Source organism: Polypterus senegalus, chromosome 16 (assembly GCF_016835505.1).
Source record: "Polypterus senegalus isolate Bchr_013 chromosome 16, ASM1683550v1, whole genome shotgun sequence".
NCBI classification, from domain to species: Eukaryota; Metazoa; Chordata; class Cladistia; order Polypteriformes; family Polypteridae; genus Polypterus; species Polypterus senegalus.
The window spans coordinates 96,045,648-96,289,440 of NC_053169.1; the positions used below are offsets into that span (position 1 = coordinate 96,045,648).

At 42.1% G+C, this 243,793-nt stretch overlaps 1 protein-coding gene across 3 annotated transcripts; it reads left to right on the forward strand.

The window, feature by feature from the left end:
• The first annotated feature begins 36,944 nt into the window (after positions 1-36,944).
• On the forward strand, positions 36,945-242,777 carry LOC120516303 (cAMP-specific 3',5'-cyclic phosphodiesterase 7B-like). 3 transcript variants are annotated; one of them, XM_039737880.1, is made up of 14 exons: positions 36,945-37,294; positions 79,730-79,878; positions 92,991-93,051; positions 164,708-164,791; positions 206,061-206,212; positions 216,483-216,546; positions 218,057-218,152; positions 223,245-223,345; positions 226,172-226,303; positions 228,965-229,056; positions 229,306-229,450; positions 233,347-233,443; positions 239,414-239,494; positions 241,894-242,777. In XM_039737880.1, exons 2-14 carry the CDS (start codon positions 79,768-79,770, stop codon positions 242,070-242,072), a joined length of 1,395 nt encoding a protein of 464 aa, XP_039593814.1. In that variant the 5' UTR covers positions 36,945-37,294; positions 79,730-79,767; the 3' UTR covers positions 242,073-242,777. The 3 variants fall into 3 exon arrangements, with proteins under 3 accessions (XP_039593814.1, XP_039593815.1, XP_039593813.1); XM_039737881.1 differs by lacking the exon at positions 79,730-79,878 and having other exon boundaries at positions 36,946-37,294; XM_039737879.1 differs by lacking the exons at positions 36,945-37,294; positions 79,730-79,878; positions 92,991-93,051 and adding an exon at positions 124,128-124,455.
• Positions 242,778-243,793: the final 1,016 nt, after the last annotated feature.

Sequence of the window (243,793 nt, forward strand, 5' to 3'; positions counted from 1 at the left end):
GTTTGGGGCGTCCTGCGGGACTGTTTATCATTGAACTGTTTATTTGTGTTATTAAGCGGGTAGGGCTGGGTTGGCATCCCCAACGATTTCCAGAGCCTTCTGGATTCTTTGCTTCTACAATTTAATCCTGGCAGAAATTGTTTCTGATTACAAAGCCAGCATCCTACCTTTTTCCTTTGTAGGCTCAGACGCCTGGCACACCATTTCTTTTACTGCTTTTCCTACAATCTGCAGCTAACAGCAGTCAGCCCATTTGACAATACGACACTCGGCACCACTGCTAGATAATACAGCCCGTCCTGGGATGCAGGAGAAATAATGAAAAATGTTGTTAAGCGTTAAAAGGTGACCTCAGAGTATTCCCCAAAGGAGCGGAAAAAAAAAAAAAATTGTGACTCGAGGCCAGGAGACACAAACGACATTCCTGAAGCAAAGTACAAAATGAACCAAAAGTCTTTAGTCAGAGATGGCACAAGGTGTGCCAGGAAACAGCATCCCATCTCTGAAATGTCGTGACCCCCTTCATTCCTACCCTCCCCTTCCTGTACAAGCCTAATTCCAAACGTCTTCTAAAAATGAATTTTTTTCCGCCAATAGACAAAGTTTACAGGTTTAACTTTTTCGGTGGATGCCATGGGGGTCAGGATCTCCGCCTAGGGCTATATTCAGAACCTCTATAAAAACATCTCGGCTCATTTTACTCAGCCGTAGACAGAGATGGATTTATTTAAGGCTCCCTTCTTCTATTATTTGTATCTGCCTTTCTGTGAAATTGGGTCTAAAATCCCCACACATAAAACAAAAGATAGAAAACAGCTTGGGTCAGACGCAATACGTAGAAATCCTTCAGCAGATCAGTTTTGTGTACCCCGTCAGGTTTCTTAAAATTAGACAGGACTGGATTCCATCCCCCACCCCCCCAAAATTTAAATTCAACTCAAGATGACCAAATAATCCACCAGAAGAAGACAAGATGAAGAAAAAATCGGGAGTGGTATATTGAACAATTGTTATAAAGGTAAAGTTGAATAAATCGGACTCTGCAGCTGCATGAATAAAATGTAAAGTACCACTTTCACTTAGCGGAAATAGTCCAAAATTGATAGAAATCTACACTTTATACCTAATACTTGTGTGCAAAATTTAGTTGACATAAGCAAAAGCGTACTTAAGTTATCGTTCTTACACTCACACAGACAGACATAATGGCCGAAATGGTATTTTCGAGCTCAGGGATGTCTAAAATATTGAGATTTGTCAAAATCTTGAAATGGAATTTTTTAACGATTACAATACTTTCCCTATACTTCGTATATGAGAAAGTCAGGGAGGTCTAAAATGTCGAAATTCATCAAGCTCTCGAAATGGAACTGTTGGATGATTGCAATATTTTCCCTGTACTTTGTATACGAGAAAGAGATTCATTTAAATCTCGAAATGGAATTTTTTGACGATTACAATACTTTCTTCCTTACTTTTTAAACGAGAAAGTCAAGGAGGTCTAAAACACAGAGATTCATTAAAATCCATCCATCCATTTTCCAACCCGCTGAATCCGAACACAGGGTCACGGGGGTCTGCCGGAGCCAATCCCAGCCAACACAGGGCACAAGGCAGGAACCAATCCTGGGCAGAGTGCCAGCCCACAGCAGGATTCATTAAAATCTCGAAATGGAATTGTTGGACGATTACAATACTTTCCCTGTACTTCATATATTATACATATTCATATAAGTCAGGGAGGTCTAAAATGTTGCGATTCATTTAAATCTCGAAATGGAATTTTTGGATGGTTACAGTACTTTTCATATATTTGGTATACGAGAAAGCTAAAAGGCAGAAGTGGAGAGTTCAAGTGATGCCCAATGAAGCCCAGTGGTATAGCTACTGCTAAAAAAATACACAAATTCTAACTTTCTGAATGAGAAATGTTGAAATTTGAAAAGCCCAGATCTACACGGTCAATAATGTTATTGCTATTGTCACACATGCACATCGCAGGATCCCGTCACGAGTTTCTTCAAGACATGTAATAACCTGCCCGAATGAGAGAGGGGGCGCCGTCTCCAGCCTTTTCTTCTCCTTCTCTCTGAACATACGCCCAGTGTGGGCATTTAGCCCCGCCCCTTCCCATTTGTCTGCTATGAGGAGCCCCGGCTGCCCAGAAGAAGTCATCTTTTCTGATCAGTATGAGTCTCACCGGTCGGAGCCCCTGGGAAACGACCCCTAATTTCTGTGGCTAAGAGCCGAATGCCTTTGTTTATATATTTGGCCTAAAGGGCTGGCTGTACCAACACCAAGGGGCTTTCCTTTCGATCACTGAAATGGGACGACCCAGTTGGTTTATCCTTCCACGACCTGTCATTCCTACACCCGGCCGCACATCAATCAACCTGAACTGTGTGCTTCATCAAACACTTGGGTCTAACTTTAATTTTTGAAATGAGCAGTAGGATGAAGCCGACATTGACATCTCCTCCTGTGTATCTTGCCAGGTTAATCGGGGCTCTAAGTGAGCGTGACTGAGCCCCCATGATGGACTGGCATACTGTCCAAGATGGCCACCAGATTGCACCTGATGCTGGGGTAGGTTTTGATTTTGAACTGGATACTTATAATAATAATATCAGAATCAGAATATCATTATTGTCATTGTAACAAATACAGCGAAATTAAGTGCAGTCCCTGCAGTGTCAAAATATAAATAAATATAATTACTAAAGGATAGGAAAGGATAAGAAGAAATGAGGTAGAACATAAACATTCAACATGAGACCTTATTGCACATGAAACGCTATTGTTATTAAACACTATTAATAGTAATAATAATTCTTTTCTCACTACATATTGCGTAGGGAGCCACTTCAACAACCACTAATGTGTAGTACCCACCTGGATGATACGACGGCAGCCATTTTGCGCCAGTACCCTCACCACACTTTAGCTGTTAGGTGGAGAAGTGCTGAGAGAGAGAGAGAGAGAGAGAGACGGCCAATCAGAAACAGCGGGTAATTAGCGGCCAAGAAGGAGCAGGCCATGGTGGGCAGTTTAGCCACCCTACTCTTTATGAAGGATGTCCAGGGATTTCCTGTGACCACAGAGAGTCAGGACCTCGTTTTCTTACGTCTCATCCAAAGCACGGCGTCAGCTGTACAGCACAGTGTCCCCATCACTGCACTGGGGCACTGGGATCCACATTCAGAACACTGGGTAAGCGCCCCCTACTGGTCTCACCAACACATCTTCAAGCAGGAACAATCCCAAGCTTTTCCAGCAGTACTGGCCGGGGCCTGAACATGCTTAGCTGCAGGTGGATGATCTAACACAGGGGTCGCCAACTCCGGTCCTGGAGGACCACCGTGGCTGCAGGTTTTCATTCTAACCCTTTTCTTAATTAGTGACCTGTTTTTGCTGCTACTTAACTTCTTTTGAATTCATTTTAGTTGACCTTTTTAAAGATTTGTTCCCCTGAATTTTTTCCTCGTTCCTCTGAATTGCTTCATTTCTTTCCTTAAATGGCACCCAAACAGAAATGAAATGTGCAGCGAGGGAGCCAAGAGAAGACCAACCAAGTCAGGGCCTCAAACTCCAACCAGTTTCACTCCAAACAGTTGCTTAATTAGGCGGCGAGTCTCGTCGTTAATTGAACCCGTTTTTTAATTCCATGGCTCCAACAGCAGACATTTCTGAAATTTTTGATTTTCTCTTTTCTGTTCAAATAGGTGGAGTGGTGGCTCTGAGGCTAGGGATCTGCACTGGCAATCAGAAGGTTGCCAGTTCAAATCCCGTAAAATGCCAAAAGGGACTCTGCTCTGTGGGGCCCTTGAGCAAGGCTCTTAACCTGCAATTGCTAAGTGCTTTGAGTAATGAGAAAAGCGCTATATAAATGCAAATGATTATTAATTAAATGTTTTTTGGTACTGAGCAGATCAGCACTCTTAAGACCTTCATCTTTCCTTATTTTCAGGTATTGTATGATGGACGCAGTTTGCTGGTCATGTTTTGGCTCATTTTGTATCTCATTGTTTGGTGGCTAATTAAGGAAAAAGAAACAATTAAGGGGGTGGCACGGTGGCGTGGTGGGTAGCGCTGCTGCCTCACAGTTAGGAGACCTGTCTGGGTTCGCTTTTCAGGTCGTCCCTGCGTAGAGTTTGCATGTTCTCCCCGTGTCTGCGTGGGTTTCCTCCCACAGTCCAAAGACATGCAGGTTAGGTGCATTGACGGTCCTAAATTGTCCCTGGTGTGTGTGGGCGCGCCCTGCGGTGGGCTGGCACCCTGCCTGGGGTTTGTTTCCTGCCTTGCGCCCTGTGTTGGCTGGGATTGGCTCCAGCAGACCCTCTTGACCCTGTAGTTAAGATATAGTGAGTTGGATAATGGATGGATGGAAACAATTAAAGGGTCTGAGTCTTCAAGAGAACATCAATTCAAGAGAAGTTAATTGCAATGAAAACCTGCCGGGTGGAACGGTGGCGCAGTGGCAAAGAACTAGACTACACTACACTACCAACAAATAAATGGTAAATAAATCATTAGTGGGGGCGGCACGGTGGCCCCTGCTGCCTCGCAGTTAGGACACCTGAGTTTGCTTCCCGGGTCCTCCCTGCGTGGAGTCTGCATGTTCTCCCCGTGTCTGCGTGGGTTTCCTTCCACAGTCCAAAGTCATGCAGGTCAGGTGCACTGGCGATCCTAAATTGGGCTGGTATCCTGCCTGGGATTGGCTCCAGCGAACCCCTGTGTTAGGATATAGCGGCTTGGATAATGGATGGAAGGCTGGGTGAAATACTGCAGCCACAGTGGTCCTCCAGGACCCCTGAATCTAGCAGGCTCTCAAATGTGTACCCTATCAGCTCTTGTGGGGTCTGTAAGAGGGGATTACTGCAGCAAACACTGTAAAGTGACAATCAAACCAATGCCCATTGAAGGCTTTGAACTGGAGGCCCAGCTCCAATTCCCAGTGTGCCGCTCACACGGGCAGGCTGCACATTTTCCATTCTTTTTTTCTTTCTTTTTTGCAAAACAGGAAATATCTGATTAGGTGCAATTAAATGGCCTCAAGGCTGTCTGTCAGCACTCTGCCGCTATCTTAACTTTCTAAGGAGTTGTTTGTTAACAGCAGCGATGACAAACTCTCCAGCCGGCATCTCTTTTTCCTCCACAGATTGCTATCTGTAATTTATGTTGAGTTAGTAGCAGGCGGCCAAGATGAAGTTCATTGAATGGAAATGCAAGAACTTTTATTTATTTTTTTGTAATTACTAGCTTTTTATCTTCTCTCTCAAACCAGACCTGTCATGTCAAAGCCAGGTCGTTATGGCAGTTGTGCCAAGCTGCATTTCCTGACGCTCGTCCATATACACGCACAGGCCACTTTATTAGGGACGCCTGTTAACGTGAATATCTATCAGCCAATCAGATGGCATTTAGGCCTGTAGACTGTCAAGACGACCTGCTGGGGACAGCGCCCCCTCTCGCCCCGGCGGGTTATTACATGCCTCGATCGAGCCCATGAGGAGATCCTTCAGCGTGCGTGCGTGACAAATACTTCAAGCCGAGACCTTCAGGTGCCACTTGTCATGGCTCAGCCAGGGTCTCCCGGTGGTTGGGGTTCAAATTCACTTTGTTTTGCTAGGAAAACATTCAGGTTTGCATGCACCATAAGAGGTCCTTCTGGTGTTGGTTCAGTGGAGCTTGGAGTCAGGAGTGACGGGAGACGAGCGTCCAGAAGTCATATTTATTGTATTTATTTCTTGTGTCAACAGCACCATAATGCAGAATTAGAAAAATATTGATAAATGAACACCCTATATGTTACCATAACAAGAGAGTTTATAAAGACATTGTGGAAGATCAGCCCTGGCACAGACGGGCAGACAGCAATGGTTCAAAACCCACAACACGTTTATTTACAATATGTACAATGTGATCAGTCCCGCACACAGCCCAGTGCCCCTCAGTTTGGACCTCTCCAATATCCAGCCTTCCTTCGCTGCCTCCACTCCTCTCCTCCGAGCGAGCTTCTTTGTCCTCTTCCACCCGACTCTAGCTGATGACTGGAGGTAGGCGGCCTCTTTTATGCCCACTCGGATGTGCTCCAGGTGCCTCCTGATGAGCTTCCTGCAGCACTTCCTGGTGTGGTGAAGCACTCCGGGTGTCCCTGGCAATACTTCCAGGAGTGGAGGAAGTGCTAACATCCGGGGCTTCACAATCTTCCGGGCGCCCCCTGGTGGTGACCACGGGCCCCTATAGAGTTGAGCTTCCAAGCTCATTTCCCATGGCCTCCATACAAACCAGGGTGGCTGCCCTCTCGTGGTCCTTCTCAGCGTCCTGGATGGGCACAGCACTCCGGCCCCCCCCACAACGTAGGTAAATTTTGAATATAATAATAATAATAACCCATGTGTGCCACCAGTGTGCTATATCCATATTCTTGTATTTTCTTCAAATCTTTATATACGCTCAGAGATGATTAAAGAAAGTGTGTGGGAGAGCGCCATCTGTGGGCATTGCGAAAAAGTGCAATAAGTAACCCAGCTTCACAGGGACGCTGAGTGGGGCTGTCAGGGTTTTGATTTATTTCCCCTAACTGTGTCCTATTACTTGCTCCACATTGTCATTCCTCTCTGGTGTGTTTCATTGCATAATAAAGCATTCCTTTTTCTCCTGCTGTTTGGGAATGGGCTTGGCTCGATAGCGCCCCCTACAGGGAGAAAACGAGTTAAAAAAAATAAATAAATACACCGAAATCAAAAGGGGTCTGTCTTCTTTGTGCCCGGCCGGCCCCCTCCAAGTGTGATTCCTTTTGAACGGTGGCTAAGACTTGAATCCTCACACAACTGCGTTTCCACGGCAACCACTCGGAGTCCTTCCTCTGCCGGTGGGTCGCACTCTGCAGCTGCCTTATGTAACTGTCTCGCTTGTGCTTATTGGCATTCTCTCTTCAGTGCTCTTCTGCAGTCTCAAAGAGTTCTGGGGTGTTCGTCTTACTTCTGATTATTTATTAGTGAAACACGCGGACTTGCAGGCCTGAAGTGAAAGGCAAATAAAAACCAAGTTAAAGCTAAGGAGTTGTGGATATTTCTTATGGTCTCAAAGGCCTCTCCATTGTTGTCATGCATTTCTGTCTCTGAGGCAGCCTCTCTGTTCATCTGCTCATCAATTGCTCTGCAATCAGGATTACATCCTGCTTGTCAATGTGCTTCAGCGTCTCGTCTGCTTATTCTTTATCAGTCTGCATCACTAATTGTCTTCTGTGATGTGCTTGATGGTCAACAGATGTTGCCACACTTGTTTTTCTTTCTTCCTGTTATGGTGCTGTTTGCCACATTAAAGGCTTCTGTGATTTGCTTGCCACTCAGCAGATGTCACTTTAGTTCCACTGTGTCGCTTGGTGGTGCGCTCACTTTGCTTTAATAAATATACCACCTTAGATCACTTTGCAGAGGTTGCCTTTACCTAACTTTTTATTTTTAATTTCCAGATCGTATCAGGTTATAAGCCTTCGATTAAGACCAAGCCCCATCGTTCAAGAGTAATGGCATGACAGACATACAGACTTTATAGGACTAGCTGTGCTACCCATCTAAGATCTAAATAAATCTAAATAATTAATACAAACCTTAGTGTTAACATTTGCAGTGCACCATGCAATGCATCTGTCTCTGTTATATGCCATTTGGTATGGGATTCATAAAAGCAGTGTTAATATCTGTTGGAATGACAAAAGCAATGCATATGTCTAAGTTATATGGTATTTAGTATCGAATTTGTAAAAGCAGTGTTAATGGTTGCTTGTAATGGGCAGCATGGTGGCACAGTGGGTAGCGCTGGTGCCTCGCAGTTAGGAGACCCGGGTTCACTTCCCGGTCCTCCCTGCGTGGAGTTTGCATGTTCTCCCTGTGTCTGCATGGGTTTCCTCCCAAAGACATGCAGGTTTGGTGATCCTAAATTGTCCCTGGGGGTGGGCAAAGTAATTCCTGGAGGGCCGCAGTGGCTGCAGGTTTTTGTTCCAACCCAATTGCTTAATTAGAAGCACTTCTGCTTCATTTTAGTGGTCTCGCCTGTTAAGATTTTGAACCCTTATTGCTTATTTTAGGCTTAAATGGCTGTATTTTGGTATGTAATTGCTCCTTATTAGCACTTAGACAAAAAGGACCAGCATTTCTCCATTTAGCTAATTTCCATTTTCACCTGTGTGTATTTTCCGTGCACTGTTTGTTTTAATAAACAGTTGGAAGACAAGTGAAGAGAAAAAAGTGAAGGACTGAGAATTATTTATCCGTTTTCGACTTTAAATCATTTGGATGATATCCTTAGAAAGGAAAAGAAAATCTAGGTTATGAGACCTGACCTGACATGGCAGAGTTAAAGCACTTGAAAGCCAATCAACAATCAATAAATTATTGACAAGGACTGTTTACTAATTAAGCAACTGGGTTGGAACAAAAACCTGCAGCCACTGCGGCCTGCCCACCCCTGCCCTAGTGTGTGCTTGGTGTGTGTGTATGCCCTGCGGTGGGCTGGTGCCCTGCCCGGAGTTTGTTTCCTGCCTTGCGCCTCGTGTTGGCTGGGATTGGCTCCAGCAGACCCCCGTGACCCTGTAGTTGGGATATAGCAGGTTGGATAATGGATGGAAGGATGGATGTTTGTAATGCACCATCTATTGGAATGACACAGACATAGAAACCAGACAGGCACACCGACAGACAGACACACAGATATTTAGCTTTATATTAAGGTGAACTAGCCGTACTACCCTTCTAAGACAATTTAAAATCCAGGTAATTGACATAGAACTCAGCATTTACATGTGCAGTGCACAATCTATTGGAATGTATTTTGTAATGCATCTAGTAATAAAATACGTACATTGGATTTGCCACTCCAACAGATGGCACATTGCGGACATTTGTAGAAATAATATGAACTATCTGTTGGAATGACAAATGCACTGCATTTTATTACGATAAATGTTTGTGATGCTCCATCTGTTGGAATGACAGAGACATAGCAACCGGACAGAGGCACAGATATACACTTTTCCTTTTATTAAAGTGGACTAGCTGTGCTAGATAGATAGATAGATAGATAGATAGATAGATAGATAGATAGATAGATAGATAGATAGATAGATAGATAGATAGTGTAGTTGGCAGGATTAGATAGATAGATAGATAGATAGATAGATAGATAGATAGATAGATAGATAGATAGATAGATACTTTATTCATCCCAAGGGGAAATTCACACAATCCAGCAGCAGTATACTGATACAAAAAACAATATTAAATTAAAGAGTAATAAAAATGCATGTAAGCGCAGACAATAACTTTGTATAATGTTAACGTTTACCCCCCGGGTGGAATTGAAGAGTCGCATAGTGTGGGGTCTCCTCAGTCTGTCAGTGGAGCAGGACGGTGACAGCAGTCTGTCTCTGAAGCTGCTCCTCTGTCTGGAGATGATCCTGTTCAGTGGATTCTCCATGACTGGCAGGAGTCTGCTCAGCGCCCGTCGCTCTGCCACGGATGTCAAACTGTCCAGCTCTGTGCCTACAATAGAGCCTGCCTTCCTCACCAGTTTTTTCAGGCGTGAGGCGTCCTTCTTCTTTATGCTGCCTCCCCAGCACACCACTGCGTATAAGAGGGCGCTCACCACAACCGTCTGGTAGAACATCTGCAGCATCTTATTGCAGATGTTGAAGGACACCAGCCTTCTAATGAAGTATAGTCAGCTCTGTCCTCTCTTGCACAGATCATCAGTATTGGCAGTCCAGTCCAGTTTATCATCCAGCTGCACTCCCAGGTATTTATAGGTCTGCACCCTCTGCACAGTCACCTCTGATGATCACGGGGTCCATGAGGGGCCTGGCCTATCCATCTTAGATGAGCCAAAGTCATTTAATAATTAACATTGACCTCAGCATTAACATTTGCAGTGCACCACCATTTGGGATGTAATAAAAGGCATTGCATTTTCCACTTCAGATGGAGCTTTGGAGACACTTGTAGTAATAAAATGAAGCACTAGAAATGCTTGTGGTGGACCATCCTTTGGAATGACAAATGCAATGCATCTGTCTCTGTTATAATCCACTTAATATGGGATTTGTAAAAGCACTGTTAATGTTTGTGATGCACCATCTGTTGGAATGACAGAGACATAGGAATTCAAAACCTCAATAAAAAGGAACAACCCAATGTATTTGACTCAGAACCAATTCATAAAGTGTCCATATTCGCCTCACCTGAAAAGGACCACATCTCCAGCATAGGCCTTTCACTTTTAAAAGGGCAACCTTCTCCCTATTATTTCAGGGTGGGGCAGCCATGGGTGGTCTATCAAATACTAAGACTACCATGCCCTCACTCACTCACACCCTCTGCTCTGACAAATGTGGAAACTGGTGTCTTTCTGGACTTGCCCCCTGGTAGTACAGATGAAATGGGAGGAGTAGTTGGCAACAGTACCCCTTTTGCCCCTTAGCAGAGCTTTGAAGGTGTCCCCAAAGTGCATGTCTGTGACAGCATCAGGGACTGCCTCTAAGCGCTTACTGGTGACACCAGCTGCTCTTTCTCTCTCTCTCTCACTCAGCGCACTCCATCAGTTCTTTTATATTTGTGCAGCGTCGCCACTATGACGACCCCTACGGGTGCCCTTCCTTCTGTTCTGCCATAACAAAATGATTAATTCCTGCCATTGCATGCTGCCCCTTTCCAGGATCCTGCCAGTTGTACCCTTTGCCCATTGGACCCCCATCTCAATACCCAGGCATATTTGGCCAGCTCTCCTTTATTATAGGCAGACAGCCTAATAAGAGGCACGGATAAGCAGCCATTTTTATTTTGCTCAATTCAATAACAGTGAGTTGACGAGCTTGAAGCCAACTGTATTACATAATAAATCTGAATCATGGTCGCTGTATTGCATTTTTATTTTTAACGTTAAATTTTCGCCTTTCACCGCATACCTCTGAGGATGGATCGCTCTGAAACGCAAACACGACAAGGTCTTTCAGAGTTTCAAGAACGTCCGTCTGCAGCCTTTACTAGGGTCTTAAAGGGGAAGAACAGCTAACAAAAGTCAGTCGTTAACATTCCTGAATGATTTTGAAAGCACCTTCAGCAAGCCTGTAATGTGTGTGTTTATTGTACGCCGTGGCTATAATCTTGAGTCCATTAGCCCACCACATTTGAAACCCTATAATGAAATGGGAATAACGGGGGACTTACGGAAGGAGGAATAACAGAAAGAGACCTGCCAAGTCATTCGTTTCACTTAAAAAATAAAATGTAGAACCGCTGCTGTAGTGCCTACTAGCGAAACATGAACAGCGGGAGCGTCTGAAATTCTGAGGTGGGCGGTGATAGTTCAGTGGAAACAAAGCTGTGGCAATGAGACTTTATTTTCACTTTCAGCCCCAATAATCAGTGACGTAATAACAAATACTCACCACTGGGATAGGGGGAGAGGGGTCAGTGGCGATGCACGGTGTACACTTAATAAAAACGGAGGGCTCATGCTCAGGTCAACGTGGAAATGGACAACTCTGGAGAGGAGACGGGGGAGTTGGCCAGCCAGGCATTCATGTGCAGAACAATTTCACCGTTACCAGCCCCGGGTTCCGTGATTGCATCACCTGCACTCAAAAGTAGTATAAAGGGAGTCCGGGAAGAAAACAGGTGGAGAGAGGAACCAAAAAAAGAGCAGGGAGCGAAGCAAATGAGAATTAGGGAAAGAAGTGGCAGGACCTGTTATTGTGACCCTTCAAGGAACACGCGGCCAGCTCTCCAGGGGCAGAGGTTGCTCTTGCTGAGTGCACTAGGGACCGGGAGCAACCTACCATTTCTGAAAGCTGAAGCCTGACGGGGCAAGGCTCGGTATGTTGCCTGGGATTACGGTGGGGACCCGAGCATCTTTAATGGGCCACTGAGCCACTCAGTGGATGTCTCTTTGAGCTGAAGAGGCTTTAAACCAGGGGTGTCAAACTCCGGGTCTGGAGAGCCGCAGTGGCTGCAGGTTTTCATTCTAACCATTTTCCTAATTAGCGAGCAGTTTTCGCTGCTAATTAACTCCTTTTCCCTTCATTTTAATAGCCCTGTTTTTAAGGATTCAGTCCTCTGAATTTATTCCTTTCTTCACTAAATGACAGACAAACAGAAATGAGATGTGAAACAAGACGACAGATGACCAGCCAAACTGGGGCTTCAAACTCCAACTAATCTCTTAATGAGAAGGTGATCGTTGCTGTTAATTAAACTCGTTATTTAATTTCGTGGCTTGTTGCTACTCTCATTGTTTCACAGCAGACATTTCCAGAACTGTTGATTTTTCTGTTTTTACTAAGAGCACCGTCAAGATGTTTTGGTGACCTGAGAGATCAGCCTTACTGAGACCTTCATGTTTCTTTATTTTCAGATATTGTGTGATGGGCTCAGGTGAGCTGGACGTGTGGCGGCTTGTTTTGTATCTCATTATTGTTTAGCTGCTAATTAAGGAAAAAGAGACAACTAAGGGGCCTGAGTCAAATCAATTAACACAAAGGCAAAATAACTTAATTAGCAGAGAAAACTTGTCACTAATGAAGAAGAAGGTTAGAATGAAAACCTGCAGCCACTGCGGCCCTCCAGGACCAGAGTTTGACACCCATGCCTTAAAGGGTGAACAAAGGAGATGTTAGTTTTAGTAAGAAGCACCGAACCTGCAACCGATATGTGGTGTGGTGGGCGGCTGGGGCCCTTGTCCGGCCGGAATGCCTCCACGCTGGGGAGCAAGTGTCACCAGAACGTTACCTCTAGACGGCAGCCCCCCTTGGGTTGCAATGGTGACTAGGACTCCCATAGAGCTCCATGGAACTTGGAGTTTGGTGGAGCACTGTTGGGATCCGTGGGCAGTGCCAGGGGGGGTGCTGCAGCAACCGCTGAGCCCTTATAGGCAGTTCTTCTGCCACACCTGGAAGTGCTGCCGGAAATACATCATCAAGAACCACTTCTGGAGAGCGTTATAAAAGGGGCCAGCAGACACTACTCAGGGAGCCAGAGTCGGGAGGAGGGAGACGAAGCTTGCTGAGGAAGAGTGGAGGAGAAAGAAAGAAAGAAAGAAGAAGAAGAAGAAGAAGAAGAAGAAGAAGAAGAGAGTATTGTGTGGTATTGTGTGCCCACAAGTGAAACAGCAGCATTTGTGTTTTTATCAATCTGTCTGTGTTGGGTTGAGTGGCAGCGACGCCCTCTAGAGCTGTCACAGTGGACTAACCATGTTGTCTTCCTTTTCCTCCACTGTACCGAGAAACCCCCCATTGAGGGCAACTGACTCCGCCCCTTCCCACCCCTGAACTGCTTGGAAGGAGGCGTCACTTCATTACTGAGCAACCAGAGAGATGGAGCGTCCCTATAACCTGAAAAGAACCGCTAAGTGAATTGTGAATTAGTTAACAGGGGGCTTGCTATTTTTGTTATATTTTGATGGCATCGAGCGTTTTGCTTTTTTTCTTTCCCCATCTGAAGTAAATGGGAATGGCCGGTCTAACACCCCAACATTTATTTTGCCAAGAATGACATGTCCTCAAACGACCACAACACGTCGAGAGTAAATAGTCAAGCAGCTAGGCTCACAGACCATAGTATGTATAGCCATTGATTACCGATTATTCTTCACTCTGCCGGACTGGCTAATGCCTTCAGTTACTGGGATAGCCTGCTGTTCTTTGCTACCCCGTAATCAACAAAGTATTGTCGTAAAATGGAGGAAGAGTCGGCTACAATGATGATGATGATCATTGCCCTTAATAGAATATGATTTTGATAGGTGAAGACACAATGCTGCAGTCTTTTACAGTTAAACAGTAAATAAACTGACAGACAGCTCTTCGGCGCCTTCATTCTTATTTATTGCTGTGGATCTGACAAGCCCATGATGATGATGAAGCTATAATAACACGGGCAGATATTAGAATAGTTGGGAGTCCTGAGGGACCGAGGCTGAGACATCCGTATCTGCAATGCAGAAGTTATGAACCTTAAAATATTGACAAACATGACAGGCGAGTTGTTCTGTATGCTGCTCAGCCCCATGTTATCCCTTCTGGGCTTTTCACTGGTTTGTTTTATGCTTTATTCATACATTTAATGAAATATTTAAAGACAATGGGGATGTGGAACCTTGCAAGGTCTGCGTTGATTAGCATTTGTTTGAAAGAAACCCCTACCTCACCTCTGGTTTCTACCGATCGGGAGAGCCGAGAGAGGTGCAGTCCGTGCGAATGCTAACAGTGCATTCCCAGGGCAGATTCTTTACAAATCTGTGGCGGTTTTATTCTAATAAACCATTTATTATACATTAGCAGGCAAACAGAAGACGCAGGGCGAATCATGCGCTTATGCAATATTTGTTCCTGTTTTTTTGCAGCCGAGGGAATAAGACTGATACGTGTCTAATGGTGCATGAGCAGCCGGACAAAGCCAAAGATTTGGTTATGTGTGAGCACCAGGGGAAAGGCCTGAGGAGGAGGGAAACAGCCTTCTGGGAAACAACCAGGCGGCTTAACACGAGCCAAAGTTTTTGAGACTTGCAGGGAAGAAGGAGGAAGTCTGAGCGTGGTTTTTCCTCGCTTTGGGGCACCAGACACAATGATGTGAGACAGCATCTGCAAGCACAGTTAGTCAGCTACTTAATTTGTTAGTTAGTTAGCCACGCTTCCATCGTCTTCGACTCTGCGCCACCACCTGCTATTGAGCGTCCTCCATTTCTCTCTGTCCTCTGCCACTTGCTCTCGCTCCTCTGTCTCTGACTTCATCCATCACCATATCTTTCCACTTCTTTCTTGGCCTTTCTACTGTTCTCCTTCCTACCAGAATCCATCTGTCCACTCTTCTTGCTACCCTTGAGTTGTCCATGTGCTAGACTTGTCCTGCCCATTTTATCATTCTCGATATGTCTATTTAACTCGGCTCCACCTGACCAGTCATTTTTCTCAACTCTTCGTTACTGATCATTCCTTGGCCATCTTATTTCCATAACCCATCTCAAGGACCTTTGGTTAAACACATCCAGTATTCTCCTAATTGCTTGGCTAAATGTTTTGCTTTCAGCTCCAAACAAAACTACCGGCATTCAATCCGCAGTAACCTGATGGTACAGATGGCTGAGAAATGCTCAGTTCAGACGTCCGTAGAGACAGGGCCTAAATTTGGTCCACATTTTGATGTCTCGACGCCTCCAAAGTTCTTAATGTCACGTCACAGTCGCCTTTCACCTCGATCTCACTTCCCAATGTGAATCGAGGTCTTGATCTTAATATTCCAATCTGTTTGCTTCTTCGTGGTCACCACTCTTCGTCCATTTTGTTTTAGCTATGCTTGCATTTACCGTATATACTCGTGAGTAAGTTCTCCCACATATAATTTGGGACTTGATTTTACCGTATAATTTCTGGTCTTTATACAGTATATAATATGCTACCGTGGCTGTTCGTTTGTCTGTCCAGGATTTTAATTCCCCTTTGGCTTGCAAATCGTTTGAACTATTAACCTGAAATTTGCTACACATATACTACATGACGTCTGCTATCTGCTTTTGGGGTGATGATTGACCTCCAAGGTTATTCCTCTTTTTATTTTTTATTTTATTATAGAATCAACTCTTGGATGTGGCAGCATGTGCTGCACGGTCGCCGTTCTCATTCCCTACCACCTTCGCCGTCACTTCCTCTCCCTCTTCATATCTGAAATCATTCTTGAGGCAGATAGAAGACTTAAGTGCCAGCTTAAGTGAAAAGTAATTGAAATACGAACACTGACCTAATCAGTGTTAACGCGAAAAGATGCAGACGAAGGAAGAGAAGAAGCGTGCCGCTAGGGTGGAGAAAAGAAGAGCTGCTTAGGAAGCAGCAAGCGCATCAACCTCTGAGCAAACAAACAATAAACAGAGAAAGAGAATGAAAACTAGGAATGCTCATGTCAAGCGTATTCCCTGCACATTATCATTATAGCCATGCGCCGTTACTGGTATTTTATAATGTTGGTCGTATAAGTCAAATACAGAAAACTCACGCTATTGGTCCAAGAGATTATGATATGCTAGCGCCCGCCTGAGAGAGTAACCACAGGGCACACGGTCTTTCTTTTTCTATGTATTGTGCCTACATGACCACACGGTAATACCCGAACTATTCTGAAGCAACGTTTGCACTGTTTTGTGTTTTTTGTATCTCACACCATCATACATCTTTATCGTAAGAGCATCCCTTATCTACGATGGAGCGTTCGATCAGAAGAAAATATGAAGCTGGCTTTAAATAAAAAGTCGTTGAAGTGGCGAAAGAAAATGGTAACTGTGCTGCTGCAAGAAAATTCAATGTGTCTTAGAAACTGATGTGAGATTGGAGGAGGCAAGAGGCAAAAAAATGAAGTGTCGCATTTTTGAACGGACGTATAAGTCGGGGTCTGATTTTATGATCGATTTTTTGGGTTTTAAGACCCGCCTTATACGCGAGTATATACGGTAATCCCAGTTTCTCTAATTCCAATTCAAATACTCTGAAGAGCTCTGCCAATGCCATTATACTCACTGCAGGAAGCGTTGTATCGCCCGTGTATTCAAGATCTCTCACCAGTGCTCTATTATCTATTTCATCAGCCTTCCTCAGAACATGGACCAACACCAAGTTGAACAAACATTGTGACAGAATACACCCTTGTGTTACTCCTATCTTGACTCCAAACTACCGAGACCTCTTGCGATAAGTGGTCAGTGATGTAAAGCAGATTTTAAATAAATAATCGTGTGAGTGCTCCTCACTCCAAGGATACTTGGGTTGTCTGACTAATTGCACATACACTTGTGAAAGCGAAGTCAGTCAGGTGCCTCATTCACATCTCGGAGGTGGCAGCTTATCCCACCCGTGCCAATTAGGTAGGATTGAACGATCCAAGAAGAACTGAGAATGATCGAGACAAAAAGACATGTGAAAGACAGTAAAAAAGTGAGATGAAGTTTAAAGGAAAAGAAGGATGAGCGAAGAGAGGGTCATGGTGTGGAGGAGAGGAGGCAGATAGTTGGGAGGAGAACCCCTAGGGGGAGCATAGGGTTGACGTTCTGGGGACTGAAGAGAGACACTTCGTCTGAGCAATTTTCAAGTAGCTGTAGTGGCACATTCCTCACTCTTGTTTAAGGCTTGGGAGTGGCAGCGAGACGAGTGAGGTTCGATGCAGCCCCCTTCTGGAGAGCCTGTGGGACATTAGGGACCCGAGCTTGGATGAAAATGGTTGACTGTGCCGGTCAGCATGGCGTCTCCTCTATTGCAAGATTCCGTGTAGGGAAAACAGAGGAGACGTTGGTTTTTGAAGAATTCACCAAGGCTCGCAAGTCTTTAAAGGACGGATTCCCGCCTGTGAATTTTAACCTCATTTTAATGGATGATTTATTGGTTTGTTTTTATCTTCCACTTGCATTGGATTTTACGGATTATTCATTTACTTATGGGACATTGGATGCAGTACATTCTGCATTTCTCATGCCAGGAGAAGGTGGGAGCGAAGGATGCCATCATCTACATGCTACACTGATGCATCTCCCACTTGGACAGAGGCAGTGGAGCTGTAAGAATTATGTTTCTGGACTTCTCTAGTGCCTTCAACACTATCCAACCTCTGCTCCTTAGGGAGAAGTAGATTCATACCTGGTGGCATGGATCGTGGACTATCTTAAAGACAGACCTCAGTATGTGCGTCTCGAGAACTGCAGGTCTGACATTGTGGTCAGCAGCACAGGAGCGCTGCAGGGGACTGTACTTTCTCCGGTCCTGTTCAGCCAACATACATCGGACTTCCAATACAACTCGGAGTCCTGCCAAATGCAAAAGTTCGCTGACGACTCTGCTATGGTGGGCTGCATCAGGAGTGGGCAGGAGGAGGAGTATAGGAACCTAATCAAGGACTTTGTTAAATGGTGCAACTCAAACCACCTACAACTGAACACCAGCAAAACCAAGGAGCTGGTGGTGGATTTTAGGAGGCCCAGGCCCCTCCTGGACCCCGTGATCATCAGAGGTGACTGTGCAGAGGGTGCAGACCTATAAATACCTGGGAGTGCAGCTGGATGATAAATTGGACTGGACTGCCAATACTGATGCTCTGTGCAAGAGAGGAAAGAGCCGACTATATTTCATTAGAAGGCTGGCGTCCTTCAACATCTGCAATAAGATGCTGTAGATGTTCTACCAGATGGTTGTGGCGAGCGCCTTCTTCTATGTGGTGGTGTGCTGGGGAGGCAGCATAAAGAAGAGGGACGCCTCACGCCTGGACAAACTTGTGAGGAAGGCAGGCTCTATTGTAGGCACGGAGCTGAACAGTTTGACATCCGTGTCAGAGCGACGGGCGCTGAGCAGACTCCTGTCAGTCATGGAGAATCCACTGAACAGGATCATCTCCAGACAGAGGAGGAGCTTCAGCGACAGACTGCTGTCACCGTCCTGCTCCACTGACTGACTGAGGAGACCCCACACTATGAGACTCTTCAATTCCACCCGGGGGGTAAACGTTAACATTATACAAAGTTATTGTCTGTTGTACCTGCATTGTTATCACTCTTTAATTTAATATTGTTTTTTATCAGCATGCTGCTGGAGTATGTGAATCTATCTATCTATCTATCTATCTATCTATCTATCTATCTATCTATCTATCTATCTATCTATCTATCTATCTATCTATCTATCTATCTGTTTTTTTTTTATTTTAAATGAAAGCACTTGCAGCACACCTTTGGACCTACCCCTTGTTATTAGAGGGTGTCCTCATTTGTCTGGCTCATCTCGGTCTTGACTATCGATGGTAGGGGGTCCAAAGAGAAGTGGGAGCATGGAACCAACCCACACTGTTACACCTGTCTTTTGCAATTCTCACGCATGTTTCTGTGTTCTCATACAGCTTGATTGCCATCATAACGATCTTCTTTGGTATACCATATCTTCTCAATATCACCCATAGTCCCTCTCTCCACAGTGAATCATAAGCCTGTTTAAAATCCATGAAGCACACATAAATCTTTGGCGCAAACTCCGCTGACTTCTCTGTAATTTGATGCATTGTGAATGCTTGATCGATAGGCATGCGTATGGCAAACTGTACGACCCAGAGGGAAGAAGAAGGTGGAAAGGATGAACAGTATCCTCCTGAAATATCGCAGTCATAACTTAACAAAATAGCCAGGGAGGTAAAGGGGGTAACGAGGATCATGTTTTTTTTTTTTTTCTTTTAGTCTGCTTATGGCTGGAACTCTTCAAAATGGAGGACACATTTTCCATTAACATTTCACAACTAATGTAGCAAATCCAGACAAATTGTGGTAGGAGGCTGACCAGATGTCACTAAACATGCCAGAACTTTTTTTTTTGACAAATTTACCGAAGGTTTGTTTACGGTGGAGTTGGGAATGATAAGTCTTGGGGAACTCCAAACCGGTATGCAGAAGCTCAGACCTCTCTTTTGTTATAATGGGAGCTCTCTTTTAATGTCTGCTCTAGAAACTCCTAACCTTGCAAAGATTTGAGAGACAACTGGGAGACACACGTCTAGACAGATCAAAAATATTTGTGTCGAAGCTAAAACAAGAGACAACGTACATCACAAAATAATCAAAATGGAGGGTTGCAACAGTTTTGACAAATAGGCTTATCTTCGGAAACTGAGCTTTTCACCTGCCACATTGTTTTTACAAAGATCATGACTTCAAAGGACACGGCCCTAACCATGTGGACAGCTGTTCTAATGACATCACGAGAAACAAAATGGTGGCCAGACACTAAAAAAATAGAAAATGGGGCTTAAAGGAAATGAGGAAATCAAAAATAAAGATTGTAAGCAGGAGCAGACTGGGTCTCAACACCAGCATCCTTCAATGAGTGAGGTGACGAGGTCGACCCACTCAGCCCATTATTATTCATTGTCATTTTCTTAAAACTTGTGATGAGTATGCGGCTCGCTACTTGCTATGAGCCTATGATATGAACTCTATGTGAACTGTTGCCAAACTTAATCTGTACACTGTTGTTTAGATACAACTTAAAATTTGACGACATGCTTAGAAATAAAATTTAATGAAAAATAAAAATTTAGTAACATGGCTCATACGTTATTAGAGTACATGTCAAATGTCATGTCCAAGTGCCATTACCCTAGTAGCTTCTTATTTACAATGGAATAAATTATAACCAAGGTTATAATGAAAACCTCACATGACTGAAATGTTCTATTAACTTAACAATAAGCTATAAATGTTCTGTCCTAATATGAAAAATTTCTTTCCTGTGCTTTATAACTTTATATCATCATACTAACAATCGCAGCTGAAAAAACTTTATCGCTCACGCCCACAACCAGAGAACAATAAAATACATAATACATTATCTAAACTAATTATTAGTACCAAAGAATTTAAATACTAGATATGAGATTAAATAAATTGCAATAATGTATATGCTAACCAAAATGTAGCGGTATCAAAACAGAAATTGGAAAAAGACAGTTTTGACCAAGTTCTTCGCTGCAGCTCTGTTGTTCTGATGTGAGATTTTGCATACAAGTTGATAAATATTTTGTAAGTCTTTATTTGTAATTTAGGCAAAGCAAATGATATATTAGTGTTACAATAGTGAGAAGCATTCATGTTTGCCCCTGCCTTTTAGGATTGGGTTTCTGTGAATTTCACGACAGAGTTGGGGAGTAGTGCCTTAAACAAGTTTGGCTAATGTTTCTCTGAAGTCTCTCAACCCCCACAGGAAAGCCAGGCTTCCTAACTGCCAAGCTTTACCTTAACATATGGTTTGGAGGGCAGGTGTGAAGATGTTCTCTGCCCCATTGATCTGAAGTATGGCTGTTTGGACCTGGCTTGTATCAGAAGCCTTTAAGTACCATGACATACTATTGGCTGTAGGGGTTGGGCAGAACATCTATAAATTTGCTCACTCCTTCACTCTCTCTCTCTTACCAAACTGATGAATGACCATCTCACACCATGAACTGAAAAGGACAACACAATGAAGAGCACAGCTCGGCAGCCATATTGAGACAGGCATGCGGCCTGTTTTGAAGAAAGCTGATCACAAATGATGACTTAACTAGAGACATTTTAAGTAACTAACAAGTCTGTGTGACACCTGAAACTACATATCACCATTCAATCAGGTTGTGTACTGACAACTAAAACAACTTGATGACGTAATACGGTATATTATATAGGGCTATATAAATCACAGTACCGGACAGGTAATGTTTAGTAGTTTAGAAAATTTATTTTAATGTCAAACAGTAATCACAACATAAAATTTATTTCATGAAACTGCTGGCCCATAACCAGACCAGATTCCACGGCTCACCAAGCATTGCCCAAATGCCCTAATGACCAGTCCGCCCCTAATTGTAAGAAACAAGACAGAAACAATATAAAGGGTTGAGGCACCCAAATGCAAACCCCATATACATTATAACAAAAAAACAAACATTTTTAACAAATAGCACTGAGAACGTCTTTTCAGATTAGAGTCTTAATGTCAGCTCCCTATGATGGAGGATCTTCTAGCAGGAAGAGGCAGATTCAGGCAGATGGACATCGACAGGGACATCGGTGATGTTAAAGTCGTCAATCTTCTGGTCTATAGAGGGAGGAAAAGTAAAGTACACAGTGCCAACCCCTGCAGTGGCGGAAAATTACCATCACCAGAGTCCACTATGTGCACATGTGTGACAACATCAAGAATCTACAAACCAAAAAACCTCCCGAGTCCCAGATCCCTGAAATTAGTCCAGAAAAAACATAAGAACTGAAACCAAATCATACCTCAAAGTGTGCGAGTAATTGTGCAGATTTTTTTACCCAAAAATATAAAATTGATCTTTCTCCAGAATGTGTCCTTTAAAAGTTGAAATATTTCCCTGCAATGCCATCATTATTTTGTTAGAGACACCCCCATAGCGTTTGTACATTTCCTGGTCTTCAGCAGTTGTGTGCTGATGGTTAGGATGCAACGAGCTAAAAGGTTACCATTTTGAGGACTTCCTCTTCTGAGGTTCCAAAAACTTTTACAACTTTCGTCCTTGTGCAATAACAAATCTTTCTTTAATGTATCTTTTTTGGTTTAGACTTTTGATATTTGATTCTCGTTTTGGTGTTCTAATGGATGTGGTCTATCTCTCAACTTTTGACTCCCTTCTTTGCCTTTCTTCTGGTTTCTTCTCCCTAAATCTTCTTGCTGGTGACTGTGTTTTGGAATGGATCGAGAACTTCAAAAATGGTTGGTCAAGCTTTAATCATGAAGAAGGAGGAGGGTTGCCCATCCAAATCCACGTCCGGCGACAATATTGAACAAGTCCATACCCTCGATTCTGATGAACCGACCAGGATTTTGGCCCCTAATACACCTTTAGCCCATAAAAAGAGGATCACTGCTCACCGCACATCTTTGGTGACCCATGGAGAGCAGAGTGGCCATGTTTACCCCGAGAAAAAAGAAATCTCAAAACTTTTTACTGTGACCACAGATGCACCACATTTCTACATATGCATGGCGAAAGCTGTAAAGCCAACCCAAACCAAAGCACCACCAAAGTGACGAGAATTGTTGACTTCCCCTCATGTGGGAAAACGTGCAAACTAGACCAGCTGGCACTGACCTACCACAAACTCTGAAATGGTGGGTCACCGTCCATCACATCTCCTCTCAGAAAGGCGTACTTCTTGGCAAGCACTTCCACAAAAGAGCTCAACGCCGTCATGATAAATAATTAATATGTGCAAATAGAGTAAACTGTCAGTCAAAACGTGGGCAAAAAGAAGAGAGTGGCGAAAATGTAGGAAGTGTTGTGGCTTCAAGATAACAAACAGAGCCTTTCAGCCGCTCAAGATGTTCATACAAATGAGGCTGGTTTGATTTGTCGAGATGATAAAGAAGTGCGTCTCAAGCACAGAGAATCAGATAGACATGAAATAAAAATATTGTCAGGGTCCAGACTTAAAATATAGAACTCGGATCCGACTTCTACGCACTCCACGGTACTAAGCTTCATTCTGCTTTCATTAGCCCGTCTACTACCATAAATAAAGTTGTTCTCTGGATTTGTTAACATAACCGAAAGCAGACAACACAACCTAAGATGGAGTCCCAGCGATGCGAGGACACGCGTACTTCAGTGGACTCTTCATGCAATCGAGTAGCTTCCTGTTTTACTACTAGCAGCGAGCTTATTTATTACCCACATAAATCATACTCGGCCTTCCTTCATTTTCTTCTGTTCTCCCAAAATCAACAAAGTAAAATATCATTTTTATTATCGTTTTTATTGGCTCTACATTTCATTCATACATTCTACATCACTTGTTTGTCAATTTTATTTCCATGCTCCTTTTCATGATTCCATTCTTAACTATCATTTTATGGATCGTCCCGTTTATTTAGTGCCACTTTCTTTCTTTCTTTCTTTCTTTCTTTCTTTCTTTCTTTCTTTCTTTCTTCTAAAGTCATGGAATACACGCCATCTACAGCACAGAACAACTTCCTTAGAAGGTGCTCTGGGAGAATGAGCTCAACAGAATATGCATACTGGAACGTCAAATAAGCACAACACCAGAGACACCTTGGAGGAGCACACTTGGGGTGTTAGGCGCAGAGACATCGGGACCAGCTTGGCGGAACTTATGTAGACCACCAATGAACAAAAGAACTGGAGATTTGCAATGGTGGGTGCTGTGCAGTATCATTGCTGTTAATTCCTTATGTCTCACTGATCGATCCTTCAGTCACGGACAAATGTCCTTTCTGAGGAGAAAGAGAGACAGAGAGAGAAAGACAGAGAGTGTCTTCCACTGTTTTCTTGTCTATAATAGACTTAGATGTCTTTTAAATATTCTTAACTCTGTTTTTAGTGTGAGCAGCACTGTGGCGCAGTGGGTAGTGCTGCTGCCTTGCAGTAAGGAGACCTGAGGTTCGCTTCCTGGGTCCTCCCTGAGTGGAGTTTGCATGTTCTTCCCGTGTCTGCATGAGTTTCCTCCCACAGTCCAAAGACATGCAAGTTGGGTGCATTAGTGTGTGCTTGGTGTGTGTGTGTGTGTGTGTGTGCCCTGTAGTGGGCTGGCGCCCTGCCCGGGGTTTGTTTCCTGCCTTGTCCCCTGGGATTGGGTTGTCAAGGTTATCAGGGGACCCTGGTGTTTGCAAGTGTGACACCCTGCTCTGGATGAATGGAAACACATTTGTCCACAGCTTTATGCTTGCTGGGGTTGGTGTCTACTTCTCATAACCCTGCTTTGGATAAAGTGAGTTAGGATGGATAGATAGATGAATGGATGGATGGAAACTGATTTGTCTACAGGAAGAACATATAAACACAACGAACTAACAAAAAAAGTACAGGTGGGCTTTACATTATGGACAGCATTCTGGATCTGGCCTTTAAGTTCCTGACCACTTAGCCCAACACACCAGAAAATGGATGGACTTAATATGTTCATAAAGGACAGGATGCCAGTCCATCACTGGGTGAACTCACACACACAAACACACACACACACACAAGGGCCAATCCCTGTAACCTGCTCTTAATTTTCCTTTTCATGTCACCTTCTCCCTCCCCTCACTTTGCATGTCGGTGTCATCCTGCCATTCGTTCAGGTCTTGCTGTTCTAAACCGCAGCCTTTAGAGTCTGTGAAGCAAACCCAGACGCCAGTCCATCACAGGGCTCAATGGCACACCTCACCTCGGTGTTGGCTGGGATTGGCTACAGCAGACCCCCGTGACCCTGTAGTTAAGATATAGTGGGTTGGATGATGGATGGATGGATGGATAGATGTTTTTAGTGTTCTTAACTTGCCTTTTGTTTCGGAACACAGAATAATCAGGAGGCAAGTCAGATTGGGAATTTCCTCATTGGACGGGCTAAGCTGGCTGTTTATACGTCGAGAAAAGAGAAAGTCAAGTCAAACAGGCCATGTTGACATGATGAGGAGATGTCATGGACTTGTGAAAGCCAGAGTGTTATATTTAGAATATAAATTCTACAAAATGACCACAAATGTAAATTCTTTTTTGGAATATGGCGTGTTCATGAGGCAATCTGTAAACATGAGGATAATGAGTTCATTTTCCTTATTTGAAATATGAATTAGCTATGGTTTTCTTTTTGGGGTGAGTTGGGGGTTTTTCTTTGTTCGTTTTACTCATTTTCTTTCTTTCTTTCTTTCTTTCTTTCTTTCTTTCTTTCTTTCTTTCTTTCTTATCCAACTATTCATTTCTTTAACCCTTAACTACTTGCGCCATTTCTCATCTCATAAGTACTTGCCCGGTTTACTTTATGCACCCCTGTTAAAATGGCTATGTATTTGCACGCAGTGAGGTTGTAATATAAAACACTGCGATCATTTTAAATTGTACATGTTTTCAGTGTGATTTAATACCATATTACTGAACAGCATGACCCCGTCTAGGACCCACTTCTCCAGTGCTCGTTCGTCACCAGTCCCACTTTCCTCCACTGCAGGATTGGCACGTCGATCCCATTTCACTTCAGTTGTTGAATGTTTTTGCAGACGAAGAACATCTCATCGTTGTCATACATACGTAACTACCCGTGTGGGGTCCCAAATGCACCATATGGAACTTGCGACTGTGCATCCGCTCATCAAACCGGCTGGGGGTGCACTGGAGGGGCACCATTACGACACGGTACATGTTGGGAATCAAGCTGAGGAGAGGTGGCGGATGCTGCCAGTAGGTTCAAGTAAATGAAAGTTGGACAAAAATAAGTGAAATTGGTGTACAAAATACACCAGTGCGAGTAGTTAAGGGTTAATAATGACAGATTCTTCTACTAAGGAATGATTGATTATTCATGTAATCGATTAACGTGATGGCTCAGACAAATCAGAGACATGGGTGGAAGTGGATGTGATGTGAGACAGCAAGAGCAGCAGCCGGGCACAAAGAGGGCATTGATAGAGCTCCCCTACAAGACGTGACATCAGAATCACAGGAGCTGGCACCAACTGGATGAACATTTATCATCTAGTCATTACGAGTATACAAGTCCAGGCCAGTCTTCAAGTCATCAGAGAACAGACTCAACCGTGCGTGGAGGACAGAACAGGATCAATCTGCTGAAGTGAACTTGGATTTACACCAGTCAGTCGGGTCTTTTGTCACATTCTGCTCATACTTGTGTGTATGTGTACATATTTATATAACCTCCAGTTATCTTGATGCCTGAAACTCATTCATTGAGCCTTTCTGTTCAAAAGGACAAAAAATGTCATAAAGGTTTGCGGCACCTTCTGGCAGTCCCTGCAGAATTGAGAAGAAAACAACTTAACGATTTCCTTAAATTAAAAGCACTGACGTTGCTCCTTGTCAAAAATGTGACAAATGAAAACACTTGCGTTACCAGGTCAAGATGAGTCGTCGAAGGTCTTACTAAGAGTCATTAATTAAAACAGGCTGTGGCATCGTCAATGTCAGGTATTGTCATTCCAGAACTGCTCTTCCTTCTGACCCCACCCATCTCATTATGTTGCTGGGCAACTCTAATCACATGGCCGACCCACAATTTCCTGCCTCTTTTGATTTGGTCGGCCTTTCCATGGTACAGCATGAGACCTGCAACCCTCAACCATCGACTGACTCATGATAAGTCTCCTGATGGGCGGGGCCAAAAACAGGCAACTGACGGCTTCAGGGCGGAGTCTTGCACAACACCCAATGGGAGCTGATGGTGTCTGCCTTCTTTTCTAGCCTCATCTTTTTTTTTTTTTTTTTAATGTACAGATGTTCTTTGGAAACTCCAAAACCTTTACTGTCCTTCATCCAATGCCACTATTGTCTGATAACATCTTATCACGTGTCTGTTAGTGAGGATCAGGCAAGCAATGGCATCACAGCAAGCACCTCAGTGGACTTTTATTTGACAATGTCGACAGTGCGTGTCAGCCAACAGTGAACATCTTGAACACCGTATACAATGTATGTGTCTCATTTACTCTGTGAGTGTGTTTCCATGTACATGTAAGGTGAGCAACCCAGCTAAGGTTCCTTACAAACGTCTGTTTACATACGCAAGTCCACTTGTGGAGTTGGCCTTTTGCAAAACGCTTCAACATCATAGATTTGGGCTGAAAAAACAGTGACAGCCTCCTCGATGGCTGCAGTGAAACCAAAAACAAGCACGGAGCCTGCATCTCTGCAGAATGTTACTTGTAAATGTAACTTAGTGCCATTGCTCATTGCTTACAAAAAAAGGGACTAAATATGTGCATCGCATTTGTCATTCCAACAGGAGGCGCATCACAAACTTTTGAAGTCATTAAATGCATTTCATTATTTAAATTCCAACAGATGGTGAATGGCAAACATTAACACTTCTTTTACGAACCCCATACCAAATGGCATATAACAGAGACATACGCATCACATTTGTCAACAGATGGCATATCACAAGCATTTATAGTAATGCTTGCTATTATTTCAAATGTTTGTGAAGAGCCATCTGTTGGAATGACAAATGCAATGCACTTTATTGCTACCCACATTACAAAATACCTTCCAGTAGATGGATACTGCAGCCTTTTACCCTGACTTATATCGATTACTTACATGTCAACCAATCTTAAACAGGTACAACAGCTAGTCCCCCTTAGCAAAAAGTATCTGTCCCCCTTAGCAAAAAGTATCTGTGCATCTGTCAGTGTGTCTGTCTGGTCGCTAGGTCTCTCTCATTCCAGCAGCAGGGGCATCACAACCATTGACACTACATTTTCAATTCCATATCAAATGTCATATAACAGAGACATATGCATTGCACCTCTTATTTCAAGATGACGAGGACAGGAAGATATGGAAGAAGATGATCCGCTGTGGTGACCCCTAATGGGAGCAGCCGAAAGAAGAAGACGTGATATTCATCTATTAGCTTCAAGCTGGTGTGTGCAGAAAGCATTCTGGCTTGCAGACTGCAACATTGCATGTCTTCTTCTTTGTCTTCTTCTTCTTCTTTTTTTCCATTGACTGCAAGCCCAAAATAAATTGGTTAATTACTGCATGAATTGCCTGACCCCGAGATACCTCATGAATTCAGAATGCTCTGGTGTTTCAAACTAAGGGCGGCCATTTGCTCCATGACGGCTCTCAGTGTGCTTAACACGCGAGAGCAGAGCAGACGTCGGAATTTTATTTTGAAGGCAGCGAGAGTGGTTGGGGTGCTCCAGCCGTCTGCGTGACGCGGTGGCTCTTATTTTTGTCATGTGGAATACTATGATTAATACTTCAGACACGGTGTGGGGGTCATCTTGGGTGGCTGGCCTTGAAGGCTCTACCCATGATTATCATTTTATTTTTTTTTTTCCATCCTGCTTTGCATAGCTTCATTTGATGTTAGCTGCTTGAAAATGTCTCAGGTCAGCAGACACGTTTTATATATTTTCTGGGTTTCTTTCTGTGTGTTTATCTTGTAATCGTGTCAGGTCTGTGCGGCACCTTGTGGTTAATGGCGCTATATGAAATTAGGATAAAAAGGACTTGGGAAGGGGGCGGTCGAAGTTCACCAAATTAGCCAAGTGGGATGCTTTGTTCCTTCATGTTTCTGTCTCTTAGGGGGTCCGTAACCATCTGAAATGAGCCAAGGTCTTGCCTGTCTGTCTGTCTGTCTGTGGTTCATTACGGGTTCCAGCTATACTTTAACTTCTTTAATAATTTTTGTTAATAAAAAAATTAAATAAAAGCACCAAACTCAAGGCACTATGAGGCCCTTCTTCGTTTGCAGTTTTTCCGTATCCCTCATACCAGCAGCCATACCACCTGCTCTTCATAAGAGCTCACCCACCTGCAGCTAAGCCTGGTCAGTCCCCCGGCCAGCACTTGGATGGGCGACCATCTTGGCAAAGCTTTTGCTGCTGCTTATAGAGGTGGTGGTGAGGTCAGCAGGGGGCGCTTACCCTATGGTCTGAATGTGGACCCCAATGCTCCAGTGACGGTGACAGGGGGGCACTGTGCTGTAAAAATGGTGCCGTCCTTCAGATGAGATGTAAAACCGAGGTCCTGACTCTCTGTGGTCATAAAAGATCCCTGGGCATCCCTAACACTAGGGTGTATCCCGATGTCCTGGCTAAATTTCCCACCACTCTCTGGTCATTCTGGCCCCCTCACCATCCCTTGTCTCTAATTGGCTGACTATCTCGACCTGCTTTGCCATTTCACCAGCTAATGCGTGGTGAGTGTACTGGCACAGAAATGGCTGCCATCACATCATCCAGGTGGGTGCTGCACATTGGTGGTGGGTAGTAGTGGCTCCCCACTCACTTGCTATATAAGAGTAAAACAATATTAATGATTATGGAGAACATCATGCAGACAGCCCCTGGGACTCGCGCCCACCGGTCTTCTTGTTGCAAGGCAGCAGAATCATCCCAACCTCAATCCATCAGTTCTTATTTCATATCAGACATTAGAAGTGAAAGCCATCCACTTTGTCCAGGTCACAGTAGCAGGGTGGGCACCAGTTTGGAAACCCTCATCAATCTGCCTCTAAGTCTTTGAATAGGTTGGCAATGCTAAGTTGCCCACCACTGTCTGGTCATTCTGGCCCCACCCCCCTCACCATCCCCTGTCTCTAATTGGCTACCCATCTTGAACCACTTTGCTATTTCACCAGCTAATGTGTGGTGAGTGTACTGGCACAGAAATGGCTGCCATCACATCATCCAGGTGGGTGCTACACATTGGTGGGGGGCTGGCAGTGCTATATTGGCGCCTGATGTGTTTCGCGTGTGGGTTCACACTGTGCTGGACTGGTGCCCTCTCCATGGATTGCTCCTACTTTGCACTGTTTGCTTACTGGGAAAGGGCTCCAGCTTACCCAAAATCTTACTCTGGATAAAGTGGCTTTGGAGATGGATGGATGGATGGAAGGATGAATAGATGGATGGATGGAAGGAAACACATTTGTCCACAGCAAAAACATATAAACTCGACCCACATGGCCCAATTCTTGCTGGAATAAGCTCCAGCTTCCCCAGAATCTGTTATGACTGGCAGCATTTGGGAGAAGAGGGAAAGGTTGAGGTACCACCGACGGTAACCCCTTTTAATGGAAACGTAAATATCCAAAACCATACCAAAGTAATGCAAAGAACACAACACAAAACTGCTGTAATCATGTCAGCCGGGTCTCAATTTTTAGTTTCTCGCTTCGTCGGTCCCACCGTGCTCGACTGTTTCACTGCTTTTGATGGCGAAAAGACCAGAAAGGGTGGGACATGTTCAGGACATCACCAAGGGTTACGTGTGCCCACACTGAGCGTCTTCTCCGGGACTGTGGAAAAAAGATGAGGATATCATTAGCGACAGCGCCTCCTCTCACCCTGGAGTGGTAGTGCTTATTTCTGTCAAGCTTATCAGGGGACCCTGGGGTTTGCATGTGTGACACCCTGCTCTGGATGGATGGATGGAAACACATTTGTCCACAGCAAGAACATAAAAACTCAACCCAGATGGCATTATGCTTGCTGGGGTTGGTGTCTACTTCTCATAACCCTGCTTTGGATAAGGTGAGTTAGGATGGATGGATAGATGGATGGATGGATGGATGGATGGATGGATGGATGGATGGATGGAAACTGATTTGTCCACAGGAAGAACATATAAACACAATGCAGATGACAGTCCTAACAAAAAAGTACAGGTGGGCTTTACATCACGGACAGCATTCTGGATCTGGCCTTTAAGTTCCTGACCACATAGCCCAACACACCAGAAAATGGATGGACTTATCATGTTCATAAAGGACAGGATGCCAGTCCATCACTGGGTGAACTCACACACACACACACAAGGGCCAATCCCTGTAACCTGCTCTTAATTTTCTTTTTCATGTCACCTTCTCCCTCCCCTCACTTTGCATGTCTGTGTCATCCTGCCATTTGTTCAGGTCTTGCTGTTCTAAATTGCAGCCTTGAGAATTTGTGAAGCAAACCCAGACGCCAGTCCATCACAGAGCTCACACATCGTGCCACACCGCACCTCAGTGACTCAAATTGAAGGATTGCAACTGATAAAAAGAGATTAAAAAGAGGAAGGCCTGACCACTGGCCGTTCATCACAATGTTGTGCATTGGGTTGTCATTTAGGTCATATTGGATATAAATGGAATCCCTGTTTTTCACTTAACATTCACAGATTAAGAAAAGCTCATCGATGAGTCACTCTGCCATCCCTACATGCCTTCCACTGCAAACACTAATTCTGGGGTGCATTAACATCTTTATGTAAAGAAAAAAGACATACTGTATACAAAACATTATAGTTTCAAACCAAATTAATCCAATTCACAGTTACAGGAGCCTAAAACTATCATGGCAGCGTTGGGCAAAGCAGGAAACACCCTGGACAAGGAGCCAGACCAGAGTTTGATGATCTAATAACATAACTTGTACATCCTGGAGGAGAACATACAGAGACATGTGAAGAACACGCAACATGAACAGCATCTGGTCACACACATTGAATGCAGGATGTTGGATCCATGAAGTGGAAGTGCTGCTCACTGCACCAGCATGGCACGCGTATGATAGATAGAGTGCCCTTCAGAATATCACATCTACTGACCGTAGATAGCTCCTTTACTGTCTAACTATCACATAGTGCTTTCACATCTATCTATCTATCTATCTATCTGTCTATCTATCTATCTATCTATTATATAGTGCCTTTCAGATCTATCTATCTATCTATTATATAGTGCCTTTCAGATCTATCTATCTATCTATTATATAGTGCCTTTCAGATCTATCTATCTATCTATCTATCTATCTATCTATCTATCTATCTATTATATAGTGCCTTTCAGATCTATCTATTTATCTATTATATAGTGCCTTTCACATCTATCTATCTATCTATCTATCATATAGTGCCTTTCAGATCTATCTATTTATCTATTATATAGTGCCTTTCACATCTATCTATCTATCTATCTATCATATAGTGCCTTTCAGATCTATCTATCTATCTATTATATAGTGCCTTTCATATCTTTTGCAGTTGTTCTTTCCTCTCTCTCATTTTAATGAGAGTGCAGCTTTGAGTTTTACTTTTCTATTAAAGATGGACCTTTTATTAATATTAATATTGTCTAAAAATGGTTTCTTCTTTTCTGCTCTAACGTCTGTTCCTGATACAGCTGGGAGAGGGAGAGACACAATCTCGGGGTGGACGGCGGGAAGATGCCTGCCTAGAGGGAGCCATATAAGCCCCCAAATAATAACAGCAGACCTTCTATACATAATTATACAGGGCATTTTTTTTAAATAATCCATCAGACGGTGTATTATAAATTACTTTTTTGTGGACAAAAGAAAACAATTCTCCGTGTATTGTTGTATTGTCTTAGATTAGTAGAAGTGTTTTTAGAGTTTTATGTTCAAACCTTTGTGATTTTCATGGACAGGATATCAAGGCGCAGCTGGTGGGGGTCCAGTTTGGTGGCCTTAGAAGTGCGTCAGTCGCTGCTTTCTGCAGATGTTGTACTCCCGTTGTCTTCATCGGGCTGTGAACTCCAGCATACATTGGGACGGTTTTACTGCCGATTGTGAAGGGATGAGGATCAGCACCTCCAAATCTGAGGCCATGATCCTCGGAAGGAGAAAAGAAGGTCTTTCCTCTTGCCGAGTGGGAGGTGAGTTACTACCTCAAGTGGAGAAGGTTAAGGACCTCGGGTGTTGGAGGGTGGTTTAGTTCAAGTGTGACAGGCAAACGCATGGCGTGATCGACAGACGGATTGGGGCTGCCAGCGCAGTTATGGGGTCGCCATACCGATCCGTAATGGTGAAGAAGGAACAGAGTCAGAAAGCGAAGCTCTCGAATGACCAGTCGATCTACGTCTCTACTCCTATGGCCATGAGCGTTGGGCGATGACTAAATGAATGAGATCGCGGGTACAGGTGGCCGAAATGAGCTTTTTTTTTGCAGGGAGGTCGGGCTCTCCTTTTGAGGTGCAGGAGTGAGAAGCGCCGACATCCGGGAGACGCTCGGAGTAAAAGCGCATCGAGGTGGTTCGGGCAACTGTCACCCGTGCGGAAGTTTTACGGACACGACCGACTGGGAGGAGACCCCAGGTTAGAACCAGGGCTCGCTGGGATGGCCAGGGAACGCCTCGGGATGCCACAGTATATAAGTTGGCAAGTGTGGCTGAGGAGAGGGACGTTTATACGACTCACTGCCCAGACTGTCGCCCCCGCAGCACGGCTTCGGATAAGTTATGAAAAATAAATGGATGTACAGAACTAATGAAAACATTTAATAATGGGATGTTCATTTTTGGTACATTCTTAAAAATAAAGGTGCCAGCGTGGCTCATCAGAGTGATGCCATAAGGGAACACGTTTTGGTTCACAAAATACCCATCCATGTGAAGGTTTTTTGGAAGAACCGTTTATTTATGAAGATCCGTAACAGGCTGTGCACAGTAAATCATCAAGTCTAGATGGTAACAGATTTGTAAAATACCAGTGGGTCCTGATTTTAAAAGGACTCTCGCTACATACAGTATGTGCAGTAGCACAGGCTTAAGTCCAGGTTTTCTTAATCTGTTAGTGTCCTGTAGCCCAACATATGAATTTTTTTGTACATATTTGGGAATTTTTCAAAACACAAAGAGCCAAGTTTACATGCAAAGAACCCAACCCAGAATTAAATGGTCCTTTGTCAAGCAATGGAGCTGCGAGCAACCCCACAACCCGTTAAAGAAGCATACATGTCATCAAAGAACTGGTTTATTTAAGAGTGCAGAAGTAGAAATAAAAGATATCAGGTTCGATTACTAAATGCTCTACTGGGTGAGGCAAAATGAACTTTTTTGAAAAGTTGAAATTATGAACAGTGTGGAACAGAAGTTTGTTTTTAAACCGAGTCGACTGCTGCCTTCTTGATTTTGAAGTTGGAAATTTGCTCCCGAATAAAGCTGGAATTTATTTATTATAAATGGAAACACACAATGGGTGTTTTTAAAATGTGTGAGGAGTGAAAGGAGTGTTGTGCTTAATTGATGAAGGAGAGCTGAAAATGAACGTGTGAGTCATTGTTAAAATATTCTTGGAAATACGGGAGTCGTAGGAGACGCTGAATGGGAATTTATTTTCTTTCTCCTGTTTGTTGGGTGATGTGATCATTCTGCAAAAAAAAAAAGGAGCCGTGTAGCATTGGAACAATTTGATCAAAGTTGTCATTTTGGATACTCCTTGTGGAGGTTTGAACATGTTCAGTCAGTCGTTTTCTGACCCGCTTAGTCCCGAACAGGGTCGTGGTGGTCTGCTGGAGCCCATGCCAGCCAGTACGGGGTGCAAGGCAGGAACAAACCCTGGGCAGGGCGCCAGATTCGTGAGTTATGATTTGTTAGGTAACAGTGAAGAAGGGCTTCAGGTCTGATTTGTATATCTAATATAATGAGAGAGTATTTGGAAATGTTTGTTTTTTATAATACATCGTGTATATTGATAATGTTGGAATAAACATTTTTTTTAATTCTTTGTTTTATATAAGACTATTTTAAAGTAAAAAAAAAATATATCTATCATATAGTGCCTTTCATATCTATCTATCTATCTATCTATCTATCTATCTATCTATCTATCTATCTATCTATCTATCTGTCTGTCTATCTGTCTATCTATCTATTATATAGTGCCTTTCCTATCTATCTATCTATCTATCTATCTATCTATCTATCTATCTGTCTGTCTGTCTGTCTATCTATCTATCTATCATATAGTGCCTTTCATATCTATCTAATCCTACCAACTACACTATATATCTATATCTATCCTATATAGTGTCCTATCTATCTGTCTGTCTATCTATCTATCTATCATATAGTGCCTTTCATATCTATCTAATCCTATACCAACTACACTATCTATCTATCTGTCTATCCTATATTGTGCCCTTTCTATCTATTTATCTATCGTATATAGTGCCTTTTATATCTATCTATCTATCTATTATATAGTGCCTATGACAGCAGTCCCAGTGAGATGCTATACATACATATTGCTGTTGGAATTAAGGAGCCCCCATGACATTTCTTGACACACTTCTGCTAAATAATCCCTCGTCTGAAAGTCCTCAGTCTTAGTGTGTTCCAGAGAGAGCATGTGCCACATTGTTCATAATGGCACTCAGTTTTCTCTCCTCCACTAATACCTCCAGGGGGCCCAGAGTGTATCCCATAACTGAGCTGGCCCTTTTAGTTAGCTTCTTGATTCGGTGGGCCTCTTTTGAAGTGATGTTTCCAGCACAGCACAACACATTGACCATCACAGAGTTGTAGGAGATGTGAAGGATGTCACTTTCCATATTAAAGGAATGTGGCCTTCTAATAGAAAAAAATGTCTGTTCTGCCCTTTCTTCTTCTAGCTCCTGTGTGTTATGAGACCAGTCCAGCTGGTCATTGATGTGGACCCCCACGTGCTTGTAGCAGTGCACCACCTCCACCTTAACTCCCTGAACAGTGACTGGGCGTAGAGGCTCTTTTGTGTGGCCAAAGTCAATAAGCAGATCTTTGGTTTTGCTGATGTTAAGTTGTAGACAATTCTCAAAGTTCTCCACCTGACTCCTCAGCTCTGTTTCATCCCTCTTATTGTTACACCCCAGTATCAGGAGTGCAGAATCAGCTGAGACGTTCTACAAGTCCTGGTGTTAAACTTATGGTCCAAGGTGTACAGAGTGAAGTGGAAAGCAGACAAGCCCATTCCTTCTAGTGCTCCAGTGTTGCTCACACAGTCCTCGACTTTCACAAACTGTGGTCTGCCTGACAGATAGTCCATAATCCAGGACACCTCCGGCTCACCCACCTGCATATCTCCGAGTTTACCCCTTAACAGGGATGGCTGAGTGGTACGGAAGGCACAGAAGAAATCAAAAATCAGAATCCTCACAGTGGGGCCAGCTTTGTCCAGTCTTGTGGAGCAGAGAGATAATTGCATCTTCCATTCCCATCTTTGCCTGCCAGGCAAACGTTAGTGGGCACAGGAGGTCTAGCACAAGAGGACTCATTTAGTTCAGGACCAGCCTCTCAAAGGTCTTGACGATGTGGCCAGAAAAGCCACTGCTATGTAGTCATTAGGTAAAGAGGTGCCTGCCTTGCTTGAAACTGGAACAGAACAAGTTGTTTTCCAAGGCAGTGACACTTATATAGCGCCTTTCGTGATCTGTTATACGTTTACTATATTGAATGGCTTTCAGCGTTCTACAGGAAAACTTCAGGCAGTGTGGCGTAACTGAGGAGACATTGGCTGTCAACGGTTTCATGTCGCTGAGACCCCGCACCACGTGGTACGAGGACCTGCGCATGCGCGGCACTACCACACTGCCACGAAACGCAATTTAGCGGTATAAAACTTCATCTTCTCATAATAAAGGTAATTTTTTTTTAATACTTTACATAAAGCACGCCAGTATCAAATTTACAACTTACCTTTTAACAAAAATAACAGTTTTGTTACTGTGTAAATGTAACCATTCTGCAATCTGATAAAGCAGAATACAATTTCAGAACATCGGTCGTAAAAAACGAATAACAGTTTTATTGTACCGCGAAATGCACTATACAGAAATATAAAAGAGTTTGAGGCAAGAAGGCATCCTTTAAAGAAATAAAGTCATTCCGTAGACTGGGCAGAGCTTATCTGTGACTGGTCGGAGAGTACACCCTTCCCCGCTGCACGAGTTCTCTCGTTGATAACTGTAACTCGCACAAATGAGGAACACATGCTGAGGAAAGAGTAACAGAAACCCTCTGACGTCACGACTGCAACGAGGAAGCGTAAATAGCGAGATTATAAGGGGCGGGGTGGGGGCGTGGTCATCCGGACACAGCCGCGTGCAGCCCTCTTTTGATTGGTCCGTTCTTATCCCGACGGCGGAGGCAAGTCAGCCGCAACTCGCGCAGTCAGTCAGTCAGTCGCTGCTCAGTGCACGAGGCAGGAGAGGGTGTGGAGCTGCAACATCGTGAGGCTTACTGAATCCGCTCGCTCTCTCGAGCTCTCTCTCCTCTCCTACCCGTCCTCCTCCCCTCCCACACACTCTCTCTGTTGCTTACCAGTCTTCTTCTCCAAATTGGCTTATTTTTTTTTTGTGCACAACACAAACTCTCTCCTGGATGCGGGTGCTGGATTCTGCAGAACGCGTCTTCATGAACGAGTCGCACCGCTCCGAGATTTCACTGCACTTACAGGGCACAGACCTGCCACTATGGTTAAATGTCTTGTTTAATGGTTGAGGTACGTACTCCTCTCTTATAGATTGTTTGTTTGTTTGTTTTATAAAGGGCAAAAGCATAACAAGTGAAAAAAGTATAAGCAGATAAGGTGCCGTGTTCTGTCGTTGCTGCTCTTGTCGCTGCCATACTGTAATAAATGAGGTCACCTTTTAATGAAGTTTTGTGTCAAAGGGAAGAATTACAGTAAGGGCAGGTCGCGGCTGACTTTTGGATTGCTGTCTTTAACTTTTCATTTCCCCTTCAGTGAAAAGCCGACACGATGTTTTGTCATAGCAAGTGGGCACAGCACTGATGCGATGGCATTTCAATTCGCTGCAGATAAGGCAAGGCAGAAAAAAGATAATGTGATCGGAATACTTAGCTGCGGTCCTGTTGTACACGAGTAGTACAGAGAAAAAATAGAAATAAGTCATCAGGGCTTCTTCACGGCAAATACTTAAAAGTCGTGTTCAGTGTTTGACCCTTATATTCCACATTAAAGGGGTCCGTCAGCACCGCAGTTAGCCAGAGTTTCCCGGGGCCACCGGAGGTCAGTTTTTTAATTTCTCAAAATAAGAGTTCTTGTGGTTATAGATTGTTAGAGCAGTTTCAACAATTAAAAAAAAATATATATATCTCATCAGGGGCTATGTCTTGTAGCTTGGCAGGGGGGGCTCCTTATTGGTGTCAGTTTGAGGACATTACCTTCGGGGGACATAAAAAAGAAAAGTGGAAACTTGTTTTTATAAAGTTAGTAGGTAGTTTTTTTTTTTTTCTAATTAAATCTAAAATATTTGAAGCACCAGAAGCACAGGTTCTTTTTTCTTATCAATTATCAAATTCTCAGTTTATGCTGTTAATTTTAAGTGTTTAAAAATACTATTTATGTGTCTTAAACATTGCATTTTTGTTTCTGTGAAATATGCATGGCAGTTTGCCTAGCACAGAGATCCTTTTTTAGTTGTATTAAGATATTATTTGTCTGTATACCCCCTTTTTACACATTGGTCTTTTAAGCTCAGTTTTTATGTTGTTGAAATGGCCATTTGTTTTACAGTCTCTGAAGTGTCATCTTCACAGTGCTGCCAGTTTTGTCCAATCTTGTGGAGCAGATAGATAATTGCATCTTCCACTTTCATCTTTGCCTGATAGGCAAACTACTGTGAGTCCGGGTGGTTACCCCAAGAGGACTCGGGTAGCGCAGGACCAGCCTGTCAAAGGTCTTCATGGTGTGGGGCGTAAGGGACGCTGGTGTGTGGTCTTTAGGTGACTACATCTTCTTTGAAACTGGAACCGGAGAGGAGGTTCTTCCACAGCAGTGGTGCTTATGTAGACCTGTGGAACGTCTGTTTAGGCAGACTTTTAATGTTTGTAAGAAAGACTGTGTTGGCTTTATGTAGTACCAAACCCAGGGAGAAATGTGACTTTGTACAGAATTTTGAATAAATAAATATTATTTTGCTATAGGAAAACCAGCAGCCCCCTCTCAAATAGAGACCAGAATAACTGAGAAGAGATGTCGTTACCAATCCTTGTGTCTGTTTTATTTTTTGTTGGTGTGCACCTTTATCATACATTTTTAATTTGACCTTTATAGAGGAATGTTTTAGTAAGGCTTTTAAAACTAAGATTCCCAATGTCCGTAAGAAAGATTGAGTTTTCTGCTTTATGTAGTATCTACTGTATGTTATGTAGTGCCTTTCATTATCTGTCTGTTGGTTGATAGACTGACTGACAGACAGACTGAAAAGGTAAAGTCTTCATTCTCTTGTCTGTAAGGTCGGTTGAGTTTGCTTTATGTAGTATCGGTGCCATATAGTGCCTTTTACCATTTGTATTGCTAGCGAGATGGCACTTTGTCCCCAGGGAGACATTCTGGCTTTTTACAGGAGTTCAATAAATATTATTTTACTGTAGCAAACAACAAGCCAGGCTCAAATAAAGACCTAAAAGGAAAGAAATTTTAAAAAGCAGTCTCATTACCTTTCCGTGTGTCTGTATCTCCGTCAGCCTTTATTATGATTATTGTAGTATGCACCTTATCATAAACACATTTTAAATTTGACCTTTTATAGAGAAGTATTTTAGTAAGACATTTAAAATTAAAATTTCCTTTTGTCTGTAAGAAGAATTGAGTTTGCTTTATGTTGTACTAGTCTTATATAGCGCCTTTTATTATCTGTCAGTCATAACTGTGTAAGGAGGTACACACAGACAGACAGACAGACAGGTAAAAGGCAAAATTTTCATTCTCTTGTTTATAAGATATATTGAATTTGCTTTATTTGTGCCAGTCTTTATATAGTTACACCTTTTATTGTCTGTCTGTCTGTCTGTTAGCCAAACTTGTGCTGTTAGGTAGACAGACAGACAGACAGACAGCACTGTATGTCCCCAGGGGGAAATTTGGCTTTTTACAGAATTTCAAAAAATAAAAATTATAGCAAACAATTATTATTATTTTTATGTTCATTATTATTTATATTATTATTATAGCAAACAACAAACAATTATGTTTTATTATTATTATTATTTATTATTATTATAGCAAACAACAACACCCTCTCAAATGAATATAAAAAAGGAAGGAAAATTTAAAAAGAGGTCTCATTACCTGTCCGTGTGTCTGTATCTCTGTCAGCCTTTATTTATTTATTTTTTATTTAGCATGCGCTTATCATAAACCCATTCTTGATTTGGCCTTTGTTTAGAAATATTTTAATAAGACTTTTAAACTTAAAACTTCCTTTTTCTCTAAGAGGGATTGAGTTTGCTTTATGTTGTACCAGTCTTATATAGCGCCTTTTATTATCTGTCAGTCATAACTGTGCAGGGAGGGAGACAGACAGACAGACAGACGGGTAAAATGTAGCATTTTCTTTCTCTTGTTCATAAGATATATTGAATTTGCTTCATGAAGTGCCAGTCTTTATATAGTTACACCTTTTATTGTCTGTCTGTCTGTTAGCCAAACTTGTGCTGTTAGGTAGACAGACAGACAGACAACACTTTGTATGTGCCCAGGGGGAAATTTGGCTTTTTACAGAATTTCGATAAATAAATATTAATAATAAAAAATATTATTGTTATAATCATCATCATTATTATTTGTTGTTGTTATTATCATTTGTTGTTATTATTATTATTGATAGTACAAACAATTATTATTATTATAGCAAACCACAACAACCCCCTCTCAATTGAACAACTAAAAGGAAGGAAAGAAAATTAAAAAGATGTCTCATTACCTGTCCATTTTATTATTATTATTAATTATAATTTTTTTTTTAGCATGTGATTATAATAAACCCCTTTTTAATTTGTCCTTTTATAGAGAAATATTTTAGTAAGACTTTCAAACTTAAAATTCTCTTTGTTAAGGAGGATTGAGTTTGCTCTTTGTGGTGTCTCTCCTCCATCTTCTGTAGTCGTCTATCTGTCAGTTGGACTTGGGTGTCTTTCGTATCACATGACTGTTTATGTCTCCATCCACTTTTTTTTGTGTCCTAATTATCATAAACACCTTATTAATTTGAGTTGTATAGAAAAAATATAGTCTTATTTTTTTTTTTTTACAGTTTTCATTGATGTGTTAGTAAAAATGAATTGTTATGTCACTTTTCAATCCGCTTAGTCCTGAACAAGACCTTGGTGGCCTCTGGTAGCACCAAAATTTTGGGGGATGACAAGCAAGCAAGCCTGGGTGAACCCAGAAGTAAGTCAACGTTCCAGTCAAACATTGGCTTGATTTTATAATTCTATATGTGTTAATAAACACTAAAATATACAGAAGTGTGCTTTTGGGTGTGAAGTGTTCCTAATATGTCCCAGGCCACACATCAGTCTGTTTGAATTTTCCAGACGTTTACCACTTTGTTCCTGCCTACTACGCTCATCCACGTAACTGAATTGATTTTTGATAACGATTTACTCCAGATCTGGTCTTTCTGCGTTTGTGGTGATTTTGTTTGCCTACATTTACAAAGTTATATTAGGGTCTATGGATTCCTGAAGGTTTCCTTCTGGTGCTCCGGTTTCCTCTCACAGTCCAAAGGCATGCAGGTTTGGTGAATTGGTGATTCTAAATTGTCCCTGGTGGGTGTGTGTGTGCCCTGAGGTGGGCTGGCGCCTTGCTCGGGGTTTGTTTCCTGCCTTGTGCCCTGTGGTGGCTGGGATTGGCTCCAGCAGACCCCCGTGACCCTGTAGTTAGGATATAGCGGGATGGATAATGAATGGATGGATTCCTGAAGTTCTGGTATTCACATGATTTAATTCCAGTGGGGGCTGTTAATGGAGGTGTGCATCAGGATGTTTTATGTCGCGTCTCTTTCCTCAGTTAGTCGTCCCGTAGTGCGAGTGCCCAGGGACTCCTCAAACTGCCAGCTTTCTAGATGCCACACATCACACACCGCCACAATGCCTGGCACCTGCCCTGCTGTACTGTGGGCCTGCTTTTTCTTTAATTTTTTCCATTCTGTTTGAAGACCTTTCATGACAGTTTGCTTAAAGTTGGCCAGTACAGTGCGTTTGTGTTTATCATTGCTGCTGCTGCTTCCTTCATTCAATTAAGAGAAAATGTTTATTTATTTGAGGAAGAAAACTCCAAAACAAAGCTTAATTTACACAAAAAATAAGGGTGTAGTTTAGATGTAAATTGTTGCATCAGGTACTTTCACAGCCATGCCTTGGTGACCCCATATAATTGCAACGTGTAAATCGTTCAGACAGGAGTTCAGAACAAGATGGCCGGTTCCTCCGTGTTATATTCCCTTTGGCAGGAAGGGGCGGGGCCAGGAGGGCGGGTTATCAGAAGTGACGTCGGCGGTGGGAATGTGTCTGTTGATCTGCAGAGGAAGGAAGAGAAGAAGGCATTAGACCACAGTGCCAACCCCTGGTTTGCCAGGTATGCGGTCTGCTTGTCTCCTCAGGTGTGACAATTGTTTTGTGCTGGACTGAGTAGTGTGCCATTGTGAAGATCTGTTTTTCAAAAATAAAGCACTATAACTCTTTTGAGAGCTGAATATTTTTTTCCAATACACGCAGTTTTGTAAAAAGCACCCTAAGCGAGGGTCTCACACATAAATCAACCTGAAATATTTGTCTCTTGTAGCTCGAGACGCTCATGGGCGTCATGACGGCTGGCAGGAATGTGTGGCAGGCTGGTTGCCAGGCTGTCTTCGCGTGATGGGGCTGGGGACGGCAGCAGCAGTCTCGATCACAGCGCAAAGCAATCTGGTTTGTACCTCGTGTCATTATGAGTGGCGGTCTTCATCTACACAAACGTGTTCGGCACCATAAATAGCTGGAGATCGATCAGCTGACACACCGGTACCTCACTTTCGTTTTCAATTTTGATCGACAGGTCAGAGTCCATTTCAGCGATGCTATACAAAGCATCGTCCATGGAGTACTTTGCTTTGTGCATTCGCTTTGATCTCTCACCACATGTTGATGCCATTTTTGTCGTCGTTTGCTCTTCACTACTCCCCGCAAGCGCATGCGAATCTCGCTCAAACCAACGAAGCAAAGTTCTCAATGTCCAAAAAAAATTAATGAGCGGTGGCACAGCAGAAAATGGGCAGAAAAGCTGCCTCTGAAACCTCAGTGGCTTCTCAAAACACTCGGCTTTATCGAGGTGGTCTGGGTTTGGGAGCTTGTTCACGTGGAACGTCGTTCCTCCAAATGAGGCGCTATCTTCTGGGAGCCCTCAGTTTAATAATGTCCAGACTGGAAAGAGGTGTGGCTTAATTGAGTGGGGGCGTGGCTGGGGTGTCCTCCTTGGGTGGCTTCTTGGAGGTGGGGAGGAGAAAAGAGATGATGTGCTTAGTGTTGCACCCCCTCTTGTCCTTGAGGATCATTGCATTCCTTATCTGTGCCTCGATCCTCTGATGCCTGCGCGTGACAGTTGTTCTTATTAAATGTTTGGGTGTCTTCAATATGTGTTTGAAATTGGAGATACAGTCTTTAAAACAAAAAACAAAATGCAGCATTGAACCCATTTAGTAACAGTTGCTTTATGATGGAGGATTCTGAGATCTTCAGCCCATATCAGAGGGTGGCTACCTTGTGTTTAAAACCAGTGTGATGTTACATGATTTCTGGTCATGGGGTATGCCGGATTGGCCAACCATAGTCGCCATTCTCGTGGCTGGACCATGCCAATTTAAATGACACTTGGCAGAGATCTGGTTTTTATTTTGACATTAAAGGGTCTTTTTCTGTTGATCACTGTCAAAAAAGCAAATTCAGTCAGTCAGTCATTATTCAACCCACTATATCCTATAGGGGTGTGCTGGAGCTAATCCCAGCCAGCACAGGGTGCAAGGCAGGAACAAACCCCCGAGCAGGGCGCCAGCCCACTGCAGGGCACACGCACACACTAGGGACGATCTAGGATTGCTAATGCACCTAACCTGCATGCCTTTGGACTGTGGGAGGAAACCCACGCAGACACAGGGAGAACATGCAAACTCCACGCAGGGAGGACCCGGAAAGCGAACCTGGGTGTCCTTACTGCGAGGCAGCAGTGCTACCCACCATGCCACTGTGCCACCCTTGTGTAACAGTAAAATCTGAAATCTTCCAAGCCAGTGAATAAAGTTTATAGGCGCAGTATTCTGTGGGTGCAGACATATAAATACCTGGAAGTGCACCTGGATGATAATTCGGACTGGACTGCCAATACTGATGCCCTGCTCAAGAGAGGACAGAGCCGACTATACTTCCTTAGAAGGCTGGCGTCCTTCAACATCTGCAATAAGATGCTGCAGATGTTCTATCAGACGGTTGTGGCGAGCGCCCTCTTCTACACGGTGGTGTGCTGAGAAGGCAGCATAAAGAAGAGGGAGGACTCACACCTGGACAAACTGGTGAAGAAGACAGGCTGTATTGTAGGCACGGAGCTGGACAGTTTGACATCAGTGGCAGAGTGACGGGCGCTGAGCAGACTCCTGTCCATCATGGAGAATCCACTGCATCCACTGAACAGGATCATCTCCAGACAGAGGAGCAGCTTCAGCGACAGACTGCTGTCACCGTCCTGCTCCACTGACAGACTGAGGAGACCCCACACTATGCGACTCTTCAGTTCCACCCGGGGGGTAAACGTTAACATTATATACAAAGTTATTGTCTGTTATACCTGCATTGTTATCACTCTTTAATTTAATTTAATATTGTTTATCATCAGTATGCTGCTGCTGGAGTATGGGAATTTCCCCTTGGGACTGACTGACTATCTATCTCTCACTCTATATATATCTCTCTCTCTCTCTCTCTCTCTCTGTCTATCTACCTACTTACAGTAGGGGGTCTATGCGGGCAGCAACAAGTGCAAAGTAATTGGGTGGGACGCCTCTTCATTTCAGGGCTCACATATTGGAAGGAAAAGAAATTTAAAATAAGCTGAGCACAAACCTTCTGGTTGTTTGCCTCCGAGTAGAAAACACTGTGCCCTGTAAATGACTCCCCCAGGTTTGTTCTCCCATCACTGATCCCTGTGTGACCCCAAGTCTGTTTATATCCTTTGCCCAGGATACTATTGTTGAAATGTGGAAGTAATTTTTTTGTGTGATTGTGATTTATAATGTTGCAGACGTCGGCTAAATAAATGAAGGTAATCAGACAGAAATAGCCGAGTAGGGCAGAAGCCCTGAAGCTTCAGCTTGGCGCGGCTGCCCATTCTACACAATTTTAGTTTTCCGGAAAGTGTTACCACTGAACATCTGAAGGCTTACCCCCTTTTTTTTGTGTGCCTTTTAAATATTTATTTTACCTTTCCTAATCCAGCGGACTTTTTTTTTTTTGGTATTGTTTGAAAAGGAAAGCTTAGCTTTGTACTTGAGAAGTGCAACTTTCATGGTGTTTACAGTAGCTGTAAGGGAACGTTTCCTGCGTTTGTGGCACATGGAACCCCTTGAAAAATAAGAACTTGATGCCAAGAAGAAGGTCCAAAATATAAAAAAAAAAAGAATTCAGATTGATGGATTTCTTCGCTTCATCTTGTGGGACGGCAGCCCTGTTGTGTGTGTTTGGTTGCCTCTTGATGGAGTCGCTTATCAGAGTTTGATGCAAAGCAAGCGGGTTTATTCCAAAGGTGTCGGGTCGTTTTTGCTTTTCTCCCAAGAATTTGCCATTGCACTGCAGTCGCCGAGTGCTGTTTACAAAATGAATTACCCACTTATGAGCGGGACCCCGGTGTCGTCGGTGACAGATGAGACAAGTTGTTCTTTAAATTCTACACGAGACATCTGCGCAGTGTCGTGTGGTTAGATGGCCCAGAGCGAGCAGTGGTGAAACGTCAAGAGAAAATCATCTGGCTCTCTAGTCGAGGATTTTTGCTGAAGATTTCCGGAGTCCTGCACCGATACTAATGTCCGCTTGATGGACATTCGCAAGTGCTCAGCCACTGCCAATGAAGCAGTCGGAATTGTTGTTTTTTTTGAAGTTCATTGGTGGGTGCCTAATCTATGAGAAGGGATGCCTAGCCCCCCTTTTGTATGGGGGGGGGGGTGAGAGAGCATGTCTGACCAAGGAAGATGACATTCCCATTTTAGAAAGTCTCGGGGGTGTCCAGTAAGAACAGCTTAAATGCTCACATGAAGGTAATTTCCCTCCAGAACACACGAGGGCGCTGTTAACCCACACCTCATCTCTTCCTCCCTCAGCAGACCGGAAGATTGACGACTTTACCAACTTTGACGTCAACATGTCTGCCGGCCTGGACTCCTCTTTTCCTGCCGGAAGTCCTTGTCAGTGGAAGCTCTGCCATCTTGAAGCAGTCTGTTTGGAGACTGAATGATTTTTCTTTTCTTTCAACAACCCAGTAACCCTTGTTTTGTTTATTACAGGGGTCGCCAACTTCGGTCCTGCAGGACCACTGTGGCTGCAGGTTTTCACTCTAACCCTTTTTTTTTTTTATTTTTAAATTTAATGAATGCTCTGTTTGTCCTGCTAATTAACTTCTTGTGTATTCATTGTAATTGAATTGCTTTTTTTTTAAGGTTTATTCCCCTGAATTTCTTCATCGTTCCTCCAAATTGCTTCATTTCTTTCCTTAAATGGCACCCAAATAGAAATGTAATGAGAAGTGAGGGAGCCAAGAGAAGACCAACCAAGTCAGGGCCGCAAACTCCAAGCAATTTCACTCCAGGTAGTTGCTGAATTAGGCGCTGATTTTTGTCGTTAATTAAACTCGTTCTTTAATTTTGTGGCTTGTTGTTGCTCTCGTGTTGCATTAGCAGACATTTCTGAAATTGGATTTCATTATTGTTTGGCTGCTAATTAAGGAAAAAGAAACAATGAAGGGATCTGAGTCTTCAAGAGCAAGTCGACTGAAATGAATCAAAAGAAGGTCATTAGCAGGAAAAACTAATTAAGGTCACTAATTAAGAAAAGGGTTAGAATGAAAACCTGCAGCCACGGTGATCCTCTAGGACCCTGGACCTGGACCCCTGGTTTATTATCTACCAGGTTTGCCTATGGGCACATCAATACCTAAATGTTGTATGTGTTCTTTATTAAAAAAGGTACCAAAAGAAGACAATTTTAGTAAACGATTTGGTACCAGTACCGCTTTTTAAACACTGTGTGCTAACGATAGGAGCTCCAAGGGGGCCCTGTCCACTGTTTTGATTTTATTCTACATATTAAATTTAGCTTGAATCACCAAGGGGCCCAAACTTCTCTTTCAACCTGTTGTCACGCATGTTTGCCTGGGGGTCCAGCTCCAGACCTGCACAGCTCATTATTCAGTAGCTTTGCTGGGCAGCCAATTGGATTTGTCACTTGGTTTACTTGACTTGAGTCCGATTAACCTCCCCCAATCCTCCTCTTACCCATAGTGTAACCGGTGACATATAATATAAAGCAACAACCTCCTTAACGGAGTGGAGCTCTGGAGGACCACTGCTAGACTCTGTTGCATCCTTCAGGCTCTGGCAAATTACCTAGTAACACTCCCTACCAGAAGGGGCGCTGTCGCTAGTGCGGTCTTCTTTTCCTCCCTCAGTTCAGACAGGCCGCTCTAGGCGGTCTCCTAGCTCTTCAGCTCAGAGATGGCCCAACCCATTCTGGTTGAGGCACAATTTAAAAACGAGCCTCGCTAAAGGATGGCAGCTCATTCTAGGACTGAACGGTGAAGGAGACTGAACTCCCAGCAGCACAGCCTGAGTAAATTTTTGTTTTAACTCTGCCAATTTACACCGCTGTTTTGACTGGCTGTGAACACAGAAGCTCTGGAGCACTTTTTTTGTTTCACTTTTAGGTGCACTCCCATATAAAGCACAAAGCACCTATTGTCAGTATGTCCGCATGAAACAAGTCGGCCTCCCGTTGTTGGACCAATTTTGTTGATGTGGCACAGTTATTATTCTTCAAAGAAATTTGTTGAGACAGTTCAGTTTTTTGTTCAGATATCTCGAACAGATCGTTTTGTGCAAGGTCTTGGAATTTGAAAATCTCCCATTGAAAATGCAAGGTCGTCCATCTTGAAACAGAGAAACATTCTGCACGACTTAAGCTTTGAAAAGTTTACGGTTTACCTTGAGAGCAGCTGCTAGATCTTTGTATGCTGTGAAAGTACGAGACTTCATATATAATATGTTCCTGGCTGCAAAAATGGAGAATTGTAAAGCAAGAGTAGACTGAGTCCAAAACAGAACTGAAATCCAGAGGAGGGGAGTGAGGTTTTATAGGGAGTCTTGGGGAAGTGACGTTGTCCTCGGGGCCAGGACAGGAAGTGACGTCTTCAGAGTCGATGCACTGGAACCTGGTGGGATTTCCCGGGAAAGGTGTGCAGGGAACTTGGAAAGAAAGTCAATGCACCCCTCCGCCTCCTAGTCGGGTGAGTCGGTACCATTCTCTGAGCCCTTTATGTGCCTCCTACTCGAAACGTGTGTAACAATATACAAAGTGAAGATTATCCTCTTCCAATGAAAGTGAGTCACATGCTGCCCACTTCCCACAACAGCACCCTCTCCTGGTGCTTCAGGTAATTTAACTTAAAAGAAGACAAAAAAAGTTACTTCTGGAGATTAAATGGAAAGGGGAAACAATTATGTATGCATAAGCAAGACCGAATTGATTGAAACAATATCATCTGCAGATTATTTTTGTAGAGAACTGACGCTATCATCCTGCAGTTAAACTGCGTTTGAACTCATTAATAACACGGGAATGACGCTGCTGCCCTGACTGATATAAACACAGCAAAGGGTTAACAGTGGCCAGTGGTGTTGGGCGCCCACCCCCAGGTATACACGAACAGTTGCGGTAAGCTCCTCGAGCCTCTTTCCCATTGTATACAAAGTAGCCTCTGATCAATGGTAAACATATTATTTAAGATACACGTACGAGTCGCGTGAAACTCTGCTATTCAGATTTTTATTTGCGTGTAACACCTCGCGACACTCGGAGGTGTGCAAGACCCTGATCCCTTAAAATCCTGCAGATGACCCTGGAAATGGAACTGAGGTTTTTCAGGCAGAAGATCGGACCACTCTGGCCACTAATAGTGAGGATAGAGTAGGGGTACAGTTTGCTCAGGGCTGATTACTTAGCGGTATAACAACGCAATGGACTGAGCACGTGTCACGGTGTATCTTCAGACTGGAATTCAAATCTTTACAACTACATGAGGCTGAAGATGGCTACCTGTTTGCAGTTTATTGAGATGCCTCCTTCCAAGGTTGGCTGCTTTTTATATTGTCTAGACCCACATAGGGGCGGGGCTACACTGGGGCATTCTCTTGTATTACGTCAGCACCCCATCTCGTCCCAGGCGGTGGATGTGGAACATGGTCCCTGGGCACACTGTCCTTGTTACTCGCTGGGTTCAACAGTTTTCCCCCTCTAGTGGGAATTTTTGGGACTCTCGGTTCATAACCGTATGCAGCAGTTGTTTTACGAGTGAAATGAATGTCCTCTGTTAGAAGGACACAAACGGAAATCATAAAGGTGTTGGGGCCTCTGGGTGCTTCCCTGTGTATAATTGACAATTGTGTAACTGAGAAGATGTACTCGCATTTCTTTTCAGACACGAGTCAAAACAGACTGAAGGCATCATGGGAATGGAGCTTATTTTTATGATGACAAGGAGGAAGTGGTGGGTTCAGGAGGATGTAAGCCGGATGTGATGTCATAGGTAGTCAGTGCGTCGATCAGCCTTTCTGCAGATGGAGGCATTAATTCATAGTGCCAACCCCTGACACGGAGTGTTGTTTCCATTAGATGGAGAGCCCTGAGGTTATCTCCAGCACACATGTGTGTGACAACTTGTAAAAGGCCGTTGGATTGGTGAAAGAGCGTTTAGGTAAGATTTAATAATGCAGTGCCAAGGGGGTCATTGTAAAACAGTCCTTTGAGGACCTGAATGTGTAGGTTTCCCATTTGTTGTGTACCTGTGGTATGTTGATAATGGCGCCATTAAGCAGAGCTCAGCACACGCTGGGAAAAATTCTCAGTTGAATACAGAACAGATGGCGCTTTCCCTGAAATCTGTTAACGCGACCAGATTTGAAGTGGTTGAGATGTTGGCCCAAAGCCATTGACGAGACCAAATGACATCAAAAGTTTTGTCCTTCATCATCCCACAGAACACCGGGGAAGGGGAGTAAATCTGTCCTGACCTTTCCCTGATGCGTGCCACTGACCTTCATATTGTAGCTGCTGATCTTTACAAGAGGGGATTTTCAACATCCAAAAGAGGCACAAAATTTTGGTGAGTCAGCAGACTTTCCATTCCTTGTTTCACTCTGAATCAAAATAAAATGGAGGTGCTTATAGTGCAGCTAAAGCCCACATTGGTCTTGGACTTCTCGGCTCTTTCTCTGTTTTTTGCAAACATCAAGTCCGCAATCTTGGTGTTATCTTTGACAGTAGCCTCTCTTTTGAGAAACAAGTTAATTCTGTAGTCAAGAGTTGCTTTTTCCAGCTTCGTCTATTAGGTAAGATCAAGTCTTTTCTATCTTCTGGGGATCTTGAGAAAGCTACTCATACTTTTATCTTCTTTCGACTTGATTACTACAACTCGCTGTATTCTGGGTTTAGCAAATCCCTGATAAGCAGGTTACAGTTGGTCCAGAATGCTGCCGCTCGCTTCCTGGTTGGGGCAAGAAACTCTGATTCTGTTTCTCCAATCTTAGCTTCTTTACACTGGCTGCTGCCTGTCAGTTTTCAAATTGATTTTAAAATCTTATTGCTAGTTTTTAAATCTTTACATGGGCTCGCTGCTGTCTATTTACCTGAATTGTGTGCTTTACACCAGCCATCTAGAGTGCTTAGATCTTCTGGTCAGTTGTCTCTTGTTGTCCCTCATACCAAGTGTCACACTAAGGGGACAGACAGGACTTGTGCAGCTGCTGCTCCTCACCTGTGGATCTCTTCACCTCGTCACATAAAGGAGTCGTCGACAATTCAAAACGAGATTAAAGACTCATTTCTAGTCACTTGCTTTCCATGACCTTCAGTAAAACTGATCGTTTCCTCTTTGTGAATACAGTATGTAATCTGACTGCTATTTATTATTTATTTTATTTATGTTCATTTACTTTATTTCTATTTGTTATTCATGTTAATTGTATGTTTTTCTTTTATTCTATTATTGTAAAGCACTTTGGCCACAGCATTCCTTTGTTGTTTTAATAAATGAAAGTTGACATTGACATTTAAACTTTGGTAGCAACACAAGTGTTGGTTCTCTTCATCATGTCATGCAATCAGGCTGATGAGAAAATGTTCTTCATTTTAAATGATTTGCGAATTCCCCACGAGTACACCAAGAGCTGACAAATCAAGTCTGCTGTCGTCGACTGAGAGGAATTCACGAGTCCAAATAAATGTTGGGGTGCCACTCCGTTTACTGAAATGATAAAAGGCGCACTAGAAGGGACAGCTCTTGGTGGAAAAAGAGACAAGATAGTCAGCAGTTGCGCCCCCTGGTGACCCTTTAACACACATGTGTGACACTGCACTCCTTTAACTTTAATCCTTGGTTATCCTCGAGAGCTCTTAAGGTTACCGTTAGCCGTGAGGCTGGAACCACAAGTAGTTGTGTTAATTAGATGTGATTGGTGAAATTCACCAGAGTGAATGTGCTTAGTTCACAGGGGACCTTGTTTGTATTTTGATTGGTGTTCTTTATTATTTATTATTATTTATTTTTTACACTTCATGGTGGCTTTTCAGTGATTTGATGTTGGTGAGTTTGACAAACGTATTTATTTTGTCCGTCCTTGGACAAAGTTGTATTTTTTTAGCATCTTATCAATGTGAATTTAATGTGGCCTTTTTTTTTTTTTTTAACATTAATCATTGGACTCTTCAATATCAAACAGAAAAAACTCTTATAAAGCTGTGTACGTTAATTACGAATATAAAACCCAAAATAATTGATTGCGTAAAATATTCAGTCTATGGTACTGTAGATCACAGCCATGACAGCCTTGAGTCTGTGTGCTTGGGTCTCTCTTGATGAGCTCTGCCATTTTATCTCCATTCTTCTTCTTTGAAGAACGTGCTTTAGCTTTGTCAGATGTCATGGTGATCGCCAGTTGACAGCCTTTGGATTGAAATCTAGACTCTGAATCGGCCACTTCAGGACATTCATATTGTTGTTTCGATGCCATCCCTGTGTAGCGTCGGCCATTTTTGAACCGAGAACTGAACTTGAAGAATGCCAGGACCTTGCAACCCAAGTGAACAGGATGTGAATGCAGTTAGACAGGTTTCTCTAATAACCTGACAAGTTAAGGAGAAGCTAAGGGAGTTGACCATTAGGACGCCGAAGGAATGGCTGCTGAAAATGGGGCTTTGCCGACATCTGTGATGAATAAATTAAAATTTGTTGTTTCAAGCAGTAATGCCCATTATACACACCAGTAATGTCTTGGCTGTATTTTCAAATCAGTTTTAGTGGTAAAGAAGATATCAACTTCTATTAAAGTCATGAAAATTTCTGGGTGGCTCCAATCTTTTGACCAGTGTTTGTGTATTTTGGCTTAAATTACAAATCAAGGACTCAAAAGGTTTTGTGTACCAACTCCCTGGCACTGGGATCACCTAAAATCATAAAAGGGTAGCGATTTTTCCAGTTTTGGTTACAAAATTTCACAACTTATTTTCATAATCACTTTTTTTTTTTTTGCATAATTTGGAGACAGAAAGACATCCTCTTACAGCCTGAGAGGCCTGGTGCTGGGCCAAGTGATCGTTTAGAAATCTTTTGCCATTTCATACAGATGAACTTTGCCATACGCTGACACAAAACAACACTGCGTTTTGTAAGTGACGGGTGTCGACTTCACACTCCTAGTAATCAAATTGTTACAATATTTATGGCGTGTGGTGTTTCACATATTGTCACAAAGAATATAATCTGTGTAAGTGTTATACATCAACCAAACAGTCCCGACCAATTGATTTCAACTAACCACTGACCGAGCAAATGGGAGCTATAGGCTGAAAACTGCAAACCGCGTTACACCTCTCTTCAGATTTTTCGTGTACACTCATATATATTACTTCACAAAACGACAGCAAATATCAACAAGTGATGCACCAGTGCTTGCAGCAGATTCTCCTGATCAGAACAAGTCCAAGCACATTACAACAACAACCTTTATTTCTATAGCATATTTTCACACAAATAATGTAGCTCAAAGTGCTTTAGAAGATGAAGAAAGAGAAAAAATACAAAGTAAGAATTAAAATTAGAGAACACTAATTAATATAGAATAAAAGTAAAGTCCGATGGCCAGGGAGGACCAAAAAAAACTCCATACGGTTGAAGAAAAAATCTGCAGGGGTTCCAGGCCATGAGACCACCCAGCCCCTTCTAGGCATTCTGCCTAACATAAATGACCTCAATCAGTCCTCATTGTATTCAGGGTTCTAATGGAAGGACTTGATGATGACGGTTACGTGGACTTCTGGCCTTTTAATCCATCAATGTAGGGACATCACGGTGCTTTGATTAGGTGGTGGTGGTGCAGGTCGCCACCACAGAAAACCGGAAAAAGAACAGAAGAGAGAGTAGGGGTTAGTACAGATTTTGGAGCCACCATGAATACTTATTATAATGAATTGAATATACAGAGTATCAGGATTAAATTAAAATGAAATTATGAGAAAGCCATGTTAAAGTAATGTGTTTTTAGCAGTTTTTTTTTAAACTGCTCCACCATATTAGCCTGGCAAATTCCTATTGGTCAGCTATTCCAGATTTTAGGTGCATAACAGCAGAAGGCCGCCTCAACACTTCTTTTAAGTTTAGCTCTTGGAGTTCTAAGGAGACACTCATTTGAGCATCTGAGGTTACGATTTGGAATATAAAGTGTCAGACACTTAGATATATAACATGGAGCGAGATTATTTAAGACTTTGTGAACCATAAACAGTATTTTAAAATCAATTCTGAATGACACAGGCAACCAGTGTAGTGACATCAAAACTGGAGAAATGTGCTCAGATTTTCTTTTCCTAGTTAAGATTCTAGCAGCTCCATTCTGCACTTGTAATCGATTGATGTCTTTTTTTGGGGCGATCCTAAGAGGAGAGCATTACAGTAATCTAATTGACTGAAAACAAAAGCGTGAACTAATTTCTTAGCATCTTTCAATGATATAAGAGGTCTAACTTTTGCTACATTTCTTAAGTGGAAAAAATGCTGTCCAAGTGATCTGATTAATATGTGATTTAAAATTCAGGCCACAGTCAACCGTTACCCCTAAATTCTTTACCTCCGTCTTGACTTTTAATCCTAATGCATCAAGTTTATTTCTAATAACCTCATTATATCCATTATTGCCAATCGCTAAAATGTCGTTTTTTTCTTTATTTAGCTTGAGAATTACTACTCGTCCACTCAGAAACACAAGTAAGACGTTGTGTTAGTGAAACAACAGAGTCGGGGTCATCTGGTGCTATTGATAAATACAGTTGCGTGCCATCAGCATAGCTGTGGTAACTCACGTTATGCCCCAAGATAATCTGACCTAACGGAAGCATGTAGATCGAAAAGAGCAGCAGACCCAGGATAGAGCCTTGTGGAACACCATATTGGATATCGGGGGTCTTTGAGTTGTAATTACCACAACTAACACAGAATTTTCTCCCTGCCAGGTAGGATTCAAACCAATTTAAGACACTGCCAGAGAGGCCCACCCACTGACTAAGGCGATTTCTAAGAATATTGTGATCAATGGTATCAAATGCGGCACTCAGATCTAAGAGGATGAGAACAGATAAATGGCCAGGCGTCTGCATTCACCCGCAAGTCATTTACTACTTTAACGAGTGCAGTTTCTGTGCTGTGATTTGTTCTGAAACCCGACTGAAATTTATCAAGAATAGCAGGTTTATTGAGGTGGTCATTTAACTGCAAATGACTGCCTTCTCTAGAATTTTACTTCAAAAAGGCAGGTTAGAAATAGGTCTAAAATTTTCAAAAGCAGAGGAGTCAAGATTATTTTTTTTTGAGTAGGGGTTTAACTACAGCAGTCTTCAGACAGTCTGGGAACATCTAATGATGAGTTTACTATTTCAAGAATATTATCAATTGGCACGCCTGATACTTCTTTGAAAAAACTTGTTGGTTATTGGGTCAAGGGTGCAGGTGGAGGGTCTCAGTTGAGAAATTATTTTCTATAAATCAGGTAAATCTATCCTGGTGAAAGAATTTAATTTGTTTATAACGGAGTACCGGGGCTAAAGAGGATGCGCAGTGTTGGGGAGATATACTATATTATTTCTAATATCATTAATTTTTTGATTGAAAAATACAGCAATAGCCTTATTACTGTGCAATGCATCAATCATGAGATCTCCTCCAAATAAGAGGAGTCACAAAGGGCACCTTTGGCAAGGACAACCTCACATTTCTGGGTCGTTAGCTCTGACTCGATAGGTCACACACTCGCAAACTTCATACCATTGGCTGGCAGCGACTGTGACGTCTCCAATAATACTCAGATGTCAATATAAGGAGACACAACTGAGGGAGTGCGGAATAAAAAAAATACATAGTTTGAAGCAGGTAAATGTGTTGGTGGGGTAGGGGGGGTTCTTGGGTGTAAGAGGGTATTAGGGGATGGGGTTCAGAGTTTTTATATGATTCACTGTGTTAAGTGCAATAAAATCGTTTTGAACCTGGATCCCCGTTTGGAGAGGTTTTGGACAGGAGAGGGGGACCCATGGCACCAATTGCTCTCACGATTGATTTCTTTGTGGTATCGACAGGTAACAGTTGACATGTCTGGGGACTCCTTAAAGGTGAAAAAAGCTGCCCTGACATTACTTGTACATGAGATATGTGCTATCAGACAACAAAAAATGTGAAAAAATGACGGAGTGCCTGTTTTGCTTCCCTTGTTTAGCAGCAGTTTCTAAGTAAAGGAATGTTTAAGTTTGACACAAACACAGATTCTGTCACATGTGAAATGGTTTCTGTCAGGTTTTAGTGAAAAATGGACTGTCCCACCCTTTGTTTTTTGAATAATAAGGCTTTATTTTGGGGTACCCCCACCCGCCACCCTCAGGTGGAGATTGCTGAAAAATGCCCTCAGGGTGTAATGGGGTCTTAGCAAGAATTGTCAAATGCAAATTAGCAGTTATGTGAGAGGACCCCAGCAGCGTCCAATGGTCAAAAGGTAGAGGGGCAGGCCGAGTCATTGTTTTTGTGTCTAAATTTATGGTGGCTTCTGCAATCCCCAGGTGAAGGCGATGGGATTTGGGTTGTGTGGTCTGGGTGCCTCCATTTTGGACACTCTCTGCTGTATGTTAACGGTGCCAAGGTCTCAATTTTTTTTTTTTTTCCCTTTTTGGCTGTCGATTCTTATTCTACATGAATTCTTTGTTTAATTAGTACTTGGAACGCACTGTTAAAGCAGCGCTGTAATAGTTGCCGATTGATATGTCCTGCCCACTTTGAGAATCCCAAACTTGTCATCATATGACCTTAATTAAACGAGCAATGTGCTAAGCTTCCTAAAAGCAATCAAGCAAGCAAGCCCGGTACATGCCATGGTGCTCCCATGGGCGTTATGATTGGTTTCAGTTCTGACACATAAAATTTGCTTAACCAGTGAAAAGTGTGCTTGAGCTATGCCAGATGTAACCTCTAGGGGGCGCAGCTGAGCCCCAAACCACAGACACAGCAATACCCAACACAATTGCAGGTTCAAATACAGTGGTGCTTTGGTTTGCAAACAAAATTCGTTCCGGCAACGTGTTTGTAATCCAAAGCACTCGTATATCAAAGCAAATTTCCCCATAAGAATTAATGGAAACTCAGGTGATTTGTTCTACAACCCAAAAATATTCATATAAAAATGATTAATCCAAAATTCTAAAGTAAAAATTTGTAAAACAAATTAACTGGCACTTCAACTTTGAAAAGAATCGTGGCTGGTGTGAGGGAGAGGAGGGTTATTGTGTAGGACGACTTCCACTCTAAATAATGGAAACCCAGCTGTCTGTTGGCTCACTGGAATCTTCTTTTTTTGCGACCTTAACAAGGAAACCTCTGCAATGATAGTTGCTTTTGCCTGAAGAGTCACTACGCTTGGACACATAATTAAAAAAAAAAAATGCTTTACGCACTCTAAGGTTTCTAAACTCTTTTGGGATTCCCCCTTAAACAGGACGACATGCGGAGGAGCGTCCCGAAGCAACCGCAGGCTCCCAGCGCTGTAGCAGTTTGGCGTAAAAGCGAATCCGAAAAGATTGCGGTTGCTCTATTAGCGCCGAAGTCGATGGGTGATGCAAGGAACATTATAAATGCAGGGCACAGTATTACTTGCCCACTAAGCTGGTCACGACCCTGCCTGACTGCTGAGCCTGTGTATAGGAGAGCGGTAGATCCCGCTACAATAAAGAACCGTGCTGTTCCTGTTTCAAACTGAATAAAGCTGGTGTTGGTAAAGTACTGAGAATCAGCATCGTGTTTTGGGGTGCAAGACAGGGACTTGCATGTTACAACACACACATGTGGTCACCATGCTATAGTAAACAGTATACGCTTGTATGGACGTTGACTATATGAGTGGTGCACGCCGACTGAGCCCAAGAATGGGAGACGATTACCCACAATCCTGCAGAGAGAGAACCGCTATCAGCTCAGTTGTGATCACGTGACGCTCAGCAGACCAAAGCCGCTTTTCCACTGCATAGTACGGCACGACACGGTTCAGTACAGCTCACTTTTGCGGGGCTTTCCACTGGGAACAGTACCTGGTCCTTTTTTTAGTACCACCTCAGCCGAGGTTCCAAGCGTGCCGAACCGTTACCAAAATGTGACGTGTAAACTCTGCTGGTCACTGATTGGCCGGAGAAAATCGTCATTACTGCGTCACTGAACTTGCAACACGAGACACAACGGACCGCGAAGGTTCGAACTGGTTTTAACCAAAAATGGCTGTTCCGTGGTCTGTTGAGGAAGTACAGATGTTCCTCTCGTTGGTAGCCGAGGAGCGGATCCAGCGAGAGCTGGATGGGGCGGCGCTGAATGAAAAAATTTTCCAGGAGGTCGCTCAGCTCTTGGCCGCACACGGCTACCATAGGACTTACAAACACTGTAGGGACAAGTTAAAAAAAATGAAGAGCGAGCAGTAGAGGCAGCGCAACTATAACGACACGTGAATAATCCCGCCCACTCTAAAGCGGTACTAAACTACAGTCGAAACGCAAACCGAGCTGAACTGAGCCGAACCAAGGTGAGCTGTACTGAACCGTGTCGTGCCGTACTATGCAGTGGAAAAGCGGCTTATGTATATATGTCCTACTCGTATTGCAAGACCTCGCTCGTTTATCAAGTTAAAATTTATTTAAAAAATTTAGCTTGTCTTGCAAAACACTCGCAGAGTAAGTTACTCGCGATCCAAGGTTTTACTGTAAATGATTTTTTTTTTTTATTTGTCGAGACACCTTCTCCATAAAAACACCAACAGAATAAACCAATCACAATTCCTCCTTCCTCCTTCAAAAGAGCGTTGCCCACTGCCTTGCATGGCCAATGCATATATACCACGTTTGTGAAAGAAGAAGTCCAACTTGACAAATCCCAAACTTATTCTTTAAGGTAAAATTGGATTCTGGTGATGTGTCTTCTATGGCGTTATTTCAGTGCCACTATTCTGAGCGCACGTAAAAAAATATTGCAAGTGCAAGTGTTGCATTTTGAGGAGAAATTTATTTTGAGCGTACAAAAGCTGAATTTGAGTGAACAAAATTCATTGCTGCGTGCAAAAAATGTATTTCAGTGTTTGCACTTATCCATATACACACACACAATAGCACCCCCTCTCGCTCAGTTTTTTCATTTGCGCTTGCTCGCAATGTGTTGCTTGCGCTCACAACATTCTCTGCTGCGAGCGCTCAACTCTCTGTACACCGTTATAAGTGTGCCACAAAACCAACCAATCACAGACTTGGTTTCAAAAATTCTGATTGGCTCTTACGGTCTCCAATCAGCTCGCTAGCTGCTGCATTCCGGAAACAGTACGAAATGTAGCTAAATCCCGCTAAACTCAATTAAACCCCAATTTGCGGATAATATCTTTAATTATTTTATTTTAAAATATATTATTTGTTAAGACTATCGTTGGTGTAGTATAATGTAGTTGCATTATACAACCATGCCAACTGACTCTCCAAATTATATTCTGATTGGAGACCGTAAGAGCCAATCAGAATTTTTGAAACCAAGTCTGTGATTGGTTGGTTTTGTGGCACACTTATAATGGTGTACAGAGAGTTGAGCGCTTGCAGCAGAGAATGTTGTGAGCGCAAGCAACACATTGCGAGCAAGCGCAAATGAAAAAACTGAGCGAGAGGGGGTGCTATTGTGTGTGTGTATATGGATAAGTGCAAACACTGAAATACATTTTTTGCACGCAGCAATGAATTTTGTTCACTCAAATTCAGCTTTTGTACGCTCAAAATAAATTTCTCTTCAAAATGCAACACTTGCACTTGCAATCTTTTTTTACGTGTGCTCAGAATAGTGGCACTGAAATAACGCCATAGTCTTCGATGATAAAATTAAGTTTTGACTGCGGCAAAGGTGTTGAGATTAAAAAGATCTGTCAGCTGTCTATTGAGACCCCAAGGAATCAATCCCACTAGACATAATTCAGTTGTCTTAGGGATGAGTTGGGCACCACTTGAGGATGTTCTGCCTGGCAGATGTGCATCCAGGCTTTAATCAGGATGGGTGATTAGGACGTCCACTTGAGCTACATTATTTGTATGAAAATGTGCTATATAAATAATATAGATAGAGTGCTTGTCCTGCATGGAGAACGGGCGCTTGAGGAAAGCCCTTTGTTGGGCCTTTACAAGAAGGAGATGTTGAGAAAAACCTCGGGTAGCAGAAGCAGTGTCCATTGTTCACGTTTTATTATAGTAGTTTGAGCTCTGCCTGTAATCATGTCGTCTTTTTTCTGCTTTCAGCGGGCTTTTATACTGGACCCGGAACAACTTCTGGTGATCCGGTCAGACGTGTGGGGAGCACTTCTAGATTGTTAGAAAACCAGGATAGTCCTCTCCTGACCTGACCGTGCCCTCTTGTGGCACCTAGGGAACCCAACAGGGCTGTACTTCCAGACTCCAGTTCCCATGAACCCTTGCGGGTGCCCAAACTGGGACTCCTCCAGTGGACCATAGCCACCTAATGTATGAGGGATAGAAATGCTCCTGGCCTCCATCTTTTACTCGTCAATCCCTTGGCACCTTCCATTTTATGCCAAAGTCATGTTGTTGTCCAGCTGGGATGCCAGTCTGTCCTCTGTGGTACTCGCACAGCATATTCAAGATAAAATACTGTCTCTCAAGCTACTTCTGAAATAACGAACTAACCCTTGATTGAAACTCTACAGAGCATTTCTCAGTTTTAAGGACTGGCAACGTTCAAGAGGGTTGCTTTGGGCAGGACAGATTAGTTCATATTTGTTAATCCATTCATCCATCCCATCCATCCGTCTTCTTGACCTGCTTATCCAGGGCCAAGGGTTGCTTTGGGCAGGGGAGATTATAACATGTATTTGTTCATCCATGCATCTTCTTGACCCGCTTATCCAGGGTAGGGGCCAGCTGGAGCTGAGAGTTGCTTTGGACGGGACAGATTATATGTAGTACGTATTTATTGATCCATCCATCTATCTATCCATCTTGTTGACCTGCTTATACAGGGCAGTGAGCAGCTGGAGCCTATCCTAACAAGCAGTGGGTGCAAGCAGAAACAACCCCAGAATAAACAGTCATTTAATTCAGGACTGTGTAGTGTAGATGTGTCTGGGGGGTTTGAGGCACTGCTGCACTCCTGGTGGTCACAACTGCACCACACAATCCTGGGTTCCAATACAGACCTTTACAGTTGCACAAAAATTTGAATATCATCAGTTAATTTATTTCAGTAGTTTTGATTCACAAAGTGAAACTCGCATACAGTGGTCCCCCGCTATATCGTCAATAAGTACATTCTACCGGCAGTGTACTTGGCAGCCAATTCATTACAAAGCATATGATTTTCAGCAGTCACCACAGTAGACAAAGTGTTTTGCGTTACAGTACCCAGATGATTTCTTACAAGGCCCGTTATTGGCTGAAAGAGAAGATTCAACCAATCAGAGCAGGATTTTCATTCTCTTGAATTGGCTGCTGCTAACGTGGTGTAATCTTGCAAGAACAGCAAGTTGGGTCCCTGACATCCATTTCTCTCTGTTGCACCTTGCTTGTTGTCCGATTTCGTTTTGTTTTAAGCCCTACAATGGACCCCAAGCAATCCTGCATCTTCTACGAAGGAAAGGAAAGCGATACATGGACGTCGCTTGCCATTACGGTTTGAATGATTCGACGTTATGCTATATTATTATTATATTGTATTATTATGTTACTGACATACTTAGCTCGATATCCACATATATGTGTTTACAAAGTGTGTTTTAATAAGTTTACATGTTTTTAAAGTGGGTGGGGGTGGCTTAAACTATCAAAAAATGTTTGTTTATATGGTCTTTCTATATCGCGGATTTTCACCTATAGCTGATGGGTTTGGAATGTAACTTCAGCGATAGGCAGAGGATCACTGTATTATATAGATTCATTACACACAGAGTGATATATTTCAAGCGTTTATTTCTTTTCATTTTGCTGATTATAACTTCTAGCTAATGAAAACCCAAAATTCAGTATCTCAGAAAATGTGAATATTGTGAAAATGTTCACTATTGTAGACTCCTGGTGTCCCACTGCACTCGGCTAATTAACCCAAAACACTTGCAAAGGGGTCCTGAGCCTTTAAATGGTCTCTCAGTCTGCTTCACTAGGCCACACAATCAGACTGCCAACTTGACAGTTGTCCAGAAGGCCAGTCATTGAGTCCCTCCACATGGAAGGGAAGCCACAAAAGGTCACTGCTAAAGAAGCTGGCTGTTCAGAGTGCTGCATGCAAGCATATTAATGGAAAGTTGAGTGGAAGGGAAAAATGTGACAGCAGGAAAAGGTGCACAACCAACAGGGATAAGTGCCGCCTTGAGGGGATTGTGAAACGTAGCCCATTCAAGAATATGGGGGAGATTCACAAGGGGGGAGTGGACTGCGGCTGGAGTCAGTGCTTCAAGAGCCACCACACACAGACGTACGTATCTGGGACGTGGGCTACAACTGCCACAGCATTCCTTATGTCAAACCAGAGACAATGTAAGAAGCGTCTTACCACTGGGGTAAGGAGAAAACGGACTGGACTGTTGCTCAGTGGTCAAGTCCTCTTTTCAGATGAAACTCCATTTTGCATTTCATTTGGAAATCAAGAGTCTGGAGGAAGAATGGAGAGGCACAGAACCCAAGTTGCTTGAGGTCCAGTGTGAAGTTTCCACAGTCAGTGATGATTTGGGAAGCCATATCATCTGGTGGTGTTGGTTCACTGTGTTTTATCAAGTCCAAAGTCAGCCCAGCCAGCCATCTACCAGGAAATTTGAGAGCACTTCATGGCTTCCCTCTGTTGACAAGCTTTATGGAGATGCTGATTTCATTTTTCAGCAGGATTTGGCATCTGCCCACACTGCCGAAAGTACCAATACCTGATTTAATGACCAGGGTATCACTGTGCTTGATTGGCCAGCAAACTCACCTGATCTAAACCCCATAGAGAATCTATCAAGAGGAAGATGAGAAACAGCAGATCCAACAATGCAGACGAGCTGAAGGCCACGATGAAAGCATCCTGGGATTCCATAACACCGCAGCAGTGCCACAGGCTGATCGCCTCCATGCCATGCCGCATTGATTTGGTAATTCATGCAAAAGGAGCCCCGCCCAAGTATTCAGTGCCGTACATGAACATACTTTTCAGTAGGCCAACATTTCTGTATTAAATTTTTTTTTTTTTTAAACTGGTTCTATGTAATATTCCAATTTTCTGAGATACTGAATTTTGAGTTTTCATTACCTAAAGGCCATAATCAGCAAATGAAAAGAAATAAAACATTTGATATCTATCACTCTGTGTGTAATGAATGTATATAATACGAGTTTCACTTTTTGAATCAAACTACTAAAATAAATGAACTTTTCGATGATATTCTGATTTATTGAGATACACCTGTATGTTTACCTCCAACATTCTTCAAATTCTCTTCTGCAAAACTTCAATTAACAAAACAAATCTCTCCTCCTCCTTCGGGAGTGGGTGTCCCACTCCGGTCCTGGTGGGTTGCAGTGGCTGCTGGTTTTCACTCTTTCAATCTTCTTAATTAGTGAGCCCTTTTTGTTGCTGATTAACTTGTTTTGCCTTCGTTTTAATTGACGTGACATAGACCTCTTTGTTCAGGGTTCCTCAATCACACTCCTGGAGAGCCGCAGTGGCTACAGTTTCCCCAGTTAGAACTCAGCTCTTGCTGATAATGAAACTTGGTATTTAACTCTAGGCCTTGTTAGTGCTTTCATTCGTCAAAGACCGATTTTAGTTACATTGTTGGTCAGAGGTCCTCAATTACAGTTCTGAAGGCCCACAGTGACTGCAGGTTTTCACTTCAACTATTTTCTTAATTTGATCCCATTTATTTACTACTAAAGCAATACAGTTCTTAGGATTTTAGTTATTTATCCTGTTACAATTCAGAACCCTTAATTGCCTATTTTAGATTTTAGCAGCTGCATTTAAGTTTTAATTATTGCCTGTTTAATTAACCAGACATTACTTAGTAATGAAATGCAGATAACCAATAAATCCGCAGCTCTCCAGTTAACACGTTTCCTTTTAAACCTGTCCATATGCACCATCAGGTATCTGTGTTTTAAAAAAAATATATATATATAATATAAAAGCCAAATACCACTGAGTCACTCATCACAAAATCTCCCAATCCATGAGGATGGGACTTGAAATTTGGAATGTTGGTTACCCTTGGCCCATAGGTGCTCGCTAACAAACGTTTTGAAAAATTTTGTGGTCCAAGCGCGAAATATCTTATAGTTTAGACCCGTTTGTATGTCTGTCTGTTTTTCAAGCGAGAACTACTTAATGGATTTAGATCAGGTTTTTTTCTGTAATTTGCTTGAACATTCCATTGATTTTGTGACTTTCTCATTACGCTAAGTATCATAGTTCGCTTACAGTACCGATTTATTAACGTGAATCTGAGAGAGACTCCTTGTGCTTTGGGGAAGGGTTTATGGCCTCCTCACTCTTGCATCTGCCTCGGGGAGTAACCTTAACTCTGTTTAGTTAGCGAACGAGATAACTACGTAACGGATTTAGAGCTTTTTTTTTTTTTTTCCCTATAATTTGCTTGAACATTCCAGTTGATTTTACAACTTCTCTCATTGTGCTAAGAATCATAGTTCGCTTGCAGGAGTGATATTTTCGCGTTAATCCGAGACCGAGGCTGTGGGCCGAGGGGAGGAGGACGAGTGACATCAGCAGTAGAGAGCTGGGCCAGGCCCTCCTCACTGTCCTGTTTCATTAATACACGGGCGAAGCTGCGGGGGGTGGCTAGTAAATAAATAAATAAATGATAGAGGAGAGTTAAGTTTAAATCTTTTGTGGTTCACAAAACACATGGATAGTGTTTTCAGAGAAGGAAACTCTACAGTGCAATTCAAATTTCACTTGGATGAATGAACACACTAATACCAAGTTTCATTATTGGCAAGGACCACCTTCTAATTAAGGAACTGGCTGGAAGGAAAAGCTGCAGCCACTGCGGCCCCCAGGACCGTGATTGAGGACCCCCTTTCCTTAGTTGTTTGTTTTTCCTTAATGAGCAGCCAAACAATAATGAGACACAAAATAAGCCGCCACACGTCCAGCTAACCTGAAAATAAAGAAAGGTGAATATCTCGGTCATGTTGGTCTGCTCAGGTCACCGAAGTATCTTTAGGGTGGTCTTAGGAAAAAAAACAGAAAATCAACAGTCTGCTGTGGCGGAATGAGAGCAGCGACAAGTCCTGATATTCAAACTTCAGCCAATATCTCTCCAACCAGTTTCATAATGAGAAGCCAATTCTTGCTTTTAGTTAAAGCCGTTGTTGACGTTCCAGTTTAGCTGGTCATCTGTCGGCTCATTTCACGTCTCGTTTCTGTTTGGCTGCCATTTAATGAAGAAAATAATCCATTCAGAGGACTAAATCCTTAAAAACAGGGCTATTAAAATGAAGGGAAAAGGAGTTAATTAGCAACGAAAACTGGTCACTAATTAAGAAAAGGGTTAGAATGAAAACCTGCAGCCACCGCGGCCCACCAGGACCAGAGTTGGACACCCCTTGCTGTATACTATCTCTAACATAAGTGTCTCTGTATGTAGTAATAAAAACAAACAACATAACATTCTCACATCTGCTGCCTTGTGTGTCCAGTTTGCTGGTTTTATACGCTAAACGTGGTTGTTGCCCAACTCCTTGTTTTTGCACGGGTTTAAAATCTGGATCCTGGGTTTTTCCTTCTATAAGTTACGTTTATCGGCCACTCGACCTTTGGCTTTTTGACATACTGGTGTCTTATGCAGGGCTAACTGCTGCCCTTTCTTGCAATACTGCTGAGATAAAACCCAGAGTCCCTGAGCTGGATTTAGCAGCTTTGAGAATGTTGTGTTAAAAAAGAGACCGCTGTTTTCATACTACATAATAAATGCAGTGACTTATTTTAGCCGGCCAAGTGTGGTCTCAGTGCATTACTGGATGTCTACAAAAGCACAGCAAGCGTGCTCTGTGTGGTGTGAACGGTAGGCAGCATGCATGCCCTCGCTGCTGGTTGAGTGCTCGGATACGATCATCTCATTCCTGCTGTTTTTGAAAGGGATGTCATTGCATTTTTCAGGCTAATTGTGTCACTACTTGCTCCATTTACCCATCTGCTGGCTATCTGCCTACGCTCGCTTTCTTAAGCACGTGTGTCCTCGCCGATTTCATTCATTCTTTGCAGACTGGAATACTAACATTTGGAGAGGACACCATAAATAAATCTGTTTCTGTGGCATGAGCAAATAAATAACATCATGAATGGGTTGGTTTTTTTATCACTTGTATTTAGTTTGTGAATGCCCTGTGTGATGGACAGGCGTCCCGGACGGCTGGGTTGGAGGTTGGTTTGCGGCCAGAAGGGGAAGTCGCAACAGAAGGACAAGAGGTGTCTCCTGCCCAAACACGAACACTAATGTGGGGAACGGTGGAGGAAAAAAATAAAGAAGATCTTGTATTTGAACCCAGGACTGTGTAGTGTAGATGTGTCTGGGGGGTTTGAGGCACTGCTGCACTCCTGGTGGTCACAACTGCACCACACAATCCTGGGTTCCAATACAGACCTTTACAGTTGCACCGCAATAAATTTGAATATCATCAGTTAATTTATTTCAGTAGTTTTGATTCACAAAGTGAAACTCGCATACAGTGGTCCCCCGCTATATCGCAGAAAAATTCAATAAGTACATTCTACCGGCAGTGTACTTGGCAGCCAATTCATTACAAAGCATATGATTTTCAGCAGTCACCACAGTAGACAAAGAGTTTTGCGTTACAGTACCCAGATGATTTCTTACAAGGCCCGTTATTGGCTGAAAGAGAAGATTCAACCAATCAGAGCAGGATTTTCATTCTCTTGGACTCTGATTGGCTGCTGCTAACGTGGTGTAATCTTGCAAGAACAGCAAGTGTGGGTCCCTGATGCATCTCGGTTCTCTGCGTATTGCGTACCTTGCTTGTTGTCCGATTTCGTTTTGTTTTAAGCCCTACGATGGACCCCAAGCAATCCTGCATCTTCTACGAAGGAAAGGAAAGCGATACACGGACGTCGCTTGCCATTACGGTTTGAATGATTCGACGTTATGCTATATTATTATTATATTGTATTATTATGTTACTGACATACTTAGCTCGATATCCACATATATGTGTTTACAAAGTGTGTTTTAATAAGTTTACATGTTTTTAAAGTGGGTGGGGGGGTATTTTAAGGCTTAAACTATCAAAAAAAATGTTTGTTTATATGGTCTTTCTATATCGCGGATTTTCACCTATAGCTGATGGGTTTGGAATGTAACTTCAGCGATAGGCAGGGGATCACTGTATTATATAGATTCATTACACACAGAGTGATATATTTCAAGCGTTTATTTCTTTTCATTTTGCTGATTATAACTTCTAGCTAATGAAAACCCAAAATTCAGTATCTCAGAAAATGTGAATATTGTGAAAATGTTCACTATTGTAGACTCCTGGTGTCCCACTGCACTCGGCTAATTAACCCAAAATACTTGCAAAGGGGTCCTGAGCCTTTAAATGGTCTCTCAGTCTGCTTCACTAGGCCACACAATCAGACTGCCAACTTGACAGTTGTCCAGAAGGCCAGTCATTGAGTCCCTCCACATGGAAGGGAAGCCACAATAGATAATGAGATACTGAATTTTGAGTTTTCATTACCTAAAGGCCATAATCAGCAAATGAAAAGAAATAAAACATTTGATATCTATCACTCTGTGTGTAATGAATGTATATAATACATGAGTTTCACTTTTTGAATCAAACTACTAAAATAAATGAACTTTTCGATGATATTCTGATTTATTGAGATACACCTGTATGTTTACCTCCAACATTCTTCAAATTCTCTTCTGCAAAACTTCAATTAACAAAACAAATCTCTCTCCTCCTTCGACACCTCCCCTTGATGCCTCATCCATAATCCACCTGACTCTTACTACCCTTGCAGGAAACCTCGGCTTCTTTTATGCCATACTCCGGAGTACTTCTGGTGCTACAGCACTGCACACTGCAAGCACTTCCAGGTCAGGTGGAAGTCTGTTAAAGAGCTCATACTGTCCCCTTATAGTTCCCCCTGACGTCAACTAAGAACACCAACAGACTGTCACGTGGAACTACAATTCCCAGCCTGCCCTGTGGATATTCTAATGGGTGTTCCAACAGTGGGATGCTGCCACTGTGTGTGCGGGGTACTTTGAACCCAGCATATGCAGGCTTGAAAGGAGACCATAACATAAACATAATAAATAAGTCTTGTCATATAAATGAGCTGGAGACGTCATAAAAGTTTGGGGCAGCCACCCGTATATTATGCCCTGGCTGCAAATTGGGTCAGATTGTTCGAGAAACAACTCGTCTTTAATGTCCAAAACAGAACTGCCAAGATGACGGCTTTAAAGGCCTGGACCCCAAGTGATGTCCTTGTTAGTGCCGGAACCTGAAGGGATGTCATCGGAACCGGAAGTGAGGTCTTCATTGGCATGTGATGGGAAGTGACATCATCATGGGCACCAGAACCCTGTGGGATTTCCCGTGAATGGTCTGCAGAGGATTGTGAGAAAAAGTCAGTGCACCTCGTCACCCACTGGTCAGGCATGGAATTGTCAGTATTCAGGCCCTTTAGCTGCCTCCCATGCACACGTGTGCGACAGCCCTTATGACCAACACCGATCAGCGTCTACCTTTGGTGATCGTCAAAAAGCGAATGGGCTTCACTGGAGCATGGTTGAGAGAGGATGTGGCATGCAAAACCAGTTGAGACATACAAGAATACTAAAGAATACTAAAGAATGGCTTAGGAAGAACACTGAGGGTACACCTAAGGCAAGAGATAATTAAATATTTTGCTTTTATTTAATTACCTGCCCTCTACAGGTACGAACTAGTTTTGAATAATAAAACCAGGATTCGTGGCTGTATGGCTTTGTTTGGGGTTTGGCAGTCCAAGATGTCACCTAGTGGTCACAAAAAAAGTTTTTCAAGAGATAGAACACATGTGCCCTTTTGGTGGGACCCCTGTGGCCTTTGAAGGGTTGTGGTAACTCGAGTCATCCCACACCACTGGGCCTGTCGCGTTTTATTGTTACATTGAATCTAATTGGATTGAATTTGGCTTTTATGACATTAATCACCAGGAAAGTAAAGACTCCTTAATGTCAGAGTAAAACAAGATCTCTGCAAAGTGGTCAAATTTAAGTGAATTACAAATATAAAACACAAAATGACACAAATAGATGGAGTTCCATACCCCAATTCCCTAACCCTCCTAATCCGGCTCATGTTTTTTTGTTAAACCCTATTCTCTCATAGTGTTGCATGAGGGTTAGGGTTAGGGAAAGGCATTTTGGGTGCTTGCCCAGTGTCTCTCTCACACACACACACGTCACCCTAAGACTGACACAATGCCATTTGACCCAACGAGCCCACCTTTAAGGGTCCATGAGGCTACCCTGCTATCTGCCGTTCTACTGTGCCACCCTTAATTATCAGTTGAAAGCTTCTGTATGTAGCATTTGTATACATTCAATACTATCTTGCTGTTGACTGGGGTCTTATCTTGAGAAGTGGGAGTCATTCAAGGCTATGTGCACATTGCAGGTAACAGTGTCTCTATTCTGAAATCTGCTTTGCCTCATATCTGGTTTTTATTTATTTTATTTTTTGTTTAACTGTTCAAACTAATTTTGCGAGTGCACAGATTAATGTGCCCCGCATGCACTAAATGAATAAAACTGTTTTGTCAGACTGACACGACCGAATAACCAAATAACCACACACTGGTTGCTGTGCTACCTCACATCGTTTCAGTGCAGGACTTCTTAAGTATTTGTCGACTCACGATGACAAGGAAGAGAAACAGACAACAGAAAATCGGAGCTGTTGTTTTAAGCGCAGTTATCACTGCCATCTGTTTGTCTGTACCTGTGAACATGAGAGAGGAGCCAGGACCGAAAAGGTGAGGTGTCAGTGTTTTGGGGGCAAAACAGCAATTTTTGAAAGTCGTGTGAATCCTTCCTGAGCTGTTGTGCTTCCATGCTGATTTTGTTTTTGTACAAAGATCCAACTTTTCAGCTCCTGTGTGACACACATCTGGAATTGAGCTACAGCGTAAACAATGTTTTATTGTGTTTTTGAATGTCAAATGCAAGGTTGTACACGCACACTGCTATTGGGCTTCAGGCTCTTGTGGTTTAAGAACAGCACAGTTACTATCAACAACAACAGCTTGGTCATTTTTGTGTGTCCTGAATGGAGTGCAGGCTGAATAACTCCGATTATACCAACCACTGAATACAGAACTAGTACACACAAAAATACAGATTTGTCAAAATGCACGGACAACAAAGTAAAAACTGATCAAACACAAATTTAGCCCAATAATATCTGCCCAGTTAATCACTGTATATACTGGTGGATATGTTCTCCCGTGGATAAGTCGGGACTTCATTTTACCGTATAATTTCTGGTGTTTTATAATGTCGGTCGTACAAGTCAAATGCGGAAAACTCATCCTATTGTTTATTGGTCCAAGAGATTATGATATACTGATGCAACTGAGAGGGTAGCCATGGAGCATACTGCCTTTTTATTCTGTGTATTGCATCTACGTGACCACACGGTAATACCCGAACTATTCCGAAGCGACATTTGCACTGATTTGTGTTTTTTGTATCTCACACCCTCATACACCTTTATTGTAAGAGCATCCCTTATCTACGATGGAGCGTTCGATCAGAAGAAAATATGAAGGTGGTTTTAAATAAAAAGTCGTTTGAAGTAGCGAAAGAAATTGGTAACTGTGCTGGTGCAAGAAAATTCGATGCATCTGAGAAACTGAAGTGAGATTGGAGGAGGCAAAAAAATAAAATGAAGTGTTTTTGAACAGGCGTATAAGTCGGGGTCTGATTTTTACGATTTTTTTTTTTTTTGGGTTTCAAGACCCGACTTATACGCGAGTATATACGGTAATTGATGTGCCATGGCCAGTTGACAATGGTGGAGATTAAAATTGGAAAAGAGAAAGTCACTGTCGTGGAGGCCTTGACCAACTGGCTGCCTATCTGCTCCTGGGTTTTCTGTAGTAGAGTCTATTTTGGTCATCCAGTCTTCTGTACCTGTCCATTTGATGTTTCTGATGCTCCTTTATTTGAGTTGACTTTTCTCTATGCGAGTAGAGCAGCAGGCATCAAGTGCCACATGCAGTGCTACAGAAATGCAGTCTGCACAGCAAATCAGCAGCTTTAGTCAGGGTATGTAGGACTAAATGTGTGAATCTTCATCCTAAGACTGGAGGGGCAACTCTTATATTAGGTTAGGAGCACGCACTTAAATAGCGCATTGCTGCACCCACCACACAACAAACCAACTCAGGATCCCATATTAGGACCCGAGTACAGCCATGCAACGGGTGACACCTCAGCACCACACTAGTTCAGATGGAGTGGAACAGTGTGAGGTTTTTTATGGTGGCTGGAGTGGCAATTCTGTCACCAACCCCCAAGTTTTTCCCTGCAGGTTAGAGGGCCTACTTGCAGGGATGGATGCAGATTAACGTCATACCCAGGATGGAGCAATTGCAGGTTAAGTGCCTTGCTCAAGGGCCCAACAGAGCAGAGTCCCTTTTGGCATTTATGGGATTCGAACGTGCAGATCCCTAGCCTCCGAGCCACCACTCTGTCCAGTATAGTAGCAGGCAGACTATTCCATAACTTCAGGGCCCTGTAACTAAAAGCTTGATCTCTCACTATTAGTGTGTTGATCCTTGAATCATAATCAGGCTGGCGACTTGAGATTTTAATGTGTGCTGCTCTGGTTTGTGTGTAATGATACGTTCAGATAATAAAGCAGGGCCTTGACCATTTAATGCTTTATATCTGAAAAGGAGGATTTTGAAATCGACTCCAAACTTAACTGGGTGCCAGTGTAAGGAGTTATGTGTTCCTATTTTCTAGTTTTTGTAATAATTCTTATAGTGGCATTTTGAATTAACTAAAAACTGGATAAAGAACGATTAGAACAGCCAATGAATAGCGCATTGCAGTAGTCAATCCTATTAGAGATCAATGTGTAAATTAATTTCTCAATGTCCTGCATATTTAGAAAACACCTTAATCTTCTGACAATGAATAATAATGTAAAGCATCAAAACTGACAATCATAATTCTACATATTAAACAGAATAAATCTGGACATAATTTTGGACTGGATCATGACTACTACATGTAAAAAATAACTGCAGTGAACCTAGCAAAAAAAAAAAATGAAACCAAGCTAACCCTGACCAGTACTTGGGGGATCCTGAAATCTTGTGCAGCAGGATTGCGCCTTGGCAGAGTAGCTCTTATCATTTCTTAATTTGAATGTCTGACCACAACTTGTGATCTCTCTCTCCATATATAACGTGACGAGACATCCATCCATCCAGCTTCTGGAATGTAAGGGCTAGAATGTCTGAGGGAAAAGAAAAAATCTTACATTTCATGCATTTCCTGCACGAAAATCTTATCCGATTTTTAACATTTTCCTTTGTTGGTCACTAGAAAAACATTAAATGGACTTCCATTTTATTTGCACATCGATATTTGCAAAAACTAATGTAACATGGGCCTTTTATGTTTAAAAACAAAACAAAGCTTTAATCTGGAGATAATTTTGCATGTGATTTTCACACAGGTCTAGGCAATTTTTCTGCTGTAACATCTGTTCTCTCCCTGAAGAAGTTTAATGTTACGATTTATGTTTGTTTTAACGAATTACTCGTCTCTTAGAGATCTGGTTCTTACATGATATATTTGGCTACTGGTTTTTGCGGTTGCGGAACTCAATTTTGGCCTGAGTTTTTGAATTAGGTATAATTTTCTAATGGTTTTGTGTTTTTTGTGTCTTTTTGTAGCACTGTATTTGTTTTCCTCAATGCCGCGGTTCTAAGCCTTCATTTTTAATGGCGTTGATGGTGTGCGGTGTTGACGTTCTCGCCACAATGGGATTAAAGGTCGACATTGTTTTTTTCCTGGTCATCTGAGCGTGTGAATAAATCCAAAGAAATCTTACTGTGTGGTTATTCATTTCTTTATTAGTGTTGTCACAAGAATGAATGATAAGACATCATAAAGGTTTGGGGCAGCCACCCGTATAATGTGCCTTGGCTGTAAAAAGGTATTTTTAAAGATAGCGAGTTGTTCACAAAAGTCCAAAACAGAACTGTAGCATATAGTCAAGATGGCGGCTTTAAAGTCCAGTCTAGGAAGTGATGTGGTCGGGGCCGGATGCAGAAGTGGTGTCCTCAGAGGCAGGACTGGATGTGGCGTCACCAAAGGTGCTGGAACCGGAAGTGACATCATCAGAGGTGCTGGAACCCTGTGGGATTTCCCGAGAATGGTCTACAAGGGATCGAGAAAGACAGTTAGCGAACCCCGACACCCCCTGGTCAGATGTGGAATTGTCATTATTCAGGTGTTACAGACCAATTTTTTTGTTTTTAATTTAGATATTTGGTTTAGCGATTTGGTTTGGATGAAAGATAGGGTAGATTTTCGGTATTGATTCCTCTTCTGGTTTTTGGATGTTTCTCCTCCTGGGCACCTCCACTGTTGGCCCTTCTCTCTTTTGGCAAATGTAATGTTTTGGAGTTAAAGACAGGATGTTAGAGTTCTTGGAACACAATTTGGCATGAAGCATTAGCCATATGCTTGTGAAGAAACAACTTCAGCTTGCAAGTACCAAACTTTTCCTTTAATAAATGGGGGATTTGCCATGCTCGTCCTTCCATGTTCAGTGAGACGTAAGCCGGAGAAGACATTCAGTCACCCTCCCCTAAGTTGGTTGTGAAACATAACCCCACAGAATTTGTTGACAACAATGACCTTTTGGATGAGTTCCTCAAAATCTGTGTTTAAAGTGAGAGGACTTGATAAATTACTTTCCAAGCATACATTGTAGATGTCAAGTTGGATCATCTGACATTCTGACCAAGAGTTAGGGTGGTCTTTTACCCAGATGGTAGGCCATGAGGTACAGGCAACCTAGACAGGGTGGTTATGGTTACCTTTCCTGGCCAGGAAGATATATATTTGAAGGACAGGGAAAGACCATCTCTTGGGACCTTGTAGTCCCCAGTATACCAGGTGGCAGCATCCCTCGGTTAGAACTACAGCAGGGCACCTAGGCAACTGCAGTCCTGATGAACAGCCCTGCTGGAGTTTGAGGGTGCCACCAGAGGGAGCTGTGGGGAGAAGACATACACATTTTTAAGGGGCTTCCTTTTGACCCGGAAGTGCTTCCAGGGTGAAATTGTGTGGCACTAGACATACTCCCGGGTCTGGCATGAAAGAAGCTGCTGAATCTCATCCAGGCGAGTTGGGGTCAGGGTCAGGAGGTAGGAGGACAAGGCTGAACTGGAGGAAAGTAGAGGAGAAATCATATTGGAGTTGAGCTTGTGAATGGTTGTTTTGAAGGAAGGATCTGAACTTTGATTCTGGAGTCTGGGGGCTCTGGAGTGCCCCTTTTGGTCACAACATGTAAAATACAGGATGTTCCTCTAAGATGGGTAACGCTGAATTGAATTAGGCTCGAGAATGTTATGGCAAGTTTAAAACAAATACATTTGTCTTCATTGTATACTGTGAATCAGAATTGAAGTCCCTCGTGGAACAATAGGGCCTTCTGTGCGGCTTAGGCCGATGCTTGTTTGCTAACCTGAATCACCACAATAGTCCAAATCACTATGGAATCGAGCTTTATATGTTGTTTGTCTAATTTTACTGCAGATAAGGACTCTCCATGGTGAGAAAAAAACTTTTATTCATATTGTTTATCTTAGTTAAGTTACAAAGTTTTTTACGGGCCCATTATGCCCCCATAATTCCTTAGATAAGGAAAAAGGATTGAGAGCTTAAAAGGCATTTATTGCTGCAGCCTAGACTTTTAAAGATGACCTTGACGGTGCGGCTGCAAAAGGAAGTTTGCAAGGTGATTTGCAGGTTGTTTGTATTTTTCCTTCTGTATCCATTTCAGGGAAGAGAGAAAAAAAAAAAAAAACGAACAAGAGACGTGGATAATTCTGCTGGACGTGCAGTCATGCGGTTGGCCGTGAGCTCTCCCAACAGAATTTTTCATCAAAGACGAAAGTGTGACGGCAATCACAGCACTGAAGGAGTCACCCTAAGAACAAAGTAATGAGACCAGTATGTTACATTATTAATCAGTGGATTGTGAGATGATGTGGCACGGGCTATGAATAAAAAAAAAATCTTCTGGTCTGAGACCAGAACTTTAAGCTCACGGTGAGGAAGCTCTCGTTTTGCATGCATGTGCTGTCAGTTTATGCTGAAGGTCTCCCTCTCCTCAAAGCTGTCTGAGATATCAGTTGCCAGAAAAAGTTCTTTTGTGCACATCGCACCATCTTTGGATATTAAATGTTCATCTTTCTTTGTTTCGTAAGTTCTTTGAGTTGGATAAATGGGTTTGTCTTGGGGTGGGGTTACCTCCCTCACATTCTTCTGGCACACTTAGATGGGAAGACTACTGCTAAAGCAGCCGTGGGTCACGTGCGGGTGGACAGGTACCTGTTTGTAATGCTGCTGTCTTGTCTGCATGTTCTAGTTAAAAGTTGTGTCTTGTGATGAGTGGCTGGAGGTGGTACCCAGCCGGGACGCCCAGGATGACCGGAGAAGGGCTTGCACCTCCTCCAGGCCACAAGGGGGCAACTGCCCTGGTGGCTTTGGGGACCACGGGAACAGAGCTTGAAAGCTCAACCTTATAGGGGCCTGTGGTCGCCGCCAGAGGGCCCCCCAATGCCTGAGGAGCCCTGGCCCTCAGCACTTCTGCCACACCCGGAAGTACTGGGAGGAAGAAGACCAGAGACACCCGGAGTGCTTCTGGGTGTGCAGCCGGTACTTCCGCCACACTGGGGAGTGGTGGCAGAAGATTATCAGGAGGCACCTGGAGCACATCCGGGTAATTATAAAAGGGGCCGCCTCCCTGGGCTTGAGTCGGGAGCGGAGAAGGATGGAGCTCAGGAGGAGAGGAAAGGAGGCGGCCTGAAGAGAGTGAGGCATTTTGTTGAGGCCTGGACTTTTGGGGAGTTTTGGGGTTGTGTGTGCACTTATAAATATTAGCGATTGTAAATAAACGTGTGTGGGTGAATTAAAACCATGTCTACCTGTCTGTGTCAGGGCCGGCTACCGCAGTCTAGGAGTGAAGGGCAGGATTATATGTGTTAGTGGTGAGCTGGTTTCATTTATCAAAGCACTCGAGCAAAGCTGAATAATTGACCATTCGTTGAAGTGAAAAGTAAGACAGAACACTGGCCGTTCTCCATCATTAGCATATCTGAACAGTCTAGATGAGAACAGGTCATTCAGTCGACAAAGCCCACCAGTCCTGTCCACGTAAAGCTTCTAATATAACATCAAGTCAAGTTTTGAAGGTCCCTAAAGTCCCACTGTCTACCACCCTACTTGGTCACTTATTCCATATGTCAGTGGTTCTCTGTGTGAAGAAACGCTTTCTAATGTTGGTGTGAAATTCGCCCTTCACAAGTTTCCAACTGTGTCCCCGTGTTCATGATGAACTCATTTTAAAGTCACCGTCTCGATCCACTGTACTAATTCCCTTCATAATTTCAAACACTTCAGTCAGGTCTCCTCATCATCTTCTTCTGCTTAAACTGTAAAGGCTCAGCTCTTTTAATCTTTCCTAATAACTCAACCCCTCTAGTCCTGAATCAGCCTAGCCGCTGTTCTCTGGACATTTTTCTAGTGCTGTTATGTCCTTTTTGTAGCTTGGAAACCAAAACTGCACCCAGGACTCCAGGGGCCTCATGTATAACGCCGTGCATAGAATTCGCACTATAACATGGCATAAGCACAAAAGCCGAAATGTGCTTACGCACAGAAAAATCCAGATGTGGGAATCTGTGCGTACTCCAACTTCCACGGTCTTCTGTTACATAAATCCCGGTCCGCGTGAAAACTAATGCTCGTGCACGCGCCTTATGTCCCGCCCCAACTCCTCCCAGAATTAAGCCTCTTTGAATATGAAAATCAATATAAATCGCCCTTAAGCTCAGCCTTCTGTGAAAAAACAATGGGAAAAGCACGGGGGAAAATATAAGAATTTCAGCGAATACCAAGTGGAGACAAAGGAAAAACATACTATTTGTTCAAGTAAACCGTGGTATAATCAACAAAAGGGAAGTTGATCGAGTGACATAGCGTGTTGGAGAAACTTGAAAGCTCAGATATCAAAGTCACTGTGAAAAGTCGAGTTGTAGCCCACCGTCTGAGTGTCATATGAAAGCTTATTAGGGTACAGACAAAAAAAAATAGGCACACAGTGGGGGAAAAAAGCACAAAATGTCAACTTCACTCTCGAAATTTCCACTTTAATCACGTAGTTTATTTTGTCATTAAAGTAGAACATCATAAACTTCATCTTAAAATCGTTTAACCAGTTTCTCAAATCACATCGTAATGAAAGTAGCACGTTAAATGCTTTGTTTCTTCTATGTGCTCTATGTGTGTGAATCACTACTTGCTTCTTAAACCGGCTCTGTTCCTCCGACTGGACACAGAATCCATTACATTCGTGATATTTCAGCTCTCTGAATAACTAAAATACTGAGATGTATACGTGATATCATTTTCATGATGATAGGAGTTAAAGCATGTTATTAAACATGGGTTTCACAGTGCAGTGATTGTGTGCGACCTTCGATGAAATTATTTATTGCAGCAGTACTCGGGGGCGGCTCTAGGCTTGTGGCGGCCCTGGGCAGAGAAAGAAGCGGTGGCCCCTTCGCCCGCCAAAGTCAATATGGTATCTTATGCACGGTGGATGGCCACGTCCGTTGCAGACACTGCATAGCCACCTCGTGATCATGAGACAAGCGTTTAACTTTTGTCGAAATTTGCTGCTGCGTTTTTAGCTGTGCTGTTATTTTCTCTTTCTGTTTTATAGTCAATATATATTGGCGTAGCCGCCCCTGCAGTCCTTGCTTTTCTTTCCCCAAGTAACCGATCGTCACACAATCAGCTCTGTAATAAATGTTAAGCCATCTGTAAGCTTAGAGAGCCGATTCTTCAAAACGTTTAAGGAACATTGAACTATCTTCGTAGCACATGTTTAATTATTCTATCCTTCACGCCAGTCCCAGTGAAGAATATAGATTATTTAAATGAAGTTAGTTTTATCTGTATAATATAATAAACCTATTTTGCTGCATTTCATCTTAAAAATGATATTGTCATCATATGTAAATACACGCTTTATAAAGTGGCTCAGGTTGTGCGATATTATATCTGTATCGCAAGTTTACAGTGAGGTGATTGTACTTATAAGTCCTAACAGTTCTACAAGGAGCAATTGATTGAGTGCATTTAAAGTTCTTGGGATGAAACTGTTTCTGAACCGCGAGGTCCTTACAGGAAAGGTTTTGAAACGTTTTGCCGTGGCTGAGGTAGCTTGTGCTTGATGCTGTATCCCGATAATTCTCTTTCCAATCAGCTGCTGCTGTGATTCACACTCAGATACAGTGATATAAATACTCCGAGTGGTGCAGTGAGAGTAATATGGAAAAAGATGATCCGCAGTGCCAACCCCTAACTGGAGCAGCTGAAACAAGAAGAAGGTGCAGTGAGAGTAACAATGCTAAAGCAGTTATGGTATTTGGAATACTATGGCTGTTCCCTGGACCATTATATTGTTACAAGTTAATTACAATGAGATGCGTTACACTAATAAACAATATGCGGTTAGTTTCAGTGTATTTATAAAGCGTGTCCGGAAAATAAGCAGTAACCACACAGGAACAGTAGCATTGCTTTGACGCTGGGTGCCGCCAGTCTGCAAAACCGAGCGGAGAACTTGCGTACGACAAGGTATGAGGTACTGTGGAAAAGTGCAGTGCGTGGCTTTACGCCAAGTGTAGGTTTTATACATCGTGATTTGAACGTGAAAAAGTTCTTATGCAACATTTCTGTGCGTACGCACCGTTTATACACGAGGCCCCTGGTGAGGACTCGCCAGTGTGTTATAAAGCTTGAGCAGAACCTCCTTGGTCTTGTACTCCACACATTAAGCTGCTATATTCTTAATGACTTCTGAACACTGTCTGGAAGTTGATAGTGCTGAGTTCTCTACGACTCCTAAATCCTTCTCATAAGGTGTAGTTTCGATTTTTAGACCTCTCCATTGTGTATTCAAACCTCACATTTTTACTTCGTACATGTAACTCTTTACATTTTCTTACATTAAATTTCATCGGCCACAAATCGGCCTAAGCCTGTCTGTGATCTAAGTCCCTCTGTGATGATTCATGGATTCTCAATCTTCAAATCCACCTAGTTGTAGTATCATGTGAAGACTTAACCAGCTTGTTATTTAAATTTCTATCCAGTTCATTTATAGATATTAAAAATAGCAGTGGCCCCAGTTCTGCCCCCTGCTGGACAACACTCTTAACATCAGCCCCTTTCTGATAAGATTCTGCTTGGTGCATCGGACAATTCTGTACCTATCTACACACCACACCCTGAACTCCCACCTCTTTTTTGATGCCAACCTCTCATGTGGCATCTTACTAACTGCTTTCTGAAAAGTGTTCTACTTTTGCTGTTGTGGTGTATCTTCAATGTGGTGAGAAAACCTTCCCTGTAAGGGGGGTTAGCAAACTGGGATGGCTGCTCTGGGCTCCACACTTGGGATGCAGCTCTCTGTGCAGCCTTTTTTGGCTGATTTACACTCCTACGCTGAACCTACGGAGTTAACCAGTGGCGTATCTACGGCTTGGCCTGATAACACATCTCCTGCTGCTCGGTTAATAACAACACAGGTATTGTTAATTCAGTACTGTGTTAGGTTATTCATTACTTTAAAAAGTAATTGGACTTCATAACACACATTACTTTAACACATTACCCTACTGTTCTTAAGAGCTGCATGATCAGCTCATCAACATATAAATTTAGTGATTTCTGAAATATTTGGACAGATTATTTCTGCCAGGGGAAGGAGTACTGTGTCCACAAAAGAAATTTCCAGAGGCAAATGTTCAGGTGATGGCTTCTACCTGTGGCTGCTGAAACAAATCCATGTGCAGGCAACAAAATCTTTAACAACAGTAACCCAGTTAAGGGTTTACATGGCCACATAATTGGTTTATTTATGTTCTACCTCTGTTAATCAGGTTTTTTTTTTTTCTTTTTTCCAGAGGCCAATTTCTCTAATGGACAGTTGCCAACGATATTCATGGTGGGGCAATGTGGATGGCTTAAACTGCCTGCAGTGACCCGTCGCGAGACACTCCATGAACCATACGCTACCCTTCACACACAGTCACAGCCCTGCAGACCCAAAAAGGTATCAACCTAAAAAGAATCATGATCCCTAATTTAAGAAACTATGCTATATAACACCAAATCATGACTTGGGTAATAAAGTCTTGAGACTTCCAATAGTAGGTCACCCTAACAGCCCCAGGTTGCCCTGCACTTTGGGATGTGCGCTACCTTAAACAATGCATGGTGAGTGCCATGCATACTGCTCCATACTGCCACCTATCGCCAGGTGGACACCTAATGCAGACTCCAAAATCTTTAACAGTAACCTGGTTAAGGGTTTACGTGGCCACGTAATCGGGTTATTTGCAGAGAAGTCTGCCTCTGATAATCAGGTTTCTCAGATGCCATTGACCCGATTTTTCTCAAACCAGATTAAGGGTTTATACAGCATTTTTTAAACCAGTTTTCTCTGAATTAACCAGGTTTTTGAAGCACTTCTGTGTGAAGAGGCAGTATTAACCGCTGTGTGCTATCTTGGTTCACCCACATCTCTCATCGTTCTTTATTTTTTTCCATTCCTATGAGTCTCTTCTGTTTGGTAGGTGTTTTAGAAATGAAACGATTTATGAATCATCATAGAGATTCCCCCCTAATACTTGTACCAGTACCATTCAGTCACTGTTGTTAAATCCACAGCATGCTGAGCTGCCTTTGGTGTTCCCTGTCCTCAAGGTCCCTTGTTTGTTATCTTCGCTCGTTGACAATGCACCAGCTGCTCCATATGTTTTCCCTCTATACTTCATAACAACCAGCTTCATGGAGCAGATGATTATGCCTTAAGGCAGCTTTATTTTCACATTTACAGTTGTGCCTTCCCTTAACTCTGGGTAACTGTGCCACATTGCATTCAGCGTCTGTAGTGGCAGGTCAGAGTTTTGTGTGCTAAATCTGTTGATCCAGTTTCTGGTTCACAGGATGCTTGGAAGTTTTTCCCAGCAGCACTGGATATTATGGCAGGAAATGGCACCTGATTGGACGACAGTCCCTTAGAAAGCACAAACTCCCACAACTGTGCTCACGTGGAAGAAGGTGTTCTGGTTTTATAAATCAAATTTCCTTTTAGATCACATGGACAGATAGGTGCATGTGTGCACGTCGTCTACCTGGGGAAAGGGATGGCAGCTGGACTACACCTTATGGAAGGAAGGCAAGCCGGTGGAGGCAGTGTGATGCCGTGGGCCATGTCCTGCTGGGAAACCTTGGGTCCTGGCGTTCACGTGAATGTTACTTGGATACATACCACCTACAGTACCTAAAAGACTGTAGCAGACCACGTACACCCATTTATGGCCATGGTGTTCCTTGATGACAGGGACCTCTTTCAGAAAGACAAAGGTCCCTTACCGCATGGCAAACATGGTTCAGGAATGGCTTGAGGAACATGACAAAGAGGTCAAAGAGCTCAAACCTCACAGACCTCAGTCTGCTTGAGCATCTGTGGGATATGCTGGAAAAACAAGTCCCATCCATGAAGGTCCCGCCTCACCACTTACAGGACTTGCAGGATCCTCTGCTGACGTCTTGGCACCAGATATGATGGGACAGCTTCAGAGGTTTTGTGGAGTCCGAGCTGTTTGGGTGGCACCTACACAATATTTAATGTTGTGGCTGACCGGTGTCCACTTTCAAGAATTATTTACTTTTGTGTCGGTATTTTATAGTTAACATTGAAGGAATGAGGAATCTCTTGAATTTTTATTGAATGTTGCTCATAGAATTTGTCACAAAAAGAATGTACTGTCACGATTCACAATTTAATAAAAGCTCCCAAGTTTGATATTTCTTTAATTGCTTAATCTCATGCTAAATGAAGCATGTAGTTGAGTATATTGACTTTAATTTAGTAGAGAACTTCAGTGACAATTTGGCTTTGGCCTCCCCAAGAAAGTTTTTAATGAATCTGAAGCTCTAATTAATTCATAATTTATTCATTTTCATATGAGTTCTTTATTTCTGTGTTAATCACGTTTCACATGCCTGAACTTTTATTATACTGAAAATGAAAATTAATATAAGTATTAGGAGAGCAGAAAATCAATGTTTAGTAAAGGATTAAAAATGGATATTTAAGTTTATATGTAATGAAAGCAAGAGTCGTACGTTTTGAAGTTAGCTCTGAATTTCAAAGTATTTGTTATTTGCTGTTTGGTTTTATGGCTGGATAACACAAAGTCGAAATCCTGTTTGTTTTCAGTAAGTACCTTTTGTACGTTGTGTCGATCGGCAAAATGTTTCACTTTGAAAAACTAGGGGGCTTCACCCCCCCAGGATGCGCGTTGCGCCAGCCACTTCCTGTCTCTGCCGCTCACGTTTTTTGGATTTCACTTTCACCAAACAACAAATCTTTTAATTCTCGCAGATACGCCTCTTCATTGGGAAGAGACACTACTTTTCCCTGATGGCAACATGAATTAGACAATCTACAAGTCTCCGACTTAAACTATAAAGCCAAACGATATCTCCGTACTTCTGTTCTATCACCTATGTCCATATATTCGATCTCTTTTTGCTTTTACCTTTTTGTCAATATTGCATTGAACTTTGATTCTGTGTTTGGAATTCCATCATGACAACGCAACGCAACTCCCTGTGAGTGCGTATCGTTTCTTTCTCTCTACATGAATTGTGTCTGACAATAGCATTCACACAAATGAGAGATGATTTAACCGTGTGTGTAGCTGTAAAGGTTTTAGATGTGGGTGGGACTTTTTCAAATCTCTTTGCATAAAGTCTTGTCTCGCGGGGCTTGAAATTTTCTCTTGTGGGATTTCACTTTCACCAAACAACCAATCTTTTAATTCTCATGGATAGGCTTCTTAATTGGGAATGAACACTACTTTTCCCTGATGGCAACACGAATTAGATGATGTACAAGTCTCCGACTTAAAGTTTACTTCTATCATATCACCTACGTCCATATATTCAGTTTCTTTTCGCTGTTCCCTTATTTCATCGAGTAATAATTTCTGTTTGTTTGCGCTAATGCGATCTTTACTATCATTTTTTTTAAGACTTTCCAATTTCCGTACTTCCATTATCTCTAACCTGCTCTGCATGTGTATCCCGCCAACGTTTTTGATCCTCTTTACGACGTTCTACTTTGTCATCTACCCTTTGTCTTATTTCCGACCCCGCTTGGAGGTGAGCGCGCTGGATCTGTGACTGACAGTAGCATTCACACGAATGAGAAGTGATTGGACCGTGGGCGTTCGAAATGTTTGAGAGGAGGGTGTGACTTGTCCATATCTCTTGGCAAAAAGTCTTGTCTCGCAGGACTTGAAATTATTTCCTTTTATAATAGAAAGATGTATTTGTAGCTGCCATTGTCTCTAGAATTTTCTATTTCGTACACTAGTTCATTCATTCATCATGATTGCAATCCTAATAATTGCATGTTGCTGACATTATTCTGGGTGGTTTCCTGCATTATTGACTGCGTAGATACTTAGTATGCATGTCATTTTATTCTGAATAACTCATATGTTGCTATGAAAATGATTTACACTTATTTTGTGAATCGTTTTCTGTCGTTTTTACGTTCCCTTTGCCGCTGTGCATTACACGGTTACTGGTGGTGTCCTCGAGAGTTGCATCGGATGATGTCGTCTTCATCATCCATTATGTTAACAAACAGAACCAACAAATGCACATTAGCCAAATCTATTGCGACTAAAATCCGAATAAATTCGGAAGAATGAAATGAAAGCATCCTGATCTTCATCTACCAAGAAAAAGAGACAAACACTCATAAAAACAGTTGCAGAATTTTATCTCTAGTCCTGAATGAAAAAGGGGGAAACTTTAGATTGTGCACAGGACTTGTTTCAGGGTGGCGTACATTTTGCAGTTATTTTAATCACTTTTCGATATGTCTGCAATTCATGTTTCAATTTTTTCGTCACTTTTGTTCTTGGCAGTCATTTGTTTATTTTTCAAAGCTGTGAAGGAAAAAGGAAGTGTTACAAAATTGTTCATCATTTACAAATGTATTTAACGTAAACATGTTGCAGTTTGTTTTTCTGTGTTGATTATCGCATTAATTATTGCTTTCCTCAACAAAGGGAAGCTTTTAGAAAGCAGTATTCTCATTGGAAAGGTCTGTGGTTTTGACTACATTGTAACCACAAGGGGGTGCCACTGAGCCAGACACAAACCACAGGCACAGCAATACCCAGCACAGGTGCAGGTTTAAATCAAGGATTTTATTTGCCACAAACCCCCTCTTCACAACTATAACAGCCAAATAAATCAATTCACAAATCTCTGTAAGCATGCGAGCCACTGTCTCCCGACTGACTCAAGTCCAGTGAGGTGGTGGGCTCTCTTTTAACTCTTTCATGGCAGATGTTGACTTTTGTTGAAATTCAGGTGCAGGACAAAACTCGCCGTTACATTTTAGCTCGACTCACTTTGCTAGAAGGAAAGTTAGCAGATTTAACTGAAGATTCTCAGCACGTGCAGGAGTAGCGAAGAGCAAACGACTTCTAAAACAGCATCCACATCTGGCGAGTGACCAAAGCGAATGCGCAAAGCAAAATACTCTGGACGACATTTTGTGTATTATTGCTGAGTCGGACTCCGACCTGTTGGACTCCATCTCCAGATCACTTGCATCAAAATCGGAGGTCGAAAACGAAACTGAGATACCAGTGCTGCTGAACACGTTCATGTAGCCGATGAACCTACTGCAACGTTCACCTGGGAGGTGTGCCACTTAGAATAAGTGGTACAAACCAGATTGTCACCGTCGCCCAGGTCCACCTCATGAGTAAAGACAGCCAGGCAGCTAGACGCTGTTGCCAGAAACAGCAAACGGGTGCCAACAGCAGCCATAGCACACAGCAACAGAAAAAACATTCAGCTTTCAAGTTGACCCGGGAACTGCTTTCAGGTTTCCTGTCCTAAGTCCTCCAAAGCACTTCTGAGTCGTTTGGAAACCAGGACGTTCTTCCTCTGGTAGCGACTTCTGGTCGTCCCCAAAGACCTTGACAGGGCTCTGTCTCCGGACTTCTATTTCCCATGCTGCAATGCAGCGTCTTAAAACTGGTCCAGCCATGATGAACACTGCAGCTTGTCATGTGGGGGAATGAACTGCTCTCGGTGACCCCAATCACCCGATCCTTCCATTATGGCCTCCTGGCTTTATCCCGGCCAGGATTCCTATCCTTCCAGGCACCTACAACATATTATAGAAATTTTGGACAAATTAATTTTCCTGTTTCAGTTATTATAGTAACCTTGGTCCAATTTTAATGAGGCTTGTGTATTGCCCTGTGGAATTGTTTGTCCTTTAACTCCTGCTTCTGTTTTTTTCTTTTGCAGTCTGGTTCCCAATTGTGTGCACATTTCTCTTTCCTTCTTCGTTCTGTGCCTCTGTTTTGCACCCTTTTGCGTATTTGGCTTTCTTACTTTTCTAGCATTTCGTGTTCTTGATTGCTCACACAGTCATAATAAAACATTCAAATTAAAGTGACACTAGCTTAGTCTTTAGTGACTTCAAATTATCATCATTTGTAGGCTTAAGACTAATTACTTAATTTTAAGTGTGTGTGTGTGTGTGTGTGTGTATAGTAGTAATGAAACCTGACAGTGAGGAGACCCTGCCCGGCTCCCCACTCCTGATTTAATTCTTCCCCGTCCCCTCGGCCCACAGCCTCTGTCTAGGATTAGCGCGAATATATCGCTCCTGCAAGCAAACTATGATTCTTAGTGCAATAAGAGAAGTCGCAAAATCAACCGGACTGTTCAAGCAAATTATAGAAAAAAAAAAAAGCTCTAAATCCGTTAAGTAGTTCTCTCTTTTGCTAACTGGGCGGAGTTAAGGTTGCGCCCCGAGGCAGATGCGTGAGTGAGGAGGGCCCCGTCCCCGTCCCCGCAGCCCGATGAGACTCTCTCGGATTTGCACTAATAAATTGGTACTGCAGATGAACTATGATACTTAGCACGATGAGAAAGTTGCAAAATCAGAGGAATGTTCAACCAAATTATAGAAAAAAAACCCGATCTTAATCCCTTAAGTAGTTCTTTCGTGAAAAGCAGACAGACATACAAACGGGTCTGAAAAACTTTCTGAAAAAGAAATTTCACGCTTCGACCATGGAATTTTGAAAACTGTTTCTTAGTGAGCACCTGTGGACCAAGCGTAACCTACATTCCAAATTTCAAGTCCCAAGTCCTCGTGGTTCGGTAGATTTTCTGATGGGTGAGTCAGTGGTATTTGGCTTTATATAAATATAATATATATATATAATATATATATATATATATATAATATATATATATAATATATAATATATATATATATATATATATATATATATATATATATATATATATATATATATATATATATATATATATATATATATATATATATATATATATATATAGATAGAGGTGGATGTTTGGGACCCTTGCCCAATGCCCCTCTGGTGGAAGGACTGGGGGAGACGGCATTTGTGAGGCACTACCTCCCCTGGGATGCTAGAGGGCAGCCCTCCTGGGCGGCTGTGGCACCACGGATTCCCACAGGGCATGCTGGCAGTTGGAGTTTGGTGTAGCCCTGTTGGCTCCTGTAGTGGCCGTCAGGGGGAGCCACAGAGCCTTTTCTTGAACTTCCATCACACCTGGGAGTGATTCCAGGTAATGCTAATGAACCACCTGGAGCACTCCCAGGAGCAAAATAAAAGGGGCTGCCTCCCTCCATTCAGAGTTGGGGGGGAAGGAAGACAAAGCTTGCTGGGAGAGAAGTGGAGGTGGCTAAGCAACGGAGAAAGAAGGGACTGAGCATTTTGTGCTGGTACTTTTGTACTCTGCACTGTAGTTTGGAGCGAAAAAAAGCGCTGTCCCACTTAAATAATATTGTGTGTGCTGGACAACATTGGTGTCTGTCTGGTGGTCCACAATATATAATATATATATATATATACATACACACACACACACACACACAGTGGGGCCACTTCAACCTCCACATGTCTTTGGACTGTGACAGGAAACAGGAGAACATGCAAACTCCAGGTAGGGAGCCCCCTGCCGCATTAATGCTCGCATTCTCCATGCCAGCCCATACTTTCACTCAAAGTAAATTGATGTCCATCCATCCATCCATTATCCAACTTGGTATATCCTAACTACAGGGTCACGGGGGTCTGCTGGAGCCAATCCCAGGCAAGACAGGAAACAAACCCCGGGCAGGGTGACAGCATAAATTGATGTGATTTTTTTTTTTTTTTTTCCATATATGTGTAAATTACTTTGGAATGGCATTAATGCAGAATCCAGACATTTATGCTTCTGACATTTTCTAATTTCTTCCATTGTCTTCAAGGTGGGTTTTGGCTGAATATGCATTGTTCTCCTGTGTCACCTCTAGGGCTTCCTTCTTCTCTGTTGAAAGTCCCCAGACTGACCCCAGTTCTCCTGCCACCGGGCTTTCGACAAATTCTACACGCATTTGCTATTGAGTTTCCCCACTGCGTTGCTAATATCCATTTGGAATGATGAGAAGTGATTAGATTAGCACCTTTTTGAGACCTGAGGTCGGAGGGAAAGAGCGACGTGGGCTTCTAGCCTCTCATCGCCCAGACTGAGTGTTAGAAATACGTGGGTGGTGGCATGTGTGTTGCCCGCACGCTCCTTTCTAGAACACTCCATTCTTGAATGCTTCTCATCATTGCAAAAAAGGTCCTCTCCACCCAACTCTACCAACCCAGAACAAAATTCGAAGGTTGGCTTTGTGCCTTCAGGTCTCAGAATTAGCCAACCTTGGCTCGGCCTTATTTGCTTATAAGTATGTGGAGTTGAAGGCGACCTGCATAGCAGTAGGAAGCTGCACCGCCCCTGGAGAGTTGTTTCTGAGAACAGAAAGCTTGCGACAGTGTTTCTGCTTTTCTGCAGTAGATAATCGGCAGTCTTGACAGCACTTGTTAGAACAAAGCACACTGAGCAGAGTGTAAACACACAAGGCACACATGTCTCATGTCTCTGCTATTACGGCGCTGGGGCCCTCCTAGTCCTGACTAGTCTTTAATCATTGCATACCTAAAGCTGGAAGATTTGCTTTTAGTTTACTTCTCGCTTTTTAACCTTTGCACAGATTAATAAATTATAAGAAAACTCCGGGGGGGAAGGGTTAACATTTATGAATTTCTTGGTTCCAGGTGCTTATCTGCACTCATCAATGCACTTCTAAACAGAATTTATAGATGGGAGATATAAGACCCCCCAGTCCCGTTAATTCACCATAAAACCTCGATGTTTGGGCCAGGCCAGTGTTTGGGTGGGATATCAACCAGGAAAGCTGGTGTGGCCAGCAGAGGGAGCCAACCCTGTGGAACGCTGCTTCCCTTTGCAGTGATGGGGACACCGTGCTGTAAAAATGGATGCCATTCTTTGTATGAGAGATAAAAACCGAGGTCCGAATTCTCAGAGGTAGGGGGGGTCCCATGATGTCCTAGCTGATTGCCCATCATGGCCTCATCCATTCTGGACCCTAATCATCTTCCCTTCACCTTTGCACTTCATCATAATCTGGATGAGGACAGGCCATTCCGCCCAGCAAAGCTTGCCAGTAAAGTCCATTAGTCCACCACTACTTGGTCACAAGACCTTATCCTAGAATTCTGCAGGCTCTCTGAAGTCCTTTAATCTGGCCATCCTGTTTTTGTGGTGTTCATCTTGCAGTGTGGCCTCCTCTGTGTTTCTGTTCATGAAGTCTTCTGCTGATAGTCGTCTCACACACACACACACACACACACACACACACACACACACACACACCGGCCCCCTGAAGATACTTTTAATTTGAAGTTCAGTATCTCTCAGTGTGCTGGTATTCTCATGGCCAGCAGGTGGCACACTGTAGCAAAGGAGTGTTCAGTTTTGGGTGGTAGTGCTTTGGCATGGGAGCAGATAAAAAGCCATTTGAGAGCCATGTGTGATATGGAGCTGCACTTTCAGATTTATAGTCCAAATATTTAATCTTTTTTAAAAAAAATATATGTATAAAAAATCTGATGGAATGCTTATGTCAGACTTTTCTTAGTACTACGAATAGAAGCCTGGGAGCAAACTTGTTTAACCCTGTGGAGATGTGGCAGTCAACCCCATTAGGCCTGGTGGCTGAGAATGGACGCCGTTCAATGGGAAGGAAAAGGGTGACCGGGTGTCTAGTGCAGGTTCATCTTTTGTCTTGTCTGTCCACAAGACCTTTTTCCCAGAATTCTGCTGGCTCTCTGAAGTCAAACTGTGATCTGGCCAACCTGTTTTTGTGGTTTGCACCGTGTAGTGTGGCCTCCTCTGTATTCCTGCTGTAGCATTCAGTGACGTTCCAGTCTGAAGACCACCATGTGGACTCCTCATGCCAAGCTAGCCAGTCTAATGCAGGGTAAAATGCTTAGCTTCGTGCAGAACATTCTCAGTGCCCAAATTACAAGAAAAAGTCCCCACTGCCCTTGTGTCTTATCACTTATCCTCTTTGTATTAATTTTCGCAGTAAACCCGTCTGCCTTTGAAATCAACACACTGGCGGCTCTCGGTTTCATTTCTTGTAAGTCACTGCTCCTTAGCCGGGTTTACTCTTTTTATTTATTCCCTAGAGACGTTATCTTGTCAGCTTGATGGTGAAGGTAGTTTGCTGATAAATTAGAAAAACAGTACGTCCCGTTAAATGAAAGATGGCAGGGTGTCTCTCTTTTTCCTTGAGCGTGACGTCTTTTGAGTTTTTTTTCTTTTCGTTTTTATGATGAAAGCTGCCAAATGGAACTCTGCCCCCGAATCTAAAGATGAAAACAGAAAATTCTTTGCTGTGTGAAACTGATGATCGTTGACAAAGTATTCATTTTTTTATTTTGTGAGAAGCTGGGACTCTGATTAGTGTATCTGTGCCTGTCACATGACTGGATGATTTGACATGTGAATGACGTGAGACGAGTAGCGTGAAATTTGTGTTGTGGTGGTTTTGGTATTGTTTCCTGCTGTCGTCAGTTTTGGCCACCATAGACCCCTCTATAATATCGAGGGATAGGTGAGACGCAGTGCGTCCATTACTAGTGGAGTAGGACGAGGGGTTGACTCTAGACGAGACCAAAAAATAATTGGTGTGCCAACTGGGCAAAACCCCATTTTGAGACGCTGCCACAGAAAGTAAATTGGCAGTTGCTGTTGTGTGGGTAGCTCTGAGAGGTCTGTGTGACCTTCCTCGTGGCTTTGTCACGTCTGAATTGATACCGGAGGGACGACTTTGGCTAAGTTGCCCTCAAGGGGTGGTTTCTCGAGGATAAGAGGGTAGAAAGGAGACAAGACTGTTAGTGACAGTACCCCTTCTCATTTCAGGTTGGTACTATTTAACATTAGTTGAGCCCAGAAGGGGCTAAAGGACCTAAAGATTAATGTGTGTCTCACACACACGCAGATCGTATTTGCACAAGAACATGAGTGCCAGGGATATCCTTCTGAAGATGGCACCCCAAATGCATCCTGTTTTCCTTGGAGCCACTTGCTGATAAGGGTCCATTTGTGCAACACCCTACTTCTGGTACCACTTATTACGTTTTTGGCTTCTGTATGGCATTTTTGCATATTCTGCCCATGTCTATGTAGGCTGTTTCTCTCACGGTCCCAAAAACATGTGTGTCCCGCTACTTGGTGCCTCCAGATTTGCTCTTGGGTGGGTGGGTGTGAATCGAACCCACTGCAATGTACTAGAGCCCTCTTGTTTTTTTTTTTTGTTCTTTATTTCGCTTTATACAATTTCTTATATTAGGAATTTGTTAGTTTTCACATACTGCTTGGGGTCAGAGTGCAGGGTCAGCCATTGTAAAGCGCCCCTGGAGCAATTAAGGGCCCAGCAGAGTAGAATCTCTTTTGGCAGTGACGGGGATTTGAACTGGCAACCTCTGGATATCAGCACAGATCCTTAGCCTCAGAGCCACCACTCACTGTTTTCTGCCTGATGCTGTCGGGATAAGCGGAGGCCTTTATAGTTGGATTTAAGGAGGCTGACGACTGAATGAATCAGTTTTGTAATTTATTGTTTTATGTTACACCTCTTGAACTGTGTGTTTGAACCTGTTACTGCCCGAGTACACCTCAGCTTCCCAATACACAAAACAAACAAAAAAAAATAATTTCTAAATAAAAGGACGTAGTGAGAAGTCAAGTAAAATTACCCCTTTTATTGGCTAACTAAAAAAGATTGCAATATGCAAGTTTTTGAGGCAACTCTGGCCCCTTCTTCAGGCAAGATGCAAGGTGTCATTTTACTTGACATCTCACTACATTCATAATGGCTAACTCGGAACAACACCCTAGTACTATAATAAATGGACGGAATTTTGTTTAATTGATGCTTTTTAAGTTTGACGTGAAGTGGATTCAGAAAGTATTCAGCCCCCTTCACTTTTGGTACACGTTTTTTTTTTTTTTGTGTTACAGATTTGATTTTAGAAGGGTCAATTTGCCATTTCTACCCCTACACTTAAAACCCCATAATAACAAAGTGAAAATGTGCTTTCAGAAAGGTATTAGAAATCAAAAACTGAAATCTCTCATTCACAGTAGCATTGAAACCCTTGATTTGGTACTTTCTAGAAGCTGCTTTGGTAGCAGTTCCAGGTTTTGTCTTTTAGGGTACTAGGGGGCTCTGCCCCCTGCTTGCTTTGCTCGCCCACCCCCAGGTTTGGTTAACCGGATATACAAATTTAAGAGGTGGTTATTTTCATGGGAATTGTTACATATGCATTATTTTCACTTTACTTTAAAACAATATTTGAAATTAACTTTTCGTCAAAAGCGCACTGAATTTTGATTCCATGTTTGGACTTCTACATCGTGACAGCGCAACGTGAGTGAATATCGTTTTTTTTTTTCTCTCTAATAAATAAACCGACTTTTTCAAGTGTTTGTCCAGACTCTTTCTTCTTCACTTAGTCGTTGACATGTCATCTTGAACGTATACAATTTTTGTTCTGATAATATTTATAAGAGCTGAGAGTACGTGCATATTTTGTTTGAAAATAGTTGTAAGTAGGGCATGATTTGAAAGAATCTCATGTTGAAAGTATCCATCTCACGGGACTTCATACCGCACCAACGTTTTTGGAAAGTGTTCGAATTAGACCATCTACAATCTCCGACTTAAAGTTTAAATCCGACCAATATATTCAATCTCTTTTCGCTGTTCCGTTATTTCACCGAGTAATAATTTGCGTTTGTTTGCGCTAATGTGATCTTTACTATAATTTTTTTGAGACTTTTGATTTTTCGTACTTCCATTATCTCTAACCTGCTCTGCATGTGTACCACGGCCAACATTTTGTAATTCTTTACAATGTTCTACTTTGTCATATACTCTTTGTCCTTTATTTCCGGACCCCTGGCGTGGTTAAATCTCTTTCTCATGGGATGTATAAATGTCTCTCTGAGAAAATCACGTCTCGTCTCCTTCGAAGATTATTTTTTTATAATAGAGAGATGTGTCTGTAAACTTTAATCTCCTGGATTTGGGCAGTTTATCCCATCATCTCAGGCTCTGTTAGGTTAGATGGGACGCGTCTGTAGACTGCCATCTTCAGGTCTCTCCACAGATGTTCTTGAGTGGCCTATACTTAAAACCCCACAGGACTTTCTGAGACAGGCCTATCCCGAAGCCACTCCAGCACGGTCTTGGCTGTATGCTTCAGGTCATTGTCACGCTGAGAGTGAGCCATCCCCCCCTCCCCAACCCACAGACTGAGGTGCCGTGCACGCCAGAGCAGGTTTTCTTCAAGGACCTCTCTGTGTTTGGCTGCCTTCATCCTTCCCTCTATTCTGACCAGCCTCCCTGGAGCCACCACCGTGCTTCACTGCAGGGATGGTAATAAGCAGCTGATGAGCAGTGCCTGGTCTACACCAGACAGTGTACTTGGAGTTCTGCCTAGAGACTTCAATTTTTGCCTCATCAGACCTGAGGGTTTGTGTCCTTGTGTTTTCAGAGCCCCTTACATGCATAATTGATGGAGTGCTGCTGAGATGTTCATCCTTCCGGCGGGTTCTGCCATCTCGGCAGCATTCATTTGCAAGCCCAGTTTTGGTAAGATGCAGTCAGTCCTGTAAATCCAAATTGATCTGTCTCATCTTTATTTATTTCAGAGGAGTGGGACGGCCTCGTTTGAAAATCCTGACCGGAATGCCACATGTGTTCGCATGATAGGTAAGATAAGCCAATTGTATGGTGAAGTGTTAATTGTTATAAAAATGATTTTGCACATCAAAGCTGTATAGTATGGATGTGTGATGATCAACATGGACAGAAGTGTGAAGCCACCGCTGTGTTGATCTCTGCAGCTCATTTACTTCATTTGACCCAATGTGTTTAGTTTGACTTTAAAAACTATTGAAGCTGGTCACATGACAGAGTGTCCTGTTCGTTTTATCGGTGTACACATTAAACATTCTATACTGTACTTGATTGTATATTACTGTACAGTACCATTTTTCTGATCTTGATTTTTAATTTTGAAGAAAGATCCGTTTGATTTTTTTTTTGGTTTTGACTTTTTCCTTGATTGTGTGCATCTCCCAGTCACTTAATTCTTTATGCTGTCTCTTTCAAGTCAGTGAAGATTGTGATTTTAAAGTGATGTAGTGGTTAGTGCCATTGCCCCAGATTTATTCTCTTGGATTCAAAGCCTGCATCCAGTCGTGGTCCCTGTGGAGTCTATGCATTCTCTCCATGTCTTGGTGGGTTTTTCTCCCCCAATTTCCTAATCCCTGCATATTAAGTTAAAGGGGCGCTGGTCCATTATGAGTGTTTGCCTGCAATGAATTGGCGCCACTGCGACTAGGATAGGCTGCAGCCCCCTGTGACCCTGAATTGTATCAAGTGGATTTAGGAATGTCTCTTCTTGCTATATAGCTTAACATTAAATGACAATGTCATCTTAATCAGTATTGTTTGTTATTATTGCTTAAAGGAGGCTGTGCTTTTATCTTATTTCAGCAGTCTGACTACTTAGTGCCTTGAACAAAAATGTGAAGATTCAGAACAATTTTATTTTTTTTAATTAGCCAGAGTAAATGCCGCTTTGATAAATGAGTCTTGAGGCAGCAGTGACGCACGCAGTGTACCACATCTCAGACACCAAGGTCATTTAGATAACGTGGAATTTCTCAAGGAAACCTACTGCTAATTGTGTTATGAAACTTGAGAGTTCACAAGCACAACGTCTCCAAAAAGATGCCCACTAGAGGGAGAAACCCCTCAAACCCAGCTAGTAGTAACAAGGGCAAAAATAAAACTTCAATGCAAATAAAAGATTTTTTTCCTTTAAAAAAAGCTCTGAGCAAAATGCAAGCTCCTGTGGAGCCCACAAGGCAAAAAAGGAGTTACCAGCAAAGGTAATCCAAGGCAAACGGTGTCCCAGTAGGAAATTCAAAAAGTGGTCAAGAACAGACCAAAAAGGTCAAAAATCCAATAAATCACAAACGCACAGAACAAATCACAAAGAAAAGCTCACCAACTCCTAAGCGCATTGGAATAAACCGCAAGGGACTACTGTGGGCTGGACTCGCTCATTATGGTGATAGGCAGGTGGAACCCCCCACAAAACACAAGGAATGTAAAACATGCACAAGGAATAAAGCAAATCTAATATATATATATATATATTGTGGTCCCGGCCCGGACACAGACAGGCGGACATGTTGTTTTCCACCACCACGCGTTTATTTACAACCATATTTACAAATTAAATGTCACTCAGACACAGTCCGTGCACAACACAAACCCCATCATCCTTCTTCCACCCGACTCCAGCTCTAAATGAAGGGAGACGGCCTCTTTTATCCATGTCCCGGATGAGCTCCAGGTGTTCCCAACACTCCCCTGTTGGCCACGCCCCAGCGTGGCGGAAGTGCCGGCTGTTCTCCCGGCAGCTCACCGGGTGTCCTTTTTAATCTTCCTCAGTGCTGAGGTAACAGGTCAAAAGGCATTGGGGCGCCTCCTGGCGGTGACCACGGGCCCCTGCAGGGTGGGGTTTCCATGCCCTCAACCCATGGCCCCCAAAGCAACCAGGGTGGCGGCCCCCACGTGATCCAGGGTGGGGGCAGACCCACGTCCGGTCCCACAGCGTCCCGCGTCCCGGCATCCCTGTCGTGCCCCACAGCCAGCGAAGACCACTCGGGAAGAGCGACACGTCCCGTGAGGGCAGCATACCCCCGAAGCGGGTCCTACTCCAGGACAGCCGGGGTCCGGTCCTGCTCTCCAAACAGGAATAGGGCGGAGACGTGGCCTGAGCACCACCACTTGGTGCCCTCCTGTGCCTCGTACAGGTCGCGCTCCCCTCTTTTTCCGGCACCCCGGGGCCCCTTCTTTCGGCACCCCTTCTGAGGCCTCCGCGTCCCTTTGTTCGGAGCCACTTGCTCCCTTGCACCCTCCTCCAGCCGTGGTGGCACCCGCACACAGGCGGAGAGATCCTTTGACAGACGGTCCGACTTCTGAGGGCAGGTCCCCAACAAAGGGGGTCCTACTGCTTGTCCGGGGTCCGTCCCTGCAACAAAGAGAAACACAGGGGCAGAACCGCTGCCTGGACAGCCTTCCTGTGCCACGCACTGGCAGCGTTCCCCCCTCCCTTCGGCACCCCAGCACTTGCCTGTTCGGCACCCTCTCCGCAGATTCCATGTCCCTCCTGCTGTTGGAACCACCGGCACCGCCTGCACTCTTTTTTACTTTCCACCGGCCTCAGGGATTTCCTCTGCCCTCGAAGAGGACGGCCAGCGCCTGGAGCATGCACCCAGGATCGCGTCCCAACCTATCGGAGGAACCGGCACTCAGCCTCCAATTCCTCCTGTCTCTCTGGGATGCCGTGACGGTCTGAGTCCCCTTATGAAAAAGAAAGGGACTCCTTCCTGTCTGCATCCCTACAGAGTGGTGCGAGACCGCGGCCGACTCGGGGCGGAGGGCGCTAGGACCCAGGGCACTTAGCAGCCAGTGTCCAACCAGCGTTCTCACGGACTCCCCCCTTGCCGTACGCACAGCCTCCTGCACCGCACCTACTGTCAGAGGGCTGCTTACTTAAAGCTGATCTTTGTCACAGCCGTGTTCAGCAGACCCTCCCTCAGGCTGTACGGGGGACAGCTGAAACTACCTTCTCCGCCGTGCACTTCCAGCTGGAGAATCCAGCGCCGCGCCATCGGATCGCCAATCGAAGCTCTTCTATGGACGTGACTGCCTTCCTCTCCAGTACTTGCATCTCTGCCCGGAGGACATGTAGCACCTGAAACAAATGCAGCTCTGCAGGCTGAAGGCACGCCTCCAGCTCTGACAGAGCAGCCAGCAAGGACAGGAAGTTAACCGACGCGGAGCCCACCTGTCTGTCATCCTCCGACGCCAGCAACTTCCTGTGGGCCTCTTCCTCTGGCCCAATCGGGTCTCCCCTCTGCACGTGATGGACATTCCTTGGTCCCGCCTCTATGCAGTCATTGGCGGGCATGCAAGATGCACCATCCAATTGTGTGCCTGTCAGGGGGAGGGACTTCTGGTCTGCGGCCATCTTGGTTTCCCTCCTGCGGCGGCGACGTGCTTGCCGGCAGCCTCGTTGTTGCTGCAGCGGCTCCTTTTCCACGACTCCCGCAGGTGTCGCCGTGCCGTCGAAGCCCCAGCGACCAGCATGCGTCTGCCACCGACGTGGATCTGGGCAGTCCCTACCTGCAAGAAAGAACACACACCTGGCCCCCCCAGGGCCGGCTGCCTTAAGGCAGGGAACTCGCCTTCCGGGTCCCGTCTGACCGAGGAGACGTCTTATACGCGATGCCGTCTCGGGCGCCTCCAGCAACGGCGCACCTGCGGGAGCCTGCTGCAGCCCCGCTCCACACGCCGTCGATCCGCCTCAGGGAAAAACAGCTCTCCTGCGGACCCCTGGTGGTCCGTGGGGTTCTGCGCACACCGCTTCCGCAGCACGTGGGTGGAATCCCCTGCTGCGCTGGGCTGTCCACAACAAGATTAAGTAAATCAGGTCCCCGCCTTGAAACAGGCCGACTACGCCAGATGTGGACCTGGCCCGGACACAGACAGACGGACATGTTGTTTTCCACCACCACACGTTTATTTACAACCATATTTACAAATTAAATGTCACTCGGACACAGTCCGTGCACAACACAAACCCCATCGTCCTTCTTCCACCTGACTCCAGCTCTAAATGAAGGGAGACGGCCCCTTTTATCCATGTCCCGGATGAGCTCCAGGTGTTCCCGACACTCCCCCGTTGGCCACACCCAAGCGTGGCGGAAGTGCCGGCTGTTCTCCCTGCAGCTCACTGGGTGTCCTTTTTAATCTTCCCCCCCAGCACTTCCGGGTGTGGCGGAAGTGCTGAGGTAATGGGTCCCCAAGGCATTGGGGTGCCTCCTGGCGGTGACCATGGGCCCCTGCAGGGTGGGGTTTCCATGCCCTCAACCCGTGGCCCCCAAAGCAACCAGGGTGATGGCCCCGATGTGATCCAGGGTGGGCGCAGACCCACATCCGGTCCCTCACGGTGTCCCGGCCGGGTCGTTGCCCCTGGCATCCATGACAATATATATACACACACACACACACACACACACACACACACACACAGGGTGGTCCATATGTAATTATGCAATTTTCATTACGCTATAACTTAAGCTTGTAGAGAATTCACAAAAAATTCTTTTCGTTGCCGACAGATGGCAGCACCTGCCCTGCATTCCAAAATGGCGGGAAAATGGTTGTCAGTCGAACAGCAGTTCTTTTGTGTTGTGTTGTTTTCCTGCATTGCACATATTGTTATTTGATTTATATATATATATATATATATATATATAAGATTGATGTTGGATTTTCTATCTATCTGTCTGTCTTTTACGCTTTTCAGGAAAGAACCTCTTAACAGATTTAGATCGGGTTTTTTTCTACAATTTGCTTGAACATTCCGGTTGATTTTGCAGCTTCTCTCATTGCGCTATATATCATAGTTCGTTTACGGTAACGATTTATTTGTGCGAATTTGCGTGACACACAGTGGGCTGAGGGGAGGGGGCGGAGCCTCATGTGTACCTTATTCACGCTTATCTAGTGAATGAGAGAACTAATTAACAGATTTAGATATTTTTTTTTTGTACAATTTGCTTGATTTTGTGACTTCTCTCATCGCACAAAGTATCATAGTTCGCTTGGAGGAGTGATATACTCGCGCTAATCCGAGACAGAGGCTGAGAGCTGAGAGGAGGGGGAAGCATGACGTCAGGAGTGAGGAGCCCGGCGAGGCCTTCCTCGTGGTTCTGTTTCACTTCTACGCGGGTGAAGCCGCAATGCATGGCTAGTAATAAATAAAAGTAACATCGACATAAGTCAAAGACCCGACACAGAGGAAATAAGACATAAAATGAGAATTTAAACCCCAGCCAAGGGAGGAACTCCGTATGAATTATATTAAATTGCAGTGTCATCCGTTTGAGTTGGCCATTAGTCCAGGCTGCTCAAGTATGTTTTATCTCTATATATAATCTTCATTTGGATCTTGATCTTTTGTTTGTTTCTGCGAATGAATTAGAAGAAGCAGCACTAGATGGCAGTAGAGAGACAGCTAAAACATAGGCACTGCATTAAGAATCTCCTCCAGGCTTATACTACTGAAGACTGTAGTATGCCAGTCACACCTCAAAACACAGACATTCAAACTAAACAAATTGTTGTGCTTTAAATTAACTAAAGAGATCTTGATTGAGATCTTGATCTTTGTTTGTGTGCGAATTCCACCTTCCAGTTTAGTACGTTGTTGTTACTCACGGATATCAACAATGTGCCGGAATAACGAAAGGGGTGGTGGACAGTGTTACGCTGGTTAGCTCCTGAGGCCTGGTTAGAGAATGAGATTGCCGAAGATAAAAGGTACGTGCGTACGTAACATATGAATGAAAGACAGACAGTCGGTAAAATGAATGACAACGTAACAGCACGTTCCAGAAATTATTATTGTTACGTTGTAGCCAGCTAGTGCTGCGCGTCTCACAGTTGTACTGTGGCTTGTTCACAGGTCAGTGAAGTGATCCCTATTTATGCTTTAAAGAGCCTGGATACCTATGTGTCCCCCTTTTATAACCATTGCTCCGTGTATATTGCCTTACTCTTTGGATTGCCACATCGTGAGAGGAAACGACAGCGTCGTGAAAACGAGACGGACTGTGAATGGACAGAAGCAGAAATGCTCCTACACCACCACATAATTTCTATTCGGACAGTGATTCCGAGTGGGCCGTTCCTATCGAATCAATATCCAAGGGTTTTCTTTTGTAATTTTGTTTCCCTTATAAAAAATCATAATGCTGTGCGACGAAGGGCCCAGTTCACGACTGGCAGCCGCGTTTAAACAGGGAGCCCTTCACAGACAACTTTAACATGCGCAACGTAGTTGGGCGCACATGGCTAGTTGGGTATATAACCAAGAAGAGCATTAAAGGAGCTTTGGAGAAAATTGTTACTCAGTCCGGTTGCTTTTAAGGTGTTGGTGAGATTTTGCATTTATGTCAGCTTGTTTCTTTGACAAATTTCTGTCTATCCATTATGGTACCCTCATATGCTTGAGCCGTAAGGATTTTTAAGCCCTGCCATGGCCCCTTGTGCATTCTAAGGTCGACTGCGCCCGATTCACAGTGACAGCAGGAAGAAAAGCTTTTACGATCGCTCCTGATTCACGCAACACTCTTGATGAGCGTGTGCAAACCTAACCTCCTAATCTGTATGTGCTAAAGTCACAGAGAGGATACAGTTTGCTTCTGAGAAGCTCCCGGTAGGTCAATGATAAACTGGCATGTCCATGACACTGCAAAGGTTGGAAAACACTGGCCACCCCGTTATTAATATTCATTTTCCAAACTAAAAATAGCACAGGAATAAACAGGTGCACAAGGGGCACTAGAACACAACATATACGCTTTGATCCATCTGGCTGGGAACTCTGCCATGCTGTGAAGCCGTGGCACATGTGCCTTGCCACCTCCTGGGGACGGGCCCCTTTTATACGCTTCAGACCAGAAGGGGTGGGAATGGTGGTCTGGTCAGTTGACTTCCTGGTCCTCGTTTGGTACCACATACCTGCTGAAGAGCCGGTAAGGTGATCCTTAATCGTAGATGTGTGACAGCATGACAATGAGACCTTGCCACACTCACTGGGCACAGACATGGCAGAGGCAGACGTTTGATTCGACTACACGAGCAAGCATTAAGAATTTGGCTGCTTCACTGTCTTCACCAAAAAAGAGAGTAATATGAGATACACTGCTGTGTAGTTTGAATCGGAATCTGTGAAAGGTGCGTCGATGTCTGGCACACTCGCTCTCACGTCTCGGCCATCTTGAGTGTATCATGAGAACTATTCCGGTACTTGTAGTGAGTTTGTGCTTTGGCAGTCCCAATCAACTGGAAAAATAAGCTAGTGGATGCAGTGGCGTGTTGGTTCTTTGAGGAGGTGACTCACTAAATAAGTGTGTGCGTGTACGAAACACTTGACCTGCGGCCCCTGCCGACTTTCACATGTTGTGTGCCGACAACTTTCAGTCTTGCATCATTATACACAGTCTGGATAACACTTCTGTCAAAGTGCAGTCAGTTTGTCATCTTGTTACCTCAGTTCAACTTGTTCAGCCAGATTATTAAATTTCCCTGCAGTTGGCAAAAGACGCATGAGGCCATATTTCGTGTTGGCGGTATTTTGTATTGTGGAATTCGATTGAAACGAAATTTTAGGTCCCGGCTAATCAAAACTACACAAGCAACAGGCTGTAGTCGGTCAGCACTCTGTATTGTTCATCCTGAGTCAACGTTCTCTGAAGTAGAAACCTGACGCATCAGGAATCAGTTGTAAGGATAGCACGCTGTTACATGGATGTGTAATATATATATAAAAAATACTTTTTAAAAACCACGCTTATATTAAGTTAAAAAGTGTACTAAAAAGTAAAAAAATAAGTCTCTCTTACATCACTTCTAAAATAATAGATTTTATTGATTGATTGAAAAGCACCCACGCTTTTATTGTACGAGTGATGTATAAAAGACTTATTTTTTAGTACACTTTTAACTTAATATAATATGATATATATATATGATTTTTAAAAAGTATTTTTTATATATATATTATTTTCATCTTTTTAGTCTTGGGTTTGTTTTAGTATAATTTTGTAACACTTCCTTTAATATTTCTATCCGTTACTAGTGCCATCTGTTGGTGAAATCATGAACTATTCGTCATATGAAAATTTAATTTCTTAATTAAGATGGATTAATTGATCAATTTAGGAGACCTGGGTTCGCTTCCAGGTGCTCCCTGCTTGGAGTTTGCATATTCTCCCCGTGTCTGTGTGGGTTTCCTCCCACAGTCCAAAGACATGCAGGTTAGGTCCATTGGCGATTCAAAATTGTCCTTGGTGTGTGGGTGTATGTATGTGTGTGCCCTAAAGTGGGCTGGCGCCCTGCCCGGGATTTGATTCCCGCTTTGCGCATTATGTTGGCTGGGATTGGCTCCAGCAGACCCCTGTGACCTTGTAGTTAGGATATAGTGGGTTGGATGATGGATAATTGATTAATTAGTGAAACTGATTATTGATTCATGTATTGTCATCGGAAGTGAGTAAGCGTGCAAAATTTCAGATCGTTTGGACAATAGGAAGTGGGTTAAATATCGATTGCAAGATTTGTACCAGACAACAAACAGGTGAAGTTAAAACAGGCGTGGTGAAAACATACAACCACCTGATGCCCTGTTTTGAGTCCTACCTTTTTAAGCAGATCCTACCTTGCAGCCTGGCAATGAGAGATGTCAAGGGTGCACCAAGGATCAGTGCTGGGCCCTCTGCTCTTCTCTCCACATGCCTCCTTGCTAGGCCCCATCATCTTTCCTATCAGTTCTATGCCGATGCAGAGGACCACACGGTATTGACTAGAATGTCCCCATGTCTCACTGGATAAAGGAACGCCATCCCCAGGTCAACCTGGCATAGACGGGCCTTCTTTTTGTCCCAGCTCGTGTCTCTGTTCAGCACACTTTTTCTGTACAACTTGGCTCACCATTGCCGACACTTGCCAAGTTGGTACTCAACCTTGGGGTTTGATGGCCAGCTGTCCTTTCCTAACCACATTAGCTATGGCAACCACATCTGCAAGATCAGACCATATCTGACAGAATATGCAGCACATTTCCAGGTTCTGGCTTTGGTCTTGCCATGTCTGAAGTACGTCAACTCTCTGCTGGCAGGTGCACTGGCACATCAGCCATTTGTAGATGACTCAAAATGCAGCGGCACATCTGGTGTCCAACCCATCGAGGTGGGCACATGTCACTCCTCTTTTCAGATAACTACATTGGCTCTTTGCAGCAGTACCCATTATGTTCAAATCCTTGGTGCCTCCTGACCGAGTAGTCAGTGGGTCCGCACCTATGTATATGGAGTAGGAGAGCATCAAAGGATAGTGATAAATAGTTGGGGTACCAGACTGGCAACTCCGTGTCATTGAATGGCAAGAAAATGGAAGAAAACATGCAGTGATTGTGGAGAGGTCTTTACAGACTTGAGTTCAGGACAGAACTGGCAAAGAGATGGCAGAGATCCCAGTTTTCAGTCCTCCCGACGGGAAGAGGTGGGTCCAAGGGGACAGACACTGGAAGTGGTGTCAGTGGTGTTCTAGCCATCAATCATCCAGTCAGCAGAGGGAAGAAGAGAGGACACAGCGCCAGCTGGTGGTACAATTACAGTCACTAGAGCCCTTCAGCTGTCCCCCATGCACATGCGTGTGACAGTAGACACTTGTGACGTCCTCTACTTCTTCTCAAACACTCGGGTCAGGTGACGCCACCTCTCCATGGTATCTAATCTGAGGCCTGACTCTTTTTTTTTTTTTTCTTTCCCAAAAAAGTGTTTCATGTGCTCTTGTCTGGTGGAACGAGCTGCCCACCTCCATTCAGAAAGCTTGACCCCCTCAGTGAGTTTAAGACATGTTTGAAGCCCCTCTTGTTAGATGAATTAACTAATATGAGCTGTTAAGGTTCTGTAATTTAGGAATCTGAATTCGCTTGCTTTCTTCTCTCAGCTGTTCACTTGATGATCCTTTTTGTCACCTTGTCCTGTCACACTTGTTCCCAAACAGTCCCCCAGACTGATGTTTACTTGGTCATGTTGACCGTTTTTTGTAAGTTGCTTTGTATAGAAGTGTCCTCTAAGCCAATAAATGTAAATGTCATGGAAATGTAAAATGTTTAGAATGGTGCTGATTGTGGAAGGCACTATATAAAGTAAAAATTGGTCAACGTCCAATCAAATGTTTGCTTGCTTGGCTGTCACAGTACAAGTCTTCACTTCCCAGTTTGAAATGATCTTGTTTTTCTTTTTATGTATAGTATTATGTAGACGTATGTAAACGTGTTATTTAGCTAAGGCATCCACGATAAAGGTTTTGCTTGCATCGCGTAAAACAAAATAATGAAGTGAGTTGTGTTTTCATGCATTTCTGACAGATGAAGCAAATCTGTTCTCGTGTAGCCCCTCCGTGAATTTCATAAGCATGTATTTAGTAATAGACGCACGGCTTTCTCAAAGCCCGGTATATTCCAGGATGAGGTGGCACGCGTCCATTTAGGTTGAACATGAACTGATTTCAATCTGCCTAATTAAAAAAGCAGCTATAAAATATGCATGCTGGTGGGGGGAAAAAAAAAGCCAATCCTACTTAGCTCCTACCTTTCCTTCGGAAAAGCTTAAATTAAAGAGGTTAGAAGTACGCACTGATACGGTGCATTGCCGCACTCGCCACAAACCAACTCAGGATCCAGATTAGGACCCGAGTACAGCCATGTAAAGGGTGACACCTCAGCACCACACCAGTTCAGATGGAGTGGAACAGTGTGAGGTTTTTTATGGTGGCTAGAGTGCCAGTTCTGCCACCAACCCCCAAGTTTGTCCCTGCAGGTTAGAGGGCCTACATGCCTACATACCCAGGACAGAGCAGTTGCAGGTTAAGGGGCCTGCTCAAGGTCCCAACAAAGTAGAGTCACTCTTGGCGTTTACGAGATTGCCAGTGCAGATCCCTAGTCTCAGAGCCACCTCTCCGCCCATGTATTTTGGAACACATTATATAATTACAGTGGTACCTCGGTATACGTCCTTAATCTGTTCCAGATCCTTTGACTTATACCAAACGGGACGTATACCAAATAAATTTTTCCCATAAGAAATAAAGGGAAAATGATTAATCTGTTCCCATGAAAAAAAATCCTATTGTTATTGGCATATTATACATTGATGGGGTTGTATAAAATAATTTAAACACTACTGAATACTAAAATACATAAATACAAATGCAATTAGATGAAATAAATGAAAATGTAACATCACTTTACCTTTTAATAACGTCTTTGTTTTTCACAATCGTAGATACCGTCGTTCTCGGCATACGGCATGCAGCAGCCATGTCCCGGATACGCATGCCACCTTCATACTTTACATGCGGGGATGGATGCAGATTAGCGTCATACCCAGGATGGACGGAGCAATTGCAGGTTAAGGCCTTGCTCAAGGGCCCAACAGAGCAGAGTCCTTATTGCCATTTACGGGATTCAAACTGGCAGCCTTCCGGTCGCCAGTGCAGATCCCTAATCTCAGAGCCACCACTCCGCCCATATATTAAAAAAAAAAAAAGCAATTTGGGGAAAAATGTAGCTTTTTGTTTTAATTTATGCCCTTGTGCAGAATGGTGGGGTGTGTGGTGGTCTTGCATCCCTTTGATTTTCAGCTGGAGAAACACCTTCTGCGCAGTTGGCATGCTCTGCTAGTGTTTGTGTGAGTTTTCCCAAGAACTCTGTGCGCGCTTTTCTTCTTTATACCGTCCCGAAGACAGAGCAAACGTTTATAGTGTATGCTTTACAGATTGGTGTGTTTTCAGTATATTTCTACAGTGTGAGCACTGATAAGATTGTCACTCTGTTGAATTGTCGGCAGCTGTCCCACCTACGCTTCAGAACAGCTCATCCATCTGAAGTTCGGCCTGTTCAGGCCCAGTGAGTATTTTGATGTGAGATCATCTTGAAAAAGCTTGGGTTGCTGCTGGAAGAGGTGTTGGTGAAGCTAGTAGGGGGCGCATACCCCGGGGTCTGTATATGTGGATCAGTGACGGGGACACTGTGCTGTAGAAATGACGCAGTCCATCAAATGAGACATAAAACCGAGGTCCTGACTCTCTATGGTCATTAAAGATCCCTGGGCATCCTTCGTAAAGATTAGGTTGTCCTAGCTAAGTTGCCCATCATGGCCTTCTCCCCCCCTAAACCCAATAGCTAATGTGTGGCAAGCAGGGGTGTGGAAATCATTTTTTTTCTACTTGTCCATGGACAAGTAAATTTAGAAAATCCACTTGTCCGCCAGTTAAATTCACTTGCCCATAAACAAATAACAAAAGTGAAAAATAGTTTATTTTTTCTGATCTCTTTTATTGATGCCAAAAGTGCCTTCCATTTTAAAACTGAAAAAAGTTCTTTCAGGGAGTAGTATTTTGCCACCTTGCTCTAGAACATTATATAAATGATTGCCTTATTTTAACTCACTAATAAACAATGCCTTCATTATAGCTACACTAGTTCTGTTTCACATATTACAGTTACATAACAGAACACTGTCCTGATTCATTTTCTGCCATGTTGTTCAGCTTTTGTCTTGCAACATCTTCTCCCCTAAGAATGTTTGCCATCTCAGACAGCATGGGCTCAATGCTGTTCATTTCTGCTTGTGCTAAACTGCATGCTTCCTGGTACTGATACTGACGGCAAATTTGGCAAAAAACGGAGTCAGCGTCGTCTGCATTTACCCACGAAAATTCTTTGTGCCATTGCGATTAAAAAGACTGTTTTCGTTTTTTATCATACTCGCGGTCCCTTTCAGCTTTTGTATTTCTTTTCTTGTCCTCATTGTCAGTTTTTTCAGGGCCTGTTGTGCCAGTTTTAATCAAGAAATGATCCATTTCTCATCCGCGATGCTACTTGCTTCAGTTTCAGCAACATGCATATAGCGAGAAGAACGTGCTTACCGCAGTGCATTATGGGTTACACAGGTAATTCCTAATGACGTATTCGAAATTCCACAAGATGGTACATTTCCAAAGAAGTAAATATTACCGATGTTGTCGGGTAAAAATAATCGAGTCTAAGTGAAGATTTTTATAGATATTTCATAACATTTGGAAACCGTTAGAATGTTTTCTTCTTTATTTTTAATAAACTGACAGCGCGAAACCAACTTGTTTTATATGAAAAATTCTCTAATCAAAAGCGATCTATAGACAGCTCATCAAAATTGTTGTCATGCAATACATTTCTTAACTCCTCAATATATCACAACATACGCGAAATCGCAGATTTCAGGAAAGATTAACTGCCTAACAAACTTTATGTGGTGAAAACATTTGCATTGCAAGTAAAATGACCACATTTTCATGTAGAAACAATGCATTTTATCAATAATATATAAAAGTTATCTATTATAATGAAAAAATCATCAGATTACATCGTAATGTCGGCATGAAAAAAAATGACCGCATCTCCAAGCTCGTAAATAGTAGGGTAAAATACTTCTGTAAGACCATAAGAGTGCTTTCCCTTTGAAAAATCAGCCGTCATTTTGTAAACAATATTGAAGACCAATCTGAGACATGAAGAACTTGCCTAAGTAGACTGTTTCCGCACAAAGTATGTACCCAAATGTTTAAAATTTGAAAGTAGTGGTAAAAATGTGCCCTGCACAGCACATATAATTCTTTTTTCTCCAGAAAATTGCCCTTGTCCGCGGACAACTGAAACCAGAAAAACACGCTTGTCCGATGGTCAATTTACCTGTGTCGGAAGAGTCGGGCGTTGGATTTCCGCACCCCTGGTGAGTGTACTGGTGCAATAATGGCTGCTGTTGCATCATCCAGTGGCTTACCGACTACTCCACTTTCTTTGAGAAATATGGGGGGGAACAAAAAGCCACTGGGCCACCCGAGGTGGATCCCCTCTGTCTATGTAAAGCACTTCTGAGGAGCAAGAAAAACACTATATAAATGTAATTATTATTATTGGCATTAAAATTTTGACGTTGGTATTTATACCCTCTTTCAGACCTCACTCACTGCTACCAAAACGGTTCAGAAGTAAATAACGGGTAATTTCAAAACCCCACCTTCTACTTGAGCCATCCTGGTGTGCCACGCTATCGCACCCTCTTAATAGCTATAAAGTCCTGATTGTGTTGAACCAATAAGGGGAGCGGAGGGGGGAGGAAATCCCCCTCCCCCCCGTGAAGTGCAGATCATGTCAAAGCAATGAAGGGGGGGTTGGGAGATGCTGTAGAGACGCAGAGAGAGAGATTAAGGATTTGGAGTATCATTTTATCTCAGGGTGGCACAATGGTGCAGCAGCTCAGCTCACATTTCTGGACTCAGTAGTCGATCTGGCAGATGCTCAGCCTCTTGTGTGGCACCTTCTCAAAAGCTGAAAGTTGAGATAAATAATATCGTACGTGCCACACGTATCATTTTGTTGCTTCCTCGGGGACGTCCAGCATGTTAGTAAAATGCGCCCTCCCTTGTCTGAATCCATGCTGACTGTTTGGCAAAACTCCTGCTCTTGCCATGTGTTGCCCAATCTTACCCTTAATAATTCCTTCCATTAATTTACCTGTGATCCACGTTAAGCTTTACCAGTCAACCATTTTATGTTACAGGATATTATTTGCCATTTTCTAGTCCTTTCCCCAGTGCACACGTCAAGGGTTGGTATCTGTGCTCGCTATCCTCCGTAAGAACTTGAAGATGAATACTGTCTGGCCCTGGTGAGTTGTTTGATTTCAGTTGGTTTAATCGAACGGTTATGGCATGAGCTCTTCATGCCTGCCAAAGATGGTCAGAATTTTGCCCTCTTCAAATTTGTCTCAATGATAACTGAGCCAAAAGATTTTTTTTTTTTTATACAAGTGGGTAAGAAAGTTTTGCACGTCAAAATACTCCAGCTGTGAGAACGTCAATGCAAATCTCCCTCAAGTAACCAATCTCTTGCAGATTCAATTCTGCCGACTTTTTGTTTAATAATGGCTTAGCCGTAGAATCGAGTAGGCTTAAGAGCATAAAGAACTGCTTGTACTTTGAAAGTCTGATATAATCCTGAACATACCAACTGTCTGAATGTCGTGGTTTTTTTGTCTCCGCCAAGGCTTTTGAAGACAGCTTTGTCTTGCAATTGAACTGTCCCATCTGTCAAAAGGGAGGCCCGCTTTTAAAGTCCTGAATGAATGTTTACAGAGAAACGCAGAGGCCTATTTGCCAACTGACCGTTGGCGTCCTTGTTTGTAAAGGTCAAAACTGTCCTGTAAAGGATCAAGAGCTGTTTGGAAAATGAAAGGAGAGATGTGTAGCTGTCATTGTAAAATGTTGTAATGTGGAAGAGTTGCACACCCATTTTTATCATTGCGTTACTCGTGTGGATGTTTGTATCTCTTGGTGACCTGGCAGGTAGTGGCTCTCCAGACTTTTTCACCAGTAGTGATGGCTTTCAGTATTTGAATTTGGTTTTAACTGGTTTTCAGCTGCTTCCGTGGCACAGTCTTTTCAAACCTGCTTAATCCAGTTTCAAGAGTTCACATAAGACCCTCTCACCTTATTGCTTGGAAACAACTGCGACTTTTCAGGGGAGATTATTGCTGTGATGTGGTGTATGGTGTGGCACACCAAGGAAGAGTGTTTGAGGGCAAGTGAGTTGCGTTTGGGAGTTCACAGGGGACCCTCTCCACCCACCTTGTTGCTTCAATGCAGTTATGGTGTGGTGCACCAGCGACTAGGGAAGTGGCGAATGAAGAGTGGAAAAAAAAAGTGAAGTGTGTTCGGGAGTTCACAGGGGACACCCACCTTATTGCTTCGATGTGGTGTGTTCTGGCGTGGCGTGCCAGGGAGGCATCCACGGAGAGCAATGCAGTGCGAAGTGAGGCCTGTTCGGGAGTCCATGTGGGACCCTACTCCCTTATTGCTTCGAAGGGATCACGGCCTCGTTTGGTGGGGGATTATCGCTTGCATTAAGGAGGTGGCTGTGAAGAGCAGAGCAGTGCAGTATGAATTGTGGTATCGTGACGAGTTCACGTGGGACCCTCCCGCCTCATTGCTTCAAAGCGATTTCGACTTCGCAGGAGGGATTACTGCTCCGTTGCGGTGCATGGAGTGCCATACTAGGGAGGCGGCTATGAAGAGGGATGCGGTGTGAAGTGAGGTGTCTTTGGGAGTTCACGGGGAACCCTGCTGCCTTACTGCTTCAAAGCGATCCCAACTTCACAGTGGGGATTATGGCTTTGTTGTGATGCATGGCACACCAAGGAGGTGGCTGTGGTGTGAATTGTGGCACAATTGAGAATTCACATGGGACCCTCCCACCTTATTGCTTCGAAGCGATTGCGAGTTCACAGGGGATGATTACTGATTGCTTCAATGCGGTGCATGGGGGTTGGCAGACCAGGGAGGCGGCTGTGACGAGTGATGAGGTGCAGAGTGCGGCGCTCCATTATCCACATTACTAACAGATTTTCAAGATGGCACCAGCGCTTGCGGTCAACCAATCAGCACCATTCATCTCCTAAGCTCCACCTGCAGTAGTTCCTGGTTGAATGAAAAGCACATTCCCTGGAGTAGGAGCTAAAAAAGGTACCAGGAACTACAAATGGCTGGAGTTCCTGCGATGGGAATGCTAGAAAAGTTCCTGCAGTGGGAAGGCGCCATATACTCCACTATAGACACAGTTGTCAGCCTCTTAATTTAAACATTTTTAATGCTTTGTGTCTGTGAAAATTGCCAAGTTGGATCCCCAGCATTAACCAAGTTTGTCACTTCGCACATCACGGCCGCATTCTTGGATGCCCGCCTAAACTGCTTGGTCTGTGTATTGTTGGACTCCCCGGGGAGATAGGGCAGGGTGCCCAGATAGTTTTGGTTTGCCATACATATGCAGTGGGTACCCAGTGTGTACTGATGGCTTTCTTTTCCTCTCGTCGCCATTGTCACCCAGTCTATGATATGGGTTTACTTCTGCCTTACTTGCTACTTTTGTGCCCTACTGTATTCCTACTTTGACTGATGGCTTTAGTTTTGGCCGTGACAATCCTCTGTGATGAACACTTAATATAGTAAAAATGTGTTGTCAAATAGTGGTGCTTTTATACTCTCAAAGAAAGACACACAAAAAAGAGACACCAAAGCTGGATAGGGTGGTCTTATTGAAGTGAAGCAGTATTCGGGGGGGGGTATGGGGGCGGGGTTGGGAAGATGGGTAAGCAGAAGGTATTGTAGAAGAAAGGATCTGGGAAAAAAAAGAGAGAGAGACATGCGTTTCCACTTAACAAAAGCAAAATGCTGCTGATATGGGAATTAACAACACTTGGGCTCAGAGGAATATTGAAGAACTGTCAAGAATCTAGGGCAGTTCAATAGCAAAAAGACAAAATGGTGCAGCGCGCATCAGACAGGAAGGCCAAGTTTACTTGGGCAGAAAAGTGTCTGCACTAAAAGCCCACGAAAGCTCTCAGTTTAACTCTTTTTTTTTTTTTTTATATCCCGAAGACGCCGCATTTAAAAGTAGGAATGCAAATGGCGGCTGAAAAGCTTTTATGGTCGTGTATTAAAACTGTGCAATTGGCCTTAACTGTCTGTGGTCCTGGATAGCACGGCTGGTAGATGTGCCCCTTGGTGACTTTAAGAGGTCCAGCGGGAGTGGCCACTTTATTAGGTACACCTCCCCATCACACCATGTGATGCGTCACGTGGTGTCGGTATGTGTAGGCCTCAGAACATGTTCAGAATTTTTTTTTTTTTTACAATTTCTTGCGGCTTTGTACTAAAAGCATTCATTTTCTACGCCTGCTTAATCCTGAGCAGCGTCGCAGGTGGCAGAAGCCTATCTCGGTAAGCAGGGAGCACAAGGCAGGGACACAGCTCCAGTCAGTCCATTGTAGGATGAACACACACACACAAAAGGGCCAATTTCGTGTCACCAACCCACCTAACCTGCATGTCTCTGGACTGTGGGAGATGACCGGACCACCCTGGGAGAACCCGGGAGTTCACTTGTGGGATGCGGGACGTGTCTTGTTACTGCGAGGAAAGCAGCACTACCACTGTGCCACCTATGCTAAAATCGCTTTCATTTTTCTTCCTCATCAAACATGCAGTACCTCAGAATGGCAAAGCAAAAGCAGGATTTCTGGTATTTTTGCAAATTTATTGAAAATGGAAAAACTGAAATATCCCATTTGATGCAAGTATTTGGAATCTTTACTATGACACTTTGGCTCAGATGCATCCCATTTTATTGATCATCATTGAGGTGTTTTTGCATCCTGTTTGGAGCCCACCTGTGGTCAATTCAGTTACACGGACTGTTTGGGAAAGGCACATATCTGTCTATAGAAGGTCCACCAGTTGAGCAAAAACCAGTCCATGAGGTCGAGGCCCAGGTCTAGGGAAGGTGACAAAAAATGTCTGCTCTAATAAGGTTCCAATAAGCACTGTGGCCTCCATAATTGTTAAATGTAAGAAGCTTGGAACAATTAAGACTCCAGCCAAACTATCAGGGGAAAAGGGCCTTGGTAAGAAGAGTGACCAAGATCCCTTAGGTCACTGCAGCTGAGCTACAGAGAGCCTGTGTGGAGATGAGAGAAACTTCCCGAAGGACAACAATCATTGCAATACTCCACTGATCTGGAGTTTTATGGCTGAGCAGCCCAGAAAACACACAAAAGCCCTTTTGGCACCTAAACAAGTCTCAGACTATGAGAAACAAATTTCTCTGGTGTGGCAAAACCAGGACTGAATTATTTGGCCTCAATTCCCCTAAGCTTCACGCCAGGAGGAAAGTGGGCACCAGTCATCTCCTGCTCAATACAATTTCAACAATGAAACAGCAGTAGGGACTGGTAGGCTAGACAGGGATGATAGAAAGCTGAACGGAGCAAAGTACAGAGATACCCTTAATGAAGACCTGCTCCAGAGCACTCTGGATCATCAGACTGGTTCAAAGGTTTGTCTTCTAACAGGATAAAGATAAAGCCAAAGACAACCCTGGGAATGTCCTGGAGTGACCCAGCCAGAGCCTGGACTTGAACTCAGTCGAACATTTCTGGAGAGACCTGACAACAGCTGCATTTTCTGTGTTGTGTGGTTACAAGGGGGTGGCACTGTGCCCCAAAACCCAATATACAGCAATACAGCACACATTATTGTCATAAAATATTTATTCTCATTGGCACTTTTCACAATCTTATTTCCAGCAATTAACCCCGGTTGCCTTTTGCCTCCCGACTCTGACTCTCTATTAAATCATACCAGCCAGGTACAAATTTATTTCCTTGTCCCACTGGCCAAGCTGCTTGCGTCACCCCATTGCAGTAATGATACATCCTCTGATCCTGCCAGGATGCCTATTTGCCTTCTACAGTTGTTATTTGTTTAATTGAGTCGCATGCCAAAAATAAAATCTCGCAGAAGTAAATAATGCTTGTTCAGAAAATGGACAGATATCCAGCAACGCTAATATTTCCGCCCGGTTTCCTAAAAAAATCAGTTTGAAGTTTACGTCTGAGGGCCTTCCTTTAGTCCCTAGACCCAGCCGTGAGTACAAATTATTTCGGCAGACACCATTATCAGAAGGAAAAGAAAATCATTTTTCTATTATAAAATGCCAGGAGTGGCTATGTAGTTTTTTTTTTTTTTTTAAATTCATAGGAAACGCTTAACTTTTCCACACAGTTTTGTATGGTAAATCCATACACACCATGTTTGTGAAGAAGTCACTTGGCCTTGAAAAATAGCAAATATATCCCTGAAGGGGCTAAGGGTCCGGTGTTCGGGGAGCACATTCAGTATGAAATCCTCCAGTTGACGGATTACGTCTGCTTCAGTGATACCCCTGTAGGTTATGGTCGTGTTTTATTGTTTCTTGAGGAAGTCTTTTTCAGTGAAATGCTGAGAGAATCGTCTGCCAGTAGGTCCCCTTATGTCATCTGACTCAAAGTGCCCTTCACTGTTCATTAAGCTCCCCGGCTTTGTCCTCGTCTGCCCTCTTTCTGTTTGCTTACTGAATAAAATCCTCTTTGATCCCTTTAGATGTTTTCTTCCTCTCTGTTTATTCCACCTCACATTTTTCTCTAATTAACTTTTAATAAAGTAACTACGACGTGTCTTTGGGAAAGTCTGGTTTGTTAAAGCTGTTGACGGAATAATGGAAAGCAACAGCTGACTGTCCATAATATTTGAGTCCAGCCTGGCCTTGGGGTCCCAGTGTGCTAAATTATAACTTCAAAAACGTCCCTCCTGCATTTTTGCCATTACACCACAGGCATGAAGGTTCATCTCCTATTAACTTCTAAGTGGACATGGTCATGGATATAGCAGGCTTCTCCTCTCTGGCATCTGTTCATGGTTTAAGTGTTTCTCGCTGTATTTTAAGTTATGCAAACCAGTTTTGCTGGACTTCATAATGCAGGTTATTGAGCTTGACCCCTTCCCTAGATGCCCTATGTACATTTAATTCAATTTGGACTTGCCTAGCTAGTAGATAAATAGTTTGTTGGACTTGCCGGACATGGGGGCACTAAAATGGGGTGTCAAGCTAGTAGTACCCCATTTAATTGGTAGTTTTACAAAGAAAATGTCCAGGACAAAAACAAAAAAGCACAAATTAGTTTGCGCCATGGTGAGTACACAATGTTTAAACTTCAAGCAGATTTCGGCTGCTGGGAGAGGAGAATCCATCTTTCCGCCATCTTTTTTTAGGGCGGGGTCAAAAGACGGCCTGTTGGATCCTTCTGCTCTGGGAGGGAAGGGCCGATGTCACACTTTTGGGGCGGGGCTACCCCTCCTCTCCTGAAGCCTCATTTCTAAATCTTGCATACGCACAGAAAAAGGCCGGAAATGTGCGTCCGCAACTTCCTACGCAAACGAAAACTTGAGCTTTATTTACGAAGTTCTGACCCATGTGTTTGGAGAAACTGGGAAATGACGACACCCTCGATCAGCTAGTCAAACCAGCCAAAATATGCGACTCTCGCATATAATAATGCATAACATTGAGCTGTCATTATAATGTGCGTGCACTGACGTGACAAACATATTAAACCTCAAAAATGATGAATGGGATTCACAGACCTTTTCAAGAACTTTTTTTTTGGTCCATTCATATCGGCTACCCATTGTCAGTTCTGAGGGAACAGGAGTATTTCATCTAACCAATACTGGAACCCTTTAACTGCCCGGTAAGGCACTACATCCATGCATAAAACATAAAATGTTTTTGCCAACTTAAAACCTGGGTACAGTGTTGTGGCACCAGAAGTACTCCTGAGCCTTCCATAAGAGTCCTGGAGAAGATCAGGAGGACAATACTTACAAGTCTTTTAGATCCCAGGACTTTTGTATAATTGTGTCTGGTGTTTTAAGTACTGTGGCACCCCCTACTGGCCACAATGGGTATGAAAGGAAGATATGAAAGAAACAATATTAAAAAAAAGCTTCCATAAAAAGGCCCACCATGCCGTACCCCAGTTTCACAAGAAATAAAATATGTTTAGTGAATTTCTGAAAATGACATGCAGCTAAAAATCCAATGCTGTGCTCCTGTTTGCAAGAATATTTCACAGCTTACGAGGGCACCTTTTATGCCCCCAGACTTGGATGTGAATACATCACCCTTATTAATACGCCTATCGTCAGCGGCATCTGCTTCAAATTAGAAGCACAAGATATTTAAAAACTGGTTGCACGCCATGTCTTTTTGAAATTTGGTTCTTCGTGCTTTTCACCGGGCATCAAGTGTGTTTTGAAAAATGATGGCTATGTGTTTGCCATCTGTTGTGCCCCTTCTCTGCCCAAACCCCTCCACTCCTTAATCTGGGGAATAAACACTTAGCAGAAAATCTGAAGTTGAGCTTGTTGATATGGCAGGATAACTTCAGAACACACTAGTGCTGGAGCCAATAACTCAACAAAGTAGCATTTGCAAAGGGCTTTGATCCAGTTAAGGAGATTGGAGGGAGTGGAGCCTGTCCCAGCAGCAGTTGGGAACAAGGCAGGAAGAACCAAACTTGGACAGGTGGGCAGCCGAGTGCAGGGTTTACTCAAACCTACACTGTCACGGGCGATTTAAAATCCTGCTGCCTCACCGATGTGGCACACCAGCTCACCTTCCATGTGAAGCCTTACCACCCATTTTTCCAAGCACTTCTCCGTGAGTACTCCTAAAACCTGTGCAGTGTGCAATACTCATCTACATCATATGGCACCTTTCACGTATGTAGTGCTTAGTAGCAGATTGTTGCATTGTACAAATGAGGTATCTATACATTTATTATATACCATCTTTAATATCTGTCTGTTATAGTGCATTGCATATCTATTTATCATATAGTGCCTTTCCTATCTCTCTATTGGCCTCACACATCTGTTTATTACATAGAGCTTTACACATCCATCCATCCATCCATCTTTCTATATTATATAGTTCCTCACACATCAATTATATAGTGCCTTACATATCAATCTATTATATATTGCCTTTACCCTGCGGTGGGCTGGCGCCCTGCCCGGGGTTTGTTTCCTGCCTTGCGCCCTGTGTTGGCTGGGATTGGCTCCAGCAGACCCCCATGACCCTGTGGTTAGGATATAGCGGGTTGGATAATGTATGGATGGATATATTGCCTTTAATATTTATCTGCCTGTAATATAGAAATTCATTCACATCTATGTATCATAAAGGATCTTACATGTCTATCTGTTATATTATTCAATACATCTCTATCTATCATATAGTGCCTCTTCTATCTATAGGTTATATTGTACCATACACATCCATTCCTTCTCTCTCTCTCCCTCTCCCTCTGTCTACTATATAGTGCATTTCACATCCATTTATCTGTTATGTAGTGCTGTACACATTCATCCATCTTTCTATATTGTACACTGCCTCACTCATTTATTATATAGTGCCGTACATATCTACATCTATGTAAAATATAATGCAGATTTGTATAATGTAATTAATAAAACTGTACTTTCAAATATTCCTATTCTTGTAGCTTTTTGCTGCATTGAATTCATGTTGGGTTAGAGAGTGTCTCCGTGTCTTTTAATTATAAATAGAAGGATGCTCAGGGATCAGTAGCTGTGTGTGGAAAGCTTTTCATGTTTTAAGCGTGTAGTTTGCTGCTCCCGATTCTGTGCTGTGTTTATGGTTTCTTTCTTGAGATGAAAAATATCTGCAGGCTATTGTACCGTAGGTCTCTATGGAGCAAAACAACTGAGTGTATTGTGGGATGTTGCTAACATGCAGAAGCTTCTAAGAAAAAAAAAAAGGGAAGTACAAAAAAGAAAGATAGATGTATGAATTTGTGTTTGTGTGTATATATATATATATATATATATATATATATATATATATATGTTTTGTTTATTTTCAGTCATCACCAGTTAAATTCAGATGGTTTTGTTGATCACTGCTGGTAAATTTTAAATTTATTTCCTCAGGATTGATGGAAGCCTTCTGATAATTTCTCTCATTGTTTCTCTCCGTTTATCTCCGTGGATCTAATTTGAACTTCTTGACAATGACCAACAGAAATGGAATCTTTAATGTCAAAGTGGTCTAAATTAACTACAAATATAAAACATCAAGATACTGACTGCACATGTATGCACTTTCTCCAAGTGAGTCTCTAGTAGATGGTAGCCATGACAGTCTCAAGTTTTTGTGCTCAGGTCTCTCTCTCTCTCGATCAGCTTTGCCATTTTTTCCTTCTTTATACAAAACTGTTCCAGCTTTTTCAGGTGTCATGGAGACTGTGAGTGAACATAGCAATAAATTCTTAATTGGACTAAAAACTGGACTTGGCCACTCCAAGACATTACACACTGTTGTTCTGAAGCCATTCCAGTGGAGCTTTAGGCAATGTGGTCGCTTGTTCAGTTTACCTCCATTAATGTCAAGGCTCCCAATATTTCAGATATCTGTCCATGGACGTGAAAACAGCTGGGACATAGAGCAATGGTAGCCTACTAGGAAGAGACTCTGAATGGACAAGATTTACTAACAATCCTTAATTGTTGAATTATTTCTGTTTTTGTACAGACGAATAACAAACCACAAAAAAAGGCAGCAGCAAATTTCCCTTTGGGGACAAATAAAGACCTGTCTGATGCTGGATGTTTCTGCCAGCAATCAGAATGGTGCTGGTGTAAATTCCATAAATGCCAGAAAGTGACTCTCCTCCGTTGGGCCCTTCAGCAAGGCCCTTAACCTGCAATTACTTTGTCCTGGATACGACGTTAATCTGCAAGCAAGACCTCCAACTTACAGGGAAAACTTAGGGGTTGGTAACACTCCAGCCACTGTAAAACACCTCACATTATTCCAGTGGGGTGCTGACTCGGGACTCAATCTGTGGGGGTGGCATTGCGTTGTAATCAGCGTACACTTCCAACCTCAACTTCTTCTAAAGTCGCGAGTCTGCAAAGCTGAGAATGGTGATAGATAGATAGATAGATACTTTATTAATCCCAAGGGGAAATTCATATAATCCAGCAGCATCATACTGATACAAAAAAAAAAAAATTAAAGAGTAATAAAAATGCATGTAAAAACAGACAATAACTTTGAATAATGCATTTACTCCCCGGGTGGAATTGAAGAGTCGCATAGTGTGGGGGAGGAACGATCTCCTCAGTCTGTCAGTGGAGCAGGACAGTGACAAAAGTCTGTCACTGAAGCTCTGCCTGGAGATGACACTGTTCAGTGGATGCAGTGGATTCTTCATGATTGACAAAAGTTTGCTTAATGACTGTCGCTCTGCTACAGATGTTAAACTGTCCAGCTTTATTCCTACAATAGAGCCTGCCTTCTTAACAAGTTTGTCCAGGCGTGAGGCGTCCTTCTTCTTTATGCTGCCTCCCCAGCACACCACCGCGTAGAAGAGGGCACTCGCCACAACCGTCTGGTAGAACATCTGCAGCATCTTCTTGCAGATGTTGGACACCAACCTTCTAAGAAAGTATAGTCGGCTCTGATCTTTCTTGCACAGAGCATCAGTATTGGCAGTCCAGTCCAATTTGTCATCCAGCTGCACTCCCAGGTATTTATAGGTTTGCACCCTCTGCACAGTCACCTCTGATGATCACGGGGTCCATAAGGGGCATGGGCCTCCTAAAATCCACCACCAGCTCCTTATTCTTGCTGGTGTTCAGGTGTAAGTGGTTTGAGTCACACCATTTAACAAAGTCCTTGATTAGCTTCCTCTACTCCTCCTCCTGCCCACTCCTGATGCAGCCCACAATAGCAGTGTCATCAGCGAACTTTTGCACGTGGCAGGACTGTTGCTGACCACAATGTCAGACCTGCGGTTCCCAAGACGCACATACGGAGGTCTGTCTGTAAGATAGTCCACGATCCATGCCACAAGGTGTGAGTCTACTCCCATCTCAGTCAGCTTGTCCCTAAGGAGCAGAGGTTGGATGGTGTTGAAGGCGCTAGAGAAGTCCAAAAACATAATTCTTCTAGCACCACTGCCTCTGTCCAGGTGGGAGAGGGATCGGTGTGGCATATAGATGATGGTATCCTCCGCTCCCACGTTCTCCTGGTATGCAAACTGCAGAGGGTCGAGGGCGTGGCGGACCTGTGGCCTCAGGTGATGAAGCAGCAGCCAAGTGAGCGCTTACTTTGAGAAGAATTGAGATCCTAAACCCAGTGTGATTCCGGAACTGCATTAGTCACCATGTACGCGCACACACACACACACACACACACACACACACACACACACACACACACACACACACAGATATAGAAACTTGTGGAAATAGGCATCCACAGTGGTTTTCTTAAAATGCTAGCTGTGCTACCTATCTAAGATGGGCTAAAATCTATGCAATCAATGTAGACTACAGGGTGAACATTTGCAGTGCACTATGCAATACATACTATATGTCTGTTGTATGCTATTTGTTATGCAGGATTTGTAAAAGCAGTGTTAATGTTTGTGAAATAACAAATGCAATGCATGTCTCTGTTGCATGCCCTTTGGTATGGGATTCGTAAAAGCAGTATTAATGTTTATGATGTGCCATCTTTTGGAATGAAAAATGCAAAACATACATCTGTTAAAGGACAGCATGGTGGTGCAGTGGTAGTGCTGTTGCCTCGTAGTAAGGAGACCTGGGTTCGCTTTCCAGGTCCTCCCTGCGTGGAGTTTGCATGTTCTCCCCGTGTCTGTGTGGATTACCTCCCACAGTCCAAAGACATGCAGGTGAGGTGCACTGGTGATCCTAAATTGTCCCTAGTGTGTGGGTGTGTCCTGTGGTGGGCTGGCCCCCTGCCTGGGATTTGTTCCTGCCTTGCGCCTTGTGCTTCCTAGGATTGGTTCCAGCAGACCCCCATGACCCTGTGTTAGGATATAGTGGGTTGGCAAATGACTGACTGACATCTGCTTTATGCTATTTGGTATGGTATTCATGAAAGCGTTGTTAATGTTCATGATGCGCCATCTGTTGTAATGAAAAAATACATTTGCATTTATTTACTACAAATGTTTGTGATGCACCATCTGTTGGAATGACGAATGCAGTACATATGTCTTTGTTGCATGCCATTTGCTATGGGATCTGTAAAAGCAGTTTTAATGTTTGTGATGCACCATCTGTTGGAATGACAAATACAGTACATATGTCTCGGTTTTATGCCATTTAGTATGGGATTTGTAGAGGCAGCGGTAATGTTTGAAATGAGCAATGCAAAGTATTTTATTACTTGAAATGTTTGTGATACACCATATTTTGGAATGACATGCAATGCGCGTGTCTCTGTTATTGCATTTGGTATTGGATTTGTAAAAGAAGTGTTAATGTGTATGTTGTGCCATCTGTTGAAATGAAAAATGCAGTACAAATGTACAATACAATACAATACAATTTATTTTTGTATAGCCCAAAATCACACAAGAAGTACCACAATGGGCTTTAACAGGCCCTGCGTCTTGACAGCCCCCCAGCCTTGACTCTCTAAGAAGACAAGGAAGAACTCCCAAAAAAAAACCCTTGTAGGGAAAAAAAGGAATAAAACTTGGGAAATGCTGTTCAAAAAGGTAGGTTGGGAGTGTGGTGGATGTCAAAAAGAAGGGGGGGACAATACAATACACAGAAAAAATCCTCAATACAGTATAAAAATAAAATTTTTACAAGTACAGAGCAGAATTTAACAGTAGATGATATCACAGAATATGATTTGGATTTGTTCAGAGCCCTGGAGACCTCCCCCTATTGGCCATTCCACAGCTGAGACAGCACTGGGCCAGCCAATTCGATGAAAGGACCCGTCTACCTGACGATTCCTGCGATCCTCCATCAAGGCAGGCAAAACAACTTGGCAGGTGGGTAGTGGCACCAAGTGCCACATTTGAGTACCGAAAAGAGAAACAGAATAGGTGAGGGTTAGTAACAAATTATAACGATCAATGTTACTTATGTTTTAGTGCTAATGACTGACAACAAAGATAGAAATAAATGCGTGAATTAATTTCTCAGAATCCTGTTTATTTAGAAAGGGCCTTAATTTCCCAACATTTTTAAGATGGAAGAAACATGATTTGGATAATTTTGCAATGTGCACTTTAAATGACAGGCTAGAGTCAAAGATAACTCCTTGATTGTGGGCTGATTCAGTAAAATGAATGGTGATTCCAACTGAGTTAAATGATAACAAAATATTGTTGTGATCAGCGTCATTCCCTCCAACAATTAACATCTCTGTTTTATCTGTGTTTAAAGACAAGTAGTTATCATCCATCCATTCCTTTAATTCACTAACACAACTAATTAAAGACAACATTGGAAAAACTTCATTTGATTAAAATGAAAGGTATAACTGGGCCTCATCTGCATACGAGTGAAAATTAACATCATGTTTCCTAATGAGAGATCCCAGTGGAAGCATGTAATGTGTAAATAGTAAAGGTCCCAGTACTGAGCCCTGTGGGACACCATATTGAACTTCTGTGTGTAATGATGGAGTCCTGTCAGTACATTTCTGTACAAATTAGAATCAATTTGATAAATAAGAACTAAACCAAGCGAGCACAGTGCCTGTAAGCCCAACATCATTTTCTAGCCTGTGCAGTAAAATAGAATGGTCAATGGTGTCAAATGCTGCATTAAGTCCAACAACATAATTACAGTGGAGTTTCCTTCATCAGAGGATATCAGAATGTCATTTACAACCCGTTATGCCGTTTTTGTACTATGACCAGTGCGGAAACCAGACTAGAATTTTTCAAATAAATTATGATGCGTAAGGTGTGACTGAAGCTGATTGGTGACTACTTTTTCTAGTATTTTAGAGGGAGAGGGTAAATTTGAAATAGGTCTATAATTATTTAGTATGTGTGGGTCTAGGTCTGACTTTTTAAGTAATGGTTTAATGACTGACACTTTTAGTGCATCAGGTACTGTGCCATGCAATAATGAACTATTGATAATGTTTAGAATAGGCTGCAAGAACATCCATTGCACTTTTTACTAGTTTTGTTGGCACTGGATCTAGGGAACAAGTAGTGGGCTTCATTTTAGAAATTAAAGTTAAGACTTCCTGCTCAGTTACAGGATTAAAATTACTAAAGTGCTGAATGCAATGTGAAACAGGGTCAGCTAAGGTAGTATGCGGTTTGCACTGTGATGCTAAGATCTTATATTTTAATTTTCTCATTGAAGAGGTTCATAAAGTCTGTACTGCTAATACAGTTGATATTTTGCACTGTTGATCTGAATTCCCATTTGTTAATTTATCCACTGCTCTAAAAAGTACCCTAGGATTTTTATTATTGCTATCTATTAATGTAGAATAGTATTCTGAGCGAGCTTTAAAGAGGGCTTTTTTATATTTATTAACACTCTCTGTCCATGCAATTTGAAAGACATGTAGCTTTGTTGTTCTCCATCTGCGCTCCAGTTTTCAACACTCTAATTTAAGAGCTCGAGTGTTTTCATTAAACCAGGGAGAGTTTCTTTGTGCTTTGATCACTTTTGTTTTAAGCGGAGCCACTGTGTCCAGAGCACCTCAAGGTCACATTATAATGTGATGTTAGCTGATCTAAATTGTTTTCCATGTTTACATTTGATGTTAACTGAATATGTCTCTGCTATATGCCATTTGGTATGGAATGAGCAATGCAATGTATTTTCAACTATCCATCCATTATCCAACCCACTATATCCCAACTACAGGGTCATAGGGGTCTGCTGGAGCCAATCCCAGCCAGAACAGGGCACAAGGCAGAAAACAAACCCTGGGCAGGGCGCCAGCCCACCGTGGGCATTGTATTTTATTACTTGAAATGTTTGTGATGCACCATATTTTGGAATGATATGCAATGCATGTGTCTCTGTTATATTGCATTGAGTATGGGATTTGTAAAAACACTGGTAATGGTTGTGATAAGCCATCTGTTCGAAAGACCTTGAGCATGGGAAAGGTGCAATATAAATAAAATGTATGATTATTACTATTAGAAATTGCAAATGGATGGACACACACACTTCTCTTTTTATTAAGGGGGAAGCGGGAAGCACCACAAGAATCCTGCAGGTGTCATTAGTGCATCACTTAAGAGTTTTTTTTTTTTTTCCCTTGGGTATGACACACTAGCTTTATACCAGTAAATGATATGGATGACTTCATTAGGAAAAAATTAATATTTTTCTTTCATGGTCGCTGCCAAAAATGACGTCTTGTTAAAGCACCTTTGAGGCGATTCAAATGCTAGAATGATTAAGTGACATCCTTTCATATACCTGTACTGACTCCCGATGAAATGGTGATAATTTTATTGACAAGGATCCAGGAGATAAAATGTAGTCAAAAATTTAAGCCAAAATTGGTGCCATGAATTAAACTGATGTCATCACGTTCAGAACATTAATCAACTTCAATGTTTTCTTCTAGAAAACACCAAGAGAAACTCGCTGATCAAGGTTAAAACTTGACTGCTGTGATCACCGACATGTTGTGTGCTCACATTTACGCAGGGAAAGTGGTACAGGCAACCCAAACAACATTTCCACAATTATTGACTTTGCACTGCAGCACAGTGGTAGCACTGCTGCCTCGCAGTAAGGAGGTTCATGTCCCGGGTCCTCCCTGTGTGGCGTTTGCATGTTCTCCCTGTGTCTAAGTGGGGTTCTTCCCACACTCTAAAGACATGCAGGTTTGGTAAATTGTGGATCCTATATTGGCCCTGGTGTGTGTGTGTTTGCCCTGAGATGGACTGACACTCTGTCCAGGGTTTGTTCCTGCCTTGCACCCAATGCTAGCTGGGACAGGCTCCAGCAGATCAAGACTAAGTGGGTTAGAAAATGACTGACCGAACCTCATGTTATCCTAAACTCGGATCACTCAGGAATACACACACCCAAGATGGATGCAGTTGCACCGAGGACATCCCACATTGTGCACTTCCAGGGGGTTGAGGGTAGGATTGTCATAACAACAATGGACTCGATTGCTCCAAAATGGCAGTGACCGTAATCCAACAGAATGGGGTCAAGGGGGTAAATGCTGAAAGAAGAAATGTTAGAGAGAGAGAAATAAAAATGGCAGAACTGAATTCCGCGGGCCAAGCTGGTAACGCCAACCTGTTTATAAGTCCCCAAAACTCGGCACAAACAATAATTAAAAATGTCAATTGGAACAATTTCTTCCCATCTCAGAGCACTTAGTAATGGAGTGTTATAATGTTGTAGCACAACTCTGAAAGAGTCAGGAAGTCAGAGTATGGAAGCTGCAAAAGTCTCTTGTGGTTGGGCACAGGGGAGGTGTCCTTGCTGGGATTTGCTGTGGACAACTGCTGGTTGCGGGCTGCTGCCTTTAAGGTATTTCCCTGTTTTAAAGGCACAAGGTGGCGTGTTACCTTTCAGCAAGTAACTTTATCCTTGAATTGCTCTGCACACAGTTGCCTGTTCTGCTGACTAACCCACCAGAGCCCTCGTCTGGTATTTTTCTCTCTGTGCGACCCCCCCCCACTTCCCACAGCTCCCCCCCTCCACACATTCTCACTTCTCTCACTCCGTCTCGCTCATTTGCTTATTTCCTAAGAGCTGCTTGTACTGGCAGCAGGGACCTTGAAAATACATTTGGGCACTTTGTGTTTGTCTGTCTCGCACACACACAGCAAATCCCTCACAAAGGGAGGAGGAGGAGGAGGAGGGACACTGTGTGTGCCAGCAGTGCTTGGTCTCCGCACTTCTGCTCATTTGTGGTCTCTTGTAAGGAAAGGGAAGCAATGCCGGGGCTGAATGGGTTCTTGAACGCCAAGCTGGGCAGGATGTGGAAAGCAGGTGAGCAGCTCCTCCCCACGTCGGTGTGGATGCTGTCGACTTACCAGCAAGGAGCGCTGGCGCTGGAGCTCCCCGAACTGATCCAACTGGTCAAACTGGTCTGGAAATCCAAGCATAGTCTCCAAGGGGCAAAGAGGAAAGGGATTTCTGAAAATGAAGAAGCTTTGTCTCATTTTCAAGGTAGTGTCAATTTTCTGTTTTGTTTATTTATTTATTTTTACTTACCTCAGGGTACTCTAGTGGGACCCCAAAAAAAAAAAAGCAAAACACCAATTCAACGGGGTGGAAAAGAACTGGAGCAGAACCGACAATTCACATTTGTTATCCCCGAGTTGGTTTGTCAGCAGAGGGAGACCAAAACTTTTTTTTTTGTCATCTTAAGAAAGTCAAAGCCAGGGTGCAGTCAGAAAAAAAGGGCCCGTTAAAGCACACTCATGCACTCGTTGTGTGAATTTGGGCTATACAAGAAATAAATTGCTGTTAGAACATCAGAAAATTGTACATTCTGTATAACATCACTAACTTGAACGTTTAGTATGACATTAGCTGATTTGAATTTATAACTTCAGCAAAACTAAAAATATAACATTAGTATATTGAACTTATAATGTTACAAACTTAATCTTATGGTATAAAATTAGCAGATTGAACTTAGTGTGTAACATCAGCAAGTTGAAAATATAAGTAAACTGAATGTATAACATTAGTAACTTGAAATTATGGTATAAAATCAGCAACTTGAACTTATGGTACAATCTCAGTAGTTTGAATGTATAACATAAGTAAATTGTGGTATGGTATAACATCAGTAGAACAAATTTATAACATCAGTAAAATAAACATACAACATTAGTACATTGAACTTACAATGTTAGAAATTTGATCTTATGGTATAAAATTAGCAGACTGAACTTGTGCAACATAAACTGAATGTATAACATCAGAACTTATAGTACAATGTCAGTAGTTTGAAGGTATAACATTAATAAATTAAACTTATGGTATAACATCAGTTGATTGAATTTATAACTTCAGTAAAATTAACATATAACATTAGTAAATTGAATCTTATAATGTCAGTAATTTAATCTTGTGGTATAAAATTAGCAGATCGAACATATAACATCAGTAAACTGAGAGTATAATATCAGCAACTTAAACTTATGGTACAATCTCAGTAATCTGAATGTATAACATTAGTAACTTGAATTTATGGTATAACATCAGCAGATTGAATGTATAATATCAGTGTATAGAATTTATAACATCAGCAACTTGAACTCACGGTAGAACATCAGCAGATTGAATTTATAACATTAGCAAATTGAACTTATGGTATAAAATCAGTAGAATAAATTTTATAACATAAAAAACATGATCTTCTGGTATAAAATTAGCAGATTGAAGTTAGTGTGCAACATCAGTAAGTTGAACATAACAGTACAGCGAATTTATATCATCATTAAATTGAACGTATGAAGTAACGTCCGTACAATAAATTTTTAACATCAGTTAATTGAATTTATAACATTAATAACTTGAAATTATGGTATAACATTAGTAACTTGAATTTATGGTACAATCTCAGTAGTTTGAACTATACCATTAGTAACTTGAACTTATGGTATAACATCAGCAGATTGAACGTATAACATCAGGAGACAGAATTTATATCCATGAATCAATTATCCAATGCACTACATCCTAACTAAAGGGTTTACGGGGTCTGCTGGAGCCAATCCCAGCCAACAAAGGAATCAAACCCCGGGCAGGGCGCCAGCCCACCTAAAGGCGCACACACACACTAGGGACAATTTAGAATCATCTTTGGACTGTGGGAGCAAACCGGTGCACCTGGAAGAAACCCACACAGACACGGGGAGAACATGCAAATTCCACGCAGGGAGGACCAGGGAAGTGAACCCGGGTCTCCTAACCGTGAGGCAGCAGCGCTGCCCACTGCGCCACCGTGCTGCCCAAACAGAATTTATAACATCAGTAAATTGAATGTATAACAATAATAACTTGAAATTATGGTATAACATCAGCAGACTGAACACGTAATAGCAGTAAACTGTAAGTAGAACACCAGCAACTTGACCTTATGGTACAATCTCAGTAGTTCGAACGTATAACATTAGAAACTTGAACTTATGGTATAACATCAGGAGACAAAATTTATATCCCATCAATCCATTATCCAACCCACTATATCCTAACTACAGGGTTACGGGGGTCTGCTGGAACCAATCCCAGCCAACACAGGGCGCAAGGCAGGAATCAAATCCCGGGCAGGGCACCAGCCCACCTTAGGGTGCACACGCACACACGCACACACACACACACACACACTAGGGACAACTTAGAATCGCCAATGCACCTAAACAGCAAGTCTTTGGATTGTGGGAGGAAACCGGTGCACCCAGAGGAAACCCACACAGACACAAAGAGAACATGCAAACTCCATGCAGGGAGGACTCGGGAAGCGAACCCAAGTCTCCTCACTGCGAGGCAGCAGCGCTACCCACTGTGCCACCGTGCCACCCACACAGAATTTATAACATCAGTAAATTGAATGTACAACAATTATTACTTGAACTTATGGTATAACATCAGCAGATTGAACGTATAATAATATCAATAAACTGAAAGTATAACATCAGCAACTTGAACTTGTGGTAGAACCTCAGTAGTTTGAACGTATAACATAAGTAACTTGAACTTATGGTACAATCTCAGTAGTTTGAACATATAATATTAGTAAATTGAACTTATGGTACAATCTCAGTAGTTTGAACGTATAACATTAGTAACTACAACTGATGGTACAATCTCAGTAGTTTGAACGTGTAACAGTAACTTGAACTAATGGTATAACATCAGCAGATTGAACGTATAATATCAGTAAACTGAAAGTAGAACATCAGGAACTTGAACTTATGGTACAATCTCATTTGTCTGAACGTACAATATTAGTAAATTGAATTTATGGTACAGTCTCAGTAGTTTGAACGTATAATATTAGTAAATTGAACTTATGGTACAATCTCAGTAGTTTGAACGTATAATATTAGTAAGTTTACCTTATGATACAATCTCAGTACTTTTGAACGTGTAACAGTAACTTGAACTTATGGTACAATCTCAGTAGTTTTGAACGTATAACATTAGTATGTTGAACTAATGGTACAATCTCAGTAATTTGAACGTATAACATCATCCACTTAAACTTATGGTACAATCTCAGTAGTCTGAACATACAATATTAGTAAATTGAACTTATGCTACAATCTCAGTAGTCTGAACGTACAATATTAGTAAATTGAACTTAAAGTATAACATCAGCAGATTGAACGTATAATAGCAGTAAACTGAAAGTAGAACATCAGCAACTTGAACTTATGGTACAATCTCAGTAGTTTGAACATATAAACATCAGCATTTTGAACTAATAGTACAATCTCAGTAGTTTGAACGTATAACATCAGCAACTTGAACTTATGGTACAATCTCTGTAGTTTGAACGTATAATATTAGTAAATTACAACTGATGGTACAATCTCAGTAGTTTGAACGTATAATATTAGTAAATTGAACTTATGGTACAATCTCAGTAGTTTGAACGTATAATATTAGTAAGTTGAACTTGTTATACATTCAAACTACTGAGATTGTACCATATTAGTAATTTGAATTTATGGTATAACATCAGCAGACTGAAAACGTAATAGCAGTAAACTGAAAGTATAACATCAGCAACTTGAACTTATGGTACAATCTCTGTAGTTTGAACGTATAATATTAGTAAATTGAACTTATGGTATAACATCAGCAGATTGAATTTATGGTAACTACAGTCTCAGTAGTTTGAACATATAATCAGTAGTTTGAACATATAACATAAGCAACTTGAACTTATGGTACAATCTCATTTGTCTGAACGTACAATATTAGTAAATTGAACTTATGGTACAATCTCAGTAGTTTGAACGTATAATATTAGTAAGTTTACCTTATGATACAATCTCAGCACTTTTGAACGTGTAACAGTATCTTGAACTTATGGTACAATCTCAGTAGTTTGAACATATAAACATCAGCAATTTGAACTAATGATACAATCTCAGTAGTTTGAACTTATAACATTAGTATTTTGAACGTATATTAGTAAATTGAACTTATGGTATAACATCAGCAGATTGAACGTATAACATCAGGAGACAGAATTATATCCATTAATCCATTATCCAACCCACTATATCCTAACTACGGGGTTATGGGGGTCTGCTGGAGCCAATCCCGGCCAACACAGGGCGCAAGACGAGAATCAAACCTGGGCAGGGTGCCAGCCCACCTTAGGGCGCACACAAACACACAACACACACACACACGTACACAATAGGGATAATTTAGAATTGCCAATGAACATAAACAGCAAGTCTTTGGATTGTGGGAGGAAACCGGTGCATCCGGAGGAAACCCACGCAGACACGAGGAGAACATGCAAACTCCACACAGGAAGGACTCGGGAAGCGAACCCATGTCTCCTAACTGCGAGGCAGCAGCGATACCCACTGCGCCACACACACAGAATTTATAACATCAGTAAATTGAATGTATAACAATTATTACTTGTAATTATGGTATAACATCAGCAGATTGAATCTATAATATCAGTAAACTGAAAGTAGAACATCAGGAACTTGAACTTGTGGTAGAACCTCAGTAGTTTGAACATATAACATAAGTAACATGAACTTATGGAACAACCTCAGTAGTCTGAACGTACAATATTAGTAAATTGAACTTGTTATACATTCAAACTACTGAGATTGTACCATATTAGTAATTTGAATTTATGGTATAACATCAGCAGACTGAAAACGTAATAGCAGTAAACTGAAAGTAGAACATCAGCAACTTGAACTTATGGTACAACCTCAGTAGTTTGAACATATAATAAAATAATTTACGTACAATCTCAGTAGTTTGAACGTATAACAGCAACTTGAACTTATGGTACAATCTCTGTAGTTTGAACGTATAATATTAGTAAATTGAACTTATGGTATAATCTTGAATTTATGGTAACTACAGTCTCAGTAGTTTGAACATATAATCAGCAGTTTGAGTAGTTTGAACATGAACTTATGGAACAACCTCAGTAGTTGAACGTATAATTTTAGTAAGTTTACCTTATGATACAATCTCAGTACTTTTGAACGTGTAACAGTAACTTGAACTTATGGTACAATCTTATTAGTTTGAACGTAAAACAGTAATGTGAACTAATGGTATAACATCAGCAGATTGAACGTATAATATCACTAAACTGAAAGTATAACATCAGCAGAACTTATGGTACAATCTCATTATGTCTAAAACTGAAAATATTAGTAAATTGAATTTATGGTACAATCTCAGTAGTTTGAACTAATGTAAATTGAACTTATGGTACAATCTCAGTAGTTTGAACGTATAATATTAGTAAGTTTACCTTATGATACAATCTCAGTACTTTTGAACGTGTAACAGTAACTTGAACTTATGGTATAACATCAGCAGATTGAACATATAATATCACTAAACTGAAAGTATAACATCAGCAGGTACAATCTCTGTAGTTTGAGTATAATATTAGTAAATTGAACATATAACATCAGCAGATTGAATGAACTACAGTATAACATCAGCAGTTTGACTTGCAACTTATGGTACAATCTCAGTAGTTTGAACGTATAACATCAGCAACTTGAACGTATGATACAATCTCAGTAGTTTGAACGCATAATAGTAAATTGAATTTATGGTACAATCTCAGTAGTTTGAACGTATAATATTAGTAAATTGAACTTATGGTACAATCTCAGTAGTTTGAACGTACAATATTAGTAAATTGAACTTATGGTACAATCTCAGTAGTTTGAACGTATAATATTAGTAAATTGAACTTATGGTACAATCTCAGTAGTTTGAACGTGTAACAGTAATGTGAACTAATGGTATAACATCAGCAGATTGAACGTATAATATCAAACTGAAAGTATAACATCAACAACTCAACTTGAACTTATAGTACAATCTCAGTAGTTTGAACGTATAATATTAGTAAATTGAACTTATGGTACAATCTCAGTAGTTTGAACGTATAATATTAGTAAGTTTACCTTATGATACAATCTCAGTACTTTTGAACGTGTAACAGTAACTTGAACTTATGGTACAATCTTGGTAGTTTGAACGTGTAACAGTAATGTGAACTAATGGTATAACATCAGCAGATTGAACGTATAATATCAAACTGAAAGTATAACATCAACAACTCAACTTGAACTTATGCTACAATCTCAGTTGTTTGAAAGTATAACATCAGCAACTTGAACTTATGGTACAATCTCTGTAGTTTGAACTATAACATTAGTATTTTGAACTTATGGTACAATCTCAGTAGTTTGAACGTATAACATTAGTAACTTCAACTGATGGTACAATCTCAGTAGTTTGAACGTATAATATTAGTAAGTTGAACTTATGGTACAATCTCAGTAGTTTGAACGTATAATATTAGTAAGTTGAACTTGTTATACGTTCAAACTACTGAGATTGTACCATATTAGTAATTTGAACTTATGGTATAACATCAGCAGACTGAACATATAACATCAGTATTTAGAATTTATGACATCAGTAAATTGAACGCATAACATTGATGTATTGAACTTTTAACATCAACAACTTCAACTCATGGTTGAACATCAGTAGATTGAACTTATAACATTAGTAAATTGAAGTTTTTGTACAAAATTAGTAATATGGACTTGTGGTCTAACATCAGCTGATTGAGCGTGTGATTCAGGAGGTGGCTGTGATGGACATCTGGCTGTGTAAAGAGGATGCCTTGAGCAACATTAGTAAGTTGAACATGTAACATCAGTAGAGTGAATTTATAACATCAGTAAATTGAACTTATGGAGTAACATCAGTAGAATACATTTTTAACATCAGTAAATTGAGCGCATAACTTTACTATATTGAACTTATAACATTAGCAAGTTGATCTCATGGTAGAATATCAGCAGACTGAACTTTATAGCAGTAGTAAATTGAACTTTTGGTACAAAATTAGTAACATGGATTTGTGGTATAACATCAGTAAACTGAACCTATAACACCAGCTGATTGAGTTTGTGGTTCAGGAGGTGGCCGTGATGGACATCTGGCTCTGTAAAGAGGATAACTTGTGTTCTGTTTTGTATTTTGTACTTGCCCCATTTTTTGACACCCATTGTATACTTAGCCAACCTGGAAAGGGGGTCACTCACTGATTTGCCTTTCCCAGCGTTTCATTGAAGGGCTTTTTTTTGTCATCTTGGAGAATCAAAGGTGGGGTTGCTGTTAAAAAAAAAAAAAAAAAGGTCATGTTAAAGTCCATTGTGGCAGTCCTTGTGTGATTTTGGGCTATACAATAAATAAGTAGTTCTTATAATATCAATAATTGTACATGTGTAGTATCAATAAATTGAACTTATGGTATAACATCAATAAATTGAACTTGTGGTATAACAGTAGTAGACTGAATTTTATAACGTCAGTAACTCAATCTTATGGTATACAATTAGCAGATTGAACTTATTGTGCAACATCAGTAAGTTGAACATATAACATCAGTAGACTGAATTTATAATATCAGTAAGTTGAACTTATGGAGTAACATCAGTAGAGTGAATTTAAGACTGAATTTTATAACATAAGTAACTTGATGTTATGGTATAACATCAGCACAATTAACTTATGGTATAATATCAATAAATTGAAATTGAACTTGTGGTATAAAATCAGTAACTTGACATGGTGTAACTTCAGTAAACTGAATGCATAACCTCAGTACATTGAGTTTGTAGTTCAGGAGGTCGCCATCATGCATGGACCGTTTAGCTCTGTGAAGTGGATCCACATGTTTTTTTACCCCATTTTTCTGATACCCATTACATGCCCAGGCTACCTGAAAGGGGGTCGCTCTCTGAATTGAGATTTCTTCCATTTCCTTTTTGCCTACAAGGTTTTTTGCTTGGGCAAGGTTTCTTGTCTTGGGGAGTCAAAGGTGAGAGGCTATCAAAACACAGGGTCTGTTAAAGCCCATTGTGGTATTAGTTGTGTGATTCTGGGCTATAAAAAAAATAAAATGTTGTTGTTATACATCAATAAATTTAAAATTAGAACACCATGAAATTGTATATTTGGTATAAACATTGTTAAATTGAACATATTTATCATCACATCGTAGCTATTCAATTAAAAGGTTCCTAATGATGGAGAAGAATGCTAACTGATCAACCCAGAGGTTAAGCCTGTGGACGTTAATTAAAGTAAAATGTACTGAACAATTGAGCCTAGTTTAGGTTGCGTGGCACACAATGTGGAATATTTTAAGCAGTTTAGTCAGCGGGTACACTGAGCTGGTACAAATAATATCAAAGATGGCAATCTCATTTGAAAAAGAATTCCAATATACCCCCAATGTATGACAAATAACACTTAAACTCAAATGCTGGGGTTGTGCATTGTTTCTTTCTCTATTACAGACTGTGACAGACTCTATGACAACATTTAATGTTGAGATTATCATCCATCCATCCTCCAAGCCCACTTATGCAGAATAGACTCATGGGGCAGCTGGAGTTGAACCCAGCAAGCATCAGGTACAACACCTGCACTTGGCACCAGTGCGACCTCACTGACACACACGTCGGGGAGCCAATTTAGCCATGATAGTCCACCTAAACCTGCATGTTTGTGGACTATAGTAGGAGGACCCATGCAGACTTGAGGAAAAACATGCATGTGGCTGTTATAAATCACATTTTGTTTTATCTGAGCATTTTAAATTGTAGATTTTCTTTCTTCTAAAAGAGTTTCATCTTCTTAATCCATTTCGGTGAAATTCTACATCAATGCGGGGAGAAAAAGCTGTGTGGCCAACCAAAGCAAAATGACTGCAAAAGTGCAGAGAATTCTTGAGATACCCTTGCATATAATTAACAGTATTTCAGTCCATCCAAAATATCCATCTCTCTATAGTGCCTTTTTGTATGAGCTTGGCCAGAAATTCTTATAAAAAGCATTGTCACTGAAATAATTCAGAATAGCTTATTATTGTTTGTTCCAGTAAGCATTAAAGTGTTGGTAAACTCTGCAGCACTAGCAGCTTGTAATTGTAAAGATTGTCCTGATCAGGCCAATCACATGAGGATTAATGGTGGCGGTGCTCTAAAAATTATGCCTGTTTATTGTATTCAATAGGTATACCAATTTCAGAGTAATTTGTTCAATTCAAAATGAACGGATCAGTTACAATGAATCTGCACAGACAGCTTTAGCGTACAGGGAGTGGCGTACACAAAGCACATGCACAGTGGTTCAGCTTTCAGGAACTTTTGCCTGATAGCCAGCAAGTGCCCAGCTTGATTGACTGTAGCAAATGGCCCTAAAAGACCTGCTGCAGGAGCATTGAGCAAGTGCGCGCTGTGATTAGCCTGGCTGGTTTTAATTTCGGCCCACCCTTATGCCCCTGCCATGTCTTTCTACAGTTGCTTTGCAAACTTGATCCTCGTGCAGATAACGGCCATTCCTCAGAAGTGGGGCCTGACTCCACTGCTGTCCCTCTGCTGTGACCAGCTGGGTGGAAATGAAGCTGCTGTTGCCTTTGTGTTTGTGTGTGTGTGTGTGTGTGTGTAGCTTTTTATAGCAGGGCACTTTATGTCATCTTCATGCAGACACGTTACAGTGCTATAGTTAAACAAGTGCATGTGCAGCATTAAAATAAGAGGGGCGAGCTTAGCTTGTCTCTTTGGTGCTTATGTTTTCAGAGATGTACATAAAGAAAGGTTCATGTGACATTAGTAGACACAAGAGGCATACAGCAAATCCTCAGCAGCTGTGACTTTATTGTTCTTTTCAATCATTCAGTCTTTCTTTTACAGTGTCCTCCATGATGTTTATGGCAAAGACACATTTTTCCTTGATTTCCCCCTCTGCTCCACAGTTTAATATTACAAATCAGACAATTCAGACATTGTCATTAAAGTGCACTGGTGAGCTCAGTATTCGCAAAGGGATTGGCAGGTTAAGGAAGACCTCAACTGCTGATGACAGAACAATTCTCACTATGGTCAAGAAAAACTCCAATTGCCTGTCTTACAGATCATACAGAGTCTTCAGGGGGCCGATATGGAAGTGTCAGAGACGACTATTTGCAGAAGACTTCATGAACAGAAATACAGAAGGCACACTGTGAGATGCAAACCACAAACAGTATGGCCTGATTACAGTTTATGAAAAAGGATTTCAAAGAGCCTGCAGAGTTCTGGGAAAAAGTCTTGTGGATAGACGAGACGAAGATGATCCTGCATCCTGCAATGGTAAGAGCAAAGTGTGGAGATGAAGCGGAACTGCCTGAGATCCAAAGCAGACCACCTCATCTGTTAAACACGGTGCTGGGGGTGTTATAGCCTTGTGAAAGAGAAAACATTCACTTTCACTTTTATGTTGAGTTCACAGTTGTACAGAATTATCACTTATTTAATGGACACTTCCTGCCCACATTTTTAATTCCACATGCCTGTGATATCGAATGACAGGAATCTTAATATTCTCAAAGATGAGATTTTTGTCCCTCAGTTGTCTGTTATCTGGACATACAAGGAAGAATTTGCGTGTGTCAAAGCAACAACCACAACTGAGGTCCTGTCGAGATAAAGTCCTGAAACAAAAAACACTGATGGTCAGATGAAAAAATTTGAGATCAACCAACCGTTTATATTATAGTCAAGTGTTCACTGTGATGCAAGTCTAATAATCCACTGATCTTGGGCGAGTTGAAGATTTAACTGAAAACATTTCATAAATTCAGTTTGCATCAACTTCAGTGGAAGAATATCAACAGAATCTCAGTTTCTCTTCCACTTTTATTACAGTGCGTCGTTTCCTGCTGCTGCTGTACGTGACAGGTAACATATTGATAACACCGGGAGATGAATTAGAAATTTCTTCACATAGCCTGCCTGCTCTGGATGGTTGGGACATGCGTTTGCGCTCAGTCCTCTGTGTGAGATGTGCCAGTCAGCAGGGAGTAGCTTTGATTGAGCCTGGCTTGATTCCAAACATGACAGACTTGCCCCTCTTTCTTTTCACATGAAGTAGATTTCATAAATATTACAGGGCCCCCCCCTTTTGGTAGTTTTCACATTTTCTTATTATAACTTGTTGAATCCTAGTGGCTTGAATTTGAGAATGATCAACAGAAACAGACTCCTTAATGTTAACGTTTGTCTAAGCTGGCCGCACACACGGCAAATGTTGAACAAATTTAGCCAATCAAGACTAATAACGTGAAAATTTCTAAGGGGTGGAGTGCTTTTAATATTACTGCATATTGAATAAAAAAATAATTGACCTGAGGCTGTGCAAATTTACCTGAAATTAGACAGTAATCTGAGTGTCCGTCTAAAAGACATAAGGAGAATAAAGAAGATGCTAGAGAGATATGGAAGAGGAACAAAAAGCTTCAAGTCCTGGTTAAGCTGACCTTGTGCCTTCTTGGCAAAATCTTGCCACTGTAGTGTTATTCTAGTTAAGCGACATTTCATTGGCAATCATTCTCGTGTGATCATTAAACAAGGAATGCCTCCAAGGGCTTCAGCAGGCCCTGCTTTTTGACAGCAGCCTTGACTCAAAACAAAACAATCCCAAACCCTTGTTGTAAGAAATCTTAGGAAACACAATGGGCATGCAATGGGTGTCAAAAAATGGGGTAAATGCAACACATAAAACAACACAAGTCATCCTCTTCACTGAGGTAGATGGCAGATCTTTCATGGCCAACTCAGAAATAATACAAATTGCTTTGTTCTTGCACAACACTCCTCACCAATTAACCAAGCAACAACTTTTAGATGGTACCACTCACTGAATACAAAACTACCTCTTATGAGGATACAGATTTGTTAAAATACATCAAAAACAAAGTAGGAACTAATGAACATAAATGAAAAACAACAACATATGTGCATCAGTTAATTGTGGAGCCACAGCCAGATTGTAAAAAAGGAGTCGGAGACAAGCCAGACAGAGTCCTGGAGAACTTGGCCAACAAGCCACCTATCCCTACTGGCCATTCCACAGCTGAGTCAGTGCTTGACCAGCCAGTCAAATGAAAAGGCCCTTCTACCTGATGATTCCAGTGCTCCTTTATCTGAGATGAATTATCCATGGGCAGGCATGGATAGCCAATTAGAAACAGGGGGGTGATTAGGGGGCAAGATTGACTAGGCTGCAGTGGACAATTGAGCCTGGATAGCAGGATACAATCCTACTCTTTACAGTGGGTGCCCAGGTAGGTTTTATGACAAGAGAGTGTCAGGACCGTGGTTTTACATCTCACCCAAAGGACAGGACCATTTTTACAGCACAGTGTCCCAGTCACGGTACTGCTGTATTGGGATCCACATTCAGACCACAGGGTAAGCACCCCCTGCTGTCCTCACCAACACCTCTTGCAGCAGCAACCCCAGCTTTTCCTAGTTTGTCTCCCATCCAAGTACTGGCTGGGCCCAAACATGATTTGCTTCAGGTGTGTGACCTCTTCCGAAGTGCATGTGGTATGGCTGAAGTAAGTTGTTAATCTGGTCTCTTTACTGTAAATATAGACAAGCACAGACACTTTTTAAAAAGAAATTTAATCAAATTGGTGTGTTGCCTTGACTGGACGGACACGGAAAAAACATTGAAAGTGACCCATGGCCAGTGTCCCATAAAAATGCATGCACTTAGTTGTTGAGTACTGATATTTGTGCTCTCATCCTTGAGATGGAACCAGGGCATCAAACATCTTGTAGGTCGGTAGCCCATTCCCAGCCAACAGAAACAAGGAGAGGGAAAGGTGATTAAAATGTGCGAAGAGCGATTTAGTGCTTACAAAAACTCATGATGACAGGAAAAATGAAACCGTTTATAACAGGTGCGTTCAGATCAAGGGAAAGAACGTGCTGAATCAGGAAGATCTGCCGGAGACGACATTTTATACAAGGAAAACCGGCTGAAGCCTTGTTGGCTGTGCTGCACACTGTGATTTGGTGTAATTGTTACCTTTACTTCTGAGAGATTTTTTACATATGCAGATGTGTTGCTTAAAGAATTTCTTGGTTAACATTTTTGGTCTTTGGAATAACGTCATGGTGCTCTTTTCAGGGTTTCCTAACCCTCCGAAATAGTCTCATCTTTAGTCTGTAACCAGTAGAGGGGGTGCCACTGAGCCCCAAACCCAATAATACCCAACAAAATCAACTAGTTCAAAATTATGGATTTTTTAATCTAATATCTAGGAAAACAATCAAACACCGCCCAAAAAACATGCAAATAATAAAGTTTTCTTCTCGCCTGCTGCCTCCCAACTCTGACTCCTAGAGGTATGGTGATGGACTTCTTTTAAGATGGACCTGGGAGTATTTACTGCAGCACACTGTGTCTTGTTGGAAGCACTTCTGAGGAATGAACTGCTCCTGGCTTCCAGTTCTCACCAGTCCATTTTTCATTCCAACATCACAGCTAGGTCAGGAATTATCTGGCACCTTGGCTGGGTAGTGTCCGCAATCTGGCCATCCTTCCATTATGGTTTCCCAGCCAGGCAAGAAATCCTCCTTCATCGTACCCGGGATGCCTATCCATCCTCCTGGGCACTTACAGTCTCATAACCTGACATCAAAATTCATTGAAGATTTTTCAGCTTTTGGGGTAGTTCTGAAAATGAATGAAGAACTGGAAGTACACTGTTGGAACAGTGATCAGTCAGCCGATTGCATACTCCACAGAGCCATCGTTTGCTTTAGTGATGGCCATCAATCTCTTCTTCTTTTCTCACTTCCATGCGAGGTTATTTTCTATCAAATGTAATGTAACATTTGCAGTACTGAACTCTGCACCCCTGAATAATTTATGAATAATAGTTCAGTCAGGATTGGTATTCCAATCAAGAGTCTGACTACTTATGCACACTAAACATACAATATGGTTAAAATAAAACATAACTTCAGATGAAACACGTCACCTCAATAATTATGTATGCATCCGCACACGCTGCTGTGACTCTTTTATAGCTTGAGTTAATAGGAGAACTCCCATGCTTTTTATGTGCAGGAATTGTCTTTGAGCACTGCAGGCAGATAAAGCTCAACTGATCTAACCAGGAAACTGTTTCCCACTCAGGTCCCACCTTTTTGCACAGCTATTGCATTCCACCTGTCCCACAGCGTAAATCTTGCCGACTATGCCAAGTGTTTTAATTTACCTCATGCTGTAAAGGAGCTGCTTCTGAGAGTCTTTGTAATCTGGATGTTGTAGATTCCCTGCTGGCCACAACAGGTCATTTATAACAATGCAAATATCTGAACAGAGACAGATCTTAGGGTGATTCCACAACAAAACACTTGCCATGATCTGCAGCATTTGCACAGTGACAATCTGGAGTGGTAGTTCTTGTATGTGCACAAGCATATAAAGTTCTTTTATTATATCACATTGTCAAGAAGCTGCATCTGAGGGCCTTTATGATACAGAAATTGCACGTATATGGCTGGCTACATTTAGTTACCACAGTATAAATATCCAAACTAGGACAGATTCTGTTGTGATTCCACCACATAATACTTGGCATAGTCTGCAGCATCTGCACATTGCATAGGTGGAGTATAATTGTGGTTTCTGTGTGCAGCAAAGGTGCAGGAGTTGTCCTATTAGCTGACACTGTAATGGAAGCTGTGTCTGAGGGCCTTTGAAATCCAGAAATCCCAGGTTCCTGGCTGGCCACCTGCAGTTACCACAGTGAACATGATTGAACTGGGACAGATCTTGGTGCAACACCATGACAAAACAGCTACTAACACAGCAAAGGCAACACAGATACTGTGATAGGGCTATTGGATCACAATTTTAAAAGGCATAAAACCATACAGAAGTCAAGGAAAATTGTGTTTCCAGCTGTGAAGTGATACAAGTAGATGCAGAGTACTTAGTGTAGCCTATTCATAAGCCATCACTGAGATTAGTTGCTGTTGGAGTAGATCCTGATTTTTGGAAAGGTGAGTGTCTACATTTTATCTTAGCAGATGCTTTCATCCAAAGTAACTTACAAAGAGACCAACATGATTAAGTAAACATCAATCGGGGCACTGTTTGGGAACAAGCAAGGTACTAGTTGGATCATCACAAGTGAAGACCTCAAAACAAAATACAAGTGACATACAAAATAAAACTCGCAAAACAAAAGGGTCTTCAAACACACTGAGGGAGTCTGAATGTCGAATGGAGGTGTGCAGCACGTTACACATGGAAAGTGCCTTGACTGAGATTTGATACCATGCAGAGGTGGCATCACTAGATGCCATTAAACAGCAAACTTAATTGGTCACGAAGGAGCACAGGACCTCACAAGTGTCTAAATACAGTAGGTGCAGACCCACTGACCACTCTGTAGGGAAGTGTCAGGGATTAGAACTTGATACATATTACTATAGGAAGCCAGTTTATGGTGAATGGGAATGATTTGTACCACTATCCGAGAACAGTAGCAGCATTACTGTCACACCCTAGTAGTAGTACTGGTAGTAGCAGTATTGTCACATCATTGTTGCTGTAGTAACAGTGTCACATGTGTGCAGTACACTGCAATTCTTCCTTGCCTGTTTGACCAGCAAGCACCACGTTGCCCCTCTCTGGTGCCATGTAGAATGTATTAAAAAACAGAAACTAAGGGCCATGAAATATTTAATAGTAAACACAAATTCTGAGAAGCTTTGTGGAATGGTGGGAACTTCAACGCTCAATTGAAGCAGAAACTATAGTTCAACAGATGACAGTGGAAACACTTGCTGTATATGCAGACCTTTTCCTAAAAAAAGAAACCCTCCATCGATCCTTAATGAACCCACTAATCTTCTGCAGTAAAAATTAAAAATCTGACTGAATCCTCTGGTGCAGACTTAAAACAAGATGTAAAGTGCAAAATCATTTGTATCTTCAGCAGTCCGACAGTTCAATGATAAATGCAACTCAAAAAGAACCATATTGCATGTTGAATTTGAGGGAGTATCTTTCTTGCCATCCTACGTCTGTAAAATATTAGGCAGCAAACATGAGAGAGGTCGCTGATCAGAAGTAACCCAAATAAACAGCAGTTGTAAAGGACCGTTTACAAAAAGAAATCACAGTGCAGTGCAACACTAGTGTGACTTCCTTTCAATCAATCAATCAATCAACATTTATTTATATAGCACATATTCATACAAAAAAATGTAGCTCAAAGTGCTTTACAAAATGAATAGAAAAATAGAAGACACAATAAAAGATAAACATGAGTCAACATTAATTAACATAGAATAAGAGTAAGGTCCGATGGCCAGGGTGGACAGAAAAAACAAAAAAAAAACTCCAAAGGCTGGAGAAAAAATAAAATCTGTAGGGGTTCCAGACCAAGAGACCGCCCAGTCCCCTCTGGGCAATCTACCTAACATAAGTCAAACAGTCTTTGCGTTAGTCTTCTATATACTGCCAGTTTTCTGTAGCAATGGATTTTTGTAAATAAGACAACTGGAACAAGTGATGTCAGGAGTGGGATTTGAGGTGGGGTCACTGCTCTTCTTCAAGAACATTTTCTTATTGTCTGAAACTGGAACAGATGACACTTTGTAAGTAGCTTTTCTACTCTTAAATCCTTCCTTTGTGAACCCTTCAAATCGGCTCCTAAAACAGGCACACTATACCCATGGGCTTGTTTTTTCTTGTGGGTTACTATTTGCTAGACCAATTGAATCTCTCGTTCAAGGAAAATGACATTTAGTTTGGTGTTTTACTTGAAGGTTAGCTTGATGTTTTCCTTGATGGTTTGCTTGATCTTCTCCTTGTTTGTATAGCACAAAGGCCAACTGAATTTCCCATTCCAGGATAATGACAGTTCGCTTGATGCTTTCCTTGATGGTTAGCTTCATCTTCTCTTAGTTTGCATAGCACAAAGCCAAATTAATTTCCCATTCAAAGTATAACAACCATCCCACAACAGACAATAATTAACATCAAGGTAAAAATGACCTGCTGTGAGTAAATGCGCCCTGTGATACTCCATCACAGGGTCGGTTCCTGCCATAACCTCCAATGCTGTTGTCATAGGCACTCCCTTGAAAAAGTAGACTCATAAAATGGATTGATGTCTTAAATAATTCCTAATGTCCCTAGGGTGTACAGTGAACCCTCGTTTATCACAGTTAATCTGTTCCAGACTCTACCGTGATAAATGAATTTTCGCGAAGTAGCATTCTTTATTTATAAATCGAATATTTTTGCAGTTAGAGTACAGAAAACTTGTTTACGACCTTCTAAATACGTTTTTTAACATTATTAAAACCCTCTAGACATGAAATAACACACTTTAGTCACCATTACACTTGTATTACCCAATATATTAGACAAAATAAGAGAAAATAAGACATATTAGACGTTACAGATATATTATTACTAGGCTCACCCGCCTATTAAAGCGACCGACTTTTATCCTCAATTTGTGTGCGCCCCATGTGTACATCAGGCATGTAAGTGTAGAAAAATGAGAACATTAAAGTGCCCATTCATAACATCTCCCAAAAACCTAAGTTTTTTTATCCTCTCGAGTGCCTGTCCAAAGTCGTACAATGTCAGCCCGAATCTGTACCGCTAAAGACTGAGTTTCATGCACTAAATAAGCTATAGATGAGAATAAGCAAGCACCATCTCCCCTGATATTTACTACGCGGTGAGGCATTTGTACTCCATCAACATTAATTATTTCCAGAGACATAATTTTGTCTATTTTTCCAGCGCATCACGCACAAAAGCAAGGGGATGATGGGAGCAGCAGAACTCTGCTCACATCGCGTCATTTCGTACCGCAAGCCGCAAGTAGTAAGTCTGTGATAAGCGGAATACCACTACGCTTTGCACTCACGGGACAGAAGGACAATCCCAAGCACTTTTATATAGTAGATTATTGTACTGTACATTTAATTACACACACACACAGTTCTTACACACAACCACTAACCTATGAAGGCACAACCTCAGTAGGAGAGTCTTCAGGTGGTGCAGTATATTCAGCAGGTGCATCGTTGTCTTCTTCCGCTGAAGAAGTACTAAGAGTAGGCAGTGGGTATCTGGGTACGTGGCTGAAGAACATCTTGATAGGCAGTTGCTGGAGCTGTCTTTTCATATGCGTGAGGAGGCTTTTGTAGGGTATTAACATCTTTGATCATATCCACAAGTTTCACCTTCTCTTGGATAGCAAGCATCTTCCTCTGGTACTTAGTTTTATTGTCAGAAGGCTTAGAAAAAGCAGCACGTTTAGGAGCCATCGTGGGGCTTATATAAAAGTTCTCAGAAAGCGCATGCATAGTGACGTAAGCGTGTATGAGAAAAAATCGCGATAGAGTGAAGCCGCGAAAGTCGAAGCGTGATATAGTGAGAGATCACTGTACACACCTGAGGGACAAACAGCAGCCAGCCTGTGCCTAGCCACATAAGGACAGATAATTGATGTTTCCTTATCACATACCTGAATGTCATCACTTTTTTGTTCATTTGTAAAAAATGGCAGAATTAAAATGCTTAAAATGCAACCATGATGGTAGAGGCTTTGATGTCTTTATGGTACTACGAGCTTCTAACACAGCAGTCCCATTGTTGAACTTTATTTTTTTTAAGCCAACTTCAAAAAGCCTGTACAGAAATCTGCATCAAGTGGAATTCTCAACACAACTGGTGAGTACTTAGGGCAGTTCTCAGCTCAGGGTTTGTTTAAGTGTGTTTTATAATAGTAAGCCCCACCGAAAGCTCACAGTAGATTCCAGGGAAGAGGAATGTCTGTTTTGGCCCTGGCTAAGATTTATTTATTTTTTTTTTTGGAAGCAGTGTGAAACTAATCCCTGAAAAAATCTCTCGCTGCCAAGTTCATTCAAGTCCATTGTGAAGAAACTCTGCCTTACTAATTTGCTAAAGGCCGCCTTGTCAGTTCCCTTCTTGCTTTGTTCACTTCTCTGGTTTCTGCTTTGGTGCATAATGGATTAGCTGTCTGTCAGTGCAGTGTTGGCTTTGAGGAGCGCGTTAAAGATTGGAGCTACAAATACCGTATAGAAAGTTAAAATGGCATGTGCCATAAAAAAAAAAAGAATTAATAATAGGTCTCTGACTAGGTATCGTTCCTGCCTTGTGCCTGATGCCTGCTAGCTAAAGCTTACCCATGACCAGGCTCGTTTAGAAAATGAATGGATTGATAATAGATGTTCAATTCTTTAATTTCCTGACTCGATAGACTTCAGCAAATTCCAAAAACATAATCCCTCAGAATTCACAACTTCTCACAGGCTTTAAACCAGCACCATCTTGTTCTTTCTCCTGTTTCTCCTCCACTTTTACCAGATAAGCTTTCCCCTACTTATTCCCAACTCTGACTTTCCTGGGGAAGGTGAGGGTTTCCTTGTTAACCTGGACCTGGGAGTACGTCCGTCACACATCAGCATGGTAACCAGGAAACTTTTTCACATTAGGCAGAGCTGCCTTCCGAAAGAAAAGCCTGTCCCCTGTAGGTCCCTCTAGTGGTACCCAGGGACTCCAACAGGGTCGCCCACCAGAACCCTACAGGTGTCCACACCTGCAGGATGCTGCCTCCTAGCATATTGGTAGAACACATTTTTCTTGGAGGTGGTCTACCTCTGCTTTTCTGCTATAATGGCCTTGAAGGGTAGCATTAACCAACTTGTCTAGGATGCCCATTGTTGCCACTAAGGGGGCGTTCCAGCATCCTCAACCTTAGACACAACTGCACACCGTTCCGAGTTCAAATCCAGCACTTTTATGTTCAATAATATGCGTCTTTTACAGACTTCCCTCCTTTAGTTTTCATAGCAGCTCTAACACAGCACAGTACAGCTTGATAATTCCAGCAGTGCCTCTCTTTTGCTCCTTCCATTTTTCTCCACGTCTCCCAGGAAACTGTTGTCTAGCTCCTCTCCCGACTCCAACTCCCTGCACCAAGTGTAGGGCTCTCCTTTAACTTTGGACCTAGGAATACTTTCAGTGTTTAAATCAGTTGCCTCCAGGAAGCACATCTGGGTCTGGCAGGACTACAGTGGCCCTTTTATTGTTAATACTGTATCTGACAGCTCCTTCTGGTAGCCCCCCACAGAACCTGACAGATCAGGCCTATGGGACTACAACTCCCATGCTGCCCTGCAGGCATCCATAATCGGGCTTGACAGATTGGATGCTGCCACCCAGGGTACAGGGGGATGCTCTGCCAATAGCAGGTGGTCACCCACTGTGCTGTCAATGTCACTTCCTTTTCCCAAATCCATCCCAGGTGTTGCTCAGTGTTTGTTAGGATGCCAAGCCCACTGGGTTCACATCCATGTCATAGAACAGAAAGGAGATATTATTCTTTTCTCCCTGACCTTCCGTTATCAAGGCCTCCTAGTCAGGTAAGAGTGTTGTCCACACCAGCTGCGGTGCTGGGTTGTCACTCACACCCTTTATCCACATCTTCCTTTACAATACAGTAAATTATAAAGTTTAGGTAATTCAAAAGCCAGCATCGAATCTACTACAAGTCTCCTCCTAATACAATTTTACAGGGCTAATGCCTGTTTACCACGTTTGTGAAGAAATAACTTTGACTTGAAAAATCCAAATATTAGGCTATCAGGCATATGACAGCCTTCTTCGAATTTGCCAAACAACATTTAAAGGCAGGCAGTGAGGCACAATGGTTAAATGTTTGGACTTCAGATCCTGAGGTTGTGTGTTCAGATCCCACCTCTAACACCATGTGACCATAAGCAAGTCACTTCACCTGCCCATCCTACAATTGGAAACATAAAAGAAATGCAGCCAATTATAACTCAAATGTTGCCTTAGATAAAGTTGACAGTCAAATTCATTAAGGACAACACAAGGAAAATGACTCTCTGGTCTGATGAGACAAAAATTTAGCTCTTTGTGTAGTACTCCAGGTACTGCTTATTACCTGCCTACTACATTCCCAAAGGTTTGAAGGGACCTCAAAAGTTTCTAAATCCACTGTATTGTCATCATAGCAGTCAAACATACTAGAAAGAAAAACAGAAAAGGGTTTTTCAAATCCTCCGTTAACAGAATTTTTTTTCTTTCGTTTTATCTTGTTCAGGAAAGACCTGTTGTGTTGTCTGATAGTTTGATTTTCGTTTTAGGCATTTCCTACGGAAGTCCTCACTCTGTTTTTTTTCCCGTCTCAGACAGTTTTATTACTGTTTTAGTTTTAAAACAATTTGAGTGTTTCCTTTTTGGAATATAAGAACCAGCACCTCCATTGGCAACACGGGTCATGCTGATGTGGCAGATGTGAACAGACATGAATCAAGCAATTTAAAAAAAAAAAAAGTCATGACAAGCTGCAGGGCGAGCCCGACAGGTGCACATTCTTTGTCTCACGATGTCTGCTGTTGCTCAAGGAAGCCCGAAAAGTAGCCTGAAACTACACCGTTAAGTCTCAGAATGTTAAATCTAATTAACAGTCATTGGGTTGGGGGTCAAAACTAAAAAACAGAACAGGACTGGAAGCAGTGCAGGTGAGAGCAACTAAGAGCATCCCAGAACCTAAGGATATGTCGGACTCTGACTGACTCTGAGAATTAAACCTGTTTAGTCCTGAGCAGAGGAGACTGCATGGGGGGGGGCCCACACAGATCTTTAACATCCTCAAAGGCTTTCATAGAGTAGATCAAGCAGAGCTCTTTCGACTAAATCATCAATCACGTATTCGAGGACATCAGTGGACATTAAGGGGACGTGCATTTAGGGCTGAAGCCAGGAAACTCTTCTTGACTGAGACTTGTGGGAATCTGGAACAAACTACTGAGACATGAAGTTGAAGTAGAAACCTTGAGAACCTTTAAGAAGGATCGGGATAAGATGTTGGGACAGCTTGGCTAATAACTAAACAAACAAATGTGATGGACTAAATGGTCTCCTCTCGTTTGTTGGATTTCTAATATTCTTGTAACACACACGTCAACAGCAAAGTGCAAACCAAACTAAATGTCTGATGTTTAAGTAAGATGGGTCCAGACGAGATGTTTTCAGATGATGTTCCGATCATATTACACCTGCTTCTGATCAAAGGTTGTGATAAATGGAGGGTTGCCTTTTACTTTCTCCATATACGAAATTTGCCTTCACTGTGTTAATAAGAATTGCTTGGAAGTCCATGCTTTTTCTTCTGATGAGTGTCAAATAAAGCTAAATTATATCCACTGGAATTTAATGTTTTGTTAAGATAAAATGTGAAAGCTTCCAAGGGCTGAATGCTTTTGATAGATCTGTAGATGTTATAGAAGGCACATCATGACCAAGCACTTGGCAGGATTTCCATGTCCACTTGGCGCTGGATGCTACTGCTCAACAATGCTCCACTCTGTTCTTGTCTAGCAAGAGCTGACAAGTCATTAAAAATGAGTGCTGCCACATCCAGCATACTTTCCAGGAATTTTGTTCTATGACATTTTTTTTCTTTTCTCCCTGAAGATGCTCTTTGTGGTTGTCATTTTGATAGGCTCAAAGTGTCTACCATGCATTTCCATCAGATTACTTTCAGGTCTGCATCCACCAGGTAATACAAGAGATGGCAGGCAGATGTTTGTTTTCAACGGGCCAATTGGGGAGAAAATTATTTTCTTGGCTTAGCGATGACCTTTCTGAAATCTACATAACAGCCTTAATCTGTTGTCACTTAGAACATAACTTGGCAGGGTTTATTCATTTTTTTTTTGCTTATTGGGGTAGACTTTTTTGGTTACTGTTGTTCCATAATGCCATGTTGGTTTTGTTTATGAGCACCGCCATTTTATACATTGCATTGCCAAGACGCGTCTCTTGGTTGCTGTTCACTGAGACATCTTGACGTCATCTATGCAACAGCTTAAATTATCACAGTGACACTCCACTGTCTGTCACTATGAAAAGTAAACTGCAAATAAACTGAACAAATATTTCATCCAAGTATTTAACCCTCAATACGATGAAGATTAATAAAACCCCAGTGAACCTAATGGGATTTTACCAGTTCTATTAAAAGAAACTAAAGATCTCATCTAAAAACCCTTATTAGGCATATTTGAGCAGTCATTCGGGAAAGGAGAAAAACCACAAGACTAGAAAGTTGCAACTGTGACAAAATTTAACAAAATGGTAATTACAGACAGTCATGCATGTGAACCAGAGGGTGAACTTCTGGGCTCACCTAAAGTAAGTAGTACCACCCCAGAAGGAGAGAGTTTGCTGCTGCTAACAGACTTGTCTCCTTCTTCCCCCACAGTCTTGCCAAACTGCCCTTTGAGGGCACTGGGCTGAAAGAAGCTGTGCCCCTTCCAGTCCGCACAGTATAAAGCTAGAGTGACGGCATTCTGATATGGACCCAGGTGATGCAACAATGAAGCATTTTATCACGCAGTTTTTGTTTTAATTAAACAGGATTTTTGTCGCCCGATTGCACCCCAAGGTCCCTATCTTGTCCTGCACCATAAGTTTGCCCCGCTACAAGACCAATGTACCATGAAAAATTATGGAAGGAATAATATAAAATAAATTAGAAATGTAGCTACATGGAATAATATACTAAATAAAAGCCAGCATAGATTTATAGATAGATAGATAAATTCACATAATCCAGCAGCAGTATACTGATACAAAAAACAATATTAAATTAAATAGTAATAAAAATGCATGTAAAAGCAGACAATAACTTTGAGTAATGTTAGCATTTATTCCCCTGGGTGGAATTGAAGAGTCGCATAGTGTGTATATATATTTATATATTTATAAATTGTTATAAAATGAATTTATAAGAGAAATAACAAATCTTATCTTAGATTTTTTGAACAGGCAACTGCAATAGTTAAGCAAACCATTTGACAGAATTTACTTTGATTTTCTTCAACATTTGACTTGGTCACCCCAAACTGATGACTAAATTTGAAACTAAAATCTGTAGGCATCAGAGGTAACTTACAAAACTGTATCTGAAGTTGGTTAACCAACAGGAAACAGAGAGTACTGATAGGAGGAGAACACTCTATATGGAGAGGGGTCATCAGTGAAGTCCCTCTTGGATCTATCCTGAGACCACTTTTTCTGATTTTTATATTAATGACAGAATAGGGAAATTTGAAGATGATCCTAAAATTGGAGGAATGGTGCACATTGAGGAGGCAGCAATAACGATTCAAGAAGACTTTAGACTTTCAGAACTGAAAGAACACTTGGAAAATGTCGTCAAAAAGTGCTACACGTGGGCAATGGGAACGTCAATTACAAATACAAAATAGGAGACCCTGTTGTACAGGAAGTGACCTCTGAGAAGGTTTTAGGGGTTTACATTGATGTGACTTCCTCATTGTGTAAGCAATGTGTGGAAATGATTAAAAAGGCAAATGAAAAGTTCAATCAAAATTGCTATATATAAACCGATGGATATTACGCTTAGTCTACAGAATGCACTAGTGAGACCTCATCTGGAAGACTGTGTGCAGTTTTGGTCACCATTACACTCCAAAGACAGAGCAGCACTTGAAACTGTGCAGAGGAGAGTTGCACAGGACTTAAGGACTTGTACTCTGTCAAGCATGCACATCAGATGCTCACCATCCAAGCTCTTCCCAGGTATGAGATAACCACCTTGGAACAAGAGGGGGTGCTGCCATTAACATCCTTATCATTTTTTAACTACTGACCACAGTCTTGAGTAACTGCCCAGTGAGGGCAACTGACACTACCCCTTCTGGTCCCAGAGATTCTAAGGGATGACTGCCTGGAAGGAGGCATCATTATCATGTAGACGAACTGATGAAAGGAGCTCCAAGTCAGAAGACCCACTGGCAGAACTTAAAACACTTAGATGCCACTTGACTATGTGTGCATTTACTTTTGTTGTGTTTTCTCACACCATTGAGCGTAGTTTCTGATCTTATCAGTAAACTGGGAGGGGCGTGTTGGCATCCCAAAATATTGCTGTTTCATTGGTATTCTTTTACTCGGGCAACTACACCTCAGACTCTGAGCATTAAACCTGTTAGCCTCCAGGGGCCTCATCCATGTCTTCAAAATCCTCAAAGTCATCGATCAAATAGAACAAGTAGGACTCTTTTCACCTAACTGTGAATCACATAGTCGAGGACACCAGTGCCAATTAATCAGATGTGCTGTTATGACCAACGCCAGGAAGGACGTCTTTACTTAAGGAGCTGTGAGAATCTGGAACCAACTACAGAGCATGCAGTTGACATAGAGACCTTGAGAGCCTTTAGGGAGGATCTGGATGAGGTCCTGGGACAGTTTAGCTATTAGCTAAACAGACAAGCTTGCTGGACTGAATAGTCTCCTATCATTTGTCTTATGTATTTATGTTCTTATCCATCATTTAAAGAAACATTAAAACTCTAACAAATCCTTCCTTTGTGAATGTCTACTTTTGCTATTCTGGTCTTGAATCTTACGGTTTTCTTTTTGCCTTTGATCTTGCTTAACGTTCTGGTTTTCAGTGCTTGGTTTTCTTGTTTTGACATCTCAGCAGTGACTCTTTTTGATATTCTGACCTTGGTTCATTTTCTGGAATAATGTATTCAATTCTTTCTGTGCCGCTGAATGTTCTGAGTATAGCAAGTGTGTGTTGTCTTTGAAAGGCTGCGTGTATGAAACGGTGATCAGTGACCCACTGCCACTGCACGACAATGACCAAAATGGTCTTTGTGTCTTCAGACTGGGAATCTTACATTTACCATTTCTTTCTATTTGGTTTTGGCTCATGAATTTTGGATGTTAATTTTGACATCTCAGCTGCTTATCACCATTTCTACATCATTCATCCACCATCTACCACCACCACCTTCTTCATCTTCCTTTCCCATTCTTTTTCCAGTTTTTCACCATCCGAGTCGCTAGCAATATAGCCAAAGAATTTTGCCTCAATATGGACTTCACCAGAACTGGTTTTGTCATACCAATTCTTTGCATCACTTCCTTGTTTGTAGTCTTCTTTATCCAGCTAATTTTCAGTATCCTTCCGTAGCAAAATAATTCAAAAGCTGTCTTTTTCTTCCCAAGTTCCTACATGAGCGTAAAGGTTTCTGCACAATACCGTAGAGTAGACCAAACTTGTGTGTATGTAGCAGTTTTCTTCATTGCGTTCACAGGGAGGTCATTTTTCATCAATTCCCAATGTCTCCAGAAACTCTGCTTAGCTTTGGCTATTCCTGCCCTGACAGCTACATCATTCTTTTGGTTTTCAGTTATCCAAATTCTTCTTCTTCTTTCAGCTACTCCCATTAGGGGTTTCCACAGCGGATCATCTTCTTCCATATCTTTCTGTCCTTTGCATCTTGTTTTGATACACCCATCACCTGCATGACCTTTCTTACCACATCCATAAACTGTCTCTTAGGCCTTCCTCTTTTTCTTTTACCTGGCAGCTCTGTCCTTAGCACCCTTCTTCCAATATACCACTCATCTCTCCTCTGCACATGTCCAAACCAATGCAATATCACTTCTCTGACTTTGTCTCCCAACCGTCCAACCTGAGCTGACCCTCTGTCCTCATTTCTAATCCTGTCCATCCTCATCACACCCAATACAAATCTTAACATCTTTAACTCTGCCACCTCCAGCCCTGTCTCCTGTGCCACTGTCTCCACCCCATATAACATAGCTGATCTCGCTACCATCCTGTAGACCAGGCATGTCAAACACGCGGCCCCCCATCAGAAATCTGTGCGGCCCGCATGACAGATCCCAGTTAGCACTGACCTTGTACAAAACGATTACTATCGTTTGTGATTGAATCATTCTGCATTTTCAGCGTTACTTACTGACTTTTCTTACTTCTGACAAAAGCACGTTTTCCCATGGCACTACGGTACCAGAAACGTCATCTGCTAGTATAGCCACGAGCCTTGACCAAAGTGTATGAGCCGCAACATTATAACTGAAATGCTAGGCAGCAGCAGCGGGCAGCAGCCTTAGGCATGTGCAAACTGTGCACCTGCACAGGGCCGCCACGCCAATATATATTGTGTATAAAACAGAAAGAGAAAATAACGACACAGCTGATGGCAATGTGGCCGAAAAACATTGTGTTTTTTGTTAATTAGTACGCTGTATTTATTTACTAACGTCGCTAGAGTCGGAGCAGTAAGCTATATGTAGTACTAGCAAAATACGCTTTGCAGCGGATACGTAGTGTGTTAATGAAGTAATGAAAAAGAAAAGGAAACATTTTAAAAATAATGTAACATGATTGTCAGTGTAATCATGGGCCGCCACTTGGTTTTTAAGTTACGGACATGTGCATGTAGAAGCGTGTCATGAGCACGAGGCTGCAATGCAGTGTCTGCAACGGACGTGGCCATCCGCTGTAAATAAGATACTATATTGACAGTGGCAGGTGAAGGGGCCACTGATTCTTTCTCTGCCCAGGGCCACCACTAGCCTAGAGCCGCCCCTGTGCAGGCTACACTACTGGCTGGGCTGTTGAGACTGGCCACTGGGCAGAACTGACCATCACAAGTAGTAATAGCTCATGTATTTTCACGTTTTTTTGCTCTAGTTTTATGTAATTTTGTGCTAGTATTGTAACGAACAGTCAGTGCAGACTACAGCTGAAGATCTGAAGTGAACACGAGAAGTTGGTGAGTTGTTAACATATTTTTGTGATTTTGAGTTTGTAAAATTAGTGTAGGTCAGGTGGCTTTTTGCATATCGGCTTATTTTACAATATAAACTTTGAAGTAAACTTAGTAAAGTAAAATTCGACTTTTGGAGGATTTGTTTTCCAACTTGAATTACTGAGCAATGAATTCAGTGAGCGTTTTCGTGATTTCAGTTCACATGAACATGACTTTGTGCTGTTCTCGTACAACGTTGAGAATACGCCTGAGAATATCCAAATGGAATTAATTGAACTGCAGTTTGATTCTATTCTGAAGACAAAATACAAAGAAGTTGGTGTGCCAGGCTTGTATTGTTACCTGTCACCCTCGTATGTGCAGATCCATAAGTTGGCATTGAGAGTACTGTTATGTTTGGAAGTACTTACCTTTGTGAGAAATTGTTTTCGTTAATGAAAGCTACCACCCACATCGCTCAAGACTTACCACCCACACCTTTCATCTCTCATAAAAGTTGCAGCTGCACAAGATTTCAAGCCTGATATTGACGAACTGGTTACGAACAATTGATGCCAAGTGTCAGGTCAAAAGAAATAGATCTCACACTGTAAGACTCCTATATAAGCAATGAATATAATATAATGAATATAATCAGGACCTAGCTAAGAGGGTAAGACTCTAATTGTATGCTGTTGTGCGGAGAGTGTATGGAAATAAATTGCTTTTCTTTAAACTTTGTGTTACATTTTTTAAAGTTTTCAGTTTTGAAAGAAAGCCACAGTAGCTTTGTATAATAGTATTTTTTACAGTACGGCCCGCTGACGCATGTATGGCAGTTGAAGCAGCCCACCAATGGTAGCGAGTTTGACATGCCTGCTAGACCTTCCCTTTCACTCTTGCTGATACCCGTCTGTCACAAATCACTCCTGACACTCTTCTCTTCCCACTCTACTCTGTCTGCACTCTCCTTTTCACCTCTCTTCCACAATCCTGGTTACTCTGTACTGTTGATCCAAAGTATTTAAATTCATCCACCTTTGCCAACTCTACTCCCTGTATCCTCATCATTCTACGAGTCTAATCTCTTCTGTCAACTGTCCATCACCATTGCAAATAAGAAAGCGCTCAGAGCCGATCCCTGATGTAATCCCACCTCCGTCAATCCTGCCACAGACCTCACCACTGTCACACTTCCCTCGTACATATCCTGTACAACTCTTGCATATTTGTCTGCCACTTCTAACTTCCTCATACAATACCACAGCTCCTCTCAGTCACCCTTATGCTTTCTCCAGGTCCACAAAGACACAATGGAACTCCTTCTGGTCTTCTCAATACTTCTCCATCAACACCATCAGAGCAAACATCACATCTGTGATGCTTTCTTGGCATGAAACCACACTGCTGCTCACTAATCACCACCTCACTTCTTAACTGAGCTTCCACTACTTTTTCCCATAACTTTATGCTGTGACTCAATTTTATCCCCCTGTAGTTACTACAGTCCCGCACATCCCCCTTATTCTTAAATATCGGCACCAGTACACTTCTTCTCCACTCCTCAAGTTATCCAAATTCTGAGGTATTGAAAGTTAGTTACTTGTTAAATTCTTTTATTGTCAAGTGTCAGCTTTAATTCACTGTGCCCTTTATTACTACCATGGTTTTCATTTTTTTTTTTTTTTGTGCCTAGTGATTTCGATGTAGAATTTTAAAGCGTTTGACAGAGTCGAGCACAACATACTGATGGAAAGAAACCCTTCTGAAAAGTGGTGTCTGTGAGAAAGATGTTAGTTTGATCACATGTATATACACAATAACCAACAAGGCTTTACAAACACGGACTTCAAACGAGAACATTTTGTAGAAATAAAGAGTGCGCAGTGGGTGTGTCCTTTCACCTCTAGCATCTTAACACCGTCCATCCATCTTCTTAACCGATTTCTGCAGGGCAGGGCTGCAGGGAAGTAAGAATCCATATTTCCAGGAAGAGTCGGACAGAGCGTCTGTCGTCTCTGTGTTTTGTAGACCAGTAGATCGGACACCTACTCTGCAGTTTCTAGGAAGCAGAATATGAAATTTTTTTTTTTTTTTTTATAAAAGGAATTTGTAATGTAGGCCATTTCACAGTGGTAAATGTACAATTATAAAATAAATTGAATGCAATGTGACGATAAATTCACACAAGCTGAAACATAAAACCCTTTTTAGATTTAAAAAAATTGAGGATCTCCTGTCATAAACAGTCATCTTTAGACATTTAGACAGCGTATGAAACCACGAGGAGACGGTCTCTTCTACGCGCTTGAATAAAAGGTTCTGTTTTCTTTGAAAAAAACCCGTGACTTGTTTGAACATTTTGTGCCATAGGCAGTGGAACATAAGGGCAGCAAAAACATTAAAAATAACCGAAGAAGCCTTCATGGGTAGCATGCATATGACATTGCTGAGAGGCAGTGGCGTGGTAAAATTATAAATTATGGTTTTGTTAGAAAATGTTTTTATGCTAATTATGTCTTATTTATAGATGTTCTTGTATAGGGAAATTGATGACATAAGACCAAAGACCTGCCTGCAGGAATTTATTTATTTAGTTTTTTCAATAATTTTTCATTTGTTCATTTTTCAGCTTTTTGAGTTTTCTTTCTGTACTTGGTGTATACTGTCAAAACCTTTTACCATTTAAAAACATTATCCGTGAATGAATCTTTAATTGTTGATAACTTGCATGTACAATGGATTCCATTAAGTTTCAGTCAGTCAGTCTTCAACTCTCTATATCCTAACAGAGGGTCATGAAGTCTGCTGGAACCAATCCCAGCCAGCACAGGGCGCAAGGCAGGAACAAACCACAGTCAGGGCGCCAGCCCACCGCAGGGCACACACACAGACACCAAGCACACACTAGGGACAATTTAGGATCACCAATGCACCTAACCTGCATGTCTTTAGACTGTGGGAGGAAACCGGAGCACCCGGAGGAAACCCACCTAGACACAGGGAGAACATGCAAATTCCACTCAGGTAGGACCCGGGAAGCAAACCCATGTCTCCCAACTACGAGGCAGCAGTGGTACTACCACTGCGCCACCGTGATACCCCCATTAAGTTTCAGCAGATGTCAAATCAAACCCTAACTGCCCCTGCTCAGAAGCTTAACTCACACTGTGGTGGATCTAGTGATCCAAAGCACACTGCAAAAACAATAAATAAAAAAAATGGTTCAGTGACAATAAAATCATAGTTGCCACCACCATCCCAGTCCCCTGACCTAAATAAACCCTACTGAAAAGCAGTGGGATAAACTGAAGAGCAGAGTTAGTTAGTTTTTTTTTTTTTTTTTTTGTTTTTTCTGTCCCCCCTGGCCATTGGACCTTACTTATTCTATGTTAATTAATGTTGACTTATTTTTTTTTTATTGTCTTTTATTTTTCTATTCTTTATTATGTAAAGCACTTTGAGCTACTGTTTGTATGAAAATGTGTTATATAAATAAATGTTGTTGAAACCTGAAGTACCTGTACAGAGAGATTCTGTATGAAGGAATGGGCTCCGATCCCTTGCTATGTGTTTTCCAAAAAACAAAAAAAACAAAAAACAGGTCAACATAATCGAGTGAAAATCAATTGTAGCTTGGTGTTGTCTATTTGAGTACAAGTGTCACAGAGCAATGGGACAGAAGAGCTCAGAACAAAATACAAGTGAGTTACAAGTCCTATTTGTAGAATACAAAAACCTATTAAGTTAGACAGAAGATTCAAGGAACAAGAGGGTCTTCAAAAGCTTCTGAACAGTTCAAATGGAGGTGGGCAGTGTCATGATTGTGTGATCCCATGCTTCTTTCTCCTCTGTTTTTGAGAACTGTTGTTGGCGCCGCTTCCCGCATCGCTAGTAGTGTGGCTTCTATGGTTGTATCATGCGGTTGATTGGCACATTGGGATAAAAAGTCCACTAGGGCTTCCTTTAGTTATCCTTGTATACAAGCCTCCTAAGTTTAAAAAAAAAAAAATTGTGCATTTTTTGACTTCTTGTTAGGATTAATTTTATTAGCAAGGAGTGTCTTCTAATTCGTACACTGTCCGGTCAGGTCGGGGAGAATGCACTGGTACAGCGCACTGCCGTACTCATCACATGATGAAACGGCTCGAGATCCTGGTTGGTAACCCCCCCGGCAGACATACAATCTGTCCCACTTCCTGGAAATGACCATCTATCTGCTGCAGCCAGGTGTTACATGGACTGATCTAGCCGCTCAGGTATAGGACCCTATAAGCCGGATCAGGGCGGCACGTGGTAGCACTGCTGCCTCGCAGTTAGGAGACCCAGGTTCGCTTCCCGGGTCCTCCCTGTGTGGAGTTTGCATGTTCTCCCCGTGTCTGCGTGGGTTTCCTCCGGGCGCTCTGGTTTCCTCCCACAGTCCAAAGACATGCCGGTTAGGTGGATTGGTGATTCTAAATTGGCCCTAGTGTGTGCTTGGTGTGTGGGTGTGTTTGTGTGTGTCCTGCGGTGGGTTGGCACCCTGCCCCGGATTGGTTCCTGCCTTGTGCCCTGTGTTGGCTGGGATTGGCTGCAGCAGACCCCCGTGACCCTGTGTTTGGATTCAGCGGGTTGGAAAATGGATGGATGGATAAGCCGGATCACCCCAAGGAACTGCACCACTTGGCTGTACTGCCATAACTGATGCTCCCTCCAAAGCAGGGAATGTGCCTCAATCAGGACAAAACTCTACAGCCACTGAAGCACTCCCAAGACTGCGAGTGAAGATTTCTGCTATAAAGATTGTCATTCTGAGCCCGATTTGTGCTCAGGGTTAATGCCAGGGAGGTTAATATTAAGTAATAAGCTTATCTTCTCTTTTTAGTTTTGGGTTCTATCAACATGCAATACATCTCCTCTCTTCAGACTGCACTAAAACACACATCCCCTTGCTTCTCCCGTTATTGGATGGTCACTGCAAATCCTCTAGTGCTTTGTGGAAATATTTGGAAATGGAGACACCAAGCTACTTGCGCAGACATTAAATCGTTATTTTGTAAAGCATGTTCTTAAAATGATCACAGTCACAAAGTTATATCGCTACACAGTGTCTTGTGGTTTGTCCTGTTTTGTAGCAATACAACCTGGAGTTCAAATGGATTTTGAGGAGTGAGGGAGTTCACACCATTTGATTTGCACAACATGCCTACCACTTTGAAGGCGCAAAATATTTGTTATTTTGAGCCAAACAATAAAACAAGTGTGTTCATAGGTATTAACACTAGAATTCGCAAAGCCTATGAAAAAACCCGTAAATTCGTCCCACCTTAAATCCGTTTGCACCTCTCCGTCAGCGTCTTTTGTCGATAAGCAGCAAGCAGCCCCACTGCCCCACAAAGTTTTCTCAGCTCAAGTCTGTTTACCTGCGTGTCAGTTGCATAGAGTCGTATAGAGTAAATACTGTATCGTTATTTGGAACACATGCATTTCATGTATGTTCTGTGTCTACAACAATCTATGTAAACACATCTTTAAAACAGAAATGTTTGTCATGTTTTAGTAATAATTGACAAAATGTAGACATGAAGCGTATAATGTGTGAAGTCAGAAGGCCAAATATTAAATAAACACTTTCACAAAATGTACAACATAACAAGTACACTTTTATTCAAGAATATAACTGTGCAGAAAAAAAACGCGATAGGGTGTAAGATTTGACACCCCTTTGATATGACCGCTTTGGTGGCGCAGTGGTAAGAGTTGCTAACTGGTAATCGAAAGGTCATGAATTTGATCCCAGACAAATCCATTTTGAGAAGTGAGCTGCTCTTATTCTTACTAATTTAGAATAAAAACATACATTTGATTCGAGTCTGTAACAGCTGGTCTAAATGTATGGTATTTGTAAAGGTTCTATCTATCTATTCTATAAAAAAAAACTTGGGCTGAGATGTGATCATCTCTGAGACACTTTAATGTCCCACAAGACAAGGAAGTGAGACAAAATGATCGACGCGCAGCGCGACATGCAGATCACGCAGCTTGGTAGCAGCTAGCAGCAAGCCAGCAGCTGATTGGTCTTTAGTGTGTGTTCAGCCCCCTCCCCTCCCGGTCAACCAAGTCGCCTGACCAAGGGGTATACACGACAGAGCCCCACCCGCCAACTCTAACCCTCCTCCCACAACCACCCTCGGTATCGAGGCATGTGCACTGCCTGCTTATGTGCACGCTCCCAACACCTCACCAAACACGTTTACACGCTGTACAGCGATTCCCAACCGCGACAAACATGCTTCTTCTTGGATGGCCCTGCAGGAACAGGGAAAACCTTTGTCTACAAAACTCTGATTCATACCATCAGCGCTTGGAAGCTAGGACCATCGTCCTGCTTCCACCTCAAAAAAACTGGTCCCGCCCACATGCAGCCAACACGGCATTTCCCGCCAAGCTTCTCAAGTACGCTTACAAAATAAAGCAAACTCTACATGCAGCGAAAATTTACTTCTCCAGCTAGATTCCATGCTCAGAACTATCAAACCTTTCGCTAAATCATACAAACACATGCATGAAATCGCTCAGTCCAATCCAACAGCATCTGTACGAATGCTTTTTGAGGAAAACCATAGGCAGGATTTATGACGATACAATGCCCCGACATGTCACACCAATGTTGCAGTGATTTTCAACGGAGAAGATGGCTAACCGCCTGCCGAAAGGGACATTTGCATCTGTCCCATAGGCAACTCCTGTAAACAGATTTCCACTCTTAATTTGAATCACGATCCTATGGTTTACCCACTTTTATTCCCTTACGGAGACATTGGCTGGCACAAAGATTTACAACATGTTCCCGATAAAAGAACCGCCAAGCGAAGAAGGCTTACTCAATGCCAATTTTACGCATACAGATTACCAATGAGGAATACATGTAGTATTTTGCACTCTAGCGGCGAACTATTCCAACAGTATGTCATAGATGCATATGTTAAAACAGAGGTTGCGCGTCTCAACTATCTCGGATTAGATCAACAAGATTTGCGTGTACTATCAGACACACTGCAAGCAAATGCTCAAAATAACAACGTACGTGTAGGCAAAATGATGATATTACCATCCACATTTCCAGGAAGTCCAAGATACATGCAACAAAACTAGCAGGATGCCATGGCCATAGTATGTAAATTCGGACAGCCTCATTTATTTATCACGTTCACATGTAATCCTGCTTCGCCGGAAATTCTACATGCACTGTCTGATACCCAAAGACTGGAGCACAGACCTGATATTGTAGTACGAGTCTTTTGGACTGCAGCTGCAGGAATTACTTAGAGACATTCTACAACAACATCTTTTTGAGGTTGTTATTGATTATACTGTATTTACATAATCGAATTTCAGAAGCGCAGCCTTCCTCATACCCACATGCTCTTTTTCTAGGGTTAGATCTTTCGACTCCTTATCTGTCGCCATCACCAAAACACCTATTCACAACCGCGTCTTTCAAGAAGTATTTATTTCTTCTTGATTTCTGAATTCTTTTCTTGCCATTTTCCGTTCCTATTCTTACACCGCCATATGCTACGGCGGGCTTCACGTGTGTGTGTATATATATATATATATATATATATATATATATATATATATAATATATATATATATAATATAATATATATATATATATATATATATATATATATATATATATATATATATATATATATATATATATATATATATATATATATATATATATATATATATATATATATATATATATATATATATATATATATATATAAACTTGTACGCGTGGAAGTGTGTGTGTCTGTCTGGCCCGGAAGTGAGAGAGAAGAGCTGGGGTAAGGGCTCCACCTCCGAGGATATACAAGTGAGGCCAGCATGTTGGCAAAGCGAAATCTCTGAAGAAAGAGCCACTCGCTTAGCGGCTAATACAGAAGCAAGGAAAGCACACTGGCAAAACAGTGTTCCTTTTACTTTGATTTTTTCATAAGGCCGGCCAACACCTGACCATACTGGCCTGTGAACGTTACCTCAATGCCTTCAGCTTGAATGCTTCCCCCCCATATACAGAAGATGTCTAAGAGAATAGCTTGGCCTTTCTGATATTTTGACTATTTTGCCTGCCGCGAGCCTCCAGTGTTGTTTGAGTGCGTGTAAGTCAGTGCTGTTCGCAATAGTGTGTGTACCCACACAACGGAGATCACAAACATTTTCTTTCACACGCTTAGTCTGACCTTGACCCTCAGATATTTAACACACACAGCACACAAACTTGTGCTTCCCAGGAGACCTAGCTGACCTAATTAAGGCTGCTGTAGAATTCCATAAAAGATTTTTGGATGTTTGGCCAAATTGACGACATAGAAGTTCCAAGATGCAGTATTCCTTTTGAAGATCTCATGATAAATTGTACTGTAGCTTGACCTTCAAAGGCTTTAGGGGAACATCTGTTCATTTTGAACATCATGGGCTAGGGGGTGCTTGGCTCCAGATTACTGCAGGGCATCATTGTAGGGCTGCTGATTCACCTGACTGCTTATCACAGATTAGCTCAGATAATCTCAAAGGGAAAATCAGACGCATACAGAGCAGAAACATAAAACAAGAATACAGACTCACAGGACAAATAATGCAGCCGATCCATCGAGAAGTTTAACGAGTACATCGGGTGGAAGCATTGAATTGGCTGCTAGCAGTGGGCAGAAGATACCCTCAGGGGCAGTTCTTAGCACACTGTGGTTGAATGAGCCTGTGGATAAAAGTGATCCAAGAAATCACCTCTTGGAGGGGATGAAAGGAACTGTTCATGATGGCATCCAATTTTTGCCATCAACCTCTTTTCCACAACAGCTTCCAGTGCTGGCTTTCCTGGTAAGTTTGTTCATGCTTTGTGCTCCTTTGAGATATACAATACAATACAATTTATTTTTGTATAGCCCAGAATCACACAAGAAGTGCCGCAATGGGCTTTAACAGGCCCTGCCTCTTGACAGCCCCCCAGCATTGACTCTCTAAGAAGACAAAAAAAAAACTCCCAAAAAAACCCTAGTAGGGGGAAAAAAAAATTAGAAGAAACCTTGGGAAAGGCCGATCGAAAAGAGAACCCTTTCCAGGTAGGTTGGGCATGCAGTGGGTGTCAAAAAAAGGGGGTCAATACAATATAATACACAGAATAGAACAAATCCTCAATACAGTATAAAAATAAAAAATTTACAAGTACGGAGCAGAATTTAACAGTAGATGATATCCCATAGTATGATTTGGATTTGTTTAGAGTCCAGGAGACCTCGGCCATCAAGCTGCTCCCCCATTTGGCCATTCCACAGCTGAGACAGCCAATCCGATGACAGGACCCCTCTACCCCACGATTCCTGTGATCCGCCATCAGGGATGACTTTACCTTAGGCAGGCAACACAACGTGGCAGATAGGCCGTGGCACCAACTGCCACAGTCGAGTACAGAGAAGAGAAACAGAATAGGTGAGGGTTAGTAACAAATTCATGGAACTTATGTTTTAGTGCAAATGACTAACAACAGAGATGCAGTCTGTAGAGTTAATCAGCCGCTCTAGTCGGGGTGTGTTAAACTGAAGTAGTGAGTCTTCAGCTGGGATTTGAAAGTTGAGACTGAAGGGGCATCTCTTATACTAGTCGGCAGACCACTCCACAGTTTAGGGACCCTGTAACTAAAAGCTTGACCCCCCACTGTTATTTTATTAATTGTTGGAATCATAAGCAGACCGGCATCTTGAGTTCTTAATGTGCGCTGTAGTCATGATAAGTTCAGGACAAGTAAGCCAGCCTCGGCCATTTAAGGCTTTATATGTTAAAAGGAGAATTTTGAAATCTGCCCTTAGCGCCTTACAAAAGCATTCCGTCCCTTGATGGGTTGTCTTATCTTTGTTGGATGACGCACTTACCTTAAGTGATTTTTTTTAAACTAACATTTAACAATGCCACATTTAAAACTGAATTTTGAGTGTCAGCCTTTTGAAATAAAAATGTCTCCAAAAACAACATAACAGAATAGGACTTGTCAGAACTGATGAGAGAGATTGAATACTTTCGGTTTGGAGAAACACGCGGTTTATGATGTGTATGATGTGTGTGTGTGTGAAGTGAAATATTATGAGCCATGGGATGTGTCGGCATCTGTGGTCTCTGGGGCATTGGAAAAGAATCTATCAAGCACCAAGACGTCCATTGAATGGCTTTGGTTTGTGATGGTGCAGGCTGGGTGCTTGTTGGCAGCTTCTAGAAACCACTTGGACCTGGAACCTCTGATAATGTATCTGAGGAGCATCAAGCAGGTTTCACCTTTTAATACTTAACAATGTCCAAAAATAAACAAGCGCCCAGTGGTGTGTCGAATAATGGCAGAACTGAAGTAAATGAAGATTCAAGGCTGCCTTGAGGAGTCGGTTTAGTGTGCTTTCTCCAAAATTAGATGAACCATGCTGGGAATACCTGGGGTTTTTAGTGAAGGGAATGGAAATGGTGGAGTCAGTTGCCCTTAGTGGGGTTAAGGTTTTAAATTAATAATTGTGCCTTGGGAGTGTGCAGTCTCAGAACAGGTGCAGGTGTGTTCATGATTGGGTCTTTTCTGGGTTGATTGCAGTGCTTCGCTGATCGCACACTCGCATGCAAATACAAGCAGATCAGTTAGGTGCCTCATCCACCTCAGACTGGGCAAAGGGTCACATCTGTACCTGATCAGGCCATATAAAGGAGCCTACATGGCAGAGAGGGAGGACAATGAAATAAGGGACAGAAACAAATAAAGATCAAATAGGAAAGAAGAGGTTAATGAGAAAGAGAGAAAGAAAGAAAGAAAGGATCGGGAGAGCCAAGGCTAAAGAGGAATGGTGCCAGGTGGCCCGGCATGAGGCTCAGGGAGGGAAGCCTGGGACTGAGGCAGGGGCACTCCTGTTGTGTGATACTAGGGATTAGGAGCGGCCCGTTGTGTGGTGTCTCTCTCAGATGCCAAGGAACTGGTGGCAAGAGATGTGTGTGCAGCTCAGCGTTGGTGCCTCTCGTAATCGGAAGGATTGGCAATGGGGACCCAAGCCAGGTATTTATGGTTGACTGCATCTGTTGGTGAGTGGCTTCCTCTGGCTTGTAAAGTCGAGATGGGATAAGTGGAGGTTACGCCATGTTGCAAAAGGAAAGATTAGGGCTCATATTAAGAAAAAGAACTCTCTCTGGATCTTAACCTTGTGTTACTGGATTGAGTTATTAGGACTTTTTAACCACCACACATAGTATTTACCACTGGTTTTTATAGATTATTTACTTATATGGAAGCAGTGTAGTTTTTGTTTGGATTTGTAATAAAAGCATTTGACACTTTTAGCACCAAGCCCTTGCTCTGTGTGTGTGTGTGTGTCCTCATTTGCCCAGCACATCTCGGTTCCGGGTTGAAAAGGCTCTCAGATGTGATGAGGGAGAGTGGAGTCAGCCTGAACTGTCAGATACATACAGTCATCGACAGTGCCCCCTCATGTCCTGGAATGATAGTGCTTACCCAGAATGAGCCAGGAAGGCGAATCTCAGATGCTTCTGTGTGACAATAGATACTGCTGTTAATGAAAGTGGTAATACTCACATGATCTCAACATCTCCGTGCTCTGGATGTGCCAGAATCAATCAACCATAAAAATTCTTTTTTTTTTTTAAAAACACAGAGGAGCACACAAAAAATTTCCTTTAGGGTTAGCACAGCTGAAATGGTGTAAAGGGCTGACTGGCCGGGACATTGACTGCAGCATAATCCATTCTTTACTGGTCATGTTGATTTGACATGCAAATATGAATTTCACATGATAATGTCCCTACTACTGCTACTCAGGGCTGTGGAGTCGGAGACAATTTTGGGTACCTGGGGTCGGAGTTGGCAGAAATGTACCGACTCCTAATAAATTTAAATGTTAATGAAATAAAAATTCGGCAAGTTCAAATGGCCCATTTCAGAAACAATAGTCATAATTAAGTACTTATCTGATGTAAGAATAAAGCCCAGTGCATTAGCTGTGTTACTACTAGTGTGACATTCAGCTGAGCTATTATATAACCTGACATTCACACATTATAATCTGGATTATGGTCCATTACAAAAAGTGTTTTCATTTTATTTCAGATATAATGTGTTTAACAAGTTCATTTGAGTGTAAACAAGTGTAATGATATAGGTGTAGATGTGTGCTATGACCTGATTTGTGTTCAGGGGTTCATGTCTTTTGTTTAAACTGGCCAATACGGTAGAGTCAACTTCCTGGCCAGTAGTTCCGACATGTCTGTTGCCTTCATTTAATCAACATGGAAAATACATTAGCATATTAAATACAGATGAGTCGGAGTCAGATATACCAGAAACTAAGGTGTCAAAGGATTTATCTACCGACTCCACAGCTCTGCGGCTACTCTTTGGGAATGGCCAAATGCCCACATGCTTAAATTTAGACATGCGCTTTTGGGAACCCACCAACAGATGGTGCTCTCCCTTGATTATAAAGCAACTGTGCCATGTTCTGTCACTCCTCCTTTATGTTAGTCAGCCCTCTGTTCAAACTTAATGCCTGGCCATTGCTGGTGTCTGCCATGGAGTTGTTGACCTTGAACTGCTGATCTTGCATCATGTATTAAATACATTTATTTATTCCTGTCTTAATTTGCAGGAGATGTGCGAGTCAGAGGCCAAGCAGGGATTCTCTCTGAGCGCCGCGGATCCTATCCATTCATAGACTTTCGACTGTTAAACAGTAAGTTATTTGATTTGTCTTTGCACACTGCTGGGGTGTGTTCCATCTTGAGTTGTGGTTATTTTGGCTGCATTAGCTGAACTTTAACTGATGGACACCATGCAGGTCTCAATAAAGTGGAGAGATTTGGGTAAATAACGGACGCAGTCTACAGTGTATTTAAAGTGTCCATGCTGTTGTAGTTATTAGGCTAATGGAAAATACAGATCTTAGCATGCTGCTGGCCTTGTTGAAAATGCATGGATCAGCCACATCATTCAAAAAACATTCGAGTAATTAACATTGAATATCTTGTTACAATGGCACCTGTCCAGGGGTGGGATATATCAGGATGCATGTGAACAGTCAGTTCTTAAAGATGATGCGTTGGAAGCAAGAAGAATGAGCAAGTGTAAGGATCTAAGCGATTTTTTCCAAAAGCCAAATCGTGATGGCAGGAAGACTAGATCAGAACATATGCAAAATGGCACCCAGTGGTCCCAGTATGCAGTGGTTAGTACATACCAAAAGTGGTCCGAGGAAAGACAATTGATGAACCGGCAACAGGATCATGGGTGCTCAAGCTTATTGATGCACATGAGGAGCAAAGGCCAGGCCATCTGGTCCAATTTCACAGAAGAGCTACTGTAGCAAAATCGATGTTGGCCATGAGAGAAAAGTGTCGGAACACACAGTGCATCGTTACTTGCTGTGTAGACGCAGACTGTTCAGAGTGACCGTGCCGATCCCCGTTCACCACCGAAAATGCCAACAACGGGCATCAGAACTAGACCATGGAGCACTAGAAGATGGTGTCCTGCTCTGGTAAATCTCACTTTCTTTTACATCACTATGGTTTAGCCGAGCGCGTGTACTTTGTTTGAAACAAGCAAAACTCCTTAATAAACCAGAAAATCGAATACAATACTCACTCCAACAACTGTCAGTGAACCTCTGCTGGGATCATCCCCTCCACCTGAATAAGAAGGAGCGCAGACCCAGCAGCAGCAGGCCTATTGGAGTAACACCACAAAACATAAAGGAAATTATAACATCCATCCATCCATCTTCCAAACTTGCTCATCCAGTTGTGGGGAAGCTGAAACCTATCTCAGCAAACATTGAATACATAAACACTAACTAAATAATACAAATTGTAATTACACAATTCATAAATCTTAAATAATAAGTAAACATAAACACAAAATTCATAAAGACACAAAAATATACCATTCAAAAAATACAATAAACATGATTTTAGACTTGCAGCAAGAGATACAGTTTTGCAGTTGCCTTTTGTGATCAAGTTCCCCACCGTACACTCTTTTCAGCGTCAGTGAAACACGCCTGCATGACAGAAAATCGATTTTCAGTGTAGTTTCTGTCAGAGCAAAAATGAAACATTTTAATGAAAGTATGTTAAAAAGAGTATGTGAGAAGAGGATGGTAGCCTGGCCCTCATAGACTGAGGGCAGCTAAACAAATGCTCAAGATGGACTATTAAGGAACATAGTGGAGAGGAAGAAAATGGTAATACCTAGTATGATGGATAATTCTGGGGATTGTTTTCATCAGATATGTTTCAGCCATATTTTTATTCTAATTATAAAATGTTTAACTTGTCAGGTAAGTTGATGTCTATGTTAAAAATTGAACTGGGAGATTGAAAAGGCTTTGCATTGATTAGGTTATAACTGGCTGGCCAGCAAGCCTGAGGGAATACAGGTGTCTCAGATAAAAGGATATGAATATGCTGCAGTTGGACTGCACTGAAATGTGGGCCAAATCTGCCTGAGCTGAATTATTGGGGAGCTATACACTCCCACTCATGCAAGAGGTGAGTCAAGGACCATTAGAATTGTATCAATGAGACTTCCAAAGACTGTTTTATTTTTTCCCTGTCAAAATGATAACAAAGTAGTCACAGGCCTCCTTGACTCCATGCCGGCTGTTTTCTAATCATTCAGTTGCTTTCCCACTAGCTCCTGTTTTCAAGAGGGTGTTTACTCAACAGGCCAGTTGGCTGCTGTGGACTAATCGGTTTGTATGGGCTACTTAATTGTTCAACCTCTCTATCCTTTGCATAAGCTTTGGTGATTTAAGTATCACTGGTTGCCCATCATCACAAGGTGTAAAGGTCAAGACGAATACTTCCTGATTAATCAAGGATGCAGTAGGAAAAAAAATGTGTTTGGAGTTTATTTTGTGCTATGACTTCTTGACTTTGATTTAGGGCTTAGTTTTGTTTTTTTCTTTTTGTTAACGACTTCTTTCTAAAGCCACTGCTGTGTTTCTTATTCTTCCAGTACACATGAAGATGATGTTACAGCACAGGCGCATTCAGCCACTCTCCAAATTCAGTGTCATCAATTACAAACTCAAAAATCTGTTTTATTTTAGTTGTGCCTGTCATTTTTGACAGGCATTTCCTCTGGTGGTCGGTCATTTTGTTACTATACTTCACATTAAGCTAATGTCTTATGCAACTTCTAGTTAGAAGGTATTTCAGACTCGACAACTGCAGTTGTTGATCTTGTTGATGGACCATGTTGATTTATATACATGACTGAAAATGTCCAGGCATCTCAGGTATAGCGACTGCGTGACAACTTTCCAGCACAGTTGTGCTCACCCCAGAGCCAGAACAGTACAAAAAGTTTGTAGGTTTTTCTTTTTTTCCTAACTATATATTTGTGCCCATTCTCTCCTTTTTTGTTCCGGCTTTCTTTTTTTAGTTTTATGTTTTTTCTTCGTGAACTAGCAAGACTGAGATGCTCAGTTTAAAGTTAGATTTAGATTTTAGATGGAGACTGAGTCGCTGTGTACTTCACCGACTCGCTAAGATTTTGTAAATCAAAACTAAGACGAATAATCACTGGAAAAGTCATCAAATGTGACATGGCCTTTGGGAATACTGCAAATCATTAAAATGACAAAGGCTAATTGGTCACCATGTTTTGTCTCTGGTGTTATTTTTTCAGCAATGGACAGTCTAATTAGATCCAGACTGAATCCCACTGTTTATCCTGTTAGCGCTGCAGCATCAAAGTGGGTAGAGAAACACCGCGCAGGAATGGCTAGTAACAGCTGAGAAAGTAGTTTTGATACAACTCTGAAGAATGGCGGCCTGCATTGGAGCGATGTTAACAGCACAAAGGGTAATGAAGCAGAAATCAAATGAAATTTGGAAAGTCCATCCGGAATTAGGATTACAAAGCCATTTCGGAGGCTGTGAAGTTTCATCGAGCCGTACTATCAAATTGTCCAAATAAGTTTCAATTATGTCAGCAAGTACTGGAGGTATTTGTGCCCTTTTTTTCCTGAAGGTTTTATGAATAGAAACCCCAGGCCAGGCTGGAATGTTATTGGATCAAACCAGTGAACTCTGAATATAGTTGTTGTGCACAGTCAAAGAAAACAGGAGCCCTCCGTTGCATAACAATGTGATTACATGCATGCATTAAACCAAAAGAGCAGGATTTACTGGCGTTCTGAAGTGAGAATGCGGTGAAAGTGGTTGAAGTAGCTAGCCTTGGCTTGTGAAATTTAGTTACATGTAGCAATGATGAAAATTATATGATGAAAATTATATAATGAAATGTGCATTTCTTTGTATATACTGTATTGTGCTTTATTGGATTTTCTTTATGTTCTGTTTAGCTTTGTTATACCTGTAAATGACTAAAACATCCAAGGTTATATGTCAGATTTCAGAGCTACAGCCTTGTCCATTAAACACAGCATATAAAGCACATGAACAAGCTCAAAAATCTATTACAAGTGCAAGCAAAGATGCACACTCAGTGGCCACTTTATTAGGCCCCGTTCCAGCCCCAACCCCAACTTGTTAACACAAATGGCCTATTCCTCCAAACAGTAATCATGGGGCTGCAGCAGTAAAGCAGTAACAGCAACAAGTGGCGTGTGCAACGTGCTGGAAGAGCACATTGGCAACATGCTGTATGTCGGATGTGCAATTACGATGAACTCACAAGCTCCAGCATCCATCATGAATGGGGTTCAGCCAGTCAGTAGATGAAAGACTCATTTCATCTAAAGGCATCGTAATCATCTTACATGGGCTAAAAGGCAATTCTCCCTCTAGGATATTCAGTGCAAATGTACCTTAACCCGATGTCTCTTAAATAAAAATGGGTTGCGTGATATTTGAACTTGAGATGCACAAAGTTGTGAATTACAACAATACTGAATGAGTAAGGGTCAAGAACAATTTGCAGCAACCCTCGCTGATTACATTGCTGATACAAATATGGAAGACGATCGGTGGCGATTCTCTAAGGGGGAAACCCCACTCCTACACGCAATCAGGACGATGATTACTGATCAATTTCCAATGGGGGAACCTCACCCCAATCAGGATGATGACTGACAGTGATTCTCCATTGGGGGGAACTACCACCCCCAACCAGGATGGCAATTAGTGGTAAAATTTATCTTATCTAATTCTTCAAGGAGAAAACTGGTGGCGGTAGTCAGCAGTTCCACAAAGGGTGATGGATGTGTGATGCTCCGCAGCAATTGCGGGACACAAAGACACAAAAGGCAAATTGGTTTTCAAGAAAAAAACAAGTTTAAAAACCATTGAGCTAAAGAAATAACTCCAACAACTGTGAGCAGCCATGCAGCACCCCCCCAGAACTGGGAACTGTTCTGATAATTCTCAGATATTACATTTTGTAGGCCTATTAGTGGTGTTTTACTGGGTTTGTTGTACCCTTTTGAAATCTTCAAGGTTAAAGATTCCACTTATAGTACTAATTTGCCCTGAACTTTTTATATATATATATATATTTTGTTTTGTACCATTTCTAATGCCATTTTGTTTTTGTATTGGGGTCTATTTTGTGTACTTGTCATCAGGATGCTTCTCTCAGATTCTAGGCAGCATGTCCTCAGAGGTCCCACTCTTGATGTTATGATGTGATGGGTTTAAAGGTCAGCAATTGACGTTCTTTCCTCATCCAAGATTGCGGATAAAACAAATCTTTTGCGAACAATTTTGCTATCTAAAAACATCTCTCTGGTTTTGATTGCTTTCAACTATGACTTTTGCTTAACATTCTGGTTTTGTTGTTTTGTTCCTACTGATTTTCAGTTTCAACCCTTTTGTATTTTATTTTTATTTTTTGTCAATAACAACTAGTCCTCACTAGCATAATGGCTATCTTTTTTTCAAGTCTGTCAGTGTCGGGACCAGGTGAGGTTACCAGTGTAGGTTTGAGATGGTTCTTACAGTTGATAGACAGCAGCACTAAACATTGTGTGCTTCCTGTTTTTATTTACATATAATGTGTTTGTGAATAAATACTGTATATATTTTAAAACACCTTTGTTCTCTACATTCCTCATCATTGCATTAAATACAATGCATTCCTGGTCCACTGTGTGTCAGTTGTCATGCACGCAGAGTGGCCCCTACAACTTTAGACAGAATCAGACTTGCTTATACGTGTATGAGTGCGAGTTTATATTTTATACTAGCCATGTGCGCCCAACTACGTTGCGTGTGTTAAAATTGTCTGTGAAGAGCTCCCTGTTTAAACGCGGCTTTCAGTCGTGAACTGGGCCCTTCATCGCACAGCATTATGATTTTTTATAAGGGAAACAAAATTACAAAAGATATCCCTTGGATATTGATTCGATAGGAACGGCCTACTCGGAATTACTGTCCGAATCGTAATTATGTGGTGGTGTAGGAGCATTTCTGCTTCTGTCCATTCACAGTCCATCTCGTTTTCATGATGCTATCGTTTCCTCTCGCGATCTCTTCTCAACCTTTCTCCAATCTCACAAGTTGCTTTGTGGCAATCCAAAGATTAAGGCAATATACACGGAGCAATGGTTATAAAAGGGGGACACATAGGTATCCAGGCTCTTTAAAGCATAAATAGGGATCACTTCACTGACCTGTGAACAAGCCACGGTACAACTGTGAGACACGCAGCACTCGCCGGCTACAATGTAACAATAATAATTTCCGGAACATGCTGTTGCGTTGTCATTCATTTTACCCACTGTCTTTCTTTCATTCATATGTTACGTAGGCACGTACCTTTCATCTTCGGGAATCTCATTCTCTAACCAAGCCTCTGGAGCTAACCAGTGTAACACTGTCCACCACCCCTTTCGTTATTCCGGCACATTGTTGACATTCGTGAGTAACAACAACGTACTAAACTGGAAGGTGGTCTATGCATGCGTGGAATTCGGACAAACAAAGATCAAGATCTAAATGAAGATCTCTTTAGTTAATTTAAAGCACAACAATTTGTTTAGTTTGAATGTCTGTGTTTTGAGGTGTGACTGGCATACTACAGTCTTCAGTAATATAAGCCCGGAGGAGATTCTTAATGCAATGCCTATGTTTTAGCTGTCTCTCTACTGACATCTAGTGCTTCTCCTTCTAATTCATTCGAGGACAAACAAAGATCAAGATCCAAATGAAGATTATATAGTCATGCTGTATGGTTCAGCATCCCGAATGGGATGGAATCTGGTACCTTTCCTGGGTGTGATGGAAGAATAGACATTTACTGGCATCCCAGTTTAATGTCTTGTCAGGAATAGAGGCCACAATGGAAGGACGAGGACGGCTGCTAGTTCCTTGCCAGGACATGAGGGCCCGCTCAGAAGTACAGTGGGGTGGGTGACAGAGCCTCAAAATTATATCATGATATTTCAAGAAAATTTGTGATAGATATTATGACAATATAGGAAAAAAAAAAAAAAACCTGAACAACATATTATCGGTGGGGTGGCACAGTGGTAACACTACTGCCTCTCAGTAAGGAGATCTGGGTTTGCTTCCCAGGTCCTCCCTGTGTGGAGTTTGCATGTTTGTCCCATGTCTGCATCGGTTTTTCTCCGGGTGCCCCGGTTTCCTCCCACAGTCCAAAGACATGCAGGTTGGGTGCATTGGCGATCCTAAATTGTGTGTAAGTGTGTGTGTGTCCTGCAGTGGGCTGGCACCCTGCCCAGGTTTGTTTCCTGCATTGCACCCCGTGTTGGCTGAGATTGGCTCCAGCAAACCCCTGTGACCCTGTATTCGGATATAGTGGGTTTGGTAATGACTGACTGACATTATTATCTGTGATTACAGCTCGTAGGCAGCAGCATTTATTAGTGCAAACAAAATGAAGGACATTTTCCATCCTTCTTTTCCAATGAGTCACCTGATTCGAAGTGTGAATGTGTTGCCAAAAGGTGCCGGCAGCCGGACTATTATACTGCAATAATACTGGCACAGCATAAGTCAAATGTAAGCACAAAAGTAGCCTAGGTCAGGGGTCGCCAGCTCCGATCCTGGAGGACCACTGTGGCTGCTTTTTTTCATTCTAACCCTTTTCTTAATGAGTGACCAGCTTTTGCTGCTAATTAACTTATTTTGTACTAATTTTAATTGACTTGCTCTTTAAGATGCAGACCCCTTAATTGTTTCTTTTTCCTTAATTAGCAGCCAAACTATAATGAGATACAAAAAACAACTGGTGTCCATCATACAATATCTGATAATAAAGAAAGATGAAGGTCTCAGGAATGTCGATCTTCTCAGGTCCCCAAAACATTTGCCCAGAGCTCTTAGAAAAAGAAAATCAACAATTTTGGAAAGGTCTGCTAATGCACCATGAGAGCAGCAACAAGCCACGAAATTAAAGAATTGGTTTAATTAACACCTCATTAAGCAGATGGTTGGAGTGAAATTGGTTGGAGTTTGACACTCTCACTTAGTTGGTCTTTTTGTTGGCTCCCTCACTTTACATTTAATTTCTGTTTGGGTGCCATTTAAGGAAAGGAATGAAGCAATTCAGAAGACGATAAAGAAATTCAGGGGTTCAAATCTTAAAAAGGCAATTAAATTAAAATGAATTCACAAGAAGTTAATTAGCAGCACAAAGAGGGCACTCATTAAATAAAAGGGTTAGAATGAAAACCTGCAGCCATGGTGGTCCTCCAGGACTCGACTTGGTGACCCTTAGCCTAGGTAGTGTTTTCCTTGGAAATCTTGAGTATAACATAACTGCTTAACACTTCTGTTTAACAGTTATAACAACTAAAGGAGCCTTCACAATATTGTCACCTAATAAAATTGACTCAACCAAACAGCAGCATTCCAAACAAACCTTCAATCAAAATGTAAACACTGATAAAAATATAATAAAAATGCTCTCAAAGCTTAAATAGCAGTTGCCTTTTCTGGATTATCATTAAATGAGGTAGAGCGCTGGAGCTTCTGCATTGCCTGTAATTTCTTGTGTAAACATAAATAGATAAAATGAAGCAAGTTAGAATGGCAGTGTTGGAACTGTACATATAAATCACTTTAAGAGTTAACCAGCCACCTTTATGGTCAAACTTTCACAATAACAGTGATTTACAATCATACAGGCTTCAGTACCTCCCCTTGACCCTTAAACAACAAACAGTGCATCCAATTAATATCAAATAATTCTATATTTATATACATAACAGCACAAACATGAAACTACCTGTGTGAGCCATGCTTTGTATTAATATTTTTAATGTTCTGTTAATCTGAAGATAGGTTAAATGTATTTCATAGTTCAAGATTAGTTTCTGCATTAAGCACAAGTGTATTTTAGACTCGATATAGATGAAACTGTTTTTGAAATTATCGAAGAACAGGTGGAACGGACTCTACTACACTCCAGTTCAGGTGATGCAGTACCCTGCTCTGGACGTCCAGACATTCCAGCTGAGTCAATAGAACACCTTCTGTTATGCGGTTTAAAAGTACAACAGATTGCAGATCTGTATGATGTATCAGAGAAGACGATCACAAGACGAATGAGCCAGTTTGATATACGGTAAGCTGCAACGGCTGTATTAGTTTAGGTACTTTGACATGGAATGCCCAAAGCAGCTCCACCTAATATTTTGAACTGAACAACTTTGCCACTGATCAGAGCTGTACAGTTGTTTGAAAAAGTAGCTGCGAATATGCAACTGACTTTCTACTCGTAAAACAAGGGTCAAATACTCAGTTCTAAAAGGGCCGCCAACATTGTAATTTCTTCCGATAAATCTTCAATTCTCTCTCTGAAATACGTAATATCTTCGGCAGAATCCATTTAATCGGCAGTAGTAAGCATTTTTCTAATTAATTCTTGTGCTATCTAGAGGGCGTGTTAGAGCCCACCCTCTCAACTTTGACGAGTGAAAGTGACAGTTTTATTTCAAGCCGTATTTCATGACGGTTTGCAGGAACGTTACGGAAAAAATGAAATAAATAAATAAGCAACGAAAAACATATTTCGTGACACATTTATTTATTTATGCTCTCATTTCATGACATATTTATTTATTAAGGCTCTCATTTCATGACACATTTATTTATTTATGCTCACATTTCACATTACTTTTATTTATTTACGCATTTATTTATTTATTTCATTTTGTCCGAAATATTCCTCCATACAAGTGTAGATAACGGTTCCCTTTTATTGGTGTACTGTTTCTTTAAAAAGGGGGTGCTGCGTTTCAGGGGTTACTGCGAACTAGGAAGTATTGAGTCTTAAGTTTCTTTTTATAACTGTGGAAAAAAATAAAATGGAAAGTAAACTTTCTTTGAAGGCTTTCACCTTCTTGACGCAACAGAGCGGTGTCTCGTTTCTCTCTCTTTTTTGTTTCTTCGCGATGGCAACTCTGTCCAGACGGCAAGTCGCCGTCACATTAACCTCTCGCCATTAGTCTTAGCTACTACGCTACCGATTATGATACGAGCAGTCACTTTTCTACGTTATCATTAAACGTATTTCTTTCAATGTTTCCGTGTTCTTATTAAAAGGGAGCTGCAGTCGGGGAGCGGAGCGGACACACACACACACACACACACACACACACACACACACACACACACACACACACACACACACACACACACACACACACACACACACACACACACACACACACACACACACACACACACACACACACACACACACTCCGTCGTCCTTTCCCGGTCTTTTTAAAGTCTGCCCCCATTTGCACCTTTCAGCCAATCACATTGCACGAACGGACTACAGACCCTCACTCAACCAATCAACAACTGTCACGATGGGTTGTGATCAGCATGTTCACCATGCACATCTCAAACAGCGTTGTTTTTTTTTAATTTTATTCTTCTTTTTACTGTGTATTAAAGTGAAGCTAAATGTTGTCACAGCATGCTTCATACATCGCCTTTAGACAAAAAAATATATTTTCTACCTGGGATGTTGTATCTTGGGTCGAGCTGTTGAACCAGTTGCTTAAAAGCCTCCTTTTCCGCCATTTAGATTTCCATCATATCCTTGGCCAAACAATAAATGTAACCGCATCAGTCACTTCCATCCACCGTTTGCTCTTTCTGTCATATGGAATGCAACTAGCGAATGTTCCGGCGATGCATTTTGTTCACTTTTTCGTCGCACATATCTCATCGGGTGCCTTCATAGCCTGGTTGTACTGGACGCCGTGTTTTCGCTTCGAGTGCTCAAACAAGTTCGTCGTATTTCCACCTTTAGCGGTAAGAGTTTTCTTGCATATTTTGTAAAGTATTGTGCTTTGTCGGAGGTCTGACGACTTATAGTCAAATCACTTCCATTCTATTGACGTAGCTCCCTTTTTTTAGGTTCTAAATGGTCCTCCGTGGCTCACACGCCGATCTCACTCTCAGACGCATTCGGGATTGTGAGGTTATTGTGCGCGCTAGGAAACTTAAATCTTTGATATCGCGAGATTATACCTTTTATTACGTAAAAATATATGCTGTATCGGTGTTATCATAGACATAGAATTACTAGACGCCGCATGACCAGCAGCATCATACGTCAACGTCGCCGCCATATTGCGAGTGGCACTGCTGTGAAGTGAAGTAATGAATAATGTGCAGTTTGGGTCTGTAGAAACCGCTGAACGCTCCAGATCAGATCCCGGGGGATTACATTTCATAGGTAAGGCTGAACAATTGTTTTGGTTATATTTGTCCATTGGAAAATTCCGTTTTATAATCTTAACACTGAGGGTCACCTTACAATAAAATTAAACATTATTAGTAAAATTAAAACAAGAGAATGATAAATCAATAAGCAATAATTAGCAAACAAAGATAACTAGCAGTAACAGTGCAAAATTCACAATTGGTATGCATGCATTGGTATGTATTAGTTTAAATGGCACTTTTGCCACTCGCAATAGGACGGACGCGCTGACGTATCGTGTCGACTGGGCAACACAGTGAATGCGGCGTCTACCTATACTATACGTATATGGGTGTTATCGTGGACGATGTGATATGGTACAGCCCTGGAGGCTGCTTCCTGGAGCTTTGTTCTTTACCATGACTACAATGAGAAGTCAAGCAAAATGGCACCTTTTATTGGCTAACTAAAACAAACAAGCAATATGCAAGCTTTCGAGGCAGCAACTTGCCTGAAGAAGGGGTCCGAGTTTCCTTGAAAGCTTGCATAGTTTAATCTTTTTAGTCTGAAGGGGTCATTTTGCTTGACGTCTCATTGCATCCATAATGGCTAACAATGTACAACACCCTACTTCGCCACGTACACATTAGCACAGAAATTCCCAAACTCGGTTCTGGGGACCCCCTGTGGCTGCAGGTTTTTGTTTCAACCAACTTCATAATAAGTGACAATAACTGGAAACACGGATCTCCTTTAATTAGCTAGTATTTTGTTCTTTTCTACATTCAAAAAAAAACAGCAGCATGATTTTTACATTTATGAGACATTTAATAATCATTTTAGTTTTGCTGGTTTTAAATGCTTAACTATGTTTTGTTGATTTTATTATTTTGCTCTCTCTCTGTGAAGTTTTCTCCCTTCATTGTATCTTAATAATGACAATTTAAAAAGGAGCAGTGCAGACACCCAGGCAAACAACACTGAACTCATGAAAGGCTGCAACTACATTGGCATCAGTCCTACCGATTAGTAAATAATGTATTAAATAAATGAAAAGTGGAATTAAAATCAGGATGAAAATATTGTTAAAAAATACATTATTCCCATAAAACTGCTTAGTACATTTTAATATATAGTTTTCTAATTTCTACATTGTTCCCAAAACACAGAATCTGGGAAATAACAGTTCCCTTAATTAGCCCAGGAGTCCAATTAAAAACTGAAGCTGGTTGGAACAAAAACCTGCAGCCACAGGGGGTCCCCAGGATGAAGTTTGGGAATCCTTACAATAGCAGCGTCCCACTGGTGGTACTCCCATATAGATACCCACAGGGCAGGCTGGGAATTGCAGTCCTGCCTGGGTTCTTGAGTGCCACCAAGGGGAGCTGCAGAGAAACATTATCCATTTGAAGGGCTTCTGATGTGCAAGACTGTGGTACAAGAAGTACTCTCGGGTCTGACATTAACGATGCTGGTTTTTTTGCCTCGGTTATCAGAGTTGGGATGGAGGTAGATGTGACCACCTGCAAGGTGGGGAAGGAGAGGGAATCCAGTTGTACTGTGCTCTCTGGAGATGAGGATTTTGAAGCCTGTTAAAGTATTGTTGTAAATAAAAACATCTTGTATTTGAACCCCAGGGCTTTGTTTGTTTAGTTCGGTCACCGTCTTCTTATACAGGGTCCATCCGTTTCAGGGCACTATTATGTACCACATCTCCACATGATAGAGCCAATCTGGGATTACAAGCAAGATGGCCACAGTCTGCAGTTAGACTGAGCAAGGGAACAAGAAGCAGGCAAGGACCTTCAGAAGCTGCATGGCAATGGAGCTGAGGGAAGGCAAAGGGTGGGCACACCAAATGCTGAGTGCACTTTTTTTTTGTTTATTTTCTACAAAGTTTACTGATTAATATATATTATGCACGTCATCATTTTTGAAAGAATTCCTGCTTTAAAGCTCCCCTCCAAGTGCCATACCAAAAGCACTTCAGAAGGGGTCATCCACCTGAAGCTATGCACGTTCAGGCCTGGTCAGTACTTGGATGGGAGACCATCTAGGAAAAAGCTTGGGTTGCTGCTGGAAGAGGTGTTGGTGAGGCCAGAAGGGGGTGCTTATCCTGTGGTCTGAATGTGGATCCCAACACCCCAGCACAGTGATGGGGACACTGTGCTGTAAACATGACACTGTCCTTCAGATGAGACGTAATACTAAGGTCCTGACTCTCTGTGGTCATAAAAGATCACTGGGCATCCTTTGTAAAGTTTAGGGTGTATCCTGATGTTCAGGCTAAATTGCCCACCATGGCAAAGTCATTCAGGCCCCCTTATTATCGCCAGTCTGTAATTGGCTAACTATCTCTCACCTCTTCACCACTTAACAGATCATGTGTGGCGAGTGTGCTGGTGCAGTAATGGCTGCCATCGCATCATCCAGGTGGGTGAACACATTGGTGGTGGTTGTAGTGGATCCCCACTCCCTATGAAAATCGTGTAGAGTAGTGAGAAAAGCACTATGTAAATGTATGTATGTGTATGTGGGAGCCATATCTAAATGGACCAAATGGGGGGGGGGGCGTATGTAGAAAAAGTGTGGTGTGACCAAAATGTCTGCAAATCTCCTTAAATGAAAATCTGCAATGTGCACTTTAATCGTGATGTCTGAATTGTTTAATTTGTAATTTAAAACTGTGGAGCAGAGAGAGAAATCAAGGGAAAAATGTATCTTTGATCCAAATATTATGGACATTGTATTTATAGCACATAAAGAGACTACTGCTATATACACATGGATCAGCGTCCCTCCATTTTGTGTTCACTCCTCCACCCCTATAAGGGGCTTTCTAGGCCCCGTATTGAGCCCTTCACACCTTAAAACTACCTGATGTGGTGACAACTTAAGCTGTGCGCCCTGATCTGTGTCTTTCTTGGTTTCCCCAAGCCTTTTAGACTTAAGGGATGTGAGATTTAATAAAAGTTTATGCATGTGGTGAGCCAAATGAGCTAAGAGTGCTGTTTAAACTGTCAGGCTAATTGGGGGGATTCTTTTAAGTGCAGTTTATACTGTGGATGTCGGCCAACTACCCCTGGAGATCATGAGGGAAGAACCTGTAGAGTCAGTGGCTGTGGCGGGTTAGGATGTTTGGATTTATTTTGTGCCTTGTCTTTTATTTTTTAGTTTATGCAAAGCCTGCTGGCCGACCAGTACAGACCTCAAACGTAGAGTGTATGTTACAAGATGGAAACAACGCCTGCATTTAGAGGGGCTCCATTTATAAACGTATGGCTGCAGAGTTGTATGCAGTCGTCAACCGCAAGGCAAATTGGATTGTTTTTTTATCCTATACCCGTGTGCCAAAGCATTTCTTGCAAGATCAGACCTATCCATGAGCTCAGACAGCTCTGTGTGTTCCTGAATGAATTTCTCTTTCATTTCGTTCCACAGCCGGTGAGGTGCTCAGGGCTTTCCTGTAGACCTGCTTCCAAAATGATGACCTTCTTTTATTCCCAAGGGAAAAGAAACAAACCAACAAATAAATACCATGTTGGATTGAAGAAATAAAGCAAAACAAAAACCAAAAAAACAAGTAAATAATCCTTACTGGCGGCACGGTGGTGCAGTGGTAGCACTGTTGCCTCGCAGTAAGGAGACCTGGGTTCGCTTCCTGGTTCCTCCCTGCGTGGAGTTGACATGTTCTCCACGTGTCTTCATGGGTTTTCTCTGGGTGCTCTGGTTTCCTCCCACAGTCCAAAGACATACAGGTTAGGTGTATTGGCGATCCTAAATTATCCCTAGTGTGTGCTTGGTGTATGTGGCACCCTGCCCGGAGATATGTTTCCTGCCTTGTGCCCTGTGCTGACTGGGATTGGCTCCAGCAGACCCCCGTGACCCTGTATTAGGATATAGCGGGTTGGATGATGGATGGATGGATGGATAATCCTTACCTGAATGGCTTTACGAAGCAATTTGGAATTGGCTACCTCGAAGACCCTGAACTTTGAGAATTGAAAGCAAGCAGCTCCCTTAGTGTGAGGCAAGCTGTGAGGGGTCCACCAGGACAGGTGACTCTGTTTAGGGATTTCTAACTCACTGCTGTTACGATTAGGTTTTTTTTTTTGTTTTTCTAATTATTTAACAAAAGGGGTTCTGGCAATTCTAGTTGTTTGGGGTTGTGGAGTTCATTTCCATGGTTAATTTTTTAAAAATTGATGTCATTTTCAAGTACTTCAAAATTCTTTTTCTGACTCTTAGTTTTAACGGTGTGGCGGGTCCTGGCCGAGATGCCTAGAAGGACCAGGAGAGGGACTATACCTCCCCTGGACCATGAGGGGACAGCTGCCCTGGTTTGTATGGGGGCCATGGGAACCGAGCATGGAAGCTCAACCCTATGGGGCCCGTGGCCACCACAGGGGGGGGTGCCTGGAGGATTGGAGAACCCTGGATGTCAGAAGGAATTCCAGGGACACCTGGAGTGCTTCCGGTGCTCACGCGGCACTTCCGCTGCTCACGCGCTACACCAGGAAGTGCTGCTGGAAGACCGTCACAGAGCACCCGGAGCACATCCGGGTGGCTATAAAAGAGGCCGTCTCCCTTGAGTAGACCAGCCGGAATTGGGAGGAAGAAGGCAACACTTGGGAGGAGAGGTAGAAAGGCGGCAGGAGAAGTTGAGAAGGGAGAGATCTGATCTGAAAAAGGGTGTCTGGTGTTTGGGCACTGTGTTGTGTGCTGGACTTAATAATTATAATTAAAAAGATTGTGTTTTGGACCACGATTGTGTTTTGGACCATTCTGTGTCTGCCTGTTTATATCCAGGCTAAACCTACCACAATGGGTCCCACCATTTTGTGGTGTTGCCTTCAGTGTTACAATTATATCACATGATGCTCCAGTTGCAATGGCTTACAAGGTCAGTGTTGGAAATTTCCATTATCAAAACTGTGAAATTTAACTGATGTCACATAACGCGACTTCTAGCAGTGGGCTCTGTCATACTGCATTTGCTGATGTCGTCACTGGACCTCACCTTCTTACATAACAGAAAAATGGCTGCTAATGTCCAATTTTACGGACTGAGCGTAGACTTTGTGGCACAGTCATGCTCACCCACTTAATTTCTGACTGCCAATAGTGCACCGCCTGATGGAGTTGCACTGTATAACAGCTACAGTGTCTTCAGCTGCAATCTCAGCCCTTCATCTTTTTTTTTTCATTCTGCTGTGGTACGTAAAACATGAGACATCAGACAGACAAGCTTCTTTTCCGTTTTGTGAGGTTCAAAACACCCATATTGCTTGTGGCATACTAGTTGGAGTGAGTCGTTGGGTGTGTCACATTAGACGATGGGCTTCATGGGAGTGTGCGGCCGACTGTCAAAGACTGACCAAGACTACATAAATGAAGGCTGCATCTGAAAATCACTGGAAAAGCTGTCCCTTGTGACTTTCCTTTAGTGAGTGCATTTTGTTTCTGAATTACCGGTATTTGTTTAACAACTACAATTTAGGATTTTATTGTTAGTGCTTGGCCAGAATAGACAGAATGTTTACTGACACGGCTTGTTTCTGACTCACATGTCTACTCCTGGTCCCTTTCCTGTCATCCTGCTTTTAGTGGGACGTGGAGTGTTGGCTCAGTGACTAAGAATCTACCCTGGTACCTGGAAGGTTGCTGGTTCAAATCCCATTAGACCCTTGAATCCCAGCTCCTTCTACTAAGGTGTACTTTCAAGTTTCAGACCTTCTATTGTGTATTCAAATGCAACTTTTTTTGTATTTCCCAAATGTAATAGTTTACATTCTCTTAATTTGCATTACATCTCTCAAGTGCCAGTTGAATTCTTGTCATGAGGTTTTCTTTTTTCAATGTTTTCCTTTCGCTTTTTTCTTTTATTAATTTTCCAGAGTTTTTTCTTCTTTTATTGAGAAGTGATTTGTTGTATAATTTCTGCAAAATGTATCTGCATGATTGTACAGTACACAATGTGACTTTCTTGCAATAATATCAAATAGTAAAAAAAATTAAATTACCGTATTTTTCACTCCTTAAGATGCACCTGACCATTAGACTCATCTAGGTTTAGAGGAGGAAAACAAGAAAAAAATATTCTAAACCAAATTGTGTAGTAATATATTTAATAAAATATAACGAAATAATATTTCAACCATGTAAAGTCAACCGCGGTATTAAGAACCATCATCACTGTCACTAACAAATGAGGAGAGACTTTAAGGTTCAAGCACTCTTCTAGTTTTCTGGAAACCCCAAGAACTCCTCATCGCCAGTGTCAGAATTTATGAACCTCAGTTGCTCACAATCACTTTGCAGGAGCTCGTACCTATCATCAGGCGGCATAACCTGACCAAAGCCATCAGGGGTTCAAAGCACATCTGGACCAATGCTCCCTGAAGTTATATCTTCAGTCCAGTCCTATCTTTATTTGTAATGCCACAAAGCCCTTCATCTCGTCTTTTGTTGTGGGTTTCTACTTTAAAAAACAAGAATGTGGTGCAAGGGCAGCCTGCAATTCAAAAAAATTGCTCTGCATACCTGTTTGTCTCGTCTGACTGTAGCTAAAAGGCAACCTCAGGAAAGAACAGCCTGAAGTAGTCCAGCAGCTGGTAATCTGTCGAGTCCAACAGCAAGCCGTGTCGTCTTGTGAAGTCTGGTAGCCAGTTTGGCTCCCGCGGATCAATGTCTGGGTATTCCTCCCACACGAACCTTGACGTAAGTGCACTGGCTGCGGGAATGTGCTCAGCTAGTGTCCAATCAACTGATGCCAGTTCCTCACTCTCAACAAAATTAGGTTCTGAAAAATCGGAGTCCAACTCGGTGGTAATGCGCAAACATCATCTGCTGAGTATTTTGTTTTCTGCACTCGCTTCGCTCGTAAGATGTCGATGCCATCTTGCCTTTGTTTACATTTTTTTACATTTCGTAATTCATGCACATGCAGGGATTAGATGCCGAGTCAATGAGTCCTCCAAACAGTGAGGGAATGCTTGTAACGTAATGGTGAGATTTGTCGCCATTAACAGCTGATTGTCGCCCTTTACCCCTGGATGTCGACTTTTGTCGGGTAATACACATCACGGTCTGTGACGCAATATTTGCTCCATAAGACACACAGACATTTCTGACCATCTCTCGGTGGGATGTTGACTGTGTCTTGGCACTGGAAGTGTATGGGAGGTCTGAGATAAAAGGAGCTCCGCGTCACCTCCGGGAGTCAGAATTAGGAGGCAGCGGGCAAAACTCACCAGCATCACAGAAGGAGGACATAATCTATTTGTTCTGGAGTGTGTTGACAGGTGCCTGTACTTAAAAATGTTGGGTGAAAATAAAAAGATTTTATTTGAGCCTGGGATTGTGTTCAGTGACATTGCGTCTGTGGTTTGGGGCTCTCTGACACCCTCTTGCGGTTACCCTGTTGTTGTACTACACCCTGAACTCCCATTTCTGTTCCCATTTCTGATGAGGATGCTGTGTGGCAAATGCCTCCTTGTTTGTTTATTCCTATCCTCATGTCCAGCCAAGACGGGTTGTGCATTTTCCATTAAATCGACCAAAAGATGCTCCAAGTTTGATGTTTTAAGGGCTGCAGGGCAGCAAAGAAAGACGGCAGCTTGATTTTAGCTACACATAACAAAATGACTGAATTCCCCACAAAGCACCCTGTTTGCTGAAGCCTTCGGTATAACCTGCTTGTTAATCACTGCAGTGAGGGACGGCATGGGGAGAACAACAGCTTTGAGTGGATTTTCATTTTAAAAGCAGGGGAGGGAAGAGCGAGAGCATTGTGTATTAAATTGAATTCATTGCATTCTGAGGCTGCTGCTTTCCTCACCATGCCGTGAGCTTTTAACAAAATAAAAAGCCCCCTACATCTCTGCGGCTGTTGGTAGTCCGCAGCTCCTCTGGGGTGCTTGAGGCCTAATGTAATAGGAGGCTCAGGAGACCAACTCTTGACTGGCCAGCGGAGGTAAACAGAGCTGCACAAATCCGTCTGCTTTGTGCTATTCATTTTTTTATTCTGTGGAGGTAAATGGTGGAGTGTGAGGTTCCCTACCAGACACCACCTCTAGGTTAAACACAACCCCATAGCTTTGACTTCTCAGAGGAGAGAGTAGCACCATGAGGAGAATTAAGTCCATTAACCCAAAAGAACTTGCAGATGGTCATACACCAAACAGAATGAAAAGCTCAAAAAAATATAAAACTGAAAATGAGAAGTTGATAAAAACGTTTGAAAAAGAGCAAAAAGTGGATTTCGCAAAGGTGCAGAGTACACAGTTCCTTGGGCTGCTTTGGCAAGATTTAAGAAGTTCCAGGTTGATGTGGTGTTCCATCCCTTTTAAATTCTTATTTTGTTAGGGACCATAAGGGAAGAGAGAATGGCAAACCCCAGCCTACTGCAGATGTAAATTGAGCACACACTAAGGAGATGCGGTCGGATCATCTGCTGGCTTGCTGCTGCTGGCGAGCTGCGTATTCTGCTTGTCGCTGTTTTACGAGCTGGGAGCACATGAAGTGTGTCTGCCAAAAGCATTCCAACAACTGCAAGGTTAGATGTCCGTAAACTTGTTTTAAATTGTTTGTAAGTAGGGCGTGACGTGCAAAAGTCACCGTCTCATTGGTTTTGCTTCCTAAGGTTGTAATGTCTAGTCTCGCGGGACATCACAAAGTGTCTCTCTGAGATGATCAGGTCTCGATCGCTTCGCTCAACCCACCCGGAGGCGTGCTACGCTCCTGCAACTTCGCGTCTCTCCCACTCGCGTTGTGAAGGGGGGGGAGCTGAACACATGCTAAGGAGAAGCAGACGGATCAGCTACTGGCTTTGTGCTGCTTCTGCCGAGGTGCGTGTTCTGCTTGTCGCGCTGCACATCACTCATTTAAAACCCTGTACAGCAGCTGTCCTTCTGCCTCACTGCCTTGTCTCGCGGGACGACAAATTGTTTTCCGAGAAGATCTTGTCTCCCTGCCAAGATTGTTTTTTATAATAGAGAGATTTTTCCTCGCAAAGGCTGAGAGGAAGAGCATTCCAAATTGAAGGGGCTATCACACTGAACACTATAGTTACCAACCTTTATTTAGGTACAGTGAGTAAGTTAGCATCCGATGATCTTAATGCAGGAGCAGGAATGTAAGGATAATGAGGGGCTAAACCATGAAGGGTTTTAAAGGTGAGAAAAATAATTTTATATTTGATTCTTGAAGAAACTGGTAACCAATGCAAATCATGGAGGACAGGAGTGATGTGAGCAGATTTTTTAGAGTGTATAAGTAAACAAGCAGCAGAATTCTGAACATATTGTAATCTATTGATATATTTAGACGGTAGGCCATAAAACAATGCATTGCAATAGTCCAGACGGGTAGAGATGAAAGCGTGAATGAGTGTTTCAGTGTCCTTCACACTGAGGAAAGAATGCAGATGAGCAATGTTACGCAGATGAAGAAAAGCTGTCTGTACTATTGAGCTAATGTGTGGTTGTAAAGTAAGGAGCTGATCAAAGATCCACCCATCCATCCATTATCCAACCCACTATATCCTAAATACAGGGCACTGGGGTCTGCTGGAGCCAATCCCAGCTAAAACAGGGCGCAAGACAGGAAACAAACCCCGGGAAGGGCGCCAGCCAACCACAGCTGATCAAAAATGACACCCAAATTACGGACTGATGCTGAGGGTTCAACCAGGATCCCATCAACAAAACATTTTTAGCCCTCGAAGGGTAGAGAGGACAGATTTGGTACCAACTAATCAGATTTCTGTTTTATCAGGAGGGTAGAGAGGACAGATTTGGTACCAACTAATAAGATTTCTGTTTTATCAGGATTGAGTTGTAAAAAATTATCTGTCATCCAACGATTGATTTCCCGAATACAGTCAGTCAGTACAATAGGTGAAGATGTTGCAGTTGCATTGACACATACATAAAGTTGTGTGTCATCGGCATAGCAGTGGAAGCTTAGACCTTACTGACGAATACTCTCACCTAATGGGAGCATAGAGATGTTAAAGATGATTAGACTGAGAATTGACCCTTGAAGGATACCTTGTGTGAGTGAAGTAGTGGCTGATTTGTATTCCCTAATGAAGATGTAATACTGGCGATCACTGAGGTATGATGTGAACCAAGAAAGAGCAGCACCAGAGATACCAATAGCTTAGTCGGGACAGTAAAATGTTATGGTTAATTGTATCAAATGTCAAGGAGAACTAGAATAGTGGCCATCCCAGAATCTGTGGTTATAAGTAAGTCATTGGCTACCTTAAGTAAAGCAGTTTCAATGCTATGTATGGCTCTGAATCCCGATTTGTAAAGGCTCAAGCAGGTTATGCAAGTTTAAATAATCATCGAGTTGAGCAGCAACAACCTTTTCTAAGATCTTAGCCATACATGGAAGATTAGAAATTGGGCGATAAAATTTTAGCTGTAAGGGATCTGAGCCTGTTTTTTTTTTTAAACGGGGGTTACAGGGATGAATCCTGGCCTACAGTCGTAGCGGCACTACTTGAAATTAACTACAGTTCCCAGCAGCCCCGGCAGTATTATGCTATTAGGCAGATTCAGAGGGTGCAGGGGTTGCTGGCAAGAAGATTCATTAATTGGACTCTTCTAAAAAGGAGCCAAAAAGATGCTGAGAGGATGGCTATCAACAGTCTGTAGTTATCTATATAAATTACATACACTGCTGGGACTATAACTTCAATGACCATGGATTGCAGTTTCTTCTGGATATTTTTGCTTGTCATGTGCGTGCTGCTTATCTGTGTGGTTTTGTCTTGAACGGATACGTCCTCATCTGGGGAGCACTCCCACTCACGCCAAATCTTCACTCTGCAACGGGAACCTGGTAGGACAAAACTTTACATTTTCTTCAGAGGGTTGTTCACAGAGTTCTTCGTTCCACACTCCCATCGTCATCTGCTTCGGCTGGACTGGACTTTCTTGTTAGTGTTAATTGTTTACTGTGTGGCGTATGTACAGTTAAGTTGTAGTGGCGCTACTGGGGAGTTAAAATTTCAACTCCCAGCGGTTCCTTCAGTGGCTCTGATTGGTCATCTGCTGAGGCTGCAGTGGCTCTGATTGGTCATCTTCTGAGGGTGCATGGGCTGATGGGGACAAGGAGGCCAGGTGGCGGGAATTTAAAGGAGGCCAGTTATACTGAGGGGGGAGAAGTCTTTTGTTGTTTTTGAGTCTGGAGTACCCAGTCTGTTTCGTCTTCCCGTTTCGTACCTGTGGAATCTTGTGTTGTCTTGGATTATCTCATGTGGGTGTATATGGACTGTCTGGTGTCTGCCTTCTGCGTGAGGACTGATTAGGATTCTGTGTCGAACATCGAAGAAAAGAGCGCTCCTGATCCCATCATTTGTTATCTTCAGGAAATACCGGTAGGACTTTCTTTACATTCACATACAGCGAGCTGGTCTCTGGACTATCTATTTCCATCATTTCATACATCGGTTGCTATTTTTCATGGACTTCATTGTGTGTGGTTTTTGTTAGTTGGTTGTTATTGTTTGTGTTTATTGCGTATCGCTGGAAGGGAACTGGGGTGGGATCACTGTAGTTTGTATAGTTCATTATTATCATTTAATACATTGTTCTATTTCTGTTTTATTACTAGTTTCTTTGTTGTCTCTGTGAGGTAGTGTGTGTGAGTCGGGCCAAGGCTGGGTGCGTTCTTGGGATCCCCACCGAAAAAAGTGAATCTTAGCTGGGTTTTAGTCGACTATAAGGCCCATAAGTATTTGGATAGTGATGCAATTTTCATAATTTTGACACACTGCGCCACCACAGTGGATTTGAAATGAAGCAATCAAGATGCAATTGAAGTGTAGACTTGCAGTGTTAATTTAAGGCATTTAACAAAAATATTTGTATGAACCATTTAGAAAAGACAGCCATTTTTATACATGAACCCCCTCCCATCCCCCCGCTTTTTCATGGGCTCAAAAGTATTTGGACAAACTAACATAGTAATGAATCAGATGATCATTTTTAATATGTTGTTGAAAATCCTTTACAGTCAAGGACTGCCTGAAGTCTGAACACATGGCCTTCTCCAAATGTTTGAGTTCCACCCTACTGATGCTTTCCCAGGCCTTTTACTGCAGCTGTCTTCAGTTTCTGCTCATTTGCTGGACTTTCTTCCTTCAGTTTTGTCTCCAGCAAATGTTAATGCGTGTCCAGTTGGGTTGAGGTCAGATGACTGGCTTGGCCATTGAAGAATGTTCCACTTCTTTGCCTTGGAAAGCACTTGGTTTACGTTCACAGGATGTTTTGGCTCATTGTTCATCCATACTTTGAAGCATCGTCCTACCAGTTTTGCAGCATTTGTCTGAATCTGTGGGCAGATAGTATAACCTTCAACACTTCAGACTTCACCCTGCTACTTCTGCCAGCAGTCATATCATCACTAAACACCTGTGACCCACTTCCATTCTCAGCCATGCCAAAACACTGCCTCTACCATGTTTCTGGTATGCTGCAGATCATGAGCCGTTCCTTCTCTTCTCCATACTCTTCTCTATCCATCGTTCTGGCACATACTGATTTTAATTTCATTTGTCCAAAGAAAACTGTTCCAAAACAGGACTGCTTTTTAAAAAATGTTTTCTTGCAAAGTCTAATCTGTCCTTCCAAAACTTGAGGCTTGCCATTGGTTTGCACGCTCCGTATTTACTGTCATGAAGTCTTCTCTTGATTGCTGACTTTGGCAATGATAGGTCTGCCCTCCCGGAGAGGGTTCCTGGTTTGGCTGAATGTTGTGAAAAAGGTACTACTTCACCAAGCACAGAATTTTGTGATCATCCAGCACAGTTGTCTTCCATGGTTGCCCAGGCCTTCTGGTGGTGTTGAGCTCTCCTTATTGATTTGGACACTTCTGGTGTTTTCTGCAGTTTCTGTTTCTGTAAGGATGTTGTTTTGTCTTCTGTGCCTAATGGTGGCCAGTTTGTAGCTCTGTGGATCTCATATTGAGAGTTCACAGTGACAGCTTCCGAATGCAAATTCCACACTTGGCGTCAACTCCCGACCTTCTACCTGCTTAATAGTTAATGAGATAATGAGGGACCTGCTCACACCTGGCTATGAAACAAGCTTGTCAGGCAAATGTCCAATTACTTTTGATTGAGCCCCTGGAAATAGGGAGCCCTTGTATAAAATGGCTGTCATTCGTATATGGCCCATATGACACTTTTGTTAACCCCCTTGAATTCAAGCTGAAAGTCTACCCATCAATCACATCTAGATTGCTTTGTTTCAGATCCATTGTGGTGGTGTACAGAGCCAAAATTACGAAAATTGTGTCAGCGTAAATGAATATCTACATTCTGTGCATTTTCGGGCCTTTCAATGTGAACCAGGGATCCTTTGAAAAACGATACAAAACTTCCAGTATGGATGGAGATTGTCTGCACTTAAAAACTCCAAGGAAGAGAAACCCAAAGGTCTCCCCAGGATTATTCACTGACGTTTCCTCCAGTTGCCGGTGGCCTCTTGCTTTCATGTGTTTTGGCAGGCACTACAAGCCCCATGTATCTTACTATTTGGGTTTGTCATCCATTAACCTGCAGACTTATTGCACACCCCGAGTCATTTTTGCGTGATCTCTCCACCTCATATTCCACTTTGGATTCTTTTAATGGAGTTCCTAAGCCCCTAATGTGCAGCATGGTGAAGCAGTTGTTGGATTCCAGTCCTGGTCAGGTCACTACTTATATGGAATTTGGATGTTTTTCTGGTGTGCCCATAGTTTATTCTCTGGGTGTTTTCCCCCCACAGTTCAAGGATGCATGCAAAGATAACAGGCAGCATATGAACGAGTCGGCCATGAGCCGCCTAGTTAGGCCTCACTCCCCTGAACCGGACAGGCAGGTGCATATAGGAGTGGCTACTTCCTACTCTAGGGCAGACACCTGACCAAAGAAGTTGTCCTCTCCTGGAGACCCCTCTGATCTTTGGTGTGGATGTATTCAGTTACGATGAATTTTCTGTTGTTAACAAAATGTTCCAAAGTTTTCATGCGTATCTAGTATATGTGATGCATTTTATGACACAGGGGACTTCATTTTTTTTTTTTTAAGCCTGTTTAATGTCTCATGTCTTACTGTGTACATTAAAGTGTGCTGTTTACATTCTCAAAGAAATTATAGTCATAGCTTTTACTGCTGGAGAATGAAATGTCACATCGCACTTCATATTTATGTCGTCTTTAAGCCGTGTAATTGCCGTATAATGAGATTTATTTTGTGTGAATTGCTAGGTATATAAAAGTGCATACACAGAATTGACATCCTGTGCCATCACTCCACACCGATGTCTGCTTTAAGCCTGAAGGATTGTTGCATAATGTCGAATGATTGGTGTGTGTGGTCATGTTTCAGTGAAACTAACACAAAATCATTAGGATTGCGGCCAAAGTTTTGTACTCTCGTTACTAAAATTTACCTCGCGTGAGCAGAGAAGGAAGTGTGTCCTGGTTTGAGCTTGGAGCTTCTTACTGTTTACAGACAAATCCGAGAAATCAATGGAGGAATTCACTGTGTTGTGACAATAAAAAGAAAAGGAAAAAAGCACCCAGGTGCGCGGATCCAGTTTCGGAGAGGCAGACATAAAAGAGGCACTACGTCATTGACGGATTGATGTAAAGCACATTACACAATAATGAACAGATTTAGTGGTCCTGTGACAGATACACACACACACACACACATATATATAATAAATAGCTATAAAAGACACTACATTATTAATAGTAAAAAAATAATAATACAATATATGAATAAATTAAAATATAATAATTAAAGGCACTATATAATAGGGAAAACTCCCAGACGCAGTGATCCACTGTTAGATACATAAGCAGATATAAAACACACTATTGTGATGGATTTCCCCATGGGATTAAAAAGTTTATCCAATAATATAAGAGGGACGTTATTGTCACATGTACAGAGGCAGCTGCGGTGATCCAGCATTGGATAGCTGGATATACAAGGCACTATATAAATAGAAATAATAGACAGATAAGTGGTCCAATATTAGGTATATAGATAAAAACGTGTAACATAATTGACAGATTTTATGGAGTCTTTATATAGAAGGGGCATTTTGTTATATCTATCTATCTATCTATCTATCTATCTATCTATCTATCTATCTATCTATCTATCTATTCTTGCCAACTACACTAGCTATCTATCTGTCTATCATTCCTTGTTAACTACGCTATCTATCTGTCTATCTAATTTATCTGTTATATAGTGTCTTTCAAATCTAATAGAAATCATAGCCAGATAAACTGGTCCAAAGTCAGCTACACAGATAGATATGAAAGGCACTGAATAATTGAAAAATAGATATTTTAGAAATGACACCCACATGAAGTGTTTCAAGGCCAAAGAGATAGGTAGATAGTTATTAAAGGCACCATATAATGCAAATAATAGCCAGATGAAGTAGTCCAAAATCAGGTACATAGATATTCAAAGCACCATATAATTGATAGATATTCAATGTACTGCATAATGGAAATAACACCTACATGAAGTGGTCCAACGTCAGTTAGATAGATATAGAGGGCACAATATTATACATAGCTATTAAAGGCATTGTATAATTAACAGATAATTATTAAAGTCACTATGTAATATAAATGGTAGCCAGATGAAGAGGTCCAAAGTCGTAGACAGATATGAAAGGTACAATATAGCTAATAGACATTAAAGGTCCTATATGATATACGTCAATAACACTCACGTGAAGTGGTTTTGTCTCTGATAGGTCGATATAGAAGGCACTATACTGTTTAATACATCGCTATGAGAGGTGCTATATAATAGACACTGTAGCTATTAAAGGCATTACAGACACTATAGTGTAATACAAATGATAGCCAGGTGAAGTGGTTTATTGTCAGAAAGATGGACATGAAAGACACGGTATAATTAAATGCTACAATATGAAAAGCATTATATAATTTGACAGAGAGGTACAAATTACATATTTTGTTGACATCTGAAGTACACAACAGTAAGCTGAACTTCAACAGCTAACAAAGTAAAACCATGGCATTTTTACGAAATTGTTAATGTGTGTTATGATTTATTTGATGAACTGAAAATATGTAAAAAATAAATAAACAATAATAAATCCCTTTTCAGTCAAGTGAGATCACATCTACATGATGGATAGATGCATGACTGTGTTATGAAATTAAAAACGAAAAGAAACCAAGAATGATTTGACACACAATAGTGCCATCTACAGGCAGGATGTAAATGCGTTTTTATTTATTTATTTTTTAAACAAAGCTTACTTGGCCTTTTCCTAAGAGTTTGTGTGAAACTGTCTGTAGCAAGTGTGTGTACATCCATCCATCCATCTATCCATCCATCCTCTTCCGCTTATCCGAGGTCGGGTCACGGGGGTAGCAGCTTAAGCAGAGAAGCCCAGACTTCCCTCTCCCCGGCCACTTCTTCCAGCTCTTCCGGGTGAATCCCAAGGCGTTCCCAGGCCAGCCGGGAGACATAGTCCCTCCAGCGTGTCCTGGGTCTTCCCCGGGGCCTCCTCCCGGTTGGACGTGCCTGGAACACCTCACCAGGGAGGCGTCCAGGAGGCATCCTGATCAGATGCCCGAGCCACCTCATCTGACTCCTCTGGATGTGGAGGAGCAGCGTCTCTACTCTGAGCCCCTCCCGGATGACTGAGCTCCTCACCCTATCTTTAAGTGAAAGCCCATAAACCCTGCGGAGGAAACTCATTTCAGCCGCTTGTATTCGCGATCTCGTTCTTTCGGTCACTACCCATAGCTCATGACCATAGGTGAGGGTAGGAACGTAGATCGACTGGTAAATTGAGAGCTTTGCCTTACGGCTCAGCTCCTTTTTCACCACGACAGACCGATGCAGAGCCCGCATCACTGCGGATGCCGCACCGATCCGCCTGTCAATCTCACAATCCATTCTTCCCTCACTTGTGAACAAGACCACGAGATACTTGAACTCCTCCACTTGGGGCAGGATCTCACCCCCAACCTTGAGAGGGCACTCCATCTTTGTGAGTGTGTGTACAACTGTCTTAAATGTGCAAGTCTTTAATGAGAACAGAAATGTGTGCCATAAAAGCAGAGGTTGGTATATAATTTGTAGAGCACCACTGGCACCTACGTTTAATTCAAATTAACATTCAGAGGAGCTTGTACTGTTTTGGACAAGCCCTGGTACAAATTTCACACTGCATTTCACACACACTTTGTATTAAGAAATGAGGTGCCATTTTGTGTTTGTGTTGTTTCAAAAATGATGATTTTAACTCAATCAATTTAACAAAGTGATGATTTTGACCTGTGGTGGGCTGGCGCCCTGCTCGGGGTTTGTTTCCTGCCTTGCTCCATGTGCTGGCTGGGATTGGCTCCAGCAGACCCCCCGTGACCCTGTAGTTAGGATATAGCGGGTTGGATGATGGATGGATGATTTTCAACGGGTAAGTCAGTCACTTACCTTTTTACTGCACAGATTTGTGATAGCAAACTGATGTTTTAACAGGTCTGTTCTGTGCCACTCACATAAAACCTTCTTAGCATAGTCTCCTGGTATGCAGTACTGGAATCCCTTTATTTTTGGAGGAGTATGGGGTGAATCCAAGGAATCCTTAACATCCCTCCTGAAGATAAACATGTTTGTTAATTTTGGCTCTTTAAGTTTATTATTTCTCCAGTGTAATGTAACGGTTTATTTCCTTACTTTACTACGTATGCTTGCCTGTCAAAGACATATGATAGAGAGAATGAATTTTTAAAAAAGTGTTCCTCCTGCAAGTTTGCTTGGTGTCTTCTCGTGTCTCAACCTCTGTTGCCGAATGTGTGCTGTCACCATCCCTCCTACAATTTTCATCAGGATCCTCGTATGTCTCAACCTTTCTGGCCTAGTGGTGCCATAATTCTAGCCTGCTTCTCAGACTGTACTTATGTTTCAGAAAGAAATCCTTCCCTGTCTATTTTGTTAATTTTTTTTTTGTGTGTGAACTTCTATATAAATATTGTTATTCAATTCAGTGTATCAAGTGAAGTCAAACTTTATTTATAAAGCGCATTTACAACAGCTGAAACTGAACCAAAGTGCTGTACAAGAAATGGTAAAAGAAGCAGCTAATATGTGTGTGTGTGTATGAATATTATAATACCAGTAAGGGCGTACTGCACGGTAATGTGCAGTGAATACACTTGTAAAACTTATAGTTTTCATCCTCTTTCTCTGTACGTTTAGCATTTGTTTGCTCAGAGGTCGATGCACTTGCTGCTTCCTGAGCAGCTCTTCTTTTCTCCACCCTAGCGGCCCGCTTCTTCTCTTCTTCCGTCAGCATCTTTTCTCATTAAAACTGATTAAGTCGGTGTTTGTGTTGCAATTACTTAATCAGTTTTTCAGTTAAGCTGGCACTCAAGTCTTCAATCTGCCTCAAGAATGATTTAAAATATGAAGAGGCAGAGGAAGTGAGGGTGAAGGTGGTAGGGAATGAGAACAGCACCCATATGCATGCACAGAGATGATTCTACAATAAAATAAAATAAAAAAGAGGAGTAATCTTGGAGGTCAATTGTCACCCCGAAAGCACATAGTAGACGTCACGTAGTATATGTGTACCAAATTTCAGGTCAATCGGTTTGCGAGCTACAGGTGATTTTGTAACGGCCGACCCCTTGTTCCCAGCCGGCAGCTACACCTCCAAGACCTGTGGCCTGGATAATTTACTGAGAAGCCTTTCCTGTCAAGCCGTACTCCTACACAGATAAACTTTTCCCCACAATCGACGGTTGGACATGCAAAGACACAATAGGCAGAATGTAAAATTAAACAGGAATAAATGTATAAAATGAGACAAGACACGCCACAAGACAAATGCACACCCAAATATTCCTCCACCCCAACAATCCCAAAGCAACACCGAAAATATATATACAAATCCCCTCCCTTGTCCACGTAACATATAACACACACCACACAAACGACAAATGACTAGCAAACAGAATGATTGTGAACTTGAGTCCGATACGTGAGTAAATGTCCTGAATACGGATACTGATTAGCGGCAATTGTAGCGTTTGTATTTCCCGGCGTTTGGAACAACCTCACCGTGATTCCTCGGCGTGTGGCGAATGATGATTCGACCCCGGAGTCTTCAGCGGCAAGCAGGTTGAAAGGCAGTCCGGATGAATGAAAAACAAACTGGATCAAAGCGCAATGAAAATGAATCGGCAAGCAAGTTGTATTCGTGAATGCGAAATTGGTTCTCTTTCTCTCTCTCTCTCTCTCTCGTGCTAGTTCCCCCTTTCGTCTCCTCCTCTTCTCCTTAAATAGTCCGTGACGGCAGTAATTGATTGATTGATATATAGGTGCTTTCCAGATTAGCGGTTGTGAACTCCTCCCATCATCCGTCCTCCTTTACGGGGACAACATTAACTGCTACACATACACACAGTCAATGGGACAATGAAACGAGACACACACAGAACTGACATTTAAACACTAACTATGTGGCACCGCTACAATTTAAAATCCTGGACAAACGAACAGCCACAATTGCGTATTTATTTATTTATATATATATATATATATATATAGTGAAACCTTGGATTGCAAGTAACTTGATCTGTGAGTGTTTTGTAAGACGAGCTAAAATTTTTTATAAATTTTAACTTGATAAACGAGCAAAGTCTTGCAATACGAATAGTACATATATGCTTTGTCCGCCGAGCGTCACTTCGGGATTGTGGGTAATCGTCTCCCATACTCATTCTCAGTTGCCATGCGTCACTCATATAGTCCACATCCGTATGAACGTATGCTGTTTGCTACCGTATGGTGACCACGTGTGTGTGTGTGTGTGTGTGTGTGTGTTGTAGCATGCGAGTCCCTGGCATGCACCCCAAAACATGAGGCTGAGTCTCAGTACTTTAGCAACACCAGCTTTATTCAGCGTGAAACAGGAACAGTGCGGTTATTTATTGTAACGGGATCTGCCGCTCTCCTATACACAGACACAGCAGTCAGGCAGGGTTTTGACCAAACAATACTGTGCCCTGTGCATTTATAATGTTCCTTGTATCACCCATTGAGAGCAGGCGCTTATAGCGCGACTGATCTTTTCTGATTCACTTTAACTGTGAATACAAGTGCTTTGGATTACAAGCACATTTTCCGGAATGAATTTTACTTGCAAACCGAGCTTTCACTGTGTGTATGTGTATGTGTATGTGTATGTGTATATATATGTATGTATGTATGTATAATGTTTGATACAAAGTGTATATAATATGTTTTCCAACAACAGTTGTATTAATTACTCACAAGTTTATACAATGTTCCAAATTTTATCAAAATCAGCCGACTATTGTTGAAGATGTGATGAAAAACATTTTGGTGTGTTTCTTTTCCACTCACAGTGTATATATATACACACACACATCACAGAGCTACAAACATAACCAACCATTACATAAAAGATAAGCTCAAAATACAATAACAATGCAATGCAATTTATTTTTTGTATAGCCCAAAATCAAAGTGCTGCAATGGGCTTTAACAGGCCCTGCCTTTTGACAGCCCCCCAGCATTGACTCTCTAAGAAGACAAAAAAAAACTCCCCAATAAACTCCCAAAATAACCCTTATAGGAAAAAAAGAGAGACCCCTTTCCAGGTAGGTTGGTCGTGCAGTGGATGTCAAAAATACAATAAACAGAACAGAACAAATCCTCAATACAGTATTAAAAATAAAAATTTTACAAGTACAGAGCAGAATTTAACAGTAGATGATATCCAAATACTCGCCCCCATGCATACATATTTATAATCCTGAGTGTACTTGAGCCAACTTATACAAACAATGTCAACCTCATGTAGCGTCAAATGCCAGCGAGAACAGATAAGACATTAATGATGACTTAAAAATGTTCTCTGTTGGTACAGACCTAATATGATAAGGCAAGCCATTCTAAAGAAAAGGTGCAGTCAAAGCATTAGCCTGATCCCCGCTTTGATTCAACCTCTGCCTCGGTACAACTAAGAGCATCTGCCTAGTAGACCTCCATGCTCTTGTTGGCACGTACAAGTGAAGATATTCTGAGAAGTAAGACGGGGCTGTTCCATTCAAACATTTAAACACAAGCAATAAAATTTTCAAATCATTTCTGAAGCTGACAGGAAGCCAATGGAACAAGGTCAGTATTGGTGAGATATGGTCATGCTTACAGGAGCCGGCCGGCCACTAAGCAAGCAGCAGCGTTCTGGACTAGTTCTAGGTGTCGTAACAAGGCCTGATCAACACCTGCGTACAAAGAATTGCAAAAGCATGGCTGACCTTTTTTCTCAGTTGAAAGAGGCAGAATTTAACCACCCAATGTATCTTGTTTGTTGAGTATGAATGAGCTGTCAAAGGTCACGCCTAGGTTCCCAACTGAAGCTTTTGTGATATATGGCAATGGGCCCAAGAGCAACATCAGGTACACTCCACAGTCTCAGTTATATTATCATTTAGTTTAAGAAATTCATTGACATCCAGGTTTTTAATATCATTCAGGCATGCATGGAGGGTCCGGTCCATATTGTCCCGCTCTGCTTTGATTTTTAGTGTCATCAGTAAAGCAGTGAAAGGAAAAGCCTTCCTTGAGAATGGAGGCTGAAGGTAAAATGTCTAGAAAAAAGAGAAGTGGTTCAAGGATGGAACCTCTCAATTAAGAAGGACCAAAGAGGATGAGAACTCATCCAAGAGAACAGAAAAACTCTTAGCTTGCTTAGATAAGACTTAAACCATTTAAAGGCATCCTCACCTTGGATGCCTACATACTGTTCAAGGCAGGATATGAAGAATGGCATGATCCACAGTATTAAATGGTAAGGAAAGATCCAGCAGTACAAGAACGGCAGAATCGCCAGCATCAGTAGTTGGGAGGAGGTCTCTGTAAACGGTTTCAGTGCTGTAACAGGATCTGAATCCGGATTGGAATGTTTTCAGAGTACTCTTTTTGTCCAGAATTTTTTGAGTAAGGACAACTTTTCCCAAGATTGTGTTTCTATGTAACCTTTGCTATGTATCTTGTGTTTTGTTTGGTGGTTTCTCTAGAGGTGGCACCACCTGCCCATCACCACCAGGGAAAGGCCTCTGCTCTATAAAAGTGACAGTTTCCCATGGTTCCTGACGGTTCTTTTGGAGGCATTAGGAAGTGAGTGGTGAGTGTTTTCTTGAGAGTTTGCTGAGCTTTGTGTTTTATGGCCATTTTGTTCCATTTTTTTGACTTTGTGTTGGATTTTGTATTGGGACTTTGTTCTCCTTGGATTGCCTGTATTGGTACAGGTAATTCATTTTGCCTTTTTGTGCATCACAGAGGTTTGTGTTACTTCGGAGCATTTTCATATAAAATAAATCTTTTTTTTTATTTTTTGAAGATTCAATGTGACCCTCTATATTACTAGCCAGGGTTTTTTGATCGGATTTCCCCCACTAGTGGGCATATTTTGGAACTGTTCAGGACTGTCATTTGGCAGCACCTTGCTTTTACCTCCTATCAACTTTTTGATTACCACCAGTGGGTGGTGTAATGCCCCCCAATCCCCCATTTGTATTCTTTCAAATATTTCCTGGATTTTTTTTTTTTTTGGCTCGGGTTGCACCTTGTTAGTATTTAGGAACCTAATGTAGCTTGGTAAATTATTCACTTTTTTGTTGTTGAAAGGCTCCATTTTAATACCTTTCTTGTAAAAATAAAAATGAAAAAAACAAATGACACAGCAGGAATTGAACTTGACAGAATACTCTAGCGGTGTGATCATCCCTAACACTGTCCCTCTCTGTTACTAGCCAGGGTTTTTTGATGGGATTTCCCCCACTAGCGGGCATTTTTTTTTTTTTAACTGTTCAGGACTTAACATGTGTAGTCATTTTATGGCACCTTGTTTACCTCCTGTTAACTTTTTTGACTACCACCAATGGATGGTAATGGGCCTCCCGTTACCTGGTGTGAAAACTTAATTCGTATTCTTGCAAATATTTTCCCTTTGTAGACAGCTCGTGTTGCACCTTGTTGGTATTTAGCAACCCAATGTAGCTTGGTAAATAATTCACTTTTTTGGCATTGAAATGCTCCATTTTAACCCCTTTTAACTCCTATCTTGTAAAAATTTAAAAAATAATTAAAAATGACACAACAGGAATTGAACTTGACAGAATACTCTAGCGGTGTGATCGTCCCAAACACTGAGCCACCAAAGGTAAACTGTCCAATCAGATTGCTCGGAGGAGCTGGACATGGATAAATGGTCACTGATCCAGTTCTAAATGGTCTGCTGGACTTTGTCCTACCGTCGTCATGTCAATTTACTGCACGTGGTCTTGTCTGTTTGCACAGTGTGTTGTATTTGCATTAAATGGCATACATTGTCTTATTGCGCCATGTGTTTTATTGTTGCACCATGGTCCTGAAGACCTGCAACAATGCCGTCTCGGGTTGTATTTGGATGGGATGACAATAAAGAAGCTTGAACTCAAACACACACACAGAGTCATATTTTATTATAGTAGATTAATAACGTAGTGATGACGATTCATTGCATGTAATGAACAAATTTCATGGATCCTTGTCCGACAGGATGACGGTCCGAGTTTGACAATGGCCATTGCACAAGTGCGGCTGTAAATCAGATGAGAGACGAGGCCACTCCATGAATGATCTGCTGTGAGGAACTTTGCTTTGTACTCAGTGACTGTGCCATGCTCGGCGGGCAGACTAGACTGCAGGGTTCCATGGACAAATCCTTTGCACGCCTACTAAGCTAGCCAAGCACGTGATTTATTTATTTATTTTTTAAAGCTATAGCTGAGCCACTGAGCCTGCCATCTGCTAACTTGATCTTGATTGATACTCTTAACAAAGGACTTCACCGAGATTTTCTTTGCCTCTTTTTATGCCTTGCAGAGCTTTGTCTGTGTTACTAGGGCATGCGCTCGCAGTCAGAATTTCCAGTGTGTTGCAGCGGCAGGACTTCTGTTAAATCCTTTATGTATGCACCGTAGATATATAAACCTTTAAAGTAGCTCTGCCTTTCCAACTGTCTTTGTTACTTCATAATTAAAAACACTGGGGTGATCAAGCTAAAAATAAATAACTGACACAACCGTATAGTATGTATTAGAAAAAGCAAAACAAAAAAAAAAGTACGAATGAACGGGAGATTTACGACGTGGTCAGTTTACTGCAATCTCCTGTTACTTCCAGAACAGCCGGAATTCCGCAAGGAGCTAGAAATACTTAGGAATTTTGATTTGTGCAGAATCACTAGCAACACAATTCCTGGCTATGAACCTCTGTTTCCACTTTAAAACAATTGTGACGAGAACAGACCATCCTGCCCAACAAGCTTGTCCATCTTATTAACTTAAATTGCCTAACATACAGTCAGTCAGTCATTGTCCAACCCGCTATATCTTAACTAAAGGGTCACAGAGATCTGCTTGAGCCAGTCCCAGCCAGCACAGGGTGCCAGACAGGAACAAGCCCTGGGTAGGGTGCCAGCCCTCCGCAGGGCACACACCAGGAACAATTTAAGACCTCCAGTGTACCTCACCTGCATGTCTTTGGACTGTGGGAGGAAACCCACGCAGACACAGGAGAACATGCAAAATACATAAATGATCTGGACAGGAATATAAACAATAAGATGGTTATGTTTCCAGATCACAACAAACTACATGAAATGGCAGAGAATCGGCCAAATCAGTACTGAAGCACTTGGACAAAATGTAGGCTGGGGCAGATTTGCTGTATTTTTTGCTCCATAAGACGCACTTTTTTTCCCCCCAAAAGAAGGGTGGAAGTGTCTGCACGTCTTATGGAGCGAATATTGTGCCACAGACCGTGATGTGGATTACCTGACAAAAGTCGACATCCAGAGGTAAAGGGCGACAATCAGCTGTTAATGGCGACAAAACTCACCATTACGTTAAAGGCATTCCCTCTCTGCTTGGAAGAATGTTGGACTCATTGACTTGGCATCTAATCCTTGCGTGTGCATGAGTTACGAAATGTAAACAAATGTAAACAAAGGCAAATTGGCATCGTCATCTTGTGAGTGAGTGAAGCGAGTGCAAAAAACAAAATACACACACCAAGCACACACTAGGGACAATTTAGAATAGCCAGTGCACCTAACCTGCATGTCTTTGGACTGTGGGAGGAAACCCACGCAGACACGGGGAGAACATGCAAACTCCACGCAGGGAGGACCCGGGAAGCGAACCTGGGTCTCCTAACTGCGAGGCAGCAGCGCTACCACTGCGCCACTGTGCTGCGTAAAATACAATACAATACAATTTATTATTGTATAGCCCAAAATCACACAAGGAGGGCCACAATAGGCTTTAACAGACCCTTCCTCTTGATACCCCCCCAGCCTTGACTGTCTAAGAAGATGAGGAAAAACCCTCGCGCGGGTGTTAAGGATAGAAATCTCAGGAAAGGCACTTCAAAGAGAGACCATTTTCCAGGTAGGTTGGGTGTGCAGTGGGTGTCAAAAAAAGGGATAATTATAATACAATACGCAGAACAGAACACAAGTAATCCTCCATACAATATAATAGTGCAATAGAAATATTACAAGTACAGTGCAAGCTTTCAAGGCAACTCGGGCCCCTTCTTCAGGCAAGATCTTGTCAGAGTTGCCTGAAAAGCTTGCATATTGTAATCTTTTTAGTTAGCCAATAAAAGGGGTCATTTTGCTTGACTTTTCACTACATTCATAATGGCTAACACGGTACAAGACCTTAGTACTAAGTACAGAGCAGAAATCAACAGTAGATGATATCCCATAATACAATTTGGAGACCTCGGCCATCAAGCTGCCTCCCTCTGTCAACCATTCCACAGCTGAGTCAGCGCTGGGCCAGACAATCCAACGAAAGGACCCCTCTACCCTGCGATAAATAGCACCAACTCGAGATTTGAATGTCCCTAAGGTCCCGAACGTCATTTATTCCGTGTATCTGTGGTTATTTGCGTGAAGATTAATTTTTCTAACATTTGGGCGAACCGTTTCCAGCAGCGTCCCCTATGCTCTTGGTGAACTCGTTTTAAAGTAACAGCTGGGTTCTACTGCACTACTGCCTTTCCTAATCTTAAACACTTTGATCATGTCACCTTGCAATCTCCATTTGCTTAAACTAAAAAGGTTCAACTTCTTTAATCTCTCGTCATACTACTCAGTCTCGCTGAGCACAGATGTATAATAAACAGTGCCCTCCATAATATTGTCACATGCTTCCTCCGAATCGGCGAGAGTGAAACGCTCGCACCACCACAGATTTCGGCACCAAGAGTTTATTCAGTGATTTTAAAGTCTCCAGCAAACAACAAAAAAAGTAAAGATGTGGGTAAGTAACTCGTTATCGCCGTCAGGGTTGTGACGGTCTAGTCCCTAACAGACAGACAGGTTAGGAGCAGGCGCTGATACAGCACATTGCCGCACCCACCACGTGACAGAGCAACTCAGGATCCCAGATTCGGGCCCAAGTGCAGCCCTGCAACGGGTGACACCTCAGCACCACACCAGTTCAGATTGAATGGAACCAGTGTGAGGTCTTTTATGGTGGCTGGAGTGCCAATTCTGCCACCAACCCCCAGGTTTTTCCTTGCAGGTTGGAGGGCTTAAGCACAGAGCATATTATGTGTGCGTCTGTAGCCAAAGCGTGCAAAGCCACCCAACAGCCCGCCAAAATGTGTGCATCCCGATTGGCTCCCGTCACCAGCGCTTACACACATGCTGTTCATTACGCTGTAACACAACATTAATAACGTTTGGGACCAAGACACCTTTTTTCCTTGATTCAGCCCTTTACTCCACTGTTTAAAATTTCAAAACAAACACATCAGATAAGATTAAAGTGCACATGCAGCCTGGACTACTAGTGGATGTCTGGATGATCTCCTAATAGTGGACGATACACTGGCTGATCTGGTATAGGCGAAGAAATTCTTTTTCGGTATGGATTTTGAGGAAACTGTTTTACTGGTGGGTGGCACGGTGGTGCAGTGGGTAGAGCTGCTGCCTCGCAGCCAGGACACCCGGGTTCGCTTCCCGGGTCCTCCCTGTGTGGAGTTTGCATGTTCTCCCTGTGCCTGGGTGGGATTCCTCCCACAGTCCAAAGACATGCAGGTTTGGTGCATTGGCGATTCTAAATTGCCCCTAGTGGGTGTGTGTGTGTGTGTGTGAATGCCCTGCGGTGGGATGGTGCCCTGCCCGGGGTTTGTTTCCTGCCTTGCACCCTGTGTTGGCCGGGATTGGCTCCAGCAGACGCCCCGTGACCCTGTAGTTAGGATATGGCAGGTTGGATAATGGATGGATGTTTTACTGGTTAAAAACGTTGAAACATAACAAAAAAATGTGCATATGAAAGGAAATGGGGCCTGGTGTTGGTGTATCGGTGTTTCTCACCCTATCTGAGCTTTCCCTTAAAGACAGGGTGAGGAGCTCAGTCATCCGGGAGGGGCTCAGAGTAGAGCTGCTGCTCCTCCGCAACGAGAGGAGTCAGATGAGGTGGCTCGGGCATCTGATCAGGATACCTCCTGGACGCCTCCCTGGTGAGTTGTTCCGGGCCCTGGGGAAGACCCAGGACACGCTGGAGGGACTATGTCTCCCGGCTGGCCTGGGAACGCCTTGGGATTCTCCTGGAAGAGCTAGAAGAAGTGGTCGGGGAGAGGGAAGTCTGGGCTTCTCTGCTGAAGCTGCTGCTCCCGTGACCCGACCTCGGATAAGCGGAAGAGGATGGATGGATGGATGTATCTCTGTCTTAAAGGTGATGTTATTGTGTATGTAAATGTACCGTGCCATCTCCTATTGTTTGGGACAATGACTCATTTCTCCTCGATTTCCCTCCACTCTGAACCTACACTTTTCAAAGTATACATCAAACAATTCAGACATTGTGATTAAAGTGCACACTGCAGACTGGTGTTTACAGGGATTTGCAGACATTTCGGTCACACAACACTTTCTCTACACACACACAAACACGACCCCCTATTTTCAGGACACCATTATGTTTTGAACAATTGGCATCTCAGGTGTTTGTGAGTCCTCCGGTGTGATTCATGGCTTCATAAGACACCTCGGCCTGCTTCTACCCTCTGGAGTCTGTTACTGCCATTGTTCAACATGAGGAGAAGAGCTGTGCCAATGAAAGTCAAAGAAGCCATTAGGAGGCTGAAAAACAAGAATCAAACAATTAGAGACATTGGTAACATCTTAGGATGACCGAAATAAATTGTCTGAAATATCATGAACAAAGAACACACTGGTGGACTCAGGAATCGGAAAGGGGACGGATAGGCCTAGGAAGACCACCACTGCTGACAACAGAAGAATCCTCACTGTGGTAAAGAAAAAGCCCCAAATGCCTGTCTGACAGACTAGACACAGTCTTCAGTTGGCCGATGTGGACGTGTCAGAGCAGAAAACTTCATGAACAGAAAAACGGAGGAGGCCACACTGCAAGATGAACACCACAAAAACAGGACAGCCAGATTACAGTTTGTGACAAAGGACTTCAGAGAGCCTGCAGAATTCTGGGAAAAGGTCTTATGGACAGACGAGACAAAGATGAACCTCATCAGAGTGATGGCAAGAGCAAAGTGTAGAGATGACCAGGAACTGCCAGAGATCCAAAGCAGACCAACTCATCTGTTAAACATGGCCGCTTGGGCATGTATGGCTGGCACAGTTCCTGGCACACTTTTCTTCATTGATGACGGAACTGCTGATGGCACAATGAATTCTGAGGTGTGTACAAAAATCCAATAAATGCCAAAAAACTCACTGGATGGCACTTCATCCTACAAGAAGATAACAAGCCAAAAAGACTGGTGTATGCCACACAGGAGTTTAGCAAAGCTAAAAAAAGGAAAATTTTAGGAATGGCCAAGCCAGACACCCAATTTCAATCTAATTGAACATAAAGTACAAAGTTAAGGGGGCAAGCCCCCAAAAACAAGCAGGAGCTGAAGATGGGTGCAAGAGAGGCCTGGCAGAGCATCACCAGAGAAGAACTTCATCACCTGCTGATGTCTATGAATGGCAGACATCAAGCAGTCATTGCATGCTGGGATATGCGACAAAGAACTAAATAGTAGACCTGACATTGCTGTGTCCCAAACATTATGGTGCCCTGAAATGGGGGGTCCGTGTACAGAAAGTTCTGTGGGACCGAAATGTCTGCAAATCTCCTTAAATGAAAGTCTGCAGTGTGCACTTCAATCACAACGTCTGAATAGTTTGATTTGTAATTTTAAACTGTGGGGTAAATCGAGGACACATGTGACTTTGTCCCAAACCTGATCAGTGGAGGACAACTTTAATGTTCATTGGACACCAAACAGACAGGACCATATTGCCCAGGATTCCTAGTGTGCCGCTCTCCTTTATGACTTGACATGACACAATCTCGCTTTTCTGAAGAAATATTTCTTTGAGGGGACAGACCGTTTGTAGATTTTGTGTTTAAACGGAATGACATGTAGTGTTAGCCTCGACAAAGTGTTTTCTATTCAAGCAGATTTTAAATCAAAACTCCAACTACCAAAAAGTATTCCTTTTAATTCTGAAATGTCTTGGATGAAATGCTGGAAGTGTGGAATTAATATTTAAAGTGCTGCTGTAGCCAACAAAGCTAATCCCAGAAGTAGGGTTGCCATGATTCTTGGTGTTTTTATATAAGCATGCAATCTTTTATGGAAGTGCTGTGAAAGAATCCTGTCAGCCTGAACTCCGCTAAGTCAACGAAGCAGACAAATATGAACTTTGGTCAAGTCGTTCCCTATCACACTTTTATTCCTACTTCAGACTCTTTTTTTGTTTTGTGCATTTTCAGTAAGTCACTCGATACTGCAGTTGTTTTTTGTTTTAATGTTCTTTTCTTTCAGTCCGGACCCCTTAAGCAACACTATGAATCTCGGGTATTCAAACCGACGTGCTCATTAATGGCTACCTTTTTCTTTTTTGTTTCATAACAAAGCACATCAAGTAGAACTTACTTCCTCTGTCAGAGTTTGTGGGCTGTTGAAGGTTCATGCCATTGTATTCATTTAAAAAGAAGAAACCCAACAGCCATTGTTCAAATAATCAGAACTGTCACACATCCAATGGCTGTCCTTCCCATGGACCACCAAGATGTCACAATTGCTTTTTTTTTTTAATTGTTGTTAACACATTAGAAATAAAACTGAGTAAGCAATGAAAAATGTTAATCCATTCACACTTGAGTCTGCCACATTTACATTTGTTTGTTGTTATCTTCTGTAACAGCAACTGCTAACTCAGGAGAAATTGGCACAAAAAAGAAAGTGAAAAGACTTTTGAGCTTCCAGAGGTACTTTCATGCATCCAGACTTCTACGAGGGATTGTGCCACAGACGTCCTTACATCTGCTAGACGGAGACTACTTGGGACAAGCCGCGGTAAGGTGCCTTTTTTTTTTGTCATTCTTTATTTTAATACTAAACCATATTCAGTTGAGGTGTTGCATTATGGTCACTGGACTTTGTACATGCAGCTACTTCTGCAGTTCAGGCAATTTAGGGTCCATACAACAACATTTCCTGGTGTTTCCGAGTTCTTTTTAAATGTCAAAGCTCTCAGATTCTAAAATGGCCCCATGGGAGTTTCAGTAAGTGGACCTGTGATGGACCAGGTTTGATTCCTGCCTTGCCCACAATGCTGCTGGAACAGGCTCTAGCATCACATGGCCCAAAAAAGTGGTCTGAAAATGGCCATGGCTTTGCCCGCGTAGAAGTGAAACAGGACAGTGAGGAGAGCCCTGCCCGGCTCCCTACTCCTGGCGTCATGCTTCCCCCTCCCCTCGGCCTGCAGCCTCTGTCTTGGATTAGCGTGAATATGTCGCTCCTGCAAGTGAACTACGATTCTTAGTGCAATGAGAGAAGTCACAAAATGAACCAGAATGTTCAAGCAAATTATAGAAAAAAAGACCTGAATCTAAATCTGTTAAGTAGTTCTCTTGTTTGCTAGATAAGCGGAGGTAAGGTGCACACCCCAAGGCTGGCGCGTGAGTGAGGAGGCCCCCCGGCCCATTGCATGTCTCTCTCAGATTCACACAAATAAATCGGTATGATACATAACGCAATGAGAGAAGTCAAAAACCAACTGGAATGTTCAGCAGATGTTGGATTATATATAGAGATGTGTGTGTGTGTGTGTGTGTGTGTGTGTGTGTGTATATATAGATAGATCGATAGAGATAGATAGATCTAAATAGATAGATATAGACTGTGGTGGGCTGGAGCCCTGCCCGGGGTTTGTTTCCTGCCTTGCGTGGAGTTTGCATGTTCTCCCTGTGTCTGTGTAGGTGTCCCCTGGGTGCTCCAGTTTCCTCCCACACTCCAAAGACATGCAGGTTAGGTGGACTGGCGATTCTAAATTATCCCTAGTGTGTGCTTGGTGTGTGGGTGTGCCCTGTGGTGGCACCTCGGGGTTTGTTTCTTGCCTTGCACCCTGTGTTGGCTGGGATTGGCTCCAGCAGACCCCCGTGACCCTGTAGTTAGGATATAGCAGGTTGGATAATGGATGGATGGATAGATATAGATATATATAGATATATATAAATATAAATAGAGAGAGAAATGGCTTAGCACAAACTTCAGTTTATAAACTAACATGTTTGGTATCAATAGTATGTATTTTCCTGCATATACACGTAATTAAAAATTCCAAAGGATAGCCAGCCAACCAAAGAATTAAAACAGTAAGCATCCAAAAATATATGAATGGACATATGCTCTTGAGAGGAAATAATAAAAATAGATGATTGCAAAAAAAAAAAAAAAGTTACGCAATAGGAAATTTTAAAGGTGAATATTTTGTTATCAGCAGGTCAACATTCTAAAGTATGCCCAAAAGTCTTTACAGGATGCTAAAGGTGATGGTGTAAGGCACCTTATCAGAATTGTGTGAAGTTAGGGAATCATGTCCAGCAGGGATCAGTGCTGGGGCCGCTGCTGTTTTTAATATCTATAAATGATTTGAATAGGAATATAAATAACACGTTTGCAGATGATACCAAGCTAGATGGTTTGGCATATAATTGAGAATCCATTGAGTCATCACAGGGGTTACTTGGACAGTATGCAGGCTTAGGCTGATTTGTGGCAGATGGAATTTAATGTCAGTAAATGTAAAGAATTACACATAGGAAGTATGTGTTAGGTTTGGAAACACAATGGGAGGTCCGCAAATTGATAGTCCACCTTATAAGAAGGACTTAGGAGTCATAGTGGACTTTACATTATCAACTGGCAGACAGTGTTCATTAGCCATTAAGAAGGCAAACAGAGTGTCAGGATATATAGCGCCTTTATGTGTGCAGTACAAGTCACAGGAGGTTCTACTCAAGCTTTATAACACACTGGTGTGGCCTCATCTGGAGTAGTGGGTGCAATTTTGTTCTCATGCTACAAAAAGGACATAGCAGCACAAAAAAAGGTCCAGAGAAGAGCAGCTAGGCTGATTACAGGGCTACAGGGGATGAGTTATGAGGAAAGATTTTAAGCAAAAGAAGATTAAGAGGAGACCTGAGTGAAGTGTTGAATGATGAAGGGAATTAGTCCAGTGGATCGAGATGGTAACTTTACAATGAGATTATCAAGAACATGGGAACACAGTTGGAAACTTGTTAAGGGTGAATTTCACACAAACATTAGGAAGTTTTTCTTCACACAGAGAACCACAGACACTTGGAATAGGCGACCAAGTAGTGTGGTGGACAGGAGGACTTTAGGGACCTTCAAAGCCTGACTTGTTTTTTTTTTTTGTTTGTTTTTTTTTTTAGAGGAATTAAGTGGATAGGAGTGGCAACGTTTGTTGGGCTGAATGGCCTGTCCTCGTCCAGATTTTTCTAATGTTCTTTGAATGATCTGAATGGAGGAATTGATTTACTGGGGTACTTTAGCCTACCTGTGTTTTGTGGCTGCAGATAGATGTGCAGAGAAATGCAGAATCATGAACACATTTGCACGTGAATCCCATAAAATTGTACACCATTGGTGACATTGTAACATTACCTTCCTAAAATGGAGTGAGACGACGTCCACCGTTGCAGATTTGAGTTATACCAGATGTAACCAAAGCCCCCTTGGACAGGCGTGACTTGGCCGCTGCTGCGTGACAGGCTTGTTTTGTGTTCTCTTCTATATGTGCTTTCAGTCATGTTTAATTCAGCTAGTCATCTGTCATGTTCTTTTCCTGCAGAAAAAAGGAAAATCTGTCCATCTTTCTAATGCTGCAAAAGATGAGTTCATGGGTTTAATATTTCAAGACTCCAGAAATAATTTATTACCTTTCTCCTATTAAAAAATATTTCGCTTGCATTTGATAGACACTTTAGTGACCTCGCCGCTGTCTCTGACTGCAATATATCCGGTTCTGTCCTTTTTCTTTTTCAGCCCGGAAAACTGACAGCTGCTACATATGCCTGTGGCTTCTATCCAGTTTTAATCTTTCCACCCCCTCATCAGCAGAAATACAATAAATGGAATAAAAGAAACAAGAGTGGTCTGTGCATAACAGGGTTAGCGACCGTTCCCGAACGTCTACAAATGGGAGGCTTCTCTGGCCGATTCTGATTAGCTCCTGTGTTGTTCTGGTTAATTAGTGTGAGGCATTGTTGTAAGATCCTTGAATCCAGAATGAGGAGACCACCAGAATGCCAAATAAAAAGAGGCTTGTTAGAGAGAAACTAAAACAAACAAAAGTACATACACAAGAAGGGGATGAGAAAGAGAAAAGACAGTAAGATGCAACATAGACCACAGGCCCATTTGGGCCTTCCTAGCCTGGTCCTCGGCCCCCTAATTGTGTTTGAGATGCATTTGATCCACTTGCCTACAATCCCTAAAAAATGCTTCAAGCATTAAATAGACACCATTTTTTCTTCTAAGTTCTTCCTGTTCTTAGAGTTCTTAACCACCACCTCTTACATGTGTGTTGGGGAGGTGGTCTTCATAAAGTCCCTCCTCAGGGCATGTCCCCATTCAAGGATAGCAGACTGAAGTCAAGAAATGTGCATAAGGAGCCAATCAAAGTCAAAGGCTTTGATAGGAAATTCAGTTGTTAATCGCATAGTCAGGGGTGATGACGGAACTTAAAATTGAACCAAGGACTCGCCTTCTTACGAATAGGGTTATGGCATCCAGGAACAAGCTACTGTTTAATGTCACAGTAGAGGAAACCATCACGTTTCATGAGTGTATGAATGAGATCATTGGGATAGTAGGCTTCTTCTTCTTCTTTCGACTGCTCCCATTAGGGGTCGCCACAGCGGATCATCTTCTTCCATATCTTTCTGTCCTCTGCATCTTCTGCTAAACCCATCACCTGTAAGTCCTCTCTCACCACATCCATAAACCTTCGCTTAGGCCTTCCTCTTTTCCTCTTCCCTGGCAGCTCTATCCTTATCATCCTTCTACCAATATACCCAGCATCTCTCCTCTGCACATGTCCAAACCAATGCAATCTCGCCGTTCTGACTTTGTCTCCTAACCGTCCAACTTAAGCTGACCCTCTGATGTTCATCCTCGTCACACCCAATGCAAATCTTAGCAGCTTTAACTCTGCCACCTCCAGCTCTGTCTCCTGCTTTCTGGTCAGTGCCACCGTCCCCAACCCATAACACATAGCTGGTCTCACTACCGTCCTGTAGACCTTCCCTTTCATTCTTGATGATACCCATCTGTCACAAATTACTCCTGAAACTCTTCTCCACTCTGCCTGCACTCTTTTTCACTTCTGTTCCACAATCCCCATTACTCTGTACTGTTGATCCCAAGTATTTAAACTCATCCACCTTCGACAACTCTACTCCCTGCACCATTCCACTGACCTCCCTCATTTACACACATGTATTCTGTCTTGTTCCTACTGACCTACATTCCTCTACTCTCATATCTCCACCTCTCCAGGGTCTCCTCATCCTTCTCCCTACTTTTGCTACATCACAGTGTCATTAGCAAACATCATAGTCCATGGGAACTCCTGTCTAATCTCGTCTGTCAACCTGTCCATCACCATTGCAAATAAGAAAGGGCTCAGAGCCGATCCCTGATGTAATCCCACCTCCAACTTGAATGCATCTGTCACTCCTACCTCACCACGGTCACACTTCCCTTGTACATATCCTATACAACGGTTATGTACTTCTCTGCCACTCCTGACTTCCTCATACAATACCACAGCTCCTCTCTCCTCACCATATCCTGTGCTTTCTCCAGGTCCACAAAGATGCAATGCAACTCCTTTTGGCCTTCTCTAAACTTCTCCATCAACATCCTCAGAGCAAACATTGCATCTGTGGTGCTCTTTCTTGGCATGAAACCACACTGCTGCTCACTAATCATCACCTCCCTTCTTAACTGAGCTTCCACTACTCTTTCCCATAACTTCATGCTGTGGCTAATCAATTTTATCCCCCTGTAGTTACTACAGTCCTGCACATCACCCCTTATTCTTAAATATCTGCACCAGTTCACTTCTTCTTCATTCCTCCTGCATCCCCTAACTTTCGCAGATTCCATTAAACAATCTGGTTAAAAACGCCACTGCCATCTCTCCTAAACACCTCCATGCTTCCACAGGTATGCCATCTGGACCAACGACCATTCCATTTTTCATCCTCCTCATATCTGTCCTTACTTCCTCCTTGCTAATCCATTGCATTTCCTGATTCACTATCTCCACATCATCCACCCTCTTCTCTCTCTCACTCATTCTCTTCCTTCATCGGTCTCTCGAAGTACTCTTTCCATCTGCTCAACACACTCTCCTCGCTTGCGAGTACGTTTCCATCTTTATACTTTTTTCAACCTCTAATAGCTAAAAACAAAAAAAAAAAAGAGGCTTAATGGACTGAATGGTCTCCTCTTGTTTGTAAATACGGAAGTAAATCAAAATAAAACCTATGTGTCAGGAAATGTTGACTCATATCTAGTTGTGTCCATGCCTGACTTCCTAAAAACCATAAAGGCTCCAGTTGTGTGCCATCTAACAGTGAGCAGATATTGAAGTCTCGTGTGTTTGGTCCTCGTCAGAGACAGGAGTTTATGGGTAAGCACTGTCACACTACGTAACTTTATCAGAGATTTTCAGTCGTAGTCCTCATTTATGTAATGTTCGTGAGATGAGGGCAGACGCAGCACTCTCCTGTACAGCCAGTCTTGTGGGGTGAGATCTCCAGTAATTGGGCACAGTACTCTACCCTTTGCCACAATGAAATCACAACAAGTTTGCATTGTCGCTAGTCATAGGTGTAGTAAAGCCCTCCTGTGTGCGTGACAGTTGACGAGAAATGAACACTTGGACAGAAATGCACACAGATGGTATATTTGCATTTGCTACGCAAAATTGTGTTCTAAACACTTTCTATAAATTTAAAAAAATGTCTTGCCTGCTCTGGTGCTTTACAATGGAGGACATGGTGGCATGGAGGACTAGCTTAAAATGCACCAAATATGTCACTTTTTCAAAACAAGGCATTTTTCTTTATCTGTTTCCCAATGCATTTTTGTAACAACAGAAACAATCTGGAAATAATGATTTTATCTCATAATCTTAGCACTGTTTTTCTCGTGGTAAGGATATGTTTTCTGTTCGCTTATAGCGAGTCCTTATATAACTATGGAAGTAAATCTAAACAAAACCAACTACCATATATACTCGCGGATAAGTTCTCCCGTGGATAAGTTGGGAGTTGATTTTAATGTATAATTTCCAGTATTTTATAATGTCGGTCGAATGTGGAAAACTCACGCTATTGGTCCAAGAGATTACGATATGCTAACACCCACCTGAGAGAGTAACCATGGGGCACACAGCCTTTTTTGGTATGTGGGTGCAGCAATGCACTGTATCAGTGGGTGCTCCTAACCTCTCTCTCTCTATTGTGCCTACATGACCAAACGGTATTACCCGAACTATTCCAAAGCGACGTTTGAACTGTTTTGTGTTTTTTGTATCTCACACACCTTTATTGTAAAGGCATCCAATATCTACGATGGAGCATTCAATCAGAAGAAAATATGAAGCTGGTTTTAAATTTAAAATGTCGTTGAAGTAGCAAAAGAAATCGGTAACTGCGCTGCAACAACAAAATTTATGTGTCTGAGAAACTGGTGCGAGATTGGAGGAAGCAAGAAGATGTAAAAAGAAAAAAAAAAATTAAGTCGCATTTTTGAATGGGTGCATAAGTTGGGGTCTGATTTTATGATCGATGTTTCTGGTTTCAAGACCTGACTTATGCGTAAGTATATACAGTATGTGGCATGCTATGATTTTGGGAGGGTGTGAAAAGTTGTTGAGTAGGAAGATTAAGTGCTGAGCGATTGCACACGGCTATTTGTAAATTTAAATTTTGACAAAGTGATTAACTTTAGGACACAATTTTGTGTGACAAATACATATATAGCATAGGAAATAACTTTGACTAGAAAAATACTGAACTTAGCAGCAAGAAAAAGGTTGTTGCGCAGGTAGACCAAGTGTTGAGCTATTGCGCACAGCTATTTATAAATTCTAATTTTTAGAAAACAATTTTAGAACACAATTTGTACAGCATATTTGCAAAGAAATGACTTGGGGGAAAAAATACCAAACTTATCCTTTAAGTAACTGTCTTTGGCCTACACCAGGCCCAAATGTGCTTTACTTTCAAAATTCAAACAAAATATTTTCTGTTAAGCACTTGTTGTACTCCAAAAGGGAGAGAATAACCATAAACTCATGGCTTGTGTAGAGAAATGGCACACAATATTTACAATTCTAACAGAAAATACAACTAAAGAGTAAAAGAGCAAAAAAAAAAAAAGATGGAAAAAAGGACTTCCCTAAAAGGCAATCAATGACAAACAAGTCCCAAATCGATTTCAGAACAGTGTAAAATGAATAAAAAAGCAGAGCAAAAATTCAAGACAACACAATATTTGTGCAGCTGACCAAAATCCAGCAGAGGGCATAAGAATAAACTACATTGGACTTCAGTTCCCAGCATCCTTTTATAGGACTGAGGGTGGTCCCTTAATGATGATGGATGGGTGGCTCCGCCTCTTCAGGATTTACCCACAGACTACAAGGAATATTAGAGAAGTGTAAAACATACATACTGTAGATACTACATAATAACCAAGCAGAGTAAAATTAACAGATAATATATACTTAGATAAATAATAAATGAACAGAACAATATTATAAAAATAATGGAAATTAATAAACAAAAGTGAATATTGAACAAAGGTGCTTTTTAACGAGGGGAGCATGCCCATAGCACTATTATTGCATTAAAGCAAAAATTATCAAGTGCATCTCTTTATGTGCTCTAGGAATTTAACAAGTAAGGCGTTTGTGAGTTTCACACCAAGATCTCATTCTGCTTGAATTTATTTTGAAATAGCATATCATTCTTAAAACCACTCATCCACTTCAGGGTTAAGAGAGGGTGGAGTGGGGGGATGGTAGGGTGGTCCTATCCTGGCAATATTGGGTGCAAGGCAGGAAGACCCCCACACTCACAAGGCCAATTTAGAGCCACCAATGAACCCGACATTCTCATCTTTGGGATATGGGAGGAAAATAGAAGAACCTGCAGAAGAAACTCACAGGCATTGGGAGAAGATGTAGAAACTGCCCAAATAATAAAGAGATCTGCGGGATGGTAGTGCCAGTCAGTGTGCCGACATGCCAGCAGTGCTTCTCAACGATGTTTAGCTAAATAAGATTTTTACAGTTGATCAGTGATCTGCTGATAAGCGTCACAGAATAGATCAGATTAAGGGAGCAAACTCCAGAGGAGAAGGAAGACTAAGAAACAGCAGCTGCAGCTGGGGAACTTTTTATAGAAAAACTAGGCATGCTTCTTTTTTTTTTTTAGTCACAGAACAAAAACTAGAGAAGGCCAGTGAAGTAATTAAATGAGTAAAAGAAATGCAGCCGAAGGCTAGAGGGCAAAATGCACATAGCGGTAGGCTTCCCTGCAGCCTTACAACCTGCACTTTAGAAGAGCTCATCCACCTGAAGGCTAAGCATGTTCGGACCCAGCCAGTACTTGGATGGGAGGCCATCTAGGAAAAGCTTGGGTTGCTGCTGGAAGAGGTGTTGGTGTGGCCATCAGGGGGTGCTTTCCCTATGGCCTGACTGTGGATCTGAATGCCCCAGTGCAGTGACTGGGATAATCCTTTGGATGAGACATAAAACCGAAATCTTGACTTTCTCTGGTGTTGTGGAGTGAAATTTTGCATACAACTTGATAAATATTTTGTATATCTTTATTTGTAATATTAGTGTTACATTATTGATAATAACAGCAATGGTTTGATGGTTTAAGAACCCTTTGCCCCACTTTTAGGAATGAATCTCTTTGTAATTTTACGATAGGGTTGGGTGAAGTGCCTCAAACAGGTTTGGCTAATATTTCTCTGCAGGACTCCCGATCAACCCTCACAGAAAAGCCAGACTGCCTAACTGGCAAGCTTTACCTTAGCATATGGTTTTGGGTGCAGGTGTGAAGGTTTTTTTTTTTTTATACTCCCATTGGTCTGAAGTATGGCTGTTTGGAATTGGCTTGTATCAAAAGCCTTTAAGTACCATGACGCCCTATTGGCTGTAGGGGTTGGACAGAAAACCTGTAATATTTGCTTGCTTTACCTCACCATCTCTCACTTACCAAACTGATGAAAGACTATCACACACCATGAACTGAAAAGGACAACACAATGAAGAGCACAGCTCGGCAGCCATATTGAGACAGGCATGCGACCTGTTCTGAAGAAAGCTGACCATAAATGATGACTTAACTAGAGACATTTAAAGTAACTAACAAGTCTGTGTGCCGCCGGAAACTACACATCAGCATTTATCAGGTTGTATGGTTGCCAATGTTAAAATGAACTTTGCATATTGTTGTTATTTATGAATATTATCAATAATACATTGTTTAAATTGTAACTTCTGCTTATCTTTTACTACACATAATTGCCCAAGGTTATAAATGTAGAAGGGAAGGTGGGGAGAAGTTATATGGTACAATACCTGATAAACAATGACCTGTGAGATTTGAGACATTCTGACAAAGGCTACACATTAATAATATAAAAGGGGAAAAGTAGAGTAATATATTACTCTACCAAGATAAAACATCTGGTTATAAAAGATTCCTGGGCATCCTTCCCAAAAGAGTAGGGTGTATCCCGATGTCAAAGCTAAATTGCCCTCCATGGCCTTGTCATTTTGCCCCTGTCTCTAATTGGCTCTCTCTCTCACCACTTCACCATCTAACGGCTGTGTGGTGAGCATACTGGCACAAATTGGCTGCCCTCCCATCATGCAGGTGGATGCTACACATTATTGGTGGTTAAAGTGGCTCTTCACTCACTACGGAAAAATGCTTTGAGTAGTGAGAAAGCACTTTATAAATGTAAAGATTTATTAGGTTTCTGCGTCCTGTGTATCCACGGATAACCATATAAAAGGATGGGTGTTACTGCAGCTCCACACCATTTTCTGCTACTTCTTCTACTGGGCTACTTGGCTGACACTTTTTTGTAGTCCATCGGGTTTTGCTTTGTTAAAATAATACAGCATTAAAAGCACTGCATTGTACCATCTCTGCTCCTTTTACTTGCATTTCCTTTTCGCCATCCTGACAGTCACGTTTGTTTTGTTCCCCCTCTGCAGCACATGTTGTCAAAAGTGGGAACCTGGAGCTTTGACATGTTCTTGTTTGATCGCCTCACTAATGGTAAGACATCTTTTTCATCTGAGTGGAGTGAGTGAAAATGGAAGACAGTGAATTCATGAAAGCACCACTTGGTGTAAATGTAACCAATAGCCGTGGTGTCAACTCTCTGAATATTACAGTGGCTTGTGTTCGGTTAGAGAAAATTGGGTTGGATTTATGCAAATAGAATGCACTTCAAAAAGAAAAATCTGAAAAATCCAACACTTGACTAATAAGCCAGTATTTTTATTATGTGGTATGAAATTGGAGAATCTTAATTTTTTTTTAAATAATGTATATTCTGCTTAACCCATTCGGCACACTTTGCACAAAATCATTGTCTTTGTGGAGTTCAAAAATGAACAGATGACTTTTTGCTTTTCACAGTTCTAATAAGATCTTAGTGGAGTTATTGTGTCCACACACTCAAATCCTGACCCACGGACAGACGTTGCTCTGAAAGTTGTCGAAGTGAGAGTAGTGTGCCTAAAACCTACAAGTCCATTATATTAAAGTATTAAATTAAGTAGTAATTAATGTGTTCTAAACAGCCGTTTTGGTTTTCTTGTGTAATGAATATAATGGCTATGGAGAGATCATTTTAAACTCCCATCTAAATAACTGCACAGACTTAAGTCAGAATTAATAAAGAAATACGCAGGAGAGATAGAGACTGTTTAGTGGTTTTATATTTTTTATTTAATATGCAGTCTTACTCAGAACGTACTTGGACTACCTTTGCTTTTTTTTCACATTTTCACGTTGATGGACTAACTGAACATTTCTAGCTTGGGTACATTGCACAGATTTCTTGGTAAGTTACAGTACGATTTCTGAGCACCAGTCTGTAATACGGAGCCTAATATCGCTCACTCAAATTGCAGACATCAGTGTTCTTTCATTTTAAGTTTCAAGAAAAAATTTTAAATTGAGGAAACCCGTGATGAAAGAATAAAGTGGACAGCAATTTCAGAGAGTGGACCGTAAATGATGTCAATTTTGAAGCTGAGTTGATAAAAATACAGACATAAAATTAACAAGATAATCGGAAAGGCTTATTTTACTTACCTTCTGTGCCACTTGTCTTATAAACCGGTAAAATAAGATCGAACTCATAAAGGTTCAAAGGTTTGAAACCTAGCCATAGTGCTTTGGATCAGGAGGAAATCCTTTCTGACATGGCTACTAGAAACACATACTGATCTGTCACACCACAGGAGGTGAAAAATGTGGACACGTTTCACTTCACATTAGAATCCAAAAGGCGATAACCATGACATTTGACTGTTTATAGCTATGGCTGTAATTCATACAAGCAGGATGTGCAGTTTGACTAAATAACTCAGTAAATTGTCCGATTTTATTTTACCTTTAAGCCTGAATCTCTGTTCTCTACAGGTTGGTGTTCAGACTTGGCACTAAGGGTACCTTCAAGGTTGACAGTCAAGCTAATCAATTTTTGAATACTGACCATTATTCTTACTTTATTATTATTATTGTTAAGTAATTTGTGTATTTCATTCCTTTCTAGGGAACAGCCTGGTCACACTTTTGTGTCACCTTTTTAACGTTCATGGACTAATTGAACATTTCCAGCTAGACATGGTTAAATTGCACAGATTTCTTGGTAAGTTGTGATTTTCGAGCACCAGACTGTGTTCACTCTACTGACCTACTATAACAGTAGCACCCCTGGCTCCAAAACGAGCCAAAGAGATGCAAGAATTGCACTCTCCTCTGTTATGCAGAGAAAAGTGCCTTCGGAAAACTTTCAGATCCCTTCGCCTTTCACATTTTGTTACGTTGCAGCCTTGTGCTAAAATCATTTAAATGAATTTTTCTATCAAATCAAGCAACGATCAGTACCCCAGAGTGACAAAGCAACAACAGGATGTTTAGAAATTTTTTCTAACGCTTTAACTTGTAGTGTTGCCAGTTGTTTGAACTTAGAAACATGAACAGTCATGTTCACACACACACACACACACACACACACACGGCTAATTTAAAGCCATCGTGTCTGTCTGTAGGATACAGAAGGAAAACTAGAGGCCCTGCAGAAAACCCAGCAGTGGATGTGGTGGACAGGCACACTAAAAGCTAGGAATCAAATTGATGCCCCTAGTTGTGCAAGACCCCTTTCACTGCTCCTTTTATGGGATTTATTTCTTACATATGATAATCCTTCACAAGAGATGAAGAGCAGAGTGTTCCTCCATATGATAAAAGACATTCTGGACCATTAATCACTTTTGGAGCTTCAAGGTTTCCATGCAGACGGCCATAACACTTCGGACAGTTTCAGCACGCAAGCTTCCTTGTGCCTTATCATTATGATAAATACAGTCCGAGATGTATAATGTATGCCATGAACTTCCCTGACTTAAACAAATAATCCCATTATCAGTAACCTCAGATGCCTTATTATAGTGTACTGGATGTCAGCAACTCTCTGAAGTTTTTGTCAATGATGACATAGGCCTTGACTGGTTCAGTCTGCCATCAGTGTCAGTTTACATGTGTAATGCCTAAAGAAACATATGCTGGGCAAAGTGAATGTTAGCCTTTGATTTTGATGTTTAAGCGTAAGAGAAAAATGAAATGACAAAATGAGATCTGAACAGCCTCTGAGGGAGCGTGGAAACGAAGTGCTAACATGGCTTACTTTAATTTGGAAAGTTTCCAGTCAGGAGGTCAGTATGTATAAGGCATGGCAAAATACGTGATTATCTATTTTTGGACTTCTACCTTCACTTTTTAGGAGGTTATCATATTTTGAGAATCAATCACTCACTTGTGCACTTATCTGGGACACTATGTTCAGTTGGGGTTGTCCTTGTAATTAAAAAAAGGGCCCCGTCTATCAATAGTGGCTGTAATCCATCCAGTCGCCACTTGTATTATATATGGTGAGCTGTGACTTGGACCTACATTTTGCTGTAAAAGGCCTCATGGAGCTTTTTAAAAAGAAGAATTGTGCACCTTGTGATCAGGAAATGTGAGATTTTGCCGCGCAAAAGAAGAGAAGGTCACCATGGGAGCCAGTACTCAAGAGCCAAGTGCAATTGAATTAAAGGCATTGCAGACTAGGCCATAACCCTTTGGTGGCACTGACGTAAAGAAATAATAATAATAATAATACTACTACATTTTATTTATATAGCACCTTTTCCATAAAAGTGAAGCTTTGCTGTAGTATACCTAAGATCCGCTTTGTCATCGGTTTTCATGTAGATTGAGATGATTTGGGCACGTGCAGAGGAGAGATGAAGGGTACATTGGGAAAAGGATGTTGAGGATGGAACTGCCAGGCAAGAGGAGAAGAGGAAGGCCAAAGAGAAGGTTTATGGATGTGGTAAGGGAGGACGTGAAGGCAGTAGGTGTTGCAGATTATCATCTAAAAGACAGGGATAGATAGAGAGATGATCCGCTGTTGCGACCCCTAAATTGGAGCAGCTGCATGAAGAAGAAAATACTTTATATACAGAAGTAAACACAATAAGTTGAAGTAACACAGGTTTATCTTTCTCATATTTTTATGACCTAATCTGGACCCATGCCTGACCCCAAAAAAGAAAACCTCTCAGTAAATAAGGGAAAAATCATGTATACATGTGTGCATGTTTATATCAACAGTAGATTAATGTTATCATCCTCACGATTAGTGGAAATCTGTGTGTGTCCAAATAGGAAATTTAACTCTTTCCATAAAAAGAAGAAGATGGTCTATTGAGCAAATTATTAGCAAAACGCACTGTATCCCTGATCAAATGGAAGAACCACAGAGCTGTGAGCTATGTTTCCATTGTGTAAAAATAAGATGGCATGGCAACAAGGTACAAAAGGCCATCAAATTTGCCTGCTCTTGAGATAGTTGTACATTCTCTGGAAGAATTCGAGAAAGGCCAATGAGGGGATTTTGCTCAGTATCTGGAACATTGGGTGCAGTTCTGGTCACTATGGTACAATAAAGACATAGCAGCACTTGAAGCTGTGTGCAGAGGAGAGCAACCAAATGCATCATGGGACTTAAGGACATGTCCTACTGTGACAGACTCTGAGAATTAAATCTGTTTAGTTTTGAGCAGAGGAGACTGCATGAGGACCTCATCCAGGTATTTAACATCTTCAGAGGCACTGATCAAGTAGATCTTGCAACATTCTTTTTAGCAGCTTAAGGGTGAATCAAGGAGTCTAGGACATCAGTGGAAATTAAGGGGAAGTGCATTTAAAACTGAAGCCAGGAAGCTTATGCAAAGAGTTGTGGGACTCTGGAACAAACTACCGAAAAATAGCATTGAAGAAGAAAACCTGGGAACCTTGAAGAAGAATCTGGATGAGATATGGGGACAGCTTAGCTACTAGCGAAACAAACAGGCGACAGACGGACTGAATGGTCTTTTCGTGTTTGTCAAATTTCTCAAATTCTTATGTAATAAGAATATGAAAGACATGGGAGAGAGATAGAGACTTGAACATTGCCATTCAGAACAATAAGAATTTACTGGAAGACCAAAACATGCGGTATGAGCTTGGGGTGTTTCTGCGTTTATTACACAAATTATCCACTATTGGGTCTAATTTTTGCCAGTTTACTTTTGATATGTAGTTGTTTTTAGCAGCTTAAACCCAATCGTCACTGAGTGTCGTGCACTTATAAAGGTGGATGAGGTGCTTCTTTCTGGAGGGCAGCGCTTAGAGTTGCATGGTTCCCAATTACTAATTCTCTGTTCAATTTCTTATTATTTATGCTGCTGTTGCACATTATTTTTTTGCTTATTGTATTTTATAAACTTCTATTGTACAGTCTTGGTGTTTAACAGCTAAGCATTTCACTGCATATTGAGGCTATTGTTTTGACAGTACCAATTATGGAAATAAAGCAGATACCCTAATTCTGTCGTTCTTAAAGGGAAAACTTTAAGAATTGCCGTAGACCAAGACCATCGTCCATGGGTTGGGGTGGGTGTTTGGTTTCCTCTGAGGATCGCCAATGAATGGACTTCTGAACACCATTCACAACCCTTTGTCATTCAGTTGTAATTTATGACTCCGTGAGATCCACTTAGAGATATTAGATAGATAGCTAGAGACCACTAGCTTAAGAAACACTTCCCTAATTGACTTAACTTAGGGAACGTATGGAAATGTGACACACTTAGAGTTGGAAAACCACTTAGTTTTAAAGTCTTTAGACAAGGTGGATGAAAACGTTTCACCTTCAGCTGTACTTTTGAAAGAAAATTGACTACAACAATAAAGGGTGGCATGAACAAGCAGGTCCCTAAACCATCTCAAACCCTCAATGCTCCACATGCGAAATGCAGTCAATGGAGTAATGGCAGAAAAACATGACTGTAAGCAGTAGGGGCATATATAGATATGGCTTGAAGTCCAAAAGTTTTCCTGCATTGGTTCCATATTCTTAAAGAGTTATGTGTTATTTGGTTTGAAGTGATCTGGGATACAGAAACTGGGAGGGATGGTGTAATTAATACTACTCAAGACGCAGTGTAGCAAGTAGTACGTTCAACTTCAGCCCAGGATGGATTATGGTTTAGTAAATGGAATGGTTTGTCACCTGTAAATATTGCAAATAGTAAGTTCATATTGTGTTTTTCATGGAACGGATATTAACACGCAACTGTGGGAGGGGAGGGGGTCCAGTTTGATGGCTTTAGAATTGCGTCACTGCTTTTTGCAGATGATGCGGTCCTATTGGCTTCATCGGGACTGTGAACTCCAGCATACATCAGGATGGTATGCGACTGAGTGTGAAGCAGCAGGGATGAGAATCAGCACCTCCAAATCTGAGTTCGTGGACCATCCTTTCCGAGTGGATGGCGAGTTACTGCCTTAAGTGGAGGAGGTTAAGTACCTCAGGGGCTTGTTCACGGATGAGGGTAAAAAGGATGGAGAGATCAACAGAAAGATTAGGGTGGTGAGTGGAGTTATACAGTCACTATACCGATCTGTAGTGGTGAAGAAGGAGCACAGTCAGAAGGTGAAGCTCTCAATTTACCAGTTGATGTGCGTCCTTACCCCTAACCTGTAGTCATCAGCTTTGGGTAATGACTGAAAGAATGAGATTGCAGGAACAAGTGGCTGAAATAAGCTTTCGCCACGGGGTGCTGTCTCTTTGACATTGGGTGAGAAGCACAGATATCCAGGAGAGGCTCAGAGTAGAGTTGCTGACCCTCCACTTGAAGAGGAGCCAACTGAGGTGGTTCGGTCATCTGATATGGATAGCTCCTGAACGCCTCCCAGGGGAGGTTTTACAGGCATGACCCAGCTGTGAAGACACCTCGGGGAGGTCCCAGGGCTCGCTGGTAGAATTTTATATCTCCAAGATGGCCTGGGAATGCCATTATGTTTTGGGCAAGTGTGGCCACGAAAAGGACGTATGGACCTCACTGCTAAGACTATTGCTCCCGTGACCTGGTTTCAGATAAGCGGCTGAAAAATAAATAAATGAAGTTCATATTATGACCTGGCTACCTTTCCAGTGTTTTCTTCCTTTGGTGCCAAAATGACCTTCCAAGTAGATTAATTAAGACTCGCGAGAGCCGTGTGAATTGAGAGAGAGGTGAGCTTGTGGCCTTGTGGCCATGTCTATCAGCACAGAGCTCGATTTGTTATCATTCGTTTCAGCCTGATAATGGTAGGCCCCTAACCAGTAAAAGTAAATCCCTAACCCAATCTGTCTCCTGTCTTTTCAGTTACAGTGCAAGAGGATTACCACAGCCAGAACCCTTACCACAATGCTCAGCACGCTGCTGATGTGACTCAGGCCATGCACTGCTATCTAAAGGAGCCCAAGGTAAATGGAATTGAATCCATTGGTTTCTTCCTCCCTGATCATCTTTGCGATAAAGTCATTTACGTCCAATTGGGCGTTAAGAATATTGTATTGCATACTGCACATCCCAACCCATTTTCTTAATTAGAAGCTGATTGTTGCTCAAGCCACATTTCTGCACTCACACTTTAACAGCCACAGTCCTTAATTACTACTTTTGCTCTCAGATTTTTAATTGCATCTTGTTTCTTAACTGACACTCAAATAACAATAAGATGTACAATTAATGTACAAAGGAAAGAACAACTCTCCATTGGACTCTGTCCCATTTAGACCTGTGTGTGTTGGCCATCAGTTATCTGTTTTAACAAAATACTTGGAAAGAAGTGAAAGAGGGAAAAATAAGTGAAGGACTGAGAACTAGTAACCTGCTCCAGTCCATAACACTGACCTGATGTAGCAGAATGAAAAAGTCAGAAAATGATACGACAGGTTTCATTATCAGCAAAAACCTGCAGCCATTGTGGCCCTACAGGACCAAACCCGATGTAGTAAGCATTTGGGGTGAGGTTAGTGCTGCTGTCTCACAGCTTCAGGGTTTGGACCCCTGACCTGGTCAATGTCTACGTAACATTTGCACTGTCCGACATTGATTGTGTGTGCATTTCTCCTGGTATTTTGGTGTATTTTCTCCTACGCCTCAAAGACGTGTTAATTTCGTTAATATGCTCTGTGGTAAACTGCCCATGCCAGCACTCGCTCCTAGTTTCACTCTATGCCTACATAGGCTTTGGCTGTCTATAATCCTGCAGATACACTGGAATAGTTAAAGAAAATGGCTGAATAGACACCATGTATCTATCCAAAGCGTGGAAAATATTTCAAAACTTGCCAATGATGAAAGCAAAATTGTGGAAATGTTTGGGAACTTTGTTATACTCTGTAAAATGCATTGAAGGCAAACGGGAAATAGAAGCTGAACTAGTATTGAGTGGATTTTGCTGGTGTAGTGGTCTTTTAAGTCACTCTGAGGGCTAGGAAAGCATCTTCTAACAATGCCGGACTAAATAGTTGTGGCCTGAGCTGTGAAGCAGCCATGCTAACCACCGTGCCACCCAGAGGTAAAATTAACAGAATTAAATATCAGAACAGTAAAAATTTCTTGCAGACACTGATAACAGGAGCAGGAAACATAAATCCACTGAGGCTTGACTCCCCACAAATTCCATAACAGCAACTCACCCCTCTTGAATTGATAAGTATGGCTTCTTTATTTTCTCCTGATGCACTTTGTTTTTCACTAAAGCGTGTGGATTCTTCACTTCTTCCTGTTCGCATTAACTACACCACATTCTGGGAAATATTATTAAAAGGTAAGCTCACATATTACATACAGGTCACTTATAACTCCATACAACAAGTCATCGCTTTCAAGGCACAAATAAACCAAGACATTTTCAGTTTCCATTAAATGTTTTGCCATATTTTCCACTGAGTTTTAGTGTACCAATAGAAGAGTTTTTATTAGACCCATACCAGAAGAAGAGTTTTATCCAGTATAGTGGTTGATCTGGCATACCACCCACTGCTAGAAATCGGCGTTACATGCTTGGTTTGTGCCATCTAGCATTGGCTGCTACAATGCTGTGATGTCACGCCCTCTTCAAAAAGCATCATGGGGCGCTGGGAAAAAATAGAAAGTTAGTCTATGCTGGCTGTACAATAAATGTTCAGGAAAATATTCATCAAACGAGGTCACCAGCAAATTGGCTGTGCAAAATTTTTTGGGGAATTTCACCCATCAACACTATTGTCCAACTGTCGACATTGTAGTGTAATGGGACACAGTGTTCAAAATTAGTTAACATGTTAAAATATTTTTGAGCAAATGAAATACAGCATGTAGACACTACAAGGTAGAAATATTTAAAAAATGTAAATGGTGCCAGTCACCTTATTATCTGGCCCTGTGACTCATATCCACATAAGCGAGGCACCACATCAGAAATTCTATTCAGAAGAATCAGTTGGAAGTTACGTTCAGTTCCTTTTGATGTCTAGCTTTTTGGTGCCCCGTCTTCACACTTTTGATCCTGTAGACCCTAAAATCCCTTATTTTGGAAGCATATTTTATGCAGGAAATTAAACCTTTATGATAAAGATTAAACCACTAGATGTCTTCATCAGAAAACAATCCAAAGGATTGACTTGACTCCAGGGGATCGGGATGCAAGATGTCAAAGTTACCTGTATCATTTTGAGGTTGCTTATCCTGAATATATTTTTGACATTTCTTTAGTTACTGGTGGTCATAGCCTCCAGAAGGTTAAAAATTTCAAACATAAGCATGTCGGGTATCGTTTTTGACTATTTCAAGGTCAGTGATTACAATTATTTTATTGTTCCCTCTATTAGAGGGTGACTGGCAAATTTCCATTACAATCAAGAATACTTTGACTTTAAACATTTAAATTAAAGCACATACTTTTAATATTTCAAATATTTTGATGGAACTATTCTTATTTTGTAGTTTTACCTTGCAAAGTAAATCATTACATTTCTTATGATAATGCAGTATTAGGCTGGCTGATGCTCATTCAGACTTCTTTCATTATTATTTTTGTTAACTACATAAAAGTATGTGTCACCTTTGTAACCACTAAACCTCAATGCATATATTTTTGTTCTACAATCAAGCATAAAAGGGGTGGAACTTCAGATATTTTATTATTATTTCCATTCACAAAATAAGTGTTGGTCACTATTAAACTTCGTAAGGATTATTTCTGTTGTACATTCAAACGTAATGTGTGTATGAACAGTTGCATGACTGTGTTCCTATTTCAGCTTGCCAGGTTCCTGACCCCTCTTGAAACATTTTTGGCATTAATGGCTGCTGCTGCCCATGACGTTGATCACCCGGGAGTCAACCAACCTTTTCTTATCAAAACCAAGCACCACCTTGCAAGTTTATATCAGGTATTGTATGTGACCATTAGCAAAACACTCTGCTTCGCCGATGGTGTCAAAATCATTGTCACTCTTCTAAAACAGTTATCCATGATGTTGCATATTTTTGTTATACTCATGCAAATCCCATTTCTGCCAGATGGGCCCTTGAGTGGTAAGGCCCTTAACCTGAAAATTGCTCCAAGGGCACTGCACAATGGGGTGACCCTGTGGTTTGACTCTCTAAAGGTCATGTGAAAAGACAATTTCTGCTCAGGGATTAAAGTATACCAAATAAAAAAATAATCTAAAATAAATCTATAAACTCTTATTTTCTTAGGTATAGTTTATATATTATTTGTAGAATTCCTGAGAGTGACGTCCCTGGACCTGTGAATTGTGTATTATTAATATATAACTATCACTGCTCACTGTGGTTCCTTAGTGCAAATGGAGAATGGCGGCCATCTTTACTCCGAGAAACCATTACCTCCTAGAAATACATTATTATACACATACATAAACATGTATGTATATGTGTATACTGTATATACATATGTCTACGTGTGGAAGTGAGAGGTGGAGTCAGAGTAAGGGCTCCACCTCTGAGGAAACAGAAAACATGATTAGCTGCTAATAACACAAGCAAGGCCAGGACATCAGCAAAACGCAACCTCAGAAGAAAGACAAAATTGCTTAGCAGCTAACATCAGCAAAACAGTATCCCTTTTACTTTTCCTCTTGCTGCTAATGCACTAGCAAGGTGAGCACATCGGCATGAATCCTCCTAGTAGAGAGACATCTCTACATTTCAATTTTTTTTCCCTGACGATTTCAATAGTTTCTAGGACCCTGGGCTTGAATGGCTAGTGTGTACATTATATATACATATACACATTATATACAGTGTGTGTGTATATATATATATATACACATTATATACAGTGTGTGTGTATATATATATATATATATATATATATATATATATATATATATATATATATATATATATATATATATATATATATATATATATATATATATATAGTGAACGCTGGCCCCGGCACAGACAGACGGACAACATTTTTTCACCACACACCATTTATTTATATACACTGTGTACAAAGTTTTCTCACGTGCACCCCCAGTGCCTTCTTGTACCGATCTCCCAAGTCCAGGCCACACAGTCCTTTTGCCTTCCTGGCCGCCTCCCGTCCTCTCTCTCCAGTTCAGTCTACTTCCTCCCGACTTCCACCCCGACTGGAGGAGGCGCCCTAAATAACGCTCCCGGATGAGCCCCAGGTGTTCCCGGCATTCCTCCTTAGCCACGCCCAGCGTGGAAGTGTTGGCTGTCTTCCTGGCAGCTCTCCGGCGCCACATAAAGTCTTCCCCCCGGCACTTCCTGGTGTGGCGGAAGTGCCGGATCCCGGATAATTAGGCACTGGGCGCCACCTGGCGGTGGCCACGGTCCCTACAGGGCTGGGCTTCAAGCCCTGTACCCGAGGCCCCCTGCTTACCCAGGCCGGACGCCCCCACTCGGTCTGGAGGAGGCACTCGCCTCCTCTGGTCCTCCAAGGCGTCCGGCCGGGCTCCAGCCCCAGCCGAGGACCGTACGGAATAAACCGGCATCGGGGCGCCGCCTGGCGGTGACCACGGGCCCCTACAGGGTAGGGCTTCCAAGCCCTCCACCCGTGGTCCCCAACAGAACCAGGATGGACGCCCCCCGCAGTCTGGAGGAGGCAAAGCCCTCCTCTCGTCCTCCTGGGTGTCCGGCCGGGACCAGCTGGGTATATATATATATATATATATATATATATATATATATATATATATATATATATATATATATATATATATATATATATATATATATATATATATATAAAATACACACACACAGACGTTGCATCTTCTGTATACTTTATTTATTGTGTCAACTGTTCTGAGGAGCCATAGAAGTAAGAATTCTGTTGTATTATGTACACATGATAATAAAACAGACTTGACTTCATCATTAAGGGGAACAGCATTATGATATTTAAGTGTCTAGTGTGACCTGTAGTGGTTAAAACTGCATTGTGCTTTCAAATGGGTTATTAAAACACATATATCATTAGTAATAATAAGTTGATCTAATTACTTACTCATTCATCATTAGAAATATTACAATTCTTCCTGTTCAAAATGCTGAAGAGTGCGGGATTATTCTTAGTTTAGCATGGTAAAATGCAAAGCCTATTTGTATTATGACGAGGGTCTTCCCAATGAAAGCAAGTGTGCAGGTGTACGCGGAGCCCACAGCTTGAACAGGTCCTTCTGAGTCGAGAGCCCTTTGGTTTTCACTGCTTGGCAGGTCGCTTAGAGAGATCATGTGTACGGTAGACCTAAATTAGGGGTGTGACACCTGGGCGCATTTGCTAACTATGCTATTGCTTACACATTTCCTCATTTGTTAGGATTCCTATTTTATATTTTTATGATCCTTTTGTATTTGCTCTGTTTTGCAACATTTTTAACACCATTATCACATCATTTTATTACCTTCCCACCTCGTTTTGCACTTAGAAAATCGTATTTAAGAATTTATCTTCTTTTCTCTTTAAACACTTAAGGCATTTTAGTGTGTGTACAGTCCACCTGCATGTGACAAACCTAACAGGTTCTTTTTATACTCCCCGACCCCCATATCAGAATGTGTCCGTACTGGAGAACCACCACTGGAGGTCTACGGTGGGCATGCTGCGAGAGTCTGGGCTTCTGTCCCATCTGCCTGTGGAAATGACGTAAGTGTTTTTCATGTAACATCCTTCACAAATTCTCTGTCACATTAACAGTCACTAACACATCGTGGAAAATATCTGAGTGAAAACAAGCTTCTGTGCAGTTCAGGCGATTAACCTAACAATTAAAATAAGGTCACAGAACATGCCAGAGCCTAGGGCAGCTAGCATATTGATTAATTTGAACTTATTTTATCAGCAAGTAATAGATCATCAATTCATTTAAATGATTTTTTTTTCCCCCCCCAACAGCCAGGTTATCGAACAACAGCTTGGCTCCTTAATTCTGGCTACGGACATCAGCAGGCAAAATGAATTTCTCAGCCGTTTCAAGTCTCATCTGGATAACGACGACTTGTGTTTGCAGGACGCCGATCACAGACACTTCATATTGCAGGTGAGCATATAGAGACAGTTTTAAATAATGTGCAAATCTTACAGCCATCCCTCTATATGTCTAGTATGATTCTTAAAACCTGTAAAAACTGGATTTGGTATTTTATTTATTTAACAGACAACATGGCTTGGCTGGATGGTTCCTTACCTGACCGCAAGTCCTTTTTAATGGAAGGGTGTGGGTGGCTGGGCATCCCCAACCAATTTGGTTAGTGGCACCTTTCCTGGTCGAGAGGCCGTTTTAAATGATGGACAGAGGGAGGCTGCTTCCTAACTCCATGTGTACACTGGGTGGTGACATCTCTCTCTCCCTCTCTCTGGCATTCATCCAGTTAGAACCCCCCTGTTTTGGGCAGCCCTGTTCGGGTCCTCTAGTGCCACCGCTGTGTTGGGGGCTCTCCTTTCACGGGGACCCAAAAGTGCTTCCTTTGGGTAATGTGATAGCACTGGAAGTACTCCGGTGTTTGGTGTAAAGGAAGCATCACCTGGAGAGTTGGAGTCCGGTGTGGAGGACGAATGGACAAAGATTGCCTGGGATGAGTGGATGTGAAGAAAGGAAAAGAGAAAAGGAATTTTGCCTTTTGTATGGTGCTTTATTGTAATAAAATGTGCGTTTGTGATTGTGAGATGGTGTCTGCTATTTGGGGCGCTGGAATGCCCCCTAATAATCACAGTTATATTTTCTGATATAATTGTATTTATGTCAAAAGTTACTTACAATTGCAAGATAGGAGTAGGTGGAATTGTATGGTCTAAAAAATAATCCATATCAATGTCAGTCAGTCATTGTCCAACCCGCTATATCCCAACTACAGGGTCATGGGGGTCTGCTGGAGCCAATCCCAGCCAGCACAGGGCGCAAGGCAGGAACAAACTCCAGGCAGGGCACACACACACCAAGCACACACTAGGAACAATTTAGGATCGCCACTGCACCTAACCTGCACGTCTTTAGACTGTGGGAGGAATGCCACACAGACACGGGGAGAACATGCAAACTCCACACAGGGAGGACCCGGGAAGTGAACCCAGTACTGCAAGGCAGCAGCGCTACCACTGGGCCACCGTGCCGCCTCCATATCAATTTTGTAATTAATAATTCTGATAGTATAAGGCACATATATATTCTTTTCAGACTTCAACTTATTTTTTTAAGAAAGGTATTAATTGATGCTTTAACACTGGCACTTCTTATCGCTCTGCTACTCCAATAGATTCGATTGCAGGCGTTTACTTCTCTTGAACAGCTTTGTTGTCTCCCGCAAGCAAACGAGAAGGGCTTGTGGAGCTCTGCTGTTGAGAAACTGAACAGCCAATCAGACTGCAAGTCTATATCACATGATTTACACAGAAGGGTCTGGTGGCAGCAGCACCACCACGCCACTACACGCCTACTCAATAACTGTCATTGCTCCTGAATAAAATCACCTTCCACAATCCTAATCTTACCCTTGGGTCAGCATATTATTTTACAACAGGAGAGGCAACATCTTGAAATGGGAGTGTTGTGAAAGACATAAATGAATAGGTGCAATGCAAGGATGGCTAAATGTTATCTGATGTGTGCAATTTCACTTGCTCATCAGGGGAGCAGAGCTGCAGGGGTCTGCAGCCGGACATGTTAAAGCAAACACAGCACAAGATGCAACTTCTTCCTGAAGTCTTGTACTTGCATCAACTCACCAAGTTGGCTGAATCGCACAATACTCAAACTTTCTTAAAAGGTTAAGCTCACTTATTATACTCAGCTCACATGCGTATTTAAAGCTACCTTTAAAACGTCGATACACCAACACGAAAAACACATGTTCCATATTCTTTTGTATGCACATTTTGCTTCTTATTTTTTTCACAAATTTTTAGTATAGCAGTAAAAGAATTTGAAAAATTAATTTTGGTATTTTTCTATTATTGTGATGCAAGTTAAGGCGCCATGTGCCTGCAGCCTTTGAATTTTGGAGACTAATTTTAATATTAGGGTTCCGGAGGGTTATTTTATTAAGATTAGAGACTCCGGTTACTGTTGCTGCCCGGTTCGTGGGGTTAAGTTTAGGATTTGGGTGTAGGGGTAGATTTTCTATTCTCGTGACACATGGTTCAAAATCAGACAAAGTACCAGAATGTCTTCATCTTTACCAGGTCAGCCGGTGTACCACCCACTATTAACATATCGTCCAGTACTAGTCCAGGATGCACTTGTTTCATAGTTAGACCACAGGCAGGTAAAATGGCTTTCTTTTTGGGACAAAATGAACCCGGGATTATTGTGGTTTAATAAATCCCAGTGTTTTAGCCACTAGACAACACATAAATTTTAACGGAAAAACATAATGGGTGACATCTTAGCAGAGCCAAAGTTGTGCTGCTCATAGTAGTAAAGTGTCCGAGTGTATTTGTAAAGTCATACGTACCTTCCTCCTGTAGTCCACACCCATGCGGTTGTTCTCAGTTGTTCCAGGTTCTGACCATCACTTTACAACGGTTTAATATCCGGTACAGAGTGACGTCCTAATTTCGAGGAAGGATTGGCGTCAACGACCTGTGACAAAGTGAATAGTCCGTTAAGAAAATGAATGGCTATAAATGTTAACAAAATCAAGTGGGAGATAAGCATGCATAATGAACTTCTCATTTATGTGGATGTACTGTACTGTCTGTCTGTTGTGAAAAATTTCACGTTTGTGGTGAGGCATGAAACTTTGGAGAAACTTTGCCAGTTTTAAAAATAAATTTACAAGTACAGTGATACCTTGGTATGCGTCCGGACGCTTTGGAATAAGTCCAACTTGGTATACGTCCTGTTTGGAAGCGAAATATTTTGCTTGTTATACGACTTTTGTTTGGAATACGACTCGTGTGCTGCAACACCGTGTACTACCCTTGTTTACCTCTCCCAAGATAAAGGCACGACTGCCCACGAGCCTCAGTACGCCAGTTGCTAGCATTCCGTGAACAACCCGTGCTATAACGGTCTGTGAATTTTCACATGATTTTGTGTTTTTTTCGAGTAAATTTGAATCGATTGTTAAAAAGTATGAAAATGGCATGCGTATCCAGGAATCCAGAATGATGGTATCTACAATTGTGAAAAACAAAGAAGTTATTAAAAGGTAAAGTGAGGTTAAATTTTCATCTATTTCATCTAATTTCTTTTGTATTTGTGTATTTTAGTATTAAGCAGTGTTTAAATTATTTTATACAACCCCATCAATGTATAATATGCCAATAACAATAGGATTTTTTTTTCCATGGGAACAGATTAATCATTTTCCCTTTATTTCTTATGGGAAAAATTTGTTTGGTATACATCCAAGGATCTGGAACGGATTAAGGATGTATACCGAAGTACCACGGTAATTATATAATCTGTTCCAAAATACATGGGCGGAGTGGTGGCTCTGAGACTAGGGAATCTGCACTGGCAATCGGAAGGTTGCCGGTTCGAATCTCGTAAATGCCAAGAGTGACTCTACTTCGTTGGGACCTTGAGTAGGTAACTCCTCTGTCCTGGGTATGTAGGCATGTAGGCCCTATAACCTGCAGGGAAAAACCTGGGGGTTGGTGGCAGGATTGGCACTCCAGCCTCCATTTATTAAAAAAAAAAAAAACTCACGCTGGTTCCATTCCATCTGAACTTGTGTGGTGCTTGGGGTGTCACTCGGGTCCTAATCTGGGATCTTCAGGTGGTTTGGACAGTGTGCTGTATCCTAACCTCTCTCTTCCTCTCCATAAATACATTAAAAACACTTAAGAGAGAAATCCAAATTAAGTTCGATCCTTAGTGAATTTTTGTTTGTTTTAGTTGGGAATCCTAAAAAAGACTCCATTTGATGTCCACATTGATGGGGAAAAAAAATAACCTCTGACACGGCCTTGTATTCCTTTGACTTCTTCCAGATTGCCCTCAAGTGTGCGGACATCTGCAATCCCTGCCGGGTATGGGGGATGAGTAAGCAGTGGGGAGAGCGAGTCTGTGAGGAGTTCTACAGGCAAGGTCGGGAAATGAGCTCTACACTTCACTCTTTATGATCTTTAATAAAAGCCTTTGTTTTGCATTCATGCTTGATCATGGAGGCCCCTTGATTTGCTCCTGGTCAGTTTATTGAAGTGATAAATCTACTGCCAAAGACTTGTTCATTTTTCATATCACAATCCTTGTCCTTTTAGAAAAAGAAAATTGCCCAGATTTGTGGTTTGAAATCCCTTGAAAATGAAAACTCAATTTTAGTTGTATCTTAGTTTAGTTCAGAAAGACACCTTGGGCTTTTTTTTTCTTTATAACTGAGAGAGTAAGCTGTTACAACCCTCACAAGACCTTTGTAGAACCAGTAAGACTTTTACTGCTGAATATTCATTTTTCAAATTAGTCCTTGCACTTTATTAAAGTTGTTCATTTTCTCCAATACACTGTGTGCACAATTATTAAGCAAGTTGTATTTTTGAGGATTCATTTTAATATGGAACAAGCTATGAAGAGGGTGAAGAATGGAAAGGCCATTGGTCCAGATGATATACCTTTGGAAGCATGGAGGTGTTTAGGAGAGATGGCAGTGGAGTTTTTAACCTGATTGTTTAATGGAAACTTTGAAAGTGAGAGGATGCCGGAGGAGTGGAGAAGTGTACTGGTGTCGATATTTAAGAGTAAGGGGGATACACAGGACTGTAGTAACTACAGGGGGATAAAATTGATGAGCCACAGCATGAAGTTATGGGAAAGAGTAGTGGAAGCTCAGTTAAGAAGTGAGGTGATGATTAGTGAGCAGCAGGATGGTTTCATCCCAAGAAAGAGCACCACAGATGCAATGTTTGCTCTGAGGATGTTGATGGAGAAGTTTAGAGAAGGCCAAAAGGAGTTGCATTGCATCTTTGTGGACCTGGAGAAAGCACAGGATATGGTGAGGAGAGAGGAGCTGTGGTATTGTATGAGGAAGTCAGGAGTGGCAGAGAAGTACATAACAATTGTATAGGATATGTACAAGGGAAGTGTGACCGTGGTGAGGTAGGAGTGACAGATGCATTCAAGTTGGAGGTGGGATTACATCAGGGATCAGCTCTGAGCCATTTCTTATTTGCAATGGTGATGGACAGGTTGACAGACGAGATTAGACAGGAGTTCCCATGGACTATGCATTGCGTCTTTGTGGATCTGGAGAAAGCATATGACAGGGTGACTGAGAGGAGCTGTGGTATTGTATGAGGAAGTCGTGAGTGGCAGAGAAGTACATAAGAGTTGTACAGGATATGTATGAGGGAAGTGTGACCGTGGTGAGGTCTTGCGGTAGGAGTGACGGAGGTGGGATTACATCAGAGATCGGCTCTGAGCCCTTTTTTATGTGCAATGGTGATGGACAAGCTGACAGACGAGATAAGACAGGAGTCCCCGTGGACTGTGATGTTTGCTGATGACATTGTGACCTGTAGCGAGAGTAGGGAGCAGGTTGAGGAGACCCTGGAGAGGTGGAGATCTGCTCTAGAGAGGAGAGGATTGAAGGTCAGTGGGACCACCAGGACAGAATACATGTGTATGAATGAGAGGGAGGTCAGTGGAGTGGTGAGGATGCAGGGAGTAGAGTTGGCGAAGGTGGATGAGTTTAAATACTTGGGATCAACAGTACAGAGTAATGGGGATTGTGAAAGGAGGTGAAAAACAGAGTGCAGGCAGGGAGGAGTGAGTGGAGAAGAGTGTCAGGAGTAATTAGTGACAGACGGGTATCAGCAAGAGTGAAAGGGAAGGTCTACAGGACGGTAGTGAGACCAGCTATGTTATATGGGCTGGAGACGGTGGCACAGGAGACAGAGCTGGAGGTGGCCGAGTTAAAGATGCTAAGATTTGCATTGGGTGTGACGAGGATGGACAGGATTAGAAATGAGGACATTAGAGGGTCAGTTCAAGTTGGACGTTTGGGAGACAAAGTCAGAGAGGCGAGATTGTGTTGGTTTGGACATGTGCAGAGGAGAGATGCTGAGTATATTGGGAGAAGGATGCTAAGGATAGAGCTGCCAGGAAAGAGGAGAAGAGGAAGGCCTAAGAGAAGATTTTCGGATGTGGTGAGAGAGGACATGCAGGTGATGGGGGTAACAAGATGCAGACGATAGAAAAATATGGAAGAAGATGATCCACTGTGGCAACCCTAGCAGGAACAGCCAGAAGAAGAAGAAGAAGATAGTGCTATCAATCAATCCAAAATGTTAATAAGCCTGTAACTTGAATGTTTTACAAAGGAAAATGTGAGTGTGAACATTCTCCGGGGAATACATACGTGTGCACAATTACTAGGCAACTATTAGTGTGCAGAATTATTACGCAACTAAAGGAAAAACAAAAGTTTTCCCATCTGACTTGTTTGTTTTCATCTGTTAAAGTGTGAGAAAACAAATAAGCAACTCAAAAGTTACAAATAAACATTTCTGACATTTCCAAAAAAAAAAAAGATCAGTGCCCAATATAGCCCTCCTTCTTTTCAATAACAGTCATAAGTCTTTCATTCATGGAGTCTGTCAGTTTCTTGATCTGTTGACAGCTTCTTGTGCAGCAACAACCACAGCCTCTCCCAGACACTCTTCAGAGAGGTGTTCTCTTTTCCTTCCCCATAAATCTGCCGTTTAAGAAGGGCTTTAGGTCAGGTGAGGAGGGGGGGGGGCGGCATGTCACTTTTCTTTTATCTGTAAGGCCTTTACTAGCTAGCCACGCAGTGGAGTACTTTGATGCATGTGATGGAGCGTTGTCCTGCATAAAAATCACGGTCTTCTAGAAAGATGCAGAGTTTTTCTTTTACCACTGCTTGAATAAAGTTTCTTTGTCTTCTAAAAACTGGCAGTAGGTTTGGGAGTTGAATTTGAGTCCACCTTAAGCCTGAAAAGGTCCAACTAGCTCATCTTTAACAATACCAGACCATACCAGTACCCCACCTTCATCTTACTGGCGTCTGAGTCGAAGTGGAGCTCTGTGCCTGTTACTGATCCTGCCACGGGCCCATCCATCTGCTCCATCAAGATTCCCTCTCATCTCATCAGTTCATAAAACCTTTGAAAAAATCTGTCTTCAGATACTCCTTGGCCCAGTCTTGACTTTTCAACTTGTATCTCGTTCAGGGGTGGTTGGGTTTCAGCCTTCCTTACCTTGGCCATGTCTCTGAGCACTGAATACCTTGTACTTCTGGGAATTCCATATAGGTTACAGTTCTGGAATATGACCGCACTGGAGGATAACAGGTTCCTGGTAACTTCAGCAGTTAATTTGCATCTTAAAAACACGTTTCTTGTGGCCCTGTTGACTATTTGTAACAAAACATTTGATGGTTCTGTGATCGCGCCCCAATATCTGAGCAATTTCATGACTGCTGCATCCCCATGAAAGACCTTTTACAATTTTTGTCTTTTTAGTGTCTGTTAAATCTCTTTTTTGGCCCATTTTGTCTGAGGAAAATCAAGCTGCCTAATAATTCTGCACACCTTGATATAGCGTGTTGATCTCCTTAGGCCACACCCTCCCTCATTACACAAATACACATCACCTGATAGGCTTAAATCCAATAACTGTTCAAGTTTGTACAGCTGAGTCGGAATACATAAATAATGATGATATGGTCGAAATACTCACTTGCCTAATAATTGTGCACACAGAGTAATACATTTTCTAAATCTTGACCCATTTCTTACGTAGAAGGTAATCAAGGCTTCTGATGGCCTGTTTATGCTCTAAAGAAGACAAAACAAATAGTTTATAACAAGGGCAGCTGCAGCCTGTTGTAATCTCTTCTTAAGTACGTTTTGTTTCCTTTCTTTTATCAAATTCCCTCTGCGATTCCTGCCTCGGCTGCCCACTTAACCTGTTGATCAGTCTCAATTACATGGCTCTTTAATAAATATTTACTTTTGATGGGTTTGTCATTCCATTTTGCTTAAGCTTTTCTTTGCAGCTGAGTGATAAAATGTCGAATGAATTCGCAAAGTGCTTTTAGTTGTCAAAGGTCAGCAGTTTCACTATTTTATTAAATAGATTCTCGTGATCATTTTCATCTAGAAAGTGCTTCTTTTTTAGACTCTCATTCCATCCTCATCACTTTCACTCACCATACTTAACGCGGAAAGAAAAAAACCCATCAGACCAAATGTACAGTGCCCTCCATTATGTATGGACACAGACCCATCTGTCCTTTGAAACTGCAAAGCAGAGGACAACTACAAGTCATACAAACCCAGACATTGTGATTAAAGTGCACATGGCTGACTTTCATTGCAGGATATTTGCAAACATTTCGATCACCAAAATTTTTCTACACGGTCCCCCCATTTCAGGGCACTAATGTTTGGGACAGTTGGTGTCCCAGGTGTTTGTGATTCCTCTGGTGGGTTTCACGGCTTCATAAGAGACCTCGGCCTGCTTCTACCCTTTGGAGTCTGTAGTTGCCATTGTTCAACATGAGGACAAGAGCTGTGGCAATGAAAGTAAAAGAAGCCGTTATGAGGCAGAGAAAAATGAATAAAGCCATTTTGGAGGCAACAATAAAAACTTAGGATGAACAAAATCAACTGCCAGGAATATCAAGGAGAAGAAACAACAGACTGGTGAGCTCAGGAATCACAAAGGGGCTGGTAGGCCATGGAAGACCTCCACTGCTGATGACAGAAGAAGCCTCACTCTGGTCAAGTAAAAGCCCCCAACGCCTGTCCGACAGACCAGACACAGTCTTCAGGAGGCCGATGTGGACGTGTCAGAGACGACTATCAGCAGAAGACTTCATGAACAGAAATACAGAGGAGGCCGCACAGCAAGATGAACACCACAGTGGGAAAAGGTGTTGTGGACAGACGAGACAAAGATGAACCTCATCAGAGTGATGGCGAGAGCAAAGTGTGGAGACGACCAGGAACTGCCCGAAATCCAAAGCAGACCACCTCATCTGTTAAACATGGTGGCTTGGGCATGTATGGCTGGCACGTTTCTCTTCACGGATGATGGGTCTGCTGACGGCACAATGAATTCGGAGGTGTGTAGAAACATCTGATCTGTTCGAGTTCAGTAAATGACAACAAACTCACTGGACAGCACTTCATCCTCCATCAAGATAACGAGCCAAACAGAGTGCTGAGGCCACACAGGAGTTTAGCAAAGTTGAAAAATGGAAAATTCATGAATGTCCAAGCCAGAAAACTTAAGGGGACAAGTCCCCCATAACAAGCAGGAGCTGAAGATGGCTGCATGAGAGGCTTGGCAGAGCCATCATCAGAGAAGACCCTTAGCAGCTGGTGATGTCTATGAATGGCCGACTTGAAGCAGTCATGTGAGGGACATGTGACAAAGAACTAAATATGACAACAGCTTCAATAGACCTACCATTGCTGTGTCCCTAACATTATGGTGCTCTGAAGTGGAGGGACCATGTAGAGAAAGTGTCGTGTGACCGAAATGAGCATGAGGGGCATTATCTCTCCCCCTTTTGTCCCATCTAACAAAGCACTTACTCTGCACCCCTGGAACTGGTGTCCCTGCTTAAAGGGCTTTCTCTGCAGTGGAAGACGACATTACGACACAAAGACGTTGCCTCATTCAGCCGTGCATGTTGACCATTTGCACTAAAATCTTCTAATTTCCAAGTTAACGACGAGCCTCACTGAATGTTTTCTTGTTTCAGGTTTTCCAGTTTTACTAAGTTTGTTAGTAAGTTTGAGTACAATGTACAGAATTGGCGATTCAATCCGTTTCTTTCATTTGTTTGTTAGATAAATAAAAACAGAATTTCAATGTTTAAGTCTGACTTGTGTATGTTAGTCTACACTGTGAATCGATTCTTAGACAATTGGTGTAAGAAGTAGTACTGAAAATGGAATTGAATGAGGAGGTCAGGGCCGATTTTCAGCCCTAATGACCACTTTGAGGCGGGTGGTCTAACATGCAGACCACCTGTAGGGCGTCTGATTCAGAACTGACTATGCTAACCCCTTCCTTTGGCTTGTCTTGCAGGTGACCTAGAGAGACAGTTTCATCTTGAGATCAGCCCCATGTGCAACCAGCAGACAGACTCCGTTCCTGGCATACAAATAGGTAGGCGCTGCTGCTTTTATTGAATTAGCGTTTGAGTGCAGGCCGGGGCTCGGAACGCAGACGGTTCAGGTCATCATTTTCATTAAGCATTCACTAGATATGGTGCATTTGTTAGGATAGTCCTGTTAGGAATTAGACCTGTTTGAGAAGCTTTTTAGTAAGAATGTATTAATACAAGTATAAATTTAGTGTTCATAGTTTCACAATAAACGGGAATATTGTTTACATAACACACCCAATAAAATACAAATGTACACTTTTTTATTGTCACAGTGGTCATCTTTTCACCCTGCAAAGATGACAAATGTGCCAATGAGAGCATTCATAGTATTGTATGCCAGAAAGCAGTTTAGTGCATTTGTCCTGAATCGGAATGTTTCACTTCATTGTGATGAAAAGCAGCCCCTGTCCGTGGAGTGTGGAGCCAAAAACATCACTAGCCTAATGTAAAGGGCACAATGTTTAAGTAGAATGTGTTAGAAACGCGTTACAAGTTTTAAAAAAAAAACAAAATCAATAGAATCTGTCATTTAGATCAAATACAGTGTGTGTTGTGGGCCTTTGCTGTCATAATCGCCTCAGCCAGGGGTAACACTACTGTATATTACTCAATAGTCTCAGTAGTACTACATTCTTGAAGCATTGCTTCATTTTTGAATCACAGACAAACATGATGTAATACAGCAGAACAAAATAATGCACAGGGATTAAAAGTCAGTCAAAGAATGCAAGTTCTTTCATTTCTGTGTTCCAAATTTTGGTGGTAAAAAGTTTCTAGAGGCTGTCGACAATGGCATATTGTTATTTACAACCGGTTTCATTACATGTGTAAACAGGTAACCCAAGTAGTTTACAGAAGGTGTGTGTTCTTATTTAACAGATAGGCCTACTGGGAAGAAAAGTGACAGATTAGGACTCCAACACAGGCAGACATAGCACTGTTTCCACCTTCGGTGGACAACTCTAGACATCCCTACCAACACCTTTTGACCATTTGAAACTTGTTTATGATCGTCTTAAAGAACTCTGGCAGACTAATGGAGCAAAGATATAGTTTTCTGCAGCAATTCAGGAAGTGAATAAGCGATCAAGTCAGCAATGGCATCAGGCACTCGCAAGTCTTAGATGGCATAATCACAAAATTAATATAACAAAAGAGAAAAGCTACAAAAACTTAAAGTATGCAACTGACACTAATTTTGGCAGGACATGTGGCGTTGGGGGGAAAAACACTACACGCTAGCCAAGGGAGAGTTGTTCCAATGTGCAGAACTCGCAGATTATCATGCGGCAGTAGTAATAGGTAGACGGTGGCGTGCGCAATATATATAATAGTAAAACAGGACAGAGAGGAGGGCCCCGCCCGGCTCCCTACTCCTGACGTCACGCTTCCTCCTCCCCTCAGCCTCTGTCTCAGATTAGCACGAATATATCGCTCCTGCAAGCGAACTATGATTCTTGAAGCGCGATGAGAGAAGTCACAAAATCAACGAGAATATTCAAGCAAATTATAGGAAAAAACCTGAATCCAAATCCGTTAAGTAGCTCTCTCTGCCACTAGCTAAGTGGAGGTAAGATATGCTGCAAGGCTGGCACGTGAATGAGGTGGTCCCCCGCCCCCCTACCCTCGGCCCACTGTGCGTCTCTCAGATTTGTGCAAATAAATCAGAACCACAAGTGAGTCACAATCACCCGGAATGTTCAAGAAAATTATAAAAAAAAACCTGATCTAAATCCGTTAAGTGGTTCTCTCGTGAAAAGCATACAGACATTTGCTGGATTTTATATATATATCTTTATATCTATATCTATCTAGAGAGAGATAGAGAGAATACTGTGACAGGATCACAATGCTTCAAGTACGACTAATACACTGTTTTTCTATTTGCACTAATCAAAATTTGAAATATAAAAGCACCGTATTCACATTGTATAAAATTCCGCTTTACCATTTCCATGCTTTATTACACATATATTACTATACTATTAAAATGATTACAACATACTTGGGTATTGTAGTGTATCTAATTGAGTTCTCCACAATGTCACATTCTTTGTTTTTTTTCGTAATAAAGAATTTCTGTTTAGATTGTTTGACCCGTGTAAGCTCCTGCTCAGTCAGTGTGTGTCATGGTGTAGCTAAAGACCTGCCATCTTGGGCCGGTGTAGGGAAATCCTGTTTAAAGCACAGATGATCAAAGGTGCAAATCAGATCAAATGGAGTAGGCTAGCTAAAGTAGCTCAGCAGATGTTGCTTCCAGCTAATGCGAGAAACAGTCAGAAGCTTTTAGAGAAGGAGGTCATGTTGAGTCCGGCCTGTTCCTTTCCATAGGCTTTGAATGGTGTTTTCATTTTTTTGAACAGCACTGAAACTTTTTGGTTTGCTTTCTTTTTCCCAGGTTTTATTACCTACATTGTGGAGCCTCTCTTCAACGAATGGACCAGATTTACGGAAAACAGTGCTCTCACAGACAGCATGATGTGTCACCTCAGAAATAACAAAGCCAAGTGGAGGAGGCTACTGCTCAAGCAGCACCACCAGGGAGAGGAGAACGAGCAGCTTAGCGAGGTCTCTTAGCACTGACCCCCCTTTGGTATGACGTTCTGCTTTTAACTGCTCAAAGGAGGCGGACATGTGAGGACACCTGTGGTAAACCTGAATGGTGCTCGGTAGAAGTCTCTCCATTGAAAGCGCAGAGAAGGAAGGAGAGGACAATGCACTGACGGGGGGAGCCCTTTTGTACTGTTGCATTCGCAGTGGTTTTCCCCAAAGACCGTGATGAATAAATCAGAAAGTAAGATAACTGTCTCGAGTGGGCAAAGAGACAAAACCTTGGAGATGGCCACATTCGTGTTTTGAGTGCCAAACTCACACACACACAAAAAAAGGCAGCTGGACTGCAGAAAACTGCTGACACAGAAAACCAGCATCACAAACAAACCAACAAACAAAAACCAACATCACACCTTTTTTTAAAGTAAAATGTCCGCTATTTTCTATTTCTTCACACCAGCTAATGGATACAGTCCTTAATTTTTCGTTTTCTCTTCCTTTACTTACCTGTGAGATAAATAAGGTCTGAACATTACATCCTTCTAATGTCAAAGAGCCCGATGTAAAGTTTTTAGACTATGATTGGGTGTGAACGCCCCTCACAGCACGAGGTCTACCTTCTTGGCTTTTTATATATCTAGATGTATACTGTTATTGGGAACTGCTGTAAATATTTGTAAATAATGAAGCTACTGACTTAAACGCCAAAATACTGTAGAGGATTGGTACCTGTATATATATATATATATATATATATATATATATATATATATATATATATATATATATATATATATATATATATATATATATATATATATATATATATATATATATATATATATATATATATAAAAAAGGTAAATGCAAGCCTAGTTTTAACAGAAACTTTATTCTATAAATAGTTTATATGGTTTCATAAATTGTGAAGTGCATAAAATAAGCCTTAACATTTCCACTTTCTTTCTGCTGAATTGAGAGCACAAGCATCGTTGACGAGTTATTTAAAGTAGATGTTTTGCAATCATTATTGTACCAAATTTGTCCGTCTCCTTCTTACTGGGCACTGCCCGCTCTCCATCGTGTCTTACACTGGCTGCACACAATTGTACGCGTAATTCGCACACACTGTGACATTTTCGTTGCGTCGTCCCCACCCGAGTAATAACAGTGTTGCGGACACGTGGCAATGCTCGGCCTCCGTGTGGTTTGTTTTGCACTTTGTATTTACGTATCAGCTGGTGCCACACTTCAGTGCCAAATGACGACTGTTATCAATGAAGGATTCATCAGCATTACGCCTGTTAGACGCCTCTGGGGTTGGCACAACTTTCCCACACACTGGGGTTACTACAACTTTCCCACACATTTCTGTATAATTTCTGTGTATTCCATACAGGGCTTTAATTATTAAGAACTAAGAAGGTAAAGGGCGGCACAGTGGTTAGCGCTGCTGCCTCACAGTAAGGAGACCGGGGGTTCGCTTCCCTGGTCCTCCATGTGTGGAGTTTGCATGTTGTCCCCGTGTCTGCGTGGGTTTCCTCCCACAGTCCAAAGAAGTGCAGGTGAGGCGCATCGGCCATCCTAAATTGTCCCTAGTGTGTGCTTTGTGTGTGTGGGTGTGATTGTGTGCCCTGCGGTGGGCTGGCGCCCTGTGTTGGCTGGGATTGGCTCCAGCATACCCCCGTGACCCTGTAGTTAGGATATAGTGGGTTATAATATGGATGGATAAAAAGGTAAAGTTA

Excerpts from the sequence above, each read along its gene's own strand:
- LOC120516303 (XM_039737879.1), top strand. The coding sequence starts at position 124,221 with ATGCCGGGGCTGAATGGGTTCTTGAACGCCAAGCTGGGCAGGATGTGG. Across the intron at positions 233,444-239,413 it reads TGAGGAGTTCTACAGGCAAG|GTGACCTAGAGAGACAGTTT; the intron begins GTCGGGAAATGA and ends CTTGTCTTGCAG. Across the intron at positions 239,495-241,893 it reads CGTTCCTGGCATACAAATAG|GTTTTATTACCTACATTGTG; the intron begins GTAGGCGCTGCT and ends TCTTTTTCCCAG.